Genomic DNA, 288358 nt, shown 5'->3' on the forward strand with positions numbered 1-288358 from the left:
TGAGCTGCTTTTTTGGTAATTATGTCCCATCTAGTTAGAACCCTGGTGTCTGCTACACCCCTCTGCTGTGTGATCAGCACAAGCAAGTGAATGGATTTAAACAGCAGGCTTCAATTTCATTAATTATACTGGGGGGAGGGACACTGTTACCAGGGGTGGATATATGGCACGGCACCTGGGGTGACCGTCCCAGGCCCTGCGCTTCAAGAAGCCCCATGCATGCACTGTGGCAAAGGGGGGCCCTGCAAAATTGGGCTTCCTGGGCCCCACAAAATGGCCATCTACCCCTGACTGTTACCCACCTCAGCTTTCATGTATCAAGCATTTAATTGGTTCTAGTGCAGTTTACGGGCTTCCCCATTAAGGCTCACAAAATGAGGTTTAACTCTTCTTGGTCTACCTTATAACCTCACCCCACTTGTGAAGCCTTTTCCCTCATGTACTGAGGGGCCACCAGGTGAGGCAAAGGAAACTTCAGTCCATAAAAACTTGAACTGCCTCTGCCTTCTCCTTAAAACACAAGATCCAAGCAGGCAAAATTGGGTATGTTAGCCTTTACCTGTGCTGGCTACAGGAAGAGCTAGTGATTTAGTGTGGCTGTACTCTACACCCATCATGCCTGGAACCCCTCTCTCTTGCTTTATCCTAGTCTCAAGTCTATGGAGCCAAATGTTAGTCCTAGCATCTGCTAAACTCCATCCTTCTAAAGAGATCAGGGCAATTGTATCTCATACCACAGTCTTCTCCCTCTTCTCATCCTCCAGAAAAATTCTTGATTAGCCTGGCTACTTTCTGGGTCATATTTGTTTCTTGCCATGTTGACATGGGCTGACTTAATGACTCCTTCTCCCTCTAGCTCAGCTTGTGAACATACCTAACCTAATTTAATGAAGGGTGAGGCCACATTAAAATAACTCCACATCTCTCTGTATTCTAGCCTGTAAATTTAATCCAATGCACTACCTAAGATCATGTGCACCTAAGTGAATAATCTCAGGACATCAGACCATTCATAAATGCTGGACTTGCTCACGCTCTGCCTACACTATCATCACTGGCAAATAGCTTCAGTCTTGAAGCTCAGAGGCAATCCACTGTCTGATGTCCAATCTTAATCTAACATTACAGGCAACATCAAACAGCACTAGGACCAGATCTTCCCCTGAGTGCCATACTGTTGAAAATAAATGGCTTCAGCCTTTCAGGGTACTTTGTATCTGGTTGATATCCAGCCATAATTAACTGCTTTATCAGTGAGCAGTGGGACCAGCTCATACTTCATCTACCATACTAAGAGTTGCTCTCATAGCATGCCTTTCCTTTGACACTAATGAACTTGTACCGCTTTGACCGTGAAGCTCCCCAGCAATGCATCTGCAGCCTTGGCAGCATTCTTAGAGTGCATAATGCAGTGCCTGCAAATCTAAACACTTTACTATGCTGTGGGTATCCTCTAGTACCTGACCCAGATGGTCAGTTATGCTTTCCTTGAAGGCTGATGTAAACCCTGTAACAACTTGATTTCCAGTGCCCTGTAGACTGAAACTTGTCAAAGTCAAAACTCTCAGGTGCTGCTGGAGTCAGTGCCCTGATCCTGAAAGAACATACAAAAGTTAGCTGGTATGAGACTAGGGTAGGCCAAAGCTGTTCTCAAGACTGCAGTGAACTGGTATTGTATCAGGAAGCTGCCAACCTCATGGGTGCACAACAGGGTTGGTGTCATATGGCTTGAAAGCTTTGATAGGCATTAGGGTATAGAAATATTCATCCTCATCCCATAATGCCATCGAGACCCCTTTCCCAGTCTAGTCTATGTTAGTACAGCAACAGGGTGACAGCTGCATGCCCAACAATTCAACTAGGTGCCTGCCCATGGCTGCCTAAGATACCAGCTCACTTACTATAAAAGTGCCAAACAAGGTCACACACATGCTGCCTTAAAATGTCTTTTGTAATGCAATCTGGGCAGAGCATTCAATAACCCTGTGTGAATTTCTATGTTATGGGGTTCTTGTACCCCTCCTTTGCCTGTCACCTGTAGACTATCTCTCTAAGAACTTCTACACAATGATTGGGCTAGTAGATTTTGTGTGCTGGAAGGGGGTGGGAGGAGGAGACCTGAGCCTGATCCAGGCAAACCAGAGGCTATAATCTGGCCCCCAGACCTGAGGTTCCCCACCTCTGCTATAGAACAAAGGATGCCTGCCCTGAGGGGAAAGTCTATTTAAGCAATGGGAAGCCATCAGCTTTTGTCTTCATATGGCTTTTGAAATTGTCTGGCACACTGGAAGAGGATACAAAGCACTTTGAAGAAGCTATAGAGCAGGTGTGGGGAATCTCTTTTGGGTTAGGGCCCACTGACTGGCAGAAAAATCAATCAGTGGCTGCACACAAGTGAGAAGCAAAAACAAACCAACCCCCTCACTGATGTGGCCCTTGACTGAGAAGAAAGACACTCCCCACATTCTCCTTGCACACCAGAGCCTAGCAGGGGCGTGCTGGGGGGTGGGGAGAAGCCATGAGCCTCAGGGGATGGATCCAGGCAAGCCCAGGGGCCAGACCTGAGGTTCCCCATCCCTGCTATAGACCCAAGATCAGCTCTGACTTGAGACTCTTTACCTGAGATAAAAACAACTGTTTGGGGGTAAGAATTTGCATGTAACAAGTTTCTTAGTGGATTACAACTAGCTAAGCATGTTTTAATTGAGTAATTTACTCTGATCTGACTAATTTCACTTGTAACCACTTAAATCCTACTTTTTGTACATAATAGAAACACTTATTTGCTAACAAGCAGTGTCAATAATTATCTGGGATTGGAGAGAGGGAGCAACCACTGCATATATCTCTTTCATTGATAAACTGGGCGGACCTTATAAGCTTTCTTCATGTAAAACCTTCACACAGAATAAAATGGATTTATTTGGGGTTTTTGGTTCCTTTTTGGGCTTGATTTCCTGAGTGCTGAGCCCCCAAGGACTGAAATTGGGTTCTGTGTCTGTTGCTGTGTGGGGGAGGGGAGGCAGTAACCCCAACTCTGTGCCTTGATTGGGGGAGAGCGGAGGATCTGGCCCAGCAGGACAGGGTGGGAAGCCCCAAGAAGAGAAAGGTGAGTATCAGTGACATAATCAGCACACTAGGGCTGCGTCTAGACTGGCAGGTTTTTCCGCAAAAGCAGCTGCTTTTGTGGAAAAACTTGCCAGCTGTCTACACTGGCCGCTTGAATATGCGCAAGAATACTGACGATCTCATGTAAGATTGTCAGTGTTCTTGCGCAAATACTATGCTGCTCCCATTCGGGCAAAAGCCCTCTTGTGCAAATGCTTTTTGTGGTATTGTTTTGCGCAAAAAAGCCCCGATCACGAAAATGGCAATCGGGGCTTTTTTGCACAAAACCGCGTCTAGATTGGCACGGACGCTTTTCTGCAAAAAGTACTTTTGCAGAAAAGCGTCCGTGCCAATCTAGACTCTCTTTTTCGCAAAAGCTTTTAATGGAAAAACTTTTCCATTAAAAGCATTTGTGGAAAATCATGCCAGTCTAAACGTAGCCTAGGAGAATTCTCCGAGGGGCTTTCTGTTATACAACCCATTACGCACCTTTTCTTCCCTGTTTTGTTGTAAGAAATCAAATCTCAGCACTAAAGAACAATTGTTTTTCCTTCCCTTAGTCCTCCTCTCTCCTGGCTCTTCCCTATCCCCACATTTCAGGTTACTTCATAAAGTTCTGACTGGGTAGTATGTTTCACAGGTGTAAGGGAGAGGACAATCAGGCCCTCCATGTGCAACAGTGCCACAGTCCTAATGATATAGATTTTTTTTTCAAATGAATCTGAAGTAGCTGCTTTGAACAGTTTCTATGTTTTATACTAGGGGGCTACGTCTACACTGCACGCTTCTTGCGCAAAAACGGTTTTGCGCGAGTTCTTGTGCAAAAGTTCTTGCACAAGAGAGCGTCCACACTGCCATGTGCTTTTGCACAAGAGCATCCATGGCAGTGTGGTCGCTCTCTTGCACAGGAAAGCTCTGATGGCCATTTTAGCCATAGGGTTTTCTTGTGCAAGAAACACCTGTTGCCTGTCTACACTGCCTTCTTGTGGAAGAGCTCTTGTGCAAGAGGGCTTATTCCTCATGGGGAGAGGAATAACTCTTGTGCAAGAAGTCCTGTTTTCCGACACTTTATTGTACATTTATTTGCGCAAGAAAGCATGTGCAGTGTAGATGCTCTGCAAGTTTTTGTACAAGAACAGCTGTTCTTGTGCAAAAAGCCTGCAGTGTAGACATAGCCTAGGTATAAGAACTCAAGATAGTGGAGAGCAAAGGATAGGTACACTTATTAGACTTTATATGGCAGATTAGTAGTACTGGGAGTCTGGATTTTTGCCAGTTTCTTTTTTCAGAGTGTTATCCGGTACTTCATATAAGCAGTTAATAACACTTGCATAGTGCTATGCTGTGTTTTTAATGAGATATCAGCATATCCTAACACTGGAACTTTTCTTTTATAGTATTTACTGCTCTGCTGCTGCAGGTCAATGATCGGGCATTGGAAAACATGGTAATCAGTAAAGTTGAATTTCCGTTCCATGGGAACAGACACAAACTATTTTAGAAAACACTAGATATACTTCATATTGAAATCAGTGGGTTTTCTTTTATTGGTACAGGAAAAGTTTGTCTACCATTGCTGAGGGGAAAACAATGGGATTCTTAATTTAATATATTTTATAGAAGTTATCATAGTCCATTCTGAAAAAAACAGGAGGGGTTCTTAAAGATGATCATACTTGACTGTTGTCTTTGGTCATTACTTTGATATCAGTCTTGTGGAATTGTTATGAATGCTTAACAGTCCAAGTCTAGATCAAATATTACTATCTGCCCTTCAGAATGATTGCTGTTAGATAAGATTCGTAGAGGGGGAGGATATGGTTCTATTTTAATCGGCTATCAAAGCTTTCTCTCCTCTGGATTATATCTTGCAGCTTCCAGATATCCTGATAAAATACATCTACACAAGATTATTATTGCTCTTTGAAGGATTAAATATCACAGTGCCTGCTTTTAACAGGATTTCAGCTGCTGTACTTTGCTATGCCGTCTTCTTTCTAGCAATTCCTCTTTTTTTTCTACTTCCCTTTTTTTTTTTTTTTTTTTTTTTTATAAATATATCTCATTGTTCAGAGGGACAGATAGAGCTCCCTTCTAACTCTTCAATGGTCCAGAATTGTAGCCAGTGATTTCTGAAGAATAGGTTCCTTTAATCTGATATGAATATAGGAGAAATGACTCCACACTAAAGAGTTAATGTCAAAAGTGGAATCCTGAAATAGAAAGCGGACTGGCTCATTAGATTGCAACATTAGATTGCAAATTTGCTTTAGGGCAGGAAACAAAGAGTAGCCATAAAGGTAGTGGAATGTTTTTAGAGAAGCAGAGCTGTTTCCCATAACACTTCTTAAATTAATGCTGTGACTATTATTTAAACCTTCAGGTTAGGTAAACTGTAGCAAGACTCAAGTTGGGGTTATAAAGCACTTCAGACCAGGACCTACAGTCTTGCTTCATGAAGTCGTGTGACTACATCAGAATCCTAGTTTCCATTATAGCAGCACACCAGCACTGTGAGGGTATGTCTACATAGCAGTGTTATTTTGGAAAAACTGACATTATTCCAAAATAACATAGTCTGCGTCTATACTACAAGCAGCTATTTTGACATGATGTTGAAATAATGTTGAGCTGGAGGACTTCTTACTCTGACTCCTGTAACCCTCATTTCACGAAGTTAAGGGCACTCAGAAGAAGAGTGCTCTTTCTTGGACTTTCTACTGTGTAGACAAAGCCAAAAGTTATTTTGACTTATATGAAACAATTACTGTAGCTCAAGTTGCATAGTTTGTTTTTTGTTTAACCTAGTGTTAAGAGATCAAACTATTGATTTACTGGATCAAAACAGTGTCAAGAGTTTTGCCCAATGTAGTGTGTGAATCCCAATAGATCTTTCAGAGACCCAAAGTGAGAACAATATTTAAAGTACATTTTTACACTGCATGTACCCAGATGGAAAAACAGCTGGCATGTTTCCATTCCTGCCATGTAATGTTTTTGAAGCTCAAATATTGTAAATGCTCTAAAATCCAAACCATTAATCAGATTGCTTTGAAATTGCTGTCTCATAGGCTATGTCTACACTCCGGCTTTTGCCACAAGAGCCTAAGCAAACAAAGCTCAGTTTAGCATATTGCCATGCTTCATTTGCATATTTAATTAGGGGCTGTTTTTGTGCAAGAGGCTTTTGCGTGGCAATCTGCTAATCCGTGCTTCATTTGCATAGGCTTTTGTGCAAGGGAGGCGCAGTGTAGACATAGCCATAAGGTGTCAGAGTAGCATAAGTGACACAGATTTGGAGTCATTTGACCAAGGGCTCCATGAATTAAAGGCATCCTCTTCTCCCTCCCCCCCACCCCAGACCTTGTATTCTTCTGATGCTTTGTACTTGCTAGGGATAAATTAATCACCACCCACCACCTATGACAATGGGTATTTTGGACTGCATAGGTGGGAGTTGCTATAATTGATGCATCATGGATGGCAAGTTTGTTTTGGGGGTGACGAAATCCGTGTGTCTGGGGAGAAAAATTAGACATGTTAATTCATCCTTGGTGGGGAGAGGCATTAAAGGGCAGAAAGGGGAAAGAACAGTTTAGAGTTGGTTGCAGCAAGGGGAGAGGATTTATGGGGAAGGAGAAAAATGGTCAGGGAGATGAGAGGTTGAGAGCTCAGCTGAAGGAAGCATAATGTCCACTGTACTGCCAGTGCTCCCCAAGCTTCCTGAATCCCTAGTTAAGCCAGTGCTCCCTGCTTGGCTAGTGTAGTCCAAACTTGCTGCAGTCCCAGCTTTGCTAGTGCAATTTAAATACCCTGAATCCTCAGCTCTGCTAGTACGGGGTGGGGTGGGGAGGGGAGAATGCAGACCCAGCCCTGCTAGTGAATGTCACACTGTTCTCTAATCTCCTTTCTCTGCACAGCTCTGCCAGTGTACTGCTGCAACCTCCATTCACCCCAATACCTTGGAACCCCAGCTGTACCAGAGCAACCCCCTTGCACCTTCCAGTGGTACTAGCTAAATTGTGGGGTTGGCAGAGTACAGGTATATATGTTAATGTGGCATATTGGGGCATTGCTGAACAAGGGCAGAGTTAAGGTTGCAAGAGCAATCTAACCTCTTCATTTATGGGTTTTCATAAATGTGGGTTTTGCTCAGCATAATATTCTGCAAGGGGATAACTTATCAGGAGGCAAATTTACCTCTCCATTAATATAAATGCCATGGCCGGAAACTATTTCAAAACCAAGCCTAATCTGAATGTGATAGATGCAGTGACATCTAACTGCGTCTGCATAGAACCTGGAACAATGCCTCAAAAGTATGAATTGCCCCTGGCATGTCAATGTGGTATTAATTCGTAGACCTCCTGCAGTTGGGGCCTTCTAATACTAGTCTAGCAAGGGAAAAAGGGTGCAGGGCCTGTGGAATAACCCACCCAAGAGCTGGGCATATAAAATACTGGGAAGTACATCTCTCTGAGGGCCAGAAGGTGCCTAGCTACACTCAAGGAGGGGAAATGACAGCTGCTACTCCTTGGGGAAATGGGACCTAGACTGTAGTGGCTTGTTCTCTGCAAAGCGAGGGGGAAGACCTATTGCTACTGGCACTCCCCAGTCAGGGGTGGGACGACAGCCCAGAAACGGGGCTAAATGGGCAGAGCCAGGAGGGGGCCCCCTGCCATAGTATGTCCTTAGTCCAGCCTGAAGCCATGAATAAACACTGTAACAGATCTGGCCCTGAACTTATTGGGATTACCATGCTGCCTACTTCATACCGTTGTTCATATTGTACATGAGGGCCACTGAAAACATCAGGATGACCAAAAGGTTGTAAGTTTGCTCCAAAAGTGGGTCCTTCCTATTTCAGCTAAAGCAGACTCTATTGTAGCTGTTAGCTTGGCATCTGTTTGTGACTAGCCCTAATTCGGCAAATTTAGGTGCCTCACAATGCTTTGCTGTTGTGACCCAAGGTGGACGTTACACAGTCAGCCTGCCAGCATGCAGGTCACAGCAAGTGTCTGTATAAAGCCATAGCCTTTGTCCTGTAGCTGATCCCAGCAGTGTGTCAGCAAATACCAGTCACATTCAGGCTTCTAACAGCCTTTGTTACTATTTTCAGGATGATCCCACCATATTCTCACTCCTGGATTTTTCCTCAAAGATGGTTGGTTTTGCACTATCCTGCCCTCTTCTGCAAAGTCCAGATATAATAGGTCTGTTGTCCACACTGCTTATCACCTTTAAATTAAATTACCAAAACAATTCACAACACTGATACTCTTCTTTAAAGAACAAAACAAATGTATTTAACTACAAAGAGCAATTTTAAGTGAGTACAAGCAGTGAGGTATTAAAGTTAGAAATAGTTACAAGAAAAGTTAACAAATTTGACTTGGTTCAAATCTGTTCCACCTTGTATGTAACTGTGATACTCTGATTAAGTTTCCCAGACCTCAAGAATAGCTCTGTGTAAGTTTGAAAGATTCTCTCTTACCACCAGAAATTGGTATAATAAAAGATATTCCCTTACCCTTCTTATAGCTGAAATTCTGCTTAGGAAACGGCACAGTGGTCTATGCAAGCTCTGCGTTCCTACTCACTTCTCTGAACATCACGGTAATTACAGGCTTCAAGCATGTACTCTAAATACCCTAATTACTATATGATTTGGCTATCATGCTTTAAAATATTTTTAATGAAAAAGTAGGTGTGTTCTTTTACATTGACACATGTTAAATTCATCTATGATATGTATGATATAAAATAAAACCAGACAGGCAAGAAGATTATGTGGGTAAAGGCCCACTCCTTTATTGAAGCAAAACTCCCATTGAAGTTATGCCCTTTAAGGCTAATTTCCATGTAAGACGTTAAAATAACTAATTCCTCTAAGGCTATGCGTACACTCGCGGCTTCTTGCGCAAGTACGTTCCACACTGCCTGCCTGCTCTTGCACAAGGAAATTTACAGTACGGCATGGTAAGAGAGGGCTCCTTGCGCAAAAGTTATGCTCTTTTTTAACAGGTATAAGCCCTCTTGCGCAAGAGGGCAGCGTGGACGCTCGGCAGGGATTTCTTGCACAAGAGAGAAATGGCTAAAATGGCCATCAGAGCTTTCTTGCACAAGAGAGCGTCCACACTGCCATAGGAGCTCTTGCGCAAAAGCACAGCGCGCACATGGCAGTGTGGATGTTTTCTTGCGCAAGATGTTCTTGCACAAGAACCCTTGCGCAAGATGTTCTTGTGCAAGAAGCCGCCAGTGTCGTCATAGCCTAAGTGAGGTAATACTTGAATGTCTTCATTCATATACAGTCAATATTTTATTAAGAATATGTGCACTCTGTTCTACATCTGGCAGTGCTTTTCTGTATCTATCGAGGTGGTTGACTTACAGACTATAAATCTACTTTCCACTGTCAGCACAAGGGAAATAATCTTCCTACTTATCTGGAGAGAGATTCTGCTCTCTGTTACAGCTATGTGAATGAGAATTGCCCCACTGATTTAAAATGAAATTAGTAGAGTTACTCTAGGTTTACATTGCTGTAACTGAGACCAGAACCTAGTCTGAAATGTACTCATAATTAACAAGTGTGTGTTTTAGTAGCTGAAAATCTCTCCCTTGTTAAAGGAGACATTTGTAAGAACTTAGCTCTACAAAGTACCAACATAAACATGTGACTAAAGTTTTCAACAAAAGAAATTCATAGATTCCAAGGCCAGAAGAGGACCATTGTGATAATCTAATATGATTTCCTGTAGACAGGCCCTACAACTTCCCCAAAATAATTCGTAGAGCATACCTTTTGGAAACACAGTATAACTATAACATTATAGATAGTGTTACAATTTCACCTTGTATACTGGAAAAGTTCAGGATCCAACAACCATTGAACTCAGTCATTTCCTGATATTATTTGACAATCTAGTTTTCTTTCTGTGGGAGTTAAAATATGTAGGAATAGTATGGATTTATTTTTTTGTGTGACTTCAATCTGTTGGAAGGTGAGTGTGGAACTGACTGCCTGTATATTTGGCTACCTGCTAAAGCTAAAAAATAAACAAGAAACTCCTGGAACTGACAGAAATGAACTTAGCATTTGACTGTCCAACACACTAAATTTACATAGGATTTATCAGCATAGTTGTATGGCTCCTTATCTGCACTGAGCTGTGTATTGCAATGTTTGTATTTGTTAGTTTTACTGCTAAAGTTAGGGCTGCCCAACTCTCCCAGACTCACCATAGTCCAGTCTGGAAAGTTGACAACCCTAGTGAAAATAGCATATAGGATTGTTTTAAGACAAGAAGCCTGTAAAATTAGTCGACCCTTGTAAGTTTTCCCCATTCAAGTAGAGCAATACAGTAAACAATAACCCTGCTTTAAGTACTTATACACTTTTCCCAAAATAGGTGGATTTTACAGTGTATTCTGCAAGGCCACAAACTTGAGCTATTTCACCCTGGGTATGAAATTAATTTTAAAGTCAAAGGCCCCTCAAGGAAACATACTGCTTGACTGAATTGACAGAAAGTGGGGGTCCAGTTATTGCACTTCATTTTAACTCTGGAACTATTACTCAGGGAGACAGATTCTTAAGTGGAGCAGAACAATTTACAAATTTGAAGTAGTTGTAGTGGTCTAGTTCTGATCAGTGGAACTGGAGTCAGGAGACATACATGAGGAGTGGATAGCACTGTCCAGATGTTGACATTAAAGAACAATTTGTATTGCTGTTTGATGAAACGGTAACTGGAAAAATAAATGTTACAGCTGCTTCTGTAGGAAGGTAATTTTTATAAGGTTAGTTCACTTGCTCCACTACTGTCATTTACAGATTGATACATAGTTTTTTAATGATGCAGATCAGTCTTCATGGAAAACAGATGCTTCAGAACAGGTTAGGTAGGACTAAAAGCTATGAAAAGACCAATGGAATGAGATACCATGTCAGTGATTGTTTTTTCTTTCTATTCTAGCCTCTTCTGTAATAAGACATTTTAGGGTACATCTATACTTCCAGTATCCTGAAATAGTTCTTCTGCATCTTTGAAACAAGCTATTCCAACATCACTGTAAACCTCATTCCACGAGGATTAAGGGACATTTTGGAATACCAGTTTATTTTGAAATTTGGTGCTAATTGCAAAATAAGCTAATTCAAAATTAACTCAAAATAAGCTATGCAATTTGTGTAGTTCAAACTGTGTAGTTTATTTCGAGCTAAGGGTGCAGTGTAGACTCACCCTTAGTGATCAAGAGGGCCAATCCGGCTCTTATTGCCTTTTAAATTGCAGAGCTGCAGCAGGGTTTGGTCCCGGACCTGGTGCGAGCTGGGCTGCCTGCTCCCCCAGCTCCTACTACATTTTAAATGCAGAGCTGCAGTGGGGGTAGAGCTGCATTTAAATGTGTATAGTCGATAGTATTAACTGATAAGCTTTTGCTTATCAGTTAATCAGTTATTTGACTACTATTATGTCCCTAACCCACATCTCACTCCCTTCTGACTAGGGTATGCCTTGGGTACACAATTCCCTGCCTTTATGGCGTATGTTCCAGCAAAGGCAAACTGCCTAAACAGGCCGGTGTGCTTTCTCTGCAGACACTGATAACAGAGTGATTGCTGCAGACATAAGTTACCACGTGATTCTTTCTAAGCAAGCCTACTTTATTCTTAAGGTAAAAAGCATTGGAGAAAACCCATTGAAAACAATAAAAGTAGCTATACATTTGCTGGTAAGCTTATGAGAGTTCTCCCTGTCATGAGGTCTGGAAGGCCCAGTCATCTTACCCATTTGCTGAGTAAGGAAAAAGGCCCTGAGTCTATGTAATCTCAGGTTACTTATGAAAGTCTTATTTTTTCAGTCTCTGGAGAATCCAGTTTGAACAAGCATATCCATATTTTTCCATCCAGGGAGAATGTCTTTCAAAGATTGATAATGGAAGAAGTTAATTAGTAGACTTCTCCCTACTAGAAAAGATACATATAATGCCACAACACCTACACAATTGCATGTTTAATACAAAATACCTCAACAGTATTTACCTTAATTCAGTAAAATTTATTTTATTTCCATAAGATCTATTTAGGGATAGTCTGAGTCTGGCGCAGTGTCTCATTACTTTTCATTATTTATGCATGCTAAAATGGGAGATGGAATTGCTTGCAGTTTATCTTTTGTTGACCCAGGAACAAAGTAGACCCAGGAACACTGAGGGAAAAAATGCTTTTTTGGCATAATCAAAGTCAAAAGGCTTTCCATACATCAAAGGAGTAATTATTTATAGAATTACATTTCAAGTGCCTAGGGTCAAAAGGTGCCTTGGCAACAATTGTATGGGGGAAATGGCTCTGGATGCTACATTTTTATTTTTGTTTTTAAATCCATCATATCCAATGAGGCAGAAATCACATGCACACGAATCCGTTCTCCCTCCAACAACTAATAGTTGTTTGTTCACAGATACAGTAGTTTTATAATTTTGTTAAGTTTGTTCCCCAATTATTCAGCTTCTTGAAACCAATATATAAGCTTGACATGTATCATGCATCTTCCCTGGTTTAACTCCTCAGTGTTGTTTCTATAAAAAAAAATTCATCAGTCATCACGGTCATATGATGAATCACATTTGACAAGGGTTTAATGAAGAGTCAAATATATGCATCAGAAAAGATTGTAGGTGACTGGAAACACAGATTTTGGGTCTAATGTTGAGAAATTGACACTCACTTGCAGGTGCTGAGCATCTTGCAGAACTGGGCTTTCTGTGTTCAGTTTTGAGCACAATCACTAATCACTGTAAAGAGCAGTGCTGTATAAAGAATAAGAAAGTTTCAAAACAGTTTTATTAAAAATGAAGGACAGGCTACTTGTTTATTATCCAGAAATTGTCAGGTGGCATAAAGAAAAAGCAACACACGTTGACAGATTTCAGAGGTAGTCGTGTTAGTCTGTTTCAGCAAAAATAACAAGGAGGCAGTGGCACCTTAAAGACTAAGGCTGTGTCTAGACTGGCAAGTTTTTCCACAAAAGCAGTCACTTTTGCAGAAAAACTTGCCAGCTGTCTACACTGGCCGCTTGAATTTGCGCAAGAACACTGACGATCTAATGTAAGATTGTCAGTGTTCTTGCGCAAATACTATGCTGCTCCCGCTCGAGAAAAAGCCCTCTTGCGCAAATGGTTTTGCGCAAGAGGGCCAGTATAGACAGCTAAAAACTGTTTTGCGCAAAAAAGCCCCGATGGTGAAAATGGCGATCGGGGCTTTCTTGAGCAAAACCGCATCTAGATTGGCACGGACGCTTTTCCGCAAAAAGTGCTTTTGCAGAAAAGCGTCCGTGCCAATCTAGACACTCTTTTCCGCAAATGCTTTTAACAGAAAAACTTTTCCGTTAAAAGCATTTGCGGAAAATCATGCCAGTCTAACAGCCTAACAATTTTATTATGGTATAAGCTTTCCTGAGTTGCAACTCACTTCATCAGATGCACGAAGGGAAAGAAAATGATTCAAATAGTAGGAATACAGAGATGGGAGTTTTATATCAGAGCTAATTCATCAGGGTACATCTGGATAAGAAGGTGAGAATACCTAATGTGGAAAATTACTTACGCAATGAGCAAGCCATTCCCAATCTCTAATCAACTCATTTTGATGGTGTCAAATTTACATATGAACACCTGCTCAGCAGTCTCACACTGCAAACTGGTTTTGAAGTTTTTGTGCTTGCGGATGATAAGCAAAAAACCCTTCAAATCTCTTCCAGTACACCAACCTCCCTCCCTGTTCTGAGTCCCCTCCCATACCCAAACACTCTCACAGAGCCTGCACCCTGTAGCCCCTTCTTCAGCCAAGGGCACCTCCCATACTCAAATCCCTTGACCCCAGCCTAGAGCCTGCACCCCCTTCCATATCCTAGTCCCCTGTAAGTGGGGGGGGAAGAGGGGCAGTAGACTGGCGTGAACAGGGAAGGAGCAGGTCAGGGGCATGGTCTCTGGGAAGGGCAGGGCAAAGGTGCTTGGGTTTGTGTGATTAGCTAGTCAGCCCCCCTACCTACATTTGGCAATAGAAACTGAAGCCAAAGGATCCCACAAGCCCTTTGCTTGCTCCATGGGATGGGACCCCTTGTTTAACGTTTCAGCAGCTGGCCTGTTGCAGTTGTCGGAAGGGGGAACCGCTCAGCTGGGGGAGGGCCCGATCTTGGGGGCCCAGCTGGGCAGGCTGGGCCAGGCCTTTAAGAGTCCAATGGAGAGGAGCCGAAGCCTTTGCTGGAGGACAGCAGGGCCCTGCGCGCCGAGGCCGCCCGCCTCCGTCACCTAAAGGCTTGTCCGGGGCGGGGGCTCACGGGCACGCTGCGGCCGGGCGGAGCCAGCCGAGGAGGCGGGGAAAGGGCTAAGGCCGCTGGCAGCCGCCACCCCCGCGGCGTAGCCGGCGGAAGAGGAAGTGCGGGGCTGCGAAGACTCCGGGTTTGGCCGGCGGCGGGCCGGGGGCTGCGAGGGTGGAGGGCGAGCCGGTCCCGGCTGCTGCCCCGGCGGGCGGGCGGAAGAGGATGAGCGGCATGAGGCCCGCCTGGCTGCTGCGGGCCGCTCTCTGGGCCCTGCTGCTCCCGCTGGTGAGCGACTGGCGAGCGCGCTGCCCCGGCCGGGCTGGGCCGCGCTAGGCCGCCCGGCGCTCCGGGAGCCGCACCCTGGGGGCGGTCGGGGGGGAGTCGGAGCGGAGGGAAGCTGTGCGGGAGGGGGCTGGGGGAGGGGAGGGGAAGGGAGGAGAAAGGAAGGGGGGCCAGGGGGCTGTGGGGGAGAGGAAAGGAAGGGGGGCCAGGGGGCTGTGGGGGAGAGGAAAGGAAGGGGGGCCAGGGGGCTGTGGGGGAGAGGAAAGGAAGGGGGGCCAGGGGGCTGTGGGGGGGGAAAGGAAGGGGGGCCAGGGGGCTGTGGGGGAGAGGAAAGGAAGGGGGGCCAGGGGGCTGGCAGGTGGGGGGCGGGGAAGGGGGTTATGGGGGAGGGGTGCTGTGGGAGAGAGGAGGGGAAAGGAAGGGGGTGGGGGGGCTGAGAAGGGGGCTATGGGGGAAGATGCAGTGGTGGGTGGGTAAACTGCGGGGAGGGGTGTGGCATGATGTCATGCCCAAGAGAGGGGATCCCCCATCAAGGGGGGTGGTGGTTGAGTTCACACTCCTGGACTGTAGAGGGGGCGGGGGGTGTCAATGTAAGACTGGGGGTGCATCTGCACTGCAAGGCTTAACTTGAAATGTTATGCAATTTGAGCTACGTCAGTTGCATAGCTTATTTCGAAATAGGGAACCTCTGCACAGCAATTATAGAGCAGTCTACCTCCAACTTCCCTTATTCCTCCTATGATGAGGGTTACAGGGGTCAGAGTATGAAGTCCTCCAGCTTGACAGTATTTTGACACTATTTCAAAATAGCTGCCTGCAGTGTAGACACAGACTAAGTCCTTTCAGAATAGCGCTAGTTACTTAGTCTTGCAGTGTAGATGTATCCTGGGGAAGGATGATGGGGTAGTAGTGGAAACATTCAGCACTGTGTAATGCAATCTGGATCCTACTCCTGTGGCTGCTGTGAATGAGTTTGGGTTTTGGGCTGTTTGTGTGAGCTAATATGACCCAGTGCCAGTTGTGTTATGTGCAGTGTGTGTCTTTTGGTCCTGTCTGGCTATCTGACTTGTGATGAGAACCATTCACTTTTACTCTGTTGGGAACTTTGCTCATTTTCCTGAACGACACTTACTCACAGCTTGTTTTGTTGAAGATCTGAAATGTTACCTGAAAAAGGTGGATTGGTTCTTTGGGGTTCTGCAGTTTCTATCCAGGAGCAGAAGTAAAACTGCTTAAAACATTATGACAGAGCTCATCTTCGTAGTATTTATACCCGGGCCTGAATTGCGAGGGCATTTCCATTCCAATGTGGTAGACTAAAGGTCAGGAAAATGTCAAATTAATATACACACTTTCAGATGCTTCCTAACCTCACATCTTATCTTTTGAGGTCCGTTCTGTCCATACATCAGTGCTGATTGGCTGTCTGTATAGGAGGAAACTTTTTATATAAATATACCTATTGTTGTTACTCATCAGGTCCAATGTGCATATTAGTAACTGGTCGTATTTACATGCTTTAGTAGGATTATGCAACACACTTGAAGCATTGGCTGTCATAGGGCCTTGTATACAATAAGGCCTAATCTACACTAACCCTTGCTGTTGATCTAAACTTCAGCTATACCAGGGTGGGCCTCAGGAAGAAGGGGCAGGGCCAGGATACTTCCCTGCTTTCCCACCCGCAGACTGTGCTTGGTCTGGTGGTGGAGGAATGCACAAAATCTTTGCCCACCCTAGAGGTTCCCCCTAGGTGCCCATGCCCCTGGTGGTGGGCGGAGACTGCATGCTCCCCCTTCTGCCCCCAGGCCAATCTGGGCTTGGGGGTGGGGGAGCACATGAAGTCTCCTCCTGCCTTGCCAGGAGTGCTGGTACTTCTAAGGGCCGTGCACTTCTTGCAGGGTGGAGGAAAATCCGTGCATTTCCTCCCACCTCCAGGCCCTGATTGCCTGCCTGGGGGCAGGGGAGCGACAGGGCCTCCACGGGCTATATCAACCCACTTGGTGGGCTAGATCCGACCCATGGAGGCCCTTTTGCCCACCCCTGAGCTAAGCAAATAGCTACTCTTTTCATCCTGGTGGAGTATCAGCATTGACAGGAGAGCATTCAGATATTGTGATAAATCAACAGCTGGTGCATTCATCTACAGATGTAAAATTTTGATTAATTAGTCAATCGAATAGTTGATGCAATTTGCATCGACTATTCAATGAGTTGATAAAGGTGCCTCTGCCTTTGAAGTGTAGCAACAACCCCAGGACTTGCTACACTTCAAAGGCGAAGCACTGCAGGGAGCACAGGGCCAGTTGGGGACTCGAGCAGTCCCCTGCTGGCCCCATGCTTCCTGTGGCATTTCAAAGCAGCAGCGCCTCATGGAGGCCAATGAGTCACCAGCTGACCCTGGGCTCCATGTGGCACTGCCGCTTTGAAATGCCACAGGGAGCCCAGTGTCAGGGGACTCCCAGCTGGCCCTGGACTACATGTGGTGTTTCAAAGCGCCAGACCCTGGGCTCCATGCAGTGCTGCTGTTTTGAAACACTGCATGCAACCTGGGCCAGCTAGGAACACCCAGCTGGCTCTAGGCTGCTCATGGCATTTCAAAGTGGCAGTGCCAAATGGAGCCCAGGGTCTGGCCTCAGGCTTCACACAGTGTTTTGCAGCACCTCCTTCTATCCCCACCCCGCTGCCTCTTTCTGATAGACAGGAAGGGGGGAGCAACTAGTCAACTAGCGTGTTGACTATCCGATAAGCATTTGCTTATCTGATAGTTGACTAGTCATTCACATCCCTAGATTCATTGTTGCAGCATGGATCCCCAGCATAGATCCCCAGCATAGTAGAGACCAGCTTTAATAATCAAGCTGCTGCTACTACTGATGGAGGTTAAATGGTGATAGCAGTATTTAACAAAACAATGTAGTGAGGTGTTGAAGAACAAGTGATTGCTTATTTAAAAAAAATTACTGCTTATGAAAACACTGTAACTTCCAGTCATGGAAGGGGCTGATATGAAAGCCTCTAGTTCTTGCTGCTCAGACTCGCTTCTGTCTCCATTTGAAGTAAGATAATCAATATTATGACTTGCCAGCAATTTACATTTTTAGATGAATGGATTTAGTTTAAGAGGTAGAAGATTGGCATTTCTTCTGCTTATCATAACTCATTAAACAAACTCTTCAGTTTTTTTTAACTTTCTCTAATAACTGGAGGGCTGTACATTTAAAATACTAACAGGCTCAAGCTATTTTCACACTTTGGTTGGTGAGCAGATGTTCATTCTCAGACTGAAAATACGTGCTATTCTTCGTGAGAATTGTTGCCATTCAAACCAGACAGATCTAAAACTCTGAAACAACTGCACGGGAATACCTCTTGCTTTTTCTCCTTTTTCTCTTGAGATTGTGTTTGCTATAGAAGAAGGATAATGCCTTTCCAAGAATATTAGAGGCATACAAGCTATTAGATACCTGCCATCTATATAAGAAGTTATGAAATTCTAAGCCTCTCTTTTCCTACCTATCTCTTCATTATTAATATTGCTTAAGTCTGTACCTCACAGCTAACAAAGAGAAATCTAAAACTTACAACTGGGCTGTCTGACTTCTTTTATCTCTTACTTCATTCCATGTTAAGGTAAGTGCCTATTTTCAAGGAGCGTTAAGATGACCAGCTTAAAATTATGGCATAACTTTCCTCAGTTCCCAATTACTTACTTTCTTCTGGTAACACCTACCTGAAACAAATGACACCTTTTCTGTCATTAGCTATCTTCTAGCTATAATTTATTTTACCGTAAATCATATTTTTTTTATCTGGAACACGGAAAATAAATGTTACATATTTCCTTTATTGTGGACAAATTCATAATGCCGGACTGTTTTTATGAGTCTGTATTTGTTTTGTATTTATACAAGTATGTATCCAACTGGGAAATAAAGAATTTAACAAAAAACAAACAAATGGAAGTTTGTAATAAAGAATTCTGAAACTATATCTTCTAATGTGGTCCTCCAATAATCTTGTCAAAAGATTGGCAAGACTAGATATATTTTTAAACATAATTATAGGAATTACTAATCCACAGCTGGAGTAGTTCTTTTATCTGTCAGTGGCTGTCTTTGAGAAATACATGTAAAAAGTGCTATATCAGAAATTTATGAATATTGGTTACTGAGCACTTTCAGAAATCAATTTTTAGACCTTAACATCTTCATTTTTCTTTAATTCTGTGCCTGCACACAGAGAAAGGGCTTGCATCATGGTATAAACTATAAAATCTGGTCTTAAAAATCTTTTAAAATATAGCTACTTTGACCAACAAAATAATCTGCACCTAAGTATTCCTACAATTTAGAATTCAATTTAAATTTTAAGGTAAATATGGGCATACTGTGTTTAACCTCGCTTCTCTTCCAACACCCCCACGTGCATTTCCCCTTTCTCCCTGAAACTAAAACTTTCAGGCCAAGACTAAATCTTTATAATTGCTATAACAGCAGGGAAAATATAAAGCTTAATCATACATCTCCTGCTCGCAAAAGTAAACTTATATGAGCATTCCCAGTGAACTATGTACATGAAACAGGTATTTAAGATGGGGCCATGACTGTACAGGTAGATTCCTTCTAAACTGGGACCCTGTGGTCTGGCAAGACCTCAGTTTTGTCCCTGGACTAGAGAGCCCAGGTGGCTGGGAGTCTGGTGGGAAAGGGGGGGCCAGCAGTCAGAAGCCCTGCCGGGGCTGGGAACCCACCCTCACTGGCAGCAGGGAGGGCTGGCGGCAGGGGGGCTGAGAGCCTTTCTGGGGCGGGGGCAGTGGTGCCAGGGCTAACCTCACCTGGTCCAACAAGCTGCCTTGTTTGGGACTTGTACATCACATACCCTACTGGCTATATCAAGTATGTTATTAATCTTTTTTCCAGTGTAAAGGGAATGTGAAATTTAAGAATACTTGCCTGGAGGCATTCTCTCTCTTTATGTTGCTCTTCATAGCCTTGTGTGTGTGAGAAATGAATGACAAATGTGAAATGTACTTGTGCACCAGTGTTCCCTTGCTTTGATTTGCCATACAAACTCGTATCAGCTTTCCACTTTCTCACTTGCAATACACAACCAAAACCAAGTTAAGGCTAATCTTGTTATCTGTTCCATTTATTTTTTGGTATTGGAACTTTTAAAAATTGTTTTCTTGCTTAGAATATTATTTCTCTACTGGTAGTGTAAACTGTGTTATCTAACACAGAAATTTCATATTGTAGGTAAGTGCACAGGAGGGAATCCTTCATGCTTCTGGAAATGGGATACCCCCATTAACAAAGGACTACTGCATATTTTACAATCCTTCGTGGATATCTCTTCCAAATACCCTGGATAACACTGTGAGTAATTATGTAACTGTACTGTCTAAGAACTATGAAACCAACAATAGCTTTGGTTCAAGTGGAATTTACTGGTGGGGAAAACTGAGTAAAATCAGTGCTATTTTAAATGTATACCCCAAGTTTAAAAAAAAAAAAAAAAAAAAAGGACCAAAAAAGTGTTGCTGTGGCTAAACTAAGTGGTTAGAGGCCAAAAGGAATCTTATTGAAGAAAATAGTAAGGAACATAAAATTTGACAAGTCAAGTGTAAAAGTACAATTAAAAGTCTTAAAGTATTTGAAGAACAGCCAGCCAAAGACTCAAAAACAAGCATGAAAACATTTAAATAAATCCGAAGCAGGAAGTTTGTTAAACAATCGGTGGGGCACTGGAAGCTGAGTTGTTAAAAGAACACTCAAGGAAGATAAAACTGTTAAGAGAAACTAAATTAATTCTCTGAAGCAGTCTTCACTGCAGAGGATGCAAGAGAGTCCCACACCTGAGCCATTATTTTTAGGTGACAAATCTGAGGAACTGTCCCAGACTGAGGTGATATTAGAGGAAGTTGTAGAACAAATAGATAAACACTAAGAAATCACCAGGACCAGGAGTTCTGAAGAACTCAAATATTAAATTTCAGAACTACTATCCTGTAAATCATCTTTGGTTGACGGCCAATTTTTAAAAAGGCTCTATCAGCAATTACAGGCTGGTAAGCCTAAACTTCAGTACCAGGCAATTGGTTGAAACGTAGCAAAGAATAGAATCCAGACACCTAGATGAACACAGTTTGTTGGGGGAGAGACAACATGACTTTTGTAAATGGAAATCATGACTCACCCATTTATTAGAGTTCTTTGAGGGAGTCAACAAATGTGGCCAAGAGTGATCCAATGGATATAATGTACTTAAACTTTTAGAAAGTCTTTGAAAATATCTTCACCAAAGGCACTTAAAGTAAGATACATGGGATAAAAGGGAAGGTCGTCTCATGGATCAATAATTGGATAAAAGATAGGAAGCAAAGTGTCGGAATAAATGATCAGTTTTCATAATGAAGAGTGGTAAATAGTGGTATCCCATAGGAGTCTGAACAGGGACCAATACTTTTCAGCATATTTACAAATTATCTGAAAAAAAGATAAATAATGAGGTGGCAAAATTTGCAGAAGATACAAAATTACTAAGATAGTTAAGTCCAAAGCAGGCTGCAAGAGTTACAAAGGGATCTCATGAAACTGGGTAACAAAATGGCAGATGAAATTCATTATTGAAAAATGTACAATAATGCATATTGAAAAACAATCTGAACCATACATAGAAAATGATGGGAGTCTAAATTAGCTATTATCACTCAAAGAGATCTTGGAGTCATTGTAGGTAGTTCTCTGAAAATATCTGCTCAGTGTGCAGCAGCAGTCAAAGTGCTAACAATTTTAGGAATATGTCGAGACAAAGTATGATTGTTACATAAATCCATGATATGCCAATATCTTAAATCCTGCATGCAGACCTGTTTGCCTCATTACAAAAAAGATATATAGGAATTAGAAAAGGAACAGAGACAAGCAACTAAACTTATTAGGAGTATGGAATAGCTTCCATATGATGTGAGATTAAAAAGACTGACTTTTCAGTTTGGAGAAGAAGTGACTAAGGGAGGGGGATATGATAGAGGTCTATAAAATCATGGCTAGTTTTGAGAGAGTAAATAAGGAAATGTTATTTACTCCTTCTCAAACACAAGAACTAGGGAGAAGGTTTAAAACAACCAAAGAAAGTACTACTTCACACAATACAGAAACAACCTGTGAATTTATTTACCAGGGGATGTTGTGAAGGCCAAAACTATAACATTTGAAAAACTAGAGAATCCCGGCAGATAGGTCTATCAATGGCTATTAGCCAGGCTGGGCAGGGATGCAATTCCATACTTTGTGTCCCTCCCCTCTGTTTGCCAAAAACAGGGAATGCAAAACTGGGGATAGGTCACTTTGTGACTGCCTGGTCTGTTCATTCTTTCAGAAGCACCTGTCACTGTCAGAAGACAGGATAGTGGGATAGATGGACCATTTGTCTCACCAAGTATGGACATTCCTATATTCTACGTTCTCATTAGGATAACTTCTAACTAGTTACCACTACTTATCTTCTGTCAAGAATAATCATAACACAATCCTTAAATTTAGTACTGTGAATATACATTTAGCCTAAAGTGTGGCCCACACAACCCACTCACCAGGTTATCAAGTGCCACACAATTCAGTGCCCCCTCTCCCACTGCCATGTTGCTCCTGCCCTCTACTTTGAAGCTGCTCTCGGTAGCCTTCTCCTTGCTTTGTAGCATGGTGAGGGATAGTGACTACTGATGTGAGGGTGTACAGAGGCAATGTCGGGGAGGGAGGGGCAAAAGGAAGGGCATCCCATGGCTCGGGTGTGGGACAGGGAGCTTTATTGCTGTTTGCTTTGAATGCTGATCTAATTAAAGGGCAATGTACTTAAATGGACAATGTTCCTGGAATACTTTGACTGAAGTGATTTTTGTTTGGAATACACCTTATTTTGGAACTTGGTAGGTTTAAAATAAGACTTGCCAATATTGATTAGCATGTTCATTTGCATAAAATGTGTTTAAAATAGATTTAATTGCAAATGGGTTTTCAGGTGGCAGTATTTTAATGATTATTTGGAATTTATATTACCGTCCCTTACTCATGGTTAAAACTCACACTTGAGCCAAGATTAGAAAAATTCCACAAACATTTTGAAGAGGCTTTTTCCTTTCCTTTCACAACCCTTTATGTTACTGGTAAATGCTCTAGGCTTGTAAATAATCAAAGAAATATTCTTTCCCTTGATTCATAAACAAGGCTGGCTCAGTACAAAATCAGAGGAAGTGCAACAGCCTTGCTTTTGTCAAGGACCAGCTGTGGCCAAACGTAGGGGTAGCTTGACAAGCCAAAGAAAACAACTTGCTTGTTGAATAGGACCTAATGTTTGTTTATAAAACTAAAATTAAATATATGGAGATTTTTATTTATACTACAACTACTTTGGTTTAAGGCTAATTTACTGTCCTGGGGGGGGTGTGTGTGTGTGTGTGTGTGTGTTGCAAATGAACCAGAGTTTGGATATGTATCTTAGTCACTGCTGCTTTGCAAGATTAAACTTGTGTACGACAGTGGGGTTATCTAAAGCTGCTGTCTGCTACTCATTATAAGCATATTCAGAAGCCTAGTTGCTGAGAAGCTTTGGTCTTGAAGTAGGCTGTAAAGAGATTAAGATTGGTTTGGAAATCTCAAATGTATTCAGTTGCTTATTGCTATGCTTTTAAATTTTTGTGATCTGTTAGTATTGCGGTGAACCCACATGAATGATAGAAGGGGGAAATAAAAATAATGGATTTCAGGAAGACAGACTTGAGCAAACTTAGAGCTGGTAGGTAAGGTCCCATGGGAAGCAAGACTAAGAGGAAAAACAACTGAAGACAGTTGGCAGTTTTTCAAAGGGGCATTTATTAAGGCCCCAGAGCAAACTATTCTGCTGCATAGGAAGTATGGCAAGAGACTATCTTGGCTTAATCAGGAGATCTTAAATAATCTAAAAATAAAAAAGGAGTCCTATAAAAAGTGGAAACAAGGTCAAATGACAAAGGATGAATATAAGCAAATAACACAAGTTTGTAAGGGCAAAAGTAGAAATGCACAGGCACAAAATGAGCTCAGTCTAGCTAGAGACATAAAGGGCAGCAAGAAAACATTCTACAAATATTAGAAGCAAGAGGAAGACCAAAGACAGGGTAGGCCCATTGCTCAATGAAGAGGGAGAAACAATAACAGAAAATGTAGAAGTGGCAGAGGTGTTTAACGACTTCGTTTCAGTTTTCACCAAGAAGGTTGGTAGTGACTGGATGCCTAACATAGTAAATGCTGGTGGAAATGAAGTAGGTTTAGAAGTTAAAGGAAAAGAGCTAGTTAAAAATTACTGAGAGAAGTTAACTATCTTCAAGTCATCAGGGTTTGATGAAATGCATCCTCTGAGGTTAGGATAAGAAGCAATGGGCTTAAATTGCAGCAAGGGAGGTTTAGGTTGGATGTGTGGAAAACTTCCTGTCAGGTCGGTTAAACGCTGGAATAAATTGCCTAGGGAGGTTGTGGAATCTCCATCATTGGAGATATTTATGAGCAACTGGGATAAATATCTATCAGGGATGATCTAGAACAATGGTGGGAAATCTCTTTTGCATCAGGATCCACTGACCCACAGAAAAATCAGTCAGGAGCTGCACACAAATGAGAAGTAAAGTGAGAAGCCCCTGACTGAGAAGGAAAAAGGCACTCCTCACATTCACCTTGCACACCAGAACTTAGGGGGCCCAGGCTTGTAGATTTTATGTACTCCGGCCCCGCGGGTGGACGGCAGGGGGACTGGAGCACCTGTATGGGCTTTTCATTGCTGAGCCTCGGTGGCCAGATCCGGGCAAGCTAAGGGAGCTGCATCTGGCCCCCAGGCCTGAGGTTCCCCACTCCTTATATAGATGGCCCTTGTCCTGCTATGAAGGCAGGGGACTGGACTTGATCTTTTGAGGTCCCTTCTAGTTCTAGTATTTTCTGAATGTCCCTGTGTGTGTGCTAGTATTTTCTGAATGTGTGTGTGTGTGTTTTGTTTTTTTTTTTCTCTCCCTACTGATTTCCTATTCTGAACCCACATTGCTGAGTCAACTATGCCATTATATTTCTTAGGTCCATTTACTACCTGTAAATAAATGTTTTGGTGGGATAAATAAATGAGAAACCATCTTGGAAATTAATATTTGATTAGGTTTTTTTTTTGTTTAACATTTCTGATTTTTTTTTTTTTTTTTGTAGGCTTCCAGGAGTTTGAAAAATTTGACATCCAAAGTGCTTTGCAGTAATGCTGAAGTTCCTTCTACTCTTATTATAAAGGACAAGGCAGTTGTTGTAATGAGAGGAAACTGCTCATTTGTGGATAAAGCAAGAACTGCTCAAAATCACGGTGCTAAAATACTGTTGATTGCCACTAAAACTGGTCTAGTAAGTTCTCACATTCTATGGCGTAATCTTCTTTAAACTGACATTATCTTATTTGCATTTATTGACCTCTGGTTACCTATTCTTTATATTCAAACAACTAAATGAAAAAGCTTATCTTCATTCTTCTCTAATTTTAGCTGCATAATCTTTAACTGAACAATTTATATTTTATTAAGCATTAGTATAATCTAAAGTGTGTAAGCAATCTTTGCTGGAGAAAACAATCACTAAAAATATCAACTGATACAGAAGAACAAAAGGAAAAAAATGACTAACAACTGCAAGATAAGGGTAGTTCTTTTTGATCATGTCTTATCACTTTGCCAGACATACATGACCTATTTTTCTTGCTCTTTAACGATATTGGATATCTTATGTACATTATATGTATAGTTCTAGTTTGTGCAAATACATTTCAATATAGCAAAATACATTATTAATAGAACATTATTGATGGATTTTTAGCTTAAAAATAGTTAACCCACCTTTTAGAACAAGTTTATTGGAGCCAAACTACTGGGTTTTGATTATATTCATAAAAGCATCAGATGCTTACCAGAACACCTCTGGGTCTGTAATGTTAGCCTTTGCTGTAGCACAGTTTTCCTTATAAATAGCTGAGTTTTTCTCTGTAACTTTGAACCATCTCTGTTGATTTTTGTTTACGAACTAGGAATGTAAGTGAGTGGTCGCAGATTACTCACTCTTTCTCTCTCCCCCTCCCCTCCCCCCCGCTCCCCCGGCTCCCGCTATGTATCAGAGGCAGCAACGGGGGTGGAAACAGGAGCTGGTGCTAGGGGGAACTGGCTATTAGAGGCAGCAGTGGTAGGTGGGTTGGAGGTAGGGGAGGCTACTGCAGAGCAGCCTCTGTTCATGGTGGTTGGGGTTGGCTGCGAACAGGGGCTGCTGCTGGAGCAGCTTCTGCCTGTGGCAAGCCTGGGCTCCCAGAGGCAGGGCTTGCTTTGCGGTAGCAGCCTGGGACCTCCTGCAGACAGGGGCTGCTGGATCCCATGTGAGTCGAGACTGAACAAGCCCGGCTCAGTCAAGTCCAGGAGCTACCCCCTCTGTAGCTCTGCAGTTTAAGTCTAGTCGAAGCTTGGCTGCCTGTGTATCTGGCTCCTCCCTCATGTAAACAGCAGAGCTTGCATCTGGGATAGCTCCTGGACCGGGACAGAGTGCCTCTCCTTATTGACTAATCGTTAGTCGATACAATTTGTGCTGACTACATGAGTAGTCAGTTACCTGCCTCTTAATGTCCTTTTTATCAACATAAATACTGGTGTTCAGAGGATCAACTGTGTATAAAGTAGTGTTAGCAAACATGCTGTCAGGTCCCCTTACAAGTTTTGTGTTTTAGTCTTCTCCTTCAGGTAACAAGACTGATCTACAAAATGTGACCATTCCAGTTGCTCTTGTAAGATATAATGATATAATGGATATGCAGCAGGTAAGTGACTGATAAAATACTGTAATAATTTGATATGTATAAATGTTTCCTAATTACATTGATCATCATTATATGATCCATCCTAATAGTTTAGTGTCCAGTTAGACAGGCATCTTGTATTTTTAACTTGATTCAAGTGTTTATACAGTGTCTTTCTTCTAGCTTTTAACTTCACGTTTAGAGAAAGGGGATTGAGACTTCAGTCATGCTCTTTTCCCTTCCAGGCTAATCTATAAGGGTGTGTCTACACAGCAGGGCTTAACTCAAAATAAACTACACAAATTGAGCTACATCAATTTGCATAGCTTATTTTGAAATTGGGAATTTCTACGCTCACTTTGAAATGGAGCACTCTTCCTCTAGGACTTGCCTTACTCCTTGTACAGTGAGGGTTACAGGAGTCAGAGTAAGAAGTCCTGCAGCTTAACAGTATTTCAACGTTATTTAGAAATAACTGCCTGCTGCGTGATTAAGTTATTTTGAAATAATGTTGCTGTGTAGATGTACCTAACTGTGTTCCTTCAGCTAATAGTAATGAGCAGACTATATTTCTGTTATCCACCTATTCATCAACAGTGACCTGTATTTAAATTTTGTTGAAATGTACAGATTAGAAAAAGATCATAGAGACAGTGATTTAAAAGAGAACATAGAATGGAAAATGTCATGACCAATAGCCAATCTTTGGAATGCTGTATAGGACAAAACACACACCAGATATAAGTTACTATATTATAGTGTGACAATGCAATATGTAATGCTAATATTCGACTAACAGATAGCAACTGACTTTTCTACCATGTTTATATAACCTTGATTGACTGAAGCTCAGTAATTAAAACAGTGTAATTTCCCTGAATTCTACTAATTGCATCAACAGTTACTTCAGATTTTCAAATGTATTCAATGTCACTATGATGTTTAGATAATGGAGATTTTCTAAAATTTATGATTTTTCTCATATAGAAAGTAAAATAGAATCAGTATGTTGCTAGCATGTTCCATAGAGTCACTATTAAATCCTCCCTTCCTCATCTCTACTGTGTTCCCTGTAGCAAAATTTGCTTGTCATGTTCCGTTCCTCTCTTGGTTTTTCTCCTGCATCCAGGTTGTTCACAAATCTCTTAGCTCTCCCTCTGCATCATCTCTGGTTTCTGCCTTTCCTTTGAACTGTTCTACTGAGCTTGCTCCCTCAGAAGTTTGTCACACAGTTAATTGTAAGGCTGAGGTGCAGGATGGTTTTGGAGGACTGCATTGGGTCTGTGGTCGAATTGAGATATTTATTGCATTTTGTCATAGATGACCATTGCTTTTCCACACCTGCCCCAGGATTTCCTCTGAGGTGGTGTCTCTGCATTGGAGCAGGTGATAGATGTCTGCACCCTTGGGCTTGGGTGTTTGCTTGGGCCCATTCCACACTCTGTGAGCCAGTTCTATTGCACCCATGATCTGCCATTTTCCCCGCTAAACATACTTGTCCAGGGCTTTTGTCTAGCTATGATTTTAAGATATAGAAGTCAGTTTAAACTTTTGCAAAGAGGCAATTTTACATATAAACTGTATAGTCCTCTCTGAGTGAAAGGCTCTGCCTTTACTGACAGTAATGATGCCAAACACTGCCTGCTCATAGCACCTGTTTCAGTTCACACTTCATTTCAAAGGCATTTAAAAACACATCCATGTCTTTTCTTTCTGTAAAGAAAGGAAACAATTTTGCGTCTCTGCCTCCCTCTGTACATAGGGTCTGCCTCCAACTACTGGAATAGGGTTCTTCTGTTGATACAGTCTGTCCCAGTTGAGTTCATCTTGTTGCTCCTTCTTTCTCTTCTGGCTGATGTGCTGACTCTGTTTCTTGTGGTCAGCTCTCTCACATTCTTGTTCTGCAAGCAGCTGGGCTTTCAAGTTGCAGCTAGAAAGGTACAGACTAAACTTGTTTTTTCTCTACCCATTTATCTTTGCAGGAACTTGGCAGAAGTGATTGATTTGTTTTGAGTGTGATATGGTTTGTCCTCTTCCTTTGCTTCCCTTTAGGAGTTTTAACCAAGATTTTCCTCTCCTGCTAGACACTCTGATGCTGAACTGTTTGGACCATCATTTCTTTTCAGGTCCTCCTCAGATAGAAAGTGAATTAGCTGTGCTTCTGTCAGCTCTTGAACTTGTCTGTCTCTCTTTGCAACTCTCAACTGGATGATGATTTTTTTCAACAGTTAATAATTCCCTTTTTTATATCTTATCACTACTCGTTTCCTGAAAAAGCTGAGAAATTCTTGTTATGTTTTTTTCCTTCCACAGTATGTACTATCCCTGTTAGCACTTCCTGACAATTCACCACTATCTAACTGCACCAGACCTCGACAAAATACGGCCCACAGGCCAGATCTGGCCTGCCAAGCCACTGGATCCAGCCTGTGGAGGCAGTGGGGGAGCCCCAGGCAGACTCCCCTGCTTGCCAGGCAGCCCCACACGCCGCTCAAATGTGGATTGGGGTGCTTTTTTTTTCCCAGTCTGGATGATGTGGTGGTGGAGGGGGGGGGTCAGATGCTACTCCTGCCCTTATCATAATCCCGCTGGCCGATGGGAGCTGCGTATCTGAATAAGAAGCAGCCAGAAAGCACAACCCTCCTGCTCACTCACTCAAGTACACGGCCAAGCAGGCAGAAACATTTTAAGCTCTGCAAGCCTCTAGCTTTGCAGGCAGGCAGGGAAGTTTCCTGGCAAGAACCTGCCTCTGGCACCTCAGCCCCTCCCTTCCCTAACACTCTGCCCCACACTCCTGCCCTGCTATTCCACATGTACTCATACCCCCTCCCAGATCTGGCACCCCATCTCCTGCCAGAGAGCACAGTCCCCTTCTACATAAAGTCACATCCCAAAATCCTGCACCCCAGTTCCCTGCCCTAGGTCACAACCACCACCTATATCCAAATTCCCTCCCAGGCTCCATTCTCCCTTCTGCACCCCAATCCTTTACTCCAAGCTCCCTTCTGTAACCCAGACCCTGCATCTCCTCCATTAATACCATGGAAGAGTGTTGCACTCGACCACTTTCCAAAATCTTGGGAGTGGCCCTCCGTCAACAATTGTTGCGTTGGACTACACACACAGCTACCATATATGTCACAATTTGGAGGTAACTGCACCTTTTATCTACAGTATGGTTGTCATCTTGCTAATTTTATCTGTGTTCTGGTATTTTCCAGGGATTCTGTCTTAGGCCTCTAGTCATTTTTTCCTCAGGACAGGGCCCCATTCATCTCTCATCAGAACAGGATTGTCTCCCTGAAATTCACTGTGTCTATCCCAGAAGTTCTGCTGTAGTTCAGCCCCTATGTTTCGCTCTCTCCAGGAACAGTGGCAGGGTTACCAGTGATCAGACAGATTTCACAGAGCTCTGTGGACATATTTTAGAACAAGTATTACACTAAAAAGGTGTAATAAAGAATGAGGCGTCTGAACTCAGTATGTGTTTAGTCAGATGCTACCCGTCTTCCATGCAGTGAATCTGGTAGCTCAACATCCTTCTGACCCTGTGGACAAGGTTTGCCTCTGGTTAAAGGTTCATGTTAGTTTGGTTGAAAATGGAGGCCTCTTAGTTCAAGATGATACTTTATATAGTTTCCAGGGGCTTCTGAAACAGGTAAAGCTAGTCAGTGTCCCCTTCCATTCCCAAGACAGTGGAGCTTTAGCAGCTGAACATCTGTATAACAACACTGCATTAACCACCTCTAGTGATTCCAGATTTCACAGGAAATCCAGCCATAGACCCAAGAATACACACATGCATTTAACTTACTGATACAATGTACCCCATATCATTTAGTGTCTCAATAAAAAAAAGTATTTGACGTTTTCATGCTTCTGAGGTCTTGCTCACAAAAATGCAGATAACATTTATAAAGGTATTACAAGAATCTCCAGGTTATTTCTGTCTTATCATGTATTATACACTTTCATCTGTTGCAGCCGGTAAAATTGACTTAATACTCTGACCTGGTGTGCAGCAGAAGATGAAGATAACATCTGATTTTAAAAACAGGATAAGCACTGCATATTCTGCTGTAGTATGTAACTCCTACATTTATCATTCTTCAGGCCCTTGGAGGTAGGATTAACGTAACACTCTATTCACCATCTTTGCCAGAGTTTGACTACAGTATGGTTGTCATCTTTCTAATTGCTGTGTTCACCGTGGCACTGGGAGGCTACTGGAGTGGAGTATCAGAGCAGTAAGTTTCATTAAATGATATAACTATTCTATTAAGCAATGTAAAATGCAGTTCTAAATGTCTGTGGTGGTGATAATGGGCGTGAGGCAGGATGGTCCAGTTGCTGGGCATCAGTCTGAGGTTTAGGAAACTAAAGTACAATCCCTGTTCTGCCTTGGATTTCCTGTGAGACTTTGGGCAGTCGTGGTTTCCCAGTGCCTAGGTTCCCCATTCCCACTACCATATGTATCTGAGCATTTCTTATATTTAACATATGTATTCTCTCAAAACCTCTGAAGTAAATATGTACTACTATGTAAGCTCATAAGATAGAAACATGAGGACAATAAGAAATATGCCGCTTCTAAATATTGTCTTTAGCTTTTTATCTCATTGATGTCAAAAATATAATTCATCTAATGAATCATGCCAATGTTTCTGGCAAAACACTAAAGGCATATCCAGTTCTTAAAAAATGATTCCCACACAAAAGAGTTAGGTTGAGAGAAGTCTGAACTACTAAAAGGTACACAGCTAGTAAATAAATTGACATTGAAAGTGAAAGCCAAAGAGACAATAAGCCAATGTAAGAATATCCCCATACTGTTATAACACTCAAACACCACAATTTCATCTGGGTTCGTTGCTCATCGTGAAGAAAGGTTGGCACTCCAGTTTATATTTTTTAAAACTGCATTAGCATGAATAAATAACATTCTGCATAGCCTTGAGTTCATTAAATTATTCTTATCTCATATACCTAGAAATGGAGCACAAAGTGTGTGCAAGCTCACAAACACTTTAAAGGAAACCTGGATGGATATTTATGCTTCAACAGGGGTTTCTCTGTGTAACTGAAAGTGGAGAAAAACATTTTGAATAGTCTTAAATCCTGTTTGTGGTGGACAGGGTACAAATAATTGTTTTGGTTTGTCAGATGTGGCCATATCTCTGTGCAGTGGAAGGAGGTAATCAAAGACGTGTTTCTGTGAAGAAAATGTAAAAATACTAGCAAATTTGAAAAGACCGAGACTTCATATTAACCTGTATGAATAACTACCAAAATTTCATCCACCCCACTGCAGTAAACATGATTCCATTTTTGCAAAGGGGAAACTCAGTAGGTACTCGTAGCATAAGGAAGCCTTTTATGTCCCTATGTTAGATAGGCAGCTGTTGATCCATGGCATGCAGTATTGTACTACATTCACCCTTCTGTACACTTTTGACATTTTGGCCAAACAAGCTCATGTGATCCTTGGCTGTATAAAACAGAAATCTCAAGCAGAAGTAAGGAGGGTACATTGTCTGCCTTTGGCACTGGTGCAGTTGTTACTGGAATAGTGTCCAGTTCTGATGGCCATAATTCAAGAAGGATGTTCATAAATTGAGAGGATTAAAGAACCATCAGAGTGATTAAAAGATTGGAAAACGTATCTTATAATAGACTCTAGGAGCTCAGTCTCGTTATCTTAACAGAGAAGGTTAATTACTAGAGAAGGTTGATTACTAGAGCCCTATGCAAATATAAGTGTTGTACCTGCATCTGCAAAAATGATCTGTGGATATCCACATCTGTATGTGTGGATTTGCTCAGTTCTATTCTTTACAGGTTGAACCTCTCAGGTCTGGGACTCTCTGGTCTGGTAACATCTGTGGTCCTGGCAGCCCCAGGGGCTGGGAGTGGAACCTGACAGGCAAGGGCAGAGGGCCCCCATTAAGGTTCTGTGTGTGGCCCATGAGACATTTTGTTGTCCACTTGCAGGATTGCCAGATTCTGCTGGTTTCCATCCACACAGTTTTTTTCCCCCTCTTGTTTTACTGAAGTGATGTGCGTGTAAAACAAGGACTTGTGAAGTGTAGTGTGTGCTGATTGCACATGTTGACTATGAAAGCCGTGCGCTCCTGAATCCAATCCAAGTGCTGCTATGACTGATTTGGCGCACACTGCAGGTTCTAAGTATGCAAGGACAGTTAGCAAAACTATCATATCCCAGGAGAACATCTTGATTATGACAATCTTGAGGACCACTAAGATGGTGGAACTACTTGTGGCCCACTCACTAGCCTAGGTTGCCGATCATTGACTGCACACAGTGAAAATATGCTTCTTCAGATTTGTAAGCCACTAACTTAAAACAAATCCTCACAGAAAAGTATGCATTATACCTAGAAAATTCTTTCCTTGTTGGTTTTGTAAAATACCATATTTTCCAGCATATAAGACGACTTTTGATGCTAAAAAAAATCCCCCAAAAATCGGGGGTCGTCTTATATGCCGGGTATTGAGGCGGCTGCTGCGGCTTTGCTCCCGGTGCCTCTGGTCTGCTGGGGACCGTCTCCAGCAGACCAGGGACACCGGGAGCAAAGCTGGGGAGGCGGAGGGGCGCTGGGGTATAAGACGAAAACCTATCTTTTAACTAAAAATTAGGGGGTCGTCTTGTACACCGGAAAATACGGTAATCATTACCTTATCTACAAATGCTGACATGTTGAAATGATGGCCTTTGGATTTGGGGTAGTGTGAGAGAGGTAGTTTGCCTGTTTGGTTAAAGGCTTTTAGTTTTGTTTGGTGTAACATATTAATGGTTTCAGTAAGATTATTTCTTGTGATACGGTGTAAATATGGAGCACATTTGTATTATATGAAGAAATGTTACCTCTAATGAAACACCTCTTTGTCTTTTTTATCTCCCTGTTTAATTATGGAATATAGAAGCAGAAAAACTGGTAGCTGACTAACTGGATTTTGCTAACTTTTATGTTTTTTCAGATACTTAATGAGATGGACAAGTTCCTAAACACTTATTAGAATTTGTATATAATACAAACACCTGTCAATGATAGATCCATTTTCAGTGGTTTTGAATTCTTAGGATAAATTCCCTACTGACTTACCCAGGAAGACTCCACTGAAATCAGTGTGGTCAGGTCTGGTTTACACTAGAAAATTAGATTGACTCCAGTTGTGTTACATGAAGGTGTGAAAAATCCACACCCCCTGAGCAACATAGTTAAGACAGTCTAAATATTTGTGTAGACAGTGGTATGGTGATGGATTAATCTTTCCTACTGGCAAAGGTAGTGTCTCCTATACTTAAGCTCTACAGTGGCGCAGCAGCTGTACTGCTGTAGCATTTCAAGTGTCAACAAGTTGTAACTCTTGATTTTATACTAATGTAGATGACAGCAGATTTTGGACTAGTGGTTCCTAAAAAAGGAAGGCATGAGTGTTCCATTTATAACTGTTTTTTGTTTTGTTTTTTGTTTAAGAGGTAACTTTAGATTGTTTTGTTAAATGTTTTTTTTTAAGGTTTGACCCTCTTGTCTCAAACAGATTAATATAAGGAATTAAATATTTCATCATTACCTTTTGTGAAACAGGATGGATCTATAGAAAAGTAGGAGAGAATTTCAAAGGATATATTGGGAATTTGGCATATTTTTCTTTAAGTGCACAATAGGAAACTGACAGTATGGAAGATCAGAATATATACTAATTTTTTTTCCTTTAGGTTGTCAAATATTAATGTTCTGCCTGATCTACTCTTACAGCTCTCTGGGTTATTTTATGAATCTAGAGTAGCTTCAGATAGGCATGTTCTGAACTACCTAGCTTTTGAAGTCAATGAGCTTATGCACATACTAAAAGTTAGGCATATGGTTAATGACCTTGCTGAATTGTACTATCAGGGACTACTTAAATTAATAAAGCAAAAATGTTGGTCAAGATAGGCACTTTGTTTTTAAGGTCATAGTCACTGTCTATAACTGAAATCTTTTTTTATCTATGCAGTGAGGATTTAAAGGTAGAGGCAAACCCTGAAAACGGAGAAACAAGAAGAAAGAAAGATGATAATGTTACTTTAACCCCTCTAACAGTTATCGTATTTGTGATAATCTGTTGCGTCATGCTAGTCTTACTTTATTTCTTCTACAAATGGCTAGGTAAGTGATATCTATAATTCTCACTTGATTTCTTTTATGTATATACATTTTCTGCTTGAATTTAGTTTTTAATTCCGACTTAGTCAAGGTTCAGCTAACCTTTTTTTTTTTTTTTTTTTTAAATTCCCCCTTCATTTATTGAGGGAGCAGAATAAGACATACTTTAAAAAAAGGGAGGGAGGGAAAGGGGTGGGGGTGTGTGTGTGTGTGTGTGTGTGTGTGTTTCTCTCCATGGTTTCTTCTTCTCTCCTCTCCTCCCCACCACCCCCCCATGCCAATTTTTCTCCATTAAGGGTGCTAAGGCAATAGTTATTTTGTATGAAGTATATGTGAGAGATGGACCCAAACTTTGATGGTAAAAAAGTAATAGTGCATATGATGCCCTTTGTTCATCTTTTTAGAAGGAATGTTGTAGCTGAATATCTGGACTCTTCTAGAGCAACCACTTAGCCACATTAATTCGTTCTCTAAACTTATTTTAGATTTGTAGTTTCACCAGACTCCTTGTGGTAGGGCCAAGTGGCCTAAGTAAACCTGGTCTAATTGGACAGAGTTGTACATGCTACCAATGACCTAATTATCTTCCAAATGATGCAATCCTGAGGAAACTTTTGCATGATAACCTGTTGTTTTTTCCTCTGCCTCATTTGGTGACTTGAAGTGTATGAAGCTAGCATCTGCAGGATCCCTGCCTCATTTGTTACAGAAGTTGGGAAGGGTATGGTGACAAAGGCAGGGGATAGTGTGAGGAAAAAGGTTTTTCTGGTGATTAAGGAAGTTGAATGTTGTCATGGAGGAGTTGATTTTATTCCTGCTTCTGCCACAGAGTTGTGTGGTGGTGAGCATACAAAATTGGGATGATAGTACCATCTCCTTATAGGAAGATGAAAATAAATTCAAGTGTGTAAAGAGCTAAGATAATAGATAGCACCATAGAGCGGGGTGGGTAATAAAACATCAGCAGTTCAGAGGGTTAGTCCCTGGTAGGCCACTGCCACTATAGTTACCTGTACCTCCGCAGGTACAGATCATCTCCTCTCATGTTAGCCAAGAACGGTGATCGCAGATCCAGGGATCACAGCTGCAGGAGGCACAGGTAATATAGTTCAAACTTCCCTTGTCCGGCACCCTTGGAACTTGAGTAGTCCCAAACCACAGGAGCGACGAGGAGTCCTGTGGCACCTTATAGACTAACTGAAGTGTAGGAGCGTAAGCTTTCGTGGGCAAAGACCCACTTTGTCAGATGCAGGACCTGCATCTGACGAAGTGGGTCTTTGCCCACGAAAGCTTGTGCTCCTACACTTCAGTTAGTCTATAAGGTGCCACAGGACTCCTCGTTGCTTTTGCAGATTCAGACTAACACGGCTACCCCTCTGATACCAAACAACAGGGTTTGCCGGGCAAAGAGAGTAGGGAGCCTTGACCTGGGCTGTAGGTTCTGCTCCCTACTGGAGCTGTAGTCCCTGTCACCTGATGCTGCCTCCAGCCCCCCACCAAGCTAATTCTGACCAGGGCTGCGTCCCCCACCGTGCCAGCCCCAGGCAGGGACCAGCCCCGCTGCAACCAACTCTAGCCGGGGCTTCACCCGCCTCAGTGATGACTCCCCCTTCTGACTCCAGCACTGGCTGGGGCAGTGCTCTTTGCCGCCAGCCATGACTGGGGCTGTCTCTCTCTCTCTACCCCCCTGACCAAGGCTATTATTCCCACCGCGCCAGCCCCACTTGAGTAGTGGTGGGGAGCACATCCCAGCCTGGGCCGCACTTCTGAACCTGGCTGGCAGGGGCTCTCTGGTCCAGCAATATCTGTGGTCCTACCAGACCACAGATGTTGCCAGACCAGAGAGTCCCAGATTTTAGAGGTTCAGTCTTTACGTCGGTGTGGAGGCTTGCCAGGTGCTAACTCTGACAGACAGGATCTGACCTGTGGGCCGGTATTTGCCCACCCATACCATAGAGACGCTCATGTTCTTGTTACATAAAAACCTAACAAGTTAATTTTGGGTTTGTGTGTCTTGTTTGGCTTGTGGGTTGTTTGGTGAATTCCTTCCACTTATATTAATTTAGATGGCATTCTTAATTTCAGTTGACATCCTTTACAATATCTGGAGTGAAGTCCTTCAGCAGGTTCATGTTGTGACCTAACTGGTTTAAACACCAGGACATTCAAATTAGATGCTAATGGTTCAGTTATCTGATGGGTATGAAGGAAAAACAAGCCAATTAAATAGTATACTGAAGGAGTGTGCACCTTAACTTTACATTTATTGAATTTTATTGGTGTCTGTTATAACATTGTAACCTATTCACCTGGATCGCTTCACTCATGTAAAGTTGTACATGTGCATTGACTGTTGTTGGTGTATTGAATGGAAGAAGTGTTTTTTGGTATTTGATCTTTTTATGGTACTATAAAGAGAAACTATTTTGAGATGCATAGTAGAACACACATTTAGGCTTGAATAAATATTAACCATTCAGCACTATCAAAATATATTAAATGTTAATTATATGATAAATGTTTATTTTGGTATAAATATTCTTTTGAGGGAAAAATCATATGCCTGTTAAGTCTGATTATATGTAAGTGACTGATGAGGAATCTATTGTGTAAATCCTTTTTTCTACGCACTGGCTTTGTGATACTCTGCTCAGACCACCCAGAACTGGAAGCCACTGTGTTGACCTTTCTGCCTCAGCATATAACAACCATGCTGCTAAGCTGTGTGTCAGCTGTGTGACACTCCAGCCTGTCCATCTTGCTAGCAAATTCCTTGAGATTCTGCCAGCCTAAACATTGCTTTTCAGGTAAAAGTCAGTCAACCCCAGTTCCTCAGTTGCCCAGAGACATCTCCCTGTCATAGGACACTTACAAAAATTATTAAATTTGTTGCCTCCAAAGAGTCAGAGCCCAAATAGCTGCGTTTAGGATCCATTCCCCCCAGACCAAGGAGTTAGAGCACAAAAGCTGTTGTGATATAATGCCACATGCAGACGGACTCTCAAGAGTTGCTGGGACGTGAAGCAATGTGCCTCGAGGCATTGGGAGAGGTCCCAGGATTCATCACAGCCCCCCTCCGCCTTCCCACAAGCCTCAGCAGCAGAAGACGTGCTCTGTGGGATAGTAGCCCAGAGTGCACCACTCCAAATGCTGCCAAAACTCTGTTCACACTACTGCACTGGCAACTGACAGTGTGGAGACATAACAGGGGTTCCTGCAGCACTTTATTTCTGCCAGTGTAGACAAAGCCTTTGCCTCAAAAGTCAGGAAGACTTCTTGTGTGTTCACTAAGTTGTTTTCTGCTTGTTAACTTGATTGCTTTGTTTATGTTGTATGTAAAGATCCTTTAATTATCCTCTGCCTGCATTCAAGCCAATCAGTCAGGTAAATCCCCATGCTTTTTGTCCAGAGCAAGTTTGTTTTATGCACTGCCTCTCAAACATGTTTTAAGAACATATTTCTAGTACACATACATACTACTTTATACACAGCCAGGACATACATCATGCAGTGAAAGTCCTGAACTTACAAGATACTTTTTGGGAATATATTATAATGGTAGTGTTTTGGGGGTAGTGTCAGGCCAGTTATGAGTTATAGTATAGTGGGCCCTCTGCCAGTGGGCATTGAGGGGCTTGGAGGGGTATGGACTTGGCAAAGCATAATAGGTCCTCTACTATTTAATACAACTATTGGACATGTCTGTGAAGCATCCATTTCAACAAAAGTCTAACTTTCTTAGCTGCTCCTATTGAAGCAAGTGGGTGTTTCATCACTAACTTCCATGGCAACAGGCATGAACCCTTCATTTAGGGTAGGATAAGACTCGCTGGGAAATGCAGTTAACTACAAATAATTGTTTGTCTTGTTTTTTCAGTTTTTCTGTTGCCTCTCCAAAATTCTAGGAATCTTTTTCTATTTGTAACACAATTAATAATACACAATTTTTAGCTCATTTTTTTTCCAAGTGAGACACACTATTGGAAATTATGAGATAGTTAAATAGAGTATCTTTAAGAGCCCACCTCAATAGTTTTTAGTCCTTAACTCCAGAGGCACCGACTTCCTGATTTCTTGGAGTGCTTGACTCTTGCTCCATCCCAAGCCCCACACTGATTGCACCCTTTCCCCTAAAGTCCCATCCTACTTCTTCTTGCCCCCATGCTGCTTCTCCCCATTCTACCCCTTCCCCTGAGTGTGCTTTGGCCTTCCTCCTTCCCTCCCCACCCCCAGTGCCTCCTGCCTTCCGCCGACCAGTGAGGAGGGGATGAGGGGGAAGAGCTGATTGACCAGACCCACCAGTGAGTGCTAAGCATCTCAGTTTTTTTTCCATTTGTACTCCAGTCCTAGAGCACCCACAGAGTTGGTGCCTATGCTTTGCTCATCCACCTACAAAATCTCAGCTTCTGTAAAAGCTTGCAAGAAAACTGGTCTTGGAATGTACCCACAATATTTACAAATTCAGCTCTGGTGGCCTAAGAAAGTGATTGTTCTGTTCTTAGTGGTATTAGTGCCTCGCCTCTTCCCCTTCCCCTCCCAAAAAAAACCCCACATGTGAGCATGAACTTTATTTCCTTTAAAAATGACATTTAAAACATTAAAATTCAAATCTCTTGTTGGTGTGAATTTTTATAACAGGATTTAAGGTTCAGTACTTCTTGTATTGAAAACTTATTGATGCAATCTTGATTTAAAGAGACATAAGTAATGCCACTATTCTGTTACTATTATCACAGGTATTTGCTAGCCTTTGCCTCCTTCCTGCAAGAGCATCTTTGTGCTGAATATGTTTTTGTCATTTACTTTTGTTCTTCCTTCTAGTGTATGTAATAATATCGGTTTTCTGCTTGGCATCTGCAATGAGTTTATACAACTGTCTTTCTGCACTCATTAGAAAAATATCATGTGGGCAGTGCAGGTATTGTACATCTCATTTACCTTGTGGTTTATTTGTTTTGGATATTTTTCTGTAGCTACTTGTCTGCTAGGAGGAGATGTAGTAATGGTTTGAGTAACTAACGGTGGTGTCCAAACAATTCTGAAGCAGCAGCCACTGTAGTGGCTACTGCTATAATGAACTAGCCACACTCAAGTGGCCAAATAGCCACGTGTGGCTAGTGTGTCGGACACCATGGTACCATAGCTTTAAGCGTGCAGCTGCTTATGTATTCAGTATTTTAGATTTATCAGAAAGCCAGGGTGCCTACAGGGAGAGATGGGGCTCTTCAAAACAACTTTTAAAATGCACAACTTAAAGTGGTCCCTAAGTAGTCCTTACTCACTTGATTATGACTATTGTATGAGCAAGGAATATTAGCATATAGAAATGTGAGCTCCTGCAACAGTGAACTGTTGAGAACTTTGCAGTGTGATTTCAAAATTAATAAAACTGAACTCTGTTGGAGCAAGTGGGCAAAGTGAGTTTCAAAATACTGGCAGTCCCCGAGTTACGTGGATCCGACTTACGTCGGATCCCTACATACAAATGGGGCTTTTCTCGCCACGGAGGACGCGGATGGCGGGACCGCCCAGACACGCCGCGGTCCTGCCGCCCACGTCCTCCGCGATGAGAGAAGCCTGGTCTGCTGCGGGAGGAGGCGCACTAGCTGCACGCCCCCCCGCCCCCCAGCAGACCAGGGAGACGCGGGCGGCGGGACCACCAAGATGTGCCGCGGTCCCACCGCCCGCATCCTCCGTGGCTTTGCTCCGCGTCTCCCTGGTCTGCTGGGGGCCCCCCCCAGCAGACTAGGGAGACGCGGAGCGGCTTTTCTCGCTGCGGAGGACGCGGGTGGCAGGACCGCCCGCGTCCTCCGCAGCAAGAAAAGCCTGGTCTGCTGGGGGGGGGGGGGGAGGGCGCATTAGCTACTGAAGCCTGGGGTAGAGCAGCTGGGGTGCTGCCGCGTTGGTCCCGCAGTGCCGCTCCTCGGCGCTACTGGACCTACCCGGCAGTGCCCCAGCTGCTCTGTCCCAGGCGTCCAGATTCAGCCGCTGTTGAAACTGATCAGCGGCTGATTTCAGGAAGCCCGGGGCAGAGCAGCTCTGCCTCGGGATTCCTGTAGTCAGCCGCTGGTCAGTTTCAACAGCGGCTGAATCTGGACGCCAGTTCCGACTTACATACAAATTCAACTTAAGAACAAACCTACAGTCCCTATCTTGTACGTAACCCGGAGACTGCCTGTAAAGGACAGCTCAGAGAAAGAATGTCTTGTGAGCACCTTTGATGAATCTAACTATTTTATTATATTGTAGGGCTTTTTTTGTTTAAAGTCAATTAAATTAGCCATTTTATTTTTAGGATTTCATGTTGCAGCAAAAGTATTGAAGTGAGACTTATTTTTCTTGCTGGATTCTGCATAGCAGCAGCTGTTGTTTGGGCAGTGTTTCGAAATGAAGACAGGTATGTGTGGATTTTTGGAGAAAATTTTGAAAGGTTGTAATTCTAATGTGTAACTGTATCAATCACCCATCCAAATAGAAGATCCTGGAGCACAGTGTCCTTTTTAAATTTTTGTTGTTAATTTTTAAAAAAGGCATGAAACTTTACTAAACTTAAGCAGCTAAATGAGAAGAGCTGGTATAAAATTAAAACCAGAGCCAGTCTTAGGGATGGGCCACGACCTCCCAAATCCTCCCCCCAAGTTTCCCTGACCCTTTTTCTCTCCCCTCCCCAATATATTTTTTTTTTAAATCATCTGGAAACCCTGTGAGTGAGTCAGGCAGTTGCCGGGGCCACCAATTGATTAGGACTGGCCCTGATTAAAACAAAGCTATAGGATTTATGTTTTTATGGCTATTTGTGGTTACTAAATAAGGAAATTCATAGAGATGAGGAGGAATCATTCTTTAACAGCTGACTGAATACTGAAGGGGGGGGATGATGCAAAAATAGGAAAATGTTGTTTTTCAAAAAAGAACAATAGATCTACTACCATCCTTGATTGAAAACAAGTCTCTTGACCCTGATGACTTGAAGCCTAGTGCAGAACAACATATCAGGCTAATATTATTGTCAAAGCAGCAAACTAAAGGAGCTGGCATGCCAGTGGCTGGCACAAAATATAATTCTACTACAGTAGTCTGTGTGGCTGTGATGGCTCGAGGAGGGAGAGGAAGAGTGTGTAAGGGGTAGCAGTAGTTGTTTCATCTCTTCTCTCTTCCCTTCCCCCCCCCCCCCCAATCCAGTTTCTGTGCAGCTGGTGTACTCTACAGCATGGGGATTAGAAGAATCTGACGATTTCTATCAGTGGGGCTGCTCATGTGTAAAAGGGCCACCTTGAAATAAGTCTCTATTTTCACTTAATCCGGCTTCATAACAGATAACTTACTGAAAATAATGTTCATATTACAGGATGGTTTACCCAAGAGCTCAGTGCTACAGTTTAAAGCAAATTCTACCTATTAGTTTTTTTCCAATGGCTTAATTGAGGAAGGAAATGAGGAATTTCCTGAGTTAATGTTGTCATGAGTAAGGAAATAATCCCAATACTTCAACTTCCAGGCACTGCAGTGATTTTGTGTACTCTATTAACCTTCCACACATTGCTGAAGTGCTGGAAAAAGCTTTATAACTAAAAATAATGCACAAAATGAGTTTAGAATAAGATATTTGTGCAGAGCAATTTATCTTGCAGCTGGCATAAACGTAACACAAGTTATGTATTTTCCTCGCACCAGCAAAATTACAGCTGTCCGCTGATTTCATATTCAGTGGTGGAAACATGAAATAGTGAGTGATGTGAGCGTGCAGATCTCTGCCAGTAGCAGGCTCCAGAAACAGTTTTAAAATTAGGGATGTTAGCATGTAATTGAATAGTTGTAACGGCATCAAATTTTAGCGATTACACGACTATTTGATAGTCCCTGGAGAAGGGGCTGGCAGCCAGTGTGCTCCTGATCCCATTCCTGGGGAGCCCCTGCTATCTGTAGGATTCCAGAGCAGCCTCTGTCAGTGGGAAGCTTGGATCTCATGTGGATGGGGGCTGCTGCTGCAGAGCAGCCTATCCATGGTGATCCCAAGGACCAAAAGAATTTGACTGCTGTGCACCTCCTCAGTAGAGCCTGTTCAGAGGCTGCTCTGGGGTGAGACTGCGTGGCTGGCAGCTGCCCTATCCCAGGAGCATCTAGTCAGCTACCACGTGGCCCTGGCCCCAGCCTTAGCTTCAGCCCTTCTGCAGGGCTGGAGCTAGGGCCAGGGTAGCTGTGGCGGCTGCCTAAGCTGGAGCCGGGCCATGGTACTAAAAATAGCACCATGACCCTGGCACATGGGGCAGCTGCCTGAGATGCTTTCCCACCCCATATACTGGGACTAGAGCCACGGTGCTAATTTTAGTACCATGGTTCTAGCCCCATATGCTGCAGCACCAGTCCCAGATGCTCCCAGGCAGGGGTGCATGACAGGGGGCTCTCTCATGCACTAGGACTGAAGCTGGAGCCATAGTGCTATTTTTAGTACACTGGTCCTGGCCCCAGCTGCTGCTGCTGCTGCAGCACCACCACCGGCCCCAGCTGCTGCTGCTGCTACACTTATGTGTTGTTTACATGTTGACATCCCTATTTTATGCAGTCCTGATGTGGAAAAATTGGGCTTTAAGGTGGTGAGCACCTCTTGAAAGATGCTGAATAACTCTCAACTTGACTCGATCTCAGTGGGAATTATGAACATCTGGCATTCCTCAACATCAGGCCCTTAAATGGACATTGTGTACTTGAAATCTAGTCAGGTTCTTAAAGTTCAAAAGTAGTTTCTGGTACTGCACTATTGTGTGACATCCTTTGCCTGTTATTTTTTGGCAGGGGGGGGGGGAGGAAAAGGGCTTGCAATCATATTTTCCCTTTCTAGATAAACTTTTTTCTCCCCCAGTTGTATGAAAGATCCACACAATTGGAAAACTTACTAAGGTTCCAATCCTGAAACTTCTTCTGAGTGAATTGATTACTGCAGTCTTACAGATTTCCACTGAAATTCAGCATGAGCACAACATCTATCCATTTCCAAGAAATTGCAGGAGTGGAGCTTAATTGCATATACATGACGAATAAGAAACTGATTATATTCAAAATTACAATAATGGAAAGAATAACAAAAAATCTAGTCTTCTGTCTTATCTGGTATGACAACAAGTAATACATAAGTATGACTCTAAATCAAGACAATGCCCCGTTAATGAACATCAATAAGTAGGAATAAAATCTACATTTCTTTGTTGTATCTGTCTGTAAGATAAGACTTTTTTGTTTTTCTTTCAACAAGACCAAACAAACCCATAGAAAATTTAGGAAAAATAAAACGTAAAAAATGATTCATTTTTATATTTGTAGGTGGGCTTGGATTTTACAAGATATCTTGGGAGTTGCTTTCTGCCTCAACTTTATTAAAACACTGAAAATGCCCAACTTTAAGGTACAGTAAACAGTTGACTTAAATAAAGGATAATGATATGCACATAGAAATACTAGTAACCAAAGGTAAACTGAAGAATGAAAAAATGTTTCCTTTCTTCAAAAATATTAAAATTAGCAAAAGGAGCAGAAGAACATTTGACTTACACTAGAAATAAGGCAGTAATTTTCTAATTTTTTTGTAATGGCCACCAGGCGGATCTGAACCTGGGTCTTCTAAAGCTTAATATAGGCGCCTCTATAGCTTGAGCTATAATGCTATAAGAGAATAGCAAAAGGAGCAGAAGAACACTGTTTACAAAAAACTAATACTACCAATAGAAAATGTTTCTTAACTTTAATATTCTCTTGTAACATTTAACTTATGGACATTTAGTAAGTATTGATGTATTAATTACTATTATGTGGTTTTTGTAAACTTGTATTTTTCTTCTCTTTGCCAGTCATGTGTCATACTTCTAGGACTTCTTCTTTTGTATGATGTGTTTTTTGTCTTCATAACTCCATTTATCACGAAGGTAGGTCCACAGTTTTGATAAAGATTTGTGGTATGGATGCTTGCTGATGCATTTGATATTTTGTGCATTTAATTTTATGCATTTACATATTGTCTAGCCATGGCTATGATTCTAGACTATCAATCTTTTGCTCCCAAGAGTTTCTTTTAACTAATTTCTCTGCAGTTTCTAAATCTACCAACATCTTAATTAGGGTTGCACAGGAATGTTATCTTATTAAACGTCAAAATAAAAGAATGGAAACAATCTAGGAAAAAAAGATTGATCCAAGCTAAAATGCAGCCTAGAAGTGGGGAAGAGGAGCAGTAGATATAATCTATTTGGATGTAGTAGAAATTAGGAGATGAGGCACTCTGATATAATGAGGAAAAAATTAGCCTTATGATGATCAGTAATCCTTCAAAAATGGAATCGCCTCGTATCTGTTTTTGCTACAGCCCTAAAAGCCTACTCTGTTTTTATTTGCTTGAGTTGACATTCTGATAAAGGCTGTCAGTCATACAGTGGCCTACCATTCTTCTTTGAGGATTGTCCCCGTGAGTGCTCCACCTTAGGTGCTTCAGCGCCGCTGAGCCCAGGACGGCGCGCACAGGGAGCCAGTGTGTGTTCTATACAGGCTACTGCGCATGTGTGACCCCCCCCTCACTCCCCCAGTTCCTTCTCTACCACCACCGGCTGCTGCACTCTGCAAATAGTTACAGTAGCAGTTAGCCACTTAAGCTTAGTCAGTATTAAGTGGTTTGTTTAGATAGTTTAGCAGAGAGAAGGAAAAAAAAACAGACGACTGAAGACTGAAAGGGAAGCGGCAGGGAGCCGCTTCCCTCAATGATCCTCCTGTCTCAGTAGGATATGCCTGACTCGCCTGACCTAAAGTGCTGCTCCATTTGTCAAGCAGCCTTCCCTGTGTCTGACAAACAACAAGTGCCTCTGCTGTTTAGAGCAGCTTTATTTCACGAAAAGCAGCCCTCACTGTCAGCAACTGACAAGCCGCTCCAAGAGAGCGAGAGAGCTCCGGACAAAACTCCTCACCATGGGAGTTTTCCATGGGAGAGGGTCCAGAGAAGAGCAACAAGAATGATTAAAGGTCTAGAGAACATGACCTATGAAGGAAGGCTGAAAGAATTGGGTTTCTTTAGTTTAGAAAAGAGAAGATTGGGAGGGAGGGGGGACATGATAGTAGTTTTCAGGTATCTAAAAGGGTGTCATAAGGAGGAGGGAGAAAACTTGTTCATCTTGGCCTCTGAGGATAGAACAAGAATCAATAGGCTTAAACTGCAGCAAGGGAGGTTTAGGTTAGACATTTGGAAAAAATTCCTAACTCTGAGGGTGGTCAAACACTGGAATAAATTGCCCAGGGAAGTTGTGGAATCTCCATCTCTGGAGATATTTAAGAGTAGGTTAGATAAATGTCTATCAGGGATGGTGTAGACAGTATTTGGTCCTGCCATGAGGGCAGGAGACTGGACTTGATGACCTCTCAAGGTCCCTTCCAGCCCTAGTATTCTATGGGGAAAAATGAGAGCTCTTTTTGTGGAATGGCACACTCCACCCCAACCTGTTATGTATCACTGGCTATGGGGTCAGAGATCAAAGGGATGAGTAGCCTCAATGAAAGGGCGCTGACTCGCCACTCAGGAAGCAGCTGCTGAGCTGTCCCAGCCAGCTGCAAAAAAGGCTGCAGACAAGCAAAAAACAGAAGCTGCCGGCAGAGAGAGAAGCCGGGAGGCAAAACGCGCTTCCAGTGCTTCAACCACGGTACCAACGCGGGAAGAAGATAAAGCCTCCACGCTGGTACCGAATGCCCACTCAGGGCTCACAGGGGTGTGTCAAACAGCTGCCCACACTGCTGGCTTCCCCCGCTCCCCCCACTGAGTTGCCAATCTTCCACAGCCGGCCCCACACACTCCTTGCCAGAGAATAGCTAATGCTGAGCAGAGCAGGCAGGCAGATATGCAAATGCCTCAAGCCTCACAGTTGCCCGGGTTTGCTCTCCCTCCCCTGCTACCACAGTTCACTAAGGCAGTAGAGCTGGCAGTGCACTCTGTCCTGGGCATGCTTCTCTTTGGCCTTGATGGGACTCCATGTAGTCTGCTGGGCACACTTACAGTTAACCCACGCAGCTCACCCACAGGTACCCTTAGTGAGGAGGAACAGGGATCATATATTAGAACACCAGCCCACTCCCACTGCAAACCTCAACCAGATATCTTACATGGGCACCTCCCACAGTGGCTCCCACTACCAGCTGTACCTAACTGGCCATAATGGGATTTCTGGGTTTTTTACAGGCAGCGACAGTGCACGCAGCCGCAGCCTCAACCAGTGACAACCCAGGCACAGACTCAGCCCATAAGTTATTCGCGTTGCATCTCTGACTCAGATGATCAGAGGAAGGTAGTTTTCCCTCCTCCCGTCCAGAGCAAGCCACTGACAAGTCTCTTGAGGACACATTAATTGCCCCAACAACCAAATGGGGTGGTGATGCTAGGGTCATTCAGGAGAGTGGTAGAGACATTGCACGTCATGTTCTGATGCCCTCCAATTCTTGAGCACAAGCTCAAGAATTTTTTACAAGCATCTCTGTAGTCAAACGATGAATGAGGCATTAATGGATTTGGCAAAGGTGGTATGCAACACCCCAGCCACAATCCCCCCAGTATAGGAGTGGACAAAAAATATCACATAGCCTCCAAAGGGGCAGAATCCCTTTTCTCCCACACAACGCCAAATTTTCTGGTGGTGGAGACAGGCAGAGGAGCAGGCAAAAAACTTACTCTTAGCCCTCGATGACTGAGACTGGATGTGATTTTGGGGGGGGGGGAAGAAGGCTTATTCTTCCACAAGCCTACAGATGAGAATAGCTAATTACACAGCCCTCTTAGCAAAATACACGCATCACATCTATGATCAAATGTCACCTTTACTGAGGACATTCCGGACATCAAATCAGAACAAGTCAAAGCAAACTTCAAAGAGGGTACACTTCTAGTGTGCACAGCACTGCAAGCTGCGCTTGACTCTGTAGACACTGCATCTAGATCTCTTCCCTCCACTGTAGTCATGAGAAGGGCATCATGGCTGCAACAGTTGGGTTTTCTGAGAGAGGTCCAGAACATAGTAGAGGACCTGCCATTTGAAGGCACAAAACTGTTTGTGGAGGGCACAAATACATCTCTCCACATGTTGAAGGACTCCAGGGCTACTCTCAGGACACTAGGAATCCAAGTACCTGTGATGAGAAGAAAGCAAAATAGGTCTTTCCAACAACAATACAGACCTACAGCTTCCAACCAGAAGCAAAGACACTTCGACAGATGCAGACAAAGACAAAACAGGCACAAGCAACCATCCAACAGTCATCCAATCAACAATCCATGGCAGCTAGACAGCAAATTTGAAGGCCAGGTCAAGGGTCTGACATCACCTGAATCTCCAGAGCAGCAAACAAAGCCATCTCCATCATTTGGCAACAGATTAGCCAACTTTTATCCATCCTGGCAGGACACCACCACTGACAAGTGGGTGTTAGAAATCATAAGAAACAGTTACTGCATTCCCTTCACATTCCTCCTCCTCCTCCTCCTCCTCCCATCCCTCCCCCTCCCCCCGCCCCCCCCCCCCCCCCCCCCCCCCGGTCCCTGTTCAGAGATCCTACTCACAAGGCCTTACTCTTACAAGAGGTGGAATGCCTCACGGCCATAGGAGCAATAGAGGAGGTTTCCAAACAGCACAGGAGAAGGGGTTTTTACTCCCATTATTTTCTTAAGAACCAAAAAGTCAGGGGGATGGAGACCGATACTATATCTCCGCAAACTAAACTAATATGTCCAATTCCAATGCTTCAAGATGGTTACCTTGGCTACAATTCTACCTACCCTGGAGAAAGGAGCATGAATGTCTACCCTTGACCTTCAAGATTATTTCCATATTGGAAGATTTCTGCGCTTCCTAATAAAACTGTCATTTTCAACACCAGGTACTACCTTTCCACCTCTCCACAGCTCCAAGTGTCTTCTCAAAAGTCCTGGCAGTCGTGACCGCCCACTTATGGAAGAACAACGTTGCAATATTCCCTTACCTCAATGACTGCCTCATAAGAGCCCACTCAACAAGAAACACAGCAAGCCTTCTCCACATCCAGAACCTGCTCTTGCAAACTGGGCCTAATGCTCAATACAGCAAAGTGCAATTCTCCCCTTTGCAGACTATGGAGTTCATAGGGGCATATCTATACTGCACAAAAGCCAGGGCATTCCTACCTCACAGCAAATGGCGCTCTCTCAAACACCTCATACAGACAGCAGTCATGCCCAGGCATAAGCGCATGATCGTGCATGCAAATACTGGGACACATGTCAGCTGCCACCGTTGTGGTCCAATCTGCCAGATTACAAATGAGACCACTACAACTGTGGCTACACTCAGTATAGCGACATCACCTCTACCCATTGAACAAGAACCTTGTTCATGCCCAACCAGATGATAACCTCTCACATGAAAGTACATGACAACATGTGTGCAGAAGTACCTCTTCAGCAGCCCGTGACAGTAACCACAGATGCCTCCTTCCTAAGTTGGGGAGTGCACCTGCGCCATGAACACGCACAAGGACAATGGACACTGAACGAGACTAGACAACACATAAATGTGCTGGAACTAAGGGCAGCAAGGAATGTGCCTCCACTTTCTCCCTACCATTTGAGGCAAAAGAGTACAGATAATCACCGACAACATCTCAATGATGTACTACATCAACAGACAGGGAGGAGCGCACACGTGCCAATTGTGCCAGGAACCATTGAGTCTCTGGGAATGGTGGATTCCACGGAACATACAGCTGACTGCAACATACCTGCCAGGCAAAGACAATATACTGGCAGACAAGCTAAGACAGTTTCCCTAGAACCACAAATGGGAGATGAACAAAACAATCCTCAATTGCCTCTTCAAGAAATGGGGCTTCCCAATAGTAGACCTCTTCCTGACCAGCAAGAACTCCTGATGCCCACGCTACTGCTCTAGAGCAGGCATAGGTCCAGAGTCTGAGGGATGCTTTCAGTATAGAATGGAACGCACACTTAGCATACGCGTTCCCTCCCTTCCCACTGATACAAAAAGTGATCCTCAAGATCAGATGGGACAGGGTCAAAGTGATACTTATAACACCCAACTGGCCCAGACAAACATGGTATCCATACCTGTTACAGATGAGTGTACTACTGCCATATTGCTTCCCGCCAGTATGTATGTTGCTGACTCAACAAAATGGTTAAATCCCCCGTATGCACATCCACAATTACATCCTGCAGGCATGGATGCTTCCTGGCTGACTCCATCAGAAAGGGCATTCACCGAACTGGTGCAGCTTGGCCTCACCAACTACAGGCGACCTGTCTAGAAACGGAAGAGGTTCCAGTCCTGGTGCGCAGCCCTGATGTATCTTACTTTTTTACAATACCTGTTAGAATTACATAGCACGGGTTTCTCCCTCAGTACCACCCATCAATCAATCAAACGGTTTATGCAGGGTCTACGCAACCTATCTCCCCGCATAAGGACTCAACCCCAGCATGGGACTTAAATCTGGTACTGAAAGTGCTCATGGGAAAACCTTTTGAGATGCTTGCCACCTGCTCGCTTCTGCATCTTTTTATGAAAGTGGCATTCCTTGTTGCAATTGCATTGGCAACATGAGTAGGTGAAATAGCAGCTTGGATGGCGGACCCACCTTACACTATATTCCACGTGCTTGGAACCCACCCCAAATTCCTTCCCAAAGTACTTACTGAATTCCACAGCAACAAACTTTTATACTTCCTGCCTTCTTTCCTAAACCGCACAAGGACAATGAAGAAGCAGTTCTCCATACTTGGGACATCTGCAGGGCATTAGCGTTTTACCTACAACGCACTAAGCCCTTTAGGAAATTTTCATGGCTGTTAATCTCTTCCACACAGAGGTCACAGGGACTACCTATATTGAATGAAAGACTGTCAGAGCGGATATCTAGCTGTATCAAACTAGCATATACCATAGCCCAAAAAGAATTACCGACAACTGTACAGACACTCGACATGGACACTGGCATCCACGACATCGTGTCTATGAGCAGTCTCCACGGAAAACATTTGTAGAGCCGCAACATGGACTTCAATACACACCTTCACATGACATTACGCACTGCAGACTTTCACAGACGCCAACACAAAGTTTGACAACACAATACTCTTGGCTAACAATCTCAGCATCCAAAGCTCCCACCTCATATGAACACTGCATCATAGTCACCTAAGGTGGAGCACCCACGGGGACAGTTCTTGAGGGAGGAGAGGTTACTCACCTTGTGCGGTAACTGGAGTTTTTCAAGATTGTTGTCACTGTGGGTGCTCCACCACTCTCCCTCCTCCCCTCTGCTTCAAGATTCAATGTCTCCAGGGCAGAGAAGAAACTGAGGAGGGGAGGGAGGGTTGCGCATGCGGCTGGTCAGGGGTACTGCTGTAAAAGATCTCCGTCCTGGGCTCAGTGGCACTGAAGCACCTAAGGTGGAGCACCCATGGGGACAACCATCTCAGATCATTCCAGTTACTGCACAAGGTGAGTAATCATTTTTTCCAAATTCTTAGTTTTATTGCTACATTCCTGTTTACATTCTGACTTTTTTACTGTACCCTGTCCTTTGCTTTTATACTACTATGTGTCAGTTGAGGTTCTGGTGCTTTGTGGAATGCTGATTCTTTAACATGGTTTAACATAAATTGCTTGCAAGTGTCCATCTTTCAGTGTAGAAAGAACACATACAATGGCAGAGGAGTAGATTGCTGACACATTCTTCAGCTAATTAAAAAACTTTAGCCGCTTTCATTAAAAAACAAACTCTAGTAGCCGGTTAGTGTGGTTGTGTGTTAAGTAAAGATTTATGCTTTTATTTTTAAATTAATTAATCTGGGCACTTCGCTGGCATTTGAACAGCTTCTGATTTGGATCAATGTATTCTGTTTTGTATGGGTTTGCTGAATGATGTCCTGGACAAAATAATTCTGCATATAGTAGTGCATTATGAGTATTATGATGCTGAGGTGCAAGCAACAATTCTGTGTATATTAAAGTGTTACATCATATACTTAAGTGTTAAATCACTAATGCAAAAATAACCTTAAATTTCAGAATGGGGAAAGTATAATGGTTGAAGTTGCAGCTGGTCCTTTTGGAAACAGTGAAAAGGTATGAATAATAATTTTTCTGTCATATGAATATAATATGAATTAGATACAGAAAGTCAGTAATTCAAGTAGCTTTTAGGTATAATTTTCTCACAAAATATAGCCAGCTTTTACTACTTTTGTTAAAGTATTAAATACCTGTTGACTTGGGTTTGATCCTAGAATGATGGAATCTTGGTGGAAGGCCCTGCTGAACGCTCAGCTCCCCATGAGAAAGTAAGGATTGTATTTCAGATATGTTCACTGGACTTTAAAACGCATCTTCTGAAAAGGCTATTCTTTTGGAAAACTTGACTGTCAAAATTTTCCTCTTCAGGGCCTGGATATCCTTGTGGGTCAATAGCTTATAGTCAGGATAACAATTCATATCTAATTAGTCCCATTGTGTGCAGTTAAATCACACTTATTTTTTTTTCATGTATATGATCTATAAAATTGTAAATCCTTTTTTCTATTCTAAATTTTAAAATTAAGCTTTAAACACTCAGCTTATTAGTTCCTGTTTCCTTAATTCAGGATCTTCCTTAATTCAGGATTTTTTTCATAAACTAGATGAATGAATAGTTCTAATAACATTTTAGTATTTTTTTTAACAATTATAATATTTTAGATTGAATTTATGTGGGATTTAAAAATATTGTTTTACAGTTACCAGTGGTTATTAGAGTACCTAGACTTGAATACTCTGCATTGACATTGTGTGGAATGCCATTTTCACTACTGGGTTTCGGAGATATCATTGTACCAGGTAAAGAACTATTTTGGGTAACTATAAACGAAAATTATCTGTAATCCTTTCTTGTAAAAACCTGATTTTTTTTTTTTTCAAGTGGGTCTTCTATATTTCAGGCCTACTCCCTACAAATTTCTGGCTTTTGATGTATGTAAATGCATTGTAAAATTTAAAACATCTGTATTTTTATTATATTCTCTAGTCTAAGTACAATTTAGTATTTTAAGATTTGTATAGCAATCTGCTTTCTTATTACAGATATATATTCATGACACTTTTATTTGTAGAATATAGTACTATTAAAATAACAAGAATCAGGATCAAGCTGGTTTTACAGGAGGTGCAGCATGGCAAAGGATTATCATTGCTTTACTAAGACTTACCCAGGGTTGCTTGGGGGGGTAGAGATTGGGAGGGATGCAGGAGTCAGGGCAGAAGGTTGGGAGGTGTAAGAGAGCTCAGTGGAAGGAGTGGGGGGCAGCCTGTGGCTTCTCCCCGGAACCAACCTGGGGCAGCGGGAGGGCCATGCAGCCAGGCCACTGGATGTTCCCCATGGCTGAGGTGCTGGCTTGCCTCCCTGTGGTTATTCTGGGGTATAACTGTCCCTGCTATATTACACCCTCCCCCTTTTCATTTGATGGGCAACAATCCTATTTCATGCAAATCCCGTTGTCCTGGCACAGCCAAACCTTGACCTTGCTTTAAGTTATGATAGGGAAGCTGCATACTGAATTTGGTGGTCTTAGCTCCTAGTTTAGGAGGAGTTCTTGAACAGATAGACATATATATAGAAACACGCACAAACTCTCTCAAATACAGTAGATTTCTAACTATATGATGTATACACACATTGCTCTTTCAAAAAGAGATTTTGTATGTGACATAAACAATTTTTCTACATTGTTTATAGGAGGAAAATATATGTGTATTGTCAGGGCTCACCGAACCACAGCGAGTCCTGCTCGCCAGCTGCGCTGTCCGGCGATCTGTGTATGCGCAGATCGTCCAAACCCGGCTCTTCCTGGTTGCAATCTACTCGCCGCAGGCGAGTAGATTGCATTATTTGTCGAGCCCTGTGTATTGTAATCAACAACAGTTAGCTCTCTATCAGTAGATCTCAGCGAGAGTTACAAAAGATTAGAACAGTTGTTGGGTGAACACTTGAGTTTTTCACCTGGCTCTGCCATAGACTTTCTTTGAGCCCTTGGGCAAATCACTTATCTTTATCCTTTAACCCTCTCGCTTTACAGATGAGAAATTTTTTTCTCTACTGCATAGGGCTGTACTGAGGCAAATTTAAAGTGTTTGCATGTATGCAATGCCTTCCCACAAAGTGGTAGATATTTGTTACCACTGCATAGTGCAGATCCGTTGTATAATCTTAAGTGCAAAACATATTAGCTTACTTAAATAGGGGATATTGACTTTAGAGACATTCTTACACTAGAGCCATGTCTATACTGTGGGTGCTAAAGCAGCATAGTTAGGGCATTGCAGCCTTGCCAGTGTGACTCTGTACAGTAGATGTAGACTAGTGATGGAAGGGAGTTTTCTGAGTGACAGTAGCTAAGTCAACAGAAGCATTCTTCTGTTGAACAAGCAGTCTCTATTCTGGGGTTAGGTCAGCATAGCTACGGAAATCAGCTATGCTGATTGAGCACACTAACTATGGTGACCTAAGTTTTTTAAGTATAGACCAGGCCTGAGACTTCTTGAATAAGACATTGTCTTCTAGCTGCCCACAGTATTTAACTTAAAATTTTGTAGTTAACTGTTTTCTCCCATATTATTGCTACAATGAGAAGAGAACATAATGGCCATACTGGGTCAGACCATCTAGTCCAGAATCCTGACTTCCAACTAGTTCTTTTTTTGTTCTTTTTTTGTAAGAAAAATGGTTCCGATACTCCCGGGGGGGGGGGGAGGGGGGAAGTGCCAGGGGATGAAATGCCACTGTGGCCCCTTTAAGAGCAGTGTCCCCCAAAGGGGCTTCCATTGGGAGCCCAGCCACCCTAGGAAAAGAGGTGCCGGTACACCCAAGGGGATTGCAATTCATGTAAGTTATGCAGGGAAAATAGGTGCCGATACACTGTTCCAGGGCGTACCATCACAAAAAAGCACTGCTTCCAATGCCAGATGCCCCAAATGGAATGAACAGAACAGGGAATCCTCAGTGGTCCCTCCCCTGTCACCCATCCAGCCTCTGACAAACAGAGGCTAGGGACTCCATTCCTACCCATTCTGACTAATAAGCATTGATGAACCCATTCTCCATGAATATATCTAGTTCTTTTCTGAACCCTGTTAATGTCCTGGTCTTCACAATATCCTCTGGCAAGGAGTTCCACAGGTTGACTGTACATTGCATGAAGAAATACTTCCTTTTATTTGTGTTAAACCTGATACTATTAAGTGTGAATGCAGCTTAAACTTCTTCCAGTAAATGCTTTTTCCATATTCTCTTTAGGTCTCTTGGTTGCCTATTGTCGAAGATTCGATGTTCAGACTAGGTCATCTTCTGTGTATTATGTTTCCTGTACCATAGGTAAATAATTTTAATACAGTATTTGGGCAAAATGAATTTTCCTACAAGCTGTTTGTGAATCTACTAGATACCTTTTTCAATTTTTCAAAAGTGAATACTGCCAAAATTTTAATCTCTGGTTTTACTTGAACATGCTTGAGTTGCATCATTAGACAAATCAATGAATATTTAAAGTACACTGAAATTTCTTTTTGCACACTTAAATAATCAAGTAGTATTAGCTCTATATGCAAGGGATATCTGTAACATTGTGTAGTGCTGTACACTGTTCAGTAGCTGTTCTGAATTTTTTTTAATAGCTTATGCTGTTGGCATGGTGTTGACTTTTGTTGTTCTGGCACTGATGAAGATGGGACAACCAGCCCTTCTCTATTTAGTACCATGTACACTCATTACCAGCTCACTTGTTGCCTGGAAACGCAAGGAGATGAAAAAGTTTTGGCAAGGTAGTAACTATCAGGTAAGTAGAATAAATGCATACAGTCAAAACAGGTTTATAATGTTAAGTGTATTCTTCCTTAAATGAGTATGTGGTGCTGAATTAGAAAGCCAGTCACTTTATATCTGTATATGTGGAGTTTATTGCATTTCTTTTAAAAATACCCTTTGTAGAAGCTAAGTATATTAGTCTGTAAATCAACTCAATAGAACAAGATTTAAAGGAGAATACAGATATTTGGCTCGGTCAATCTTAAAAATCAAAACAGATAACATTTTTCAGATTAATGCAGTAGGAATTGTATTCTCTTCAGAATCTTTGACTAATCATCTTCATGCAAAGTGTTGTCATTTGGAACATTAAAAATGGCACCCAAACATTAAATTGGAGACTAGTTTCCAGTCTGCGAGTTTGTTAGAATACAGTTGGAAAAAAAAATTGGACACATCAGTTTAGGAAAAGTTTTCTGCATTTGTCTTATGCTGTCAGGATCACAAATGCCACTCTGCAACAAAGCGACCATTTGTGATGTGGGGTGGATGTAGAAATATTATTAAAAACTTCTGTCCAACTGTGTCTGCACAAAGCAGTTGTAAAACAGCCTTTTGAAGATTTCCCTTACCTAAATCGATTTTCTTGGGTGATGAGAATTCTAATTGTTCATATGCTATCGCCAATCTGATTGCTGGCACAAAGCACCAGGCATTGGAAAGGGATCACAGTCAGAACATCTATGTCCCTGCAATCTCTTGGGAGCTATTGTTAGGTAGTATACAAAAAAGGAGCCTTGAGGTTACTCTGATTTGTGCTGGGAGCTGGTCAGCAGTAGGAGAATACAAAAATATTGGAAGACCTTAAATGTGCCTTAAAGCCATCTTTGTGTCTCCTTCCACTCATAACTCGGGCCAGAATATGGACTACTATTTTCAAGAAAAATTGGTTTATGGTGAGAGAAGTAGCTCTTATTAACTAAACTTTCAGATAGCTGTGTTAAACAAAGCAAGAAGAATTTTCTTTTGCTTATATAGGGTGACGCTCGTGCAGAAGTAGAGAGGTTACCCTCCATACCAGCTCGACATTACCTGTCCTCAATGTAGAGAGGAATAATTCTACATCTGCTCACATAAATCCATTGGGTAGAAATGCCTCATGAATGTATGAAGGGATTTTGCTCAGTATTCCTGTGTATAGGCTGAAATAAGCTATGGAGAAATTGTATGGTCAGCCTGAATATATACATAAGTATGTTCTTGCTCTTCCTGCTCCTTGTAGAGTAACTTGTTCAAAGCCCAATTGTGCAGGTTGCCTCTGGGAGCAAAATACCCAATTGTGCAGGTTGCCTCTGGGAGCAATTCTCTGGGAGAATTGTAGTTAATTATATAATCTTCCCTGATTAAGTTGTTAGCGTGTTTGGACTAAAAACTTTAGCTACCAAAAAGCGTTCTCTCTCTTCCTCTAACAAAATTCATATTTGGCAGATTTGTGTTGCCATAGTAGTCATTTCATGTGCTTTTCAACAATAGTTTTATTTTAAGGATTAAAATGTCTCTGAAATTGGGCCTATTATCAGGTCAAAAAGATGTTGACTTACACATTGGAGATTTCGCTGACATGTAAACATTCTGTGTGATCTTACTGAGACATTTCTTCTGTCCAGTTTTAGGGTTACTGTCCCTTTTATTTCACCCAGTGTATATTTTTCATTGCTTTTATTCAATGCATCTTCAGATTTGGAGAATCCTGTAGATCTCAGATTTTGATTTGTATAGTGAAATCTTTCTGCAGTGTGTGCATATGTTGTATTTTGAACTTAGCAATGGTTTCTTTAGATACCCTTTGTTTAAAAAAAAATACTGGGTCCAAATATTCAGTTGCTAATACTCAGTGCAGCTGAAGATGGAGGAAAGGTGAATTTACGATCTTTTTTTTTTTTTTTTTTTTTAAAAGCTAAACTTTATCTTTAAGCCTCTGGGGTTTGAAATAGCACTGGAATACATTAGCCAAAGCAGCCCTTACTGGGGCGAGGGGGACCCAGATGTACCTGCAGCACAAGCTTTGTGTTTGAAGATTCTTCCATACTGAGAAAATCCTCAATTGCCCTTTCAGAGCTAGTTTAATGTTCCTTTCTGCTGTTTCAACAGGGCAAGTGGGACCTTAGTAGATGCCTGGTATTTTGCCATTAATTAATATTGAGCCATACTTAGTAATTTGACACACTAGTTCTGGTTTTCTAGATGCTATTGCCACAATCTTTTTTTTTTTTTGTTAATTTGTCTTGAAACATTGCTGTTATATATTACTGTAATAATGGAGTGAATTTCATTCAGGTTTTGGACTCTTCCAGGAAGCCTTTGCTACAAGGTGTGATATAGATTTCTTTTAGTACTAATCTGCTCATCCATTCTTTTCTTTTTGCTTGCTTTTACTTTTTTCTTTTTAATCTGCTTTCCTTCCACTTTTGGATGTAATTTAATTAAAAAAAAATTTAAAAAGGAGATGAGAATTTCTAAAATACAAGAGTCTCGTAAACATTTCAGCATGAATGTGGAATTTTAATAAGAGAAACTAATAACAGCATCAAAGGAAAGACTTTCTTTATCCAAAACAAATTGTACATGTTTTTTTCAGGAACTTAGCTCCTTTTTTCTCAGGGAGGGCAATGGCAGCAGCAACTGCTTTCTGCTACATTGTCACAGCAATAAAAAAAAGTCATGGAACTAACTGGAAGATGCCTTTCAGTTGTCATTCCCCTGCCAAGCCCCATCCTTTGTCAAAATTCAAGGTGTTCCCTTTTTTTTTAAAAAAAAAAAAGGTGAAAATGTTTTAAATTCTAATATGTAAAATGTTGTAATTTGAAGACCAATTACAAGAGTTATTCTGTTGTCTAGGCATCACATTTTTTCCTGAAAGCTTTGTTGGAACTTAGTCCAAATTCAGGGCATATGCAGACTGACAGCAATTGGAAACCTGTTTTATAAGAATGATGGGGAGGCTGTGTGTACTACTGAATACATTAGATATCCTGGAATGCCATGCGTGTCACTGGATTGGTGCTGATTACGCTGCTTGCTATCCTTATCTGTGTGGTGCCCGACCAATATTTCTATCTGGCTCAGTGCCTCAGAAAATTCTTATATATTGCTATCCGCGAGTGTCATCTCATAGTCACTTCTTCTAGGTAACCGCTTCCACATATGGCCATATATTGTGCTGCCTTTCTTGACACTGCCTTAGAACCCCCTGTGAATACCATGGCTCAACACTGTACCCTGCCCTTAGTAACACTGAGCCATTTTATTTCATCTTTTGAAATATTGTATGAGCAAGATACCTTTTTCCAATCAAATTTCATGGGGATTTTTACAATACAGATGTAATTGTCTTGTATTGGAGTACTATCCTGTCTCCACTCTGTATTATGCTTTGTAAAAATCTTATTTGCTTATAGTCTGAAATAACTTTGAAGGGGGAAACTCGCATTTTTGGGCAAATAATGTTTTCTGACTTTTTTTTTTTCTCATTCAACCTCTTTCTTTGTTCCCTGTGAGAAAAGACATGACATTAAATACAGAACTTCCCTAAACAATATTAATAGGTCAAATTTCTCAGAAGTCAGTCAGCTGAAGGCTACAAATTTGCTTGTATTTTTAAACTGTGTGTGTTTATAAACTAAGTGGGAATTTTAAAATGCAAATTGAAGTGGGATGGGCAGTCTGGATTTGTATCCTTAAACTCACTTTCTTTGCTCTCGTTCCTAATTCCTCCACCATCCCTACAAGAGTGTTTATATTTTTTGGACCGTGTTATCAGCATGAATTTCAACTTCTGCTGTAGAACTCCTTCTTGATGTTATATCGATACAGTTTTGTGGTCCAAGTCTTAGAAATGAACATAACATATATATCTCAGTGGGCACAATGAAGCAAACCTATTTTCAGATTCTGGCCTTTTCAGGTGTACTCTGCAGGGATTTGTAATAAATCATTGTACACAGAAAAAGCCTTTGACTTACTAAAACACAAGATTTACTTGGAAAAGTAGATAGCAGTTCTGCCTAAAGTTGCATAGCTTTTTAAAAATGACTTGGGCTTTTGGATTGCATATGTCCTGTAAGTGTAGCTAAACAGAAAATGTATTTTTTTGCATGATATTTATCACCAGTTATTTACTTAGTTCAATTTCTTTTTCCATAACCTGTGTTACGCTGCTTGTGTTAGTGGAGCCTATAAAATTGTTTTGTGTCTTTTTTAAAGTTGCCTTTAAAAAAAGATTAAAATTTTTCCAACTGGAAAAAATGTGCTATTAAAACTATATAATGTACAAGAGACTTAGGTAATTGTTTGCAGATTTTTCCCAACTTGTAAATCTAAGTCATTGGCTTGGATGAGGAAGGGCTCCCTACACATTTGTGTTATACATATGAATAACATTCTGCGGAGTGTATGCATAGTGTTAGTTTTGTAACTTCAATCACACAATGTCACAATTGCAAGCTACCGATTAACTAGCAATAGTTTTTTGTTTTTTTTTTTGTAACATCAGAATTTAGCTTTATGGTACACATGTCTTCATAACCTGGATCTTATATGTACATTTTATTTTTAAATTGGCATGAGCTTGGGATGACCGATTTACTCACGGGAGAGTTAGCTGGTCATCTAAAACAAGTGCCAGAAAAACCTTTATACCACTCCATATATTAAGGATTCTGTACATGCCACATCAGACAGAATTATTGTAGAGGTTGCATCATACTTATAGTTGGCACTTCCACTTGCTACCTATCAAACCAGGATACTTCTCAAGGCTAGATGCAAGAGGTGTGTTCCAGGACCTTAACATCTTCGGTTCAGTATCTTCTTGCCTGTTGTGGTAGAAAGAAGAGCTACTGTCACTTTAAATGGGAGTGTCAGTTTTCGTTGTTGGACTCAGCATCTGCCTCTGGCTTGAGAATATCCTGAGATATTGACTCCTTTATAACTGTCTCACTTATATACTGAAAAGATATAGTAGATAGTTTACGTTTTGCAAATGTATTTTTCTCTTTTTCTCCAGTGTCTGCTCATTGGGTAACTTTAACACCCTTATTTACAGATAGGAGGGATTTGAAAAATAGCTTTAAAAACCATTGTTTAGCTAACCAAAACATTTTAAAAATAGTTGCTTTATACAAAATACATGATCATGAGCAGTACAGCCATTCCAAAACATGAAGCAAAATATTTATATCACATCATATGTATAGTAAATAAGAATAAATACAGGATCTTGAAAGTAAGTTTATAAAACATTTCTACTGAAGAAATTGTCACTAAGTAATTTGCAGTACAGTAATTTCTCGCTTAACATGTGCCCGCTCAACACATTTTTGTAATAGCATGATTTTTGGGGGGGAACATTTTTTGAACAACATGATTCATCTCCGCAATAACACGATTTCCCCTGCTGGCCAGCCAGTCACTGGCAGCTGCGCTGGGCTTCCCCTGCCTCCTTGCAAAGCAGCAGAGGTTCGCCGCTCGCCATGCCATTTCCCGGCGACCCCCTCTGGGGACGCTTCGTTCCTTCTCCTCCAGCCCCTGTTTACAGCCGGCAGCTTGGTTTCCCCAGCTGGCCAGTCACTGGTAGCTGCACGGGGCTTCTCCTGTCTCCCTACAAAGTGGCAGAGGTTCTCTGCTTGATGCGCTGTTCCCAGGCGACCCCTCCTCACCAGGCGACCCCTCCTCACCAGACGTGAGGCATCCAGCCAGAGGGGGTCGCCAGGAAACAGTGCGGCGAGTGGCAAACCTCTGCTGCTTTGCAAGGAAGCAAGGGAAGTCCCATGCAGCTGCCAGCTGCAAGCCCCTTCCCCGGTCCTTCCCTTCGCTTCCCCAGAGCCAAACACCTCCCCTCATTGCTAGAACCCAGTCCCCTTTCTCCCCCAGTTCTTTGATGTCCCTGTCCTAGCTGCTAACAAGTACAGGCTGGAGCTGCGAGTGCATGTGCACTTGAAATGCAACCCCCACCTTTTCCATTATTTTCAGTGGGAAAATTGACCCCCGCAGAACACGTTTTCACTTAGCATGATCATTTTCTGAAACGTATCTACCGTGTTAAATGAGGAATTACTGTACTCCCATTCATTCTGTATCCTGTATTTGGATAATGGCAGATCCGGGGGAGAGAGGAGGGGTGTATAGTAGTTGTCACTATTGTTAATATGTGCCTAATCCCAAACCTATTGATGTCATTGGAAAGCCTTCAACTGACTTCAGTGGGTTTTGAATTGGTCCCATAATTAGCATTGGCCTATTTAGCAGGATTTTTTTCAACATTAAGTTCTTTTTCAACTCAGTATTGCATGTATGATCTCAGACTAACTGGGATAAAGGAGAATATAAAACACTAGCAAAGTGATGTGGTAGTGCTTGATTTAACTTCTGATCAGAGATGTGTAAATTTTTTGTTACCATTCTGAACATAGATTCCAGTGCTTTATTTGCGTAGACACATCTAAGTTTTTTTTTGTTTTTTTTTTTTTTTTTTTTGGTCTTTGGGTAATTTGTCAGAGCATAGGATTTTGCAACTGCAGAATCACAAAAAGCTTTTAATGCGTCTTTTTTTTTTTCAGGTTAGATTACAGATATAAAGTCCTGGCTCTGTTGAAGTCATTGAGAAATTTTTCCAGTGATTTCAGTGACTCAGGATTTCATCCCAAGTATAGGTATATTCCTGTTGCAGGCACAGCTAAAAGAGGAATTATACCTTTGTTTTATCTGTTTTGTAACGGCTTGCTTATTACTTATTAATGGAAAGTGGCAACAAAAAAAATTACTTTCCTTTTTAATGTTCCAATCTGAAAATTACTTTCCATCACACAACAGAAATATGTGGGTTTTTTAAAATACATTAGGGCTACGTCTACACTGGCCCCTTTTCCGGAAGGGGCATGTAAATTTCATGAGTAGTCGTAGGGAAATCCGCGGGAGATTTAAATATCCCCCGCGGCATTTAAATAAAAATGTCCTTCAAAGTAGGAATAAGAGCCTCCGGAAAAGGGCGCTTTTTCCGGAGGATCGGGGCCAGTATGCTCTTTTCCGGCTTTTTTAAAAGCCGGAAAAAAGCGGCGGACATTTTTATTTAAATGCCGCGGGGGATATTTAAATCCCCCGTGGATTTCCCTACGACGACTCGTGAAATTTACATGCCCCTTCCGGAAAAGGGGCCAGTGTAGACGTAGTCTAGTTCTTTTTAAGAACCTAAATACATTGGTTGTCTAAATCAGTTACTTTAGGCTTGAAAAATATGAACCATAATGATGTTTATGTAATTGTTTTCTGTAGGTAAGAGATTTGTTTATTGTACAATCCTTCAGCTTTACAAAATTCAAAAATGGGCAAGGCCTGGCCAAGTGTTACCAATATAGTGTTATCTTTTTGTGACCGCTAGTGCATATTTCAGAGAACTATCCACAGTGATTACAAGGTCTTTCTTGATTAGTAACAACTAGTGAAGATTAGGGATGTGAAAGTGTAAACATGTACACAGCTAACCAATGAGCCAGGTTAACGTGCACAGTTACACGCAGGCCCCGACTCCTCTGTGCTGCTGCCAGAGGGGGGGACGAAGGGGGCAAAGCTGGGAGTTGGTGCTCAAGGGGAGCCACCCCCATGTAACTGCTGAGATTTTCAGCAATTACATCTTTACCAGAATAAACACATTTTAACATCCCTAGTGAAGATCCCGTCATTTTGTTTCCCAATGTGCATTATTTAGCAGGTGAAATTCAGTTTTGATATATGCAATTTTGTTGTCCAGTCACCTAGTTCTGTGAGATCTTTGTAATTTATGAGTCTGTTTTGGACTTAACTATCTTGAGTAATTTTGTATCATCTGGAACTTTGTTTAAAAATTAATGTCATGTTAGCTGTTCATCACACATCTGGTACACAAATGGATTTAAATGATAGGTTACATACCATAGTTGTAAATTGTATTTATTTGCAGTTAACTCTGGCTTCGGAAAGGATTTTGCAAAGTTTAAATATTAACTAAGACACTTGACCTCTATTTCCTGTTGATTAATTGCTGTTAATGCACCTGATTAATTTTTTAAAATCATTATTTTAATCCTGATTAATTGCACTGTTAAATAGAATACCAGCTGAAATTTATTAAATATCTGTAGATGGTTTTTGTACATTTTCAATATTTTAATTTCAACATAGAATACAAAATGCACAGTGCTTGCTTTATATTCTTTTTATAAATATTTGCAGTGTAAAAATGTTAAAAAAAAATTTCAATTCACCTTATACAAGTACAGTCATTTTACCATGAAAGTGTAACTTGCAAATATAGATTTTTTTTTTTTGGTTCCATAACTGCACTCAAAACAATATAAAACTTTAGAGCCTACAAGTCTACCCAGTCCTACTTCTTGACTTGCTGATCACAAAGGGCGCATCTATACAGCTTAGCTCAATTTGCGTAGCTTATTTTAAGTTATGTCAATTGCGTAGATTATTTTGAAATAGCTTATATCGTTTTGATGATTTATATACACAGCATTTATTTTGAAATAGAGCGCCCTTCCTATGACTTTCCTTACTCATAAAATGAGGGTTACAGGAGTTGGAGTAAGTCCTCCAGCTTGACAGTATTTCAACATTGTGTCAAAATAACTGTGGACTATGTTATTTCGAAATAATGCTGCTGTTTAGACATAGCTTAAGACAAACAAGTAGACCAGAGATACTGCTGCCTGCTTCTGACTTTCTGGTTAAACTGTAAATAAGAATAGGTGTTCATATGGCACTTTTGTAACCAGCATTGCAAGGTATTTATTGCCAGTTCTGGTAAACATACATTCATATGCACCTTCATGCTTCAGCCAACATTCCAGAGAACATGCTTCCATGCTGATGCTTTTTTTTTTTTTAAATGCAGTAATGAAATTTTGTGACTGAATTCCTTGAATGAGAACTGTATGTCTCCTGCTCCATTTTACTGGTATTTGGCCATATATTTCATGTTATGGCAGTCTAGGACTGGAAGGGACCTCGAGGTTATCGAGTACAGTCCCCTGCCCTCATGGCAGGACCAAATACTGTGTAGACCATACCTGATAGACATTTATCTAACCTACTCTTATATCTCCAGAGATGGAGATTCCACAACCTCCTGGGCAATTTATTCCAGTGTCTGACTACCCTGACAGTTAGGAACTTTTTTTTAATGTCCAACCTAAACCTCCGTTGCTTCAGTTTAAGCCCATTGCTTCTTGTTCTATCCTCAGAGGCCAAGATGAACAAGTTTTCTCCCTCCTCCTCATGACACCCTTTTAGATACCTGAAAACTGCTATCATGTCATCCCCCCTCCCATTCCCCCCCCCCCCAGTCTTCTCTTTTCTAAACTAAACAAACCCAATTCTTTCAGCCTTCCCTCATAGGTCATGTTCTCTAGACCTTTAATCATTCTTGTTGCTCTTCTCTGGACCCCCTCCAATTTCTCCACATCTTTCTTGAAATGCGGTGCCCAGAACTGGACACACTACTCCAACTGAGGCCCAGCCAGCGCAGAGTAGAGCGGAAGAATGACTTCTCGTGTCTTGCTCACAACACACCTGTTAATGCATCCCAGAATCATGTTTGCTTTTTTTGCAACAGCATCACACTGCTGACTCCTATTTAGCTTGTGCTCCACTATGACCCCTGGATCCCTTTCTGCAGTATTCCTTCCTAGACAGTCACTTCCCATTCTGTGTACCTCAGACCATTTCTCCAATTTGTCCAGATCATTTTTAATTATGACCCTATCCTCCACAGCAGTCGCAAGCTCTCCCAGCTTGGTGGTATCTGCAAACTTAAGTGTACTTTCTATGCCAATATCTAAATTGTTGTTGAAGATATTGAAAAGAGCTGGTCCCAAAACAGAACCCTGCGGAACCCCACTTGTTATACTTTTCCAGCAGGATTGTGAACCATTAATAACTACTCTAAGTGCGGTTATCCAGCCAGTTATGCACCCACCTTATAGTAGCCCCATTTAAGTTGTATTTGCCTAGTTTATTGATAAGAATATCATGCAAGACCGTATCAAATGCTCATTTTAAGCATTTTTACAGCTAATTTGACAACACAAACAAGGTATCAATGTGAGATTTCTAAAGATAACTAAAGCACTTAACCAGTGTTTAAGAATCTGAAGTGCCTTCCAGTATATGAGGGACAACATATGGAACATGTTTTCAGAAGTCTTAAAAGAGCAACACTTTGTGAAAACTATAGTACCTGAGCCACCAAAAAAGAAAATCAATCTGCTGGTGGCATCTGACTCATGATGATGAAAATGAGCATGCATCAATCCACATAACTTGAATCACTATCAAGGAGAACTGTCATCAGCATAAATGCATGTTCTCTGGAATGTGGTTGAAACATGAAGGGACATTAATTTTCAGTGCATTTGGCGTGTAAATATCTTGTTACACCACCTACAACAGTGCCATATGAACACCTGTTCCCACTTTAAAGTGACATTGTAAACAAGAGGGAGGCAGCATTATTTCCTTCAAATTGTAATCCAGCTTGAGTGATTGGCTGAAGAAGTAGGACTGTGTGGACTTGCAAGCTCTTAGGTTTTCCATTGTTTTATTTTTGAATGCAGGGGGTTTGTATATAATTCTTTATTTGTAAATTCAACTTTCATGATAGAAATTGCACTACAGAACTTGCATGAGATGAATTGAAAAGTACAATTTTTGTCCTTTCCATTGCACATGTATTAAAAGTGCTGTACACTTTGTATTCTGTATTGTAATTGAAATCTATATATTTGAAAATGTAGAAAACGTTCAAAAATATTGAAAATAAATGGTGTTCTGTTTAAAACTGCAGTTAATCACGATTAACTTTTTAAAAACTCTTGACATGCCTACTTTCTAATTCATCCAGTGACTGTGTGACCTTGAATAAGTCGCTTCATCTCTCTGGTCATCTTATGCAAATTCTTTTTTATTCTTTTTTATTTTAATGGATGTTTCCCTGCCTCTCGGGTGTTCTAAAACTTTTAATTAATATCTTGTAGAGCACTTTGAGATCATTGGATGAAAAGCATTGTCATAATGCAAAATGGTATTAATTAAGTTTTTATTTGGCTTGGATATTTCCTTTTCAGTCTTGTGTAGAAAATTTCTCACTCTGTACTGCTTAACTCTGCTCTATTCCTTACTTAACTAAATTTCTCATAACTAGCTGAAAAAGTTTGGGCCAGTAAGAAGTTAATATTTTAAAAAGAATAATTTTGTTTCTGCCTAGATGATGGAACATCTTGATTATACAGCAAATGAAGAAAGCACCACTACTTCCAATGAACAGTCGACTGGAGGACAATAACACCGGAGATTCTGATCTAAAATAGTGGTGTTCAGATTTTATACAAATAAACTTTAGAAAATTGACTGATTTAACATTTACACTAAAGTATTTCATGTTCTAGATGAAAATTGTCTTTTTTTACATTTGCACATATTTTTATGGAAAGGGTACTATTGATTATATTATATGAACGTGATTAAAATCGATTTGTTTTTATAACAGACAACATTTAGTAAAACTGTGCCTTATATCATTATAAATAAAAGAATGTCTATGCAATTTTCTAAACGTGTTATGTACAATATATTTTTATACAAATATTTCTTGTCCCCATCTCCATTGGACAAAGTCACTTTCTGGCTAATAGTTAAAATTGGTTGATTTGCACTATTAGGAATTAGAAGTGACCTTCACAGGACTTCGCTCAAACTTTTGAATGCAAAGATTGTTAGATTATAATTAGTGCAACTGTCTGACTTATTTAGGTCTGTACACTAAACTGTATGCCATACTAAGTCATAAAGGTATGGTTATAGTACATCTCAACTTGTTTTTACTTTCTGTCCCTCATTGGCCCTTTTTTTCCCTGTTAGCAGTGCAATCAGAATGACAATATAAACTAAACTTGATACTTTAGTTTCTTTACCTAATTGCCTAGAAATCTAAATACAGCCCTTGAGTAGCTAACAGCCAAGAGAACAGCAAAACCCAAACTTCCATCCGCTTTTTCCCTAGAATTTTTTAATTAGAAAAAGAATCTCTGGGATTCTTGACTACTTTGAATCTCTGATATGACCACTTGCTCCAGAACCCAGGCTTTAATCCTGAATCCATAGACTTCAGTGGATGTAGGGTTCGGCTCCTACAGAGTGAGAAGAAACCTCTAGATGTGTATCCACCCAATCCTGAAGTTTTAAGAGGAAGTGTTGTTTGTAGTTGATACTGTACAATATAAGTACGTTGATGTAATGCTTAATTAAAGCCAAAACATGTTTAATTTGCCATTTAGTCTTAATATCTGTCTTGTTTATTGAAATGTTCTAAACAAATTAAAAAGGAAATTGAGTTAAACAATTAGTTCACATTTAGGAGAGTTTGATTTTTATTAACACTTGATTTTCTTTGGAAACTGCAAATTGAGGATATACCAAGTGATTAGACATTTGATGATATAGCACTATCCTAACACTTTTTGACCAAAGAGACTTGCAGAAGCCTTCAATTGTGAACCACTGAAGTTCACCCCTTGCTAATTTAAAATAGTCATTTAAAGACAAATCTTTTTTCTTTTCTATAATGCTGCGTCTAGATTGGCATGATTTTCCGGAAATGCTTTTAATGGAAAAGTTTTTCTGCAAAATCACTTTGCGCAAAAGGGACTTCTGCTCCTGTTCAGGCAAAATAGTATTTCCGCAAGAAGCACTGATTTCTTACAGTAGGAAGTCAGTGCTTTTGCGGAAATTCAAGCGGCCAGAGTAGACAGCTGGCAGCTTTTACGGAAAAGCGGCTGATTTTCCGGAAAAACTGGCCAGTCTAGACACAGCCTAAGTGAACTAAGTTCTTACAGTAAGTGCCAGAGTTTAGAGACTTAAACTGCAATTCAGTAGATATAACTTGAGCAATGGTAATGCAGGCTTCCCTGTAACATCTCACTTAAGAGACTCAATCACCCCTTGCCTCTAAACATGATGGGGGGTAGCTTAGTATCCACAACTCAGTCTTCTATTGACCTTTTTATAGAGACTGCCAAGGAGAATACTAGCTGATGTGGATGATTTAGCCACTTTGGTTGTAACTGCATTGAAACAACCATGGCTATAAAACCACTTTCAGACTGTGGTAGTGGTCACTTTGTACTATCTGAGCTAGAGGTACCCAGACTGCATCAATGTGGAATGCTGTCACATTCCACCATTGATTCTCTGAGAGATGGTCTACCTCTTCAGTAGACTCTAGTTATTACAATCAATTTCAGGCATTGGAAATACCTCAGTGCTTAATAGCATTATGGTAAATGTTGAGGTAATCTGAAATTAGATGGCAAAATCTGTACAGGGAAAAAACAGGGTAAAGTGTTTTTTCTCCTTAAAATTGCTTTCTATTTCTAGTATAAAATGCTAAGTTGCTATAATGAAACTTTAGTTTTGACATATCCAAACTACTTCAAAATGGAGTGGTAGTGATGGAAAAGTATCTGAACATTTCATAAGAAATAAAGGGATCATAATGGTAATTTAGCATTTTGCTGTACTTTCAAATGTTAAAGGCTTAATAAACCCTTCTAAAATTATTCTTGTTTTCCCTGTGGAGAAGTCTCTATCTAATTTTACCTGATTATCAAATAGTTTGGAAGTTTAAGTTTAGTGTAAATTAAAGAGCTGTTTGGCAGCTTATTTAACTGTGTTCATTCAGCAGTTTGATGTGAGAAGTCTGTATTGCTCAAGGCCTAATTATTCTGTGAGGCTTCACACACACACTGCAGTTTGATGGGATGCAAACTAACTTTTTTTTCTTCAAATGCTTGTGCTTGACTTTAGGGAAATCAAGTTTTTATAAGCTTTTAGTGTCATCTAATGAAATGTATTTCATGAATAGTTCAAAGGGACTTCTCCTTTCAATTTGTTTTAAATAGCATTGGTTGTTTACTTAAATTCAATTGTTTATTTCCTTGCAATAAGAGTCTTACTAGCATTATTTAATTATCCTTTAACTTTTTTTGTTGTATGAATACTGACAACAGTTCCCTCTCCTGCCATTTAAACATTAAGAATGTTAATAAATTGTTTCTACAGGTAATTTGAGTAATGGCTCTGTTCTTTGTCTTAGAAAACTAGTACTGTTGACAACATTAATAGTGATACATGTCCACTAGTAACGTGGGAACCCGACTCCTGTAGTCCATTTTATGCACCCAGATCAACCACATCAGATGGGTAAATCACTGTGGTGGGGTTGGAGACACTCCAATCAGTGGCTCCTACCAGGTGCTGGACTCAGCTTATAGTCCCAGTTGCGGTGGGGGTAGACAGGACTTCCTCTTCCTCTGCAAGAATGGGCTGGAGCCAAGTCAGACCACCCCAATACTACTTCTGCTCCATGTAGTTCTGCACTGTCCCACCCTGCTTCTTGCCTCCATTGCTCCTGAGTCTTGGGGAGGGGGATTTATTGTGCAGGGAGATGCTCCTCCCATCTGCTTGGGGTGTTTCTGGTGCATTTATTCTCACTCAAGTCTCTACAAATTCCAGCCTTAACTAGAGTGTGGAATATTCAGAACTAAAAACGAAACGTTTTCTCATTCCCCTATGTGATCTTGCGGTTGCTGTTCAAAATTTATATGACTGTTATGGGAATGTACTTTGTACAGTATGGATGTACTGACTCAGAACACTATTGTAGCCAACAGCTATGGAAATTGGCATATGGGAAGCAGAATGTAACAATTTCATACCCAGAATAACCTTTGAATTTGAGTAACTAATATTGTCTAGGTTGGATTAAGTCATGGTGTGCCTGAACTGCAACCTCAGTGGCTAACCTCCCAAACACTGGGGCAGTTTGGACTTGTCAGAACTTTGCTGTTGGCCTTTAGCTCTAGCATAAGCTGAATCATAACACGGCTGAATTTAGGGGAAATAACACATCCTAGTTTTGTTGCTCAGGCCCACCTTTTCCAGAAATATCAGTCTTAAACATGTAATAAGCAGATGAGAACAAATAACATTTTAGCTTATTACATGGAAATCTAACGTCAGCACTAAAATGACCCTTGAAAATATTGCATATGTAATCTACAAAAATGGCTTCTCAGGAGTTCAATATAAAAATTTAGCTGACTTCCCATAATCAGACATTAGCACTTTTTTCAAATGCTAATCCAATAGTTAATCTTATTAAAAATGGATGAGGCATTTGAGGAATAATCTAGATATTAAAATTTATAAAAGTACAGAATAAGGCTTTAGAATGCAGTAGTTCAAGGTCAATAACATTACAAGAAAGCAAACCCAGGAATTAAAATTTTGAACTTCTTTGAGAAGTATAAATTCTGGTGTTACAACAGTTTGCTACCACCTCTGATTATTTTAAGAGCAAGAGTACACAATTCCTTTGAGCAGAAGATAATTGCCCTGTTTCTTTTTCCTTAACTCAAAATTGGCTGAAGTGCTGTGATGGCTGGTTCAAGTCATCCAGGAATTGAAAGCCAGTGTGTTAAACTTTTTATCAGCAAGAGTGAGCTTAGCTGTTGCTAGGCTGTGTCAGATCTCTGACCCACCAGCTTCCCTGCCTACCTAGAAAAGTGCAGAATTCTGCCAGTTCAAACCTGGTCTTGCAGGTAGCATCACATGAATCCCACTTCCTGAGTTCTTCAGACTTTAGTGCCTCACCCCCTCTCATAGGACACTCCAAGTTGTTTGCCATCTTCAAAGAGACAGAGCACATTAGTGCTGCCACCTTGAAATGTAAGTCTTGAGAGAGTTTTGTAATAAGTTCATTCACAAAGAATAACAGGTTTAAGTGATTTCAACTAAGAGTAAAAGAGCTATGGAAGGCTACAGCTATAACAAAGCACACTTTTTTTGTCTGATTAAAACTTCAAGTTACAATCTTTGTCTGATCAGATTTGTCATCAGTAGTCAGTTCCCAGAGACTACAGTTCTCTTATTCGAAGGTTCCACTTTTCTCAGATTTCAAAAGCTCTGGCTCATTTGTATCTCAGCTGATGAATGCCTAAATGCCTTTTGTTTCCACTTATATTTCCCAAAGTCTGTTGATCAGGCATGCAGATGGGGAGAGGGCAATTGCCCCAGGGCCCAGTGATGGAAAGGGGCCTAGGGCTCCCAGGCACCACTGCTGCTTCTGTGCCTCCAATCCAACCCCTTCTGCCCTTCCTGGAGTGTAGAGCTATATCCCCATCATTCCTTGCCAAGGGCTGAAGCAGTCTGTTCCCCTTCAGGAGAAAGGGGGTGGGTGGGTGTGTGTGTGTGTGTAAATTCTTCATTTGCTATCATGATTAAGTGGTTGCCTTCTCCCCCGTTACCTTATGTAAATATACTTCCATCATTGCTGGCCTTTCCTTGTGCAGTTTGCATTGAAGTCAGTCAAGAGGTGAAAATGTTCCTTGGTTTAGAGAATATGCTGGGCTTAAGCACTGCTCACCAAACACATTTTTAAGAACACATTTCCAGCACCTAGCTAATTCTTTATACAACATGCCCACATGAATTATGCAGTACCAATGACCAGTGTGTACTCAGTTTGCATGTGCCAAGAGTGAGTTCTCGCAATGAGTGTCTCAGGCCTGAGGTGAGTTACGCTATATTGTGTCCTCTGCTGGTTGGCATTTAGGAGATTCATGGGTCAATAGATACTGAACTCCTTTTTAAAAAACAAAGTCTATCTTCAGCAAGGAAGTAAAAGCTTGGACAAGAAGGGAGGGAGTGTGTCCTGTATTAAAGACTATCCATCCATTTTTAAGTAAAAGGTTCCATTTGACAATTTTAGACAGAATTCTTCATGATATAGCTATGGTTCCAAACTTGGTATTAATTAGGAAATATTTTAAAAATTGCAAATACAGGCAGTCCCCGACTTACGCGGATCCGACTTATGTCGGATCCGCAGTTACGAACGGGGCTGCCCCGGAGTACACGGACTGCGGGACCTCGCGGTCCCGCCGCCCGTGTACTCCGGGCGAGAAAAGCTGCTCCGCGTCTCCCTGGTCTGCAGACCAGGAAGACGCGGAGCAAAGCCGCTGCCCGCCCCCGCGGCTTTGCAAAGCCTCAGGGAAGCCGGCAGCAATGCAGCCCAGGCGCACCTGGGCTGCTCCGCTGCTGGCTTCCCCGAGGCTTTGCAAAGCCGCGGGGAAAGCCGGCAGCGGGACAGCCCAGACGCCCCGCGGCTGTCCCGCTGCCGGCATCTTCAGAGGATATGCTCCCCGTCTCCGTGGTCTGCTGGTCTCCAGCAGACCAGGGAGACTGGGAGAAAAGCCGCGGAGGACCCAGGCGGCAGGACCGCGGTGCGTCTCGGTCCGCCGCTCGTGTCTTCCTGGTCTGCTGGGGTGGGGGGGTGGGGGCGCAGCTAGTACGCCCCCCCCCCCCCCAGCAGACTAGGCTTTTCTCCGGACGCCTGTGGCAGAGCAGCTGGGGTGCTGCCGGTTGGTCCCGCAGCGCCGCTCTGGGCGCTACTGGACCAACCCAGCAGCACCCCAGCTGCTCTGGTCCTGATTCAGCCGCTGCTGGTCAGTTTCAGCAGCGGCTGAATCAAGATGCCTGGGGCAGAGCTGCTGGGTTGGTCCAGTAGCGCCGAGGAGCGGCGCTACTGGAGCAACCCAGCAGCACTCCAGCTGCTCTGCCCTAGGTGTCCTGATTTAGCCGCTGCTGAAACTGACCAGCGCTGACTACAGGAAGCCCGAGGCAGAGTTGCTCTGCCTCGGGCTTCCTGGAATCAGCTGCTGATCAGTTTCAGCAGCAGCTGACTTGGGGACGCTTGGGGTTCTTAAGCTGAATCTGGATGCCAGTTCCGACTTACATACAGATTCAACTTAAGAACAAACCTACAGTCCCTATCTTGTACGTAACCCGGGGACTGCCTGTACATCAATTGTCTAGTTTGTGTTAATTTTTGTACTCTAGTATAACTAACAATTTTACTACTAATTTGAAAAAATCAAGGGAAAACTGAAATAATACTAGAAGACAGGAGAAAAGCAAGTCACACCAATCTCCACTAAAAATTATGCTGGTAGTTTCCCTGCTGAAAATAATAGAACAAAAATAGAGTGAGAAATCACAAACTTTGTAAGAACAGATCTATTTGATAAGGTAGATTGTGTTTTACTATTATTTTTACACAAAGCTCCATCCAGGAGTAAGATGGCCAAGAGACAAACTACAAAATGCATGAATTAGGCCCATCAATCTAACCTGACACAGGTAAGGATATATTACTTTCAAATCCCCTAGCTGGCATATCTTCTGTGGAGGCTAAGAATAATCTTCCTTAAGATACTGTCATTCTAACAATGGGAAAAATACTAAAGACTCTGTTCTGCTTCCTGAAAAGGAGGTACCGCAGCCCGTGACTCTTCATTTTGAAACACAAAGGGCTTTATATAAGTGCCCCTGAAATGTTGCTCGATTTGAATCCATTGTGTCCTGCAAACCTGATCTTTCTGGGTTACAAGTTTGAAGTCTGACCTCTTAAGAGCATGTATCTTCTTTTTGTGACTGGAGTAAACTAGTCCTCTGCAATATGAAATACTTGTAGAGATTATGTACATTTTTAAATTATTGTCATCCAGCAATCCAAGAACGTTTATTAACCATGGTTGTAAATGTTTGGAAGCATTCTGCAGATTTTGCATAAGAGAGATCAGTCTCCATTAGGGAATTGAGCCAAGCTTGAAGCATAGTTACTATTGGTTTCCATCCCTCAACTCCTTTAAGTGTTCAAAAGTCTGCGCTAAATCTATGGAATTTAATCTCCTAATTAGTTCCATTCTGCTGATGGCCATATATATCTTTAGTGATACTTCTCTAGACTGAATTTCCAATCAAAGCTAGACAGTCTCTCACTTTCTCAGCAGGTGACACTGGGCTCACATCCCTCTCCTCCCTCCTCTCCCCCCCAACACACACTTAATTCTGAGGCTTCTGCTCCAACTCTGAAGGCATGGGAACTTTCTGGTCATCACAGCTGTTAGATGTACTGTATAAATTAATTCACTATTCCTTTTTGCTCTTTGTCAACACAAATGTCCCAAGATAACCAATTACATTTAGGAAAAGATTTATCCTTGTTTTGTTCCAATGAAAGCACCATCCACAGGTCAAGCTTCAAACCCAACAGTAAATGCATACCTGCCAACTTGGAATCAGGTGGCAGGTGTGAGAGACAGAAGTTGCCAGTTGCCTGAAATCAACCTCCTGCCCTGAAGCACAAGAAGTTACAGTACTGTAAAGCACCGCCGTAAACAGGCTCCCTGCACTTTTAGCTGCTGCCATAACCACACCGTCCCGTTAAAAGTGCTGATGCAGCTCCACTTTAAATTTACAAGCATAGACAAAGCCTAAGGTTAATGTCATATAAAATAATATATAACATGTTTCAAATACAGGAGGGACCTTGCTCTTCCAGAAGGAACTGTAGCCAACTTTCCTGATTTTGGAACACACACATGCTCAGCAATAATATACTTTGCATTAATTTGTGTTATACAGGCAGTCCCCGGGTTACATACAAGATAGGGACTGTAGGTTTGTTCTTAAGTTGAATCTGTATGTAAGTCGGAACTGGCATCCAGATTCAGCCGCTGCTGAAACTGGCCGCCAGTTCCGACTTACATACAGAATCAACTTAAGAGCCCCAAGAGTCCCCAAGTCAGCTGCTGCTGAAACTGATCAGCAGCTGATTCCAGGAAGCCGGGGGCAGAGCAGCTCTGCCTCGAGCTTCCTGTAGTCAGCGCTGGTCAGTTTCAGCAGCAGCTGACTTGGGGATTCCTGGGGCAGAGCAGCTGGGGTGCTGCCGGGTTGGTGCAGTAGCGCCCAGAGTGGCGCTGCGGGACCAACCGGCAGCGCCCCAGCTGCTCTGCCACAGGTGTCCGGAGAAAAGCCGAGTCGGCTGGGGGGAGGGGAGGGGAGGTGTACTAGCTGCGCCCCCCCTCCCCCAACCCCAGCAGACCAGGAAGATGCGGGCGGCGGACTGAGACGCACCGTGGTCCCGCTGCCTGGGTCCTCCGCGGCTTTGCTCCCAGTGTCCCTGGTCTGCTAGAGACCAGCAGACCAGGGAGACGGGGAGCAAAGCCTCTGAGGACGCCAGCAGCGGGACAGCTGCGGGGCGTCTGGGCTGTCCCGCTGCCGGCTTCCCCCGAGGCTTTGCAAAGCCGCGGGGGGGCTCGGGCTGCTCCGCTGCTGGCTTCCCCGAGGCTTTGCAAAGCCGCGGAGGGGCTCGGGCAGCAAGACAGTCCAGGCGCGCCTGGGCTGCTCCACTGCCGGCTTCCCCGAGGCTTTGCAAAGCTGCGGGGGGGCTCCGGCAGCGGGGCAGCCTAGGCGCGCCTGGGCTGCCCCGCTGCCCGAGTCCCTCCGCGGCTTTGCTCCACGTCTTCCTGGTCTGCAGACCAGGGAGACGCGGAGAAAGCCCCGGAGTACACGGGCGGCAGGACCACGAGGTCCCGCAGTCCGTGTCCTCCAGGGCAAGCCCCATTTGTAACTGTGGATCCGACATAAGTCGGATCCGCGTAAGTCGGGGACTGCCTGTATTTCCAACCTCTGTTATGGTTTATTCTGATTAATGTGTGAAAGACATGGTAGCTCACTATTTCATATAAGACAAGACACAATGTGAGCTATTCAGGACAGGGATTGTCCTTCTACTCTGTGTTTGTCCACTGCCTAGAGTGTCAGTTGTTTCTCAATGATTTCCCTAATATCCTCATGTATTTTGCAGCACCACATTAAATACTTCCTGAAAGATAAAATCAAAACAATATCCTCACAGAAATAACAGAGAGAATGAGCTTTATGTTGTGCATGGCTGACACACAAGCTGTGACAAGTGTATTTGACCTGTTGGTCATTCTGGAAAAGTCAGAGGCCATTTAAAACTGGGACAAAATGGTCACAACCATAAAGAGTCCAATAAAAATAATTATATAAAAAAACTTAAAACTTTAAAAACCATATAGGTGTGATGAAAAATACAAAAATGGAGAACACAGAGGAAACATAAAAAGCTGATTTTTCAACAGAATGCACCTTACTCTTGCTCATATCCAAAACAGGCAATTGCCCTCATATACTTGTCAGCTATGCATACTGGATGCAGGTACTTGGAGGCACACACACACAATTCTTGTATGAGACTTTGCCCTATGTAAACTAAATTTTAAAACAATATTTCGTAAGCAGCAAGTACGCACAGTATGTGCAAATCATGGAAAATATTTTCATAGCAGCAATTTAGGTGACTAATACTGTAGGAATTTTTGTATATGCTTCTGGACAGGGGACAAGTTCAACTATGTGTAGAAAATTAAATTTTCATAAAAAGGTGTGTACACATTTACAACCCACCCAGCATTGCCTTGCTTATTAACATAAATATTCCTTTTTATTAGCATATTTGCGGGTATGTCTTCACCATAGATTGAATCTGATCTGAGCACCTGCCTTTGTCTAGTTCAAGTGTCTGAGTAGCCACACTAGTTACTGGGTCCACCCTGGTGTTGATCTCTCTCAGGCATATCATGAAGATATCTGAGAGGGTATCTCATAGTTCTTTCTCTTGCAGTATAATTATTTCCTAGTGAATTGTGGGAAAACTTGTATGCACTGCTGAGCACATGAGGGGAACTGTGGAAAGGCACTGGAGGGACATCAGAGTTAAACTGCCTCCATGCTTCAAAGTGGATGGGTTAGTAGCCAGAGTAAATACAGTACTTGGAGGCTGAATCAGCTAGCCTGGGTTGAAAGCATCACTGAATATGGGTGAAATGGTTTTGTGAGTGAGTAGAAGGGAAATTAGGGGCAACACTTGAGTTAACTCTGCTGTGAAGAAATACCTTTATTTTAATAGCATTTTTCCTTTTTGCTCAAATGTTATGTTTTCTGCATCTAAAATTGAAGGCAAATATGCTTAAACATGTAAGTATACTTATATGCTTATACTTAAACCTCGGTTAAGTGTTTGCAAGATTGGAGCCAAAATCAGTAATATAGGACTTTTAAAATGGTTATTAAGACTGTTAGTTAACTTGAAAGATTCCTAATTTCCTTTACATTTTCACAGACTATATCATAGCTATTTTATTTTTTTTCTCAAATGTACATCTCTGAAACATGTTCCTTTAAAAGCATTTTAAATTAAAAACGAACCCTTTGCTCATTATTTTTGCTGTCTTAAAGTATGTTTGTAGTGCAAAATATGTATTGTTTTCAAAAGGTCTCAAGAATTCAACAAAGTGTGTATTTCCAGAGACAACTGTATACCAGAAAACAAAGCTTGGTATAAATATACATGGAATAGCAAATTAGCAGTTTTACAACTGTAATTGCTAATATACTTTGAGTGAAACCTGGATCCACTGAAGTAAGGTTTGCTCACTCTTCTGGATTGAATGCCACTGTTGCAAATGGCATCATTAAACTATAGTATAATTAAACTATATGGGCCAGAGTCTCACCTAGTGTAAATCAGAGTAGCTTCAATGACTTCAGTAGAGCTATGCTGACTTACACCAGTAAAGATTTTGGCCCAGTGTAAGGAGAATCACATACATGGCTGCCAATGGGGTGGGGGAGAGGAGGGTAAAGAGAGTAGCTGCCCCAGGGCACAGTTCTTTAAAAGGGGCCAGAGCTACCAGCTGATGCCCATGCCCAAGAGGGGGTGGAGGGGACAGCTTTCGTGGGGCAGCAGAGGAGGGGGGCCTAGCCCTCATCCCTTCTAAGGGAGAGGGATTTTGGAGCCAGGTCCTTATGAAGTTTCATCAGTCTTGATCACATAATAATAGTATGGGTATAGAATGACTTTTGTAATTGTTCTTCTAGCCATTGTACTAGCCTTTTGGGAATTGTGAATTAGAGCAGTCTTTCCAATATATCTTTACTGGAAGATAAAATGTTGCTCACAAACACATTGTTGAACAAAGGCTCAAAGTAACTGAAGTGAATTATGATGGAAATAATCAGACTCTGAATTAACTGAAGATCACATCTGTCTAGAAACTGAAGCATGCGCCTCATCCAAACATACTGTAAAAAAAGCAACATATAAAAAAAGAGAGACAAATACATGCTTGGGTGAGAAGGCTTGGAAACTTCACCTTGTTAAGTATGAGGTTTGATAATTGTCCTTTTCTGCCATGGATGTATCTAATAAGGGGAAAAAACTGTTTCTACACAGAATCTCTTTGACCTTGGTTGGGGTATTAACCTGATTTCCTTATCAGTTAGCAATTGTGTTTGGCTTGACTGCTTGCATACCAGCACATACTTTCAACAACTTGAAATGTATGTCTATACAGTCACTAAGTATAACTTTTGTCAAGCATCCAAAACCAGATTACTTCACATATTACCCATTTCTTTTATTATAAAGAATTTCCATTGGTCTTTCAGTGGGGGAAACAGTATTTCTTCTGCATGTACATGAGAGCAGTTAAGCAACCTTTTCCAAATATTGTATGCTTGCTCTGTTACTTATTATATTGCATTACTGGGACAAGGGGCATTCTTAAAGAGCCTCCTTATTATCTCTTAGCACTTTTTATTGCAGTGAGATCAAGTTACAACTGGTTTAGTGACATGTAAATCCTAGTAGGCATGATTCCTAAATCTATGACAAGTCTCGGATCACTGTGATGCTATATTTCAGCTTCCCTAGTAGCAATGATCATTACAAAATAAACAATTGCCCAGAACAAACAGTCAGTGAGTTTGCTTTTCAGATGTAACAAGATAAAAAATACCTTAATATAAAGGAATACAACATCTGTTTTAAATTTAAATAAGGGTAGACTGCATCAAGCTAAAGGACATAGAATTTAGTACAATATAAAATGACAGTTTATTATTTTCCTTTTATTCACAAGTGACAGTTAATGGACATCTCACTCAGAAGAAAAAAAAACCCAGTATCTAAAATTAACCAGCATTGTGGTTGGAAAGCCATTAACCCTTAATTAGAACTAGTAAATGTGTAACCTTGTAAGGCATTGTGAAGTTTATTTTAATGCCTGAAAATGTTTTTCTCCTTACCACCTGCATCTAACAAAGTCTGAAATCAGAAGTAAAATCAAAAGAATTCATATACAGTTTAAGAATTCATATGACTCTTTCTTGGTGATTAACTCTACAAATTTGTGGGCTATCCGGACTGTAAACTCAAGAGATTAAAAGGGTGAGAAGTTTCATTGCACCTCATACCATCTGTTCCACGGCATACGGAGTAGAAAGCTCTGCTGGGATGGTGTTCACTCACCCAGAGCAGTGGCAAAATGGAGACAGAAGCTGACTCTTTCAGTTATGATCTCCCTGCCAGGCTGCCTCATCTTACTCTCATCTGATCACAAATTGTTTAACTAGCAAAGGGCTAGTTTGTCAATCTAATTGCAACTTTGCAGAATCAGTAGGGAAAAGGTGCGGTTTATTCCTGGCCTCAAGATATGTTCTCCTAAAATGATAGCTTGTACAAGAATGTCTCAATCAATGTTCTAATTTGGCCTCCAGCTATCTACCTCTTTGTTTTTGGCTTTCCAGCACATTAAAATACCTAATACTTTCTGCAGATTGTAATGTCTTCAAGTCAGTTTGAGATGCCAGTCTGCTGGGCTCAAAGATTTGTTAGGATGACTTTAAAGTAGAAGGAAGAGGAAGGAAACAAAAAATTAACAGTGAATATTTCCACCAGTGAAGTGATTAAGTGGAAAAGAGAAAGGAGGAAATAAATGGATATGCATAAATTAAGACCTGATTTTCAAAGACACTGAACTCTGCACCTCTTTTGAGTTTAGATGGAGTTGAGGGTATTCAGGACTTCTTTAAATCAAGCCCTAAGAGTCTACGTTTCATTGCTATGAGCATGGGAAATAAGACAGACTAGCTCAAAATGATACTGTATGAAGAGAAGTGTAACCTAATTGTAACCTTGATCGGTATAACATGTGGAGATGAGAGAAATATGAAGAGGAACAGGAGACAGAATACTGGCACTCTGTGTCAAAAGTACTTACAGCATTAGTGGGAATTCCACATTCTTGCTTGTAGAATAGTGATAGAAATGTAGCTGTGTTAGTCTGGGGTAGCTGAAGCAAAATGCAGGACAATGTAGCACTTTAAAGACTAACAAGATGGTTTATTAGATGATGAGCTTTCGTGGGCCAGACCCAGTGGGCCCAGTGAGCTTTCTGGCCCACGAAAGCTCATCATCTAATAAACCATCTTGTTAGTCTTTAAAGTGCTACATTGTCCTACATTCTTGCTGTATTTCTCCTAGGAAAGCCCTTAGAATTCCTCTGCTTCTGTTGCTACCCTTTGTGCTCTCTCACCCAGTGCTGTATATTGGTTACAATAAAATGGACACCATTCTTGTCAGTTTCACTGAGCTGTCTCTTCTGGGGAGGCAGCACTAAAGAGGTACAATCTTCCACTTCCTGGATTCAGATTTGTTGCAACTTGCTACTGTTCTTGATGCAATTTTATGTGCTAACTTGGCATATAGGAATAAGTGATGTTCCAAACTAGCTGGCCCACAGAGATGATCAGATCTATTGCTATGGTTAATAGTTGATTATCCTATCAGGGATGAAGATGGTGCTTGGTCCTGCCATGAAGGCGGGGGACTGGACTTGATGACCTCTTGAGGTCCCTTCCAGTGCTATGAGTCTATGATTCCTCAGTTAAAGCTGCAGAGATGTGTGACTTAGAACCTAAAGAGCCAAAATATTAGTTGTCTGTTGCTTGCAGCCCATGGCTTTGTCACAACAATGCTATCCACCACTAATCTCCCAGATTAGGGATGTAATAGTATACTCAATTAACCAATTAACCAATAAGCAAAAGCTTATAGGTTAATGCCATAGACTACACTAGATGCATTTCCCTCCCCACATCTTGCTAGTACATTTTTTAGCAGGCTGGCCATTCTGGCTTCTGATGGGTCTAGGAGCTCAGAACCCACCCTATACAAAGGCTACTGCCACCCTGCGCTGCTGCTTCTTTATCAGAGGCAGCAGCACAGGGAAACAGGCAAGGGGAGCTGGTTTTTAAACTTCAGCAGAGAAGTAGGGTGCTCCTTGGGAGCGAGGCCGGAGCACAATGGCTGCCGGCCTTGCCCCAGGAACTATAGAATAGTTGACTAACCAATAAGAATTCTTGAGGTTACTCAACTATTCAGTTAACCAATATTTAACATCCCTATCCCAGATATGAAATCCTCAGTGGAACTTTAAATTGAAAAATCATTATCCTCCTACTTTGATATTTTTGCATTGAGCCTAAACCCCATTTTGTTCTTGACACTGTGACTTGTCCGCAGACTGATTTTTGTAACTAGAAGGAAGTACTGCAAATGGTAGGTAAAGTCATTAGTTAATGTTAGATATTTGTTTTTGGAGAGTGAGGTTTTGCTAGACCATTACAGTTTTCATTATGTTCAGGGCAACAGGATTAATTTCTGCCTACAATAATTGAAAACACCCTTTTTGTTATTTTCTGGAAACAAACTGATGATTATTCCAGTCTGAGATTTGTTACAGAAGATTTACCTTAGAAATCCAGAATGAAATTCTGCTATTTTTAATGGCATAGGTTCCAAAGTGTGCTAGTTGTATTTTGTCTGTAAGACAAGGTTCCTGCCCTGAGAAGTTTACAATACAAACAGAACAGGACTGAGAAAAGTGATCAGTTCCAATCATAGTGCATTTTCCTGAAAATGCTGTTCAACACAAGTGACATCATACATACCCATTAAAATAGTGTTAATGAATAATTCTCTTCTTTATCCAAGCAAATAAGTGTAACCTGCAGGGAAAGCTACAGTGTTTCCTAGACTTTTAAACATACTTTAAATAATAGCTCTCTTTTGAAATACACCAACTGTACTGTGCTTTATGAACTTCTGGGTACATATTTGTAACTGGTTTTTGTAGAGGCCCTTGTATCAACATTGAGAAACTTAGCAGTTAGGGCTTGATTTTTTGATGCACTAAATACCCTCATTTGCCAGCAAATTCAACAGAATTGAGAATAGCTATTTTCTGCAGGCTATCAGTGCCTCAAGGGATGTGCCCTAAACAGTCTCACCCATTCCCCAAAGCTAATACTGTTTTTGCATGAAAAATGTTAAAAATGTTAAGAGATAGGTAAGTTAGCCCCATCAGCAACGGAGTTAAGTGACTTTCTTTTGAATACTATGGTTCCAGTTAAACTGGTTTCTAACAAACTGAATGACTCTGCTGTTGCCATATTGAAGAACTGGCAAAAATCGCTGTACCAGCTTTAAAATGTTTTTTGTAATACTTTTTTTGTGCCCCAGCTTTGCTGTATGAGGTAAGTTGCTAAAGACATTTCCTCACTTCAGCAGATGAATGCTAACCCCTGTCTTTACTGCTCGGGAAACATGGGACCTGAAATATCTTTTAAAAGGCAGTGTAAGATACAAGCCTACTGGGCTGTCCCTCTAGCCAGTGTTCCTTGTCAGCTGTGCTCTTGGGCATCCAGGAGAGGTTCAAATGCCACCTAAGTGATACCAGAGCACCCACATCTGGCAGCATGTGTTTCTACTGGCAGTACATGTCTGCACATGCCTTTGTCCACATCATAACATTTATTCTGCAGATGGATGGAAAAATTAAATTTTAGAAGCAACATTGCCTGCTGCAGTCCCCTCCCCATGAGAGAGCCCACTATAGCCGGCTTTAGGCAGCTGCACTCACCAGGGGGCCTTCTAATTGTTGCAGACTGAGCATGGTCACTTGTGGGGGCCTTAGTAGCTGACCTGTTCAGTATCTCTAGTGCTTCCTCAGCCCAGACACAGCAGTGAATACCTATGTCGGCTCAACGGGCCCCAGTCATCTGCTGGGACTTGTCCTCTCCGCTGGAAACCACCCCCGGGCAGCGAAGATAAGACGTGGGCTGCCACCATCCTCCATTTTATGCCAACTGGAAGTGAGCGACCTTGACTACGAAGCGCCAGGAGAGTCAGTCACGCGGCAGGGCTGCATCCTAGGGCGGCGCGGGTGCGCTGCCGCCGCAGCATTTCCCTCATGGTGGGTCTTTGCCCCTCGGGTGACCCTGACCCGAGCTGACCTTAGTCCTGCGCCCCAGGCAGGGCGAGGGAGCCTGGAGAAGAAGGGGTGGGAGGGGGCTAACGGCAGACCGGGCGGAGGGAGGTCAGCGTCCCCCCCGGCGTACGTCTCCCTCCCCCGGGGCGGAGCGCGCTGACGCGGCGGCGCCGCTGCTCTTGGCCGAGGGGAGTCGCACAATTATGAGAAGGAGCCGCCGGGCCGAGACTGCCGCCGCCAGCGTCGTGTCCTGCAGCAGAGCCCAGCTCGAGCCGCCCCTCTCTCCTGGTGCCTGGAGCGCTGTCCTCACGCGGCCTCTCCCTGCCCGGCCCTCCGCAGTCGCCGAGCTCAGCCCCGATAGATGGAGACAGGCTCCGCCACCGCCGAAGCACGAGCAGGAGCACGAGCAGCCCGGCCCGAGGAGCGCCAGAGCCGGCGGCGTCGAGACCCAGCTCGACCCTGAGGAGAATGGTGAGGGGGAGGGGGGTTGGTCCCGCCTCGGCATCCGCAGAGGGTTCGCCGGCTTGGAACAAACCTGTGCCGGCCGGCCAGCGCCGCTCCTGTCAGCCCCCTTCGCGGAGCACGGGGCTAGCTCCCATGGCGGTTGTTTGGACTTCCCCTTAGCTCCCGGCGCTGTTCAGCGTGGGGCCGGGGGGAGGGGAGCGGGACTGACTCCTCGCCACGCGCTGTCAGATGCGCGCTAGCGACTGGGGGAGCCTCAGATGTCTCCGTCGTGATGTGCTTGGGTGCCGGCTTGTATGGAGGGGCGCACAGCTCGGCCCCTTTCCTGGAGCTGGTGATGTCTCCTAAACCCCGCGCAGCGATTTTGGCCTCAGAAAAACCCTTTGCTAGATTTCAGTGTTTGTGTTGTCTCTTCATTATCCTCTCTGGGGGCTAAAGCATCCAGGTGCCACACTTCAGAAAGGCAACGACAAGTGTTTTCCTAGTGTTTGTCGAGCCTATAGGTAGGCTTGGGAAGTATTTCGTTTTTGGCTAGTAAGCATCAATTTCATAGAACCCACATAAACCGGTGAAAAATATTTGCATTAGTACTAACTGAAAAGAGTACAGAGAGGCAAAGTAAGAAAACAAATGTTGCTTGGGAGCTTATTGGAGTTTTGATTTGTATAAGTTTACATGTGATGTTGGCAGTTTGTGAAGGAGCTAAAGATTTAACTTTTTACATCTTAACATCTGCTGTCATTCATTATTTTCTGACTCCTTCCCCCAAGTTTGTTGCAGTCCTGAACATTTAAAGAGCTAAAATTGAGGGGGGGGGGGAAGGAATGCTTAAAACCCATAATTTTGCACATCTGAAAACATAAGAAAGCTTAAAAAGAAGCAATAACATCATAAAAATTATAAACACTGAATTCTGCTAAGTCTTGTCATATGTCCCTCTTGATGTAAAGCAACATTCTATTATTGCTGCATACTGTACTGAGAATTTGAATCTTGGGTCTTTCCATTCACCCCTCTCACCCTTTTTTTGTTTGTTTGTTTGTTTAAACTGCTTGTTTTGGGTGGTGTTTCTATTCAAGAATATCACTTCACTATGACACACAATCTTCAATATACCTCTTTGACTAAACAAATGATTAATCAGAATTATTTTGAACATAGCTGTATCCTCAGCAGTGCTGCTGTAAGCTCTCTAACTGCTGCTCTTAGCTTATAGGAGAAAGTGCTACTTCAGCTTCTGTGAGTGACCATAGCTATGTCCAGTGTAATTTGTGTTGCTGAGTGGGGTAGTTTATTCCTCCCCCGCCCCGAGTGACATAGTTTATGCTGAAATAAACTGCAGTGCAGACATAGCCTTGGGGCATGTCTATACTGCTTGCTAGATGGACAGGTAGTGATCAATTTAGTGGAGTTCGATTTATTACATATAGATGTACTTAACTGCTGAGTGCTCTCCTGTCAACGTTGGTGCTCCATCAGAATGAGAAGTTTAGGCGACGTCAATGGGAAGGCATCAGCTGTCCACCTAACCACAATGAAGACACTGCAGTAAGTAGCAGCAGGTATGTCAGCTTCAGCTAGGTTGTTCATGTAGAGTAGGTAGTGTAGAGTAGGACTCCGCTGACAGACCTGGTTCTTTGGTTTGAGTAGTAAAGGTTGATGTTTTTGGGTCACAACTAGCAGGCTGATGTTGAACCTAGGACTTAAAAGCATAAGGGGTTCAGAGGTGCTGCTACATATTCTTTTATTGAATAATTATGTAATCTTGTTGCTGTGTCTACTTTCTCTCCTTCCCAACTCTGCTGTTGTTTTTCCTTCAATTATATGTCATGTCACTTAAACGTTTTGAGGCATACACAGAGGAGGCATGGTTTTTTTTTTTATGGTTGGTAAATAAACTAATATAGAGTACTCCAATTCCATGCACCACACCTATTTATTTCACTGGGTAACATTATTAATGGTGGTTTTACGTTTTTATTAAAATCAAACAGCTTGATAACCACATTTGTTTGACAGCATTGTACTTCTATTGTTGTAAATAGCACCTGTGACTTGCTAAGAAATGTGGTTTCTTTTGTTCTTTCTATATATTTTTTAAGTTTATAGGTAAATTGTGGTAGAACTTTATATACAGGAGGACAAGGGTGGGCAATAATTTTCACAGGTGGGCCATTCCATGCATTTTGGTAAGTTGTCATGGGCTGCACACTTCTGTTATATTAATAAATGGGGTGCAAGGTCTGAGGGTAGGCAGGAATTCTGGGCTTGTATAGAGCGTTGGGGTGTAGAAAAGGGTGAGAGATGTGGGCTCTGGAATTGAGTTTGGATGCAAGGGGGGCGGAGCTCTGATCTGGGAGCAGGCATGAGGTTCAGACTCTGGCTGGGAGGCCACTTCTAGAGGTGGCTCCTGGCTCTCAGTGTGCTTAGGCAGTTATCCTCCCTCAGCATCCCACTGTGCTGTGGGCTGGACAGAAATGTTAGATGGGCCTGAACTGCCCTATGGGCTGTATTTTGCCCGGCTTGTAGTAGAATCTCAGAGGTGCAAATACCTTGGGGAATTAAGGTGTCCTTTTTTTTTTTTTTTTTTTTTTTGTAACTTGCGCTACCTGATTGCATACTTCTGGTTCCAAATGATATGTGCAGTTGACCTGTCAGTTCAAAACTCTTCCTCCTACCTTAGAGGCTCTACTGTAATCACTGCTGCTGAAAGGCTGAGAACCGCACACATCCTGTTGTACATTTTACCTTGACTCCATTGCACCCCACTTGTTTGTCTACCCCAGCCTGCTCAAATGGTGCCACTGTGATTGATGCAGCTGCATTGATTTAGCAAGTCTAGTGAAGATCCAGTAAGTTGATAGTGTTAAGGTAATAAAAATTGAAAAATCAAGGAATTTTAAAATATGGTTCATTATTTTAAATGATCATCCTTACATAAAGTACAATATACATATTAGGGATGTAAGCGGCTAGTCGAGTAGGTCTCCTTCCCCCCTCCCCCCCGCCTTCCGCTGCCTCTATCAGAGGCAGCCGGGGTGGGAAGCAGGAGCTGGTGCTAGGGGGAGCCGACTTAAAAGCCGGTTTCCCCCCAGCACCATCTCTGCAGGGGGCAAGAGGAGGCAGCAGTGTATTGGGGAACTGGGCATGAGCAGAAGGGCATCATCTAGAACTGGTCATGAGCTGGGACAACTGATTGCCAGCTCGTGTCCTGTCCCCTGCTGTGCCTCTGCCTTTTTAAATGTAGTCGTGGCTGTTATTACATTTAAAAGAAAGAGCCAGGAGCTAACCCTGCTATGGCTCTGCCGATTTCTCCCCTTACCGACTAATTGAGTAGTCGATGGAAATTCCATCGACTACTCGATTAGCTGATTCAGTGAAATTCAACATCCCTAATAGGTATCAATCTTAGTATCACAGGAACTTGTCATTTTTATGTAGCTTTTATTTAACCGCCACCCCCCCCCCCCATCACAAGCTCTCATGTGAGGCTATAAAATGTATGTTATATAGCAGATAGACTAGAATGTTACTCTTTTGACTAAATGAAAAGATGGGAGCCATCTCCCACTGCGTGTAAATTTGTAACCGCTGATGCTACACTTCAAAGGCGAAAGCGCTGCAGGGAGCACGGGGCCGGGGGGGACTGCTTGAGTCCCTTGCTGGCCCCAGGCTGCACATGTCATTTCAAAGCAGTAGCACCGCACAGAGCCCAGGGTCTGGCAATGCCCTTTTTATAGCATGCCCTTTTTGTTTAGGGCTTTAAATTCACTGCATGGTCACTAGGATGGGCAACCACAAATAGTGTGTGGGCTGCATGAGTGGCTCTCCTTCACTTCAGTGGGCTGAAGCAGGTTCCACCTGGGGCCCCACAGCTCCCTGTCTGTCTCCTCACTCCTAAGTGCCTCTCATGCAGTGGGGCACCAAAGCCCAGCACTTACCTGCTCCTTTCCTTCCCTCCCAGCACTTTTGGAGCACACAAATTGCCTGATTTGCATTCCATCCCTGTTCTGCCCTCCTCCCCAGAGTGAAATGCTACAAACAGCTTAAATATAAATATAAAGCTTTACACAGTTTTAAAGTGCTTGCTAGAGATCTGTTTATATAGATCTAAAGGAAATCTTAATTTACTCAGTGTCTTGACATTTATGCTGAGCAGCTAGGTTCCATTATAAAATCCTGTTTTATCTGCAAGACTGATCTGGCCTGTAAACTGCTAGATTTACTCTTAGTGCTTCTGCAAAATTTGATTTGAGTTATAAGTCTCTTAAAGAAAATTAAAAAACACAAAATAAAAAAAATAATTAAAACAATCTAATTTGAATAGTCTTTGCCTGACCTTGTCTCCGAGTTGACTACAATTTCAAACTTTATGCACATTCTGATGTCTTTAACTTGTGCACTGACCATATATAAAAATAGGTGGTTGTTGAGCAGAGTTTTTGTTGTGGATAGTTATGAATCTAATCCTGCTTTCATTGATTTCAGTATAAGGTTTGTACAATAGGGACAGGATTGGGCAGTTTTGTGATCATGGTGCCCTCTGTTGATTGGCCACAACATGGAAAAACTATGAGTGTCAACATGGCTGATAGAAGATCTGTTAATTTTCTCCAGTAGTGGAGGCTTATATGTTTTAGAACTAGTGGTTCAGGGTTCCAATCTTGGCTCTGAAAACTAGAATGTTTTCTGAAAATTTTGAGAATACTCTACTCTGCTACATTAATAATAATGTACTGAGGCTAAAAGACTTTTAAATATTTTTGGTCAAATATTTTAATGCTATTTGTCTCCCTCTGCCTATTCAGTAAAACCATGTTAAACTATATTTAAATGTCATAATTTTTCACAAGCTACTTTTTATATCCAAAGTATTAAAAAATTATTTTAAGACACTGATACTGTGTCACTTCAAGATAAGGTACTCTGTCAATGAAACTAATAGAAGAAAAGTACAATGTGTATGTGTGCGCGCGCACACACATTTTAACTTCAGAGGACTTCTTGTGTAACTTTCCTCACACTTGTAAGTCTTATGATCTAGGTTCTAACACAGATAACTGATATAATAGCAGTAACAGGTGCCTCTTGCACATTATTGAAACTGTGTGTCAAATTATGAATTGGATTTGGAAATATTATACATAACGGGAGTGTCTAGACTGGCAAGATTTTGCGCAAAAGCAATTGCTTTTGCGCAAAAACTTGCCAGCTGTCTACACTGGCCGCTTGAATTTGCTCGAGCACTGACTTTGTAATGTACAAAATCAGTGCTTCTTGCGCAAGTACTTTCACGCTCCCGCTTGGGAAAAAGCCCTCTTGCGCAAGAATACTTGCGCAAGAGGGCCAGTGTAGACAGGGAAGAACTGTTTTGCGCAAAAGCATCTGTGCCAATCTAGATACACTTTTGCGGAAATACTTTTAATGGAAAAACTTTCCGTTAAAAGTATTTCCGCAAAATCATGCCAATCTAGACGCAGCCAACTTGTTTCTACATTACTCACTAAATAAAGTTACATACATGTACCAATATAATTTTAAAAGTTTTTCCTCAATCATTTATAAATCCTTAATAAAGGACAAACTGATGCTACTCACTATTTTGAAGTTAATACGAGTGTCACTTTAAATTTTTGTCCAAGTCACAACTTCACGTTCTTGTGTGGTTTTTTGGACATAATCAGGAATGTATTCAAGTACATTGCTTTTTAGTTACAGCTATAGGTAGGATAATTTTGGTACTGCGTTCCCTCATGAACACTGCTAGTCTTTGTGTTTAATATGCTAAATGTGTTCTTTTTTTCTCAGTAGAAAACATGTGTTAATCTAACTCGGTCAAAATCAAATTATCAAGTGTAAAAGCTTGGATTTTATACCATGCAATAGTTCTTACCCTCTCCTGCCTAAATGTTTATTTACATGTCTTCTAGATTTTTGGTAGTCCTACTTCCATCTTGTATAGCATTAATTCTAAAATGCATCTAGAGGTAAGGAAGGAGCTTGCTGCTCTTGTATTATTTCCTTGTGTGTGCCTGATGAATTATTAAGATTTCTTGTGTGCTTGATGGTTGATCGCCTAAGAGCTGCTTTTTTGTCCCTTGTAATATTTGCATAATGATTTGTTTTTTATAAAAAGAGGATCATTTCTTTCTAATCTGCACTTTCTGAAAATACACAGGAATTTAAAACTGGAATTCTTTCCCTTATGAACAATAATCTCTATAGTTGTCCTGATAGGAAACTTGTCTTTAGATAGCTCTTGCTGCCTACAAAATGTCCAGACTTCGGACAAAATATTTGCAGTCTTTACAGATAGCTATGGTATGGCGAAATGTGAATTATTTTTCCCTGTTGACTCTCTTTATTCTCAGTGTCTAAAATTGGGTTTTAGGGCTGGAATTTTGCCATATAGCTGATCTGTTAAGCACTGGGAGTGTTGTTCTAATGCAGGGAGGATCTTCTGGTGCACAGATGTTTCTACTCCTCCCAGATGTTTCAGGCCTGGAAGGTGTGGCTGGAGCAGTCCTGGGCAAAATATCCTCCGTGGGCCGAATCTGGCCTGTCAAGCCATTGAATCCAGCCTGTGGAACAGCAGGGAGCCTCAGGAAGACTTCCTGCTCGCCCTGTGTCCCCTCCAACACTGCTCAGAAAAGTGGCTGTTGTAGCCGTTTCTTTTTCTCAAGTCTGAGCCCTGGGGAAGGGGCAATGGTGCTTCACAGGCTGCTCCTGCCCCCAGCACAATCCCATTGGCCAATTTCTGGCCAATGGGAGCTGTCTGTTTGAAGAACTGGCAGCACGAAGAACTGGCAGCACAAAGCACCACTCTCCTCCCACTCCCATGCTCTTATTCACCAATGCACATGGCCTCCGTGGCCTGTGCGGAGGCAGGGCAGGAAGGAAGCCTACCTGAGAAACGTGCTGTGCTGCTGGTCAGGAATCACCCAGGTAAGTCTCCTGGCCAGAGCCTGCCTCTGAAAAACCAGCCCCTCTCTGGCCCCCCACTGCTGCCTCTCTCCTCCACATAAGCAAAACTGTGTCCCCCTCCTGAACTCTTCCCAGACCCTGTACTCCATAACCTGCCCAAGGTCACAACCCAAACCTCTTCACTCCCTCCTGCACCCCAATCCCTTGCCTCAGGTTACAGCTCCCTCCTGCCCCCAGTCACAATCCAAACCCCTGCAACCTAGTCCAGTGCCTCAGGTCACAACTGCCTCCTTCACCCAAACTCCCTCCAAGATGCCTTATCCTCTCCTTCACCCAAATCCCTTACCCCAAACTCCCTTCTGTACCCAACTTCCATTCCAGACCCTGCATCTCCTTCGTTTAATATAATGGAAAAGTGTTGCCCTTGACAGCTATCTTCCCCCCCCCCCCCATCAAAAATTGGATAACTCTGGGCTAGAGGAAAGTGGGCACTGCAGAAACATGTTGCATTAACCCCCAGTGCAGTTTTCAACTCTGTTAGGTCACCAGGGCAGCCCTCATTATGCCAGAAGCAGTGCCCTTCTTCTATCTGGCATGCCTAATGTCTCCCGTAGAAATGACACACACTCTACCATCCTCTAATCTGTTTTTATAAGATATTTTAACTCTCTGTCCAGATGGTTATTTTTTGTCCTTTGGATGATTCAGCCTTTTAACTAATCATGGCCATTTGGTGATGTCTTGGTACAGGAGACTTTATCTTGAAAAGAACTATATTCTCCGAGTGGGCAACTGGATATTCAGCTTGGGGGATTTACAGTGCAAGTCAGAAAGAAAGGAATGAATAAAAGGATTCTCTTATTTTATTGTAAATTAGTGCTAGTCACTCCTAGATTTATATCAATAGTCAGGAATTAATTCACCTTTATGTTGCATGCTGCCTAAATGGCAGTGCTGTGTGTGCACTGCATTACTTAGTTTGACCCTAGCAATCCTTCATCAGCTGTTCTACAATGCTTAACACTGACCACTTTGGTCGTTATAGTGAGCTCCTCTGTCTAGAGGTAACAGAGACCAAAGGCGCCTCTCCCCTTTAAAGCTCTCTGAATTTTGAAATGTCTTTTCCTTATTTTACAGGTTGGCAAATGCACCTAGCAGGTCTCCACTGTGGTGTGCAACTACCTAGCTGACCACTCTTGGCCCCAAACTTCTGTGTCCCCCTGAAGCGCAGGGCCTGGGATGGTTGGCCCTAACTGTCCTATGGATGGGATGGCTCTGTCTGAAACTTTTTGTGGAGGTAGTCGGCAATATTTCCCAAAAGTTTTAAGGGATGGCAGTCATATTTCTTCCTCTGTGGTAGGATTCTTTTCCATGCCAGTCATTGATAACTTCAGGTACCACTGCAGAGCATAGGGTAGCAGCATATGTTTCCTGGTGTCTTTAGGATGCCAGAAGCAGCTGTGCTCTCTTTGCCTTTGTTACCCTGTAAGTGAGAGATGGAGATCAAGGGAATGGAGTTACGAGTTTCTCTACCGTTTCTGCTGTTGCAGCCTTTAGGGAAGGGACCTCAGTACTTTTTAAAATTTTGTTTGCCAGACATTCTCCTTCTGGAATCAGCAAACAACTTATTCTTTGTGACCCCAGAAAGTCTAATCTGCTAATATGAGCTATTCTAAAATGTGAGTTCCCTACAGCTATTTCGGGAGTGGCATGCTTTAATAATAATATTTGGAAGCATGAGACATTTAATTATGGTGGAGTCATTTCAGTGCAAGTTCAGGTTGCATTCTGTTTTTCACTTCTAGTGTGTGTGCAATTCTCATAAATTAAAATTTTAGTGTGTGTGCCCCAGATCTGTGCACAATTAAACTTTTAAAATTTTAATCCAATTTAACTTGGATCAAAAGTTCACTGAGTCTGATTTTTATTCCCCTAAAAACCCACAAACTGTTTAAAAAAATGGAGTTAGCTTTTAGAGCTATGTAACTTTTAAATAAAATTAGTATTTTTGTGTCACTACTCGATTTTGTATATGGCCTCCGTCGGTCAGTTGACCATGGATGACGTATCCTAGTTCTCGTCTTGGTTCGTGTCGGATTGTCTGGGACAGCGTCGGGGACAGTGTCGTTGGTGGCTGAAAAGGCCAATCCGGGACAGGCATTCTTTGCCGCAGAAGTCGCAGCTATAGGTGGTTCCCTGGCTGTTGTTGTTGCGTAACTTCCTGCGGGCTCGCTTTTCTTCTGATGCACGCATCACGTTCGTTTCGCCTGACCTGAGCTGTGTGGTCAGGGTGCCCCTCCACTTCAGGCGGTCTGCTGCGAGGTCTTCCCAGGACTGCGTGTTTATGTTGATGGCTTTCATGTCCCTCTTCACGACATCTTTAAATCGCAGGTTCGGGCGCCCTGTGGTTCTCTTCCCAGATGCCAGTTCCCCGTAGAGGATGTCCTTTGGGATCCTCCCATCCTCCATGCGGCGTACATGGCCAAGCCAACGCAGGCGACGTTGTCGGAGCATGGTGTACATGCTGGGGAGGCCGGCTCGAGTCAGAACTTCGAGGTTGGAGACTTTGTCTTGCCAGGTAATGCCCAGGATGTGGCGCAGACCTCGTAGATGGAAAGCGTTCAGTCTCCGCTCTTGTCTCGCGTATGTGGTCCATGTCTCGCTCCCGTACAGCAGGGTGCTGATGACGCAGGCGTTGTACACTGCCATCTTTGTTGCGATTGTCAGCCTGGGGTTGGTCCACACTCGGGTAGTCAGGCGGGCTAAAGTAGAGGCTGCCTTTCCGATCCTCTTGTCGAGCTCAGCATCAAGGGAGAGATTATCGGTGATGGTGGAGCCCAAGTACGTGAACTGGTGGACGACGTCAAGCTGGTAATCGTCTACTGTGATGGCTGGTGGAGTGACAGTGTCCTGGCTTAGGACGTTTGTTTTTTTCAAACTGATAGTCAGCCCAAAGTCTTTGCAGGCCATGGAAAAACGGCTCATCAGCGACTGTAGTTCTTCCTGGGTATGTGTGACGACTGCTGCGTCGTCGGCAAATATCATGTCCCTGATCAGCGTCTCACGTATCTTCGTCTTGGCTTTGAGGCGAGAGAGATTGAATAGCTTGCCGTCCGATCTGGTGCGGAGGTAGATTCCTTCCGTTGCTGAGCCGAAGGCATGCTTGAGGAGCAGGGCAAAGAAGATCCCAAACAATGTGGCGGCAAGAACGCAGCCTTGCTTGACGCCGCTGCTGATGCTGAAAGGCTCGGAGCAACTGCCGTTAAACTGTACTGTTCCCTTCATGTCTGTGTGGAAGGATTCAATCAAACTCTGCAGTTTTGGTGGGCAGCAGATCTTGTGAAGGATTTTGAAGAGTCCGTCTCTGCTGACCAGGTCAAAGGCTTTGGTGAGATCAATGAAGGAGACGTACAGGGGCATCTGCTGTTCTCTACACTTCTCCTGGAGTTGTCGTAGGGAGAAAATCATGTCTACGGTTGACCGTTCTGCGCGGAAACCACACTGTGACTCCGGGTAGACACGTTCAGCCAGCTTCTGCAGTCGGGTCAAGATGACCTTAGCAAATACTTTGCCTACAATGCTAAGAAGGGAGATGCCTCTGTAGTTGTTGCAATCACTTCTCTCGCCCTTAATCTTGTAGAGGGTGACAATCTTAGCATCCCGCATATCCTGCGGTACGGCTCCTTCTTTCCAGCACTGACAGAGCACTTTGTGAAGAGGGTGCAGTAGGGAACACTTGCACTGTTTCAGCAGGTCTGGAGGAATCCCGTCGCTGCCGGGGGCTTTTCTTGAGGCCAGTTTATCAACAGCCTTGCTGAGCTCTTCTACTGTTGGCTCTGCATCAAGTTCTTCCATGGTTGGCAGGCATTCAATGACATCTAATGCTGCGGAGGTCACCGTATTCCGTCTGGAGTAGAGGTCGGAGTAGTGTTCCACCCATCTCCCCAACTGTTGTTGCTTGTCGGAGATTATTTCTCCAGTAGATGACTTGAGGGGTGCTGTTTTGCTCTGGGTAGGGCCCAGCGCTTTCTTAATGCCGTCGTACATGCCTCTTGTGTTCCCTGATATGGCTGCTTTCTGGATGTCGTTGCTGAGCTGCTGCCAAAATTCGTTCGCACAGTGTCTGGCAACCTGTTGAGCCTTGCTCCTAGTAGCCCTGAGAATTTGTAGGTTCCTCTGGCTTGGTGACCGCTTGTATTCTGCCAGGGCGGCGCGCTTGGCTTCTATGACCATGAGTCATTGTCCGCACCTACTCTGGCATTGAAGTCACCCAAAAGGATGAGTTGTTCCTTGTCGGGGATGCTGTTGATGACAGATGTTAGGTTCTCATAGAACCGGTCTTTAGTTTCCAATGTTGCGTTCAGAGTTGGGGCGTATACGCTGACGAGGGTGATAGGGCCTGTGGTGGTGTTGAGACGAAGGGTGAGGAGTCGTTCTGAGCCATTACTGCCTGGTTCTACCATACTCAGTAGGCTATTTTTCACCGCGAAAGCTACGCCATGCTGTCTAGGCTCGTCTGGGGCCTTTCCCTGCCAGTAGAAGGTGTAGTCTTTTTCTTTCAGAATGCCTGAGTCTGCCAGTCGTGTTTCCTGTAGGGCGGCGATGTCTACGATCAGCCTCAGAAGTTCGTTGTTGATGACTGCTGTCTTTCGTAGGTCATCAATGTCCCGTACGTCTTCGGAGAGGCCCGTCAACATTGTACGGACATTCCAACATCTCAGTTTAAGAGGTGGTCTCTTTCTCAGTGTTTTGTTGCCTGGTGCAATGGTTGCAGCCTGCCGTTCGGAATGTTCCTAATCCCCATGCACCCAGTGAGGAAAGCAGACTGTGGCGGGGCAGTACCTGACTGTCTGGGGGCTGCCCAGCTTGAGGCGGGCGGTAACTGCCCAGTGAGACCTGAAGATCCCTCCCACCGTCGGGAACAACCCCTGGCGCCATGCTCTACGCCAATTGAGCTGTGGCTTATAACCGGTAAACTGTTGCTCCCCGTGTTGTTTCCGCGCTAGTAACACTAGCGAGGCTGGAGTGTCCTCTCCAGGGTTGCGAGATATGTTGGTAGTCGGATACTAGCCAGGGCAATGTAATATGGAGGAACAGGCTATTGCCCACGTAGCGGGTCCCCCCTCTCCATGTCGTCGATGGATCCAAAGGAACAGCAGGGCTGCTACAGTTTGGCATCGGCGCCGTCGCAGGAGTTGCCAGAGCGAGGCTGCAAGCAGCGTCGAACTGCCTTAGGGACTCCGACTCCGGATTTTTCCCCGAGGTTTACTCCTGAAGCCTTTTCCATGGAAGAATATAGCTGCAAGGCAGCGGAGGTTTAAAATCAGGGTTTTCCTTCCCCTAGATGAACTGCCTTCCTAGGCTGACGAGTATCATCTCCCCGAAGCAACTGGTTATAAGGCGCCAGTGACCCGCCTGCGCCCCTTCTCCTGTCAGTTAAAACAGTTCCGCCGGGTTTACAAGCTAAACCGCACGTGAAGGCCAGGAGCTGGACTTGGTTGTCAGAGTTAATACACTGATTAACTGATGGAGAAAATGTTCCACACCAGCTACACTGTCTGTAAAAGCTTTTCAAAATAGTTTAGGAGATGGCTATGAATCTGCCTTGTGATATATGCTATAAATGTCACCTGCATCTAAAATAATGAATAGATTAGTAAGACAAGTGGCAGTTGGGAAATGCATCAGAGAAAATGTTTGACAAAATAATAGTTACTTTTGTCAAAGGCCAGGATCTTTGTGAAACTGTTCATTATCAAAGTTCCTAGACTGACTGAACAGTTTTCTTAAGAACAGGTTTATCACCAGATTAGATACAAATCAATTATTTTTTTTTTAATTAAAAATGGTTTTGGAGGGGAAAAACCTATCTAAAGTTAGTGAGGTACTACTGTCACCAAGCAACATACTGGACTAATTCACTCTAACTTGAAAAAGCAGGAAAGCTTGTTTTTGTTTTCCAGGTTATGAACAAATAGGAAAATGAAGGCAAAGATGACTGAGTTAGCTGCAGAAACCAATATTTTAAGTTTCTCATGTTGACCTGGCTGACAGAGTAAATTTAATGTTTGTGGGGTTTTTTTTTTTAATTTTCACTTAACATTTTTTTCAACTAAATTGGATAACAAAAAACAAACCCGGTTTAAAAAAAAGTTAAATGTTTAACCAAATTAAAAAAAGTATATGCTTGTTTTGTTAAAATACTATGTTTGCTGTTAAAGAAAAAAATCCAGAATGCATAAGATTGATTTAGTTAAATCAATTTAAATGTATGTCTGGTGGTGATCTCCTAATACAGCATGGCAAGAAAATCCTCCAAATATTAATGATTATCCTGTTGAATTGGAGATAGTTCACCTCCTAATAACTTCATAAATATCTGCTTCAGTTACCTTTAGTAAATGAAATAATCATTAATTTTCTAATATAGTTGTAAAACTAATCTGAAAAGTTTTCAAAATAAATCACTGATTAAAATGTATAGGGTGTACCTTAAAATAAAACCTACATCTATCTCTGAATTGTGAAGAATATGTATTAAGGTTATAACAACCAACGTGAATGCACTTTTATGTAGAAAACCATGATTAAATCAAGTCTTCCTGACTAGTGATTTAAATCATAATTTAAATCCTATACACTCTGATTCTGTTGCTCTGATAAAGATTGTCTGTGCTTAATGGAGCCATTGTGATGTTGAAGACCCTGGTCTTGGTTAAGCTGTTGATTTGAAGTGAGTTCTGCATGTGAATCAGAACAGTAAAAGAGTTTGAGCATTATTTTTTTTTCTTAAAATAATTTTTTAACGAGAAAATTGAAAAAATATAATAGTGAAAATTCTCAGTTTCAAGGCCGTTTTTGATAGAAAAATATGTATATGGACAAACTTCAATCAGGTGTTGCTGATTCTTAAGCCATCTGTAAACAGTATAATGAAGAACAGAATCTTCAACATAGCAATGGCTCCTTTCATGCATGACAGGATCTTCATTTGGTCCTGAGCCAGTTGGGTTCTTGGACAAAAGTCTTGTCTAAACAAGAAAGTGGCACAGTTAAGTTAAAATATTACTTTATAAAAAATTCAGTTTTAACTGAACACTGATGCAGTTTACTCTTGTAGATGAAGCCAGTGGTTTTGTTCTCCATAAAATAAATAACTGGCCAGGAGTTGGGAAATAAAAATAAATAAATAAAAACAAAAGCCATACAAAGCACTGCATGTGCTTACACAAAACTGCATGTATTGTTTTTGTGTGTTTAAGGTTTCTCTGTACATAATAATTTACTTTCAACCAAAAAAGGAAGGAAATTAAAAGCTAAGGCTGTTTGTTTGATCTACTCACTTGCCTAGAGATATACACCTTACGGCTACACATTAGCATAATAACTATACACCACAGACCAAAAACGTTAACTCTACTCAAGTAGTATTGGCAGGTTTCCAGCACCACATTGCCTAAACCTGCAAAACCTTGTAAACTTGTTTGGTAGGGACTGTGAGGGTGGAGAGGTAAGGAGTCTTGTCTGGTCTGGTTTGTGGTAGAAGTGGGTAGACTTAGTTTGGAGTGGTATGTGATGGTTGTGCTAGTAATAAGGTGTATGTGCCTCTGGCAGACGAAATGTACTATTGGTAACCTTAACTTCATTTAAAGAACAAACTTTATGGTAGTGGCTCTCAAACTGTGGCTCAATTAGCTCACATTTGCAGCCCAGCTGTGTGCTAAAAATATTCACAATTTGCTCAGGTTTTGGGATAGGGGTGTGGCTAGGGCCAACTGAGGGGGACACATCCTCAAGCAGCCTTGTTGTAGAGCTCCTGCCAGCAACAAGCTGATGGGTGGTGCATAGGTTCAGGGTGTGGGAGAGGTAGTCTTTTGGGAGATTTGGAGAGTATGGGGGTGGAGGGTGCTGGGCATTATAGGTATAGGAACGAGGGGTCTTTGGGGCTGCTGCAGCACCCCCAGGTTTTATGTGGGCCTTCACTCCTGACCTTGGGCCTGGAGTCCTGGCTGTCAGCCTCATGTCTGAGTCCCGGCTGTCTGCCCCCGCACAATGGGCCTTTGATCCTTTTCCTGCTTTTTGGAGGGGACTCTTAAGTGCAGAGTTCTGGGCATGGATATCAGGTTGGCACTGAGCTTCTCAATCGTTGGCCCACATAACACATTTTTGACCACATATGTGACTCTGTGATAAATAGGTTGAGAATCACTGGTATCTGCTGATACCATTATTGGACCTAACCAAGTGAGTTATAAGATCAAGAACACATATTCCTGCGCATCCAGAAATATAATCTATGCTATCATGTGCCGAAAGTGTCCGTCTGCTATGTACATTGGACAAACATCTCAGACACTTCGCCAAAGGATTAATGCCCACAAAACAGATATCAGACAAGATCACAAAGAGAAAACAGTTTCTTGCCATTTTAACCAGAAAGGACACTCTCTCAATGACTTAACCACCTGCATTCTGCTACAAAGACCTTTTTACATCTGCACTTGAAAGGGAATCCTCTGAACTGTCATTCATGTTAAAATTCGACACTTTCCAACAAGGACTTAACAAACATTTGAACTATCTCACCCATTACCAAGACAGTTTCCCCAATTATCACCTCTAATACCATTAACTCACAAACATCCCACTCTCCCTACCTCTAATATCATCAATTCACAGACACTTACCTTCCTTCCTCCCCCCCCCCCCATCCCCCTTCTGTTCTGCAATGTGATTTGTCCTTTTCATATTTGTTCATTTTTTTAAATTGTTTCCTTTGGTATATATGGTTGTGACTACTTTCTTCCACTATTTGATCTGAGGAAGTGGGTCTGGCCCACGAAAGCTCATCATCTAATAAACCATCTTGTTAGTCTTTAAAGTGCTACATTGTCCTGCATTTTGGTATAAGGTACAGAGCAAATTAACTGACACAGTACAGTGTGCATACATGCCCATTAGATGAAAATCACTCTTACTTGAAATGGAATCAGTCATACTTCATTTATGATCTTTCACCAGATATTGCCTATAGCTGTCTACAGCAACCTATATTTTCAATAAAATCTGGGAATTGATTGAGTTTGACTGTGAGAAATCTGGAGTTACAATCAAACAGGGATGAAAAACAGAGAACAAAATATTGCATGTACATGCATAGAGATTTTTCTGTGTTCCCTTATGTGAATTGTACTCTTCTTGCTGCTCAGGTATGTTTATGCATCTGCCTAGTTCTTGTTCCCAGAATAAGGAAAAACGTATTTAAAAGGTTGAGTGTTAGTGAAACAATTAAATTAACCCGATCTTAAAATACAGACTTGAACCAGTAAAACTCGGTGCACATGAAGAAATACCTCACTAACTCACTTAAAAATAAATGTGTAATCATGCACAGTTAATATTTATTATCTGAGGCAATGAACCCCACCACTCCATGAAACAAAATATGGTGGTTTTACAGTATGGTTACACTGAAGTACGCGTATCAATATTGTATAATGTTAGTGTCACAGTTCAACATAGATTTTTCTAGTATTGCATTCACAAATTTCAATTATTTGTGTTCATAATTTAATGTTTGTCTAATTAAATTTCAATTGTTGGTGTTAGTCTAATTTAATGGTACTCTTGTTTGCAAACTAATTTTTGGAGGCTCTTTTTGGACACTTCTGTTCTTCAGCAGTAAATTTGGGAGAGCTTTTAAATATACCTTGTCATTCTACCTGGCCAACTTTTTATTGTGTCTAAAAGCTGGAAATTATAGAGGTATGCTGTTTTAAATTGTGATGAAAGCAAGTGAATTAACTGTGGGGATTTGCTGGAACAAAGATTTATAACAACTTAGGAGATTTGATATTAATATATTTTTTTCTTCTTTCTTCCTCCTGCCCCTCCCCCCCTCGCCACACACACCGTTATGTCACATTAGTTATGTTATCAATGCTTTCCTTTTGGGGTGGGTTGTAGTCAACAGTCTGGGTTTTTTTTCAATAAAATATAAAAGGTCTAAATTGTCCACAGGAAGTAAAGCTATCATCCAAACAAATCAAAAGAGTTGTCCCATATAAAACGTTTTTTGTTTAAAAATACTTCATCTTATATTGGGACTGCCACATTGAACACTTTGTAGTTAGTTTGTACTAAGGACAAGTTAGACGACTTTTGCTAAACAGCAGGATTCTTACAACCCTGTGTTTGTCACCTAAGTATTTAGCGTAATGTTAAAGTTTTGTCTGGAACTTGCAGACAAATGTATAATGTTAGGGAACAGAGACGAGAGATACATTGTAAGAATAATAAGCTGTTCTGTATGTCTGAACTGGTTACCCTTTTTTTTTTATGAGGTTCATTGAATGCAAATAGTAGTAAGAAGATTTATTTGGAATTTCTGCCTTTTGGCTGTTGCCCCAAGAGCCTGGTGTACATGATGTGTCACAGTCAACTGGGCAGGGAATCAAGTTTAGTCCCATGATATAGCACATGTTTAGCTAATGAAAACTTGTACATAGTGGAAATATGTGCATAAAGATAAAGTAGTAACTTGCAAACTGTTACAAAAGCCAAGCTACAGGACGCTTTTGATCATGGTGTGTTTTAAAAATTACAATATTCTGCTATTCTTCACTTATGCCGTCCTCCAAAATGTGATGCCCTTTGCATCATTTCTGTTGTGAAAGAAAACATAGGCTCAGTTAATTGATTTTATTTATTTTCATTGTATGATTTATGTACATGCACAGAGATTTTTCTGTATTCTATCTAAAGTGAATTGTACTCTTGTGTTGCTCACAGGGATATATTTTTTTCATCTTCAAACACTCTGTACTGCTAGCTAATCTGCATCTGTTCTGCATTCATTTGTAGAAACCTCACACCAGAAAGAGAATTCATAGTAGGTGCATAGTATTGACTGCTATGGTCATGTTGCAGCAGTTTCCATTATAGCCCCATTTTCAGTCTTGCATACCTTGCTGAAATGTTTTGTACCTGGTCTCTTCTCCTAAAGCAAAATCATCCTGGAAAGCTTGATGGCGGGGGTGAGAAGGGAGAATGATTTCTGACTGTTTTGAAAGAGGCGAATAGGAAGAGAATTAGTTTCCCACTTTATAAGAAATTGTATGGGCTGAACTTCCATACAGTTTACACCAACTTTCAAAATTCAGTTGTTTAGAAGTAGAGGAATTGAGTTTTGAGTGATTAAACAATCTGGGACTGGAGAGATGGATTCAATTTTCCACCTTGGAACCAAGCATGAAGCTGCAAAGCACAGACTGCCTCTGCACACCATGCTTACCCTCATTAAGAGTTGGCTAATGGAATTTGATCTAGGAATGTTGGATAGCGATTAATAGAATAGTTGAGAACAGCATGAAATCTTAGTGGTTACTTGACTATTCTATAGTCCCCGGGGATAGGGACAGCAGCCAGTGCACTCCAGCCCCCTATCATCCTGCGTGGCTGCCTCTGGCAGCAGCATGGGGTGCCAGGCGGGAGCTGGTCTGCGAGGGGAGCCAGTTTTAAAAAACAGTTCCCCTCGTGGACCAGCTGCCTGCCACTCTGCCCTGCTGCCTCTGATACAGAAGCAGCAGTGTGGGGTGGTAGCAAGGGTCCAAGCTCCCTGCAGACAGGGGCTACTGCTGGAGCAGCCTCTGTCCACAGCCAGCCCAAGTTGGGCAGGTGGCACTGCGGAGATGGTGCTGGGGAAAGCCAGCTCCCCCTTAACACCAGCTTCTGCTTTCCTCCTCTGCCTTGCTGCCTCTGTATCAGAGGCAGCAAAGGGGCGGAGAGCAAGTAGTCAACTGGATTAACTGATAAGCCTAGGCTTATTGGTTAATAGAGCAATCGACTACTTGCTTACATCGCTAATTTGATCTAGTCAACTTTGAAAAACAGGACTAGATCAAAGCACATTAATGAACTAATAATACGCAGCATGGTGCACACAGAGCATGGCAGGATAGTGCAGGGTCCACACCTCTGCTGGCTGAGAACTGTTCATGTATACATGCCTTGACACTAGGGATGTAAAATCCCAGTTAAAAAGTTAACTGGCTGAACTTAACTCGGCAGTGGAGGGTTGCTCCAACCTGGCTGAGCCCTCCATTCCACAGGCTGCTTGGGCGGAGCCCACTGTAACACACTGCAGGCGGGGGGCTGGTTTGGTTGGGCAGGGTCTGCTGCACTACCACCAAACTGTGGTGTGGTTGTCCGGGCTGGAGAGCCTCTCATGGCGCAGTTGGCCTGGCCAGGCAGGAACAGTTCCCTGCCCGTGGTACTGGTTACCCTGATAAGCATGCCAGGCATGTAAGGGGCATGCTTACCATTAACGGGTTGACTAGTTAACCCTTTTACATCCCTACCTGTGTCAAAACAGACTAGTGATTTTGGGTGTTTAACTTAAAATCCCTAAAAGGGGCCTGACCTTTTTTCCTCAAATTTTTAGCACCCATGCTTTCAAATTACACACGGGTGATGATAAATCACAATGGAAAAATGTCTTATTTAGGTCACTTTTTTTTATTTACATGTTGCTAGTACTTCTAATTTTAAGTCTTAAATTGCTTAAGTGGATAATTTTTTTTTAAAATAATATTTTTCTCCTACTTTGTTTTCCAGTTGTTAGTAGAATTACAAATTTTACATAGAGGATTTTTTCCCCCCCTATTACCATTTCTCATTTAAGATGCACATCAATGCTGGAAGAGACCAGTCCAGAACTTAACATCCTTACTCTGAGAACACCAATAATTTTAACAGCAAATGGCACAGCCTGTGTATGCAACCCACACCACCTTTTGATATATTTAACTTCCACAATAAAAAAAACCTGAAATATGTTGACCAGGCTATATGTCTCCATCAGGCTTTACCGTTTTAAGTAGGGATGTTAGCCATTTAATTGTGTAACTGTCAAATTTCAGTGGTTCCATGATTATTAGCCCCTGGGGCGGGGCCAGCAGTCAGTGCATTCCTGGTTCACCCCCGGGGAGTCACCTGCCTCTCCATGCTGCTACCTCTGTATCAGTGGCAGAAGTGTGGGATGGCAGGTAGGAGCTGGTCTAAAACGTGGCTCCCCTCCCAGACCAGCTCCCACCTGCAGCAGCACGGGGTGGCACCAGTTCCTGTCCTTAGGTGCCCCGAGCTCCCTGTGTACAGAAGCTGTGCTGGCATCCCATGGAGCAGCCTCTGTCAGTGCCAGCAGCCACTGTCCAGGGGGGCCTGAGATCCCTACGGACAGAGGCTGCGCTGGCATCCCATGGAGCAGCCTTCCCTGCCTCTGATAGAGAGGCAGCAGTGCTGCGGGGCAGGTGGCTCGGCCTCAGTCAATATGCGCAAAGAGCTGGCTTGAAAACTGGCTTCTCACATGTGCTGGCTCCTGACTGCCCCCCTTACTCTCCATGCTGCTACCTCTCAGAGGCAGTATTTGCAGTATTGTGACTTTTTGTGTAGTTTTATACATTTCAGATATATTTATAATTAAATATGAAAATTAAACTTAGTGTTCTTTTGCATCTCAAGTTCAATTTGTGTATAGTAAATTTTTTCGTATAAAGGTTTTGCATGCTTGACATTGAGGAACGTTTTCTATATTGAAAGTAATAGTTACATTCATTCAAAAATATGTAATTACAGTTTACTAAAAAATAAATGCATTGGGCAGAATCTTACAATTTTGTTAGTTTTATTTCAGAGTTTGAAAGCCTGTCCTTTATTACCAGGAGTTAAAATAAATAGTGTTTCTGCAAAGATTCACAGTAAACTCTGATAGATATTCTAAAGCTGCAAAATACTTTTGGATCAATTTTCTCCCCTTTTTCAGTGAAGGAAGCATTGCTCTAAGAAAGCATTTCTAAGGAAGTATGGCCAACTTTGACTTCGATAGATACAGACCAAAACTGAACATAATACTAATATAGTCAGCTCACTTCACTTAATATCTAATAGCATCTTTTTATTATTAACCTTAATTAAATTATTGCATAGAATTGATCTATAAGACAATGTTATATCCCTGTTTTAAAGGAAGCTAAATAGATTCTTGACCGGCAATTAAAATAGGTGAACATTGAAGGAAATCAGTGTGAACATTTAAGGAAATCAAGCATGTTTTGAACTCACTTTGAAACAATGAGTTCATTGAATTGTTTATCGAAGAGAAAAAAAAGGGTGGGATGTGTTACTCGAATGAAATGACTGACAACTTTATAATAGAACATTTGTGAAACAGTTCAAAATTTTTATCACCAGTGAATATTTTGTAACTTCAAAATAGTATACAGTGATTGTTTTGGTCACACTATTTAAAATGAACTATTTAAAAATGTGTTCATATTCTTGCATCTCAATTTGCATATTGTGTGTGTAATTTAAAATATTTGATATTAAGTGCAAAATACACTTGCAATTGAGAATACACAGTAAAGAATTTCATGAAATTATTGTGCTCTTAATTTGGTTATTATTTTTATGTAATTAAAATATAACCGTGCCTAATCTTTTGTTTTTTCTCATGATGTTTCATTAATTCAATTTGAAATAGCTCTTTTAACAGACAACAGGTAATTTGGCCTGAATTACTGTAGTTGCAATCTATTTTTACCCCCACTAATTAATTTTTTTTCCGTAAGTAGCTGATTGTTGCTAAACTGTAATATCAGAATGTAGTTTATCAAATAATGTAGACTTTTTAAAAGTTACTAGTGATTCTGGTTCCTTCAAACTTTAGGTGCTCAACATGAGGCACTTCAAAGGAGTCTGATTATCAGAGAGCCCTTACTGAAAATCAGACCTCTTTTCGTGGGCACTCAGAATCACTTTTTAAATATTTTGGCCTTATCTGTCCTTGTCAGTACTGCAGATATGTTTTCATCAATGAAAAATAGAAATGGGGAATTATATTTCTTTAATGCCTACTTTTGGCTATTGTATCATACAGTTCTTTTTTAAAAGAACATGGGCAGTGATTTATAATCATTCTTGTATAATTCTTATTTTTACAGTCCCAGAAATCCTGGATAGAAAACACTTTCACCAAGAGGGAATGTGTGTATATTATACCAAGTTCAAAGGACCCTCACAGGTAACCAGAAAATTTATGCCTGGCTTTTTTAATACTGTTTAATGAAACTGGAATAAAATAGAAACTCTTGCCTTAGTTCACTCCTTAGTGCCTAAGCATCCTAACCATATCTGTAAATGCCAGCAGTAGGCAAAGCTATCTACAGTGCTTCTTGTTGCACACTTCTTAAGATCAGAAAACATTGTAAAAATGTACTTCATAACTTTATACCGAGACTGGTAGAGAAAGAGTATTAGTCTGCAAGAAATACATTTCCTTTTGTGCTAAAAAGTTGACTTTAAGGAGTAGGGGAGAAATAAATCACAGTGTAGGGCAGGAAGAGATGGCAAATTCAATGGCAAAAGAAAAGAAAGAACTCCAAAGGAGCTAAAGTTGACATGGGCCGTACAGAATCAAAGGTGGAGGACAGTTGTGTTTTCAGAAAACTTGATTGATCTCAGGATGCATGTGATACTGTTTCCCTCACCACCCTCTTGTACAAATTTTCTGGAGGGAAAACAATGGGAAAAGACTGAAAGAAGGGTCAAAAAGGGTATTTAAAATTTACAATTGTGGATGGCATTAAAAATGATGAAAATCTGCAGATATTAGTATTTTACTTGGTAAGCATTGGGTAAGAAGACACCTGACTTGAGACACATTAAACAATACAGGGTGTAATAAAACTGGTTAAATGCTGTATTAGCTTAGTCTTTCATAATACCTGAACAAGATGATGTGAAACTAAAATATGCAGTCACCTTAGAAAAATGACCTCTCACGCATCTAATTACATTGTGAAATTCACTGGTTCTAGAAGCCATTCAGATATAAATTATCAGGATTCTTAACAGGATTTTAATTTATACATGCTGTAGCATCTTGCTGCCTCACTTTTTTTTTTTCCTTGAAAACCATCTCCAAACACAATGATGTTAAATCTATTGGTACATAGCAATTAAAAAAATTGCTAGAATTAGGAATACTAGTTATAATTTAACTGCTGCTTCAGCCCCAAGTAAGTGTTACTTAGGTTCACACGAATTTTAGAATTAAACTTCTGCTTTTCAGATCCAGAAAGAAGTGCTAGTTCAAGTCCTGCACATAAAAAAACACTTGTCTGAACTTAGCCAAATTGTACTAATACTAGTTTTTTCTGATTATATTTGTTACAGGCAGAATAAGGGAAATTGAGTTGTAATCTGTGAAATGTACCACAAATGATTCATTAAATTCCTTGAAGCCATGGGACCCTGAGAAGGTTTTAGAATTTACTGCCATGATCCAATTGAAACACATGGAAAACTTGCAAATGCAAGCAGTGTAATTAGGAAGCTATTAAAATTTCCAGAGCATTTCCCAGGGAACAAAACAGTCTTTCAGTGCTTGTCTTTTTTAAGTTTAACCCATTTGTAGCCCAGAGATGAATTCTCACATTTGGCCAATCCATTTTTTAGATATTATCGTACGGTAGTTCCTGAAATGTGAATGAAGGAATCAAAGGTAGATGAGAAACATTTTTAGATGTCTAGCAGAATAATTTTGCTTAGCATACATTGTGATCTATAGTTAGAGACCAAATTTGGCAGTTATTGAAATCTAGTTTCATATTAAATACCCAGATTATTTATAACTAAATGTACCTTTCAAAAGGCTAAACCTGCTTTGTTTTAATTTATTTAGCATATTTAGGAACATAAGAATATGCAATATAATTTTATATTAGATAATTTTTCTACAGTCTTATGCAAGAATATATTATGGACTTGGATTGTATGGATCACTTAATTGTGTATGATGCAAATTACAAAAAACTGATGCAAATACAGGCAGTCCCTGGGTTACGTACAAGATAGGGACTGTAGGTTTATTCTTAAGTTGAATCTGTATGTAAGTCAGAACTGGTGTCCAGATTCAGTCGCTGCTGAAACTGACCAGCGGCAGACTACAGGAAGCCCGGGGCAGAGTTGCTCTGCCCTGGGCTTCCTGGAATCAGCCTCTGATCAGTTACAACAGGTTGAATCTGGATGCCAGTTCCATACAGATTCAACTTAAGAACCCCAGGCGTCCCCAAGTCAGCTGCTGCTGAAACTGATCAGCGGCTGATTCCAGGAAGCCCGGGGCAGAGCAACTCTGCCTCGGGCTTCCTGTAGTCAGTGCTGGTCAGTTTCAGCAGCAGCTGACTTGGGGACGCCTGGGGCAGAGCAGCTTGGGTGCTGCTGGGTTGGTCCAGTAGCGCCGCTCCCCGGCGCTACTGGACCAACCCAGCAGCACCCCAGCTGCTCTGCCCCAGGCGTCCTGATTCAGCCGCTGCTGAAACTGACCAGCAGCGGCTGAATCAGGACGCCTGGGACAGAGCAGCTAGGGCGCTGCCGGGTTGGTCCAGTAGCGCCCAGAGCGGCGCTGCGGGACCCACCAGCAGCACCCCAGCTGCTCTACCACAGGCGTCCGGAGACAAGCCTGGTCTGCTGGGGGGGGGGTACTAGCTGCGCCCTCCCCCCCCCAGCACACCAGGGAGACGCGGTCCCGCCGCCAGGTCCTTCGCGGCTTTACTCCATGGCGCTTCTAGGCTGTCCGCTGCCCGCGTGCTCCCCGGCTTTGCTCCCCGTCTCCCTGGTCTGCAGGTGTCCGGAGAAAAGCCTGGTCTGCTGGGGGGGGGGGCGCACTAGCTGCATGCCCCCCCCCTCCCCCCCAAGCAGACCAGGGAGATGCGGGCGGCGGACCGAGACACACCGTGGTCCCGTCACCCGGGTCCTCCTCGGCTTTGCTTCGCGTCTCCCTGGTCTGCTGGTCTCCAGCAGACCAGGGAGACGCGGTGCAAAGCTGCGGAGCATGGGGGCAGCGGGACAGCCACGGCGCGTCTGGGCTGTCCCGCTGCCCCCGTGCTCCGCGGCTTTGCTCCGTGTCTCCCTGGTCTGCTGGGGGGGGCTATCCCCCCCCCCCAGGAGACCAGGGAGACGCGGAGCAGCTTTTCTCGCCCCGGAGGACGCGGGCGGCGGGACCACGGAGCATCTGGGCGTCCTGCCGCTCCTGTCCTCCGGGGCTAGAAAAACCCCGTTCGTAACTGCGGATCCGACGTAAATCGGATCCACGTAACTCGGGGACTGCCTGTACATTTCTTTTAAAATTGAAGGTTCATTCTTAAGGTTGCTAGCAGCAGAATGAGAAAGTAAATGCAAAGAGAAAAGATGTTTAGCATTAGATTTGGAAGGAGGTGGAATTAGAATTTCTGAATCTTTTCACAATGAATTAATTGCATTAACAGAACATTGTACAAGTTAGTACCTAGCTTACCCTTATGCAAATGTAGTACAAAATGACTCTCACCCCCCAAAAAATCCCAACAAAACAAATGAATGAAAAGGATCAACTCTGAGGGAGTAATGGCACAGATTTTAAAGTATTGAGCCAAAAAAAAGACAGCATATTATCCCCCCAGGATTTGAAGAAATATATGAAAGTTTCATACTATCTACTTTAAGACCCCAGTTTACCATTTAGGTAGAGGTTTAACTAAAACAGTGTGAGTAATACCATTGAAGTTAATGGAAATTAGACCACTTTGTAACTTTAATTGGACTATGTATGTACTTGGGTGACTCATGGACTAAAAGTATAATTTAGGCCATGTCTACACTACAGAGTTAAATTCCCTTAAGTTATGTCACTGATCATGAACCACTGTTATTACATTGTCTGGGCATTTTCCCACAATGCTCTTTGTGTCAGCAAAGCATGTGCACAGTTGGTGTTCGTGCACTGATAGACTAGTGCACCATAAATCCTACAGTGCAGATTGCCACTTTCTCCCAGTAGAAGTTCTGGAAATGGATTGCAGTACATCACAGGGGCGGAATGATAATTACCACTCCCATGATGCAGTTTTCTCTGTCCTATAATATCAAGGACTTCTGACTGAATTTTGCACTGTGTTTCAACTGCCCTTGTAAATCTTGAGCCTGTCCTCTTTGCCTGAAAGCATGGATCCTACATTGCTCACCCATCTTGTGATAAGTGTTATAAACACAGCACCACTGACTCTTCAGATTTTCAGCTTTGTGAAATACTAACAGGAATCCATGCTGCCTGCCCTACTGTGTGCCATGGAGAGAAATAATTAAAAATTAATGTTGACATTCATAGAGTAGCTGCTCAAGGTGAACAGATACTATTGGGCTCAGAAATCAAGTATTGAGAGGGGGGATCAGATTCTGATGCAGGTTTTAGGTGGTGAACATTGGCTACAGAATTTTTTGTGTGTAAAAAAGCCACCTTCTTTGAATTGTTTATGGAGCTTGCTCCTGCCCTCTGGTGCCAAGACAGAAATGAAAGCTGGAAAAATGAGCGGTGAGCACTGTGTAGAAGCAGGCAACTGCACACTGCTACCAGTCAGTCACAAGTCAGTTTGGAGTTGGGAAGTCCCACGTGGGGGTTGCAGGGATGCTAATGTGAGGGCCGTTAATGGCCTCCTGAAACCTTGACAGCTGCAAGGAGCACTTCATTATCACACTCAGCAAGTGCAGATTGACCGTAGAATGTGTCTTTCTCAGATTAAAAGGTCACCTTTTTTGCAGGTTAAATCTCAGTACACTGCAGAACATTTATAAAGACGAGGGAATAGTCTCCCCAAGTATGGAGCATTAGAATGAATTCCCTGGTGGTTGATTTTTGAGCAAGCCAGACACCAGGGTTATTAGAGGAGCTCTATGGGGGACTATTTGAATTGAGGAGACTTTGAAGCAGCATATTGACACAGAGACCCAGTAATGTGTCATTTTGTAATGATTTCAGCGAGGCAGTTTACTTCCCACCTTGAATGACCTTTGCAATGATTTCTGCCTAAGCATTAATTGTAGTCTTCAAATGTGGTGATTGCCACTGTTTGAATTTCTGTTGCAACCACCCGGTGTGGGGGACAAAAAAAATCACTGTTTTTGTAAGATTCAACTTTTATTAAAGGCAATACCTTGATTAACATTTCTTACAAGTGACATGAGCACGAATAGCACTGTCTGAAGTGAGGATCTCATAGCTACATGTAAGTTTAGCTGTTATGGCAAAAGTCCCCTGCAGTGAAGTGAAAGGGTTTTTCAAATGGTTAGGAATGTGACAGAAATGTGTGAGAGGAGTTTGGAGGAGGCACAGAATGCAGTTCTGTTTGGGCTTCAGGGGAGCTGAGCATTCGTGTTCCTCCTGCAGAGAAATCAGGGACCTGAGGCTCTCAGGTCCTCCATGAACTTTGTTATTCGCTCCTGACTCTTTCCTCTCGTAGTTTCGCATTTGTCTGTCTCGCTTTTCTGTTCTTGCTATTGGCCTGATCTGATGACTGCAGCAATTCTTGAAATGTGTCTTCCTTACTCTTCCTCATTCATCTCCTTATCTGGTAGAGGTGCTCTGGGGATGAGCCTTCAAGCAGCAGCACCTACATCTGCATAATCAAAAGAAACAATACACAGAGTCAATATTGTGTTTGCATTCAGTTTTAATTCATAAGTTACGTACACCTCTTTCCCTTGTTAAACACACAGAATGGTCAGAGCACTAAATATGGTGAGTTTAGCATGTGAGTGGGGAGTGAGGAGGACAGGCGGACTGTGCAGGACAGGATAAAGGGTCTGGTTGGCTTTGCACCAAGATCAGTACATGTGCCCTTGGACACTGTTTTGAATATTAGCACCATTTTCCACAGGTGAGGGGCCATCAAAGCTGAAATCATATTGCTGAGGATAATCAAAGATGCGAGGGTGCTTCTCCTACATGCATGTCGCTTCAGATCAGGACCAGTGTTCCCTCTAAGATTTTCCACCCATGAGCGGAGTGAGTTTTGTCTTGTGCACCAATATTGAATTAATGTGCGCTTGTTTGGATGTGTGGCACCCAAGTTATTAATAAATATCTTATAAACCTCTCCCTTTTCCCATGTCTCCCACCTTCCCTTTGCCCCATATGCTTCCCTGGTGCTTGCTGTTGCCCCTCACCCTTCTCTACTGTCCTGGCTCCTGCCCTTCTCACTCCCCTCAGCCCTTTTGGGATCTGCTCTCCCCCTCCCCATCCTCCTCGACCCCTGCACCAGCCCTTTTCTTCCCACTAAGCCCACTCCTCCTCTAGCCCCACTCTGATCATCTGTAGCTACCCCTCCCCATCTCTTCTCTTAACACCTCCCTCTACCCACCTGCTCTGCCTCTCTCCTCTGGTCCCTCCACATATCTGCCCTTCTGCTTCACCCCCACAAGCCTCCTGGCACCTGCATCTTTCTTTACCCCTGCACCTTCCTAGTGCCTCCCCCTTCCCTCACTGCCTTCTTTGTCCTCTTTCTCCCTAGTGCCCACTCCCTCACCACCCTCTGTCCCGGTTCTCCTCATGCCCCTCTGTGCCCTCACATATGACTTGCTCTATCCTCTGCCTGGCACCGTCTCCTTTTCCTCCCTCTTGCCCCCATTGTCTCTTCCTCTCCCAGCATCACCCTGTCCCCTCCTCGCACCCCCACTGACACCTTCCCTTCTCTCCCTCCTTCCTGCCCTTTTCCTCATTGTCTTCTCTTGACACCCTGGCATTTGTCTCTCTTCCACCCTGCCCCTTGTTGCCTTCCCCTTTCTTCTCCTGCCCTGGCCTTTCCTTACCTCTCAGCACAAGTTCCTTCTTCTCCTTACCCACTTTCCGCTTAGTTCTCCTCCTGTCCCTTCCCTAACTTTCTACCTTTGACATGGAAGGCAGTTTGCAGGGGCTGGAGCCAGGGCTGCGGTGCTATTTTTAGTACTGCAACCCCAGACCCAGCTGCTCCTGGGGTGGGACCACGTGCTAGGACTAGAGCAGAGGCTGCCTACAGTGCTATTTTTAGTACTGTGGTCCCGATCCCAGTCCCCACAGGACTTTGGTACTAAAAATAACACCGTGGGTGGCCCCGGCTCCAGCTGGAGTAAAGCAGTAGCCACACCGGAACAGCCTCACCTCACGCACCGCGGCTCCAGGCGGATCAAAAGGGTAGTTTCCTACTGCCAGGAACCCATCAGGCCCCTGGCTGCTGCTGCTGCCACCACTCACCTTCTGTTCTACTAGGAAGATGAGTTGTGAGTGCTGCTGCCTGGTTCTTAAAATAACGTGGGTGAACTTAAAATTTTTAGTGTGCCCCTGTGCAGGCACACAGCTTAGAGGGAACACTGATCAGGACCATATATAACTTGCCTGTGTGATACAGTGATTCCTCAAGAAGTAATTGTGAAATGCTGCGCCAAAATTTCCCTCTGAAACAGAAACAGAGCAGCTCTGCCAAGGAACCTTTGGCAGAGGATTGCAGAGTATCTGCAGGAAAGTTTCCTAGAGGTCTCTCGAGAGGATTCTTGTGAGATCTCTGCATGCATTAACAAACTTTTCCACAGGATCCCCATTGTGTATCTGCTAAAGGGAATGCAAAGCAGACGCAAACCTCAATAACTAGTGTTGTTACCCTTCTCCCGTGGGCAGTATATCACAAAAGACACCTATACCTCATGTAATCATGTGTTATAAAGAAAAATTAGTACATACCAGAGATCCCCTCATCTGTTTCTGGCCAGATGACTGGTGTGATTGGCCAGTCCCCTATGGAATCAGAAAGAGGTCCTGGCTTGCCACACCACCACATGACCTTATTGCCTGTCCCAAATCCTCCTCCAGATTCTTCTGGGTGCTGCCTTTAATACCCCTAAAGTATCTGCAGAGTTCTTGGCAGTGAAGGTGGGGTCACCACTGAGGATACCATGCAGCTCCTTGTAGAAGTGGCATATTTTTAGTGCCACACCAGAGCAAGGGTTGGCTTCTCTTGCCTTCTGGTATACCTGTCAGGACGCTGCTTTATATCCTTTTCATGCCCCTTCTCCTCTAAGCCATGAGCAATCTTGCTTGTAGGAGTCAATGTTCCTTTAGCTAGATTAGAGCAGCAACTGCACAGACTTCTCCCTACAGACCCAGCAGATCCAGCAACTCTGGTTTACTATGCATGGGAGCCCATAAGCTATAGAAAGCTGGCATGATCAGCTGTGAAAAGGTGTATCACATAGGATGTGTCTACACAGCACCCTTAAATCAAAATAAGATATGCAATTTGTCTTACACACATTGTGTATCTTATTTTGATTCTATTTTGAAATTTGAAATGTGGCATGTCTACACAGTGCCAAATTTTGAAATAACGCTCTATTTCAAGACATCTCTTAACTCTCATGGAACGAGGGGTACAGGGATGCTGAAATAGCGTTGTCCATTATTTTGAAAAATATTTTAAAATAATGGGCTTTCTGTGTAGATGCGGGGTCATTATTTTTGGATACTGGAGGTATCCCGAAATAGCGTTGCAGTGTAGATATACCCATAGAGCAAATAAGAAGTGGAATTTCAAAAATGCTTGTGTGTGTGTGTCTGCAGGGCAGCAGAGTAGAAATTGCTTATGAGAATAGTCATGATGGGCATTGGACGCCACCCGGAGGCCCCTTACGACAACATAAGCAAGTGCAATGTCTACACCAACACAGTGTGTATCTTCCACTGTTTTGTCAATGAAACTCTGTAATGTAGAGAAGGCCTATGTTTGTTTATAAACGTTTCAATGAGTGCAGGTAGAAACCTTTTTAATAGAAGTTGACTTTTGTAGCTTAACATATAGCTGTGGAACATTTTTTTGTGTGTTAACCGTCCTGGTGTTGCCATGACATACTATGTTACTACTAATCGGAACACACTGAGAAAAGCTTAAAATATATATATTTGGGGGAAAGTTTAGGTACACGTTTTCTGTATCCTTATAGATCTTTTTTTTGTTTAACATCTTTGTTCTGTATTTATGTGAAGTGTACAGAAAGTTAAGTGTGTGTTTACCTGTCTCTTTTCACAGATGCCTTCCGGGATGTCAGATTTGTCAACAACTTGTCAGGTAAGCAGCTCTTTATAACTTTGATTTATTACAATAAATCTCTGAAGAAATATTTAACTTTTTAAAATAGGATTAGAAATAGAAGATTTTATAAAATATATAGCATTATATGGAAGCTGAATGCACTATGGGCTATTGTATAAAATTACATGCAAAAACCATGTTAAAACACAAGGTTTCAAAATCAAACACTCGGTGGTTACAGAATAATAGAATTAAGGCCACTATATGCATATACATTATGATACAGTCTTTAACATGATTATGTTATGAATTTCTCCCTATCTCATTCAATGTACAGAATGAACTGTGCTCACTTATGAGCAGCGTTTTGGTATTTTGTCCTATCTTTGCTCAAAATGTGACCTCAGCCCTCTTTACTCATGGTATTCAAATTCTTCTCTGAAGACAGAATGATTAATTTCCTCATGGGCCCTTTATCGTGTTGGTTACTACTGTGTCCGTTTAACAAGTGTTAATTTATTTTCACAGCACTCCTGTGAGGTTAAGGGATGGTGATATTTACATTTTCAGTGGGGAACTGAGGCACAGAAAAATAAGATCAAAAGTTTTTGCTAATTCTGGATGACCAATTTGAGAGAACTAGGACCTGATTTTATTTTTCTCTCCGAAGTATTTACCATTATGTAGCAGTGTACATTGAAAGCACAAATCCCATTGATTTCAATTGCAGCTTTGAGCAGTCAGCACTTCCTCATTTGATATCCTCAGATCTGATCTGTAGAACATACCATTAGTAAAAACAACAAATGGTCTGGTAGCACTTGATAGACTAACAAAACATGTAGATGGGATCATGAGCTTTCGTGGGCACAGCCCACTTCTTCAGAAGACCAGAGTTTTGAGTTTAGAATGTGCAGACCCAAAATAAATAGGAGAGAAGGGGGGAAGGGGAGGAGGGGGGAAAAAAGGAGGGGGGTGGAAGATGGAGCTAGAGGGAATCAGTAAGTATCTGAAGATTGGGTAGTTAAAAGGAAGCAGATAAGAATCAAAGTCAATTGATAGTATTCTTCCTGACATAGGAGTCTACACAAGTTTTTTGTTCAAGTGACTTGATTAGCATCACATAGGAACACTGTTTCAGAAGTAGGGTATGGAATCCAGTTTGTCAGGGCAGCATTCAATAGTGTTATCTTTGAGGCCATCCTCTGTCTTCCTGCCGTCTCCTGCCTTGTTCAGCTTTTCCCACAAATAAGGTAAGGGTCCTAAAGAAAATAGTCTTTCATTACGCAGTCTGGTTGGTTACTAGAGCAGGTCTGTCCTGTAGACTGAATGAGGTAGAGATCATGTGGGAAAAAATAGTATGTGATTACAGAATTAAAGACTGTATCACAATGCATACACACACGGTAGTGCTGCCTATAACATCTAGGAAACAGGTAACTTAAACAAATAAACTACTTTGGACACTGCTAGCCTGCACTTAATGTGTTTTGACTTCCATTTCAGGCACTCTTTTTAGCTTTGAATAAGAGCCATCAGTATTTGACATAATTAAGAATCATCTGTGTATCTTTGCTCTGGGTGTTACGGGAACATTTGTTTGTGGGAAAACTAGAGAAAATATGTGAGAATTAGTGGCAAGTGCCAAAATCACTTGCTGGGTTTGATTTACATCAGCTTGCTAGCATTTAGATTGGAATGACTCATCCAAAGGTTTTCCTATACTTTATACCAGGGGTCAGCAACCTTTCAGAAGTGGTGTACCAAGATTTAACGTACTCATTTCTGTTTACAGATCTGTGTGCCGGGAAGGGAAGGGGGGCAAAGTAACAAGGGAAGGCTGGGTACAGTGGCCATATTTTCTGAACCAGCTGCAGCTGGGGAGAACGGTTTAATTTAAATATATTAAACAGATTAAGCATTTTAAATTTCTCATGTTACTTTATCACACTTCATTTTTAATAAAATAAAATATTCATTTATGTCCAACATAAAGGTTTAAATGTTTTCTTTATTTATGGCAGGGGTGGGAAACCTTTTTTGGGTCAGGAGCCACTGACCCACAGAAAAATCAATTGGGGACCACACAAGTGAGAAGCAAAAAAACTCCTCCAAAAAACCCAACCCTCACTGATGTTGCCCCCAACTGAGATGCCTCACACTTCTGGCACTCCAGCCCCACGGCATAAGGGGAAGGGACAGGGAGGACTGAGGTTCCGGGCTTCCCATAGGCCAGATTTACTTTTCTGGAGTTAGTGGATTTTGAGGACCTCCTTAGGCTCTGGGGTGGGGACAAAAATGAGGGGTTCAATATGCGGGACAGGACTGCCAATGAGTGGAATAGGGATACAGGATCTGGGCAGGAGGTGGGATGCAGGAGGGGGTGAGGAGAGCAGGGACTGGGAGGGAGTTTGGCTGCAGAAGAGGGTGTATTTATAGGGGTATGAGAGGGAGTTTGGAGTAGGAGGGGGTTGGGGGATTAACGCAGAAAAGGTGAGAGGGTGAGAATGCAGCCAAGTAGTAGTTGGGGAGGAAGGTAAAGAAGTGGGGAGTAAAGAAAAGGGCAGCTTCTGCAAAGTAAAATTGTATCCTCCCTCACATATTTCCTCGACTCTATCCTTGCTCCCCTCAGCCCCATGATCTCTCCTACCGCAGCCTGAATCCCTGTATTGCTTCATCCTTCCCCCCTCCCCGCTAGTTCAGCCTTTCCCCTTTGTCCTCCTTCACCTCCTCTGTGTCTGCACATTCCTGTGCTCCCAGCGTGTACCTCTGCAGGGCAGCAGCGCTGGGACTCGCAGCCTCCTGGAAGCAGCACTGGGGTGAGAAGGGGACAGGTGTGGAGACAGGTTGCAGCTCTGCGGCTGGGACCAGTAGAGCTCAAGGCTGCCCATGGCTGGTTCCAGCCCGGCTGGGCACAGTGGGGCTCTAGGGAAGGGTCTCCCCGCCCCTGCACATACCCCGCAGGGAGCAACACAGTGCAAACCTGAACCCCCACATCCCACGGAGACGACAGCAACAGCTTTTGGCTTCCTGCCTGCCCTGTATCTGCAGAGCAGCTCTGGTCCTGCCCCCTCCTGAAACAGGGAGCAGAGCCTGTAAGTGGGGGAGTGGCAGCTGCATGCCCAGGCTGAGCAGGGCTAGTCCCAGGGATGTGGAGCCCAGTATGGGATCATACCGCCTGCTCTGTTTGCTGGGCTGCCCCAGCACCCACACCTCCCCCCTTCCCCAGCTTGCCCTTCCCGCAGGAGGCCGAAGCTGGTTCTCCTGTCTACAGTTGCATGGCGACCGCAAGGCTCCAGCTGCTGCCGGGAGGGTGGGGGTCTGAGCTCCTGCCATGCGTATCACTCAGGATTGGCTTATGTGCCACTTACAGCACATGTGCTGTAGGTTGCCGAACCCTGCTTTATACCCTATTGCGGCATAGCTGTGCTTCTGTAAAGTTTCCTCTGCAGCCACACTGTATGCTAGTGACAGAGAGCTCTCCTGCTGGCATAATGAAGCTAGCCCCACCCTACCGACATAGCTTTATCCACACTGGTAATTCTGTCAATGAATCTTTTCTCACAACCCTGACTGACAAAATTTTTACTGACAAAAGTGCTAGTGTAGAGACAACCCTATAAAGATGTGACTGAGGTTCAGAAAGTTAGTTTATAGGTATGGATGTTGCCCCTTTTTTCCCACCCTGTGACTCTGTTGTAAAAATATTTGTCCCCTCTCCATGCATTCAGATACAATGAGATTAATGACTACAAATGTAAATCTAATCCTATGCAGGTGCTGCTGCGGTCGCTTGGTCAGGCAACATGCTTGCTTTACTGCAAGCCTTGCCGTGAAATATTCAGATGTCAAACTAAGTGAAAACTTCAATCAAGAAATAGAAGAATGGTCAGTGGGAAAACACACAGAACAGAGTTCAACTGATGCTTATGGTGTTATTAACTTTCAAGGTGGCTCTCATTCATACAGAGCAAAGGTATGTACAAGATGACTTTTTTTCCTTTTTGTCTGCCAATGAGTCAAGGGAAATTTGAATACTCCATTTAGAATCATAGATCTGGAAGGGACGTTGAGAGGTCATTTAGTCCAATCCCCTGCCCTCATGACAGGACTAAGTTATCTAGATCAAGAGGGGCAATAAGCGGGCCATGGGCAGGCCACCAGATGCTCTATTGACCAGCATCTCTGTGGTTCACTCCCTGCCAATGGGAGCTATGGGAAGTGGCGTGAGCTGGACCACTGTTTCCTGCCGCTTCCTTTGACTGGGAAAGGTAAACCAAGACCACTGGGAGCTGCGAGTGGCTGTACCTGTGGATGTGCTGAAAGCCTCTGGTGATCCAACAGAAGCCAACCCTGGTGAACTACGTCCAGCCTGCAAGCCACTTATTGCTCACCCCTGATCTAGACCATTTCCTGCCAGCTGTTTGTTTGTTTGAAATGAAAGAATTGGTAAGGTGATGAAATGCCCATATCTATGTTGTGAGATAGTATCCTCCCTATCATCATTAGGAGTCCTATTATTCCAAATGTTGACTTCTCTTTAGTCCAGTTGTGCCCAAACTTTTCCTGTCTTCTCCCCCCCCCCCCCCCCCCCCCCGCACCTTACCAGCAATGGAATCTGTCGGTGCCTCTACTTCATTACTACACAGTTGGCTCAGCAGGGGAGCTTGGGCTGACTGTAGAACTGGGGATGGGGAAGGAGCTAAAGCTAGAGGCAGTGCTGGTGTGGGGAAGGAGAGGAAATGAGGGGAGGAGAAGGAATGAGGGCGGAGCTGGTCTGGGGGGCAAAGAGGAGTTGTGGATGTGACTGGAAGCAGATGGGGGCTGGGTGGTGCTACCTCCCTGGACATTTCTTCCCATGCCCCCTCAGTGGTTCCCAACCTTTTTAAGCACAAGATCACTTTTTGAATTTAAGTGCAATCCATGATCTACCTCAAACCCAAATACCTTTGTCCCACCTCCTTCCCGCCCCTTCTCTGAGGCCCCTCCCCTGCTCACTCCATCCTCCCTCCCCAATGCTCAATCACTTTTATCAGACTGGGGGCAGGGTTTGGGGTGCAGGAGAGGTTCAGGACTGCGGCTGGGGTTCAGAATGCTGGCTCCAGATGGGCACTGCTTACCACAGGTTGCTTCTGGGTGGCAGTGCAGGGGGCTAAGGCAGGCTCACCCCTACCCTGGCCCTGCACCATTCCCAAATGCAGCCAGCAAACTCCCTCCATTCCTGCCCCCGTCTGCTCTGTGGAGATGGGTACAGGATGGAGGAAGAGACACCCGGACATCAGAAGCCCCTCTTTCTCTTCTTGGTGTGCAGGGCATGAGAAGCAGGAGGCTCCCAAGAATGAGGGGCATTTCCAAGGCAGGAGCAGCATAGCAGTGCTGAAAGGGGCAGATGAAGTACCAGCACTTGGTAGCCTCTCAGCCAAACCTCTCAGGATCACCTGTCAGAGGTTCCAAGATCTACCAGTAGATCCTGATCTACTAGTGGTGACCACTACCCTAGTTCATGCCACCCTCCCCAGTTGTGTAAATCATAATAAAAATCTCATTTACTTATAATGGTGTCACTCACTGTCACAGAAAAAAATCTGCACAGATGTTGGTAACCAGAAAGACCATGTTTGCTCTGACAAATACTATATAGCCTTTTTGTGAAAGGTATGCTTAACTTTTGCTAAATTTCTTCTATTCAATGTTATGCTTGTGCTGCATTGAAAGTTATGGAGACTAAAGTCCTCCTTGGAAATGGCTACAGCATGGATAACAGCACCACAAGTTTCCCTCTCACTGACTTGCCACATTCCTCAACCGTGGAGGAACCATATCTAGGAGTGATTAAAATAGTTCAGTCTCCATGTCCTTTCATTACTTGGCACATCTGCTGAAACTGTCCTCTAGTACCAGTTGAGGTTATGGTGGTGTGTTAGTGTGTATCCCTACATGTTGGGAACTGGTCTCTGTAAGGTTTCTCTTCTACCCATTTGCTCTCTCTGGCCTGTATGGCCTGTTTTAGGGATGCAGCATTATTCTTAATTTTTAACTCCAAAGAGGATGGGGGAGGGGAGAATGGTTGTATGGTTTATTTTCACAATTGGAATAGCTTTTTACATTGAATATACAGACAATCAGCCTCAGCAATTGAACTGGTTGTATTTTTGGCAATATATTTTCATTAATATCCTCAAATTTAGAAATGCTCATGAAATTGTTCTATAAAAGTTTTGTAGAACACATTTTTATTACGATGGACCTACATCTAAGCTACCTGCAGGCTTCCACAGTGCTTCAAAATCTTATTACTATAGCCTGCTGAATTTTTGGAAAATCTCCAAATATTTGTACTAGGGTTTTTTGTTCATTTTTTATAAAGTATGGCAGCTGCACATTTTTCTGTAGTTCAGAAGTCAATATTGCGTCTTCTCATGGATCTTCCTTACCAATTGTGTAATGGTTTATTGTAGGAGCCTACTAACGCTCAACTTTTTTTCCCTTAGTATGTGAGATTGTCTTATGACACTAAGCCTGAAGCCATTCTACAACTTCTTCTTAAAGAATGGCAAATGGAGCTGCCAAAGCTTGTTATCTCTGTACATGGGGGGATGCAGAAATTTGAACTCCATCCACGCATCAAACAGTTGCTTGGTAAAGGTCTTATTAAAGCTGCAGTAACAACAGGTGCCTGGATTATAACTGGAGGAGTAAACACAGGTAAATAAAGTATTAATTTTATATAATGCTTCTAATAAAAGTACAGACTTATATACACAGTTTAACCACTTCCTAGTACTTAAAGATAATGACTGTCTAATCAGAAGAACAAAAAAAATATTTCTCTATAAAATACTCTCTAACGATCGGCTGGCTTTACATTTAAAAAAATGAATGTTTTTATGAATTGTATCTTAAGCATTGAACTTAAATCTTGTGATATTATGTAATACAGAACATATAGATTGTTTTGCATTGACCAATAAGGATAAACTGCTATAGTAGTTGCTTTTGAAATTGTTAGGGAAAAGGTTTCACTTTACCTTGTATCTTTCTTCAAATTGAAAAGCTTATGCTGCTTCAAAATGTGCAGTACTATACTGCATCTTGTTTTCTGCCCTGGCAAGTGCAGTTGGCATATATGTTTTAGGGATGTAAGAGTATAGTTGATTAACTGATAAGCAGAAGCTTATAGGTTAATGCTACAGACTACAAGCATTGCCCCATCACAACCAGTAAATTTTTTATCAGGCTGGCCAGTAGCCTGGCTCATGCCGGATCCGGGACATATCTCTGCTGTGTCTCTGCATTTAAAGTGTATTAGGGGCCAGGCGGGTAGGCAGCCCAGCTCAGTTCTGGTTTGCGACGGGTCCTGGAGCTCAGACCCTCCTCTCCCGCCCACTAGACAGAGACTGCTGCCACCCCACACTGCTGCCTCTTTATCAGAGGCAGCAGCACAGGGCAACAAGCAGCTGGTCCGCAACAGGAGCTGATTTTTAAACTGGCTTCCCTTGTGGAATAGCTCCTGCCTGGCACTCTACGCTGCTGCTGGCCCCGCCTCTGGGGACTATAGAATAGTCAACTAACAGATAAGAATTCATGAGGTTACTCAACTATTCAATTAACTGATACTTAACATCCCTAATATGTTTGTAAAGTTACTGGAAATTATCAGTACTCTGTTTCTATTAATATATGTGTTGTGCACAATAGGTCTTTCTTTATGTGATCAATTAAGTGAGTTTCCTAATCTTCACAATAATTGGTAAGGTTAATGCTGATAGAATGTACTTTCAATATACAGAAATGTTTTCTCGTGAATGAACAGGTGTTGCAAAACATGTTGGTGATGCCCTGAAAGAACATGCTTCCAGATCATCTCGAAAGATTTGCACTATTGGGATAGCCCCATGGGGAGTGATTGAAAACAGAAATGACCTCATTGGAAGAGATGTAAGAATGGGTTTACCCAGTTACAAGTTATTTCAACTGTATGATCTTTCATAACCTTGTTTTAATAATCTGCTTATGTTTGCTGGCTCACTGCCTTTTATGACATGGAGGTACTTCTGCATTTGCTTTGGGACTTCTGTTGCGATTTACAGAGGACTACTGCTATAAGAAATTACAAAATGCTAATTCACTAGACGAAGCAGTTGTACACTTGTATGGCTCCGAAGAGCAGGTTACAGTAGCCACAGAATTTCCTGCAAACAATCTGATCTGTGAAAAGCATAAGAAATTACAGTTCCATGGAAAAGTTTCCCAAAGTTACAAAATCTCACAACAGAACAGTGGGGAGATCTTCAAAAGTAGCAAAGAGCTTGAGGAGTACAAGTGTCAGAGAAAGTAAATGAAACGTGTTTCTAAACTCTGTAGAGGAACTTTCATGTTCCTAGGGATTTAGGATTTTTTTTTTTTTTAAAGTTATAGAGCAAAGTGGATTTAAAGCAGTAGGAAGTGACCAGTGGTAATGGACAGCCCTTTCCACTTGGGTGAACGCTCTCCTAGCAGAGGTTGCTCTTCTGCCTCCTGTGCTAGTTGCCTATTCATTCTTCATGCTGAATTCAGGAATCAAGGTGGGAAATGGACATAGCAAAGCAGAGCTCCCTTGTGTCTGAACCTCACCTGGCTTAAATGTCCTTGCAGCTCTAACTTGGGCTGTGCAGTCAGAGTTCAGGGAGGAAGCCTTTTCCTGATGAACATTCTCCATTTCCTCCACCACCTCAGTAGAGTTTAGCAGAATGGAGGATTTGTTACTGAGAATGAAAGCTCATTTACATCCTTTATAATTGCGTAGTCACTACTGCACAACTGTAACTTTAAGTGGAAAGTCAAATATTGTGTGAACTATTTGTCTTCCTACATTTTAAGAATCACAGCTAAGAAAAGGATATTTCAATATGGCTGCAGCTATAACACAGAGTTTAGTAGACACATTCATGGATTCAGGCATTCTGCTTTTTGCTGGGTTTTTTCTTATCTGTAGTCAGTTTTAATTTGCAAGAGGCCTCCTCTCTATAGCACTTGAGAGCAAAATTATTGTGTGGTATGGTAACCTGCATTCTTGCAAGAATGCGGCTTAATGAAGATCTGAATACTGGCAGGTGTAATTTTAGATCTGCCAATTTTCAGTGGTGTCCCTTTAACTTTTAATAAGACCAAATATCTAAAATTATGGTCATCAGTCTGGCATTTGGCAGATCATGCCTGTTGTATGTTTTTTTAGGTTGTTGCTCCATATCAAACTCTGTTAAACCCTCTAAGTAAACTAAATGTCCTAAATAATCTACATTCCCATTTCATACTGGTGGATGATGGAACAGTTGGAAAGTATGGAGCAGAAATTAACTTGCGAAGAGAACTGGAAAAAACTATCAATTTGCAGCGAATCCATGCAAGTAAGTAATCTTAATGTCATGGCAATGATTATTGTTCTGTTTTATTTTAAAATATTACACACAAACTGTGGTTTAAAAAAAAAAAACTTACTAAGGTTACAGAGGGAAGCACTCAAGTTGGGAAATGGCATACACCAGCTTGCCTTCCTACTGTAAAGTCTCTTTTCTACATGTTTTTTCCTGTCCACTTCCTTTTTTAAATGAAACCAATGTACAGTAGCTCCTCATGAACACCTCAGTAATGGAGGCTGTTTGTAACTCTGAAATGTTCATAAGTCTGAACAAAATATTGTTGGTTTGTTCAAAAGTTTACAATTGAACATTGACTCTCTGGCCTTTGAAACTTCACTATGCAGAGGAGAAATGCTGTTCCCCCCCCCCTTTTTTTTTAAAGATACGAGGTGGGGATTATAGGGACGGGGTAGAGTGGAAGCAGCAGGGGATGGTGGAGGGGAATCGAGCAATCTCTGGCTAGAGCAGAAGTCAGTGCCTATGACTGGTACCCTTTACTGGTCTGATTAACCATCTCCTCTGAAGTTGAGCACTTGTAATTTCATGGTAACGGATGACTAGGAAACTGGAATTAAGAGTTGCTGCCATTTGAGGGAAGGAAGCCCAGACATTTTGCATTGATCTTCACTCTCCTGTACTAGATTAAAATAAAGTATCTGTTTATTATATTTGAGGATTTATTTAGTGCCTCATAATTAAGGCTAAGATCTAGTCATGGGCATTTTTAGTAAGTCATGCTCAGGTCCTGGGCAGTAAAAATTCACAGCCTCTGATCTATCCATGACTACTTATAAATACTCCTGGGTAAATCTCAAACTTCTGGATAAGAGGGGGTGGTAGTGCAGAGGAGGCTTGGTATCAGTTGCATGAGTAGCCAGTGTGGTTGGTCCCAGCATCACTGCAGCATCAGGTCCTGAGGCTGCTTGGGCGGCCCTAAGGCAGCTGCATCTGCCAGTGCTGCTGCAGAAGTCAGAGGTCCTAGAAAGTCATGGCATCTGTGGCCTCCATGTTAGTATCTCGGCCTTAATCCTAGTCCTCACTCGTGTGAAGATTGAGTTGCACATGTCAGCTATGTCATTTTTCCCCCCTTTCTTGTGGAAACTGTTTTTGTTGCGATGCAAAATATCAGGAAACCAAAATATTTTTAAGGAAACTGAAGATCGGTTTTTGTCTAGTAGTTGAAGAAAGAGAGCCCATATGAGGGCTCACCTTATTACAAGACACTTCCGTATTCTATGTTTGTGGTTTTAAGTTTAAGTAGTAATGTTTTGATTCCTGCATTACATTGAGTTTTATATGGCTACTTAACTAGCAGTGTGTTTGTTCTCCCCCACTCTCCAGCATCCCAAATCTGAAGGTAATGCAGAAGTAAACGTGGCAATACTATGATGTCACTTACTTTAACTTGGTGACACTCCCTCCTCCCCCACACAACTCCCTTTCAGGTCAGGACTCTCAATTTGAGAAACTGTTCTTCCCCGTAAAATCTGTATAGTATCACAGAAGACCAGATTTCAGTCTGATGCATTTTTTATGGCTATGAATTTGGTAGAGCCCAATCTGTGTGTCAGGCTTTAACATAATTATTGAATACCGCTCCACAATGCCTTGCTATGACTTTCACAGGTACTTTTGGCTAGATCAGTGGTGGGCAAAAGGGCCGCTGTGGGCCGAATCCAGGTCTGTGGGCAGGGGGAAGTACACAGTTTCCTCCACCCTTCCAGGAGCAAGTGGTGCTTTGAAGCACCGTGTGCTCCTGGCAGGGCGGGAGGAGGCTTCCTGATTGGCCTGGAGGCAAAAGGGGGAGTGCGCAAAGTCTCCTCCCACCACCAGGAGTATGGGTGCTTAGGGTAAACCTCTGGGGGGGGCAAAGGTGCACCCGCATACTAATCCTGGTCTATGGGTGGGGAAGCTTGGAAGTATACCGATCCTACCCCTTCCGCTTGAAGCCCTGCCCCTTTTGGTGTGGCCCAGGGCCACTTCAAAAATTTCTGAAGTGGCCTTGGCAAAAAATAATTACCCATCCGTGGGTTAGATACTCTGATATGAACTATTTCTACAATGTAGCCTACCTCTTTTAACAACTTAGAATACTGAAATGTTAAAGCAACCATTTGCTATCTGACTTTTTTAAAGATTGAAATGTAGCCAACAAATATGCTATAGAGGATAATTGCTTTCTTTCTTCCTCCTTGTCATCCTGTTTACTAATTTACAACTTTTGAGATACAGTAGTGTAGTGGTCTCCAACCTTTTTATGCCCAAGATCATCTTTTCATGAAGCCCCACCTCACTCACTTTATCTCTCTTCTCTCTGTTGCTCTCTCTCCCCTACCTCTCACTTTTACTGGGTTGGGGTGCAGGCTCTCAGGGATGTGCAGTGTGGGAAGGGGCTCCAGGCTGAGCCTAGGGCCGGGGTTTGGGGTGCAGGAGGAGGCTCCTGGGGCTAGGGTGGGAGATTGAGATGCAGGTGGGAGTTCAGGGTGCAGGAGAGGGTATGGGGTGCTAACTGCAGGGTTCAGGGTACAGGAGAGGGCATGGGGTGCTAACTGCTACCCTCTAGGTAGCACTTACCTTGAGTAGAGATGTAAGCAACTAGTTGACTAGTGACTCAATTAGTAGCTTTCCCCCTCTTGCTGCCTCTAAAAGCTTGCCTCACTGTGTTTGTAAAGCTTGGATTGAAGAACTTGAAATATTTAAAGAGAATATTAATTTTGATTTCAATACTGATGTTTTTTACCTTTTTGTAGGAATTGGCCAGGGTGTCCCTGTGGTAGCACTGATATTTGAAGGTGGTCCTAATGTTATCCTCACAGTTTTGGAATACCTTCAAGAAAGTCCTCCTGTGCCAGTAGTAGTATGTGAGGGAACTGGCAGAGCTGCAGACATACTGGCATATGTTCATAAGCAAACAGAAGAGGGAGGGTAAGCCTACAAATGATTAAAACTTTTGACTAATAGTGCCAGACTTGTTTGAGAGCACTTTTCATTAACAAATTTGTGTAGGAGCCTCATGTTCATGTTCCAGAGGTTACAAGCAATGACTTCAATCATGCATTCTGTACAAGCTTCCCACACAGCTGTTCCAGTAAACCTCAGTCCTGAAATGCCACAGTGTTCTGTTTCTGTGTTCCTCCGTAGTACAGACTGCAAATCATACCAGATTTTGTAAATTGTATGGTGCTTTTGTAATGCTTCCATTAGGGTAAAATCTTCAAACTCATCTTTGCTTGTGACTAACGTCAGAACTGATCCAGAATTCTCAGAGATGCATGACTGTTACCAAGCTATGTGGAATACAACTTGAAAGTATTTTTGCTCTCAGATTGTTCCATTAACTAGCTTTATGTATAGTAAGAGAGCTTGACTGAAAAGAGAGGAAATTATTCTGTATAAATAGTGTTTGAATATTTGAATCGTTTTCAAATATTTGAAAACAGTAAGGTGGCAAAATTTGTAGATGATACCAAACACTCAAGATAGTTAAGACCAAAGCAGACTGTGAAGAGCTTCAAAAAGATCTCGCCAAACTAAGAGGTTAGGCAACAATCTTCAAATGAAATTTCATGTTGATAAATGTAACGTAATGCACATTAGAAAAAATAATCCCAACTATATGTACAATATAATGGGGACTAATTTAGCTACAACTACTCGACAGATATCTTGGAGTCATTGTGGATAGTTCTCTGAAAATATCCACTCCAGTGTTCAGCGGCAGTCAAAAAAGCAACTAGAATGTTACAAATAATTTAAAAAGGGATAGAGAATGTCAGAAAATATTTTAATGCCTCTATATAAAACCATGATATGCCCACATCTTGAATACTGCGTACAGATGTGGTCGCCTTATCTCAAAAAAGATATTGGCATTGGAAAAGGTTCAGAAAAGGGCAACAAACATGATGAAGGGTTTGGAACGGGTCCCATATAAAGAGAGATTAAAAAGACTTGGACTTTTCAGTTTAGAAAAGAGGAGACTAGGAGGGCATATGATAGAGGTCTATAAAATAATGACTTATGTGGAAAAAGTGAATAAGGAAAAGTTATTTACATATTTCTACAATATAAGAACTAGGGGCCACCAAATGAAATTAATAGGCAGCAGGTTTAAAACAAACAAATGGAAGTTTTTCTTCACTCAGCCCGCATAGTCAGTCTGTGGAACTCCTTGCCAGAAGATGTGGTGAAGGCTAGGACTTTAACAGAGTTCAAAAAAGAGCTAGATAGATTCATGGAGGTTAGGTCCATCAATGGCTATTAGCCATGATGGGTAGGAATGGTGTCCCTATTCTCTGTTTCTCCAGAAGTGGGTGACAGGGGAGAAATCACGTGTGGATTACCTGTTGTATCCCCTCCCTCTGTGGCATTTAGTATTGACCAGTGTCGACAGACAGGATACTGGGCTGGGTGGACCATTGGTCTGACCCAGTATGGCTGTTCTTATGTTCTAAAACAAATATCACTTTAAGACTATTCAAACTTCTGATTGTGTGGGATTTAGAAATGCATTTGTGTTCCACGAGCCTCACCGGCCTTCAGTTAATTTTTTCAGAAAGCGTTAAATATATCTGGTTCTGTTTGTCAGACTGCCATTCATGCTATGATTCCAAAACAATAAAGAGCTGAGGTGCTATTGCTTAAGAGCCTAATAGTTTTAACTTGTGAAGGAAACTAGAGGTAGCACATATTCAGAGAAAGTTCTGGTTTTTTGAATTCACTTTCCTGTTGGTCTGCCAAAGCCCAACTTTTATCATCCGGTCATGTTACGTACCCTAGCTGTTCTGTGGATTTTACTAGAGGCTGTTGGGTAGTGGGAATGATGATCTGGTGTTGGAGACTGCGGAAAAAAATCTGTTTGTGTGGCCTTAGGTGGAAGGGGGACTTACTTTATTTTTGGACAGTTGTTATAATTATATTGGTAAAGCTTGTTCATGTACCCAGAGCTTTCAGATAGGCATGTCTGTCTTAGACCATTTGAAAAATATGTATTAACATGCTTATGGTTCATACGTAACAATATAGGTCTTTGGTTGTTTTTGTAATCTTAGAAATATGCCTGATGGAGCAGAACCAGAAATCATTTCAACCATCAAAAAGACATTTAACTTTGGTCAGAGTGAGGCAGTTCACCTGTTTCAGACGTTATTGGAATGCATGAAAAAAAAAGAACTTGTAAGTGGATTTCAGCATGGGAAGCCTTTTATTTCAAGCATGCACACTTTTAGGAGCTAATTTTACATTAATGTCAGATTGATACAAACGATTAGGCTTTATCTTTATGGGATGGAACTGAACAATTAGGGAAGATGACTCCAAACAAAAGTCAAACTCAAATTGTCTTGTTCGTTTTTCTTACCTTTGGTTAAGTGATTCTGCTTATGTAATCAAATCTGATAATCAGTGATGTTTTTGTAATCTGACCTGTGGAAGAGCTTGGTATAAGCTTGATAGCTTTTCTTTCATCAGCACAAAATGGTGTAACAGAAGATACCACCTCACCCACCTTGTCGAAGCTACAACAGCACTGCAAATGTGTTGGATTATTGGCATTTGGCTTGTGAAACTTTGTAATATAAAATGAACCTAAGAAGGTGTAATTAAAGTACTATATTATTGCTACATAGAGGCTCAAAAAATTAAGTAGTTTTTTGTTATTTAGTGAACATTAAGGTAAAATGTTTTGTCTTAGTGGCCATGATTCAGGAAAGGTATGCCCTAATAAGCAAGGACACTCTTAATTTTAAGGACAATCATAAAGTCCTATTGAAGTCAACAGGAGTTGGACATTTTGCTTATGGGGTGGTGTTTTCAAAACTGGTTCAACGTTTTATTGATTAGGATGGATGTAAGTACATATTAAAGTATTTTTCTGAATCAGGACAAGCAGTAACATCCCATACTCTAATTTGGGGTGGAACCTTTTTTGGGTCATGGGCCGCTGACCCACAGAAAATCAGTCGGGGCCTGAACACAAGTGAGAAGGAAAAAAAAAACCCACCAAACACTCACTGACGTGGCCCCTGACTGAGAAGGAGAACGACACTCTCCTCGCATAGCAGAGCCTTGGAGGGCCCAGGCTAGTAGATTTTGTGTGCTTTAGCCATATGGGCAACTGTGGGGGTTGGGGGAGGGCTGGAGCACCAGCACAGGCTCCCCAAAGCTGGGAGGGAGCCCTGAGCCTTGGGGGCCGGATCCAGGCCGGTTGGGGGCCACATTTGGTCCCTTGGCCTGAGGTTGTCTAATCCCAATCTTATGTCAATATTTAAACATATGAGCTAACAAAGTTTTCATAAACTCAAATTGATTTTAGATTTGTATGTTCTTTTATGGTTAAAACCTTCTCTTGTTCTACATAGAGGAGACACAGTTTTTAAAAGTGAGATGGAATACTTATTTCAGTATTATGCTGTTTTTTAAAAAACAGATTACCGTATTCCATATTGGGTCAGATGAACACCAAGATATTGATGTTGCAATACTTACAGCACTGCTAAAAGGTGAGGTTTTAAATTTAAGAGTGTTGAATAATTCCAAAATTGTACTCGAGGGCTACGAGGGGAAAAAACGTAACAGTTAATATGGTACAGGCCATCCTCACTATAAGTCCAAGATACATTTAAAAAAACTTGTACTTATAGCAAAGCAACTTAAAGAGGGTATTTTTTTCCCCCACAACTGACTTCCATTTGTGCAGTTTTTGTGTGTGTGTGTGTGTGTGTGTGTGTGCGCAGTTTGAGTGGGGAATGGGAGGGCTTATAACACATCCGTTCTTACAAGCGTTAATGACTTTAGTGCAGAGCGGATGTATACTGGGGTGACTTACAGTGGGGACTAAGGATGTTAAGTAACAGTTATTTTACTAGTTGAGTAGTTGATGGAATTTCCATTGACTACTTGACTAATCAGTAGGCACTTCTGCATTCCTCCTTTGAAATGTACAAGAACCCCTGCTAGGGCTCTTGTACATTTCAAAGGAGGAATGCTGAACTCCATGTGCAGCCTGGGGCCAGCGGGAAGTCCTGCTGGCTCTGGGCTGCAGGCGGCATGCCAGCTTTGAAATGTATAAGAGTCCCCAGCGGGGGGCTCCTGTGCATTTCAAAGTGGCAGCGCAGCATGGAGCTTGGGGTCAGTGGGAGACTCTGAGTTCCACGCTAACTGCAGACTCAATGCTGCGCTGCCGATTAAAATGCCACACGGAGTCAGGGTCAGGTTGGGATTCCCCAGCTGATCCTGGCTCCGCACAGCATTTCAGCCGAACCCAGGATCAGCTGGGGATTTCCCCAGTTGACCATGGGTTCCGTGCTGCATTTCCTCAGAACTTGGGATTAGCTGGGGACTCCCCAGTTGATCCCGGGTTCTGTGGAAATGCTGCGCTGGAGTCCGGGGTCAGCTGGGAAGTCCTCAGCTGACCCCGGGCTCTACGCGTGGCTGCGTTGCACAGGTAATCCTGGGCTCAGCTGTGTGGCACTGCCGCTTTGAAGTATCCCTTCTCCTCCCTCCTTCCCCCTCTCCCTTTGTTGCTGCAATCAGATAAAGACAGCAAGGGGGGAGAGAATTGACTAGTCGGCTAACTATCCAATAAGCATTTGTTTATTGGATAGTCGACTAGTCCTTAACATCCCTAGTGGGGATGCCCTGTACAGTAATATTGTAATATTTTTCTGAAGTGATTAATGGTTATAAATAGCTACTACCTGTAACGTGTATATATGATGTTAAGTAATAAAAATATATTGTATATTTATATTTTTTGTTCTGGGGGGGGGATGTAAATGTATTTATTTCAGACAGTTTTAGGCTGTCTTAATATGTGAAAACTTGTGAAATATTCATTTCATGAGCAACGTAAGCTATAAATGAATGTTCTTTCTTTCTGTGATTTAGGTACAAATGCTTCTGCATTTGACCAGCTTGTCCTTACACTGGCGTGGGACAGAGTTGATATTGCCAAAAATTATGTTTTTGTTTATGGACAACAGTGGCTGGTATGTAAATATTCTAGATTAAACATAGTGGTATTTTTACAGGATAGAAGCAAAATTATTGCAAATAACGAACCTTTTGATTCTGTAGAAATAGTACAATATTAAGGTTTTTAAGAGAGCAATTTCTGGACATTTAGCTACTGTGATACTTGCTTCTTTTTGTTTACTTATCTAAAATGGTTGAATTTATTTTAAATGTGCTAAATGTTCCAAGTAATCAGGGGAGAACATTCAGTACAAAGGATTAAAACTTCCCTTTATTATTTATTAGGAGCTGTAACATCTAAAGATACTTCAACTCATTGGCTTTTTATGTTTTCATAATACATGATCTTTTAAAATTCTTTAAAAAGAAGCCAGTGAAACAAATTCTTATTGTTGTCAGTTTGAAGAAACATACATTGGGTATTAAAGTGCAGCATCTTTCTTTTCTTCTGTTGTTTGTGCACTGAGGTTCAGCTTTTGGTGTTTCTTTTGCAGTCAAAGCACAGCGACATTGTTGGAATTAATGGCAGTTCTGACCTTGTTTTGTTTTCAAAGCAACTTGTTAAAAGTTGTTAAATACCGTCTCACAATTTCCTTGCTTACCTTATTGCTGTATATAAATGAGAATGTTTTAATTTAGTTCTGCGGGATAAGTAGAGGAAAGGTACATGTACCTCAGTAATAGCCCTTGAATATGTAATTGCTTTACCACCCTCTTCTCCCTCTCCCCTCCTCCTCCTTCAGGTTGGATCACTGGAACAGGCTATGTTAGATGCCTTGGTGATGGATCGAGTTGCATTTGTGAAACTTCTTATTGAAAATGGAGTAAGCATGCACAAGTTCCTTACAATTCCCAGGCTGGAAGAACTTTATAACACAGTAAGTTGATGACAATAGTGGAGAATTTTATATACCGTGTTCAGTTTATAAAGTCACAGCTGTAAACTTTTCATCATTGTACAAAATTGTAAAAAGCTATTGGAAAGTTCTACTTATTTTTAAAGATTACCTCAAACATCGTTTTCATTGGCACTTATTTCATATATTTAACTGCTTTATTAGGTGAATAAACAAAACAGTAGGTGCAACAAATAGCCATGTGTTTTTTGTGGTGATACATTATAAAAGACCTGTATTTTAGGCATGCACTGAAGGAGATGAGAACATTCTGACTGACAGCATTTGACTAAGACATATAAGAAGCCTTGAAACTCACTTGTTATCAAAGTTGCATGCTGGAGTCCCTGTGACCCAAGCCGAGGTGTTCAGTTCATGGAGGACAGCTACCTAATGAAAGAAACAGTGTTTTATGATTTTTAGCAGTAATGTGCTTTACATTAGGGATGTTATATATTAATTTATTGAATAATTTGTGTAACCTCATCAAAAATTTGTGGTTACATGAATATTTGATAATCCCAAGGGCAGGGCCAGCAGAAACTATGCTCCTAGTTCCACTCCCAGGGAGCCCCCTGCCACCCCGCTCTGTTGCCTATATATCAGAGGCAGACATGAGCCTGTTCCCTGTGTAGCTCCCCACACACCAGCTTCTGCCTGCTACCCTACGCTGTTGCCTCTGATACAGAGAGGCAACAGAGTGGGGCAATAGGAGTCCCTGTCTATGGAGGGCCGTCTGTCCCTGGCAGGGGTCTGGGCCTGCTGCAGACAGGAGCTGTGCTGACATCCCAAGGAACAGCCTCTGGCTGTGGTGAGCCTGTGCCTGCTACAGACAGAGGTTTCTCTGTGGTGGTAGTCCTGTGCATTCCTGCACGCCTCCTCCCCATGCTACTGCCTGTGATAGAGGGCCAGGTGTCTCCGCAAAGCTGGTGGTGTGTGTGTGTGGGGGGGGGGGGGGACGGGTTTCTGCCTCCCACCCCCCCTCTTTTCTGCCTCTGACACTGAGGCAGCAAGGGGGTGTGTGCGCGTTTAGTTGTTAGGATTAACCGGTAAGACTAGGATTATCAGTGAATTGTGTAGTCAACTACATGTTCACATTCCTAATTTACATCTTTAGAGTGTTTGTAAAAAACACTATGGTAACTATGACAGTTACTTTTGGATTTTTTTAAGGGAAATTTAGAGCATATCAATTTAGATTTTTCTTTTAGAAAGTACAAAAATAATTCTTTTTCTGTAAATTGAGAACTGGAGGTATGTGGTCTAGTGATTAAAGCAAAGGGAATAGGAACTAAAAGAGCAGATTCTACTAATTTTTTGGAAGGGGGAAACAAATCAGTTTGTACTCATTTTGTCATCTGTAAAATGTGAACAATATTTATCTTTATAAAGCACTTTAAAAGTAAAAGATGCTATATAAAAGCAATATATTATTGCCATATGTAAATAATTGGTTAATGGTTAAATATTTTTACAAGTATTTTAAATATTTAATATATAGCATTTCATACTTTTAACTGAATTGAACAGGAAAGACTTTCTACAATGCTATATGGCAGTTTAGGAAATGAAGACTATTGTATGAAACTAAAAGCTACTTTTTCCTTAGTAACTAACTACATGACAAATTCTTTACTCCATTATTTTAATTTTTAATTTCTATAAACATGAATGGAATTGATTTTTGTGATTTTAAAAAAATTATACCTAAAATTTTACAAGAATCAGTATATTGATTAGTAGGGTTCAATTCTGTGGTGTTAGACAAGCACTAGAGTACATTGATCTGATACCCCTTTTTTCTGGCTATCCTTCCTGATTTTGTAACCTTGAGATCAGACTTCTTTTTTAATTTTGGTATTTTAAAGGTAATGCTTAGCTCATAGTATTGTGATATGGAGGAATATTTGTATTTAATAATTGCTAACAGTTTAGAGAGAAGAAACTTCTTTCATGAAGATCAGTTTGCAAACAGCAGTTTTTTTGACATGAGGCCATGGAAGAAAAAACAGTCTTGCATAATTTAACTGTCCAAAATTCTGTGTTTTCTTTTTCCTTTGTATAAAGAAACAAGGTCCAACTAATCCAACACTCTTTCACCTTGTTCGGGATGTCAAACAGGTATGCTTTAAATTTGCATCCGATAAATGTGGAGTAAGATGGTATGCTAGCATATTAAGTTTTGGTGAGTTAGACTGCTGTTAAGTTTATTTTAATATCCACAATTAGCCAATGCTAAATGTTTTAATTACACAAGTATCTTAAAGACAGATTTTGAAAGAGCATCTCACTCACTCAGGTGGGATTGAAGAATTGATTCTGAGAAGTATATGATACTATCATGGCCAGACTAACAGCATTTTCACAAGTTTTGGAAGGATGACCTGCGGTGATAAGTTAGTATCTATAATTAAAGATCAAAGGGTAAATTTTTCAAAAGCAATTCAGTTAAAAAAAACAAAACAGTAGAATAATAAAATTTTACTTCAATCAAAACTCCAGCTCCACAGGCCTTATGCCATGTCATTGTTGTATTGAGACTTAAGGCTGGCCTTCCATTACAGCAGTAGTAGTGTTTAAAATGGTATAGAGCTTTGAGCCTTATGAAAGAGGAAATTGTAATATTTTTCCTTCTGTAAGATTCTGTTATCATAAAAGAAGATACTGGTACAACAAAATATATTAGTTTCCATTTGCAGTAAGTACCTTCTTCAGAGAATTTTGGACTAAAGATTGACTATTGCTAGCCTGTTACCCATGGTATGAAGTACAGATTGAATCTCTCTAGTCGGGCATACTATAGTTCAGCAATATCCATTGTCCAGCATGATTTTCATTAGCCAAATGTCCACTTGTCATGGGTGTGGCCAGATTTCCCGCAGTCCCATAAAGTTTGTTTATAGCCACCAGTCCTGGCTGTGTGTTCTGTGCAGTTTAGCTCTAATTTACCCGAGATGTCTTCTAAGAGACCAGTAAGCAGTGCAAGTATTGATAATGCTCCTGTCATTTGGCAAATTCTTTGGTTTGGCACTGGTCAGGTCCCAATGGTGCTGGACTAGAAAGGTTCAGCCTATTTTTTTAGTCTCTTTTTTCCCTCTCTGTCTGTCTGTCTGTCTGTCAGAATTTGACTATTGTTATAATTCATTCTTGCGCATCACCTACAGGGCCCAGTCTTTTAAAAGTCTCTTGGAAGGACTCTATTGATCTCAGTGAGAGTTCTGTATGCAGTGTCACTGTGGATTGGACAAGTAGTAAAGTTAGCGTCTAAGGCACATGTTCTGTTAGGCAGAGTTCCCATTGTTCTTGTCAGATGTGGAACTTACCGCTGCAATTTGCAGCAGCCTTATCAGTGCAGTGCAGAGCCCTCGGACCACTGTCAAATCTGGTCAAGGGCAGTTATCAGTGATGTGTGATGTTTCTCTTTGGCAATAGCTGTGTGTGGGATCCTCTTGTTGAAATTCATTCAGAAATGCCCAGGAGTAGCATGGAGATGGTTTTCTGATGTCAGAGTTAGACAGTTTTTTAACACTTCAGTGTCACAGAAAAATCTAGACAGGGCAAATGGGCCTACAAATGGTGCTTTAACAACCAGTGTGCTCTTGGATGGTGAGAAAGGTCTCTGTATAGTGGTGGGCTCAGGTTTGCCCCCATCTTCTTAACCATTCTGGCCATAGCATGCTCATTATGAATGTGCGTGTGAAGGGTGACGTCATTTAATGCAGGGAGCCATAGTATTGTTGTGGGTCATATTGTCTCAGTTGCAATGCATGTGGTTGAGCATAGTTGGGTGTCAGTTGACTTCATGTGAAACAGATGAAGCTAGACCAGAGTGTTGTATTCTGCTATTGAGACTTATATATACAAGTCTCTGAGGTGCTATAGGACAATCTGTTTTTTTAAATTAAAACAGGCACGGCAGCTCCTCTGAGGCAGTAAGATAAAGCGCTGATTTTTTGGTGGCAAGTCCTACTCATCTTTATTTTTATCCTTCCCTCATATATATAATCTTTGGCAATTGGAAAAAGTTGGCAGTGGACCAATGCAGGAACCCCCTATATATGGAGTTTCTAATTACTTGGGCAAGGTCCTCACTAGGAGATTAGTACATGAAGTATTCCTATCCCACCCTAGTTCATAGCCTGCTGAGGGAAGGAGAGACTTAGAGCATCACTTGGGGAATCTTCCGCTTGAAGGCATAGAGGGGCAGAAAAGATGCCATCATCCATATGCATCCCCAACAGTTTCTCTTCCTACCTCCCCTTTTGCCTCCTCCCCCATCTCACCCCTCAGAAAACCCCAAACAAATGTTAATGAAACTTTACACTTTGTATTCAAGTTCCAGAATTTGGAAGGAAACTGTTGAGTATTATGAAGACTATAAATGGATTCTAGACAATGGTAAAAATGTGAGATACACTTTCAGTGCAAAGGCTTATAGAAGCAAATAAATGACATTGCTAGTTGGATCCTCTTGGCAAGAAAGGATAGAGCCTCTATAACAAACTCCAGTCTTTTCTATAGTTGAATCAGTCATTTCTCATTGTCAGCTCGAATCATTGTTTGACAGCAGCTGCTTGAATCTAAAAGTATCTTTTTCAAAAGAGTATTTTCTGTTTCCTCCCCCACAAAACAAGTTTTAAATTTATTTTGTCCGGTTAAGGTAAAAAAGGTTAAAAGCACTTGAGTTGCAAAACCAAAAAAACCCACAATTTTCCATCTAGCAGTTGTGTTCTGAAAAGTAGAATCTACTCTACTTTTAAATATTTCATATATTAAACTTCAGACAGGCTTTTAGAGTGATAGGATTAATTTGTTATTCTAGAATTGACATACTTGTGAAAGTGCTATAAATAAATTTAACTATGTATTAATATATATGCAAAACTAAGAATAGTTTTATATTTCTAGGGAAACCTTCCTCCAGGATATAAAATCAACCTGATTGATGTTGGGCTTGTTATTGAATATTTGATGGGGGGAACCTACAGATGCACCTATACGCGAAAACGCTTTAGAGTCATATACAACAGTCTCAGTGGGAACAGTCGGGTATGTAGAGTTTGTTGAGAAGTTGCTTAAAAAGCTTTTCATTTATTAAAACATATTTTTAAAATATCTAAGCATAAGCAATCCTTGACCCCTTGGGAAAATTATAGCATAATCTTGGAAATATTTGTGATGGGATTGAGTTCTTTAAGGACAATGGAACTAGCTGTGGAATTAAAAATTAATCATGTAAAAATATTCTGCTATTTAAAGCTGTTGACTATCATGCAAATAAAATTTTATAATTAATGATAACCATTTCAGTTGCATAATTTTTCAGTTAAGTAATTATTGTACTGTTTTGTGTACAACTGGCTCATATAATATTTTAATCCAAATGTATTAAGAAATTTAAAAATAACATTTAACTTTTTTTTTTTAAATTTCCAGCGGTCTGGGCGTAATCCATCAGGTAACACTCCTCAGCTACGTAAAAGCCATGACCCTTTTGGTAATAGGGCAGATAAAAAAGAGAAAATGCGACATAATCATTTCATCAAAACTGCACAACCTTACAAACCAAAGGTAGGTGTATGTCATAAGACTTCATCACTTTTTTTTTTTTTTTTTTTAATTTTAAATTCTTCAAGGTAAGAACCTGGAGTTAAGTTCTGGCCCATTGAAGTTAGTGGCAAAATATATTCAATAGGACTCTGACTTCTTACAGTATGTTAAGCATTTTACATACAAGTATGGTGACATAAATAATGCATTTAATTTAAATATCACTTATGAGCAGTGGTATTTAAGGATGAAAAACTTATCGTTAGTGTAACATTACTAAATTCAGTTACAACAGGGATGAATATGACCCATTGAAATTACCTGCATTAGTAAAGTGAATAGGATTTGGCTCTAGGTTAGTAAAAACTGTTACCTTGTCCAGTAATTTGCAAAATGTATAGGCAACGGAGTCCTGGATTTAAGCGTGAATTAGCAAGATATAAACTGAGTTTTAAGTGGAAAATCCAGCCGATTTACAAATCTGATACAGCTAGATTGGGGATCTATCATTGTCAACAATACTGTAAATCTAAATTCTGATAAAATGTAACTTTTTAACCTTTCTATTGTTTTTTAAAGATTGATACAACTGCAGAAGAAGGAAAAAAGAAAAGAACCAAAGATGAAGTTGTAGACATTGATGATCCTGAAACTAAACGCTTTCCTTATCCTCTTAATGAACTCTTACTTTGGGCAGTGTTAATGAAGAGACAGAAAATGGCCCTCTTCTTCTGGCAGCATGGTGAAGAGTCCATGGCTAAAGCCTTAGTTGCCTGCAAAGTGTATCGTTCAATGGCATATGAGGCAAAACAAAGTGACCTTGTTGATGATACCTCGGAAGAACTGAAACAGTACTCCAAGTAATCTAGTTTTCATCTTGTTAATTTGTTTTTATGAACCTTCTTATAACATTAGCAAAGTAGACATGACTAGAAAACATCTTTCCTCTTTCTGCTACGTGCTTTCTTAGCGTGGTTAAAGAAAAAGGATATTCTCAAAGTTATTAGAGATACAATGATTGTATTCTAAGACAAGATGCATGTCATTACATTTCTTATATCGCTGTTGGTGAACCTGGTATTTACATAAAAAGATCTTGATGCACCTTGACAGAGATGTTTTACCTTAAAATTATTTATTGTATTACATATGAAACCTACATACATTTTGAGGAAAGCTATTAGTACTGTGTGTGATTTTGTGTGTAGTAGATAATGGGAATGCTGAAATTTTCAGTGGGTACACGTTTACATGCAGGTGGGGAGAGATGGGGGAGGCAGGAGCTGGTGCTTGCAGTGAGCTTGCTTTTAATCTGAGTCCCCATGAACACTGGCTCCTATTGCCCCTCTCCCCCACCCTGTACTGCTGCCTCTGTCAGAGGCAGTAGCACAGGGAGGAAGGGGGCACAAGGGGAGGCAAGGCTCCTGGCTCCCACCCTCTCCCTGCTACCTCTGGAAGGGACTGGGCATGGGAGAGTGCAGGCTCCCTATCCTAAAATTGGTAAACCTTTATTTTGTGGGTTTTTTCCCATATTCTAGTGAGTTTGGACAACTTGCAGTTGAACTACTAGAACAGTCCTTCCGACAAGATGAAACCATGGCTATGAAGTTATTAACCTATGAGCTGAAAAACTGGAGTAATTCAACCTGTCTTAAGCTAGCAGTGTCGTCAAGACTCCGACCATTTGTGGCTCATACTTGTACACAGATGTTGTTATCTGATATGTGGATGGGAAGACTAAACATGAGGAAGAATTCATGGTACAAGGTAAATATCCTTACTGTTCATTGTTAGTGTTAATCCTGCCAGCTGTTCTTACTTATGCTGATGTGGAAAAAAAGCATGTTGTATACAAAGTACTATGCTTATAAAATTTTAATCATTGTAACCCTTATTTATCTTAATGAATGTTATGAAACAGTTCTACTGTTACTTTTTTTAACTTAATCAAGTCTGGACATACTGTTAAACTCTTCTTTTGATGCTCTATTATCTTTTTAAATAAGGTACAGAAATGTAGAAGGCAGAAAACAGGCAAGTAGCCCTTAATCAGAGGCATATGTAGATCAGTGAATACTAATCCACTACTAAAAATATAGTGGTGAACAGACAGAAAATCCACTGTAAGAATACAATTTCATATGCTTCTGCCTTCTGCAGGCAGTAAGTAAAACTTGATGTAGAAATAAGCTTTCGTTTTAATTTTGGAGGCCCGAGCTGAACAAGTGGAGGCCATATGATGGAGCACTGGCACACACATCCACAGTATCAGTACACTAAAATAAGTCATGTAGCCGTAACTAACGATTACAAGAGAGCATGTCAATTATGGACATCACATTGAAAATTTACTCCATTATTTGGAACATAACAGAGGGGAAATCACCCATAAAGTGCAACTTTCATACCAAATGTCTATAAATATCATCTGCTTTGTGATCTACTAAAACTTACCTGCCAACTTATCTGTTTCTCTCTTGCATTGTAATGGACTAACTTTAATAAACAGGAAAAACTTAAAGAACAATAAATAGTCTTGCAGCACCTTTAAGACTAACGAAACATATAGGTGGTGTCATGAGAATTCGTGGGCACAACACACTTTGTGCCCACGAAATCTCATGACACCACCTATACGTTTTGTTAGTCTTTAAGATGCTGCAAGACTATTGGTTGATCTTTAAGTTTTTCCAGTTACAGACTAACTCGGCCACCCCTCTGAAGCTTTTAATAAACAGCTACTGTATCTAGTATTTTTATACATGTTTCAGACTTTGTGATTTTTCTACCATGACTAGAAAACTGATGCATTTATAATTAAACATGCCGTGTCTCTAGACTACAGCCATGTTCTTGCCAAAATTAGAGTAAGAAGAAAAGACCTATATATTTGATTGAGCTATAGCTCTATTATTTAATCTTGGAATACATTCTGTCCAGTAATATTTAGTTTTTGGAACGCATTGATATTTTTTTATCAAGAATTTTATGGAATGTTTTTATACGCTCACAGTTGGTCTACAAATTACATGTATAAATAACAAAAAATCTTTTCCTCTTACACACATTTTTTTCCATTAACTACCTGACGAGGACAATTTGGATTATAAAATTATATTTGTATAGGTGATAGTCTGTATGCCAATACCTTTGACATTTTATTATGCTTATGTTAAGTTAAATTGTACTTTTAAAATTATTCATCTTCAATTCTTATAGGTGATACTGAGCATCTTACTCCCCCCTGCCATATTAATGCTGGAATATAAAACCAAGGCAGAAATGTCTCATATTCCACAGTCTCAAGATGCACACCAGATGACAATGGAAGACAGTGAAAACAATTTCCAGAACACAGCAGAAGAGATACCTATGGTAACATAAAACAAATAAACAAAAACCCAACAAAGAAAGAAGTATTTCTATTCTGGGAGGGGTTGCAAGTGGATTGAAGTATAGTTCAAAATTATCTTGACAAACTGGAGAAATGGTCTGAAGTAAATAGGATCAATAAGGACAAATGCAAAGTACTCCACTTAAGAAGGAACAATCAGTTTCATGCATACAAAATGGGAAATGACTGTCTAGGCAGTAACATTGTAGAAAGGGATCTAGGGATTATAGTGGACCATAAACCAAATATGAATCATGTGACACTGTTGCAAAAAAAGCAGATGTGATTTTGGGATGTGTTAACAGGACTGTTGTGTGAGAGACTTGAGAAGTAATTTTTCTACTCTACTCTGCACTGATTAGGCCTTAATTGAAGTATTGTGTCCAGTTCTGGGCACCACATTTCAAGAAAGATGTGCAGAAATTGGAGAGGATCCAGAGAAGAGCAACAAAACTGATTAAAGATCTAGAAAACATGACCTATGAGGGAAGACTGAAAGGGCACGTCTAGACTCTTAGAATTTCGAAAGATGATGTTAAAGTGAAAGTAGTCTGGATGTGGTTTTCTCGGGGGGTGAGCGGGAGAACCTTTCTTTAAAAAAAAAAAAAAAAAAGTGGGATTTTTTTTTTTTTCAAAAGGGTTTTTTTTCTGGGCGGGGGGAGGGAAGCATCCAGACTACTTTCACTTTTGAAAGAACCTCTTTCGAAAATGCGATCAGAAGAAGAAATGCAGATTCTTGCGGAATTTGCGTATCCTCTTTTGAAATTCAAATGTAGTCTAGACGTGCCCAAAGAAATGGGTTTGTTCAGTTTAGAAAAGAGAAGGGGATATGATGGCAGCTTTTAAGTACCTAAAAGAGTGTTACAAAGATGAGGGAGAACAATTATGCTCCTTAACCTCTGATGATAGGACGAGAAGCAATGGACTTAAATTGCAGCACGGGAGGTTTAGGTTGGACATTAGGAAAAAATTCCTAACTGTCGGAATAAATTGCCTAGGGAAGTTGTTAAATCTCTATTATTGGAGATATTTAAGAGCAGGCTAGAGAAACATCTCTAGGGATGATCCAGGCGGTGCTTGGTCCCACTGTGAGGGCAGGGGACTGGACTTGTTGACCTCAAGATCCATTCCAGTTCTAACATTCTGTGATTCTATGGTAAGTTCATAGTATATTTTTTGTGTTAGGAAGTATTTAAAGAAGTAAGGATCTTGGACAGTACTGACGGGAAACATGACATGGAGATGCCAACAAAACCTAAGCGACTTCCAATTACACGAAAGTTTTATGCATTTTATCATGCACCAATTGTGAAATTCTGGTTCAATACGGTGAGTCTTTGAAGAAAAACTGTAAAATGACTTGTGCTCCACCTCTTTTTCATATTTATGCCTGATTCTTAGGTAAACATACAGTTGTTCTAAATAGCACCAGTTCGACTGCTCAGTCTAAAAATATCTTCCTAAGAAATGAAAATGGGGTTTTAGAAGCTGGCTAATATATGCACTGTTTGCAAAATATGGCATTCACAATATACATGCTCTTTAATCTATTTGTCCTGATCTGTCGTCCTCCTGTAAGGTAAGTCAGGATGAATACTTAGCAATATCTTTAATTGTGGTGTACTATGTTGCCTCAAACAATTATGTAATTTGTGTTAAACTGCATATTAGACTAACATATTAAGACAAAATTGTGTACAATTCATTTAGATAATTTACAGAAGCTTTAGTTTAATGTTCTAAAATGTTGATACTACTTTTTTCTTTTGATCTTGAGGGATATATCAAGCTAATATACAGTACTTTTTCCATATCTTTGCATTTACTGTCCTTGTCTCTGTAAACAAGTACAGTTATCCCACTTACTCTTTTAATGAACACTTTATAAGTTATAAAAAATAATCCACACCCACCTGAAAATATAAAATTAACATTTTTTGCTTGCTTTTTTTTTTTTTTAGTTGGCATACTTGGGATTTCTGATGCTTTACACATATGTAGTCCTTGTAAAAATGAAAGGAGTACCGTCAGTTCAAGAATGGATTGTTATAGCTTATATTTTTACATCTGCTATTGAGAAGATTCGTGAGGTATGTTTGTAATCTTAATTATGTTCTAGATTACTTCACTGATGTCAAGTATAGCAGTATGCTTTAAATTATCTTTATCAGATAATGATGTATATCAAAAGTATTATAGTGCATATATTATTTTATCATATAAAAGTTATGACCATTTCCTTAATGTAACACATAATTTACTACAATAATCAAATCCCTTGTCACTCAAAAAGGCCAATGGATTTGGGTAAGGTATATTTTAAGTAAACATGTTGAAGTACCATTTAAAAAATATGAAAAAGAAATGATCTTTCAGCATTGGTCCAGAAATAATTTTGTTCTGCAAGTGGTAACAGCAGAGCTGAGACTTTAAAAAAAAAAAAAAAAATGTGCTTGGTATTGTGCATAGACTCTCAATAAAAGTACACAGCTAACTGGTCTTGTGTATCAAATTGCTACATTTATTGTGGAATTGTGGGTGTGGTTGTACATATAATTGTGGTAATCACATATGTGTATCTGAAAAACTAACATAAAATGATTTAAGGTCTAGATTTTTAATTTAACCTGGAAGCATGCTCAGACATACAGGCAGTCCCCAACTTATGCGGATCCGACTTATGTCGGATCCGCACTTACGAACGGGGCTTTCTCGCCCCGGATGTCGAGGTGGCAGATTGCTACCTGCGAGCTCCGGGGCGAGAGAGCCCCGTTCGTAAGCTGCTCCGGTGCCCCTGGTCTGCTGGAGACTGTCTCCAGCAGACCAGGGGCACCGGGCGGGTTCCCGTGCTTCTGAGGCTTTGCCAGAGTAAAGCCCTCAGAGGCGCGGCACCCCGCTGCGGCTCTGCTCCCCGTGTCCCTGGTCTGCTGGGGGGGGGGGGGGGCGTGCAGCTAGTGTGCCCCCCCCCAGCAGACCAGGCTTTTGTTTTGGACCCTGGGGCAGAGCAGCTGGGGCGCTGCCGATTGGTCCTGCAGCGCCGCTCTGGGCACTACTGGACCAACCCGGCAGCACCCCAGCTGCTCTGCCCCAGGTCCTGATTCAGCCGCTGCTGGTCAGTTTCAGCAGCGGCTGAATCAGGACGCCTGGGGCAGAGCAGCTGGGGTGCTGCTGGGTTGGTCCAGTAGCACCGAGGAGCGGCGCTACTGGAGCAACCCAGCAGCACCCTAGCTGCTCTGCCCCAGGCGTCCCCAAGTCAGCTTCTGCTGAAACTGACTAGCGCTGGCTACAGGAAGCCCGAGGCAGAGTTGCTCTGCCCCGGGCTTCCTGGAATCAGCTGCTGATCAGTTACAGCAGCAGCTGACTTGGGGACGCCTGGGGTTCTTAAGTTGATTCTGTATGTAAGTCAGAACTGGCGGTCAGTTTCAGCAGCCGCTGAATCTGGACGCCAGTTCCGACTTACATACAGATTCAACTTAAGAACAAACCTACAGTCCCTATCTTGTACGTAACCAGGGGACTGCCTGTACTGATTAATTTTGTTCACTGATAAAATGATCAGGTGGTTCAATGGTCTTGAAATGAGAAATATGCTAATACCTGACTTTTTTTCTCTTCTTAATGTAGATCTTTATGTCAGAAGCTGGGAAAATTAACCAGAAGATTAAAGTATGGTTCAGTGACTATTTCAATGTCAGTGATACAATTGCCATTGTTACTTTCTTCATTGGGTTTGCACTAAGATTTGGAGCAAAAGAGAACTTGACTGATACAACTAAGAGAGAAACTAACATTTTTGTTGTTGGAAGAATAACGTACTGTCTAAATATTATATTTTGGTATGTAAGATTACTGGATTTCCTAGCTGTAAATCAACAGGCTGGCCCTTACGTCATGATGATTGGCAAAATGGTAAGTGTTGGACTATGTTATATAGAGGTAATTTTCCATAAATCAAAATGTGCAAATGTGTTAGTTAGGATATAATTTCTGTTTGTGGATCCTCAGAACAGTGGCTGGTGAGAGGGGCTTCCCAAACATTTGGTTAAAGCCTGTGATATCTGCCCTTCTGATGCACAGAAAATCCATTTTGTTGAATAGGCTGCCATAATTGTTCTTTCACAAATATCTCTGAGCTGAAAAATTCCCGCTCTGCTCAGCTCCAAAATCACTATTGTATGTGTCAGAGCTTTGAATTTAAAAAAAGGCAGCATAGCTTTCCATCTACATTCTTTTGTAGGGTTGAGATAATATTACTCTTATTTTGGGGGGGGAGAAGGGTTCTGTGAAGTCTATATTCTCTACACCGTTGAATGCAGTATTTCTTTTTCCATGCAGGAACTCCCATGCACTTATCAATATGGGAAGGGCAAGGTGGTTGTATCGCAGTGTAGAAATTTCTGCTTTATTGTTAACTCTTTTACTGATTTTTTTTTTTTTTTTTTTTTTTTTTTTTTTTTTTTGTATTTAAGGAATAATAGACACTTCATGGAATCAAAAGATTTAAATTATATTCACAAACTATCAATGGGCAGTGTCTCTTAATATGTTCTGTATGCTTTCATATTTCCAGTTTCCTGTTACAAGAGCTAATACTCTTTCATGAGTTCTGTTGTGTGAAAAAGTGTCTAAAACCTTTCTTCCCTAAAGTAGCAATTTTCTTGGGAGGTATTGTAAGGTGTTCCAAAATTCTCCACCTTTGAATGCTCAGCTGTTTTAGGTAATGTTGCAATTTTAACCTGATTATGTCCCTGGCCACATTTCTATAGCACGGGGGAGTATAATCCAGAAAATAGTTGGAAAGGGACAAATGGTGGTACAGGTGGAACCTCTAACATCCAGGATTCGGGTCCAGCAACTTGCGTGGTCCTACCATACCATGGATGTTGCCAGATCAGAGAGCCCTGGCTGTCCAGGTTCAGAAGTGCAGCTCCTGGCCACGGCTGGAGTGCAGTGGGGCCAGTGGTTAGGAGTGCAGCCCTAGCCAGGAGCAGACCCTGCAGCAGGATGAGGAGCGTCAACCTCCCCTGGTCTGGCAAACTCTGTGGTTCAGGACCACTCAGGTCCTGAGGGTGCTGGGCCAGGGAGGTCTCATCTGTCGGAATGATGTTACAGCACTTCAGATGTAATTATATGTCTTGTCACACACAGCCAATGCTATATTTGAGGCCCACCACACTGGATCACTATGCTCCTTATTCTTCTTTGCTCTTGGTAGTCTTTGGTATAGTCTCTTTCCTAGACTGCTTTGTCACACTTCCTGGATACAAACACTCTCTGTTACACCTTCACAGAAATGGGATCCTGCAGTCCAGCTGTCCTATGCTCTCAGAACTAGTGCTGATTGCTTAAGACTCTTCGGTATCTTAAATACACCTTTTCCTAGAGCCCCATCCTAATGTGCACTCTGGTTTATATATCAGCTCTTCAAGGAGCATGTGATAGAGGAAACAAACAGGTAGATAGGCTTCATGAGGTTTTCCAAAAAACAATCTCTCTTTTCTTTAGCTAGCAGAAGAAATATACAGATCTAGATAAAACCATAAAATACCTGTATACATTTCCCTGCATAATTTTCTCGTTGTTCTTGAGTGCTTTTAAGTAAGAGTCCTCTAACAAGTCCTGGATTTCTGCTGCTTCTCATAGCTTCTCTGAAAAATTAGGTCAGAAACGGAAACTCACAAAGCGAGTACCTTCCTGTTCATTCTTTGTTGTTTGTTCTCTCTCTCTCTCAAATGACTGATGCAAGATCCTTTCTTTTATAGCCTCCAAAGCCCTTGTCAGGTGATTCATCAGCTGTTTAGAAACCTGTGTCACTATTACTTATCAGCCTGTCAAGTTCAGATTTGGATAGTAGCCTTCTCTTTGTCTCCGAGGTGCTCCATTTAAGTGGATAATCATCCAAGTTTAACATTCTTACATTGTTAGCCTTTTGCCACCACTCCTTGGAATATTTTCCAAGACTGGAATAAAATGGGTCGCAGGAAGGTAAAGATAGAGCCTTACACTCCAAACAGTTTGCAACTTGATAAAAATAAATATACAAAGAGTTCATAATCTCAAATATAATTAATTAACTGTGTATAAGAAGATTCTTCAAATAATCACATCTCAAAGTAGGTTTCCTTTCTCCTGGTCAGACAGCATAAGCTGAATTTTTCAGTACATTCCCTCTTCTATACCATTGGGAACTTACACAAATTATTAGGAGTTATGAAAATCATCTACATCACATTTTCATAGTGAATAATGGAAATAAAATAATCTTTCTGTAAAATATATGAACTGACGGATGACAGAGAATAAGAACCAGAGGAGTAAGTTCTATACACTGGTATACGGCTTAACCAAATGAGTTTGAGGTTAAAAAAAACATTTGCATTCTTCCTTAAAAATGGCTTTCCCAAAGTTTGTATTTCGTAGTTCCCCCACTTCCAACACGCCCTCCAAGAAAAAATAAACTACTTGTTGCTCTGCAATATATTGCATGAGACCTGGTTGTATTTCTGTGTCACTCATGAGCTTGGGAAAACTGTGGGAGGAAAAACTGAAGATGAAGGTTTAGGATCTTGTGCTGAATTTTAGCTGGCTGAATGCTCTTACCTAATTATAAATCGCTCAAAAACTGCTTAAAATGTCAAGATACACAACATTCTTTAAGTTTGTACTAGAAATTGCTGCTATAAAAGCTTGCTTTAGTTGGAAAGAAGCTGAGTATACTTCAGTGCTGGTTAATACTTTAAACATAAAAAGAATTAAAATAGCATGTCAAAGTTCTGCAAAACTAATTTTGTTTTATGATTTCTAGTTTAAGGAATAAGCATGATAAATCCTTATCCTCAATTTATCAACGAGCTCTGAGTAGATGTTATTTGTGCTCATGCACTCACTTGTACACTCTTGTATTTAAAAACACAATTAAATAGGATACATTTTAGAGATAAAGTAATTACACTAGTGTTTTGAAACATTACTAAAGCTTATATTCTGTGGCCTTTTTGAGTTTTCTTAATTTGAACTTTTTTTAACAGGTGGCCAACATGTTCTACATTGTGGTGATTATGGCACTTGTACTGCTTAGTTTTGGGGTTCCCAGGAAGGCAATACTCTATCCTAATGAAGAACCATCTTGGACTCTTGCTAGAGATATTGTGTTTCATCCATACTGGATGATTTTTGGTGAAGTTTATGCATATGAAATTGATGGTAAGATGATGCAGTTTTTGAACAATTTATGAAAATGCTCAAGGATTATTTTTTTTGCTCCCCCCCCTCCAAATGCTGATAGTGAGGTGTGTTGAAGTTGTACTGGATTTAGGGATGTTAATTGTTAACCGGTGGGGGCTGGAGCAGCCCCTCACCTGCTATGGGCAGGCAGCACTCCAGACAGGTGGGAGCCTCTCTAGCACCTCTGTGTTGGGTGGAAGGCCGCTGCAGCCCAGCCATGTTCGAGTGGCCTCTCTATTCTCCCCCGTTTAATCAGTTAACCAGTTAAACTTAACATTTAATTGGTTAACTAATTAAATTGGATTTTACATTCTTAATTGTTTACCTTTTATTCTTAAGGTATACCTATTTAATTTACATATGTCCAAATGTAGGGAGCCCTTTGTCATACATAGGCTGAATAAAAGCTTAAACATGACCTAGAATGAGAAGTTTTGTTAATGGGTCAGAAGAAGTACCTTCCCTTTAGGTTAAGCTTAGAGCTGTTCCAGGTGTTTATCCCACACAGCCAAGATTTTGTTGCTGTGAGCTGGAAAAGCATTTTACTTAACTGATAAAGGCCATTCAGTAACTACAGGATGCCTTCCTCTTTTGTAACTTTTATCAACTGTTCCCCATATTTGTTTTAAAAGAACAAATTACAGTATAGATGCACATAATTAGTTATTGTACAATCTTTACTGAATAGATACTGAAAGAATTGTATCTGGTGTAAGTATTAAAAATCCTGTCTCTAAAAGAAAATATGGTCTCTGTGTTTTATCACCAAAGTATGTGCAAATAATACAGAGCTTCGCGATCTATGTGGACCTGGAACATGGCTGACCCCATTTCTTCAAGCTGTCTACCTCTTTGTACAGTACATTATTATGGTTAATCTCCTTATTGCATTTTTCAAGTAAGTACATTGTTACTTTCAGCTAATTGTTAATCTGCGATAAGTAGTACATATCTAACTTGAATATGCTAATTGAAATAGTTTGGTGGTCTGATGGTAGTGAAAGGCATTGCTGTTCATTAGCATCTTAAGAACATATGACCAGTCTTGACCTGTTACTCTTCAGTACTGTAGGGACAGTCCGCCCAACTCCTAGGGAAGAGGGATTATGATACACCCTGCTCATGATGCTATGCAGTCTTAAGGAAGCTATGTTCCAAAACTCAATGTCTTTTTAAAAAAAATAAAGAGCTTTTCTGGGAATAGCAATAGAGAAGATGAACAAAACATAATTTTAGTCTTCCTAATCCATTAAAAAGTATTTGAAAAATATTTGTAACAGTACACAGCACATTAAAACTGAAGACTTGCTTACTCCATGATTGGTAAGCCTGCTTCCAGTTTGGAGTAATTGTTGTGGTGTAGTATATAAGTCCCCAAAAGTTAAAAATTAAGCTAAACCATTTTAATTTGAGAAAATGAAATTTGACCTAAGTGAATTTCCTTTTAATGGATGAGAACAAGTGGAATAGGTGGAATGATTCCCTTTCTTCTCTTCCCCTCTTTAACTACAGACCAGACAGTGTACAACAGTGCAGGATCTTCCCAGTACCGCTGTTGAGCCTGAAACCAGTAAGCTTTACCCAGAAAGCACATAGGTCTGGAGATAGATGCATTATTCTGCCCATAGTCCTCAGTAACTGGGATCCTCTACTGGCAGAACTCTTGTGGAGTCCTGGCTGAAGTTTTAAAGCTCCTCTTCCCTGAAAGAATGTCAGAATGTACAACATTCTGTCCTGTCTACAGGCTAAAATTGTTAGCATAGCTGGCCTTGCAAGCAGAGGGGAGTGTAGTTTGTGCTATCTCTATCTAGACTAGAGACATGAAGCAAATCTATATTACTAATAACTTGAATAGCATGTTACAGGGAAATCATAATTTTTTCACTGAATTGATATAACTGAAGGCAGAGTGAATAAAAAAAACTCTGACTCACTTCCATTAGTGTGGAGAACAAAAAAGGCAGTGGGTAAAAAATATATCAAGGGAAAGCCAAGTATATTAGCACCTAAAGACTAGGTAGTCAAAGGGAGCAGATAAGAACCATTAATTAGCAAACAACAAAGAGTCAGGAAACACTTAAAGACTGATGAAACATCTGATGGTATGAGATTCTTCAAAGACAAAGAACCATTGTCACCCTCATTGCTTGATAGGTAATGACCTAATCATCCAGTATCTCTTTTTAATCCAGAAGTGTGAGAATTGAATTTGGGAATGAGCTGAAGCTCCAGTCCTGCCCTGTGTATTTGGCTCCTGTAATAGGTTTGTAACAAAACAGCCATGTGAAGATCTGTTAATGCATGCCCAGGGAGATTAAAGTGTGCCCTCACAGGCTTTTGTATGTTCCCTTTACGGATATCTGATTTGTGTCCATTAATTCTTCACGTAGGGACTGTCCAGTCTGTCCAGTATATATTGCAGTGGGGCATTGCTGGCAATTGATGGCATAGATTAAATTACTGGATGTGCAATTGAATGAGCCTCAACTTTTCCTTGGTATATTTTTTACCCACTGCTTTTTCTTGTTCCCCTCCCTCCCAGTTTCACACTGCCCCCCCGGCCCTCCAGTCTCCCCTATTTATTTTGGTCCTAGACATCCGGCGCTCTGGTCATCTGAAGAAGTGTGTTGTGCCCACAAAAGCTCATTATACCATCTACATGTTTGGTTAGTCTATAAAGTGCTACCAGACTATTTGTGGTTTTTTCAGTTTACCTGTACAGACTAACTCGGCTACCCCCTGAAGCATTAAAAAAATTGTCAGATTGTCAAACTTATTTGACTTTAGATTTGTCCATCTATCTTTATAGAGCCTGTCATGGTTCTCTTCTGCCCCGCGCCCCCGCCCCGCTTTATGAAATTGTCTTACGGATACAAATAATGCATAATTCAGAGATGCTTTGGACAAAATACCTCATGTAACCTATCTGTTTTTATGTCACAATCTGCTAGCACTGTATATCTTATTTTGGTGTATATATCATTCTTGTATGTAAAGTTAGAAATATGGAGTATTGAATGGTTTATGTTTTTAACTGTGCAAATGAAAGCCATCAAAGGTGTTTCCCTCAATGTCTGGATGATCGCCTGTAAAAAGCCTCTTTGGTCCTTTAAGTCTAAGCAGTGGTTGGTCTGAGGAAGACATGACCACAGCTGGTAGGGTCTGACTGGGTAATTGTCCATAGAGGGTGGAATGTAAAAAGAAAGAATTCCCACCTAAAAGAGAGGCTATTTAAGACAAAAGAAAATTCAGTCTTTGTCTTTGGCCAGCCTGCCACTCCTTGCTTTGAGGGGTTACCTGAAATAAGAACAGTTTTAGGGTAAGTTTGCATTGAGCTTTTAGTGTTTATAAGTAGCTATGCATTTTTCTTGTAACTTAAAATTTGTAATCTACTTTGCTCTGCCTGCATTCACTTGCAACCACTTAAATCCCACTATTTGTACTTAATTAAAATCTCTTCTCTTCAAGCCCAGTGTAAATAATTGTTACCTGGTGAGCTGTCATGAAAGGAGGGCTTTCTTGTTAAAGGGGGCTTACCTGAATGATTTATTTAGGGTTCTGATCCCATTTGGGGCATGAGTTTTCCCGAAAGCTGTGCCCAAAACTGCATTCTCAGACCTGAAGAGGTTCAGTGCTCTCAGCTCTGTGCCTTGGCTGGGGAGACCAGGAGATATAGCCCAGCAGGACAGGGCTGAAAGAAGCCTCAGAGAGCAACAGGGCTTTGTCAGCACACCGGGAAGCATCTTCAGGGGGTCTTCTGTGACCATACCTCATAACAGAGCCCTCTGTTAAAAAGAATTCTATTAGTTCAGGAACAGAATGCAGATTTTTATACTGAAATGTGGTGTTTTCTCAGTGGTACTTTTAATCATGGCATCTCAGTGGGGTTTCTCTGATGGTATTTTTAATCATATAAATGGAGCTGTATTTATAACTGTTAAGGAAATTCATACTGAAATATTAAGAAATAAGTAGGGATATCAATGTGTAGACAACTACATGATTAACTGATAAGCTTGGGCTTATCAATTAATCCTGTTGACTACACATGCTTCCCTGTCCCCTTCCTGACTCTGTATCAGAGGCGGGGCGGTAGGGATGGCGGGGGAGTTGGAAGCCGGTAGCCTGTGTCCATGAGCATCGAATCTGCCCACCTCTGTGCAGCTGCCTTTGATAGAGAGGCAGCAGCACAGAGGGTGAGGGGGGACAGGCAGAAGCCGATACATGCAGGTAGCTGGTTTTTAAGCTCCATGGACACATCTTCTCCCCTCTTGCTGCCTCCTGCAGAGGCAGTGGGGGGAGGGTAGGAGAGGCAGGTGCCAGTGGAGGGGAGGAACTGGCTTTTAAAGCCAGCTCCCTTAAGTACTGGCTCAGCAGTGCCGCCTATCCCCTCCCGCCCTCCAGTGCTGCTGCCTCTGTCAATCCGGGGAGGCTACCGCAGAGCAGGCCTGGGCTCGGACCCACCATGGACAGGGGCTGCCACCACCTCGTGTTGCTGCCTTAGTATCAGAGGTGGCAGGCGGGAGCTGGTCTGTGCAGGAAGCCAGTTTTTAGACCAGCTCCCCTTGCAGATCGGCTCTCACCTGCCTACCTGCACTTCTGCCTTTGCTAGAGAGGCAGCAATGTAGGATGGCAGCAAGCTCCCTGGAGCGGGGCTGGGAGTGCACTGGCTGCTGGCCCTACCCCCGAGGACTATTGAATAGTCGTGTAACCACTATAATTTGATTGGCTACACGACTATTCAATTATGCACTATCTAACCTACCTAGAAATAAGATTAGCTCTTCTTTGAGAGTTGTTTCCTGTGGGTGCTCCACAGCAGGTGTTGGTGCTTCCCAGCACTGCGGACGGGAGTTTTCAGAGTAGTGCCTGTGGAGCCACACATTGCACAGCAAGCATGACTGTGCATGCACAGCCCTCCTCCCCTCAGTTCCTTCTTACCATCCCTGACTTATGACGGAGCTCAGCAGTGCTCTTCACTTGTCGTTATATCTCGTAAATAAGTAGTTCATTTTTGGTTATTTATTCTCCATTTACCCTATGTTTCCAAGTTCGTTCCCCATCAAAAAAGGACGACCAAAAAAACCCCCCCACCTTTCCTACCTCAAGTTGTTTTCCCTCATTTGTTTTCCAGTCAGGGAACAATGCCTGGGTCACCAGGTTTTAAATGCTGCTGCAATGACGCCATGCCCACCTCTGACAGGCATTCCAAATGTGTTCAATGTTTAGGAGGCTCCCATGTCCAGTAGGACTGCCACGATTGTGCCAGGCTAAAGGTGTGAATGTGCAGACACAGGGACCTCTGTGTTAAAGTGATTATGCTGGAAAAAGCACAGCACTCATCCTCTGACCCAGGCACTGAGCATCCTGAAAAACCAAGATCTGACAAAGGGAAAAAATTCCCTAAGAAACGTGCCTCCGCTCTGCCTCATAGGGCTCAGCCACCCATACAGCATACAAGTGAGAAATTGGCACCGAGGGTTGAAATGGCACTGCCCCTCAACACATACGATGTGCCCGGCATCATTAACACTGATCGCGGTGCTTCCAAACATGGTGCGTACAAAACCAAGGCTACAGGCTTGACTGTACTTGCCTCATGTAGCGCAGGGCCCAGCGTGGTACTGAACAGTCAGAGTGTGGACGCATTGATGCAGACATTGACCCACAAGGCACTGCATCCATTAGCCACAGTAGACATTGGTACTGTTGCAACGTCTGATGGTGCTGTGAACATCTCTGCACCGCAGCACACATTGGTACCAACGAGTACTCCACCTGCATCAATACTGTCCGTGTTATCATCCATAATGACGCTATCCTCTCTGACACCGAGGTTCCTTTACCAGAGGGATCTCGTGGTTTCCTCTACTTTCAACTCCCCGTTCCTTGGCACCAACATGTCACCAGCCACAGTGGCACCAAAACATGTCACTTCACCCACAGTGCTATCTAATGATGATGACGGGGATGTAACCTTTTTACCCAATTGTCACCCACCCGAGGTCTCCAGGCCAGCTTCAGACACTGGCATTCCACCTTGGGGTCCACACCCATGGATGCCACCGCCCATACCATATGCCTCACAATGGCAATATTGGAGTCCATGAGCATATAACTTATAGAAAGCAGCTCCTCAAAATGAGGGATAATCAACCTGCACTCTTTCTTCTAACCTGTCTCCATCACCATAGAGGATGCAGGAAAAAATGCCAGATCTCCAACCTGAGAGTCAGGCCCCAGATACGTCTCCAGACACAAACTCATCATCTTCTCCTGATAAAGTATTAAGGCCATGACCATCAACATTCCAGGACCTCTTCAAAAGGGTGGCAGCTAACCTCAATATTGCCATGGCGGAAGTCTTGGAAATACAACATGAACTTACCAGTAGCCTCCAGGCCTCCACTGGCAAAAATTGCTCTGCCCACAAATCTTGCCATCATGGACCCTGCCAAGACTATGTGGCAGACCCCTGCCACTATCCTGCCTACTTGTAAGTGAACTGATAGGAAGTATTATGTTCCCCCAAAGGGATCAGAATTCCTCTTCACCCTTCCCTCCCCCCGCCCCCCTCCCCCCCCGTTCTCTGGTGGTTGAAGCTGCCCATTAGAGGAATAAACAACAGCATCCCTGTTCAACCCCGGAAAACGAAGATAGCAAACGACTGGATTTATTCAGCAGGAAGGTTTACATCTCATACCCTACAATTTTGGGTAGCTAATTACACGGCGCTGCTTAGCAAGTATTATTTCAACAACTATTCCAAATTCAACAGCTTTATTGAAGACATACCAGAGGCTAAGAAACAGCAATTCAAAGCTGTCATCTCAGGAGGTCCTGCAAGATTCTGGACAGCGTTACAGGCCACTAGATCGACAGCAACCGCAGCTTTGATGAGACAAACCACGTGGTTCAACTTTATCAGCATTTCCCTGTGATCTCTTGGGATGCATACACCTGCAACCAAGAGGAGGCAGTATACATACCAGTCGTACCCTAGACCAGGGTATCCCCCATACATGTACCAGCATCAAAGACAAGACTACCAACCACAACAGCAATGTGGTCGTGACAGACAACAACGTAGACGCAATCAGAACAGCGCTACGAACCAGCCACCTCAACAAAATAAACAAATTTGAAGTCTCCGTTGTGGGACCGAAAACACTTTCACCCACTCCACAGTTGCCAATCAATAATAAAACATTGAATCACAGCCTTCTGCCCTTTTATACCAAATGGCAAGGCATAACATCTGATAAATGGGTGCTACAATCCTTTTGGGATACGCCATTCCCATTATCTCTGTCCCCCCACTTCAACTCACCCCAGTCCTCTTCAGGGACCACTTTTATGATTTGATGTTAAGGCAGGAGATTTATCCTCTCTGGTTGGGTGCTATAGAAGTGATCCCACATGGACATGAGGGGGGCGGTTTCTACTATTATTTCTCTCACAGAAAAAGAATGGAGGATGTCACCCAATTTTAGATCTTGGAGCCGTCAACAAACACATAAAAAGGCAAAAGTTTTAGATGGTGGCTAAAGTCACCATTATTCCAGCACTGGAGCTGGGCAGTTGGTTTTCATCTCTGACTTACAGGATACCTTCTTCCATGTAACGATCCACCCTGCTCATAAATGTTCTCCGCTTTGTCCTATGTACACACCACTACCAATGTCCTATCATTTGGACTCTCCACGGCATTGAGACTTTTCCAAAACGCGTACAATAGCCACCACCTACCTAAGGAAACAAGATGATATTATCTTCCCTACTTCAGTGTATGGATTCTCGTTGCAGTACTCTCCTGAGTATGGAATGCTTCTATTCTCTAGGCCAGTACAATCAATACAATTCATAGGAGCATAGCTTGATGCAAGAACTGCCATAGCTTCTTTGCCACATGACAGATTCGAGAAAATCTGGGACTTAGTTCTCAAATTACACCTAATACCTCAAGTCACAGTCAACGACTGCCTTCAATTGCTCCAGCCAAATGGCATCATGCAACCCCATAGTATCGAATGCATATCTGTTAATGCAATGCTTACAGGGCTGGCTCAGAACAGTTTATAAACCAAACCATCACCCCCTCACCAAGAATCTTTCCATTCCCTTACAGGTAAAAAGTGCAATACCATGGTGGACAAAAAGTCACGTTCCAAGCACCGCAACCCTCGGTGGTCATCACTACAGATATGTCTCTTACAGGATGGGGAGCATACATGGCAAAGTTTATAACACAGGGTCTCTGGACACCAACAGAAAGGACACTCCACGTAAATGTTCCGGAGCTCAGAGCTGTCACGCTCACTTGCCAACACTTCCTACCAGCAATATCTGGCAGACATGTCAGAATATATACAGACAACATTGCATGCGTGTTTATATAAACAGATGCCTGTTCTCATGTCCTCTGTACAGAGGCTATTGCCCTGTTGAACTGGTACCTCAAGCATGGGATTACCTCCTCGGCATCCTAAATACCATAGTCAACACATTAAGCAGAACCCTGTCTCAAGAATGGTAGGTAGATGACAGGGTACTGGCAACAATATTTGGTCAATGGGGACACCCCTTGCTAGACCTTTTCTCCACAAACACTAACAAAAAGTGTCCTGCGTACTGCTCCAGAGCCAGCATAGACAAGGGCTCCCTTGGAGATGCTCTCATTCTCAAATGAAACCATCATCTGCTATATGCCTTCCCTCCAACTCCCCTTCTCAACAGGAGAATACACAAAATAAGGAGGGACAGAGTAAGAATCATTCTTATAGCCGCATGCCAGCCCAGACAGCCGTGGTTTCCTTTCCTCAACAGAATGGCCATATTTCCCCCTATCATCCTACCACATCATTCCAAGCTGTTGTATCAGTCAGGGCTGCAGATTCACCACCCCCAATTTCTCAGACTTCACCTAAAAGTCTGGTGCCTGGATGGCTCTCTGGGATAGAGCTCCAGTGTGCAGAGCAAGTACCAAATGTACTGTTACACAGTAGAGCTATGTCGACTCGGAAAACATATAGCTACAAATGGTCACGATTCGTCCATTGGTGCTATTCCTCATAACATCTCTCCAGAGACAGCCCCATTACCTGTAATCTTGGACTACCTCTTGCACATCTGTCCACCAGCTCCATTAAGGTATATTTGGCAGCTATCACAACCTTCCATGCAAAAACTGACAATACTACAATCTCTACACATCCAATGACCAAATGTTTCTTGAAGGGCCTGCAGGCATTATATCCTGACATAACCTCTCCAAATGAACCATGGAAATTGGTGATTAACATCCTCATGAAACCTCCATTTGTACTGATGGCCCCATTCTCATTCCTTTATTTGTCAATGAAAACTGCCTTTGTAGTGGCTATTCCATCAGCCAGGAAGAGGGGAGAGAGATGGCTGCCCTCATGGCAGACCCCCCCCCCAACATACACACCATATACCACCTTTTTCAAAGATAAAATAACTGTGCATTCATCCCAAGTTCCTTTCCACGAGATGTTAATCTTTCCACATAAACCAGACCATTCACTTACCTGAATTCTTTCCCAAACCAGTTCCAATCCCTTTGAAGCAAAGATGCATACCCTTGATGTCACAGGGCACTTTCCTTTTACATTCATAGAACAAGGCCTTTCATATCCTCGCCCAGACTGTTTATTTCTCTAGCGGAACATAATAAAGAATAGCAGATCTATTCTCAGACTATCACACTAGATTTCTGACTGCATCAGAATGTATTACCAACACAATAATCAATGCCACCTACTTCGATACATACCCATTCCACCAGGACCATAGCCACATGCATGCCCTACCTCTGCAAAGTTTCTCATCAAGAACGGATGTGCTGCAGCCACATGGGCTTTTGACCAAACATTTGCCAAATAGTATGCACTTTCTCAAGAACCTCTTTCATCAACCAAAGTAGCCAAGGCTATATTATCTACAGCATACTTACCAGATCCAAAGTCCCTACCTCCATAGGAACATACTGCTTTTCAGTCAGTCACCTGCTGTGGCGCACTCACAAGGACATCTTTCGAAGAGGAGGAGGTTACTCACCTTTAGCAGTAACTGATGTTCTTCGAGATGAGCGTCCCTGTCCCCCTTCCTGCCCTCTACTTCAGAGACCTTTTTCAGGCCCGGTTTCCAGATAGAGAAGGAACTGAGGGGGAGAGGGACTGTGAATGCGCAGTGATGGCGTACGATAACCGCATGCCATGCATGCTGCGCATGTGCGGACCCCCAGGTACTGCTGTGAAAACTCTGGTCTGTGGCGCTGGTCAAAGAACGTTGGTTACTGCTAAAGGTGAATAACCTCCTCATATTTTCTGAAGTACAAGGGCAGGTACGTTCTAAGTGGTTCAGATTGTGTTCTTACTACAGTAACTATTGCAAGCAATTACTATATTTATAGGACTGCATAACTTACAGGGATATTGTGTGTGTGCAACTGGCTAATTAAACATGTAACTAGTTGGGTGTTTAACCTAGTTTGCACACAGTCACAACACAGATGCATACCAACATATGTGCACTTTTGTCCCGTAGTTACAAAACTGCTGCAGTTTTAATAGAAAAATGTGTAGCTATTGAGCATGTTCTATAATACCTCTAACAACTGGTACATAATTATTGTAACTATAACTAGGCGGCTGTTTCTCTCCCAATGATTGCCAGTTAGGTTATGATGATTAAGTTTGCACAGAAGACTTATTCTTAGTGTATTAATGGAGGGATCCTAGAGATGAGAGGGTAAATATGTCTCCTGCTTTGCACTCTCCATGGCTTCAGGTCTTAGCATTTATGAGTCTCATTATGTAGGATATTAGATTTGAAAATAATAGGTCTTCTAAAACAATTATAAAATTGCAATCTAGTTGCAATATAACAAAAAGGACACATTTATCCCTGCAGTGTTTCAGGAAATCCTAGTCTTCGGTTGAGCAGTTTACTTGTTTGGTGCTCTTCTAAAGATTTAGTCCTAAACCAAGACACATGCAAAGCTTTTATTTAAAAAACAAAGTTTGGGCCCCCAGTGGACAGGGGCTGCTGCCACCTCATGTTGCCACCTCACGTTGCTACCTCTGTGTGAGAGGCAGCAGCATGGGATGGCAGGGGGCTCCCTGGGAGGGAGACCAGAGCACACTGGCTGCCAGGCCCACCCCTGAGGACTGTAGAATAGTCGTCTAACCACTACAATTTGATGTGGTTACGTGATTATTAAATTAATTGCTATCTAACATCCCTAGTTTGGAATGTGGGTGTTAGGGTGTGAGAAATTTTAGGTGCCTGATCTGGGGGCACTCACCTCAGATGGCTCTCCACAAGTAGTGGAGGCATAGCTGGGCAGCTTTGTGCTCCCTCCGCCTGCAGGCACCACCCACACTGTTCCCATTGTCTGCAGTTTCCTGGCCCTGGGAACTACAGAACCAGTGCTCAGAATGGGGGCAGAGCACAGAGCTGCCTAGTCACGCCTCCACCAGGAACAGCAAAAACAAGTTGCCACTAATGTGGAGTCATGTGATGTGAATGCTTCCTGAATCTGACATCTCAAAACTCCTCCTGTGTTCAGCTCCTCCCCTGTGCCCCATCCCAGAGCCCACACCTCAGCACTGCGCTCCCTACACACACACACACACACACACACACACACACACACACACACACACACACACACACACACACACAGTCTCTCTCTCTCCCCTCCCCCCCCCTCCCTCCCTCCCTCCCTCATAGTTATACAGATTTTTTTCACTTACCACTAACCCCCATTGCCCCAATGTGGTAGATTAAAAAAAAAAAAGCTTTCACTGTATAATTTGTTCTTTCCATAATATAGCCTTCCATTGATGCACTTCTAAGTTCAATTTTAAAATTTAATTTTTTTGTCCGGTAAAATGAAAATAGTTATGTATAATCTGTACATTTCCTCTACATTTTGTTTTGTAAAATTCAGAATACAGTAATAGTTACTATCAGAAGCAATAACTTCTAATATCTTTGTGTTAAAAATGCTTGTATATTTTCCTCTCTTCAGCAATGTGTATTTACAAGTAAAGGCAATTTCCAATATCGTATGGAAGTATCAACGCTATCATTTCATTATGGCCTACCATGAAAAACCTGTTCTGCCTCCACCTCTTATTATTCTTAGTCATATGGCTTCCTTGTTTTGTTGTATATGTAAAAGAAGAAAGACAGACAAGACTTCAGATGGACCAAGTAAGAACAATTTTATCCAAGCAATTATTTAGCTTTACTTTTTTCTGTGATTAAAATTGTCAAGAAACCAGTACAGGTTGAATGTCCCAAATCTGGGACTTTCTGGTCCCGCAACATCTGTGGTCCAGCAGAGCCACAGATCTTGCTGGACCAAAGAACCCCAGAGGCAGAAGTAACGCAGGGAATGAGGGGGTCACGGCTGGGCCAGGCAGCATTTGAGGAGCCCTACCACCCTGGCCGAGGAGCCCCAACCCCGGCCAACGTACCCCTGGCATCAGTGGAGCCAGGCGGCATTTGGGGAGCTCCTGCCCTGGCCAGGGAACACCTAGTGTTAGTGGGGACAGGTGGCTGGTGAGTTCTGGCCCCAGCCGGGGAACCCCCAATTGCAGTGGAGCGATCAGCAGTCTGGCAGCCCCAGCAAGGAATCCTGGGAAACCCCCAGTGGCAGTGGGGCTAGCTGGAATCCCCAGTGGCAGCAGGGTGGTCCTAGCGGTGGGGTAGGACTGGCTGAGGAACCTCTTGCAGCAGCAGGGCCGGAACACGCAGCAGCGGCCAAGCAGTCCCCACCGGGAACCCTGGGAGAACCTGGGGCAGCAAGGTGGGGAGCTGTGCCGGGCCAGTGTTAGGGGCGCCAGCAGGTCAACCAGGAAGGAACCAGGGAGGTCCAACTTATAGTAACTTTTTGGTTACTATTCTTCATTAAAATATGTGGAGAACATACTATATATTTTCTTATTTACATAATTTACAGTAGTTGAGCTGTCATGCATTATGATAAAACAAATACCATAAAATATTTAAAATATTTATCATGGAAGTTAATTTATAAGTCTTGTATTATGGGACAGCACCACAACTATGATGTCTGGCATTTTCGACTATCATGTTACCAGTAACATTCTATGCCAAACTTTAGATTTCAGTTCTGTTTGTATCTATTAAAATTCTTCTGTATATAGCACTTGGGGTTAAAATTGATAAATTGAGTGTCAGAGACCTCTTTACTTTAAAACTAAATAGAAAGGTAATGGACAGCTAGGAGGAAAAAGCTTTCTGTTTGCATGAACTATGTGTAAGTAAAATAAAATAGTCCCTTGCACTATTCCAGTAGTTCTCAAACTGTCATCAGGGGACCACTAATGGTCCGTGGCCATCTTTCAGGTGGTCTGCAGCTCAAGCTCATGCCACTCTTCTCCCCATAACAGGGAGCCCATGCTAGTGCTCCAGCCTTGTGCTCCCTCCTCCCCCTGCATGTTGGAGCGCCAGTGCTGGCTTCACTCTGGTATGGGAGGGCAGTGAGAGCCCCAAGCCTCCCTGCTGGATCTAGCTCATGGGGAAGAATCAGAGCCACAAGTGACTTGGTATGCTGCTGCTCTCCTCCCCTGGCTGGGGGAACAGGAGATCATGGACACGGTGCGTGGATGCTTTCCCCACTGCTCCCAGTGGCCAGGTCCAGCCAATGGGAGCAACGGGAAGCCATTCCTTGCAGCCGCGCAGGGCATGAAATCAAGTAAGTGCCCCCCCTTCCCATCATGTCCAGATCCTGCAACCCTACCTCTTTGCTGCCCTCCCTCCACCGAGACGCTGAACCTTCAGCCTGCTCCTGCACCCTCCCCCTGGCTGGACACACTACTCTCAGGCTGCTTTTGCACCCTCCTCGCAGCCAGACACACTCTACCCCCACCCTGTTCCTCCACCCACCCTTGCTCTTGCCCTCTTCCTCCTGGCCAGACACCCTACTCCCAGCCTGCTCCTGCACCCCACCTCCCACCCAGAACTCGCACCTGCACCCCACCTCCCACCCAGTTCCTGCATCGCTTTCCCACTCAATGGCAGCCTTGTCCCACACACTGAACCCCTTGTATTTGTTCCCATGCCAGAGCCTAGGGGGGTCCATAAAATACACTAACCCTGGAACTCCAGAAGAGTAAATCTGGCCTATGGGAAGCCCTGAACCTCAGTTCCTGTCCCCCTCTCTCGCCCCATGGAGCTGGAGTGCCAGAGCAGTGAGGTGTCTCAGTTGGGGGGCCACATTAGTGAGGGTTGGGGGGTTTTGAAGGGTTTTTTTGCTTCTCACTTGTGTGGTCTCCAACTGATTTTTCTATGGGTCAGTGGCCCCTAACCCAAAAAGGTTCCCCACCCCTGCCATAAATCAAGAAAACATTGAAATATTTTGTATTGGACATAAATTAATGTTTTACTTCATTTAAAATGAAGTTTGGTAAACTAACATGAGAATTAAAATGCTTAATCTGTTTAATAATTTAAATTAATGTTTCCTTTCTTACTGACTAAACCGTTCTCCCTAGCTGCAGCACTAGCAAAATGGCTCGGGCATAATTATGCAATCAATGGCAAGTTTCCATTAGCAGCTAGTGGTCCATGGAAAGGTTTGCATTGAGCCAGGTGTGCCCTGGGCCAAAAAGTTTGAGAACCACTGCAGTAGTCCATCCTGTTCATTGATTATTTTCATTATTTTTATATATTTCATTTTTTATTGTTTCTTGTTTAATTTTGCTAGTACAGGTTGGACCTCCCTGGTCCTGACACTCTACCTGACTGGTCCCAAATGAAAGAATTTGCTAGCTAAGGGGAAGTGAACACTGGTCCCTCAGCCCCAGCTCCAGCTGGGGTCCTGGTTCCTACCAGGACTCCTAGCCCCACCACCACCAGCCCTACAGAGCTCCCTGGCTTTGGCAGGGCTCCCAGTCGCTGGCACTCCTGCTGTCAAACTCCCGACCACTGGGGTTCTCTGGATGTTTCCAGAGGAGGGTGTCCCGGTTCAGAGAGATTCAAGCTGTACTAGTTCCTTGTATGTCGTGATCCAATTTTCCTATTTTAAAGTTGTTTTAAAAACTTTGACTTTATACTATACTATAGACCTACCCTCTCCTTCAATTCCATTTAGCTTTAAATAAATCTTTCAAACACATCTTACTTTTATGGTGTTTGGTAGGGTTGGGTACATTTTTTTCTGTCAAAAATGTGTTTGGAGAGTAAATTGGGTTTTCAGTTAAAAACATTTATTTCATGAGTGGTATCTGCTTTCCTTGGAGAACTTGAACTTTTGAAAAAAAAAATCAAAGTGAATTTACCACAGAGTACTGTGGTATATTATGGGAGATACTGTCTAGTCTCAGGGAGCCCAACTGAAAGAGAATGCTGGCAGGAGGCACCCCAACTACAACTCCCTCAGTGGAATTTCATAATTGAAACTTTTGGTTTCTGCTGGAATTTTTCAGATATCAATCTTTTCCCTCTGTTGAAAGAATTGAAGTTTTTCAACATGAGTAAAGCCCATTTTCCACCCAGTTCTATAGAACTGTGTAGCATCCTCTTTTACCCTATCCCATTGATCAACGTGGCTACTTATTTTAGGTATTCGTGATGTTCAGTAGCTTTCTCATCTTCAAATAATTGTTGTTTTCCTCTTTCTTTAGAACTCTTCCTAACCGAAGAAGACCAAAAGAAACTTCATGACTTTGAAGAGCTGTGTGTTGAAATGTATTTCAATGAAAAAGATGATAAATTCCATTCTGGAAGTGAAGAGAGAATTCGAGTCACATTTGAAAGGTAGAAAATTTATGTAGAAACTTAAAAATTTAAATAAAAACTTTGACTTCTTTGAGGCGTGTCCCTGTGGGTGCTCCACCTTAGATGTTTTCAGCACTGCTGCACTTTTAGTTGGCGATTTATGACAGTAGTGCCTTCTGTTGGTTGCGCATGTGGGCAGCTGGCACATGCCGTTTGTAATGACTACTGCGCCACGTGCAGCCAACCGACTCCTCAGTTCCTTCTCTGCTGCTGTTGGCCATAGTCGGAACCTGCATACTCTTTTAAAAAATTAAGGACATGCCTAGCTCACCAAGCTTTAAGCAGAGTCTGACATGTAGGTTGTCAATACCCATATTGGATGGCCATGCTCAGTGTGTGCAGTGCATTGGGCAGGGACACTCAACGAACAAGTGCCCTCACTGCAAGAAATTGATTGAGAGGACCAGAAAGGCCAGAGAACTCCAGCTTAAATTTGTCAGTGGATAAAGTGGTACGGTCTGCATCTGACCCCAAACACTCCTTGCTACCCAGGCAGCTTTTGTCTGTTGTGAGTTCTGAGAAGTCACTCCCTCAAGGGTGAGACCCTCAGATAATACAGCTGATCAAGCCAAAAAGTGTTCTCATTCATCCTCTAGGAGCGAGTCTCCCGAGAAAAGCACTCACATTTCAAAGAAATCAACCTTGGCACGGGCAGCACACAAGGCACCAGACAGCAAGGTTCCGGACATGTCCGGTACAGAGACTACCCGAGGGGCAAAAAAACAGACTTGCTCTAGCTCTAAGACCTCAACACATTCCAACCCAAAGTGAACTCCGTCGGCACCAACAAAGCAGCGGTCAGCATCAGCACCGAACTCAGTGATGCTTCCACCAAGCATATCTTTGGTGCAGAGTAAGCAGTTGGCACAGCCTCCTCAGATCAAGTATTCTACATTGTAGGCTCATGCTAAGCACCCGGCACCACCGGTGCTGAGCAAAAGCTCGGATCAATTAGCTAAGCCCCTGCCAGAAACTATACTTGCGCCGGTTCTGGCACTGAGCACAAAGGCACCGCAACAGTCCACCACAGTGGATCTCATAGTAACCAGTGTCAGGAACGCCATTGCCCAGTACATCTCATTTTTTCCCTGCCTGTGACACCATCAGGGTCAGTTCCTCCCCTGTCGCTATCCAGTGATGACAATGATTCCAGTACTGTGCACACACCAAGTTCATTCGTCACAGAAGGTGCAGCATCCCTGTTCAGTGGCAAGCACTGCAATGGTGATCACCACTTTTACCAGCCCCTCCCAGCTAGCTGTACTGTGGGACCTTTAGGCTACATATAGGCTACAGCAAGCCCAGCCTCAACTGCAGAGAATCTCTGGAGCAAGGTCCCAAATGTCTCCTGCACCCTCTGCCACCGTCTCAAGAACAGAGGAGGGAGAGGAATAGGAGATAGGGGATGAGGAGTCAACACCAGACTCTCTACCACCACCCATATATTGTCCTCATTACCAGATGATACAATAATGCCTCCATTCCCAACCTAAGAAGATGACTTCAAGCTGTTCCAGGAGCTGTACAGACAAGTTGCGGATGCCCTGGACATATCACTTTTTAACTTGTCAGAGACCCAGCACAAGTTAACAAACATTTTACACGCCTTCCTGGCTGCTAAGGTGGCATTACCTATAAATGCCACTCTCATGAACTTGGCGAAAACAACATGGCAGACACCTGCCACTGTCCCAATGACCTGCAGAAGATCTGACAAAATATTATGTCGCACCACAGGAGGCAGATTCTTTATTCTCCCATCCAAAGCCCAATTCCCTAGTGATACAGGCTGTCAGCCAGCCTTAGAGAAGGGAGACTGGCTGTCCACCCTTAACCTACGGGATGCATGCTTCCACATCTCGATACACCCAGCACACAGACACTTCCTAAGATTTGCTATCCTGTGCTCGCCTTTGGACTTTTCACAACACCAATAGTTTTTTTCCCAGATCTTCGTGGTGGCCGCAGCACACCTTCGGTGAAGAGGAGTCATTATCTTCCAATGTCTGAACTACTGCTTACTGAAGGGGGTCATCTTTTCAGGATGTACTGTGACTCTCCCGGTCACAGTAACCACAGATGCATCACTATTAGGGTGGGGAACCCACTTCGGTCAACAAGTTGTCCAAGGCTGATGATCACCAGAAGAGCCCAAACTCCATATCAACCTCTTGGAATTCCGAGCAGTTCACAATGCCTGCCAACATTTTGCTGGCTTCATCCACGACAAGTCAGTACATGTACTTATGGACAACTTGACAACTATGTTCTGTGTCAATCACCAGAGCAGAGCCTGCTCTTTCCCACTATATTGAGAAACAGTACACCTCTGGGAATGATGCATTCTGCGCAATATCACCCTCAGAGCATTCTATCTCCCCAAGCGCAGAGAACTCCCTAGCGGACAATCTCAGCAGACTGTTTACCCTAAGCCACAAATGGGAAAGTAACCTGAGCATGTTGAGACTGGTGTTCAAATGATGGGGATACCCCACTATAGACCTTTTTGCAAACAACAATACCATATGCGGCATGTAATGCTCCAGAGCAGATCTAGGTCCCCAATCTTTGGGGGACACATTCACAATAAAGTGGGATGAAACACTCGTGTATGGCTTCCCACCACTGCCCTTGCTCTACAAGGTGATTCTGAAACTAAAACAGGACAGAGCCGGGATCATACTGGTAGCTCCAAACTGGTTGAGACAGACATGGTTCCCTTACCTGCTTCAGAAGATCCAAGCTTCTCCGTGGCACTTCCCTTCAGTTTCCACTCTCCTCACTCAAGATGGGGGCAGGCTTCGTCATCCCAATATCCAGAACCTTCACTTACAAGCATGGCTCATCGCTGGCTGACCTCTCTTGAATCAAGGTGTTCAGATGCTGTACAACAGATTATCTTAAATACTCATAGGCCATCTACAAGAAAGACATACATTTGTAAGTGGCACAGATTCACCCTTTGGTGCAGTTCACATAACCTCTCACTTTTGATAGTCGGTATTCTGGAAATTTTACATCTATTATCTCTCAAGTCGTCACAGCTCTCCCTCAGCTCCAGAAGAGTGCATCTTGCTGTGATTACAGCATTACACTCCACAATTCATGAATTCTCTGTTTGCACATCCCACAGTTAAACGTTTTATAAGGGGGCTATAAGACATGTACCCTTCAATCATAACCCCAACTCCAGCATGGCACCTAAACCTTGTACTCAGAGCACTAAGGGGGGAAGCCCTGCGAACCCATGGCCACATGCGCCCTGTTGCACTTCTCCATGAAAGTGGCATTCTTAGTAGCTATTATTTTGGCACACAGATTGGTGAACTGGGAGCCCTGATGACTGATCCTCCTTGTACCATATTCCACAAGGACAAGGTTGTCCTCTGGCTGCACTCTAAATTCCTTCTCAAGATACCTATGTGATTTCATTGCAATGAAACCATATACTTACCAGTCTTCTTCCTCACACCGACAACAAGGAAACCATGCTTCGCACATTGGATGTCATAGGCCGTTACCCTTTTACTTATAAAGGACCAAATCGTTCAGGAAATCTACCAGATACTCTATAGCTGTTGCAGAGAGATTACAGGACACATCTATCTCCAAAGAGAGATTATACAAATGGACAGCAGATAGTAGCTGTCTCTTATACTCTGTTTTTAACTTTGAGCCCCCCAACATCCATAAGGACACACTATACTAGAGCAATGGCAGCTTCCACTGCATTTCTCAAACGTACCTATCAGAGACATTTGCAGAGCTGCTACAAGGGCTTCGGCTCTCACATTTACCCAACATTATGCCATTGACTCTTAATCAGCTATGGATACATGTTTCGGACATGCTATATTGTCCACGGTCCATAAAGACTTACCGGGCAAAAACAGTGCTTCATAATCACCTAAGACGGAGCACTCTCAAGGACGCTTCTCAGAGAAAAAAGAGAAGGTTACTCACGTGGTACAGTAACTGAGGGTTCTTTGAGATGGTTGTCCTTCTGGGTTCTCCACCACCCACCCTTCCTCACCTCTGCTCCAGAATTCCTCTGTTTCTGTGCAGAGAAGGAACTAAGGGGTCAGTTGGCTGCGCACGAGCAATAGCCGTTACAAACAGCACGTGCCAGCTGCCCACATGTGCAGCCGACTGTGCACACATGTGCAGCTGTCTTAAATCTCTGACTAAATGTTCAGCGGCACTGAAAACACCTAAGGTAGAGCACCCACAGGGACAACCATCAAGAAGAACCTCAGTTACTACATCAGGTGAATAACTTTCTCTTATTTTTAAAACCCCATTATCAGGAAATGTTGTCGTTGCATGTACAAAGTATTCATGACTGTTTTGCATGACACTTTTTCTTGGCTGTGTAGAAATTATTACAAGACTGTTGTAGGCTGTCTTTATTTCTGAGTTGTAGAAGAGCTACTGACCTTTAAAGAGTTCTTCTCAAATGTATCAGAATGGGTGTCAACCAATAATACTAGGAAATGTGCTGGTTTGTGCATTTGTTCCTTGATGCCTATTTATGTACTGGTTAGATCTCTCTAATCCTGCACCTTCAGGACCTGACAGGTCCTGGATGAGAGATTTTGTTGGACCAGTGGAGATCATTTCTGGCTCCCTTGCTGCTGGTGCTACTGCCCCACCGGGCTTACCAGCTCCCCCAGTAGCCCAGCTGCACTGTGTACAGGGCTTCCTGCCTCCCTTCTGATCCTTCTCACTCACCAAGCTGGACTGCATTCTGGCCTTCCTAACTCTCTGCCCCACCAACCCTGAACAGCTGAGCTGCGCAGCAGGTTTCCCAGTTTCCCCACCCAGCTGAACTGAATCCCCTGAGTGCTGGGCTCCTGGGCTTCCCTCTGCATCGTGCTGGACTACTGGGGCGACCCATACCCTGCAGTATGCCAGGATTCTCTGATCCTGTGACATCTGTGGTCCTGCCAGACCAGAGTTTCCCAGGGTATAGAGTTGCAACCTGTACAAGTATTCTTTTTTCTACAAGTCCACTGAAATCAACTAAACCACCCTAAACCTTTTTAAATTAGAGATAATACATTTTTCCTTTTCCAAACTGGTAAAGTATAGCAGAAGTGCTTCTTGTTTATAGCTTGAGAACAAAAAGTTTACCTTTTTTTTTTCTCCCCCCCCCCCCCCCAAGGGTTGAACAAATGTGCATTCAGATCAAAGAAGTTGGTGATCGAGTCAACTACATCAAACGGTCATTGAACTCTTTAGATTCTCAGATTGGTCACCTACAAGATCTCTCTGCTCTCACTGTGGATACGCTAAAAACACTAACTGCACAAAAGGCTTCGGAAGCCAGCAAAGTCCATAATGAAATTACGCGGGAGTTAAGCATTTCAAAACATTTGGCACAAAATCTTATTGATGATGGTCCTCTAAGATCTTCAGTGTGGAAAAAAAACATTGGAAATGTGTATGGTTCTTCTTTTCCACAAGGAAACCTTGAAAATAATGCTTTATTTTGTAACATTTCTATGCACAATGAAAGAGAGATCCAACATCAGACAGTTGATCAAGATTTAGTTACAGTTCCTAGGGGGGAAGAAGTAAACTTTCAAGAGGCAGGTTCCTCAGGCAGTGCCTTATTTCTAAGTGCTGTTTCTCCTCCAGAACTTCGACAAAGATTACAGGGTGCAGAGACCTCAAAATCCATTAACAAAAATAAAAAATTAGGCAATTCATCAAACAGCATGCCACATCTGTCTTCACCAACAGCTAAACTTTTTGTTAGCACTCCATCTCAGCCGAGCTGCAAAAGTCAGCTGGAATCAACAAACAACGAAGCTGCAGTTTTATCTAAGGCTACAGAAGGAGATAATATTGTAGAATTTGGCGCATTTGTAGGTAAGTATAACCAAATAAATAGTGAATGTCCTGAACTCATTAGTAGCTGCTCTTATCCTCTTGCTTCTGGCTCTGCTTGCCTTGCTTTCACCCAGCCTTGTGTTGAAAGTGGAGGATACGTTAATTGTGGTTTTATTCATGATGACGATGACTCTAATGATTACAACTGCAGCAGCAGAGCTGATACACATGATGAACAGTTCTCTGAGAACGGTATCCACAAGAAGCTACCTCAGTCATCCAGCAACCAAGCATCAGCAATAAACTGTGACCCAAATGGTGGTTCACATGAAAAACTGAAGGTTAAAGATGAAGTTTTCAAAAGCCAGCATGTTCAAGCAATGGAAACAAAAAATAGAGATTTAAATTCTAACATCATTACAGGACTTCTTCAAAAACTATGGACCAAATCGAAACCACAAGGTTTGATTTATCAAGAATTGTATGATATTTGGGGTTTGTTCTGGTTGTAGGTGACTTTATTCTATCATTGTGCTTTGCTTTTTAAACCTTTCTATTTTCTCTAAATTGTATGGCTGTTTAACTTTAAAATTATAATTTCTTTATAATTCTGTCACATAGACAATATTTTTCAGACCGACATTGGACAGCTATTTATGAATAACAGTTTCTTAATATTATCATTTCTACAGCTCAGTTGAACTCTAGTAGCCCTAAGTTTAAGGTCCCGCTTTTTGCCCAAGTAAAAAATATTGTCTATTTTTTTTAAAGAGAAATTGCAAAAGATTTGTTTTGGCTAATGGAATCATGAATAAATATCTCGTGGTAACTGTCTCAATCTCAGGGATCCTTCCTATTCTATCCTCATCAATACTTCTGTGACCGGGATCTACCACTGTTCTTAATACAGTAATATTTAGAAAACTTTCCAAAGTCTCTCTTAATTCACTGTTACATGCTTCTTCAATTTTTACAGAATAGTAAAATGATGCATGTTCTTATTAGATTATGTAGACCTTTTTTGATTAATAAAACAGTGGCAGATTCATTTAAAAAATAGGTGTTGGTATACTAACAAAATATTGTAAATTAAGAGTCCAAATACTTAAATTATACCCAAATACAACTGGAGGATCATAGTCTTAACCTGTCAAGCAACTATGCAAGTGTTACCTAGCTAAAGCACTTTTTTCCAAGTAATAGTGACTATTTCAAGTTACGTTTAAGTTCTGTTGCCACAATGTTTAGATGTTAACATCTTTTGAACTTTTAGATTGGTGGCAAAGCATTTAATTGTGTAATAATTAGCAGGTTCATTACAATACAGAAAACCTTTATATTACTAGTTTGTGGTATTTTTAAAAACAACAAAGGATTTGAAATCTGACTCTATAGCTGAATCAGGTCTTTAAAGCTAAACATATCACAGCACAAATAAAGCTGAGTTCTCAGTATACTTATTTACTTGAGCCATGCCTTTATTAAATGGCCCTTTTGGAATTTAGAATATACTCTTCATCCATTATAAATAAATATAAAATATAATAGAAATTCAGATGTGGTGCAGTTATATCTTGTCAATCAGTTATGTTTTTCATATAAAGGCATGCGCATTGGTGGAATTCTGATATTTTCTGTAACTATTCGGATGAAGTGTATATTTTAAAAACCTACCACAAGAAAATCTTCTTTTTCTATATTTTTCTATTTATGTAAAATAGACTCAGAATATCAAATAAAATTGTATATGAAGGTTACCTTTGAAACTATCTAATTTATTTTCTTGAAGTAGTAATTTTTTTATATTGTATGAATTTTATTGTTGTGGCATTTTATACTTTTTAATGTAGGAAATGCAACAGTTCCTTATCTCTACTAACTTCTGATTTATATCCATTTACTTCAGAGTTCTTCATTATAAGTCTTTCTCAATGAAAACACTAGCAGCATTTATTACAGTTTCTGTTCCCAGCATAATAGAATATCTGGCATGTTCCAATTTTTTTTGGTATTTATCTTTGATACTGAATACTTTATATTTTTCAATTTACTGGGTCAAAGGTCACAGAGACAGCATGGAGTTACGATTTAAGGAGTCAGCGATTAAAATTAAAGACAAAAATGGTAATATTGAGGTAAGACTAAAATCTTTACTTTTAAAATGCCATTGGTAGTGGATATTGACATCTTTTTCATGTATAGTTACTTTATAGTAATTTTTTGAAAATGTGAGAATAGATTTTTGGCAAGATTTATGTGAAAAATTTACTAACAGTCAATAACAATGCAACCATAACTATGAAAGTATGTTGCTGCAAAATATGAAATTAGTAAAATGTAACAGGATTTGATAGTATGTAACTTCATAGAGGCCACCATTAGTCTAGCCATTAAAGTAAATTGAAAAATCATACTTTCATTTTAATTAGAATAATATATAGATTCCACGGCCAGAGGAAATGGTTGTGATTATCTTTTCTTAACCCTGTATAATACAGGCCATACAATTTCCCAAAAATAACCCCTGGAATGTATCTTTTAGAAAAAGCATCCAATCTTGATTTATTGCATTATCAACATATACTATATGGTTACAAAATGAATCATTGCCCATTTTAAATTCATAACTTAAAAGCAACTGCAATATTTAAGATTGAAATTAATTGTAATCTTGTTTTACAACTTGTAAAATAAGGTGACATATTATAATTCACTTCTTATGGCAGTTTCTATTAAAATTGTTCACACTACATTCCAAGGAGAAAATCTTATTTCTGAATTATCTTCATGATTAGGTGGTTATCTTTGACTGATCTTGTGATATACACTTGCTATTAAATGATGTCCTTTTGTACTGAGCTAGTCAAGAGTATTACTAAAAAAAATTGAACTGAATACTGATATAAAATGTGCATCTGTTTATGCTACTGGAAATGTCCACTTTAAATAGTCAAGACTCAAGATATAACTTGAATTTCCACTGAAAGGACACGGGAGGGAAATCTCAACCTACAGTTACTATAGTATCGAAGATGAAGCTTGTTCATTGTAGAAGTTAAGATATATTTAAAAGAATGAATAAGGTATGTCAACAGATTCTTAAATATTTGAGGTAAGGCTTTAGATACATAGTTTGGAGAATTCCACTTCAGTGTCCATTCATAACACTTCTAGAAAACTGCAGTTCTGAAGTATGTTTCCTGATGTGTTCAATTAATGTGTGTGACCTTGAAGCCTTTTAATTTGTGTAGCTCAGTCCATGGGAGCAACAGGAAGACTTTAAGGGTGTATCTAGACTAAAGGGTTCTTTTGAAAAAAGTGGCCTTTTTTTGAAAAAACTTCCCCTGCATCTAAACTGCCACAGAGTTCTTTAGAAATTAAATCGAAAGAACGTGGAGGGTTTTTTTCGACCGCGGTAAACCTCATTTTACGAAGAAGAATGCCTTTTTTCGAAAGTGCTCTTTCGAAAAAAAGTGTTCTTGAATGCAAACAGGGCTTTTTGGAAAGAGAGTATCCAGACTTCCTCTTTCAAAAGAGCGGCTTGCTTTTCCAGAAGTTCTGGTTGTAGTCTAGACACTCTTTTTCAAAAGAGGCTTGCAGTCTAGACGTAGCCTAAGAGAGCTATTTTGGAGGGCATGGAGATGACCAAATATCAAGTAAATGGTTTTGTTAAGTTGAGAGACCATTGCATCTGGCGAGTTGCTTTTATTTGTGCAGGAGTATGGAAGAAACTCAAGAACTTCTTGTGTGAAGAGGAGAACTTTGGAGATAGTGGAGGTTTACACCAAAGAGTGGAGACACATTGATACTTGTGTGAATAAATAACTTTTTCAATTTGCATGTTCATTACCCCACTTCTCACAACCAATAATAGCAGCTACACCATAGCTAAGGTTGAATTTCTTTCCATTAAAACTCTGTTCTCAACACTCCCAGTTTCTTCCTGCTCTCTCTCCTCCCCAAAACCTCACATCCCCTCAGATAGGGCTCTGGTCTATGACCAACAGAGATTTTTCCCACCAGATTTGAAGTTAATCTGATAGGCTACTCATAAATTATGCTGTTTCTTTAAATGATTTACCAAATTTAGTAAATTCTTCTAATAACTCTTTGCCAAGTTCAAGCCAAAAATCTGAAAGGACATAACATTAATCTCAAGTTTTACTGACCAGGGTGAGATCTCAAGTAAGCTAATTAAAATTTAATGTTCACTTGCAAGTAGGATGCTAGGTACCTAAAATCCCTGACCCTTGGATGGTCTGTAGGTAGGAATCCTTTTCCTGGCAGGCTTTCCTGTTATTGGGAGCACTCTCTATGAAGCTGGGAGCTAGCAAGTCCTCTCCACTACTAGAGTACTTAAGCACCACAGGTGATTGCATGTGCACAACTTCTATGTTTATGGAGGAGGATCTGCAGTTGGGAGCATATTGAATAACAGAGATTGCCGGAAAATAGACAGTAGATTCTGTGTAAGTGCTTGGAGCTGGTTCCCCTCTGCTCTGCTGCTTCTTTACCTTTTGGAGGCTCCAAAGTCAGCTCAGTACATCAGGCTGGAGTGCTCTAGCTGCAAGTCTTTTGGTGACACCTGTTGTCTGGAATCAAACACCACTGAACAACCTCTTGACATGAACAGCTGTAAGTTTGCTATATTAGTAGGCTCAGAACATATACTAGGGATGCCTTTTTGAGCATACCAGCATTTTCAGGACACTTAAAATGGTTGCCCTTTGGTTGATTGTTTGGTAGATAGGTAGTTACTTCTAATATAAGCACTGCGAAGCCATGGCTGCAAGACACCAAAAGCAATAATGATTATAGTAATTAAAGCCTAAGACTTCAGTGAGATTGGAGCTATGGATAACACTCGCTTTCTCTGAGTGCATGCATAATATTTCTGTTTAGGAATATGAAAGAAATAATTTTGGTCAAGCCAACCTTAGAAGTTGAACTCTTTTTAAAAAAGCTCACAACATCCCATTAATCATAGGCCTGAAAACAAGTCCAGTTCACAACCTTCTAACTTCTATGACTCTGCTCTTTAGAATCGTGGATCTGTGGATTTTCTTCAAATAATCTTTGAATTTCAGGTGACTGGTAGTATGCTCTAGAGATGAAGTGCATGAATATATATGAGTGTATTCTGTGATGAGGGTCTGTCTCTAATTTTTGCTCAAAAATCCCCCACCAATCTTTAAATTGAGTACTGTTTTGAGGCCGGGCTGTGACTCTGCATGTGTTCAAAAAGTTTAGTTATTTTTAAAACCTACCATCTGCACAAATTGAGGATGAACTTAATCCCTGTGTAAGCCATGATGCTGCAAAGGAATAATGTAAATAGTGTCCCTGACTTAGGGGGTCTGCTCACATCTTTAAGATGAAGCACAAGCCTTTAGTCTTTGTTGGAGATGGTATTTTAACAATTGGATCGATCAATGCCAAACTTTCTAGTAATCAACCAGAATAAGTGTCTCCACTTTGTGTGTCTAAGAACCATATATTGAGTCAGACCAAAGGTCCATCAAGCCCAATATCCTGTCTTCTGGCAGTGGCTAATGTCAGGTGCCGCAGAGGGAATGAACAGAATAGGTAATCATCAAATGATCTCTCTCCTGTTATCCATGCCCAGCTTCTGACAGACAAAAGCTAGGGACACCTACCTATCCTGGTTAATAGCCATTGATGGACCTATCCTCCATGAATTTATCTAGTTCTTTTTTTGAACCACGTAATAGTCTTAGACTTCTCAACTTCCTCTGGCAAGGAGTTGCACAGGTTGACTGTGTGTTGTGTGAAGAAATACTTCCTTTTGTTTGTTTTAAGTCTGCTACTAGTTAATTTCATTTGGTGACCCTCTCCCCCCCCCATCCCAGTTCTTGTGTTATGGGAAGAAGTAAATAACTTTTTCTTATTTACTTTCTCCATGCCATGATTTTATAGAGTTTCTCATATCCCCCCCCCCCCGCCCTCTCGGTCTCCTCTTTTCTAAGATGAAAAGTCCCAGTTTTATTAACCTGTCCTCGTATAGCAGACATTCCAAACCCTTAATGATTTTTGTGGCCCTTTTCTGATCTGTGCTAGTTCGTGCATTCCTTTCATTCCATTTGCCTGCAATTTTGGCTTTCTTTAGACCTGTAGACATTAATGCTATCTTTGCTTGTTACTTGGTGATCAAATATATTAAACGTATGCAGTCTATAAAGAGCTAGTGAAGTAGTGTTGAGATTTTGTAGCTTCCTAGGGAAGATGAATAAGAAGACACAAATGACTCGTTGATGTCTTTGAAAATTGGCTTTAATTGGTAACACTGAATTATTGGAGAGCTAATCATACACTTTTCATATATGGCTACAATATATTTACAACTGTGCATATCAGTGTTCATTTACTTTTCTTTAGGAGTAAATATTCAGAATCTGAAGTAGTAAATTCTAATTTAATATTTCCTTTTAAAATTTAACTTCGTTTATTTTTACAGATCTTAAGAGTTAGAATTTGAAAATGTTAATTAACTTATAGATTGTACCATAATTGTTCTTGAATAATGTAATAATATTTTGTTTATGAAAAGAAATTCTTATTGCCCTTTCTTAAATTATTACTCAAAATAGTTGTAAATATGTGCTCATCTTTAACATCTGTACTGAATTGAAAAGAAAGTATTTGTGAATTTAGCAAGCCATAAAGGTACCCTTAAAATGTATATATGCTGTAAATTTGAAAGATGGTACTAGTTGAATGCTGAATGCTAAGCCGATTTCCATGCTGTAGAAAGGAAAGTACAATAGGAATGATGAACTCCTAACAATATATATGTTTATAATACAGGATGGTCTTCAAACTGATTGCAACATAGAACAGGATAATTCTTGTGGTGGATTTACAGACTATCACCAAAACTCTTTGGCAGTTCATTCAGAACAATGTAAGTGTACTAACTTCTCTGGTAGTCCAATTTTATTTCTGATTTTATATAAATGCATAATATTTAATCATTATTTCAAAGAGTGCATCAACATAAATATCAAACTTTTCTCTGAATATATATTTAACCTGAAACATCAGAATACTCTTAACTGAGAGTAAGGGATAATCTTCTTTATATTCTCAAGGTTTTTTACTTTGGGCATTTGTTTAGTCAGTTGCGCTGTTTCCTCCAAAATAGTCAGGTTCCCCTATTCTGGTCCTTTTTCGCACAGAAGAGAATCTAGTGTTCTATAAAAAAAGGAAAATGTAACTTTAAAATGGCAAAAATTACAGGGAGTTTTAGATGCTACAGATTAACATAATTTATTTACAAATTACTAGATTTTAAGGTGAGGGTGTTTACTTTTAAAATTATTTTACATATTTTTCAAGCCATTTTGTTTTTGTCTTTTTGGAAGACATACAGAGTAATAGAATACATTTTGCAAATCTATTTATTCTTTTTTTAGGGGCTAGATTAAATGGCTCAGTTGCTCATTTTATTAGTAAGGATTCAAGACATTCTCTATTTTAGTAAACACATATTTGTCTGATTCTCTAGTCAGATTGTGAATTCATTTCTTTTCTAGCTCACAACAAAAGTAGAAGAGCATCAGCTGAAGATACTCAGCAAGTAGATTCTAAGGCTGCCTTGCTCACGGTTTGTATACACAAGTTGACCGTTTTATCAAAGTTCTCAAAGAATTTTTAAAATGTCAGATATAGACCAATTGACATTCAGTGGTGATATTCACTGTGCGCTTGCTTGCCTAGTTACAATTTAAAAAGTACCTCTGAAAGGTGGAATCTGAGTGTCTTCTTGGGAAATCATTCTCTGTACAGATACAGTGCAGGATTTCAAAGAAGTCTTTTGATAGCCTCAAAAAGAAAGGAATACAGATCTGACCTCTTGACAGAAGATCCCTGCAAAACTACCGTAGTATTCCTGCTGATAATAGTTGGGTCAAAAATCATGCTGGGAATGAATGACTGTGCAGTTTAACAGAAATAAGTATGAAGCTGAAACAAGATGATGCACAGTAATCACTCACTTAACATGTTTTCAAGATAGCACGAATTTATTTGGGAACTTTTTCAAACCACACGACCGTCCCCAAAATAACACCATTTCCCCAGCCGGCCAGTCACCGGCAGCTGCGCAGGGATTCCCCCGCCTCCCTTCAAAGCGGCAGAGGGTTTGCTGCTCGCTGTGCCGTTCCCCAGAGATCCCCTCTCTCCGGACGCCTTGCTCCCTATCCTCCGACCCAGCTTGCAGGCCGACGACTGGGTTTCCCCATTCCTCACCACTTGAAATGCAACCCCCACCTTTTCCATTATTTTCAATGGGAAAATTGACCCCGCATAACACGTTTTCACTTAACACGATAATTTTCTTAAATGTATCTACCGTGTTAAATTAGGAATTACTGTACAGAGGGAGGGAAATAGATGGTCTATATGGAAAGAGTAAAGCTCAGTTTGTGGTGGTCTCCGGTAGGTTCACAAAGAAGCAGCCTGGAAGTAGGAGGAAGGATAATGGACTGATGATTAGAGTATTTGTCTTCTGCACAGCTCTGTGAGGATATGCATTAACTTGTGCTGCTTCATGTTTTTTATAAAGAATGTTTTCACTTAGTGTAAAAGGGTTTAAATAATCCTCTAAATAACCATAATGAATATAATCACCGTTTCAGTTTTGTTAATTTATTCTTGGATATCATAACATACTGAAAGTGTAATATATTACTATTCTACTATATACTTTCCACTATATTTGAATACAGTATTTCACTTCAACTACTTTCAGTCCTGTCCTGAAAAATTCCACAGAAAAGTTTTTCATATCTTAACATCGACAATACAAAGAGATTAAGTGAACCATTCTGCTTTCAATATTGGGAAAAATACTTGAGATTTTTTTCTTTCTTTTTCATTGAAGGATTGGTTACAAGGTAGACCTTCGAGTAGCAATCAAATGTAAGTACGTTTTCAAATCAGTAAAGGTAGAATTGTCCAACTATTTTCTGTTGCATAGTCCTTTCTTTCGGGGTTTGACTTTTAATGTTGGGGTTTCAGTAACCGTGGCAGTGGCTCTAAAACATTCTGGTTGACTTTAATCACTATGAGAGCATGAGTCTCTAAAGTGTAATCTCTAAAAACTAGAAAATGGGAAGCATTTTAAAAATCAAAGGGAGAACTGAAATGCCATATTTCAAATAGTCAACTATTTTTTTAGTTGATCAAGTTTTAAACTCGTCTTAAAATCATAAAATCATAGGGCTGGAAGAGACCTCAGGAGGTCGAGTCCAGCCCCTTGCCCAAAGCAGGACCAACCCCAACTAAATCATCCCAGCCAGGGCTTCATCAAGCCCAGACTTAAAAACCTCTAGGGATGGAGATTCTACCACCTCCCTAGGTAACCCATTCCAGTACTTCACCACCCTGCTAGTGAAATAATTTTTCCTAATATCCAACCTAGACCTTCCCCACTGAGATGGCTCCTTGTTCTGCCATCTGTTACTACTGAGAACAGCCTCTCTATCCTCTTTAGAACCTCCCTTCAGGTAGTTAAAGGTTGCTATCAAATCCCCCCTCACTCTTCTCTTCTGCAGACTAAATAAGCCCAAATACCTCAGCCTCTCCTCGTAGGTCAAGTGCTCCAGCCCCCTCATCATTTTGGTTGCCCTCCGTTGGACCCTCTCCAATGCATCCACATCCTTTCTATACTTGGGGGCCCCAGAATTGGATGCAATATTCCAGATGTGACCTCACTAATGACAAAAAAAGGGGAATAATCACTTCTCTAGATCTGCTGGAAATGCTCCTCCTGATGCACCCTAATATGCTATTAGTCTTTGGCTACAAGGGCACACTGATGACTTATATCCAGCTTCTCATCCACTGTAATCCTCAAGTCCTTTTCTGCTGAACTGCTACCTAGCCTGTTGGTCCCCAGCCTGTAACAGTGCTTTGGATTCTTCCATCCCAAGTGCAGGACTGTACTTGTCCTTGCTGAACCTCATCAGATTTCTTTTGACCCAATTCTCTAATCTGTCTAGGTCACTGTAGACCCTATCCCTGCCCTCCAACATCCCTTCCTTTCCCCCTAGTTTAATGTCATCCACAAACTTGCTGAGGGTGCAATCCATCCCCTCATCCAGGTCATTAATGAAGCTGTTGAATAAAACTGGCCCTAGAACCGATCCTTGGGGCACTCTGCTAGAAACTGACCGCCAACCAGACATTAAGCCATTGATCACTACCTGTTGGGCCCGACAATCTAGCCAGCTTTCTATCCCCCTAACAGTCCATTTATCCAATCCATATTTCCTTAACTTGCTGGCAAGAATATTGTGAGAGACGGTATCAAAAGCTTTGCTAAAGTCAAGATATATCACATTCACTGACTTCCTCATGTCCACAGAGCCAGTTACCTCATCATAGCAGCTAATCGAATTTGTCAGGCATGACTTGCCCTTGGTGAATCCATGTTGACTATTCCTGATCACTTTCCCCTTTTCCAAGTGCTTCAAAATGGATTGCATTAATATCTTTTTATATGCCCCTAGAGAGGGCGACTTTCAACTCAGTAAGCAATATTTAAACACAGTAAAGTGAAAACAAATAACTTTTTTCATTAAACTGTTGACAAGCATGGTTTGTTTTATTTGAATGACTGGTATCCCTGTAAGTTAGAGAAAAGATCTAGCCTGTGGCCTTTTTCCCCGCCCCCCAATAAAATTACCGTATTTTCCGGCGTATAAGGTGACTGGGCGTATAAGACGACCCCCTAATTTTCTAATTAAAAGATAGGTTTTTGTCTTATACTCGCCGTATAAGACTACCCCCCCTTACTTAAGAGGCCAACCGGCAGCGCCCCTCCGCCTCCCCGGCTTTGCTCCCGGTGTCCCTGGTCTGCTGGAGACAGTCCCCAGCAGACCAGGGGCACCGGGAGCAAAGCCGCAGCTGTGGCGGGGTCCCGTGCCTCCCCGGCTTTGCCAGAGCAAAGCCTCAGAGGCGCGGGACCCCTCCACCTCCCCGGCTTTGCTCCCAGTGCCCCTGGTCTGCTGGAGACGGTCCCCAGCAGACCAGGGGCACCGGGAGCAAAGCCGAAGCGGTGGTGGGGTGCCGCGCTTCTGAGGCTTTGCTCTGGCAAAGCCTCAGAGGCACGGGACCCCGCCACGGCTGCGACTTTGCTCCTGGTATCCCTGGTCTGCTGGAGATGGTCCCAAGCAGACTAGAGGCACCAGGAGCAAAGCCGCAGCAGCGGCGGGGTCCCGCGCCTCTGAGGCTTTGTCAGAGCAAAGCCTCAGAAGCGCAGCACCCCACCGCCGCTTAGGCTTTGCTCCCGGTGCCCCTGGTCTGCTGGGGACTGTCTCCAGCAGACCAGGGACACCAGGAGCAAAGCCTCTGAGGACGCCGGCAGCGGGACAGCCGCGGCGCGTCTGGGCTGCCCCGCTGCTGGCTTCCCCCGAGGCTTTGCAAAGCCACGGGGGAAGCCGGCAGCGGGGCATCCCAGGCGCGCCTGGGCTGCCCCGCTGCCCGAGCCCCTCCGCGGCTTTGCTCCGCGTTTTTCTGGTCTGCAGACCAGGGAGACACGGAGCAGCTTTTCTCGCCCCGGAGTACACGGGTGGTGGGACCGCGAGGTCCCACAATCTGTGTCCTCCGGGGCGAGAAAAGCCCCGTTCCTACCTGCAAGTCGGGGACTGCCTGTATACCCGGCGTATAAGACGACCCCCGATTTTTGGGGGATGTTTTTTAGCATAAAAAGTCGTCTTATATGCCGGAAAATATGGTAGTCATTTTATTCATTGAAATACATTGACAAGTTAACAGGACTATGCATGTATATCTGAGGATAGAATGTGCACCTAAAGGAAGTAGTCTAATTTAAAGAGACAGAGTAAGTGAGGCAACATCTTTTATTGGACCAACTTCTGTTGGTGAGAGAGACAAGCCACATCTCTACGTGAGTGTGATACCCTGGCACTGACACTGGTTAGTGAATGTGTATTTTTAACTATGTATATTTAACTTAATGGATGCTTAACGTACCTTTTATTGTGAGTCCTCCCCTGAAACTATGTCATTACTACATTCCTTACTAATTCATGCCTTCTGGTTAATTGTTTGTTAAACCTTTGATATAATAGTATGATGATTGAAATAGAAATGGCTTGTGAACATGTAGGTTTTCAGTTAAACACCTCTGTGGGATATGCTGTCATACATGAAGCATTTATAGTAAGGCTTTGAGTATAGTATGTGTAGTAAGGCTATATGTACAAATATTTAATTGGTGAGTGCACACGCATGTTTTAATAATTAAGAAACTTACTAACGTCTTTGAAAAGTAGAGCAAAGTTGTAAAACAATACTGCAAGCTCCAGAAAGTGACTCCAGGTTGCTGTATCTTAAAGGATAAAATCATAAAGAATAAAAAGAGTGTGTCTTACAAGTAACATCCAGTACTTTTCTGTGTAACACTTTCTCTCTTTTACAGGCCTTCTGAAGATGATGGCTTGAATGGTAAGCTTTTTTGCCTTAATCCAAACAAGTGGAGGTACATTTTCAATGCATATAGCACATGTAATGAATATTCTAATATGAAATATGAACATGTGTATCTGGTGTTTCTCAGGTCCTTAAGGAAGGGCTGAAGGCAGAGGGCTAGAGGTATGGGAGGATATTGAGGTTGGGGAGTGAGGAAGGGCTCTGGGCATGGAGTAAAGTATACAGCTCATCTGCTCCTTGCACTCCCCAGCCAGAGTGAAGAATGCAACAAACTGCACTTTCCCCTTGCTCTCTGACTAAGGGGAACAGCCAATATTGTTGACATATGAATCGTGGGGGTCTTCGGTCCCTTCTGTCCTCCCTAAGGATGCCTGGAGGAGAAGTGCCCCCAGCCAGCCTCTTTTACCTGCCTGGTGATTCTTTCTCTTTTCTGTATGGTTTTATGAGAAGCAATCCTACACCAGGCACTTCCTATTTCCTGGCACAACCAAACCCTTATGTTGATTTTAGGGTTTCCAGGTGTCCGGTTTAGGGTTGTCCAGGAAACAAACTGAGAAAATACCCGACATATAAAGTAATTAAGTAAGAGTACATAGTTGCATACTGCCTGACTGGCAGACACGTTCACACTATATAAGCATGTCTACCAGTCAGGCAGTACGCAACTACACAGTAGAGAGGAGGAGGGTGGGGGTCGGGCCGGGCAGCGCCCTGGATCTGCGTGTGCCTGGGCCAGCCCCGCTCTCCCCAACCCCCTTCTGGCCAACCTTGCTTCCCGCTGGCCAGTTCTCCCTCTCCCCTCCCCCTCTCCCAGCCAGCCCTGCTCCCTGCCATCTGGTTCCCCCAAGCCAGGCCCGCTCCCCCCAACCCCCTCCGAGCCAGCCCTGCTCCCCGCTGCCCAGTTTCCCCCAGCCAGCCCCGCTTCCCTCAGCCCCCTCCCGGCCAGCCCTGCTTCCCACCGGCCAGTTCCTTCCTCTGATCTCCCCCAGCCAGCCCCGTTCCTCCCAACCATCTCCTGGCCAGCCCCACTCCCTGCCAGCTGGTTCCCTCCGGCCAGCCCTGCTCCCATCCCATCCAGACCCCACCCCCATCGGAGATCAAGTGTGTCCGGTATTTTTTTAAAATCATCTGGTAACCCTAGTTGCTTTTACTGATGATTAGGTGTCTGTGCCCCCTGCTAGCTACGCTCACCATTGCAGACTCTCCCCCTGGCCACCAAGGAGGGCTGGTCCGTGCCCACGCCAGCCCAGGCCCCAGCCCTTTCTCTCTCCCCTGCGCCCTCCATCGATGCCTAACCCTAACTTCTGCCTGGGAGGGCCAGGCCCTGGCCATGGTGCACCATCCCCAGCTCTCCATATGACCACCAGAGAGGGCTGGGCTGGCGGTGGATGGGGATTGGCTCCAGGGACAAGGCCTTGAGCAGAAGGGGTGGGGCTGGGTTTTACCACCAATGCCTACCTCCCCTCCAGCCTGTGGACACTGTGATGCGATAACATCACTCTGTCGTCCCACCAGGACAAAAAGAGTTTATATAGAGAGAGAGGTAAGAGGAAGCTGTGTACTGAATTTGGTGGTATTAGCTCTTACTGTTTAGAAAAAGTTCTTGAACAAACAGGCAGAAAAGCTCTCAAATATATAGTAGGTTTTTAATCAGAGCCATAGAGCTGGAAGAGACCTCAGAAGGTCATCAGGTCCAGCCCCTGCCCTAGGTAGGACCAATCCCAACTAAATCAACCCAGCCAGGGCTTTATCAAGCCAAGACTTAAAAATCTAGAATAGTGATAGAAATGTAGCTGTGTTAGTCTGGTGTAGCTGAAACAAAATGCAGGACAATGTAGCACTTTAAAGACTAACAAGATAGTTTATTAGATGATGAGCTTTCGTGGGCCAGACCCACTTCCTCAGATCAAATAGTGGAAGAAAATAGTCACAACCATATATACCAAAGGATACAATTAAAAAAAATGAACACATATGAAAAGGACAAATCACATTTCAGAACAGAGAGGGGTTGCGGGGGGTTAGGTGGTTGTCCTCAAGATGATTCTTACCAACAACCACAGGACATATCACACTAATACCAACCCTGGTACTTTTCCTTGCAACAAACCCTGTTGCCAGCTTTGTCCACATATTCACTCTGCTGACACCATTATTGGGCCTAACCAAGTGAGTTATAAGATCAAGAATACATATTCCTGCGCATCCAGAAATATAATCTATGCTATCATGTGCCGAAAGTGTCCGTCTGCTATGTACATTGGACAAACGTCTCAGACACTTCGCCAAAGAATCAATGCCCACAAAACAGACATTAGACAGGATCACAAAGAAAAAACAGTTTCTTGCCATTTCAACCAGAAAGGACACTGTCTCAGTGACCTAATCACATGCATCCTACTTCAGAAGACATTCAAATCTGCACTTGAAAGGGAATCCTCTGAACTGGCATTCATGCTAAAATTCGACACTCTCCGCAGGGGGCTGAACAAAGACCCCAACTATCTTACCCATTACAAAGATAGCTTCCCCAATTATCACCTCTAATACCATTAACTCACAGACATCTCCCCTTCCCCACCTCTAATATCATTAACTCACAGGCATTTATCTTCCTTCCCCCCCGCCCCTCCGCAACCCCTCTCTGTTCTGAAATGTGATTTGTCCTTTTCATATGTGTTCATTTTTTAAAATTGTATCCTTTGGTATATATGGTTGTGACTATTTATTTTCTTCCACTATTTGATCTGAGGAAGTGGGTCTGGCCCACGAAAGCTCATCATCTAATTAAACCACCGTGTTAGTCTTTAAAGTGCTACATAGTCCTGTATTTTGTTTTAAAAATCTAGGTAACTCATTCCAGTGCTTCCCCACTCTCCTAGTGAAATAGTTTTTCCTAATATCCAACCTGGACCTCTCCCACCGCAACTTGAGACCATTGTTCCTTGTTCTGCCATCTGTCACTACTGAGAACAGCCTTTCTCCAGCCTCTTTCTCTTTAACATTTAGTAGCAGAAGGAATTACAAAGTGATAAGATATGGAAATGAATGAAGTTGAAAACCAAAGAGAATATGACTCTTAATTTTTTTCTTAGCAGTCTAAAATAAAAGTTATGGGTTTTGGAAGCAATTATTAGTAAGAGAACTATTTTCTGCTTGTGTTTTTGTGTTTTTCAAAGTGTAAAAGTGAGTGTTAAATCATATCATATACATAAAAAACTCAGGCAATCCATAACTGTCATAGGGTTTAAAAAATCATTTGTATTGAACATACAGGCTTCATAACTTATCAGATATTCAAGAATTAAATGTACTATCTGAGATTTGCAAAGCACTTTGTTTTAGCTCAGTATTCAATCTGAGAACATAGGAAACAAAAAGTAGAAGAAAATGCACTCTTAGCGTTTATGAGGATTTAACGCACATGCTTGTGCAGTATACAGCATCTCATTCTTTCTTGACTTTTGTAGGTATTGCTTCTCCTTTCAAGCCTATTATGGACACCACTTACTACTACTCAGGTCAGTACCTTAAAATGAATAGTTCAGGTTTAAAAATTCAAGCAGTTCTTTTTATTAGGCCTGAGTCATCTTGATTTCTATAACTTTACAGCTGTGGAAAGAAATAACTTGATGAGACTATCACAGAGCATTCCTTTCACTCCCGTGCCTCCAAGAGGTAAGTAAGAAGCTTAATCTTTGTTATTGGAGTAGGTGGGAACCAAGTCAGAATTAGGGTCTAATGTGATTCATTAAGAATGTTTTCAAACTTAAAAAATTTGTCAAATATTTTTAATACAGAATGAACAGACCAAACTTGATCACCACAAAATGCAGACTTCAATAATAGTCACATCTTTGCCAATACAGTTGTTTGCGTAAAAGAAACTGTATGACTTACTTCTAGTAGTCTTCGGGTTAATACAACTTCTCTGAAAAGAATTATGTAAAATGTGTGGAAAAGCTCTTCAAACTTTTTTCTGCTTTGTTATGCTTATTTTATATGGGTTCCATCATTATGGTAACTAGGCATACTTTGCTCTGTCTAAACTGAGTGATTAATACTTACTTCCACTAAGCGAAGCAAAAACATCATGTTCTCCCTCCTGCTGGTTTAAGAAAAAGCTTAGATAGGGTTCTTCCAAACGGTTAGGAGAATATTTAAATATTTGCAGCCTGGTTTGTAATAAATTCTCAGAAAAGAAATGTACTATTAATATTTCTGTACTGTGATATTACAGGTGAGCCAGTCACTGTGTATCGCCTTGAAGAAAGTTCTCCCAACATCTTGAACAACAGCATGTCTTCCTGGTCACAGCTAGGACTCTGTGCTAAAATTGAATTTTTAAGTAAAGAGGAGATGGGAGGTGGATTACGTCGAGCTGTTAAAGTAGTATGCACGTGGTCAGAATATGATATCCTGAAATCAGGACATCTTTATATCATCAAATCTTTTCTTCCTGAAGTTGTAAATACTTGGTCAAGCATTTATAAAGAAGACACAGTGTTACACCTCTGTTTGAGAGTAAGTTTTATTCTTGCCAATTACTAGTCATTGACAGGTGAAAATATTAAAAATTCATTTTCTGCTTTTAATGTTCTATGCAAACCAAAGGCCAATTTAAATGTTTCTTGTTTATTATATGTTTTTATTTTGTGCTAAATTATTTCATTTCTTGATATAGAAGGAATTGAAATAGTTGTGTAAATGTACATAACTTCTGTTAGGGAATAAAAAGACATTAACCTTACTGCTATTTTATTTCCTACATTTTCCCCTACATTATGTAATTAAATTACTTGTACTATGGGTTTTCAATTGTAGGAAATTCAACAACAGAGGGCAGCACAGAAGCTCACATTTGCTTTCAATCAAATGAAACCTAAATCCATTCCATATTCTCCTAGGTAAGTGTGTTCAATTATTCACGATACTGCGCACTTTCTACTATCCAACTATACTTTCAAGCATATTACCATTTGGAAACAGTGTGTCCTGGGATTCAATACACCTTGAAAAAATGTTTTTTAAATAAGTACTAACATGCAAATCTTCAGCTACCATCTTGGGGAAGAATATTTCCTATAGGTACTTAACAAAGATAGACTTAACTCATATTTTATAAGCTAGCCAGTTTTAAAAATAAGTTTGTTTAAACCAAAAGATTTATCAGACAGCAACTGTATACTTGCCTCCTCTTGTTGGTTTTGGTAATGTTCATTAAATGTGTTCTTTATAAGGTTTCTGGAAGTTTTCCTGTTATATTGTCACTCAGCTGGGCAGTGGTTTGCAGTTGAGGAGTGCATGACTGGAGAGTTTAGAAAATACAACAATAACAACGGTGATGAAATAATTCCAACTAACATGCTAGAAGAAGTCATGCTAGCATTCAGCCACTGGACTTATGAATATACAAGAGGGGAGTTGTTAGTCCTGGACTTGCAAGGTAATATATTTATCATCAACTGCACATATATGGTGCTGAGGTCTAAATTAGCTGTAACCACTCAAGAAAGAGATCTTGGAGTCATTGTGCATAGTTCTCTGAAAACAACCACTCAGTGTGCAGCAGGGTGGATTTGACTTAAATCATGATTTAAATCACTAGTCAGGAAGATATGATTTAATCATGGTTTTCTACATAAAAGTGCATTCTAGAAAGAGAATGGTATGGTAGATCTTAAATCAATGAAGGCTGTGCTCAGAAAGTCCTCAACATTTCTGGAATATCCTACTTGCCTGTCCCTCCCTTTTCACATTTATCTCCAGATTTCTTCTCCTTGTCCAGATGGATTCCACCTCCAAGTATCTTCTATTCATTTAACTTTTTGAAACTTTGCATTTTTAGAGAGAGGTACTCTCATGACTGTGTACACAAATTTGCAGACACACAATAGGGTTGAAGTCTGTTATATCTCACCTCAATGTTTATTTATTGAAAAACATTTTTGCTGTTAGGAAGCAAGTTATCTCTACACACACAAATCCACAGTTTGAGAACTGCAAAACTATAACATCCCTGATGGTATCTTCTGGACTGAGCCCTGTTGAGTAGATAGAAAGATTAACCTAAATAATCTGTACGTAAGCTTTTGTCCCTAATATATGAACTATTGGAACTCATTTACAAAACTTTTCTTAAACATTACATGAATATATTATCTCATACTATAAAATTTAGAATTTATAATCCCTATTTCATGATGAGATATCTTTGAGCTACAATGTATCTTAATTCAAAATCTTTAGAGAAGTTTTTTCCCACAAAAAGGATTGTATCAAAAATCTTGATTTAAATACAAAAAATTAATTTTTAATTTTTTTTTTAAAATTGATTTGTATCCACCCTGGTGTGTAGCGGCAATCAAAAAAGTGAACAGAATATTGGAACTAATTAAGAAAAGAACATATAATAAAGACATGGGGTCTCCCCCAGGATCAGGGTCTTTTCTGCATCTAGATGGGGGCTGGACAATGGGGCCTGCCCAGGATCAGGGCCGGAGACAAGACGCTGTGGCCAGATCGGGCCTGGGCCCAAATTGGGGCCTTGTTGGCCAGGCTTCATTTTAAATAAAGTAAAATATTATGTCCAACAAAAAGGTTTCAACATTGTCTTCATTTGTGGCAGAGGTGGGGAACCCACAGAAAAATCAGTTGGGGACCACACAAGTGAGAAGGGGGAGGGAGAGGAAGCACCTCCAAAAACCCTCAACCCTCACTGATGTGGTCCTTAACTGAAACACCTCACTCCCCTGGTGCTTCAGCCCCATAAGGGAGGAGGCAGGACTGAGGTTCAAGGCCTCAGGCCAGTTTAATTCTTTTGGGGTTCCAGGGTTACTGGATTTTGTGGGCCCCTTAGGCTATGGGGTGTGGCCAAAAAATGAGGGGTTCAGTGAGTGGGATAGGAATGGGGGTGCAGGATCTGGACAGGAGGTGGGATGCAGAAGGGGCTGAGAGTGCGAGGTCTGAGTGGGAGGGTGTCGGAGGTTGTCTGGCCAAGGTGGTAGGGGGAGGGTTGGGTTCAGGGTCTGGGCAGGAGGGGTTGGGGTGCACTTACTGGTCTTCAGGACCTGTGCCAGTCCCAGGCTTGGCCTCCTGCTGCTCCTATTAGCTAGATTCTGGTCAGTGGGAGCATAGGGGAAGCCTCCAGACGACACACTCGTGCACTGCTGTTTCCCCAGCCTGGGAGGGGGAGCGCTTCTTCCCCGTGCAGCGAGGCTTGGGGATTTTGCCCCCTTCCACCAGCAGGAAGCCAGTGCTGGTGCTCCAACTGTGTGGGGGAGAAGGAAGGCTGAGGCTGCAGTACCAGGCAAAGGGGGCCCAGGCCACTCAGATCAGTGCTGCCAGGCATCTCCTCACCTGCCTTGCAGAAGCGCCTGCTGTTGCTGCTGCAGCCCTGTGTGTGGCTGGGCAGGAGGGAGCCAGGCTGGATTTGAGTCTCGCTGGCGTGGCTCAGCGCTGGGCTCAGGATGCCTCACACCAGCCAAAGCAGCCCCTGGGCCGAGGAACAGGCTGCCCAAAAGGCCATGGCCACAGCTGAGTGAACAGACTTCTTGGGATGTGGAATCTGCTCGGGCTGGGCTGACAGGTGGCTTTGCTGTCTGTGAACAGTGTCCTGGCAGGGAGCCCATGTGAAAGTAGCGCCTGTGGACTCAGAGTGACATGATAGCGTCACTTTTGTCCCACAAGAATTTTTTTTATATATAGAGAAAATATCATATTGATGCTGTATAAAGCCATCCACCCTCTTCTTGAATATTTCATGCAGATGCGATCATCCCATGTCAAAAAAGATATATTGAGAAATGTTCAGATAAAAGCAATAAAAATGATTAGGAGTATGGAACAGATTCGGTATAAGGAGAGATTAATGAGACTGAGACTTTTCAGCTGGGAAATCAGAGGACTAAGGGGGAATATGATTGAGGTCTCTAAAATCAAGACTTGTGTAGAGAAAGTACTATTTACTCTTTCCCATAACACACAAACTAGAGATAGCCAAATGAAATTAATAGGCAACAGGTTTAAAAAAAAACAAAAGGAAGTACTTCTTCACGTAACACAGAGTCAACCTGTGGAACTCCTTGTCAAAGTACGTTGTGCAGTCTAAGACTATAACTTGGTTCAAAAAAGAACTAGAGACATTAATCAGCAGCTATTATCAGGTCCATCAATGGCTATTAGCAGGATGGACAGAGATGGTCCCTAGCACTTGTTAAGGTTGTGAATGGGCAATAGGGGATAGATCACCTGATGATTACTTGTTCTGCACAGTCCCTCTGACGCACTTGGCATTGGCCACTTTCTGAAGACTATATACCAGGCTAGATGGAACTTTAGTCTGACCCACTATGGCTGTTCTTATGTTTTTATTTTGAAATTGGGATTGGAGGAAGGTAACTTACATTCTCTTGACCTTATGAATTATTGTAAATAGTGTTCATAGAATTACATAATAATTTTGATCCACATTACTTGAATGACCAGTGTGCTTAATTACTATGTCATTAGAGTGCTATAAGAGAGATGGGGGCGGAGGGGGGGGGGAATTGAAATACTTATTTTCTTTCTTTAGGATATGCATAATAAAAAATATTAACATTTATGTGTTGGCATTTTCAGTCCATATCTGAAGTATCTTAATATCCTCAAGTATTCATCAAACATGGAAATACTCACAGTTAAGATGTAGGAATCTTACTCTTTCAGAGAAAATTCAAGTCAGCTTGCATGCTGTTCAGAATCCACTTAAGCTTTCAAAATCGGGGTCATCCCTTAAATTTTGACTTTCTATCTTGATGATAAATTGGGAAATCCTTATTGCTGATATTGAGGGATTCTGGTTTACAGTGTTAATCTACTCATATACTGTATCCAATTTAACTCTTCTCTTTTGTGTGAAGGTGTGGGTGAAAATTTGACAGATCCCTCTGTTATAAAAGCTGGAGAAAAAAGGTAAAATTAATGGGCTTTGTTACAAAAACATTAAATGGTATTTAATCTTTGACTTGGACAAAAGCATGCCAAGCTTATGTACACTTTATTTTCAAGGTCATATGATATGGTGTTTGGTCCAGCCAACCTAGGAGAAGATGCAATCAAAAACTTCAGAGCTAAGCATCACTGTAATTCTTGCTGCAGGAAACTTAAGCTTCCTGGTAGGTGTTTCTATTTTACCCTTACTGTTCATTAAATTCTGTGTTATTGTCACAAACTGAAAATGAAAATAATTAAAGAATATAAGAAATAGTAATGTTAATTCTAGCATTTCCTAACTTGAATCTGCACCATAGTAACATTTTAAAATAAGTTTTAAAAAAAACCTAAAAAACCACATTCTTCAAACATGTATCACTCCAGGATTCCCAGTGAAGATTTGAATATACCTCATGAGCACAAGTGTGATATTTTTGCTTATGGGTCCTAGAAATCCATTTACCATAGAAAAATGTAGAATTTGGAATTTTTACAGAGACTTGTTTTTTACATTTTGTGAAAAAATAAAAATATATTAACTGTTAACTAAATTTTATTGAAAGTACCGGTGTTGTTTATTTAGTGTGTGTAACTTCCTCTTCTTGTGGTTGATTTTTTTTAATATACTTTAAATGTACATAGCTAAGCATATTCCAATCAACTGTTTCCAATATATAGAGATTATTCAATGGTGTATACAGATTCATGTTTTAATGAATCTCAGATTTCACTTCATCTTCTAAAAGTGACTAATTAAAGTTAGAAAAAGATGCCAAAAAATTTTTTTTTAAAGAAACACCTCTTGACAACTGTGTCACTGTGTTTGGCAAGTACAAATTTTATGTTGATGATATCCTGTTTTGTACTGTATGCAGCAAGAGTGTATTTTACATTTGAAGGTAGACAGTTGTAGAACAGATGGAAAGCACTAAAGATAAGTGGAATGAAAACACAGGTTTGAAACAGCATGTCCATAAGCAACAGTAAAGAAATTGTGCTGTGACTGGATCATTGTATTAATTTTATTTTAATAATTGGCACTCAACAAGCTTTAAACTGTTTTAAAACTGTAAATCTACTAGAGAGTTTGTCTGTTTGTTTTTAAAAAGTCCTCCTAAATGGTAAGAACTAGGACCACCAAATTTGGTATGCAGCTTCCTCTTATCATAACTTAAAGCAAGGTCAGGCTTTGGTTGTGCCAGGACAATAAGATGTGCCTGGAATTGGATTGTTTGTCATAAAATACAAAGGGAGGGCTCTGCTAGACAGTTATACTGTATGGCAGCAAGGGGCCAGAGATGGGGACCAGGACAGCTATAACCTCATTGGGGTCAGGGCTGGAGAAAGGGACAGCTATCTTATATTTCAGAGAGTTTTTTGTGTGTGTGTCTGCCCTCTAGATGGGGGCATTCACCCCTCCTTCGGCCGTGCCCACTGCAGCTGCAGCAGCTATGAACAGCTTCTCACTTCCCAAGCTGCTGCGGTGAGAGAGGGCTGGGGTCTCCTTTCTCCCTGGGGCAGCCTGCACGCTGAACCCTTTATCCCCAGACCCACCCCAGAGTAATGATTTAAATCAATAAGAACAAAAGTTATGTGAGTTAAGGACCCAAGCAATGCTGGGCAAATCTTCTAGTATAATGATAAACCCTTTTGTGTTCAACTGATAGCTGTACATATGATGGCTGGGGAAACTCAAGTTCCATTTTGATCAAGGAAAAACATGGATTTTAATTTTTATTTTTTTTAAAACTATAGAATTTGAGAACTAGGATCCTTGGTTATAAAATCTTATCTTCACATTGCACATATGAGGATCAGTCCAAAAATGAGAGAATAAGATTACAAGAAAATTTCTTCTGCACTCCCTCCTTTTTCCCCCCACTGCAGTGAGGTGAGGCACTTTGTGCCAATCACCACACTGCATGGTAGTCCAAACTCTGAATTCAAATCCTCCCCATCCTTAAATGGACTGATCCCTGTAAAGGATTGGCACAACCAAAGCTGCTTCTATCTAGGAGGGATCCATATCCTGGATAAGTGCTTTATGGGCAAGTTCTTCTCTGCCAGCACCCACAAGAAAGCCAGCATGTGCAGCCACTCATAAAGGGGACCTCAGTTTATATCATGAGTCCAAACATAAGGTCCAAGACTGCAGCTCCTGAAGGAAGGAGTTGTGACATCACTCCTCAAAACACAAAGCCTCTAGGCAGCTGAGCAGAACCAGAGACCCATTACTGACTGAGCTGAGCAAGAAACTTTATAGAAGAATCTACATGACCCCTACAGGGGTTGCCAGTACCAAAAAGGTAGATCAATATTAACTCCTCCATGGGAAGATATTTTGCTCTTCACCATCACTAGGACTGTGTCTATACTGCAAGCCTCTTCCACAAGAGGAAATGCAAATAAAGAGCTCATTTGCATAGGTCGTGCACTCATTTGCATGGCCTCTTCGGGTCCCTTTTGTGCAAGAGGTTTTTGCGCTAAAGGGAGCCATCTACATGGCTCTTTTTTGCGCAAAAACCTCTTGCGCAAAAGGGATCTGAAGAGGAAATGCAAATGAGAGCTCCATTTGCATTTCCTCTTGAGGAAGAGGCATGCAGTATAGACGCAGCCTAACATACTGCTTCTTGCCAGCAGAGAGTATCAATGTGGGAGTGTCACTGGGTGGACCAGTCTCAACCAGATTAGTATCCATATGGCATGCTATTGTGGAAGAAAGCAACGACACTACTGTCACCATTTTGAACTTATTGGAGACCATTCTCCCTTGTTAACATTCAGCTTCACTGGTAAGACCACTTGCACTGAAACCAGATGTGAGCATGCAGGAATAGGAGTCCACAGAGCACAATTCTAGTCTCTTCCCAAGGAATCCTACTTATCATTTGGCAAGGCAGTAACACCAGCACCTGTTCCAGCAGTACACAAATTTAAAATCTTCTAGGACGTCCTGTCCCAAATTGCAAAGACCCTAGACATGAAAACTGTATTTATTCAGCAAAAGTCTCATAAGTTCTTTGATGATCTAAGCATGACACAAGTCAGAATCAATCCCCCTAAAAATGAAAGGACTGTAGGACTATCCAAAGGAATAAGGCAGACAGGTCCTGACCACTCTTCCTCCTGCCCCCAAACATAAAAAATAACTGGTGCTGCAGAAAGATCAAATCCTCCCTAAATGCAGGGCTTTTGATTTGTCTTTGCAGCACAAGAGAAATTGAAGTCCACTTAAGGCAGTCTTAAGAATAAGGACTCTAACATTTAAACTTGTGTTAGTGAAACTTATATTTATCATTCTCATTGCTGCTTTGTGTGGTCAACTACCTAGCACTATTTTGTAAGTATAGTTACCTCATATGGGAAAGCATCACTCTTTCTTTCAAAAATCCTGCAGGATGGCAGGGATGAAATGAAAGATATTATCAAAGAGGGGCACTGCATCACTGCAGTCAACCATGGATGCTTTTGATATGGCCACAAAATCAAAGGCTCTGGCCATCATTGAGAAAAATCTCATGGCTTCAGGCATACCATGCAAAGTACAGGCCACAATAGAGGATCTGCCTTTCAAGGGAATGGAGCTCTTCAGCCAAAAAGTAGATGGAAGTGCTCCTTTCCCTCAAGGACACAAGAGGCTATATTAAGATCCCTGGAAATTTACATAGATTTGTACAGGAAGCCTTACAAATATTGATTCCTGGAAGGAAGCAGATGTCCTTTTATTCCTCAGGCTTAGCTGCAGATATTTTGGCTATCGGAACTGCCATGCCATATTCCAACTGCTAGCACAATCAACAAATGCGCATTAAACATGTTCACTCTAGTCTATGCTGTATAGTTTTAACTTACTACTCCCTATCTGTTCTCCTTCTTCAACCCTTCTTAGGGATGCTATTCTTGAGAAACTATTACAAATAGAAATTACCTTACTCTAGAATCTGAAAACCATAGTAGTACTGTGGGATTACATGGGTAAAATGCTTTCACTTCCCATGATTCTGTATCCCAAAGAAGAAAGGGGTGGTTCTCCTGTCTAGCTGAAGAGACTGAGCAAGTATAGCTATTTCTTCAGATTCAGGATGTCAGTGCTTGCCTCTGTCCTTCCGTATCTGAAGTCCCAAGATTGGCTTGTGACTCTCAACTGTGGGGGAGTGGCATTATACGTGAAAGAAAATGTAGAATCAAATGACACAAAAATCTTAAATGAACCAAAATGTTCCATAGAATCTCTATGGGTAGAAACTCCATGCTCTAATAAGACTATAGCAATAGGGATATATTACTGACAACCTGACCAGGATTGTGATAGCGACTGTCACATGCTATGGGAGATTAGAGAGGTTATAAAAATAAAAAACTCAATAGTGGGGGATTTTAATTACTCCCATATTGACTGGGTACACCTCATATCAGGACAGTCCTAAGTGTAGCGCAAGATCTGCTCTAATAGGTAAATATAACTGGACCGCTTGGAAATAGTACCATAATGTAATAAAATTCAACATCCCTGTGGTAGGAAAAAGACCACAGCAGCCCAACACTCTGGCATTAAATTTCAGAAAGGGGGGGTCTGTCTAACCTCCTCACTTTTGTGTAAACAGAAATTAAAAGATATGGTGCCAAAAGTAAAATCTCTGCAAGCTACATGGAAACTTTTCAAAGACACTATAATAGAGGCCCAACTTAAATGTATGCCCCAAATTAAAAAACATAGTAAGAGAATCAAAAAAAAAGTGTTTAGCAACCAAGTAAAAGAAGCAGAGAGAGATTAAAAGAAGACATCTTTTAAAAAGTGGAAGTTAAATCCTAGTGAGGAAAATAGGAGCATAAACTCTGTCAAATTAAGTGTAAAAATACAAGTAATAGTAAAATGTTTATTAAGTAGAAGCAGGAAGCCCGCTAAACAACCAATGGGCCACTGGACGATTGAAATGCTAAAGGAGCACTCAAAGACTATAAGGATTTTATTACAGTCCCCAAAATAATAACAACGACAGATGTTGGCAAAAGATGCCCTCCAACCTTTTCCAGATTTCTGCCGTGTTTGAGGTCTGCTGTGATGTTTTCAGCCTTGGTGTGATTGCTCTCTGTGGGCAAAATTTTGTTGCCAAAACAAAATTTTCTTTCAAGAGAAGCTGTTTTTTCTCTAGGGTGGTATCACATGGTCCCAAACTTGGGTTACTAACAGAACCCCATCAGAGCACGAAGCATAGCAAATATCAGAGCAATGCAAGCTTTTTTTTCCCCCGAAAGAGAGCACCCAGTCAGTCTGAATGCTGTCTTTGAAAAAAGCACAATTTGCATTACATAGCGCCTTTTTTCGAAAGATCACTTTCGAAAAAAGGTTATTCCTCGTGAAATGAGGTTTTCCATGGTTGCAAAAACTGCTGTGTTCTTTTGATTTACTTTCGAAAGAACGCAGCAGCAGTCTAGATACGGGAAGTTTTTTCGAAAAAACCCTGTAGTCTAGACACACCCAGAGTCAAGCTAGAAACAGAAAAAGTGCTCTTAACCTTAATGATGGCTAGTGCTCTGCTATAATATAATGGGTTCCAAAGAGAAACAAAGTGAAAGGTTCTGAAAAATGACTTTAATACTGTGTTTGCTTAATATAGCCTAAGTAATTAATCCAATTTTAAATTCCCTTTTTTACATTGATGATGTGGCGGGAGACTTTTTAAGCACATGCATCTTTAAATGTGTTTTAAAGATGTAATGGCCCTTTGATTTTACCAATCCAAGAAATTTTAACATTCATTTTGTTTTTCTTTTCTTTTGTCAATTATAGATCTGAAGAGAAATGACTATACTCCTGACAAAATTATATTTCCTCAGGATGATTCTCCAGAATTGACAATTCAACCTGGAAGCTGTACCAAAGAATCAGAATCAACTAGTTCTATTCGTTTAATGCTGTAATCCCATGAGCAAACATTGGCTTTACCCAAACTTGACACAATGTCACTAAGTTATAGATTATCTGTCTTCCACTAAAATTAGAAGAAAAGAGAGATCAAAACAAAGAACCAAGTGTTAAGTGGAATTTTAATGTCTGGTCCATAATCGAATGACCTAACATGTGGTAACCATCTACAGAGAAGAGCTGGCAGCTGATTATTTTAAAGATTGAATATTTATGGAATGTTTTTAAAGGGTCTTTTTTAGGAGAAGGTTCTTTTTAGTTTTGCTTTCGTCCATTGGAGGTTTGTTTAATCCTCTAAATCTGTGGTAGTGCAATAGGTTTTTGACTAAAAGGATTTTGTTTTTGTTTTTTGTTTTAAGGCAAAGTGTCTGTTTGGCAGCTGGTTTACTGTCAGCCAGCTAGAGAGATGGGAGACCGCATCTGTGATTGTCAGAGGTTTCCCTGGGCATTGTCCGAAGTGTCCCATCTCATTAGATGCAATGTATTGTTCTGGCCTTTCGAAGGGAACGGATCCAAAGGATCTGTGTGTTATGGTGCCAGTATGCTGAGGCTGAAGGCAGAAATGGATCTATTCCAATAAGGAGTTTGTCTCCTGAATCAGGATTCAGCTTCATAGGTGTGTTTTTATGGAATAGAGCCTTAATTGTGAAATAAAATTTCCTGTTTTTATACATTTCAGTTTTATCAAGTCACTGTCGATAGTAAATAATACCAGGATTGACTGGTATAATTACATTATATAGTAGAGAAGAGTATGTACTGGTCCAAACAAGAAGTTGCCTTGTTTTAAAAAGAAAAAGTTGGAAGTGCTTTTTCTTGTAATGACTGCTTCTGAAGTTATGCCTTCCAAAAATCTCATAAAACAGAATATAAAAGCAGAATGTACACATGAACTTTTAATGTATTTAAAATGTATAGAAACATCTTTAATGTTATGTTATTTGTGGTACTTATTTAAAAAGAGACTAGGTTTGGATTAGCATTATGTAAAGTTCGGGAGATTGCAATGCAACTTTATGCCAATAAAATGTAATTTAATTGTCCTAATCTTGTTGAGTATTCAACAAGAAAAAACTTGTCCAACTGAAGTTTCATGCTGCGATTTTTATTTTGTTTGTTACATAGGTACTAATTTGTAATTTTTAATTGAAGGGCAGTATAAAGCTCTATAAATTTTTTTTATTCAGTAGTGTATCTTATAGATACAGACCTAAGGCACGAACACAATAGCTGTTTAAATCGTGTTTTATGTTGACTGGGGAAAGGTAAAGTGTATTAAAGATATAATACTGTATACATTTTGTATATCATTAAATCTTTAAATCTGAAATAAATTTATTCTTTAGACTTCTGCTGTCCTTATCTGAAATGGATGTCTTAAGTTTTCTTTGGGTGAATATGAATTTTATTCAAGATCATAGAAATTGCCATATTAGATCAGGCTAGTGATCCATCTATTAGGGGTAGCCTTCTTAAAAGGTGGCTAATATCAGAGGAAAGTGTAAAAACTCCCCTATTGGACAATTATGCAATAACATAAATGAATAAACATGAATATAAAATTTTTGAGCTACTTAAATTGTTTATTTAGAAATGAGAGCACATTATTTAATTTGAGTTAAATGAATATAAAATTATGGGGTAGCTTGAGTAGTAAAGTGTGGTTACATTCCTGTCTTATTGCTGGAAGACATGAGGTTTTTTTATATGTAAATCCAGTCCTTCAACTTTAATTCCTGTATCATTATATTTTTAGCTAAATAAAACAAACATTTAATAAACCAGATAAGAATGTTTTCAGAGTTCAGTGGGAATATCTACCACAGGAAATTCTTCAGGGATACAATCAAGGACTGGAAGGACATATACTAGAAGCAAGATTATATAAAAATAATCAGTTACTACAGGAAAAAATGTAATAGAACGTTGGGTGAGTGAGGGTAGGTGTATCTGTATATACAGGGCTCAACAAACCGCAGCGAAATCCATTCACCAGCCCCGCACCGCACATGCCAGACCTGCACTGCGCATGTGCGTACCACCAGTGAACGGGGTGACCAGCTGAAATCATCTCACCACGGGCAAGTAGGTAAACTGATTTGTTGAGCCCTGCAAATATATATATCTATACACATTCACAAAATTTGTGAGCTAAGAGAGTTAGACACAAACATTTGTCAACGTGGAAGTTTTATTCTTGCCATCTTAACTAGTGTGTTGCCTGTGAATTTATTTTTTAAAACCCATTTTTGAACCCTGGAAGTGTGACAGTAGACAGCCACTACAATATGGAGCAGAGAAAGCATTAGGACTGGGAATCCTGCAGAGCTTGCAAATCATGTGCAGGACTTGGAATTCCATGCAGGAGTTTGAGTATTTAGCTGTGGATGAATTAACCCTTTCTACCATTGCCAACTTGAAGACGAATTTGTGCCATAAGTAGGGCCCTACCAAATTCATGGTCTATTTTGGTCAATTTCACAGATGTATGACATGTATGATTTTTAAAATCCTTATTTCAGCTATTTAAATATGAAATTTCATTGTGTTGTAAATGAAGGGGTCCTGACCCAAAAAGGGGTTGTAGGGGGTAAGGGGTGTCACAGGGTTACGGCAGGGGAGGTTGCAGTACTGCTAGACTTATGTCTGCACTGTTGCACTAAGATTTACAGGTTTTAGTACCAGATAAAAAAGAAAAATAATTCCAGAAGAAAATCTCAATTTCAGAAATAGTCCTTTTGGTGCTAATTCTCCTTAAAAGCACCCACAACAAGAAGTGCAACTGTTTGCCAAGCTGTTTGAGAGGTGGTAAAAAAAAAAACAGGACTTTATCAAAAGTCTTTAATTTTTAAAACTCTTACATGCCAAATGTATTGTCCCACTATCCTCACATTTTCTAACATAATTTTCCCAGTTGGAACATGCATAATATTCCATGCTAATTGGTTTGGTTTTGGCTAAATGTAAAGGGGGCAGGGATCAAGATCATAATTTAGGGAAATGATTAAGTTTAAATGAAAGTGTATAAAGATTGCTCCTAAGTATTTTCAACATCCTTTCTCTATCCCAGAAAACAGATTCACAATTCACCCTAGTTGGTGCCTTTGCCTCAGGTTTCAGACCACTGCTTTAAACTGTCCACTTCATACTTTAAAATATGTAGGAGCAATAGACACAATACCAAAAGTGCATATTTCCAACTAATTTCTACATTTCTGGAAACTAAAAATTAATATATTCCAATAATTCAAGAAAACTGTACTTTACCCTATGAAAACGAATTGCAATTAATTGATTTTGGTGTGTTCTGAAACAATTTTTAAAAGTTATGCATTCTTATATTTAAACTTTTCCTTTTCCTTTATTATGAAAATATGGAATCATGAATTGATCATACTTGAAAGGAGTATTTGTTGTTGACTTTACATAATTAAATATTTTCCACAGAGTACATTCTTTAACACATTCAGCTAGGTTATCCAATATTTTTCCCTTTTTATTAAACCCCCCCCCCCCCCAAAAACCAGTCTAATTGACTCATCTGCATAACATGTGATCATAAAATGACTCGACATTTTCTTGGTTGTTGATTCAACTTCCTCTAAGATTACTTCCTCAATCAATCACTTCCATCCAGAACTTTTTAATGTTCTTAATGTGTTTCATTTTAAATTAACAATCAGCTAAATGCAACAGACTGTATTAAAGACTTTCCCCTTGCAGTATTTAGGTGCTGATGTATGTCAGAGCTAAACAATCTAACTGCACTGTCACAAAAGTACATAAAAGGTGAGTCCACTGAGAGGGCTGGTTCCCTAGCTACCAATGAGCAACCATGTGACCTGGAAGAGGAGCGGCACTTGTTTTTCAGCCTGTGACTGCACTTCACAACTACCCAGTTTTTCTGGTTGCTTCTAAATCAGTGCCACACAATTTATAACCGCAAGAGGAAAGGGGATTTTTAACAGAAAGCATGGGCGTAACAGTGCATGTTGAATACTGGTAAGAGATTAATTTGATTTTTAAAATGTATTGTTCGAATGACACTTCTGAAAAGGCTTCTTGATATTATGCAACTATTTCTATAATGAATGCACCTTTTTATGAATTATTTGTGGGGAGGGGACAGTCTGTTTCAGCATAGAGGTGGACTCGTCGCACCCATGTTCTACAGTCTACCTAGAGGTTAATTTACATCTGGCCCTTAGTCTGGAGTCTATAAAAATGGGGTTAAACTTATAGCATTAATTTGTATGTTGGCACTATGCATTTTAGGATCTCCGATTAGTATCAGACAATGAGGATTTTAATCTATCAATATACAAAAAAAGGTTTGTTATCCAGCACCTTTCCAACTGGAAAGCTATTAAACCAGCATTTTGGATCTTCAGGAGGGTCCAGTTGGCATGGGACCACCTGGCTCTACGTAGTGCCCCAGAAACAGACACATGCCCCTGCTGCTCCTAGGCAGAGGAGTGGCCACAACGGCTCCATGCACTGCCTGTCCCTGAGTGCTGGCTCTGTAGTTTGCTATTGGCTGAGAACTGCACCTCTGCCTAGGAGAAGGGACATATTGCTGCTTCCAAGGACCTGTCTGAGGTTAGCATTGCTCAGATCTGGCATTTCAAAACTCCTCATGTGCCCCAATCATCTGCCTTGAGCAGCCTCCCACATCCAAACTTCATCCTTCTTAAACGGGACTTTTTTATTCACCAGCACCCCCATTTCCTCAACATGCTGGATAATAAAGGTTATGGTATATTAATTATATGCAGCAGATCATTGAGAAGAATGTAAAACAGACTTCTTCTAGTTTGTACAAGGAACAAAATATTTGAAAGCTTTTAATTTGCAGTAATTTTCATTATCATTAATTTCTGCTTCCCCTCCTATGCCTTGTTTTTAGGGCTGCCATGAGTCATTGTGCGATTACATTGTTATTCACACTGTAATTGACTTTATAAACAAGGGCTATACATTTTTCGTGGCATGCGGAAGCTGAATAAAACATGTCACTTTGTGCATATCTTCAGAATTGCACTATAATGTTGCATCCTTGGTTGATCTAAATTTAGAAGTCAGGAAATTCTGAGTTTAAAGCCCACTCTGCCCCTTACTCCCAAATCACTTCAACTTTTTCTTTCCCTCAGTTTCCCTGTTTGTACAGTACTCACTTATTTCAACAGGAGTGCTCTGAGGATAAATTAGAGTTGGTAGAGAAAACATTTGTTAACAGATTTGTTAATGCTTATTATATTTAAAAAAAACCACCTTGCCTTTTTCCTTTTTCTTCCCTCTGCCCATTTTGTATATTGTCCTTGTTCTTGTCTATCTCCTGTTAATCCTGCCTATGTAACTCTTTTCTTGCATGCTTTGGGAGAACCTCTTGAACTTCAGAAAAGGACTTCTCTAAATTAGTGTGCATTTTGTGTGGCACTTACACAGTAATCCTAACCAGTATAGTTTTGGGCTCTCCTGGAATTCTGCCTAAGAAATTGTAGTAGGAGCAACAGCATTTCTATATTCATCTCTTTGCCTGTTAGGTTAGAATCACAAAAATTTTAGAAAACGGAATCCAGGAATGACTCTTGAATTGGAGTAGGCAATCAGAAACCCCCTTAATCTGGGCACTACAAAAGAAGGCTAACGTGCAAATTCGAAAAGACCAGTTTGGAAACATATCTAAGAGATCCTTCCTTTACAAAGCAATCTGTTTCCAAGAAACCTGGTCAATGTGTTAAAATACAAATTCATAGTGAAGAAAATAATTTACACCCACACTTTCTAAAACTGAAATAAAATCCTATGGGAGGTGAACTTATAGGCAGTTTTAAGAGGTATCTGAGGCTGTATTAGTTTGTAAATTAGCACACAATAACAATATTGGAAAAATAAAAGAACCTTCAGTTACAGATTACAAGATAAATTTACAAGTTTGCAATCACTTGTGCACGTTTACAAAATTGTGTCCCTGATCAGCATTAGAAATCCCCAGATCAGTTTAATGGCACAGCAGCATTGCTGATCCTAGTGTGTGACTGGCCCTAGATACATCCTCATCGTAAGAAAAGCCTTGGGTGACATTCTGGCCCCGTTGAAATTCATTCAAGTTTTGCCACGGTCTTCAATTGGGTCACGTTTTCACTTCATACATTTACGCTAGAAATTCCAATATAACTATATATACTTAATCCATAATTGCCACCCTAAAGCTAATTAGCAATTTATACATGCTAAATCTTTTTTTGTCTCTTTGATTTTATAGCTCAGGATGAGGGTATGCAGCCCGTTATCAGGAGCTTGCCAAGAAAATCAAGGAGCAAGTTCCTGATGCGGAGATCTCTGACGAAGTGGGCAGGAAAGGTAAGGAATAGCTGTAATATATGGGTTTTCTTAATACTAATTGCTACTAAACTTTGTGGAAAATGCATAAGCATGATCGCCAATTAGAATTTGTTATACTGTAAATTAAGGAAGTCTTGATCTTGTCCTTTGCTGATGCAGCATTATGGCATAAACATCATTAGCGTGTTAACACATAAGAGATGCTAAAGATAATGTTGAAAAAGTATTAGTTGTATAAAAGATGGGGGCCAACCCAGTGTTCAGATCAGGGGTGGGCATAAAGGCCTCTGTAGGCTGGATTTAGCCCACCAAGCAAGTTGATCCGCCCCACAGAAGCCCTGCTGCTCCCCTAGGGTTACCAGGTGGCTTAAAAAAAAATACTGGACACACTTGATCTCAGATGGGTGGGAGAGTGGGGCTGGGTGGGAGGATGTGGGGAGCGGGGGACTGGCTGGCGGGAAGCAGGGCTGGCAGGGGGGAAGGGGTCGGGGGCAGTGGGGCTGGCTGGGGGAGATTGGGGAGGGGAGGGCGAGAGAACTGGCTGGCGGGAGGCAGGGCTGGTCGGGGGCAGTGGGGCTGATTTGGGGTGGGGGGGCTGGGGGGAAAGACGGGCTGACCGGAAGCGGGGCTGGATGGGAGAAGGTCGGGGGGAGTGCGATGGGCCAGGGAGTGGGGGGAGAGAATCGTCTGACGGGGAGCGGGACTGACCCAGGCGCATACGGATCCCGGGGCTCTGCCTGTCCCACGCACGTTCCCGGTGAAGCCTGAGCGAGTCCATCCCCGGGGATTCCCTCCCACTCCCTTCCGCTCACCCTCGTGTAGTTGCATACTGCCTGGCTGGTAGACACACTCACGCAGCATGAGCGTGTCTGCCAGCCAGGTAGTATGCAACTACGTACTGATACTCCTAATAATAATAAAACTTACCTAATTAGAAAATACCAGACATTTTATGTGTCCGGTATTTTCTTAATTTTTTTCCCGGACAGAACCCTCAAATACCGGACTATCTGGTTCAAAACCGTACACCTGGCAACCCTATGCACCCACCCCCAGGCCAATCAGGACCTGAGGGTGGGGGGAAGCATGCAAAGTCTCCTCCTGCCCTGCCCCCAGCGTGTAGGGAGTGTGCAGCTCCTCTAAGCACCGTGTGTTCCTTGAAAGATGGAGGCAGGGTGGGAGGAGACTTTGCGCTCCCCCCATCCCCAGGCCAATCAGGGCTTGGGCTGGGGGGAGGGGCTCAGCACTTGGTCAACCACTAGCTGCTGCAAACCTGGCAGTTGATTCTAAGCACAGTGCTCCCTTGCAGGCCGGGGGCAGGGAGCGAGAGACTTGCCCTGATTGACTTGGGAGCAGCATGCAAAGTCTCCTTCCACTGCCAGGGACACAGGTACCTAGAGGAAACCGCCAGCTGTTCAGAACAGCTAGCGGGTCTCTCTGGGGTGGCAAAGACTTTGCGCTCTTCCCCACCCCAAGACCAATCAGGATCTGGGTGGGGAAGCATGAAGTATCTTGGCCCCGCCCCTTCTGCCTGAGGTCCCACCCCTTCCAAGATGGCCTAGGGCCACTTCAGAGATTTCTGAAGTAGCCCCCAGTCAAAAATTATTGCCCACTCCTGGTTCAGATTCACATGCAAAAGCTGAATTTCCCCAATACTTTGGGCAGGGTGGTAGAGTTTCAATTGAGGTAGACCATTATTAATTAGAAAAGGGCCCGATAAATATTGATAAATATTAGAGTATCACCTGAAAGTCTTTCTCTTGCAGGAAGCTTTGAAGTCAAGATCAATGGCAAGCTGGTATTTTCTAAGATCGAAACTTCTGGCTTTCCTTTTGCAGAAGACGTAAGTTCTAAATGTTGCTGTTTGTCTGAGAACATAGTACACAGTCAGCAAACATGTCTGCGCATCACCACACAGCAGGGCAGCAGCTTCACTGACCCACTGCCAAAAAAAAAAAAGTCACAGATAAAGGGGGACAGCCTCAACTGAGGGTAGAAGCTAGAAGGTTTAGTCATATTCCTGCATGGTTATCAGTCCCCTTTAATGAATGGCAGCTCACGCTCTGTAGCACTGTTTCCATTGGTAAATTCCAGGGCTTTTGCTAAGTATTGGAGTCCATCCATAAAAGATGTTACCAGGCAGAAGCGGGACTTTTCCTGTTCCACTCTCCTGCTGCAGCTGAGTGGCCAATCTCCTTAAATCAGATGTTACAGGCTGCTTTCTCCTTCCCATGGGCAGAGTTTCCCTCCTTCCTCAGGCAGCGTTTGGTAGCTGCTACTTTAGCTTCCACTATAGCCTGTGCAAAGCCTCCTTTTCAGTGTCAGTTACACCAGGGGCTTATCTCACTGTCATTCCCACCCCTACCAGTAGCATTCAGTTGAGCAGCTAGCTCCCCTTGTCCTCGGCCAACCCCAATAGGTAACTACTTCTAATATGCGCGCATCACAAAACACTCTGTACACCTTAGTCCTGGGCTAAAGAGAAAAGAATGTTTAAGGCGACATTTAAAAAATAGACCTGCTACTTAGCACTTCATGCATTAAGCTGCCAAACTTGTGACACTGAGCCATTACAGTCAGGAGAAAGGAAAGCAGATGAGGACAGCTAAGCCCAATGGCAGGTGTGTCCTTGTAGGCAGGTGGAATAGATAGTAATGGCAGGGAAAAGGGGATGGAAGCCAGATGAAGAGCAATGTTTTATATTTTTGAACAATTCACAGATCTTAATTCCAAAGGAAATACAGTAATTTGAGCAGAGTGTAGTCTAATTTATTGGACTCAGAGCAGTTCATTGACCCCTCCCTGCCTGACAACTTGGGGCCTGTACGCCCCATCACTAAAACTATAGCAGCTTGGATTCTGATGTATTACTATCTTGGTTTGGTTTTAGATTGTGGAAGCAGTCAAAAAAACGAAGGATGGAGGAAGTTGTGAGAAAATCATCAGGAACAAAAAAATTTGCACCCTTCTGTAGAAGGAACCACAGAATTTAATGGCACCTGCATTCCAAGTGGGAACAGATTCTTTTAATGATTGTTTTTGTCAAAAAGATGATAAAATCAGGAAAAAAAACAAGAAACTGTTCTCTGGGGTGCAGTGTTCAAGTGTCTTACTGAACTACAATAAAGTGAAATAATTTAAAATTCTTTGCAATTTAATTTCCACCTTAATGTTTGTGTACCTCAATTTCTGCTTGAATTCCAATATTATGTATCCTATTCCTATGCTGTGTACTGTAGTTTTATTTTAGTGGACTTAATTTGCAAGTTGACCAAGAGGATAATCACAGGTATGGGAGAAACAGATCAACTGAAGTGTGGCTGTCACTAAGGGGGGATGGCTCCACCATAAAATCTCTGAACAGAGACACTCCAAGTCTGAGCTCAACTTAAATCGTAACACTACAGGCAATTAGGGTGTGAGAGCAGTCAGGCGTGTTGCAAGTTGGCTATCTAATGAACCCTGCACTATAGTATGTTTGCATAGAAAGGAATAAGTTCTAAGAGCTATTATGCAACAGATTTTTCCATTTACAGATAAGGGAAGGTTTTTTTAAAATCTCTCTTCCTGAAGTGAAAGTCCAATGCTGTTAGTTTTACAAGTTCATACATCATTAGTCCTAAATGAAATGTCTCATTTCCAAAAGCTGAGCCAGCAGATGGGACATGAAGTTTGAAAAGCCAATTCGGGACTCAGAAGTGTTAAATTATTCACAGCAGGGTCACCAGATACTGTGAACAACTGGATAACTGCATAATTTAGTCAAACGTAATTGTAAAGAAAACTTACCCAATTCTTCTGATTCATTTACAACTGGCAGCAGAACAATTCAGAGTATTTATATAGCGCATAACTCCAAAGAATAGATTTTCTAGGAATACTTAATAAGAAATCCACAAAATGTAGTTAAAACAGCCATCTGTTCATGCGTTGGCTATGTAGACTATCACATTACAGCAGGCCTACTCATCTTTGGAAGCCCCGGGGGCCACAATGATACAGCACATGCCGAGGGCTGCAACTTAAGTATGGTTGCATATACATGCAAATATATGCAAATAGCTTCTTTCACACTGACTGGCATGAATACAAAGATTAAGCCTTAAGCCACGGCAGACCCAAACGTGGCCAGTGTGAGCCAGTCAGCACCTCTCGGACTCTGCCCACAAGGCTAAGCAGCCAGAACTACCCGCAATGCCCCAGCTCTCCCAGCACCTCCTCTGTGGGGACTAGAAATGCAGACACAAAGTACCCGTCTGTTCCAGGCAGCCCATCCACTTGTGTCTTTCAAAGCTCACCTTGGCAAGGCATCTCCCAGGCGTTGTGGAGCATGTTCCCAGTGGAGGCCATGTTCAAAGGATCCCATCTGTGGGCCACGAGGTGAGCCCCGCGTAAACCCAAACCGCACTGCAGGCTGCAAAGAAATGGGCTGCAGGCCGCATGCGGCCCATGGGCCACGTGTTGAGTAGCCCTGCATTACAACAAGCTGAACCAGAATTCTGTGGCAAGGCTTCTGGATTCTGTAGCTTTCTGGTGTGGCAGACTCAAAATTATGCAGCAGCTTCAGATAAATGTTTAAAGTAGTTGAATGTGAAAAATAGAGTAGGATCATTAGCTCCTTCATCCTGATATTGAATTCAATTTAGTTCTATGCTTTTCCCTGCCCTTCTCATATCATGCAGATTTGTATCCTGAAAATTCAGATTTGTATCATGTAAGCCAGAGGAAACAAGCTGTATATTTTGGCAACTGGGAAGGGACATGTTGGGTCTTTTGAAGAGGCAGTTTGAAATTGTGTAATAAGTGTATTAGATGGATGTTCTTGTGAAGATGAAGGCTGATTAGCAGTGAGTTGTGTTCATATGTAAATTGTCAGCATTGCATTAAACCATTAAGATGAATGAGGAATTTCACACCTCTTGGCGCTTTTGCTTCCAACTACTTGCAAGCTTAGGACAGCATTTGCCTCAGCGATACTTTATTTTTTTCAGTAGTTTCTTCACAACTTTGAGGGCTGCAACTTCATTGTAGTAGAACCTTACATTCTGAAGCACAGGACTGGCTGAGACTGTGGCAAATAGTGCAGTTACAAAATCCTAGAAAAGATGGGGCTCTGTATATAACTTAAGGGAAAGCCTGCCCTCTTTTACGATAGACATTAGAGGTGTTCTGTATTTTACCAGACAAATAAGTAAAGGACACAGAAATGAACAAATGAGTTCTATTAATCTAGTTTCAGGAGGGACACAGAAATGAACATACGAGTTCTATTAATCTAGTTTCAGGAGCAGCAGCAATGAATACTGCCACAGACGTTTGCAATCGAAGTTCCTGGATGAGCACTGGCTGGCCAGGGCATTATATTCCCTCTCTGTTAGAAAGTTGCCCAGCTCAGATAATTGCAGAGTACATATATCCTCCCTTTTTGCTTATCCTGTGCAAACCATATACTAACATGAAATTTTTTATTGAGGCATTCTGGATTCAGGAATCTTACAAGGTTGCTCTTCCATAAATGGCTGCTCTTGAGTTGTCTAGCAGTAAGGCATTGAGTCATCTGATGCATCGTTCCTCCGGTTCCCCAGCACAATTGCTTTTTAGTCTTGTACTATTGAATTGGCACTTCAGGGGCATTGGTAAATGTGTGCTGAAAAAGTCTAATATTTTTGCAGTGTGCTGTGACATTCATATGGGACTGATTGGTGCGTTTGCTTAAAGATATAGAAATCGTTGGGTGATGAAGCAGGAAATGTAACTTGACACCACCATCGGTCTGACTTTCAAAATAAAATCCAGTCTTGTGAAATTCAGGAAACCTGCTCTAGTGTGTAGAAATCAAAATAGAATTTTTTGTAACCAAGAACAAGCTTGCATAAACGGCTGCTTGAAACTGCACTCAGACTTCTCCCTACAAAGGAAGGTTTTAGGCTGTTAAAGGGTTTAGGCTGTTAAACATTAAATCTTGAAACTTGAAAACCGTATCTGTAAATTAACTTAACGAATCAACTTTATGGTATATTCTCTGCCTTCAAACTAATCTCACAACCAATTGCAATATTGTTTTACCAATCCAAGATAGGGCATCATTTTTCATGTGCTGTTTTGACATAAGGGCCTAGTACATTTTTTCAAATTTCAAAATAATTATTTTCAGGTCAGATAATTAGGGATATCTTCCATTGCTGCTTTTGTGTTTAAAATGAAACTAAAACAACAGCAACAACAAAAACGTAGCAGCACTCTGAAGGGGACTACGATTTTGGGGGTGGGGTGGGTGAATAGGCCCACTGTTAGGGTTGGTTTTCAAATTCGTTACAGTTTCTGTATGAACAGCTACATAACCCAGTAAAGTGATGACTTTCATGTCATTCTTTGTGGTGGACAGGGCTGGATTAAGGGGGGGGGGGGCTAGCTGGGCAGCTGCCTGGGGCACCAATCTATGGGGGGCGCCTAATGGCAGCTGTAAGGGGCGCCGTGCACCCAGGGTCGGGGACCGCGCGGTACCCCTTAGAGCTGCAATCAGGCGTCGCATGCCCAATTGAAGCTGTAAGGTGCGCAGCGTGCCTGAGGGGAGGGGCCGTGCATGCGCCTGGGAGTGGAGTCGCACATGTGTTATGCACCCACTGCCTGGGGAGCAGGAATGGCTCGAGCTGGCCCTGGTGGTGGATGCTTGTGCAGTTTGATCCCATAATACAACTTCCAATAAAATGAGTCAGATGGAAGGTTTGCTACGTACAGGAATATTATGCTGTTGGAATTCAGTTGTCAGAACTTTTCCTTGACTTCTTTCATCAAATCTGACATCCCATTCTGAGTATCTCTTAGGCTCAAATCTGGCCCTACCTGCCCACAGCTGAGAAGTGACTCTTCTCATAACTTTATTTATCTTCTACTTGGTAACTTCTCTTTCTTCTTAGCGGCCTAGTAGAGTTTTCTTGGGTTGTCCAGAATGACGGGTCACCTTGTTGCCCTTCTGCCTAAACAAATGAGAGATTTGTTGTGGCTAGATTGGGTTGTCAGCTCCTTTACACTCCAGCATTTTAGCTAGCCCAGCAAACACCTCAGGACTCAGCCAGGCCTTGCCTTGTCTTGCCTTGCAGGGAGCTATTAGTGCACCTACTTTCTGAACCTCTGGAAGAGCCCTCCTCTGCTGTATCCAGCCCCTGTCACTGGCTACCCACGGAAATACCAAGTCTGCTGTCTCCAGAGAAACTGCTGACTCGGCAGATGATGCCCACCTAATTTTAGTATAACAGTGCTGCAAGGAATTTATAATAAATAGGGATGTTTGTCAGATGGTCAGGGCAGTGTGTGTGTGTGTCACCCAAGTCTTTAACTGCTAAGATATGAGGTCTCGTCGCAGCGGGCAGCCAGAAGGCTGAAGGGAGCCCCGAAAGTTTAACGTCTGTGTCTTTACTGCTAGGACTGGGGTCCTTTCGCAGAGGGTAGCCAACAGGCCAACAGACGCCCCTGTTTATAGGAAGAGCTTGCTACTCCTCAGATTTTAGCTGCTAGAACACAAAGTTCCTTCGCAGCGGGCAGCCTAGGGAAGGCTGAGAAGTGCCCTAGCGGACCTGTCACCTGGGAGTGACACAGATCTAAACACCCAAGCTCTTCCTATACCTGTCCCTATGACCGGCTGAAGTTCTTTTAAATTGTGCTTGGTTCTGTTACAGCAACTGAAGGAGTCAGGTTAAAGCTTAAACAGTTACAGGTTTATTAAAGAAGCTTATAAATCATATGGTTACAATGGCTATTGCTCTATTTCTTAAATGTTAGCAAAAATAAATCTTAAAAATGGTTATAAAGATAGAAAATAGAAATAATGGTACCAAGTGACAGCTTAATCTTTAAAGAGCTCTAACACTGTGTGTGTGTGTGTGTGTGTGTGTGTGTGTGTATATATATATATATATATATATATATATATATATATATATATATATATATATATATACTTAAACAAAGGACCACATCCAGGTACAATTTTTACCCCCTTCTGTGCCTCTCGACTCCAGCATGTCAGGCCATGGTCGGTCCTTCAATTCCTCGGAAAGACGAATACGAGGTGGGCGTCCTTTATGGAACCTCGGGAGGTCAAACACGAAACCCGACCAGCAGATAGGTGGTAGATTAACGCTCAGAGTAAGTGTGCTGCTGAACCTATCTTTATACCCCTGGGGGCCCGTATTCTCTCTCTTATCTTAAGAGGCCAAATTGTACTGGTCTGTTTTGTGGCGCTAGTTCTTACAAGCAAGTTTCAAGTTAATTTACACTTGTAAGAGAGAAAGATAGCTAAAGTAGGAGTGCCGGATGTTCTTGCTGGGTGGGAGATTCCTCCCCCCCGCGGACGGCTGTGTGTTCATATCAATATGGGTTAAGTCAAGGGCACTTACGTGCAGCCTCTTGGTCAGCGATTAGTTTGACCACCCTCTTATCTCTGCTTACAGTTGACCATGGTCACTCAGCCAGCATATCTAAACCTCCTGCTCCAAGGTTTTCAAAGATCATGTTGTTTTTCCACTGCTCTGTGTGCCCTGCATGCTTTCAAGCAGACAAAGATGGATGTTAAAATGGGAGTTCATGTCTGGCTACAATGTTAGAGATCAATTTAATAATAGTAGTTACACGATTATTTGATGGTTCCCAGGGATGGGGCTGGCAGCTGGTGTGCTCCCAACCCCAATCCCAGGGAGCCCACCGCCACCTGCTGCTGCTGCTGCCTCTGTATCAGTTGTAGTGGAGCACATGCCTCTGAGGCCAGCTCCCGTATATCCCCCACCCCTTAACTGCCTCTGACACACAGGCAGCAAGGGAGGGGGAGTGCATGTAGTTGTTTGGATTAACCAATAAGCCCAGATTTATAGGTTAATGGTTTAAATTTCTAGGCGCTAACGTCCCTAATAATAAAAAGTGTATTAATAAAGACTGAGATTTAAGTGATGCTAAACAGAGGTAATAGAAACAAAAACTGGTAACAAATCAAACACAAAAACTACATGTGGCCTTACGAGGCTTCAGCCTTTGTCTGAAGAAGTTTTCTCACCTCTACAGTCTTTTTCAGCAGCACTAATCCACGGAGCTGGGGATCCATCGTTCATAGATGCAAATAGTGCTGACCTCTCTGTTCCTTAAGTTATTTCCTTTAGTTAATTCCCCAAAAATCTTCATCTCAAGAGTCCGGATGACCTGCTGTCTTATTTCAGAGGCTGGGCCAGCTAGACTCTGCTCTCAGGCTCGGAGGGTAACCAAGAAGACACAAATTGCTTAATGCAAATAAATGCAAGGTTTATTAGATATTACAGGTGATATAAAAAGAAAAGGCAAGAGAAGGCTGACAACATCCCTTTGGCTTGCTGGGGACTCCAACTCAGCAAAGGATGGGCTCCTGGGCCAGGTCGGAAAGGCACCTCTGTACAGTTCCAGGTCCTTCGGGCAGTCCGGTGTCTTACTTCAGAGTCTGGCTGGTCCAGCCTCTAAAGTAAGACACCTGCTGGTATCCAGACACTGAAATCTTCTGGTAAGCACCCACACACAAAACATGATGATATAATTGATTGCCAGTCACCAGCTTTTACTTGATACTACACAACAGGTTTACAGAGAAATACGATGACAGTAGTGGGTGAGGTGTGGTAATTGTCAGCCCTGATTGATAGGCATTAATATGGGGACATTGCAGGGTTGCCCTTCATCAGGGAGCCAGGGGAAAGTGCACAGTTTGCTGCATTCCTCACTCTGGGGAGCACAGGGTGCAGAGGAACCTAGAATTGCCTCAGCTGGGGGACATGCAGACCTCCCCTGACTGTGTCTGCTGGAGCTGCAGTGGCCATGAACACTGAACCAAGACAAGCCAGATCAACAGGATGAGCATGGAATAGGATTGCTTCTCATTAAACTTCATAGAAAACTAAATAAAACGGAGAATTTTGGAGTAGTGCTCTGTTTTAGCACAGCTAAATCAATGCTTAAGGTTGGAAAACTAGAAGAAAATGTAACTGGAAGCCAAATTGACTAGCCCTTTTTTTTGCTAGAACATAGCGAATGGTAAGAGTTTAAAATATACACTTAAGGAAAAAAATATACTTGATGGAATTCTCATTTTAAAAAATGACTAAAAACAAATGGAAAAATTTTAACAATCCCTGTTTTGTAAGAAATCTTAAATACAAATCATTTAACTTTCTACAAGGGATACATTGTAAAGTTGGACAATTCTGCTCCCATTAAGGGAGTAAGAGAGGAAATTTCTGCCTAGTTATTGCCTATTGGGAAGACCCTCATAGCTCTGGGTGTAATCCACATATGGCTGCCAATAGAATGTCAGAACATTCTTCAGCTGCAGAACTTGTACAAGATACTTGTGAACTGACATGTGCAACAGTCAGTTTTTTGACCTTGACTGGAATTTATGGGAACTCAGCAGCATCACATAGCAACAAGGTAGAATGTTGTCTTATGATGCCAGAAAAATCCAAACTGGAACTGTAGGGGAAGTACGCTGAGAGCTTTAGGAGAAGCACATACTTTCGGGCAATTGTACTAGAAATGCTATGAAATACTGAAATGACTATATGAAAAGCAAAAGAAAAGAGGTGGTGAAATGAAGAGAAGAGGGTAAGAGGGAGCTTCCCAAAGCCAGTGGAAGTAACAAGCGATGGCTTCCCCATCAACATCAGCACCTGATGATTTCAATATATTTTATTCTCTGTGAGTCTGCATTTTATAATGTAGTTTGTATGGAGGGGATGGACATTCATTGAATGGAGTAGATGGAATTCATCTGAGCATTTTAAATGGAGCTGCAGCAATGAATTTTTTAAAGAATGAGTGTGCATTTGGTTGTGGGTATGGTTGTGCTTGAGATGGTGGAGAATGAGGTCCAGAAACCAGTTTGGGTACTCTTCCTAGTTCAGCATTCATGAACATGCTGGTGCTGCTGTTATCTGTGAAATCCACTGACCGGAATCAGTCTTGATTGTTGGCCAACAATTTTTCTTATCCTATTGAGCTAACAGAGAGGGGAATAGCCTGCCTGTGGGCCATTCAGAAAAGTTAATTTTTACTTCACAAATAAACTTAAAAATGAGTCAGTCTCCCGCTTTGCGTTGCAGTTTTGAAAGCACCGCTTGAATCTACATATTCATGGTTCCTGGACCTGCTTCTGGGAGAGCCTTGCTTTGCAGTCAGTTTTTTTCCACCACACTGAAAAACTGTAGGGCATAAATTGAACGCAGAGAAATGTCTGGGAAGCCTTTTGATTTTATTTTGCAAATTAATGATCCACGGTGGATCTAGAAAATTCCCCAGATTTTTCCTCCTTATTTTCTTCCCCCATGCTGATTCCTTATAAAGGCCTCAAAGTCTCACTAAACTGGTGGTAGCGGGCAAGAGAAGTTACCGTTCCGTTCTAACCCTCCTGGCCCTTTGCATCACAAAGAATGAGGAAAATAGGAGCAACTTGCAATGATCATGGGGAAAGGCTAAAAGGCTGAAGAAATATGAGCAAGGAACTGAACAATGCAATGAGCAAGATGATCAGAGGAACTGAACCTTTTGGCTGTGTCTAGACTGGCAAGTTTTTCCGCAAAATCATCTGATTTTGCGGAAAAACTTGCCAGCTGTCTACACTGGCCGTTTGAATTTCCACAAGAACACTGATGATCTCATGTAAGATCGTCAGTGTTCTTGCGGAAATACTATGCTGCTCCCGTTCGGGCAAAAGCCCTCTTGTGCAAATCATTAGCGCAAGAGGGCCAGTGTAAACAGCATAGTACTGTTTTCCGCAAAAAAGCCCCGATCGCAAAAATGGCAATTGGGGCTTTTTTGCGGAAAACCGTGTCTAGATTGGCCACGGACACTTTTCCGCAAAAAGTGCTTTTGCGGAAAAGCATCCTGCCAATCTTGACTTGCTTTTCCGAAAATGCTTTTAACGGAAAACTTTTCCGTTACAAGCATTTTTGGAAAATCATGCCAGTGTAGACGTAGCCATACAGTATGTTGGGGGGGATGAGGCTCTAAATATGGGAAATCTTTTGTAGCTGATTCTGTAAACTGCCAAGGGACCTTTCCTGTCTAGTGCCCATGAGCCACAGGAGTGCAGTGCATGATGTGCAGGAAAGTCCTGCCTTGAGGAGGGACTTTTCTTTAGATTGTATGTTTATAGCATTATTCTGGGGAGAGGACCCCATGTAGTCAAACCTCCCTGATTCAGTGTTAGAGCAGAGAGAGAAATGTGCTGGGGAGGCTGGAAGCAAACAAAAATCTGGGTTCATATTACATAAGGCTGAGTATAAAAAATTGCAATTCGCAAACAACGGCCAGCCAGAAGACTAACTTACTCTGACTCCTTGATGTGAGCAATGCTAGACAAAAAGAGTCTTCCATGTGGAACGCAGCACATGGTTTTGGGAAATACAAATGTATATGAGCAACACTGGTAAGGTAATGAGAGAGGATACACACACAGACAAAATGTGTGTGCAGGAAAATTCACCTGTCTGACCTGTGCTAGCCAGTGGGGGTTTTCCATCAGCTGTGCATTCAAAGAGCAAATGCATTCTAGAAGGGAGACCCTGCACGAGCCCATGTTTTAGTATGTTGCCATTATAATGATACATCAGTCACTCTCAGGGCCAGCCTGGCCGTGCAGGACCCTGTGGCCATGGGGGGAAGAGCGCTGCTGGCCGGCACCACGGGGATGGGGGGGGGGGCCTGGTGCTGCGGGAGCCAGGCACGCAGCACTTGATGGCAACTATGAGGGACGCTGCGCGCCCCTTACAGCTGCCATCAGGTGTCCCCCATCAGTTGGCGCCTCGGCAGCTGCCTTAGTCTGGCCCTGATCACTCTATAGGACATGCTGGGACGTGGTAAGGGAGGGAGGAGGAGAAGAACAAGGAGATAGAGCAAAAGCAGGGGAAACAAGCTCCCAGATTCCTTTGCTGTTGCCCTGTATTCAACCCTGCTAAAGCAGAGCCGTTCCCAAAGGGAGAGGCAGTGAAGGGAGACACCAGGGAGAGCTGCTGGTTTTCTTGCACTTGTAGGACCTTGTGTAAGTCTCCAGACAGGCCTCCTCGGAGAAAACGGAGGCTTGCCACAGCATTGTGGGAACCTTTGACTTTGAGTTAGATTAGGATGGAAGGGGGATGCAGAGCGGCTGCAACGTGACTGGCCTGCAGGGCTAATGCAGACAGTGCCCTAGGGTAAAACTATAGCAGTAACAGTCACCCGTTAACAAACACTGGGCTCAGGCCTGGAAAACGCAGCAAATCAACAGAGGGTCCATCGTGTGGAGAGGGTGGCCTGGCCCCAGAGCAGGGCAAGAGAACCCATTTGCTCTCCTGAAAACTTGCCTTCAGGTGCCTGGGAGGCAGATGTGGTGAGTGTACGTGGGAAATGCAGGCAGGGTCCTTCGCAGGGGACCGAGCAAAGCAGCCCTGGCAAACGCATTCTCCCCATGGGAGAGAGCCTTGCCCTGTGAGGTGCTGCTGTGGGTGCCTGTGAGCTATGAAACACCCTCCCTACCATTCAAGTCAATGGGAGTTAAGGGAGCTCGGCTCCTTGCAGGGCTGGATGTAAAGAGAGTGAGGAGAATGATCATCTCCCTCTTATATTAGCCCAAGACATCAGTCAATGGCCCCATGTTAGCTCCCCATCACATGGCATGCAGCAGCTCCCCTAAGACAGTGGTGCGCAACCCGTGGGTCGCGGTAGCAGATGTCTTCCTGGGGGCTGAAGCACATAGAGCCGGCCGTCTGGGAGCTGGGCCTGGCCATTGGCGGTCCCGTGGCATAGGGGTCATGGTGGAAAAAAGATTGTGCACCACTGCCCTAGGATACTCTGTTGGCTATTAATAGGGAGCCTACAGTCAGAGCTTGGCAAGTTGGGTGCCGCTAAGTGTAGGGATCCACCAAGTAGCAGCTTACTGTTAACTGGCTTGGGAAACTTCCCCCTGGTTAGCCAGCTGTGAAAGTGTGAGACTTCGCACCTAGCCCTCCCTGAGGGGGGCATTGCATTCACCCCATAGCATTTTAATGGTCCGCGTCAAGCTGCTTCTGTTACCACCAGCTCAGCCTCCGTCTGCTGCACTCGCGGTTGATGACATTGTGAAGGGCTGTGGTAGATTCCTCACCATGGATGCGGTGTGTCCAGAAGAGATGCTGTAGGGATTATTCTGGGGAAAGGCCATGCCCTGTGTGAGACAAGAGACCAGACTAGCTGACCACAATGGTCCCTTCTGGCCGTAGAAAGTAGGAATTGAACCTGAAGGGAACTTTGTTTCTCTCTGGAGGCAAGTGATCCCCATTGTTCTTCTTTGTGGCCCCTCAAGCCAGATTTGTCTCTAATGAGATTCTCCAGTATCTCCTCTCCTCAACCATAGAACAGGCTATATACATGGTACCTTCCTTTTCACAGGCTTTCAGATCCACAAGTATTTGATGCTGACCTGTGTTTCCTTTCATCCGATCTAGGCACTTCCTATCGCAACCCAAACGCCCTCTCAGGTAGGTAATATGAGTCTTCTGTTCGACCGTGTGTGTGTGAGCTGACCTCCCGTTTGACTGGGAGAGAACGGAAAGAAACAAGGCTTGCCTTCTGCAGCCACTGGTGTTGGGTTGAGCGGGGTGGGGGTTGGGGGACACTATGTCCCCTCCTAAGGAGGAGGGCTGAGTTGACAGAAGTGCCTCGTGTCTAGCTGGGTTAAAATGGAAATAGCTGTAGCCAAGTTGCACCAACTCTGATTATTTTAGTTGCTTCTTATGTCCCCTGACATCACCTCCCTCATTAATGCTGGGGGTTGCCTCTCCACTCATATTGCTGCCTGTTATCCCTGATCAGCCACAGCTAACTCAACCCACAGAGGCTAGAGCCACATGTGAAGATGGGCAAAGAACAATGTGTAAAGAAGCCTGGGAGAAACCTGGACCCAGGCGCTGAATGTGGAATTCAGGGGAAGGGCTGAGCTGGTAGGAGAGATGTGAAGCAGACAGAGGGTAAAGCTAAGTTGTGCTGTCACCTGCTAGGCCAACACAGGCCCAACCCCGAAAGGTGCAGTCAGTCGTGCCTGGTAGGTGAATAGTAACACTGGTGCCCCAAAAAAGACATAACCAAAAAACAAAACAAAACCACAACCCACTCCCCTGCAACCAAACAAAAACCAGACATAAAATGTAAATGCCAAGCCTCACTGGAATCGACTGGGCATGTCTGTCCACCTGTCTAGGTTGTCAAAGGAGAGGGAAAAATTGGTATTAAAAATGTATTTCAAAATCCCAGTGCTATAGACAGTGGGCTTGATCCTTCAAGTCTTCTGCAAACTCCTGATGAAGGCAGCGAGAGCTCCAGGACCAGAGCTTGCAAGGTCGAGCGGAATGGCAAGTGAACCCGATAATGGCAAATTAATTATCTGAATCCTTTCCAAGCAGAGGCTGGGTCACTGACATGCTAATTGAATAGTCCAGCAAGACAGAGACAACTTAGGCAAAGGCGTGGTCCCCAATTAAGTGTTCACTTTGCAGATATAACAACATGCACAACATTCAGTGCTGACCTGTCCAATGCATTTGGTGGGAAGTACTCGCACTGCTCCTTCGAGTGCTTGTTTGTGTGCATTCCAATCAGGGCTGTGTACGCATGTGCACAGAAGCGGGAAGATTTTTGCCGAACAGCAGCCGTCGGATCAGCTTAGGTGCTCTGTGGAGTGGTACCTACGTAGCGCCTGCTATAGAGCCTTGTTGACCTGCCAATCCCCCAGTTACTTCTTCCCGCTGGTGACAGCAGCTGGAACTCCTCACACTTGCTAGCGTTGCATGCTCCTACCAGTTACTGCACATAGGTTTCCTATAGTTGTCGTTTAGAGTTATTTAGTGATTAGTAGTTAGAATAGTTTTAGTTTTTGGGAAACTATCCCCTTTCTCTTTCTCCCGGGCCTCTATTATCACATCCCAGGATCCAGCAGACTGATATGCCACCCTCGACATAAAGAATGTATATTTTCATATCGGAAAGGTAAATTAAGGGACATGTGGCTACTGGTTAACCGGTGGGGACTGGAGCAGCTCCCCATCCACCTCAGGCAAGGGGCTGTTCCCGCTCCATATGGCTCTTTGCAGTCAGGGGCTTCCTGGTCCTGCCTCCCTGCTGCAGGCAGGGGCTGCTCCATCTGGCCGGAGTAGCCCTCATCTGCAGAGGGGAAACTGCTCCAACAAGTTCGCTCCTCAGCCTGCCCCCCTTTAATTGGTCAACTGGTTAAACATAATGTTTAGCTGGTTAACCAATTAAATGGGATTTTACGTCCTGACTATAAGGTAGCTTTCTTGATGCTTATAACCTGGACCAGGAGATTGTCAGAACTCAGAGCCCCCCATACCACGTTCTTTAAGGACAAGGTACAGTTAAGGCCTCCCCCGGTGTTCCTCCTTAAGGTGGTCTCTCAGTTCCATATTCTATCCTAAGCCATACTCTGGGACATGGGAACAGAGACTCCACATGCTGGACGTACGCAGGGCATTGGGTTTTTGCATTGAAAGGACTAGACTATTTAGGAAATGGGGCCAGTTATTTGTAGCTGTAGTGGATAGGATGAAAGGCCACCCTGAGTCATCACATGGATCTCCTCCTGGATAGGCTCATGTATCCTCAAATGTTACAACCTTGCCTGGGTCCTGTCTCCGCCAATTTTGGCACATTCTATTAGGCCACATCCACAGCATTTCTTGCTCAGTTTCCAACTCACGAGAGATGTTTTCCGTGACCAGAGACAATGCCGCCTTTGGCAGGGCAGTGCTCCTGTCAGCTCCTGGCTCTGACCCCCCCACCCCTCACAACACTTAGACGTGTGAGTCACCTGACTGGCATGCACACAAACAAGCACTTGAACAAGGAAAAACCATTACGTGCCTTCCATAACTGTCCTTTGAGATGCGATGTTCATGTTCATTCCAATACCCACTCTCCTTCTCTCAGTGGAGTAGCCTGCAAGAGGGAAGTGGGGGGTGGGTGAGTCAGCCAGGCTCTATATCGAGCGCCAGATCAGCACCACTCTAGGGGGCACCTACGCTGATCTGACGGTTGCTTCTCGGCAAAAATCTTCTGGCTTCCATGCACGCGCTGGCGCACCTGTTTGGAACAGACACAAACAACCCAGCTCGACGAACAACAGTTACGAAAGGTGAGTAACCAGTTTTTTTCCTCTGAATTTGTCAGTTTAACTCTGAGTGATCAGTGGACCCATGATGTTATTATTAGAGTAAATAGAAAAAAGCACTACTCTGACTGGGACTGAGTATTGTGCCAAGGACTTTGACAGTTGAAAATGGCTTTTGGAGAGAAGAGGCCAGTTTTACTGTGATAATGAGACTGTATAAAATACCAGTTCAGGTTTTGTTCTTGTTGACAATGCAGTTCTGAAACTGTGCATCTGGAGCATTTGAAGGATTCTAGTGAGGAATCCAACGATGAGACAAGCCCTAGCCAACCATACCAAGGACTGACTGGCCTGCGTAATTTGGGCAACACTTGCTACATGAATGCCGTTTTGCAATGCCTCTGCAGTATATCCCCATTGGTGGAGTATTTTCTCTCAGGGAAGTATGTAACCTCCCTGCACAAGTAAGTCGATTTATTTGTTATCTATTTTATTTTGCTACTTATTATTTGCATTGCCCTAGTGCATAGGAGCAAAGTCTGTGCCAGTGCCAAACAGCTGACTCACAAAGTACTTGTTTTTCTATCTCTGTATTACAAGTCTCTTTAAAAGCAATGAAGTTTCAGCTGGAGCCTGGCATTTAAAGCACAGAAACTCGTCTGCATAAGGAAAGCAGAAGTAGGATGCTTTGTTCTGATGTCTCCCTCCCATGCACCATCTTGGCCACTTCCTCACCCTGCTCTTCCTAGCTAATGTTCATCTTTTGGCTTCTCTCTGAATTCCCTCTTTTTCTGTTCTCACTGGGTTCTTATATCATACCCCCTTTCTGTGTCACCCCTTGGTTCACTCCATCCCTCCATGGGAGTGAGGTGTGTACAATGTGTTGGGTTCTGATTATTTACTTACTTGTGTCTTTGCTGGTGACGGTTGGTTGGTTTGCTAATTCTTACTTCCTGGGGGAGTTTGTTCCACAGTGTTAGACTGGCCCCTGGAAAAGTGATGTCTCTTGCACAGCAAAGCTTTCCCTTTGTGTGGAGAGCCTGCTGTGCCCAGAGCAGGGGTGGGCAATAATTTTTGAAGGGGGGCCACTTCACAAATTTCTGAAGTGGTCATGGGCCCCGGAAGGGGCGTCGCCTCAGGTAGAAGAGGCGGGGCCAGGAGGCTTCCCATGGTCCCCCGCCCACAGACCCTGATTGGCCTGGGGGCAGAGGAGCATGTGAAGTCTTTGTCCCCCTGCCCTCCAGTGCCTAGAGGGAACCACCAGCTGTGTGTCCCTGGTGGCAGCGGGAGACTTTGTGTGTTTGCCCCGCCCCCAGGCCAGTCAGGACCTGGGAGCATGTGAAGTCTCTCGCCCCCTGCTTCCACCCTGCCAGGGGTGCGCGGTGCCTAGAGGGAACCACCAGCAGTTTTGAACAGCTGGCAGTTCCGTCTGGTGCCACGCACCCCTGGAGAGGAGGAGACTGCACGTTCCCCTGTCCCCAGATCTCGATTGGCCTGGGGGTGGGGAAGCAGCAGAGCGACCGCAAGCCAGATCAGCCAGCTTGCTGGGCTGGATCCAGCCCAAGGAGGCTGTCTTGCCCACCCCTGGGGTAAGAGATTTGGGTGCACGAGGGCCTGTGAGGTCTGGGACAAAGTTTGGGTGAAGGAGGCAGAAGACAGGGGTGCAGAAGGCAGTGATGGGGTATGGTGCTTGATCTGGGGCAAGGGATTGAGGTGGTGTGTCCAGGAGGGAGTATGGGCTCAGGAGTGGAAGGGGGGTTGGATTATGTGGGGCAGGAGGGCAGAGGGCTGGAGGTGGGAGGGGTTGGAATGCCAGAGGCAGGCTCTGGCCTGGAAACTTACTTGTGAGACTCCCAGCCAGCAGTCCAGCTAGTTTCTCAGGCTGGTGCCTGTCGTGAGGCTGCGGGGCCATGTGCTCTGTGAATAAGAGCCTGAGGGGAGGGGGCAGTCGTACTTCGTGTGCTGCCTGTTTTTCAGACAAGCAGCTCCCAATGGCCAGAGACTGTCCATTGTGGGATTGTGCTGGGGACAGGAGCAGCCGTGAAGCACCTGCTCCCTCCCCCCCACATGCTCCCTCCCCCGTTTGTCTGTGAAAACCAAACGGCCCAGCAGCTGCTGGTCTGAGCAGTGTGTGGGAGCAGGGCAAGCACGGGAGTCTGCCCAAGCCTCCCTGCTGCGTCTGTGGGCCGGATCCAGTGGCTTGGCAGGCCGGATCCTGCCGCGAAGGGTGTTTTGCCCAGGCCTGGCCTAGAGAGTGAAGTTGTCAACCACAGGCTGGGTCCCAGGGCTTTGGACAATCTTCCAGGTATCCTGGGCCAGGCCGGGGAGCACTGTGATGAGAAGGGTTGAGTCCTTGCACTTGATCCGATATTCTACGGGAAGCCAGCAGAGGGCAGTTTGGATGTGCTTGTGGGTAATGAGGAGACTGGCTGCAGAGGTCTGTACTAACTGGAGTTTCTCTAGCACTGAAGACTTTCTGCCCAGGTATATTGCACTGCTGTAATCCAGCTGAGAAGGGACCAAAGCATGAATTACTGAGGCCAAGTCATTCACCAGGACAGGCTGGAGTCTCCTAATGAACCAGATGATAGGGAGCATTACTCACGGATGCTGCTCAAGTGGCGCTTAGCATCAGAGGACTCCAAGAGTCCTTCTGGACGATGGACTGAAATAGCCTCTTGGGAGTGTGATCCTTCAACCAACAGAGTCTGGGCTGCGCCTATGGAGTCCTCAACATACTCCCTTGGCCCATTCAGCCTGGGTGTTGCATTTTAGTGTCAAACCCAGCCACTATATCTTTGTACTGCAACTAAAACTTCCTTTTATTCTCCCTCAGGGAAAACGGGGAGGTGGCTACCGCCTTTGCCTATTTGATGGCCGATATGTGGCTGGGAGAGTTTGAGTGTGTCTCACCAGAGGTGTTTCGTTCAGTCATCGGTGACCTGTGCCCGGCTTTTACCGTGAAGACTCAGCAGGATGCACAAGAGTTCCTGATTTATGTACTGAACGAACTACATGAGGCCCTTAAGAAGGTGAGACCGCAGTTGTGGCCTGCTGGGCACTTCTGTCTCCTTTCTGCCATTCATTATGGCATAGCATGGAATACAAAGTGTCTCTTCTCTCCCTCCATACTGTACACAATGCTGCTGTCAAACTCATTGGCCTCTCTCTTTGCTCCAGCTGCTGTACACATTGCAACCTTTAACTCCTTCATTCGCTTCCTGTTCCACATCCAAGTCAAGCTCTGTAGCTACATCACTTCCTTCAAATGCTTCCTTAAACCACTTTCCCAGCAGTAAGTCCCCCACCCTACCTGCCCTGAGCACTATCCAGTGGTTTCTCACCTCTCTTTGGTTCGGTGGTCTTTGCGATAGTGGGCCTAGCTTACCATGGCTATATAAAGTGCCACACGGTACATAATTTGAAATCATTAATACCAAATGCTAACTTATGTAGCCAATGGCCAGGCACTCTGGTTTGTAAATGCACCAAGTGCTTTCGCAGAAGTTGTTATCTGTGTGCCAAAAGCTCGGCTTTAGAATCATTGCAGAGGAAAAATTGGATGATTTTTCTTGCCCTATTTACAATTCCAGGCTTAGGCATCTCAGCACTTAGACAGCAAGTAGGGTTGCCAGATGTCTGGTTTTGAACCAGACAGTCCAGTGTTTGAGCTTTCTGTTCAGGAAACAAATTGAGAAAATATAAATGAGAAAATATAAATGTCTGGTATTTTCTAAATAAGATGTAATGTAGATTGTGAAGTAATGTCAAGTGTGTCCGGTATTTTTGTTGAAACCATCTGGCAACCCTAACAGCAAATGAGAAGCTAGAAAGTACCACGGTGACATCAAGTGTTACTGCTCTTCTGGAAAACTTGGGGCACTCTCTGAATCCCTGATATGTGCTGCTTGGGCAAGGGATTCATTTCGGTTAGCTCAACCCTAGAGCTCCAGTTTATAATTGGCATTTCTGTTGTTTGCTCTGGGATTGGCAGGAGAAAGAAGAAGCCAGAAGGTGGTGGAACAAGGGAGTGCTCCATACTGCACCCTATTGTGAGGAGCAATGGAGAGTGGTTCCTTCATGCAGAGAAAATAAAAGAATATGCCTCCCAGGGAAACGCCATTGGAAGGAAGGGAGAGGCAGAGGGGCTGGCACTTGAGACTGGGGAGGTGTCTGAAATTTTTACAAAAAAAACCCCAAAACAAAAACTTTGTGGCTATGTCTACACTGCAGGCTTTTTGCGCAAGAACAAACGTTCTTGTGCAAAAACTTGCAGAGTGTCTACACCGCACATGCGTTCTTGCGCAAGTAAATTTACAGTACAGCGTCGGAAAACAGGGCTTCTTCCGGAAGAGTTACTCCTCTCCCCATGAGGAATAAGCTTTCTTGCGCAAGAGCTCTTCCACAAGAGGGCAGTGTAGACAGGCAACATTAATTTCTTGCACAAGTAAGCCATATGGCTAAAATGGCCATCAGGGCTTTCTTGTGCAAGAGAGCGTCCACACTGCCATGGACACTCTTGCGTAAAAACACATGGCAGTGTGGATGCGCTCTTGTGGTAGACCTTTAGCACAAGAACTCTTGCGCAAAACAATTCTTGTGCAAGAAGCCTGAAGTGTAGACATAACCTATGTGTCTGAAGCTGAAAAGATCTTAACAAGGCCCTGACCCTGCACACACATAGGAAATTTCTCAGCTTTATGCACCATGAGTAGCCCTCTTGATGTCAGTGGAACTACTCAGTGTACAGTGTTAAGCACATGCTTACAAGCTGGCCACAAAAAGGCTTCAGACTGCAATAGGCTGATGGTTGCCGGTGCTGCTAAGTGGAGATGACTGCACCATACATTACAAATCGTATTCATTACAAACATTCCCCCCTTTCTTGATTAGCTCGTCCTTTACAATCCAGAGCTCCTTTCAGGAAGGTAGTTTCTCCTCTGTAAGTATTTGCTGGAAGTTCTGAAGAATAACTTTCTGTGTATAAGGGCTTTAGTTGTTCACATCAACTGTTCATTATTTGTGTGCTGTGACTGATCTAGCTTCTGCTTCTGAATGAATGACTGACGTCTTTTTTTTTACAAGTGATGACTAATAAACTTCTGATTTGGATTTTCAGGCAACTTCATGCTAAAACTCATGAAAACACAGGAATTTAACTGAATTCTAACAAATAAGAACGAATTTCTCCCCAGGAGTCAGAGTGAACTTGTCAGGGATGCTATTATGCATGAACCACATCTCATTACTCAACCAGGGCCCTAGTTGTAAATTATAGAACACATACATGTGTTATAAAGAAGCAGAATAAATACCAGATTATAAATAATGTGTTTTTACTGCCAACTGAGAACACGTGTGCTTTCTTGACAGCCCCATACAAAGTCTGTTTGGATGGTTTTGTGACAGTTGGTGTCAGTAGTTTGTTGGGTTTTTTTCGTGCAGTCATACAAAAGAAGATGCTATGGGAACACATCCACTTCAAGGGAAGATAGGAGAACAGGCAGTGAAACATCAATCATCACCCAGCTATTTGAAGGACAGCTTAATTATGACATTACATGCCTGGAGTGCCAGACCACCACCGATAAGAATGAGGTTTTTACAGTTCTCTCTCTTCCCATCCCTTCTGAGAGTGCATGCTCTCTACAGGTAGGACTTCTAGTAGCCCCTCCCAGCATCTGGTGTCTTTGCTCAGTACAGGGGGTGGAAGGTGTTTACGTAAACAGACTCTTAAGGAAACATGTTCCCAGCACACACCAGTTCCAGGACATCATCATCTTTTCAGGAAAGAATTGGCCTTAGGTTTAGAGGAGATGCTAGCTCCGACTTGTATTGTTCTTTTGCTAGTTCAGGTGGTGGTGCTTAGAAATGCCCTTGGATTATTGTGGGGTGAGGATGGCCAGAGAAATGTCTATTTTATTTTGTATTGTAAAGAACACACCAAAGAGGCTTTTTCTCTCAAATTCTCACTTATCAAAATGCCTCCCTTAGAGGGAAACATACTCAATGTCAGTTGCTTTGTGTTCAAAGTACACTCAGAGACAGGCCCACAGGGAGGGTAAAGGGGGAAGTTGTCCTGGGGCCTGGTGATTCAAAGGAGCCCAGGTTTTCGGCAGTGCCCAAATCCTTAGCCTTTTATATTGCCTGTGCAACATGCTCTGGGCAGTTCTTCTGGATGACTGGAGAGGTAAGGGTGCTGCATGGCGTGCTCCAGGCAGTGCTGGGAGGGGTGGCGCTGCAGTCTGGGTGGCACGGAGGGTCGGCTGTCCTTGGCCTTGTCCCTTCTCAGAGTATGGAGCCTCCCACCTTGCCTGGGGGCCTGGTATAGCTGATAGCTCCCTCGCTCACAGAGCTTTAGTGAGCCATTTTAGTTCCTTAGGCAAGCAAGCGTATGTGCGCCCCCTATTGGTTTTTACGATGACATGCGTTAGGATATCATACAGTAATGATAATGCATTTTATTTTTGCCTCTTGGTGCAGTACGTAGGCAATAAAAAATAGTTATGATTCTTTTAGATGCTAAATTAATTTTCACACAAGCCTATAGTATCCTCCCATATAAACTTTAAGTAACCTCATTGAGAGGTATTGGAAAAAAAGGGGCTGAAAAGAACCGTAACATAAATATGGATACTTCTATTACTTAATGGCATAAAGCATATGTAGAAAGACATAACACTGCATTTCTATTTATAAAAATAAAAAGGGATCCTGCTGGTTTTCCATTCCCAGTGAGAACTGTGGCTAAATAAACAGCCACCTCTCTCACTGGTAAATAAAAGTCACTCAAAAGTAAACAAAGGATGAATTTACCATGGAAGCACTTGAATTACCATCATCACGTCTGACTCAGTATGAGCAGAAGCCAGCCTTTCTTTGGCCTTTATATAAGCAAAACAGCCATGAGGTGGGGGTGGATGGATGGAGGGGCAGATTGTAAGATCTGTTTTTTTACCTTTTGAATTGTGATTTTATTTGTCTAAGTGTGTTGATTATTGTTTGCTTCCTGGTAGATTATGGTTGGTTTATACCTGATCATTTCTCCTGCTAAATCCTGCCAAGCAAATTCTAATTATGCCCCTTTAAAGGCGAAGAATTATAGCCCATGGCTTGTTTGTATAAGGCCAATGTGGGAAGTATCGTTCAGCTAGGGATGCTATGTTGTGACAACTGATGAGGCATGACACAGCCTGCATGCACTAGATGACCCTTATGCCTCCCCTCAGCCCCTATTTACTAGTTCTGTCATTCCCTCCCGGATCTCCCTCAGCAGCCTCTGGGGGCTCTCCAGGTTCAGAAGTGTTATTGCTTCCTGGTGCATTGATGGGGAGGAGCACATGCCTGCTGGGCAGCTGAGTTGAAAACAATGAGCAGAGCAGTCCCGGGGGGCATTGTGGGATACCAAGGGAGGCCAGTTATGTTGACAAAATGAACTGCAGCATCCTCACTAATGCTTCATTGCTTTGCCTTTGCCACAGAAAGTTCGACATCTCTTGTCCAGTGAACCACCTGTGTTTTTACCTGTCTGAGCATCTGAAAATTGTCCCGAGCCCAACATTAGAGGCCTTTTAAAAGAAAAAGCCAATCACTGTTGTGTGCGAGCACCTTTCTGCCAGTTTAATGGAGCATTATGACAAGTGGATCAAGGGAGCAGAGCCAGTTCTTACCCATATGCAGAACACATACAGGGCACCTGAAAATCTGGGGCACGACTGGGTCCTAATGTCCAACAACCTTCCTCTTCCTATCTCTGTTCTGTGGCTCTGCTTCCTTCAGAGAGGATCTAGTTAACTTAAAAGTGAAAAAGCCCGCTAGACCTATTAGCAGACAAGAGGTAATGAAACCATTTAACAGGCAGTTCCAACCCCAGGTAAAGACTGTGGTTGTGTCTAGACTGGCCAGTTTTTCCGGAAAATCAGCCGCTTTTCCGGAAAAACTTGCCAGCTGTCTACACTGGCCGCTTGAATTTCCACAAAAGCACTGACTTCCTACTGTAAGAAATCAGTGCTTCTTGCGGAAATACTATTCTGCTCCCGTTCAGGCAAAAGTCACTTTTGCGCAAAAGGACCAGTGTAGACAGCTCAGATTTGTTTTGCACAAAAAAGCCCCGATCGTGAAAATGGTGATCGGGGCTTTTTTGCGGAAAAGCGCATCTAGATTGGCACGGATGCTTTTCTGCAAAAAGTGCTTTTGCGGAAAAGAGTCCGTGCCAATCTAGATGCTCTGTTCCGAAAATGCTTTTAACGGATAACTTTTCCGTTAAAAGCATTTCCGGAAAATCATGCCAATCTAGACGCAGCCTGTCAGTTTTTGAATTCACTGTGCTAATTTACAGGATCTTAGATTAAAATGTGTTTAAAAAATATTTCATTAGTCTGTTGATGAAGATTATAGTCACATCTCTAAAAATCATCCTCTCCAGCAGCCATTGGGCATAGGGACACCGGTTTAATTGTAATGCAAAGGGCCCCATAAATACTAAGGACACCCTGAGAAGGGAGCTCCTATTCCGCTCTCTGTAACAATGAATTAGGTTGGGGCAGCAACAAGCAAGGGTAGGTCACAGTAACAGGAAAACGGCTGAAGAAGGGCACGGCCATGTTTAACCCCTACTGAGAGTTGACTAAAAAGGCATGCTTTAATTGGGCACATTTTTACTTTCTTGTCTCTAGTGTTGCTTCTCCCTAACTGTGAATCATAAGTAGCTGAGGACTTCATCATTTTCTGTGTCTGAACACTTTCTCCTAAGTGTGGAAGCTCCTTTGTCTCCCCAGTTTTTGCAAACAGGGCAGGTGGCTCATTCCATTGGGTTAACTGTTACCCTTTTTTGCTTCCCTATGCTGGAACTTTGCCCACTGCTACCATCTGGCAGCTCCTCACTTCAGGGCTTAACCTCAACTCCCCCCCCCCCATTTTGCTCCAGCCCTCAGCACTACCTGGTGCATGCAGCAGTTCCTTCCCCCACCAGCTAGCCCTCAGAGCCGCCCAGAGCGGCCCATGGAGGGCTCCAGCAGTGATTTAAAAGCTCTAGGGCTTGGCTGCCACCACTTCTGTGGTAGTGGCAGCAGTCAGGAGCACCAGGTCCTTTTGAGTTGCTGGGCACTGGGGCTACTGCTCTCTTTGCCTGGGCCGTACACACTCAAAGTCACAACCTAATTGAATCATGAGACAAACTTTCCTCTGCTGTGTACAAATGCTGCACAAGATGACCTCCGCAACCAGGCTTCTTGAGAGACCCTCTCTAACCCAGCTTAATGGTCTGAAATTCACTTCTCTAGAAGTAGTTATGGCATTTGTTTTATCGAACACATTTTCCCTCCACAGGACTGCCTTGAATGTTTCTTCCAACAAGACACACTGACCTGGAACAATCAAATTCATTGCTCCTTTTGTGAAACTAAACAAGATGCTGCAGTAAAAGCCAACATAGGAAAGGCACCAAAGATGGTTATTTTTCACTTAAAGAGGTACAGATTGCATCTGGTAGGACAGCTGCATCTCTGATTTACATGAGACATAGGACAGTCACTTGCATTAAGAGGGTAGGGAAACTCATCACATGCTGTCTTTTTGCACACACAGCATCTGGATAGTTACAAAACTGGAAAAGCATGTGAGTTGGACTCCTGATAAACCCGGAGAATGTGTTACTTTATCCAGTCCATCAAATGGCACTCAGTGTATTTCTGTACTGCTTCTCCTTCTGCAAGAGAGGCAATTCTGAAAGGGGAGGGATTGGTCACAGAGGGGAAAGCGATGGAATTGTGAAATTAATGAAGGACAAAGGATGGTTGTTATAAAATTGTATCACACTGATGAATGGAATTTCGGAGCACAGATCATGCTAGCTCTGATAGCCACTTACAGAACTACTAGCTATTGTGAGGGACAAAACCAGAAAACAGTGTTCTGCAGGTAGAGCATTATTCCTCCACGCACTCCTTCACCAAACGGGGGGAGGGCGGGGCGAGAGAATCGACAATTGCATTTGTCTAATATTTTAAAATTGTATGTCTCATAGCCACTTTGCCCTCAATATTGCAAGTGGGTGAGGAAAAAAAAGGAATTTGCAAATGCAGGCTACAAATACAGTTGGATTATTTCTATGCCCAGCATTCCTTGCTAAGGGCACATCTAAACTATGTTTTTTTTCAAAAGAGGATTTGCAAATTCAGCAAGAATTTGCATATCTTCTTCCGATCTCACTTTCGAAAGAGGATCTTTCAAAAGTGAAAGTAGCCTGGATGCGTTTTTTTCAGGGAAAAACCCCCCACCTTTTTTGAAAAACCCACATAAACCTCTTTTGTTAACTAAGAGAGGTTTTTTTTCGGAAAAGGGGTTTTTTTTCCGAAAAAAAATGCATCCAGACTACTTTCACTTTTGAAAGATCCTCTTTAGAAAGTGAGATTGGAAGATATGCAAATTCCTGTGGAATTTGCATATCCTCTTTTGAAAATTCTACATAGTCTACTCTAGACATAGCCTAAGTCTGATCATGTATCAATGCTGTTTTTAAAAAGTGGTCATTTCCTACTCCTTCCATGGAATGAGTATCCATCTCATTCCTTTGGGTCTCAGTAGCTGCTGAGCGAGTAGTTACGCTGGCACGGTCCGTACCACAATGGCCAGAATCATCTGTAGGGCCACAAATGGATTTAGCTTCCTTTTTGCAGCATGCGTCTTCTGACTCTGCACTCCCAACACATACTTATAGTCTAAAAAAAGAAAATTTCACAAAGCAAGAACCCATTTGTTCTTATTGCAAATGTCACTTGCAGGGTATTTATTTAATCTTTGTTGGGGATAGTAATTTTCTACCCACTTGTAATTCTTAGCATTAATATAGGACTTTACATATCAAAGAGCTGTACGGGTGGTATCTATTTCTCCCTGTGCCCATGTGAAGTCAGGTAAAAATACAGTATTGCAACAACTGAAAGCATTTATAGTGGAAAATACTGTCTCAAAACAATTTTTTTTTCAGGTTTGACTGTCAAGGCAGTTACAAAAGGAAACTGGGAACTAACATCTACTATCCACTAAGCAACTTGGACCTTTCTCCTTATATTTATCCACTCTTTCGGAAGAATCCAAAATACAACTTGTGTGCTGTGGTGGTAAGTTGGATGCAAAGTTCTAGCCCTGCTTTATTTGTAATATTATGAATTAGGGATGTAAAATCCCATTTAATTGGTTAACTGGTTAAACATATTAATTGGCTAACCAATTAAAGGGAGGGGGGCTGCCTCTGGGCTTGGCTGGAACGGTGTCCCGATCAGAGCAGCCCCTGTGTACAGTGGACCCCCTACAAGGCTGGAGCAGCTCCGTGCTCACGGCAGGCATGGAGCTGTTCCAGCCCCACCAGTTGACCTTAACAGGTAAGCCTCACCCATTAAGGGTGAGGCTTACTGGTTAACTGTTCATATCCCTACTATGAATGTTTATTTGAATGAAATCAGTGTTTGATCTTTGTCCTAAGAAAATGAGCAGGCAACTGCCTTAGCACCCAGGCTACGTCTAGATTGCATCCCTTTTTCGTAAATAAGGGATAAGCGATCTTTCGGAAAAGGCTTTATTTTCCGAAAGATCTGCATCTAGACTGGCGCTTTTTTCCGGCAAAACTCCGAGCCAAAAAAAAGCGGCAGCCATTTTTATGCTAATGAAGCGGGGGAGATTTAAATCCCCACTTCATTAGCAATTGCGATACATCTAATTTGCATCCCTTTTACGAAAAAGGGATGCAATCTAGACGTAGCCCCAAAGTTTACAGAATGGGGATGGAGGAAAGAGTTACAGCTTCAACCGTCACTTATTTACACAGAGCTGCCATTTCAGAGTTAGGAGAGGTCTCCTCACCTAAAGTATTACTGATCAAACTAGCTCATTTTTCACTGGCTAGTGGAAGATGGCCGGGTACCACGAATGAAAATAGCGTAAATGTTCTTTGGTTTTCAGGATTCAATTATAATTACAGGCCTGTACAAAGACACAATTCGAGTGTCTGGCAATGTGGAATATAAGACGCTAGTCCCCAGCCTTGTTATAACATGACTTCATCTTGCCTGTGTACATGAGGCCAAACTGCTCTTTAAGTGCTACTGCTTTATAACTATGTTATAGCTTTGCACAAAGATGAACACATGTTTGATGTCACTGTACAAGTAGTATCAAATTATTTTATTACATGGATGCAGTACTATTGTATTATTATGCAATGCCCCACAGGGCATTCCTGTGTAGACAGAACTTGTGTCTTGCAAGTAGGAATGTTAAGGGTCAACCAGTTACTTGGGGTGTGTCTACACAGCAGGGCTTAACTCAAAATAAGCTACACAAATTGAGCTACATCAATTGCACAGCTTATTTCAAAATAGGGAGCATCTACACAGCACTTATTTAAAAACAGTGCACTCTTCCTCTGACTTCCCTTACTCCTCGTACAATGAGGGTTACAGGAGTCGGAGTAAGAAGTCCTCCAGCTTGACAGTATTTTGACATTATTTCGAAATAACTGCCTGTTGTGTAGACGTGGACTAAGTAATTTTTAAATAATGCTAGTTATTTCAAAATAATGTTGCTGTGTAGACGTATCCTTGGTTACCTGGTAAGCATCACCCTTGCTGGCATGCTTACCAGGGTAACTGGTTAACCGGTGGCCCGGCTGGGCTAGAATAGACCTCCCACTTGATATGGGAAGGGGCTACTCCAGCCTACTGGGGCCTACTGTGCCTACCCATGGTGAAATAATACAATACTGGGCAAACACTGACAGAGAACCGGTCAGCAATCCCTTCAAGCTAATTGCACTTTTTTGTCCAACAGTTGATGCAGGCTGTGTAGTAAATGCCCTTTATTCAAAGACCCTCTTTCTTTTCCTGACTGTTTGAAAGTGCTTCCACCTGAGTTTTGCTGGGAGATGGATTTGCCAGGTCAAGGCCACTAACTAGTCTGTAAGGGTATGTCTACACTATAGTGGAAGATCCAAGCTGCCGCTGTCGATCTTCCAGAGTACGAATTAGCGGTCTAGTTAAGACAGCTAATTCGAAGTGAGAGGGGCACTCCAGTCGATGCTGGTAGTCCTGCTTTCACAAGGAGTAAGGGAAGTTGAAGGAAGCGTGTTCTCCCTTTGACTTCCTTCAGTGTAGACAGTTCCAAAAGCCAAGCTACTTCACTATGCAATTAACGTAACTGAAGTTAGCTTCAGGGGATAGCTGAGTTAGTCTGTTACAGAAAACAACAACAAATGGTCTGGTAGCACTTTATACACTAACAAAACATGTAGATAGTATCATGAGCTTTCATGGGCACAGCCCACTTCTTCAGATGACTGGAGTTATGAGTAGGGGATATGAAAACTCGAAATAAATAGGAGAGGGAGAAGAGGGGGGGACAAAAAGAAAAAAAGGAAAAAGGAAGGGGTGAGAAACAGGGCATCATTAAGTAGCTGAAGAATGGGTACTTAAACCTAAGCAGATCAAAGTAAATAGATAGATGCTTTGTCCTGTAGTGTAAACATACCCTGTGCAACAAATGTAATTATTGGCCAGGCAGCATTTGCTTGTTCATCCTGGCCCAGAGCTCTACCTATTTCAAGTGTTTCTTTTGGGTAAAGAGAAACTGGAATTTTATTTTTTTCTTCAGCTTAACAGCTCAGTGCAAATTAAAATGATCATCAGATTCTAGCTTTACGTCTGTTAAATTTGAAAGGGAATCTCTCTCTTTCTCTCCGAATGTTGCTGTTGTAGAACCATTTTGGTTATCTGGATGGGGGCCATTATACGGCATTCTGCAAGCACACGCTCACCCAGAACTGGTACAGCTTTGATGATGCCCAGGTCAGCGAGATTCCACAATCCTCAGTACAGTCTGCTGCAGCTTATCTGCTGTTCTACACCTGTAAAGCCTTCTCTGTGCCCACGAAAACCACTAAGTACTAGGAAAACGTCTGTGTGAGAGCAGTCCAATTGCTAGAATTCATTGACAATGACAACTAAGTCCTCTTTTGCCATTAAATGAGTGCATTTCCATTGTGTAATTTTTGTGTGTGATTTTTCTGATTATGCTTAGGAATTGATTTCAAGAGAGAAAGCTGGAGTTGACTGCAACACAACTTTCAGTGTAAGAAGTAGAGGGCTGTCTTTCTACAAAGCACATCATTTCCTTGTATTAAGTGTGACAGACCTAAGCCAGCAGCCTGACACACTCTGGTAGAAGACAGATATATAGGGTACTGGATAAGTGGTTTTCTCTTTCCAGAGTAAACTACATGGCTACGTCTACACTGGCGCATTCTTACGCAAAAACTCTTTTGCGGAAGAGTTCTTGTGCAAAAACTCTTCCAGAAGAGAGCACCTACACTGGCATGTGCTTTTCCGCAAGAGATGTGCTTTTGCGTAAGAGCATCCATGGCAGTGTGGACGCTGTCTTGCGCAAGAAAGCTCTGATGGCCATTTTAACCAAAGAACTTTCTTGCGCAAGAAATTCATGTTGCCTGTCTACACTGATCTCTTGCGCAAGAACAGTTGTGCAAAAGGGCTTATTCCTGAGCGAGAGCATCAGCATTCTGGCACAAGAAGCCCTGATTTCATACATTAGAACATCAGTTTACTTGCACAAGAACACATGGCCAGTGTAGACAGGCAGCAAGTTTTTGCACAAGAGTGGCTGCTTTTGAGCAAGATTGCGCCAGTATAGACACAGCCCTAGAGCCTGCTGCAATAAAATGAAGGCAGGAAAACACCTGGGGCTAATTAACTAGAGTGCTCCATCAGGCAAGTCATTCAACTTCTGCAGCCAATTACAGCTAGTGGAGTTGCTTTAAAAGGCCTCCATTAGGTAAGGAGACAGGGAAGACAAAGAGTGATGGACTAGAGGAGAAAGGGAGGAACAAGAAGAAGCTGTGCGTGAGCTGAGAGTGGGTTAACAGGTACCAGAGGGAGACATTTTGGAGGGGCTGTTTGGGGAAGTGGCCCAGGAAAAAAAGCTGCTAAGTGGGAAGGAAAAACAACCTTGGTGGCTGCTGCTATTTTAGGGCCCCTGGGCCAGAACCTGGAGTAGTGGGTGGGCTGAGGTTCCCCCCAAACCTTCCCCCACACCAACACAGAGCCTGTCCCAAGAAGGGAGACCAGGACTATCAACAGGTTTTCATCCCAAAACCATGGACTGTAATCAGTATGGCTCACTAAGCAACGGACCCTGCCTCCTGTAAAGAGACAGGGGTTGGGTATAGGACCACGGTGAGTCTCCGATACTAATATTATCTGCCTGTAGTGGAAGACCCATGGAGCACAGCCAGAACTCTGCCATACAAGTAATTTCTAAAAGGCTATGGTTTGTACTATGGCAGCACCTAGAGGACATCTGGAGCTTGCTTAGAGACCCTGCAAACTATCTAGACAAGATAAATCAAATACACAATAGCTTCCTCCAGACCACCTCTCCCCTTCTTCTATTCTATTTGGGTGCTCTGCCATGCCTTCCCCAATATGTCCTCTTTCCCCTCCCCTTCCCCGCCCACCCCAGGGCTGCATCTAGTCTGGCAAATTTTTCCGCAAAAGCAGTTGCTTTTGTGGAAAAACTTGCCAGCTGTCTACACTGGCCGCTTGTTTTTGCACAAAAGCACTGACGTTCTACTGTCTGAAATCAGTGCTTCTTGCGCAAATGCTTTGATGTTCCCATTCGGGCAAAAGACATTTTCCGGAAATGCTTTTCGCAAAAGGGCCAGTGTAGACAGCTGAAAACTGTTTTGCGCAAAAAAGCCCCGATGGCGAAAATGACAATTGGGGCTTTCTTGTGCAAAACCGCTTCTAGATTGGCACAGACGCTTTTCTGCAAAAAGTGCTTTTGCAGAAAAGCGTCCATGCCAATCTAGACGCTCTTTTCTGCAAATGCTTTTAACAGAAAAACTTTTCCGTTAAAAGCATTTGCGGAAAATCATGCCAGTCTAGATGTAGCCCATAACATTAGGAGCCGGTTCAGTACAAGAGTCTATGGACAGAAGCAGCAGCCAGCTGATGCTTCTTAAAGGCAAGGGGTGCACTAGAGGAAAAAGCTCACATGACCTCACTCTCTCAAACGCTCATTGCTCTACCCTGTCCTCCCCGCTTCCCCTCCGTGTGTGCGTGCCAGAAGCCACATATGGCCTCACTTGACCCCTACTGTTTCTCTTCCCCCATGCAGTATAAAACATACAGCATTAAACTGCCTTGGGCACAAAGTACCAGAAATGAAAGGTGGGCTTGCTCAAAGAAAAAGCCGTTTCCCTCTCCCATTCCTACTACTTTTCTCACTCTCCGGATTCTGGTTTAAAAACTATGAATGCAGCACCTTAGTTATACTGGAATGGCCCATATTTTTTATACAGTAAGTTGCACTTTACCAAAAGGAAACTAAAATAATTAAAACACAGATGCAAGTACCTAAACCAAGTACAGTACTGAACTGACAGGATGCTTTTTACTATGCCCTCTTGTCTAGATTTAATACTGCTACCTCCATGCTCCACTTCCCCAATTTCCATGAAAACTTAAAGTGAGGTGTTTCAAGTCTCCATTAAAGATAAAATGCTGAAATAACCCAATACCAATGGCCCAACAATTAATAGTGGGGCACAGAATCCCTGGTTTACATGTTTCCACTTAGGGAGGAACAATCTGTTTCTCACACACACAAAATGGGAAGTGACTGTCTAGAAAGGAGTACTGCAGGAAGGGATCTGGGGGTCATAGTGGACCACAAGCTAAATATGAGTCAACAGTGTGATGCTGTTCCACAAACGCCGCCCCTCCTTCCCCAATCATTGTGGGCTGCATTAACAGGAGTGTTGTGAGCAAAACACAAGAAGTAATTCTTCCCCTTTACTCTGTGCTGATTAGGTCTCAACTGGGACCCTTATGCACAGAACAGCTCATGCTTTAAGTGGCTGGCTGCTCTCTCCTCTGGACGCTAAGGAGGGAGGGAGGGGGAGAGTTCGCATGCTGACCTGACCCGCAGCAAAAATCTCTTCGCTCTCATTGGTTCTGGCCAATAGAAGCTGAGAAATTTTGCTGGGGGTAGGGGCAGCACGTGAAGCCTCCCTTCCCCTCTCCCATGTCCAGAGCAGAGCAATGTGGTGCAAACAGTCAATCACACTGGGATTGTAGCTCAGGTTCTTGCATGACTGCTGGCTGGAGCCACCTAGGTAAGCACCTCCCAGCACAGCCTGCCTCAGTCACTCTACCCCTTCTTTCCCCCACAACTACCTGCCCCAGGCCACTACCCAAACCCTCTCAACCCCTTTCCCTCCTTCTCCAAGATCACAACTCCCTCCCAGATCATGCACCCCCCCTCCACCCTCTCCCCCGGTCAGAATCTTCTCCTACATCCCAAGCCCCAGCCCCGATCACAAACCTCTCCTTCACCCAAACACCCTCTCAGACTCCACACTCCCTCCTGCACCCCATTCCTTACCCAAAGCTGCCTTCTGCACCCATTCTCCATCCCAGACCCTGTACCCCCCTCCGTAGAAGTGTAGTCCTTGACCACTTGCCAAAATCTTGGGAGAGCCCCCCCTTTTAAAAACTATTGTCCACTCCTGATCTAGATGGTGCTTGGTCCTGCCATGAGGGCAGGGGACTAGACTAAATGACCTCTTAATGTCCCTTCCAGTTCTAGTATTCTATGAAATGAGGGGCAGAAGTATCACTAGGATAGTATCTGACCAATTGAATCAAAGCCCTTCTCTCCACACTTGGTCCATGTTTGCCTCAAAGACTTTGGTTATTCTGCCAAAAGCTTAGAAAGAGGATTTATTCTTTAAATGCTGTGTCGTGGAGCAAATTTAGGTAATTGTGGGAAGCCTCCACAGTAGGGAGATTATATTTGTGCCTTGTCAGAGTCAGAACAGCATGAAAGAGGAAAAACAAGCAATTAAAGCTTCATTAGCCTGGCTGGAGTCAACATGAAAAACACTAACAGCCTTTCCTTAGGGCACTCATCTCTTGTTAATGCTAACAGTCTTAGCAACAGTCTCCTATGCTGGATTCAGCAATGACGATTTTAGCAGGTGCAGCATGGCTATGTTACGTAGGAAGTTGTACCTAGGCCTAAGGCACAAGTTGGTCAGTTTAATTCTGCATTGCCTGGGGTTTTGGTAATCGAATTAACATTAACATTGCATTTCACAGGTGCATATGTGATATTAGGCATGGAAAAATGTTAAACAGAGTTGAGCTTGGCAAACACTGTGTAGACAGTACTTTGGCATCTGTAAAATTGTGGTTCGCTGAGCTGTTGCTCTCAAACAGCCGTACGTCTTTGGCACAGTTTTACTAAGAAAGGCAAGGTTGGACAGGTGCCACCAGTTTGTCCCCTCATCTATTTGAAAGTGTCTACTACCTGCTCAACAGGAGAGTCACTTAGGAGTATGGTGCTCCTTAGTACTCTGCTGCTGTGTGTGCTGTGATGAATTCAAGTGCAACAACTCTAACTTTTCAAAACCTGTTCTTAACTAAACTAGAGCAACATACACTGATAAAAGCTAACTGCAGAGGACATAGACTTTCAAGGACCAATGGAAGTCAGGAGTGGAAATTATAAATTGCTGTCAGACAATTAAAATGGGTAGAACGGAACCGGGATGGCTCCTAAACAAATTCACTCTTAAGACAGTTGCCCTTCCAGGTTTAGCATCTGGACTCTGTTGAACAGATACAAAATGTTGCTGTGTATAATTCCTCAGGGATTGATTATCAAATTTTATAGATGTCCAAAAACCCAACCCCCTTCAAACAAACATTTAACAGGATAGTGTATTTTAAATAATTTCTTTGTTAATATTCTTAATGCATGTATACATGAAATCTTGTATTAAAAAATTAAGGAAAAATCTTAATTTTTTCAGAAGAAATTTTAAATGCAGAAATATTGACAAAGGCTAACAAAAATACAGCTTTGCTTTTTTCTACACCTATAAGAATTAAATTTTTGCAGTTGTTTAGAACTTGCAAATAAAAGCAATTCTCCAAGTTCTAGAGATTCTCACAAAAGGACCACATTTTATTATATACATAGCTCTGATGTGCAAGTATGCAATCCATATGTACACTTACATTCCTAACTGTTTACATCATTCTAGAGTATTCACAGTAGAATCAAGCTTAAGGTTAGAAATGTGAGAAGGCCATAACAGTGATTGATAGAAAAGAAAATAAATCAAGATATGCTGTGGGATTTTTAGGATATTTAAACCTAGTTGCTAATTAAGCTAGAATTTCATTTTGGAGCAGACTAAAAATATAGTTTTGAAACAAATTGTAACATAAGTTACTATTACCAAAAGCATTATTAAATCAGTCTTCTGAGTTAAGCAATAGCACTGACCAGAAAGATCCTCTTGCAGAGAAGCTGCTGCAACCTTGCCCTAACACTAAGTGGCTATATATCGGTCACTGCTTTGCATATTAATATGCATTTCAATACCTGTGTTGTGCATTTATAGAGAATTAATTTACTTCATTCAAAACACTTTATGTGGCTATATCTGCAGCCCGTAGTTCAAAGGAAGTGTAAAAGAGAATATATGCTGCTGAAGACTTCACAGAGGATGCGGAGATCTCAGACACTTCATGATCATCAAACTTATACCAGCGCTGTTTTATAGCATTTCTGCAGTAAGCAGTGTAGTGCCCTCCATCCAACCCTCCATAATGATTCTGGTGAGAAAAGAAGTGAAATGAGATTAAAACAATCCTTTCTTTTTGGTAAGAGTCCCTCTTATGAGCTGATTAATAATTTAACCAATCTATGCTTTTGCTACTATTTCTGCCCTTAGCTAAAATAATAAACTTGAATGCCATGCTTTGGCCAACATGAAGTCCCATGGCAATAAATATCAGACACCCTCCTTCTTTCTTCCCCAGCTTAATTTGTATCCAGAGAGGAGGCTTAGAAACCTAGGTGAATCAACATGACTTTGTAATACTGTCCTTGCAGATACAGTTAAAAAAAATGGATTTACACCTAAGTTTTAAAGTTGGCTGTGGGTACTTACGGATACTGAAAATAGGTTGTATCTCTTCAAATTACTCTTTAGACCAATAACATATTGTGACAGGTCAAGACTTTCCAAAGGGAAATCTACAGATGTTTGAAGCTTTTGCTTCCACCTTCCATCATAGGAAAATCTAGAAAACACAAAATCAGCATTATCCAGGGAGACATCTCAAGTGGATGGCGTGCTTATTTCTTACTCACTAATTTCCATAGAATCATAGACTACTAGAACTGGAAGGGACCTCCAGAGGGCATCAAGTCCAATCCCCTTCCTTCATGGCAGGACCAAGCACCATCTATCATCCCTGACTGATAGATGCCTCCCTAACCTGTCCTTAAATATTTCCAGTATTGGAGATTCTACAACCTCCCAACACAATTTATTCCAGTGTTTAACCACCCTGACAGTCAGAAAGTTTCTCCTAATGTCCAATCTAAACCTCCCCTGCTGCAATTTAAGCCCACTGCCTCTTGTCCTATCCTCAGAGGTCAAGGAGAACAATTTTTCTCCCTCCTTGTAAATACCCTTTTAGATACTTGAAAACTACTATCCTATCCCCTCTGTTTTCTCTTTTCTAACCTAAACAAGATCAATTCTTTCAGTATTCCCTCAAAGGTCATGTTTTCTAGACCTTTAATAATTTTTTTTGGCCTACTCTGAATCATCTCCAACTTTCTCCATCTTTCTTGAAATGTGGTGCCCAGAACGGGACACAATACTCCAACTGATCAGGCTAATCAGGGAGGAGTAGAGTGGAAGAATTACTTCTCGGGTTTTGCTCACAACAACATGCATCCCAGAATAATTTTCGTTTTGTTTTTTTTAACAGCAGTGTCACACTGACTCATACAGGCAGTCCCCGAGTTACGCGGATCCGACTTACGAACGGGGCTTTTCTCGCCCCGGAACGCGCGGGCGGCGGGACCGTGTCCTCCGGGGCGAGAAAAGCTGCTCCGGGTGTCCTGCGTCTGCTGGGGGGGGGGGTCCCCAGCAGACCAGGGACACCCGGAGCAAAGCCGCGGAGGCGGCGGGGTCCCGCGCCTCTTCGGCTTTGCTCCGGGTCTCCCTGGTCTGCTGGGGGGGAGGTGGTGCGCAGCTAGTGTGCCCCCCCCCCCCCCCCCCAGCAGACCAGGCTTTTGTTGTGGACGCCTGGGGTAGAGCAGCTGGGGTGCTGCCGGGTTGGTCCTGGGGGACCTACCCGGCAGCGCCCCAGCTGTTCTGTCCCAGGCTCCAGATTCAGCCGCTGTTGAAACTGATCAGTGGCTGATTCCAGGAAGCTGGGGGCAGAGCAACTCTGCCTCGGGCTTCCTGTAGTCAGCCCCTGGTCAGTTTCAGCAGCAGCAGCTGAATCTGGAGCCAGTTCCAAGTTGCGTACAAATTCAACTTAAGAACAAACCTATAGTCCCTATCTTGTACGTAACCCGGGGACTGCCTGTATTTAGCTTGTGGTCCACTATGACCCCTAGATACCTTTCTGCAGTTCTCCTTCCTAGACAATCGCTTCCCATTCTGTACGTGTGAAACTGATTGTTTCTTCTTAAGTGGAGTACTTTGCATTTGTCCTTATTAAACTTCATCCTATTTACCTCAGACCATTTCTCCAGTTCTGAATTATGACCCTGTCCTCCAAAGCACTTGCAACACCTCCCAGCGTGGTATCATTTGCAAACTTAATAAGCGTACTCTCTATGCCAATATCTAAATCGTGATGAAGATATTGAACAGAACCAGTCCCAAAACAGACTCCTGTGGTACCCCACTTGTTATGCCCTTCCAGCATGATTCTGAACTATTAATAACTACTCTCTGAAAACAGTTATCCAACCTGTTATGCACCCATCTTATAGTAGCTCCATCTTTGTTATATTTCCCTAGTTTATTGATAAGAAGATCATGCAAAATCATATCAAATCAAAGTACAGGTATTACTGCATCCACCATTTTCCCCTTATCCACAAGACTTGTTGTCCTATGAAAGAAAGTTGTCACACTGGTCTGATATGATTTGTTCTTTACAAATCCATGCTGGCTGTCACCTATCACCTTATTATCTTCCAGATGAATTCCTTAATTATTTGCTCCATTATCTTCCCTGGCACAGAAGTTAAGCTGACTGGTCTAAAGTTTCTTGGTTTATTTCCCTTTTTATAGATGGGCACAATATTTGCCCTTTTCCAGTCTTCTGAAATCTCTCCCGACTTCCATGACTTTTCAAAGATGACAGCTAATGGCTCAGACACCTCTGCTATCAGCTCCTTGAGTATTCTAGGATACATTTTGTCAGGCTCTGGTGACTTGAAGACATCTAACTTTTCTAAGTAATTTTTAACTTGTTCTTTTTCTATTTTAACTTCTAAACTTACCACATTTCCACTAGCATTCACTATGTTAGGTATCCACTCACCATCAATCTTCTTGGTGAAAACCAAAACAAAGTTGTTAAGCACTCTGCCATTTCCAACTTTTCTGTTATTGTTTTCCCTCTTCACTAAGCAATGAGCCTACCCTGTCCTTGGTCTTCCTCTTGCTTCTAATATATTTGTAGAGTATTTTATTGTTACCCTTTATGTCTCTAGTTACGCTTTTTAACTGAGATGTGAGCTTACTGAGGTTAAATTAGGCTTCATAGCTAAGCAATGTGACCAGGTTACCTTACAATTTAAGGCTGCAATACTGCAAATATTTGTACATGTAGGTAACTTTACATGCTCAACTCAACAAGATGACTCATGGGGGGAGTCTATGAAATTAAGAAGCAGATGAAAACTAGATGGAAATTCTTGATGTCCATGGGCACGTCTCCTCCTTAACATTCTGTATTTTTTTAAAATATCTATTGCTTTACTACTCCTAAAGGCCACGTTACATTTATTAATAGATACACATTCACAAATTTAGTACCATACCGTTTCAAATGCACAAGAAGAACAGGTGGCAGTTTCCAAATCTCTATTTTTTTCAAAGAATCTCTTCGCATTTTGCAATGGCTACAGTAAAATCTGTTGTTATCTGTAAGTTTCTCCTCTTTGGAAAATAATCTAAGACATTCCTAGACCAAAACATAGAAAACACACTTAAAAGCTTGGCTTTTATAAAAATAATGATGTAGCACAAATATTTTGTCTGTAAATGAACATGAGCTACATGTATTCTATGTTTCATAAAATAGTTAGACTTTATCCCATGACTTAGGTTATAGGATACTGCTTTTTAAAAAGCAGTAACTATATTTAGAACATAGATAGTAACGATATGCATTGTGCAGTAAAAGATACTTTCATGAATAAAATATCCTATAACCTGCAATAAGAGTTCAGTAACTATAAAAAAGAGTTATATTTAAACTACAGCAGCACAAAAGGCACCTACATCTCAGTGTAGTCATGTACATAAAAATCATTGACTTTTTTTAGATCCTCCTCAAATAAATGACATATACCATGGCTAATCATAGAGCAAGTTACAATGGTGATACTGATGTACCTCCAACCAAAAAGGCTGAAGCAGAACCATACAAAAACCATGAAGAGTAATTAATTTATCGCACTAACCTACCTGTAGTGTACATTTACTAGTGGATGCAAGTGGCAATGACAAATACATGAAAGCCTCAAATGTTCGAGACTTTTTGTGACATGTAAGACATTGCACTGTAGATTTGAACTGGCCTTGAAAAAGTGCCACAATAATAGATTCATTGAGCTGCTTGTGTTTATGCCAGGCTAATTCTGATGCTTTGAAGTCATCAAGATTATCATTATTTTCTTCCTTATACCTCTTCCGATTGTCAGCCTGGATATTAGAAAATTAAAATACTTTATCACCATAAAAGAGCATTTTATAAGTACAGATATGATCAAGTTTTAAAAACCATACAAATTTGAAAACATGCCTACATGCTATATAATTTTTAGCTAGTTATAATTTTTGTGGTGCTCTTTAGCATTTCCTACAGGTGCACTGGTTTAACATCTGTTAGGATGTACACCTAGTTTTACTTCCATCAGAAGAACATCCCATAAGCAATGGCAGCATAGGCATCATGATAAGCAGGCATCCACTGACAGTTGATTTAGATAGTTAACTCCTGAAATACAGATTTGCTTACTGAAGGCTTCTTGCACAAATCTTTTGCCATATTTTTGAAGCACTCTGGTTTATATATTTTAAAAAGAGTCACACCATGAATAGCAACTGTGATGGAATCCAAATAGTAACAACAAATTATCTCTCCACCCCCCTCCCCCCCAGGCATTAATTACTGCATGAAAATGTTGCCCTTTCTGAAAAGCAATACCTCTAATATCTGCATGGGTGGAATGTGGGAGACAGATTTAAATGCAAGAACGGAACTTTGAAAAAAAGGATATTATCTTAAAATAAGTTGAGTAAGTAGTTATTCTAATGCATGATCATGATATGGAGAATGTATAAATATCACTACACACAAAGGCACAAGTATGCTGCAATTTACTTACTTGCTAATGGGCCATAAGAGGTCATAAAAATAAGGGGGGAAAAAAGACAGACTGAAGACAACACTTTAAAATGAACAAACATCTGAATATATATTACTGGCTTTATTATACATTTAATTCAGGAAAAAACAGGTAAAGGATCCATAATTATCTTAAATAATATTCCTTTTAAGTTTGGGGAAGAGAAAATTGTTCAAAGGACTTTGATTTAATCAAAATTCTAAGGGGGGGGGGGAATTATTATTTTCAAACTGTGAAAACATTCTAATTAAAATGAAAAATGGACTCATGCTACACAACGGTAACAATGTGCAAACTGCCACTTGTGTCTAATTTCTCATTTAACCTCTCAATTGTAGTGTTCTTAGGTTCAATTATTGGCTTCTCCTCCAGCTACTTTGTCCTGAAATAAGCAATAAGCTAGTCTGAATATGGCCACTCAAGATTCCTCCTGATACAAGGAAAATTTTGGTAATGCAATGCTAGTGTAGTTAACCCTACCTCAGCTGTCCCTTCTGCTCTATACAGGAGGAGTGCAGGGGCAGGGCACACAGCATTTAGATACAGCTAGGGCATCCCAGCCAAACCAATATCCGGAGATTGTTTCAAAGCCACCTTTCCACACTCTCACATCCACCTCCCTCTTCCCCCAGCAGAGTCAAGTATAAACCCAATACAGCAGAGAACGTGAACCCATGCATAAAGAAGGCATGCAATTTTGCACACAGACTTTTCCAATCAAGTCCTTACATCTACCACTTATTTTCATCTTCACAAGAATACAACATCTTATATTTCTGTTTTGAAATCTAACAGATATGGTGTTTATCACAGGGGATTACTTACCTTATTTAGGTCTTCATGCAGTCCATCCATTAAAAACAGGAGCAATTCCTGGGAGTCTTGCTGGCTGTATCCTGAAAACTGGTCATTGATCTTTCCTATTGTAATTTTAAAATCTTTTGGACTGATATATCGGTATTGCCCTGTCCATAATGCTTTCATTATGATGCCAAACTCTTCTGCCACTTCCCCTTTATGCCCCAAGAGATTCAACCTATACAATTAAATAGAAATACTGAGTATTAAGTTAAGCCATTAAAATAAATCAAAACAATTTCCCCTTTTTAATCCAAGACTGTGGGAAGACAAAAGTAAATTTTCCCAAGATTAGACAATCAACTGATGTCCTGAGCCTTTACAAACATGGACAAATGTTTGGTTCCTAATGAGCATTACTGTTCAAGTACTCCAGGCTGAAGCAGTCAATACCTTTATTTACTTTACCAATTTGAACCCAGCCAGAGGGGTCCATTGAAGGTAGATGCAGCAATTTTTCACCTCTCTGATTTGTACCAACTGCTACCAAGACTTGCTCTTTTTAATCTTGTAATATGACCAAGCACTGAGATGGTGGGTGTAATCGAAGGAGTCTCTATGGCAAAGCACACTATCATATCTCAAACCGTCAAAACCCCACAAAAATGTATACTCGAACATCTGTTGTAATATGTCTGAGGTTTTAAAGACCATAACAGCCCCATTTTATGTTTTGAACAAAAAATAGTAACAGTGGTAAATACACATTCTGAATTCAGTCCTGAAATAATTCAACACAGAATAAGAATATTTGTTACCTGTTAATGTCCTCTTGATACAAATTTCTATTGAAATAATCAGCCAGAAGCGGGGCATTGCAAAGACACTGCAATATGGAGTTCATATAGCAAGTGTTCCCTAAATTACGAAGCCCTGTGAGAGCTGGTCCTGATCCCCCAAACACAGGGTTAAGATTACGAATCTGTTGTGCAGATAGCCTTGAGATTTCAGCTTTAGTGTAATACACTGGTCTGTAAGGAAGAAATTGTTGTTAGCAAAGTGGAGTTTTCAATTCTGCCTTAGGGTCTATCATAATGCTCTGTTCATGTAGGCACCTTTTTATTCCCTTATTGTTGTTGGTCAAGAGTTGGGAGCTCATAGAAGGCAGTGAGTTTTAGCCCTTGGAGTTAAATATACCTCATGTCATTTAACAGAATTCTCCAGCCAAATGGTGTTGACTAGCTCGGAAGAGATATCTGTCCCTGGCTGGAGATACAGAGCTATGTGCTCAAAGCACTCAGAATATCAATACACCCCTCCCTCCAAGGAAGCCATAAAATATCATCATTTAAGGTATGCAGGCCTAGACATGGGACTAATGGGAGATTCTGTAGCAAATTATGAATACTGGTCTGCAGCGATGCACAGGGATAGCCCAAATCAATGTTTCTTAAACCGTGGGTCAGGGAGTGAACTGTAATGTAACTAAGAAATGGAAAACCTTTTCATTCCACAATAAAACAGCCACCTTACACATACTAGTAGACAAACAAATGGCTGTCATTTACCATCACTCTTCACATAATGCTGTCTACAATCTATATATGTTATTGTTGGTAAACAAGGAGAAACCACTTTTCAGTGATGATCACAGTATGCTGTATTCTGCTTTGAGCTTTACAGTTATGCAGTTTAACTTAATCAGAAATATTCCATGTAAACCAATGGCAAAAAGTTCATAGAATTCTGTTGGGCAAACTATACACCCTACAATAGTGTAACAGCTGTGATGTTTGATTTAATTTATCAGACCTACTTATTTTCACGACTGATTGCAGGAGTTACAGGAATTTTTTTCTTCTCTTCCTCCTGAATGGCTTGGGTTATATCTGGTGAAGAGTAGGATCGCTTCAGTTTGGAGTGTTCTCTGTCCCGTTCAGCAGTCACCTGTGGCTTGACTTTATGAGTTGGTGAAGTGGATGGAAGGGTGGATGAAGGAGCCATTTCCGGGGGATACATATGAACAGTATTTGTTGGCGAGTGGTAATAACGAAAGGTCCCAGTGATTGGATCCAGAAACTTGGGTAACAAAAATTAATAGTTTTTAAAACTGAATAAAATCCCTCAATAGACTAATTGGCTAATATTAAAACTACTAAGTACACTGTCGGAGTAATTCTAATATGAATACTAAAGTATATAGCCTGCAATATGATTTGATTTCAATACTCAGTGATAGTATTATTCTTCCCAAAGTATGCATTAAATATTGACCCCTGCCAAAATGCTAAAAATTGCTGACAAAGCTCCAGTCATTATATTAACAATAATCTTAAGATTAAGATAAAAACAATCACATAAGTTTCAAGAGGAGTGAAAAAATGTCAACTCCAATCTAATTTATAATGAATGTGCAAATAGAAGCCATCATCACATTCTGGGTGTCTAGATTGTTGTAAATTATAATTACCTTTGCCCAGCCTGTAGGCAATCCTGGTACTATCCTCCCCATTTCTTCACTTCGTGCTCTCATCAATGGCTCCCGCTGGGACTAATAATACAATTAAAATAGAAGGGCATGTGAAATTATTTCTATGCGCAGAATGTCTAGTTTGTCTTTGGTATTCTGTAAATGCTCCATGTAGCTAAAAGAAGAACATAGAACAATAAGACATACTAGTGTTCCAAGTAGAAATTTGGATTTGGTGAATTGTGGGGGTTTTAGGGTACGGTGGAGGGAGACAGAACTGATAGCGTGGTTTTATTATTTAGCATCTCCTGATCTAAATGAACAACTTTCATTGTCACACCTTCCAAAATAAATCCATCTAATAGGTATATCTCATAGAACTGGAAGGAACCTTGAGAAGTCACTGAGTCAGGTCCCCTGCCCTCACGGCAGAACCAAGTACCATCCCTAACAGATTTGCCCCAGATCCCTAAATGGTTCCCTTAACGATTGAACACTCAGTCCTGGGTTTGGCAAGGCCAATGCTCAAACCACTGAGCTATCCCAAATATAAAATAATTTGATTCCCCAACTCCTTTTATTATCAAAATCCTTTTAGGTAGGAGTCTTCTTGCTATATTTAGGAATGACTCTCTACCCTGCTCCAAAAAAAAAAAAAAAAACACCTGTCACCCCTCACAAAGTGGAGGTTATCATAGGATGACAAAGATACTCTACACTTGGGCTATGTCTACACTGCAAGGTTTTTGTGCAAAAATGGTCATTTTTGTGAAAAAACCTGCGGAGCATCCATACCTCAAATGCGCTTTTGCGCAAGTAAATCAGCAGTAAAATGGCAGAACAGAGGGCTTTTGCCAGTGTAGGTAAACCTTCTTCTACAAGGCATAACTCCCTTTTGCGCTACTGCTATTGAGCATAAAGGCAAGTGTGGACGCTCCAGAGGGGTTTCTTGCACGAGAAACCCCTATGGGAAAAAGCACAGGTGCTCTGATGGCCATCTGCTCTGGGTTTCTTTCAACTACATATAACACACTGTATTTACTTTACGTCTTTCAGTATCTTGATCAATATCCTCTTTTTGATCTTCACTTTCTGTTGTCCTTTAACCCCAGTATGCTGTAAAAGATTCTGAAGAGACTTTCCATTTTCAGGTGGAATTATTAAGTGTCAGTAAGCATGTGGAACTTTGCTATAGCACAAAAAAATTTGGGGGGCACACCTCAATTTGTTTGACAAGAACAAGTACATACGTGGCACTTTACCTCAAAGCAGCACCTTTGAATCCCTATATTCACCTAGTATATAATAAAGATATATTCCATACACAACATGCCTTGTAAGATATGATCTGATGTAATCCATTGTTCTGTCAAAAATGTACATGATTAGTGTGTATGAAGTTATGAGATTTTGCTATCTGATTGTTACTGAAATATGTAAGACTAGGAGGTGTCCAATGCCTTGTCTCCTGTAAGATTTAAGATGTAGACTGCGCTCTTACCTTTTCTTTGTTAGCTATGTCTAACCATCTGTGCTTACCACCTGCAATAACTAGTGTAAGATGGACTTATGCACTTAAAATCTGTTTTATACTTTACCTACAACTAGGGATGCTAACTATCATGTATTTGTGTAAATGTGTAACTACTGGATTTTTTAGCGGTTACATGTTTACATGCTGTGGGGGGACGGGTAGCAGGTGGGAGCTGGCTCCCTGCAAACACTGGCTCCTGCCTGCTCCCCTACCCCCTGCTGCCTCAGAGGCAGCAGTGTGAAGGGCAGGCAGCTCAGTGGGAGCCGATATGTGCGGGAAGCCCGCTTGAAAGCTGCTTCCCGTGCGTACTGGCTCCTGCCAACCCCCTCCTTGCACTGCTGCCTTTCTATCAGAGCTTAAAAGCTGGCTTCCTGCGCTCCAGCTCCCACCTGGCCCCTCCTGCACTGCTGCCTCTGGAGAAGGGAAGGGAAGTGGCTCGGGGGGAGCAGATACATGGGGGGAGCCAGATTTCAAGCCTCTCCAGAGCTGCCTGTTCCCCTTCTGCCTCCCCCTTTGCTGCCTCTCACAGTTGGCTCCCCTGCAAACACTGGCTCCTGCCTGCCTCCCACGTATTGCAGGCAGTGAGGAGGAGGTGGCTCCATGGGAGCTGGTACATGTGGGAACGGGAGCTAGTTCCTCACTGGCACTGGCTCCCACCTCCCTCCCACCCGATACAGAGGCAACGGGCAGGAGGGAGGCACGCATGTAGTCATTTACATGATTAACCTAGGCTTATTGGTTAATTGTGTAAATGACTACATGCTTACATCCCTGCCTAAAACTGTGTGTTTTGGTTGAAGGACTTGTGAAATCTCAGCTCAGTGTGTCTTCTCCACTAGGTAATGAATGTACAGGCTCTCTCTTTTTCTGATGTTGCTGGGCTCAAGACCCACACAAACTAGGAAATCAGTAAAACTGGAATTATTTGCTATATCCATAAATACTATACTGAAAGAATAGTAAGATTGCAGAGTTAGACATTCAATCGTGAGGAAATACCAAAACTAAGTTTGTCTATACAACCTTGATTTGGCCCCCTTGTGTACACACATTATAACAGTCTTGAATTACATGATCATATACTATTTTTTTCACCCCAACAGGACCACTTCCTCATTAAAAAAAAATTCAGAACTAGAAACGTTATAAGCAATTGAAAATGGAGTCTTATAACGAAAAGCGCTTGGAGACCATTACTACCTGTGATATATTTTGAGCATTTAAGAATGCAACCAACACATTTTCCTTCAATTTTCAGTAGGTTTTCAGGCACTGATATTTAGAGTTCTCTGAATTTTACCAGTGTATCTGTTTGCAAAAAAGGGGAATGATAAGACACAGTTACAGACTAATTGTATGTAAGAAACTAGAATTAGTTTGCATTTGGTAAAAAGTGCCCTAACAGAGCAGTACATCACTGAAAAAATGTACTTACTACTAACCTTCCTAGACTGGATATTTGTTCACAACTGTCATAATATAACATATGTAGCCTGGCTGCAACTGTGTTCATGTGGTCCACATCTGAGAAATGCTAAAAATTTATTTTAAATGTTTATAAAGCAGAGATTCGTAGAAGTGTAGGACTGGAAAGAACCTAATAGGTCATATAATCCACCCTCTGCTTTCAAGGCAGGACTGCATAATAGTTTCTTGACATGGGGCTGTCTAACCCATACTAATAAACATCCAATGACAGATTCCACAACATCCCCAGGCAATTTGTTCCATTGCTGAACTACCTTGGCAATTAAGGTCCAACCTAAACCTCCCTTGCTGCAATTTAAGCCCATTGCCTTTTGTCCCATCTAAGACAAAATCATGGTGCAAGTGTAACTACTAAGGAGGTGCTAGCACATCTGCAAGATACTGATAGAGGAAAAAAAGAAACATGGATTTGATGAACTAATTACTTATATTTAATATAATCTAGAAAGTTTAAAAGTTGGATTTTTTTATATTTCTATATAAACTAGAAATGTTTACTTCTAACATCCCACAATTACTAGAGATGAGTTTATGGAGCTGCTGAAAGATTAAAAACTTCCTTTGCATTAATATCTCTGATGCATAAATTCCACATCCCCTAATCTGAAGATTAAAGACAATTTCAACAACTTTTCATGGTACATTTTCAAGCTGTAAATGCAATTATTAACCTGTAGTGAACTCTAACCTATTTCTTCAGATCTTCCAACTAACTTATTCTATTTCACAACTACAGGAAGGCAAATGTGACTGATCTTGTTCATGTCCCTCAGTATTTAGAAGGATAAAGAGGAGCTATGATGTCAAAGATACCAGAGTGGGGAGCGCACACATTAATAATACTATAGTCTTTATTCTCTCCTGCAGGTCTTTTGTCTAACACGGGCGTTTGCGAATTAGTTATGGCTCTGTGATTCTGTCTTTCCCAAGGATGAGTTAAAGAGTAAACAGAGGATTGGTATAGCAGAATAGAGTGCTACCATGCCTCTGAAAAGCCTCCTATGCTGGGGATGGAAGGGTAGCCAGAACAGGAGTCAATTCTACTGGTTCTATAATCAGTAGGGATTTCCTCAGCCTCAAGAGAATTCTCTGCTGCTCAGGTCTGGTCAGAATCTGTCTACTTTGTATTGCTTAAATAGCACAAAGTGAGACTGAGGATCTGCCCTCAAATTTGTTTTGACGACTTCTCTAGTTTTAAGTCAAAATGTCAGGTTACAAACAAAACCGTTACTTGCAGATTGCTTCCATTAATCGATAGCACAGTTCTGTCAGTAAGTGACTACTCCACTTTAGTTTTCTAGCTCTTAAACTGCTCGCTTACTAACCTTGCTTGAGACTGACACCCCTGTCAGAGATCCATCTCCTAATGCACGCCTCTGCATTTCTGGTGTTCGAGTCCCCTTTTCTTTTTCTTCCGCGGATATTTTATCAAGCTCAAGTTTTTTTGCAGTAGTAGTTTCTTCAGTTTTCTTTTGTCTTTTTTCTTCTAATTCTTCTTTGCATGCTTTCTGTCTTTCTTTTTGGTCCCTACTTGTTTGGTCTTCCTGTTCTCTTCTCTCTTGCTCTTCTTTTGTTTGCTGTAGGTCTTCTCTGAGTTCCTTTTCTTCCCGGTCCTCTTTTGCTTTATGTTCTTGCTCCTGCTTCTCTCTTTCTTTCTCTTGTTGTCTTTCCCGCAACTCTTTTTCCCGTTTGCTCTTCTCTAATAGGGAAGCTGTTTCTGCATGTATGCGGCTCTTCTCCTCTTCCGTCAGAGTGATCTTTGCATCAAATGATGGCTTTGTGGAACGATCTGGAACCATTCTTCCATTCTGAATAGGAAGTTTATCAGGGGTTGTAACTTCAGATTTTGGATTATTAACATCAGGAAATTTTGCTAAAGGCTTTTTAGTACGATCAATCTGGCACAATAAAAACAAAGTGTACAAAGTGTAAAATGTTACTAGAAACATTTGTTTACAGTCCTTAATATCACATACCATTCCTTTAACAACACTACTTTCTTTAACTAAACTGCTTTTGGACTTGTACAAGTAAAGCCTACCATAGTTGTCATCCATTTTTATAAAACAATCTGCTTACTTCCATCATGTTTGTTTTATCTGGCAGAAGCACACTTTCATTTGTGTCTTTCAGTATTTCCCTTTCATATACCTCTCCTAAAACTATTTTTTTTATACTGAAGAAACATTGTTTTGATTTCTATTCAGGGCTTCCAACTGAAAGCTATTATGAGAGAGCGCTTTATAATAAAGCTAAGATGTTAAAAAGATCTAAGTTTTTTCCTCCGTCCTCTTCCCCTTGAAAATGACTGCTTCAGCCCTTAAGAAATGTTAATAAAGTCCAGAAGTAAGTAAACTGAAATCTGCGCAGAACTTTGATGGAATCTCTTTCACTCATAGGTTCTGTAAACGAAAGTTTTGAAAAACAACATGGTGTTATTATCCATTTGATTTTAAAATGGGCTTGCACAATTGTTCTTGACCTGCATATTCTACCAGAAAGAAATGTTATTTAGCAGTTGCAGAACAGGACTAGAACTCAGAAATCAATGTTAAGAGTCTTAAATGGCCTCAGGCAAGTCACAAAATGGGTATGTTTCAGTTTAACCCATTAGCAGAATTAGTGTATTAGGTGAGTATTAATAGTTTATACAGCACTTTGAAGTTAAATAGCATTATAACTAATTATTATTAGAACTCCACAGTTATTCTCAAACTGTCAGGTCAGCTAGACCTTTCACAGAGTTACACTCCTGCTCTGAAGGGCATATTTTTCCCTTTCTCCTGATCACTGACACAGCATGTGACTTATTGGGAAGTCGATATTTAAGAGCTCCCTGGGGCTCTGACTAGGGAAAGCCTAAGTGAAGAGTCCTAAGAGTCTTTTTATTGAAACCTAGGGAAGATCCCGGAGGCTATGAGCAAAGTATAGAAAGTGATCTAGGGAAAAGCAAAGCTGAGTGTCGTTTCATGGCTCCTGGGTTGAAGCCTAAATTAGGGGGATGGCCCAGTTTTCCTTTCTGCCTCAGCTATACTGACAGAAGGAAACTAATACGTCTGTGACAAAAGGGCACAGGATTGCTATAAGCTCCCACCAAAAGAAAAGACATTAGAAAACAAGGAGAAAGGGCTGTTGTCCCAGGAAAGCAAAAGAACTGTGTGGAGCCCCTGCATGGACAAGAGCAAATCAATGCTTTATTATTTTTGATTGCTCCATATGGGGAATACACTTACTTCAGTTAGAAGACTAAGGCACAGAGAGAGCCTTGGGAAGACAGGCCACAGTGTCATGATGACTGGAAAACTGAGGTTAGAGATTCTCAAGGGTAAGCCCTCCTAGTTGACCACATGCTGTGTGATCAGAGTAATTGGGAATCTAATTGTATTAAGTCAGCAGTACTTAGGCAAATGCAGAAAGCTGTGAGGAAACAGTAAAACTTAAAGACTTTTCCCATTTGTAGGTCTCTCAATCTAATTAAAATGGTCAATACAGATCTACGATAGAGATTTTCTTTTAAATAAAAGCTTAAACAAGGAAAATCATCTTACTTGTGGGACACTTTTCACAGCAGATATTGGGGGGACTATAGGTGAACCATCGATACTAGGGAGAGCAGCAACTGGCACACTTGGAGTTGGTGCGTAATGTGATCCTATCTTCCCCACTTGGTTATCTTCCATTTCATCATTCTCTGTCACTTCTACTGGAGTGGGCTTTTCACAGACAACAGGTGGTGGAGGAGAAGGAGCTGGCTCTTCCAGAGAGGGATAAGTAAAATCTACTGAAAACCACAAATATAGAGCTTTTTGAAATAACAAATATAAGTTTTTTTTCCTAATATGAAACAGGAGCAGACTATTAAATAGGTTTAATATATTTAAATTACTGTACATAATTTTAGATGTTTTAAAAATTATTCTAAATATAGTTAAAATGTCATTTATACTTACATGAGACTGATACTGTTTCATTCTTGCCACGTGGGGGTGGAGTCACTCTAGCATTTGTTGTGTATTGGGGATAACAAAGAAGCCAAGTCTCATAACCTCCTTCCAAGATTAAAGGCTCATTCCGCAGTATAGTTTTACTTTCCCACTGGGGGGAAAAAAAAGGGACATTCTGAAAGTAGCAACTAGAGATGTAAAATTCTGTTTAATTGGCTAACCAGTTAAACGTTATGTGGTGGAGGAAGGAGACAGGCCTGGACTGCTCCGACTGGCAGGATGGAGTAGCCGTTGCCTGCGCGGGGCCCTACAAGGCTAGAGCAGCTCCCTGTCGGTAGGTGAGGAGCTGCTCCAGCCCTAACCAGTTAACCATTCACATCCCTAGAGCAATAGATACTTTAATTTACAACTCAAATTATGCTGAAACTTACATGCCTGTTACATTTTAGTAGGCAGGTTACTGTTCAGATTGACAATCAGTTAATTTGTTCAGATTGTAAACTCTTCAGGGCTATTTTGAAAGTATGTTCTTTTTAGTATAAATACCTGTCATGGGTTAACTTTGGTCTGTGAATAAGTGTATTAAAGATCTGCCATTAAAGATCTGCCATCAATTAACAAAAGCTTGAATTTCAGACTTGAGACTGGTCATATTAGTTAGCTCAGGTTGGGATGGCAGAGAGCATGAATATTGTGTGTTCACAGAATATTGTGTGTATCAATACATATAGAAAACATAAGCCTGTACTAAATTCTCAATCTTTCTAATTTTGCAGGTTTTGGTGATAAGCATTGTGTGCACAAGAGTCATTTTATAATCCATCAATTTCAAGAAAGTAGAGAGGATGGAACACTTAGAATTGTAATATGTAAATTCTATAATTTTATCTTTCACCAGAACACTTTTAAAAACATAACTGCTCAATTTCTAAACTCTGATTGTAGCTGAAAGCTATACCAATCTAATTAATGCTCCCCCAGTAAAAAAAACTAGAGACAATGACCAAGTGTGATGGGGGGGAGGGAGGGAGGACTTCTCATATTTGCTCAGATCCTCCAGTTTGAGGCTTCTGACCCATAGAGAACTTACCCCCATTCTAGCAGCCATGGATTATCTCATTAAGCATTTTGGTGGTGGGCCACTTCCCAGAGCTCCAAGGAATGATGCATTATGGATTAGCAAGAGAAGGAAGAGAGACTGACTGAACATGTCCTTGACATACTAACACAAGGACAATTTCCCAAATGATCTTTAGGTCAGGCAGATAAAAAAACATTAAAAAGATAGTTTACAACATTTACCTCCCCCCCCTAGTTAGCTATGCTGTCCTCAGTCAGAAAGAGGAAGCAAGTGAAAAATGTAACAGATTTGTGGTATCAAAGCCATGCAGTCTAGTTGAAAACTGTAGGAAGAGATGCAAGGTGTTTACCCAGAATGTTTTGCCTTTTTCCCTACATTTTAGAATTATAGCTACTTAAAAGCCACTTCTCATTAACTAGAATAATAGAGTAAAATATAAAATGACAAAGTTGCATACTTTAAAAAGTGCTTCTTTCAGGCTCTGTAGAGTTGTTCCTAGCTTTAAATCTCTTGCAGAACTATACCAGTCAAGCAGTATAACATAATCAGCATTTCCCCTTCTCTTCCATGGACCTTTAGAATTATCTGGGAGTTTAGCTTCAATCCAATTAGCAGTGACTCTGGAATACAGGAAAATCTGTTTAAGAGTACAAACACCACATTTTGTCCAAGACTGGCTAAAAAATATGTAGGCATTGTCTATAAATGAAAGGTATGATTTATATCTAAGAAACAATGAAGCAAGTTACGTTATTCCAGTGTACCCAAAAGCCTAAAAAAAAAGCCAAATGTTTACAGCTCATACCAATTTCTTTCTGAAACTGAGAGCACATGCTCACTGCACTTTTAACAAGTAGCTCATAACTTTTACACAAGGAAGTGGCTTTCAGTCAGTCTAAATATAAGAAAACCAGAGAACTATATTTTATATTTCTTGACCACTAAATTGTGTATAATTAATTCATGGTGGTGCAAAATTCTGTCACATGAAGGAAAAGGTGAAAGTAAGCCAGTGTGCCCCAGTGTAGCGCATTGGTAAGACACTAGCTAGCTGGGGGCCAGGCTTTAGATGCTACTAGAACCCCAAGCCATATGGCTGTAGCACACACAGGCTCCAGCCCTAGTGTTTGGGCAATGGTAGCGTTGTCTCTGAACCTCCAAACCTCCCCTCTCACCCCCTGCCCAGACTCATGTATACACCCTTATTGTCCTCCAGATGTCAGCACTCTCCACCCCCCCCAGCTGCCCGATACCCACACTCACCAACCCCCTGTCCTGAGCCCTCATACTCCATCCCACATTTAAATTTCTTATGGATACTGTCCTATTGCAACCCTCCCCATAGGCAGCGGGTTTTGATAGGGCAATACTTGTAAGAAATTACTTTCACTCCTGCATGAAGGTTATTCCCTACCCTGGACTGATAGCTTCTTCTGGCACACTGATGGAATTTGGTATACAGGATTCCTGATAATCTTTCAAGCTTCGAGCATCCATTATGAGCAATTCGATGCTTTTGTCCATCATCATTGAAAACAGTTTCTCAGCAGTGATTGCTCCTTGAGATACAGAAGGGTAGTATATGCAAAGAAAAAGAAAATCACTTGTGATCAAATCTCTCTGAAGAGGTCAAGACTCTTGTTTGCAAATAAATACAGATGAAGATGGGAAATCTGATAGCTGTCAGTTTCCAATGCAACAATCAGTAGCTGGTCTTTGATTTATACAATTTTAAAAAAATCATCAGTTTTTCAAAATGGTCAGTATTTTCAGTCACTGAGATACACATGTCTGCTCTGGCTTCTTATTAACAATGGACTGTAGGTGCTTCTCTAATGGGGTCAAACAAAAACTTAAGAGAAGAGTTTTATATTTGCACCATGGTGGAATAGAGTCTGGGGAAAAGGATCCTTTGTTTAAATCAACATTTTCTTACAAAAGTCTCTTTAGAAATATTTCACATTATTTGTAGCTGGTTTATTCTGTCTGTTTGACCATGGCACGGTTCGTTCAGTCTACATTTGAAATAATTGCATAGCTCATTAAACAATAATTCACAAAATTCAGTATTTCCTAAAAGCCACCACTCTCAAATCACCTAATGGCGCAAATTTTGGACAACTTTTATGAAAGTCATGGAAAAGCAACTAAAGAAGTCATTAAAAGCTCAGTGTCATAAATGTAATTTTTTAACAAAACAGAAGATTAAGGAGGCTCAACTAATACATTGAAGTATCATGATTAATATAATGCTAATTTAAGATGGTGCACTAATTTTGACTTTTAAGAGAAGAACTCTGAGGGAAATGAAGGAAGCTATTAAAGAAACCAAAGCCAGAAAGGACCAATGTGATTGTCTTATCCAGTGGTTCTCACTTCACTGACTGTACCACCATTATATATCTGTTTAAATCTCTCTCTCCACTGCTTCTGCTACACAAGAACAAGGTGGATCTCCCTGATCAGTACCTTTGGGACCCGAGTAGCCAAAACAAGGGAGTTTGCTGAATGAATGGAGGTCAATGGTAGCTGGGGATTTCTGGTCCAGCAGGACCATGGATGTTGCTGGACTGGAAAGTCCCACTTTAGAGAGAGGTTGAACCTGTGTATATTTATGGCCATCCACCTCTGAAGGCAAAGAGCAGCTGCTGGCCAGGAGTCTAGTTGTGAAGGCAGTGCCACCATCAGGACCAATAGAGAAGTAAGGCGTTGCAATACCATACCATCTCTTCTGGTCCTGGTGGTGGTGCTGCCTTCAGAGCTGGGCTCCTAAGCAGCAGATGCTGCTCTCCTGAAACTTCTTATCCCCCTCCATTTCTCCTAAGGCATTCCCCCCCAGTTTGAAAAACTCTGGTCTAGTCCAACCTTCTGCAGAAAACAGGTCATAAAAATCCCAAAAAATAATTCCTGCAGCTGACCTTCAGAAAAACATCCAGTCACAATTTAAAAATTGTTAATAATGGAAAATCCATCACAACCCTTTGTCAGTTGTTTCAATGCTTACTGTTTAACTGAATTTTATGAAGCTTTTTTCCTATGAAACACTGTGTCACTTACCACTCAGGCTGTCAAATCGATCTTTTCTTTCCACTGACCCCTTCTTCTCACCATTGAGCTGTATTATTGTATTAAAAAAAGTGTTAGATGTTGCTGGTTTATTTTATAAAGTAACAAGTTGGTCAGCAAGTGATCCTTGACTTGCAAAACATGAACATAACAGGAAGGGACCCGCTAGAGGGAAACCTCTATGAAGGTCTCCTGGCAGATGTCTAGAAGTCCCCAAAAAGAGGACAGGAGGGCAGCTGCCCATAACAGAAAAAGCTGTTCTCACTCCAGTCACAGATTTTCTTTACCCAACTTAATGTGGTCCATAGATAGTCAATATTCTCTCAAAGAAGAGACACAAGATCTGCAACATGGAGGATCCTTTCCATGCACAAAGCTAAAGAAACAATTCCATTCACTGGAATTCATAATGAAAGATACTCTGTTTAGATATTACATGACACATGAGCATGCATTTATCCAGACATAAAAGGATTCTCAGCATATGTGAAATTTGTCCAGCCATTAGGTGGTGTAATTATCAGCCAAACGGGGAGCCTATAGCCCACTTTTAAGAGGACTTAAAGGACAGAATACAGCTTTCACCTGAATTTGCTCAAATTTATTACCACTAGCCCTCAAAGGACATGAAGGCACAATTATTCTACACTAATGAATAGCATTATTTTATGGAGAAAAAAACTTGAGCTTTATAGAAGAATTGAAGTCTATTATTCTGTAGAATTTTAAGAGTTCTGTGGGATGCTTCAAATTTAAAATACGTTTATGAAGATCCAAGACAAATTAATCTTTCAAAAGTTTCATATTATGCCATAAAAGAGTAACTTAAAGCCTTTCACCAAAAAGGGTAGAACTGAAAACTTAACTTTAACTGGTAACATTTAGCTCTCCACAAGGTAAACAATCTAGTCATGGGTGCAACTTTACTAGTAACTCAGTTTCTTCAAAATACGTTGATCTCCATTAACAGTTTATTTACTGAAGTACTAATTTAAACATTATGTCTTTATAGCTTCAATAGTGTATTTAAACATTCCCTTCCATTACCCTTTGGTTTTTTCCTCTGGAATCTACTGCATTTTCTGGAGACTTTTTAGCTAAAGCCTTTCCATCATCTTTTAATTCTTGCTTTTTCTGCTGTTCTTCTAATCTCTCTTTTTCTTCAAGCTTTTTCCGAACTTCTGCTTCCTCATATCTAATAGGAAAAAGTCCATGTTAAAAAACATTTTAATTGCATAAAGCTACTGAAGCCCAAGTTGTTTCCCCAAGCGTTTTAAATGTTGACATCTTACACATTTATTCTTGACTTTCCAATTTCATGCCATTTCCCTCAGTAGCTGTTTGATATTATTCCTCTGGTTTTTTTGCATGTCATAACTAACCTTGCTTATAGGACCAATTTGTGTCCTCTGCCCTACTCAAGACTTATTTCTCTCAACCTCGGGTATTTATGTAATAGATGCCCGCTCTGGCTTTACTAAAAATATTAAATTTCCTACCCTCTTCTGCACTTGTATAAAGTACAAGTACATATAAAGATTTAAGTAATATGGACATCTCAGTTTATAAGTCATGCTCTCTGGGCACATTTTTGCTAAGAAAATCTAGTCAGGTATCTAATAATGAACATATCACTAATATCTAATTACTGAAAGAACAACAACCTATAGGAGTTTTTTTTCTGTATTTGTTCAGATTGAGAAGTCTTTAGTCCAGTATACTTTTAAGATTAACTGTATCAGCAAATTACAACCAATTATGTGCCATTGGGTACCTAAGTAATTGGATTGGTTTGCCCCACACCCAAACAGTTCTGTGCACCCAGCAGCTATCTTTAAAGAATTCAAAACACTGGCGTTCCAATAGTAAGCCTTACTGAGTACTCAGGACTTCTGAAAAAAAAATCAGATCATGTATTAGGTGTCTGTTTAAGAAATTGGGCTTATCTGTTTCTTTTTGTATTTTTTTTTTTAATATGAAGTTTTTTCCTCTCTCATTGCAAAGTTAGCTCCAGTATTGCAAAGCAGCAGTCATAGGAATGACCATTTGCCTTAATGAGAGGTTAACTAATTAGGACTACTTGAATGACAACAATGGATGGCCTGTCCCAAGTCAAGTCAGGAACATTCAATTAGCAAACTTCATCAATGATTCCAAAGGTAGCGCACCAGGTCGTGACAAGTACCAGTAGAATGGACATTCTAAACTTGCAGCCACATGTCCATGGAATGTTTCTATGTAATTTTTCTAGTCTGTGACACAAGCACTGATTCAGGAAGCATCCCTATTTGAGACAGCACATAAACACATGCTTCAGTCCCCTTAACTTCAAATGTGACTTAAGCATGTGTATAAGTGCTTTATTGAATCTCAGCAATGCTAAATGTCTAGCCATCACGTAAACAATATGAATGCAATTCTTACAAAGTGAATTAAGTCAAATTTTTCTATGAAGTGAAATTGGAATGGTGTTTCACTACTTGAACCTCTCTTTGAGTTTTAAACATGGAAACTAACTACTCTCCAGGAAAAAAAAAATGTATGCCAGAAAGAGTAAACTGAATTGGTTAATATGCTTATCGTAAAGTAGCTTCTGTGACTTACAGGAGCCACTTTTTCTTTGTAAATATCTTTAACCAGGTCATGCATATCTTCACAATATACTTGAAATAATTAGCTGTATCAAACCTTAAACTTTATTCCTTTGGAGACAATCCATAAGCTACCAAAAATCTTTCTAAAATATTGCCTTCACGTAAAAGTTCAGTTTTGCTAGCAAAAACTGTTTCCACTCTAAAAGCACTTTCCTAATTCAGTACACTGGCATAGTATATCGATGCTGGCAAAGTGCTCATAACATACACCTGGCTTTAGTATGATCACGTAACAGGAAAGAATACTAGGAAAGGACTTATAACAGCAGAGTGAGTTTAACAGTAATTATCTAGAAGTTTTCACTGGAACCTCTGGTTGTACACATTAGTGAAAAACAGAACACTTGTTGATAATACAGGTTGAACATTCCTGGTCTGGCACCCTCAGGACTTGAGCAGTCCTGAACAAGGGAGTTTGCCAGACCAGGGAGGTCAGGCCTCGGGCGTTCCCAGTGCTCCCCTCCTGGCTATAGCCCCAGCCATTGCACTGCCTTCAGCCTGGCTGCTGGGCTCTGCTGCCCCCAGCCTGCTTGTGAGGATCTTCTCCCACCATCAGCCCTGCTCCAGCTGGCAGGGCTCCCTGCCCCCAGGACACTGGCCCTGTTAGCTTTCAGGTCCAGCAATATCCATGTTCCTGCTGGACCACAAATATTGTCAGACCAGAGAGTTCTGTAGTACAGAGATTCAGTAAGTTGTTAAAAATTCGAGAGAAACTAGGCAGATTTAAGCACATTAGTTTGAAGTGACTAGGATGAACGATGGCAATTGAAATCCAGTTTAAATAAAAGATTTAATCTGAAATTTTAATCTCTGGATTACTGCAAACAATGTTTAATTCACATAAAAGGCAAAACTACAGTAGCAGATGCATACATTTCAAATATATTCACTATTTTTACATATTGCTTTGTAAAATAAAGTTGTACATACCTAAGTTTGAGACTGTCTGAGAGTCTTTCAGCTTCTTCAATAGCTTTTTTTATATTTGTAGGTCCCAATATAGAAAGAAAGTAATCCTAAAACAAGGGCAACCCTACCATATAGTTAATACTGTCCAATAAACATACAGGATAGAATACTTCTACAGACATTAAGAACAACATTTAGCACTTAGTTTACAGCTCACTGAAGATGTAATGAAATTACCAAAAGAAAAAATTAAATCTAAAAGTAATTTTATATTGCTGCCATAGGCTACATCTACATTGCACTGTAGTCCGAAATAAGATATGCAATTTGCATAGCTCAAATTGTGTATCTTATTTTGATCTTATTTTGAAATAGCTTATTTCGTAACTTGGTTCAGTCTACACAGCACCAAATTTCAAAATTACTTGCTATTCCAAAATGTCCCTTACGCCTCGTGGAATGAGGTTTACAGGGACATCAGAATAGTGAGCCCGAAATAACGGGATTGCTGTTAAGACGCGGGATAGCTATTTTGGGATACTCCAGTATCCCAAAATAGCATTGCAGTGTAGACGTAGCCATAGTTACTCCGTAAATAAAACGTGGAGGTCCACTCTTCAATATTTTAAGAAAAAAATACTACTACATATAGAGGCAAGGCAAATATACATAAACTTGTTAATATTTGATTAATAATGTTCCTGTACTCTGGTCACAAGATTGGGAGGGTAAAAAACTCCAAACATTTAGCCACTTTCAAGGGACTAAGATTTTCATCATTAAATGGAATAATCAATTTAGTTTCGCACCAATAAAGCACTTTAACGGAGAGCAAAAGGGCTACCCCTTGAATCATAGTATTTACATATCCAGTAGACTTTATTCCAATGTAATTGGCAAAGGGCACTTGTAACAGAAAGTAATAAAGGAGGCTTTCAATAATGGACTGCCTCACTTAACACAAGCGACGAGGAGTCCTGTGGCACTTATAGACTAACTGAAGTGTAGGAGCATGACGAAGTGGGTCTTTGCCCACGAAAGCTTATGCTCCTACACTTCAGTTAGTCTATAAGGTGCCACAGGATTCCTCGTCGCTTTTGCAGATTCAGACTAACACGGCTACCCCTCTGATACTTGACATCACTTAACACAAGCTACAAAAGTTTAAATAAACAAATCCACTAATGAAATTCCTGTCTCAGTAATGCACAACCATGTAATGCTTTCAACTAAACCTCAAATCTTCAGCTATAATGCCCACTGATTCAATGTACTTATGTTTATTCCTACCAATATAAAAAACGCAGTCAGAAAGATATATACCTGTTGTTGCTTGAAGTCAGGTCTTTTTTTAATAAGATCATACACAGTCACGTATTTCATATACAGAACATAAGCCTTTTCTTCATCTCTGTCCAACCTGCATTCCTCTGCTGCCTTGAAGATCTTAAGGGCACTTTGCACATAACTTGAAATTGGAGAAAAAGAGCAATTAAAAAAACTCAATTGTTGACTTGGCTTTCAAAAGAACAGTCAGTTCTGCAATAAACTCTTGACTTAAATATTCCTATTCTGTGTACACTTAGTTTAAATATCCCTTTGGCAATACAATCAAAATCTTAGTGTTAAACTACAACTACTTTTTCCCCCTGAATTAGGTTTCTCTTTACTATTCTTTGTTAGCTATTTATTCAGTAATAAATTAAATGGCAGTTTAACACATTTCAAAAACAAACCAACCTACACAAGGAAACCAGTTCACTCTAGAATACAGAGTAGACTGACACTTTTAGAACACTAGTTATATAAAAACATACAATGAACTGCATGAAGATTCATCCTACAAATTCTGAAGTTAAGCTTTTTCTATTCCCATTAATGGATGAATTTTTCAACAGATATTAATAATTTGCATTTATACACACACACACACACACACACACACACACACACAGATATATATATATATATATAGCCTGTTGTCTCAAAAAATTCCAGTGCATTTAAAAAACTTTCACAGATAACGTGTCCACTTCACTAACTATTGAAACATGATGTCTTGGATCATCTTCATATTTAGTATGATAATTCACAGGAGTGAGGGAAGCTACCATATCTAGGGAAGCTGAAGAGGGAATTTATGTACCCAATTACCTGAGCTGGAATCTGGCAAGAAGTGCAACATTACTACTTAATCAATTTAATGCTTATTTAGAAAACTGGTTTACATTAGAACCATCTGTACACAAAACTAATGAATACTGTGCACTTTTTATTTAGTGGTGGAATTTGAACAATTAATCCAAAACCAACTAAACAAAGAAATTCACATACTTTTTTGTGCTAGTCTTCTCAGCTTTTATTTCTGTCTTCTTGTTAAGATCTTTCAATGAAGTACAGAGATAGAGTTCTTTAGGTACAGAAGCCACAGCAGGCATGTTAACGTATGGTTACTTATGTCCTTTTCAGGATAGTAGGGTTCTTTTAAATGTCTCTAATATTGATGTGTTTCTGAAAATACAAAGAGAAGACATTATTGAACACATTCTGTTAATACCTTCAACTGAGTTTTAAAACTGAGATTTTAACATGAAGCAGAACCCTCTGGAAATTATGTATTACAGAAAATCCAATTAAATGTAACAGTAGTTTTGAACATAACTGAATCATAGAGTGTATTTTGATTTATGAAAGTGCCTAATCTGTCAATGACAGAATGTGGAAGAATTGTTAAAAACAGTGGTAACACAATTTTTGTCACTTACATTATTTTAATAGTATTAAACTTAGCCCATTAAATAGCACCAAATTACTAATTACACAGAAAAGCTTTTTCTTAATTTTAAAAACCAAAGAGACATATTGTCATATTACAGAAAGCAATCTATAGTTTACATTTTTATCTGTAATAGCAGAATTGTTAATCTGTGTAGCATTGTCTTGAGCTTTAATACTGGGTTCCAGCCAGAAGGGAATGAACATTCCAATAGAAGTTTAAAATGTAACTATTTAAATATTAATTGCCTGTTACTATGTGTTAGTAAGGCAAGAGTTTTTTTTTTTTAGTATTTGGATGGATATAAATAAATTCTTCAAAAGTGATAGGGCACAACAACGAGAGAAAGAGAAAGGAATGCTGAAGTTCAGGGGGAACACAAAATAACTTTCCTGCCAAGATTCATTTTAGTGTAAAGCCAATAAATATATCAGAAGGAAATTGACCTTTTATGTATTCATAATCTTAAAAGGATAATTGATGTATGGACTTGCTTATGACTGACTTCTGCACATAGACATTACCCAAGGAAGGTGATTGGCAATACATAAATAGCAGACACAGTTCATGCCAAGGGAAGTCAAGTTGCCATTATGCAATAATCCATAAATTTGCAACATCTTTGTCACACCTCTCTCAGTATTAACTAGCTTAGACATCATTGCTTTTATGTTCTCCCTATGGGAGATTCCTATTGGCAGCCATTAGCATAACAGCTGAACATCTTGTTCATATTATTCTAGTATAATATTTACAGTAAATTATTTATTTTTATTCTGGATTGAATCAGACTGTTTAGTTTTGGTGAAAAGTGAAAATACTGATCAATACCCTTAAAAAGGTATCTTTATTCAAGAAGGTGAAGTGAGGAAAAAAACCACCCCTTAACTTGCTAATTTAACCACAGAGAATACTGGATCAGAAGATGCCAACTTAAAAACTATCCCTTACACCAGTCTGGGTGTGAAAATTAATAAAGATCAAGATGACAAAACCAGTTAGCCCTGTAGAAGGACTAAACAAATCTCCTACATTGCTCTGTGCTGAGTATCATCATTTAGAAATAATTTTAAATTCTTGCTTTTATCTCCCCTATCAAATCAGGATTTGATAGTCATCTGAAGCAATCCTTAAATTCACCTTTAATATAGTTAAGGATTTATCTTAACCCCCTTAAAGTCTGACATCAGGAGCAAGCTTTGGTACATCTCTCTTCAAACTTGAAGACATAATTTAGAAATGGCTATTATCAAAGCTGATTAATAGGTGGGCTAAAAGCCTATTTCTTGATTGGTATGATCATGTGATATAAAGAGCTCTATGATAGTTACCACATCTGGATGTCTAATGACCTATGTGAAATTAGTTTGTTTTCATCCCATTTGCTAGTTGTCAGATGCTGACCTCAGAAAACTAATGTTAAAAGCCCCAACTGAAAATCTTAGCAGTAAGCCTCAGACTGAATGGGAAAGGAGAAAGAACTACCCCCTCATTCGCAAATGTGAACAAACAGAAGAATTCAGCTGCTTGTGTCCTCAAATGAGCACATTTTACTAATGATGACAAACATTCGTAGGGTTAAGGCAAAAGGATCTTAAATCACCTAGTCTGAACTGTATATATGCAAACACTGTAAAAGCCATTAAACTTCAATCAAGTAGCCCTGTTTAGTGTTGAACAATTTGACTAAAGCATAATTTCCACAAAGGTATCCAGTTTTGATTTGAAGACACCAAAAGTGAAGAATCCATCAAATTTTTGGTTAAGTGAAAGAATTAAGAACCTTCCCCTAAAAGACATATGCAGAATGCTTAGAAATGCAATACTTTAAAAATACTAATGTGAAAGGGTTTGATAGTCAACTGCCACAGAGACAAGAATACGTATTGCAAGGTAACAGCCTTTTCTGCACAGGAGCAAATTTTGGGTAATATTGCAGAAGATTTCATTCTTTTAATATGATTTTCATATTCCTTGTTCAATTCATCCTCAGAATACAGCCTTAGTTGGCTTCTGTCTTTTTCTAAGGACTGTAAATAAAGACTTCATTTCCCTGAAGCTTTAAGTCCTTTCTAAATATATCTTCAAGGTTCAGTTTGTTACATAACTTCTGTTCTCTGAAACTCTTAGCAGTAACAAATAATTGAAATATTATATACTGTTTTAAATAATTAAATATGAATTCAGACATAGGAATGAAAACAACCCTACTCTACAAAACAATTTGGAAAATAAAGAATTTTGTAAAATAGAAAAGATGCTAACAACATCTCCCAATAATTGACACATTTATGTAGATTCAATCCCAACTAGAAATTCTAGAGTTCTGTCAGATCTAAAATTACTCTAATGATTTTTTTACATGAGAAGATAAGGTGAGTAGCACTCTTGCTACTTACTCATTTGTACAGTTTCTCAGTAGGGAGGCAAATGTCTTCCCACATTTTACTATTCTTCTGCTATGCTGCATACAGAAAGTGCTAACTATAATTTTCCTAGCAGAAATGCCTTTCCACTCTCCTTATATTTTTTCAAGATTTTTCTAAGAGTAAATTTGCCAAACCTTTACTTGCTTTAATTCTATCTATATGGTGCCTAGCACATAGGGCAATTCTTTAAGGCTGCTGTTCTGGATGCTATTACACTACACATAAAATTAATAAGGACAGATGAGTACTATAATTTTCTTTTTGGCAAGAAATCAACTGACTATTACAGTTTTTGGTATGAGACAACCATGATAAAAATCATTTGGCTTTATTGTGGGTTTCATAAGTTCATCTAAGATTTCTACTGTAATTTCTAACCTTTCAATTAGGGATGTCAAATTTAGATTAGTTAATTAATCAAATAGTTGATGGGATTTCTATCAACTATTCGATTAGTCTATAAGGGTGCCTCCAACTGGGCTCCTGCTACAGTTCAAGAGCAGAAGTCTCACAGGGAGCATGGGGCCAGTGGAGAACTGCCCTGCATTCCCTGCAGTGCCTGAGCTTTTGAAATATTCAAGAACCCTGGCTGGGCTCCCTGCTGGCCTCGCACTCCCTGCAGCGCCTCAGCCTTTGAAATGTATAAAAGCCCCAGTGACGCTCTTATACATTTCAAAAGCAGAATCGCAGCAGAAGCAGTGTGAGTGAAGACTGCTTCGGTCCCTGCTTCCGCCATTTCTCACTGTGCCTCTACCTTTCCTGCCCTCCGTGAAGACAGTGCTGGGGGAACCGGCTTTTAAGTCGCTCCCTCTCCCCAGCACCGGCTCCTGCTTTCCCTGCCCCTTTCTCCCTCTCTCTGATAGAGGCAGCAAGGGGAGTGAAGTGACTAATTGCATCACTAGCTGACTATCCGATAAGATTGTGCTTATTGGACAGTCGACTAGCTGTATACCTCCCTACTTTCAATAAGTGCAATACTCAACATTAAGCAGGTTGAGTACCACCTTCATAGTTTTCTGGAAAATGGTTCCAAATTATTGGTTGTAGATTACTGGTAATCAAAAAAAAAAAAAAATACACTCTGATGGTTTCCAGAGAGCTGGCCAGTCAGTGTTGATCATGCGTTCTCCTCCCTCTCCCCCTCCCCCTACTTTTTAAGTTGCCAAAGCATATTAAAAGAAACTAAAATACTGCAGTTTTCTAAAATTGCTCCACTTATCCAAGATATGGAGGGAGATACTCCAGGAAACTGATCGGAAAAGGTGATCCACTATGAAAATGTGAATATTCCTGAGCTAGACTATTTTAAAGTGTGGCCTTAATTTCTCCATGGAGTTGTCTTCCTTAAGAATCTGAATTCTAAATGAACATGTATCTACAGTGCTAGTCTGAATGAAGTGAATCAAAGTGATTGGAAATGGAGACACTGTTAGGCAGTAGATCACTGCCTCTCTTCACCTTATCCCAGTGGAGGACAAGACAGCCTTCGTGGGCTGAATCCAGCCCGCCAAGCTGGTAGATCTGGCCTGTGGCCACCCTACAACTCCCCAGACCCCAGGCCAATCAAGATCTGGGGATGGGTGAGTGTGCAAAGTCTCCTGTCCTCACAAGGGACGCCCTGGTATCAGAGGGAACTGGCAAGGTGAACAAAGGGGGCAAGGGACTTTGCGTACTTACCCCTGCCCCGCAGGCCCTGACTGGCCTGCAGGCAGGGGGAACGCATGAAGTCTCCTCACGCTGTGGCGCCTAGAGGGAACTGCAAGCTGTTTTAAAACAATACTTTACGTTCTCCCTCAGCCCCAGGCCAATCAGAGTTTGTGGGTGGGGGAGCACATAAAGTCTCCTGGCCCTACCCAATCCTCCTCAAGTCCCTGCTCCTTCTGAGGTGGCCCAGGGCTACTTCAGAAATGTATAAAGTGGTCCCCTTTAAAAATTATTGCCCAACTCTGCCTTATCTCCAAAAAAAATGGACAGAGAAGAGGTGACATTGAAAAACAATTTGATAATTTGTTGCTAACTTTGTTTTATTGGGCTGAGTTGCACTATAGTTTTTTTTTTTCAAATCTGAACAAAATCAGTTCCACAGCTTTTTTCTATTACTCCTGGAGATCAATTCCAAATTGAAGGAGTAAGGGACATTTCCAAATATAGCAATAGCCTCCTTGGGTAGAGATTACGGTAAGATTGTAAATAAGATCTATTGAAAAAAAAAACCCACACTTATAACAGCAATTATTTATAAGACTCCGAAAAACAAATGTTTGTGCTCTTTCCACAGGTTTGCTAAAGAAATAACATTACTAGATTGGTATTAGCATTAATTAATGTGAACTCATGCATATTTGGGCAAAATACAGTGTTATGAAAACTGAAGCTGTTGCATTTAGTTATTGCAGTAGACACAAGGTGGGGATCTGGCCTCTGGGTTACCTGGACCAGCTCCCTAGACTCAGGGTTCCCTCCCCAGCATTGGGGAGTCTATACTGCCCCCCGCTACCCTCCCTTGCATGGGGCTTGAGCACTCAAAACTACTAGCCTGCCTCTCCCCCAGGCACTGCTGTGCAAGTTAGGGATGTAAGTGAGTAGTCGAATAACCAATAAGCCTAGGCTTATCAGGTAGTTGAGTTGACTACTCAACTACTCGCTTCCCCCCCCTTTGCTGCATCCGTATCAGAGGTAGCAAAGTAGGAGTAGGGTTGCCAGATGGTTTCAACAAAAATACCGGACACACTTGACATTACATCACAATCTACATTACATCTTATTTAGAAAATACCCCTTGAGGAATATTTCAGTACAGTTTAGTTTTTTGAAGTTTATTCCTCTGCTGCTTTGACTAGCAGGGTGAGGAATAACCTTCCTAGATAGGATGTTACTATCACTTCAGAGAGGAAAAAGTGATTTATAATCAGTTACAAGAGCACTGATCTTGTCTCATAACCACTTCTGAACCATTGTACAGTAATTACTTCATTACTAGAAGAACTAGAGGACACCAAATGAAGGTAATGGGTAGCAGGTTTAAAACTAATAAAAGAAAGTTCTTCTTCACATAGCGCATAGTCAACCTGTGGAACTCCTTGCTAGAGGAGACTTTGAGGGGTAGGACTATAACAGAGTTTAAAGAGAATCTAGATAATTTCATGGAGGTCCATAAAAGGCTATTTGCCAAGGGATAGAAATGGTGTTCCTGGCCTCTGTTTGTTGGAGGCTGGAGAAGGATGGCAGGAGACAAATCACTTGCTCAGTGTCTTCGGTTCACCTCCTCTGGGGCACCTGGTACTGGCCACTGTCGGCAGACAGGCTACTGGGCTAGATAGACCTTTGGTTTGACCCAGTACAGCCGTTCTTATGTTCTTATGTCACTATACCAAGAAAATAGTGGAATGAGGAACAGCCAAAAAAAACAGGTAAAAACTATACAGGTAAAATATACAGACTTTTGAGCAGGTATTAACAATAGATCAAAAAAGTTCCCCATAGATGGGGGAATGGAGGAGAGAGAATAAGTTCATTCATTTTATATTATAACAAAAATTAGGCATTTCAAAAAATCTCAGCTGTTTCCATTCCTGCAAAAGTCCATTTTTAGATTACGGTACATTCCAGAGTAGTAATCCGCACCAATACTATGTCAGAATAAAACAGGAAGATGGTGAGATTTGAATTTGAAGAGTTCTAGCTAAAATATCTATCTTAAACTAAAAGTCTGAAATGCTTCACTGATCTTAATAAAGATGCTTATATCAAACTGAGCCTGATAAAATAAAAGTTGAATAACAAATTCTTAATAAAACAAACTAAATTTCTAGCATGCTTAGTCTTGCAAAATTAGTTCAAGATTTTTAAATATTAACATGCTTGTTTAATTCCATTGAGGTTATGACCACTTGAAGATAAAGTCCTATTTTTTTTCCAATTGCATATTACTGTGACTAATCAATGGTGGTTAATACCCAGTACTTCAAACACATTAAAATGCCAAGTTTTAGTGCAGGGGTGGGCAATAATTTTTTACCAGGAGGAAAGGGGGGGCACTCCAAGATTTTGGAAAGTTGTTGAGGGCTGCACTCTTCCATGATATTAATGGAGATGCGGGGTCTAGGATGGAGGTTGGGTGCAGAAGGAAGCTTGGAGTAAGGGACTGGGGTGCAGGAGTGAGACAAATCTGGGAGGGAGTTGGGATGAAGCAGGTGGTTGTGACCTCCGGCAGGGGACTGGAGCGCAGGGGTTTGGGACGTGACCTAGGGAAGGAGGGGATTGTGATCTTAGGCAGGAGATTGGAGTGCCAGATCTGGGAGGGGGTATAGGTATAAGAGAGAGACAAAGGGTTTGGGTATATTGAGTGAGGGGGAAGAGAGTTGGGACAGGAAAGGGCTGGGGTGCCAGCCTGCTTGCCAGGCCATGTGCTTCGTGAATAACAGCCCAGGAGACGGGGCGTGATTCTTCTTAGCTGCTTGTTACTCCAACAAGCAGCTCCCATTTGCTGGCTTCTGCTAGAAACCAGTCAATGGGAATGTGCTGGGGGTGGGGCAGCTCCTAAAACTCCCCCCCTACCCTCCCGTTTTAAAACGGAAACGGAGCCCTGCAGCCACGTTTCTGCCAGGCATGAGGGGATGCGGGGGAGCCTGCCTGGGGCTTCCTGCTGCCTCTGCAGGCCAGATCCGGTGGCTTGGAGGGCTGGATGTGGCCCGCAGGCCATATTTTGCCCAGGCCTGCTATAGTGTGTTTAAAAATCCTTTAATGCAGTTAGATTAATCTGCAAACTCATATGAATCTTTTGTTATTTCTGAATTGTGAATCTGAAATAGAATCATGTATCTTAAGTTATTAAAATTCAATTGTAAAGTAATGCATGACATACTATTAGCTGTTCTAATAATTACATATTTATGTAATTAGCCCATGCAAAAGGTCCCAGACTGACAGGTGCGAAGACACAAATCTTTGATAGATTCACAGATTAGAGCTGCTACCTTTCCAGTATCTATGTATGTCCCTACACTTCCCTGCCATTGCGCTTGAAACTATATTGGAGGGAATGCTGTTTTGCTTCTATTTATTAATCTTTTGTTTATTTGTCTGGTAGGAAATTGATTGAAATTTCAAACTAATTTCAGACAAGCCTTCATGTAGGTGACAACCTTTTTCAAAAGGCAAAAGTGGAACACATGCAGGGGCTCTCCCCACTCCCCCACCTCTTCTTCTCCAGGGTTCCATCCTCCAGTCAGGATGGATGCTGAAGCCAGGCTGTGGTAAGAGCCACCCAAGGAGCCTGAGCCACTCTGAGAAGCCCTGGACCAGGGGCTGTGGTGCCAGAGAGTACCACCAGCCTTTATCTCTGACCCCCAGTGTGCCACCCAGGGTAAATGAAAGGTCCAGCGCTCCCCACAGTGGCCCAGATTCTCTAGGCTAGGGGTTTTCAAAGTTGGGTTGCAGGTCTGTCCAGGTAAGCTGCTGGTGGGCCAAGCCACATTTTATTTATCTAAACGTCCACAGGCACAGAACCTTGCAGCTCCCACTGACTGCGGTTCACTGTTGCTAGCCAAGGTGAGCTGTGGGAAGCAGCAGCCCAGACCAAGCCATCCCCAATCTCCTGCCCTCATTCCTGCACAGCACCTTGCCCACTGCTCCCTGCACTCCATCCCATACTTCAATTTCCTTACAAGTACCATCCTATGACAACCCTCTCCCCAACCACCTGTCTGGAGGGGGGGGGGGAGGGTATTTGCCCTAGGGCAGTGCCTGTAAAAATTTAAGTTACTTTCAGCCCTATTACCACTCAAAAGTTTTGCTGACATAGTTATGCTTGTTAAAGGTGTGACATTTCTCAAAACAGTCACCACGAAACCATAAGGTATAGTAATATAAGCACTCTAATGCTAATAATCTGCATCTATACTAAATGGATTTTGATGATTTAACTAAATTGATAAAGTTAAGCCAGCAAAAACACTCAGAATGTAGATAAGGTCTAAATCAATGAAGTATACCTGAGTCTCCATAAAACAATAGCTCTCAGGCCTGTAAACGATAAATTGAAACTCCTAAATCCAGGACTCTCTGGTCCGGCAACATCCGTGTCCAGCAGGATGACGGATGTTGCTGAACCAGAGAGCCCTGGCGCTTGGGAGTGTGAACCAGCTGAGAGCTCCATCTTTGGGGAGCCCTGGCCTGGCTGAGCAACAGTGGGAATGGGGAGCCAGCACATGGCAGAAGAAGGCAGTTGGCAAGCCCTATCCCTACAGAGCCCTGGTGGGGCACGGTAGAAATGGGGCTTTGGCAGCTAAGGGGCTTCGGGCTGGAGCCCAGTGGCAGTGCACCAGAGTAGAGCCAGCAGCAGGGAGAGGGAGCATTGTGGGAAGCTGGTGACAAGGGACCTCTTTGATCTAGTAAACTTCCTCTTTTGGAATGGGTCAGGTACCGAGGGTGCTGGACCAGGGAGGTCCAACCTGTACTCATTTTACATGTTTAACACTTAAAGGGAAAAAAAAGTATCCATATTTACTATTTAATTGCTGGTCATCTTAAGATATCCAATTGAGTGTCTGTTTATCCTAACCTCCCTCCAATGTCATCTCAAGTGGAAAGAACCTACCTAGGCCCCAATCCTGTGACGATTTACACATGTCCCTAAGTTTACTATCATGAATAGTTTGAAAGATTTCAAAGGGATTATTCCCAGTAGTAAGATTAAACACCTTTTGAGATTGAGCCTTTACATGATAGAACTTCCCTCTTTCAACTCTGACAATTCAGTTTGATACTGTTGTTACTGCAGCATATTGAAAATTTAGGGACAAAGTAAAACTAAATTTAAAAATTATCTATATATACACTTTAGAGTTTGTGTGTCTGACTGTCCATTCATTTGTTTAAAAACTCCTCCTAAAGTGTAGGAGTTAGGACCACCAAATTTGACATGCAGCTTTCTTTTATCCAAACCTAAGGGCAGGGTTTGGTTGTACCAGGAAAACAGGATATGCCTGGAATCAAATTGTTTTCCTTAATACAGAAAGGATGGGAAGAGCAAGAGATAGTTACGGTCCACAATGATCACAGGGGGCAGTGAGAGTAGGGGACACTTATACTGTAGAGTGATCACAGGGAAGCAGCCAGAGCAGGAAGAGTGGCCTGTTAGGGCCAAGGCTCTCTATATTGCTACCAGCCAGCGCCAGCAGCACAGCCGCCCCTGCACCCCGAGGAGTGGGCATCTGGGTCCAGGCAGTGTGGCCCCAGCCCCTCCAGAAGAAGCCACTAGCAGCATGGCCCTGAGTGCCACAGGAAGCCACTGTCACTGGAGCAATGCACCCTCCCAGCTCCAGACAGTCCTGGTGAGACCCCTCACACCTTCCAGCTCTCTGCCCTGAGCCCTTCTCACCCCGGAACCCTCACTCTCCCCCCCCCTTGCCCAACACCCTTCTCTGAGAACTTCCTGACCCTGACCCTTTCTTCTGCACCCCCCATGCACCAACCCCCTGCATGGAGTCCCCCACATCCCCAAACCCCTATCCTGACTTCTGCACCCCTCTCCCGCCAGCCCTGAGCAATGCCAGGTAAATCTCTAATAATATCCACAGGAGCTGTACTAATATTTTTGTCATATTTAATTCAAATAATATTCCAATTTTTATGTTTTTCTGAGTGACTTCAAGTTTCCATATTGGTGGACATGAATATAGCAAAAATTAGGAGGCTAATTAGGGGACTAACAAGGAAATGTCAATATTTATCAACAAATATTTGCATAGAAAATTTTTCACTTCATTTTGGAAATAGTATTTCATCTATTATTATCAGGAAACTAAATTTTGGTTTAACCAAATGACTTAAAGTCCACTAAAACTAAACGTCTGCATCCCCTGGGCTCGCTGCCCCCAGTTATGACTGCAAGTATAGCCTTCCTCAGGTCAGCCCCATCACTTTCTATGTTATGAAAAACAATCAAATTCCTGGCACAACCAAACCCTGACCTTGATTTAAGTTGGGATAAGAGGAAGCTGCATACCAAATTTGGTGTTCTTAGCTCTTACATTTTAGGAGAAGTTCTTGAACAAACGGACTTGCTGACAGACGCAGAAATCTGTAAAACTTATCTTTAGACTTGTTAATTTGGAGATGGAGTATTACACTTGATGCCAAATCCACATCTGAAGATTGTTAATCTTCTAGATCCTGATCTAGAGAGGTATACAGTGGGAGTTGCAGGTACTTAGTACACTGCCAAAACCTCAGGAAAATTTGGGTATTACTAATAGAAATATTTGAAACACAACTGGACTTTGCGCAGTCAGAGTTAAAATATACTAGATAATCTATGCATAATTAACATGATTGTGTTTACTGAGGATATGAGTAACCAATTACTATAATTACCACTGGAAATAATGACAATTGCTACTTGCAACATGACTGCCTTTGTATTATATTTTTGAACTAGTCAGACGTGCCAAGTATTGCATGTCATGTTCAGGTATGTAGTTAAGTATTGATCTTTTTATACACATTTAATGTCCAAGGAAGCAATAAATGTGAGACAGGCTTCTGACAGTTTTAAAAGTTAAGTTTACTACCTACATTCTGCATACAGATATTTGGTCTTGTTTTCTTGGGATTAGATTTATTTACTCCTAAAATTTTTAGAATTAGTGTAATTTTAGAGATGGTCTTTATGGCACAGTTACACAATCTGACACACACAGATCAATTCCAGTTGGTACGCCACATGAGTATATGGTCCTTCATTGCAGAGACCTACTGATCTCCATACATATTTCAGATCCCAGGATCAGAGCTTATATCTATCAATGGTTCAAAAGCACTCTATTTAGCACTTTTGAGTAAGCTCTTTGCTTAATTGCTAGATGAATACATGTTGTCAGATAGGTTAGAACAGAAAATTAGATGTGTATACAATAGTTTACAAAATCAAACTATTAAAAAAGAGAAAGAAAACATTCGGTGAAAAGGTACCGTACAAATATGGGAACCAGAAAAGTGAAACTGGCTAACTTTGATATTTTTCCAAATTGAGTGAAGTACAAAAAAAACACACACAGGAAGTGGTAGAGAGTTAAATACTTTTAAAGTTATTTTGTTTTTTTAATTTCTGAAATGTTAATACAAAGCCCCTTAAAAGTGAAAAATTAAACTTGACAATATCCTCTTGACATAGTTGTGGGCACCCCCAGACTTATTATCAGAATAGACATCGCGCCATGACAGTTCCCAAAACTATAAATCTGAATACTTTAGCCAGTATGAAAGTTTCACATGCAATATGAATGTAGCAAAATATAAGTCAATCATAACTGGTGTTTCCACACCACACTTCACCTGAAACTCACACCAAGCTTTACAGATAATAAGCCTCCTGATCAAGTGGCCAGAGCTATTTCCATTTTACCTGCTGATAAACTGAGGCTGAAGAGAAAAAGTGGCACGGTCACAGGAACAGGTTACTGGCAGTCAGGGACAGGAACCCCCCCATCCCTGGATACCAGTCTCTGCTCTAACCAAAACGCCACAACCTCCTCCTGTCCTGCAGGTCCTCGGGACACAACACGACAGCCCTTCTCTCCTCCTATCCCCCATCCTCCCACACGGAGTCCCTCTCCCTCAACAGTCCGCATGATTCCCCCTGGGCAGCCCCCGACGGCGTGAGGAGTCCAGGAACGCGGTGCCCCCGCCAGGACCTATCTGCCCCCGGGCTGCTGCGAAGGGAGCCCTGCCAGCCCCGACAGCCCAGCCGCACGGCTCTAAGGCCAGAGGAAGAGGCCGTTCCCCATCCGGGCCTCCAGCTCCCTTTTTGCTCTCAAGCTCGGCGGCCGGGCACGTACTCACCGCGGCGGGGACTCGCTGCCTCAGGCTGCCGGCCCGGGGCAGGCCCATGTCCGAGCAGTACCGCGGAGGAGACTCTACGCGGCCATAGCTGCTGAGGCGGAACTCGAGTGGGCTCCTCCCCCCCGACCCTGTGAGGGCGGAGGCTCTCCCGCCGCCGAGCCGGGGCACGTCCGCCCCTAGGCGGGGAGACGCTCTCGAGCTAGGCGGGGGGCCGGTGACCCAGGTACAGGCGTCGGGGCGCTGGAATGCGAACCTGATCCGTGCGCTGATGGGGAGATTAGGAGGCCTGGGCGGTGGGAGGGGACGCGTGTGACAGTGAGTCAGGCTCGGGGACTTTAGAGTAGGCTGTGGGAGGGACCTGGGCACTCGGGCTCACGATTCCAGGCCGGGGGGGGGGGGGGGTGTGATATCTACACTGCACTCTAAACTGGTGCCGATTTAGGCTTGAGCACAAAGCCCCCTTCCAGGCCCGTCCTTAGGATGTATGGGTCCCTACATACACAGCTGTTAAACTGGTGCTCCTGTGCCTGATGGGGGCGGAGAATGATGCTTTTTTAGAGATGTGTTTTTATAATCTGCAGCAACACACTAATGAAATATTTTACAATACTTTAAATATTTTAAAATATTTAAATAGTTTAACTTTTAAACGAAGGTCCTGTAGACTAGCATGGTAAATTAAAAAACAACTACTAGTGCTGTAGAGACTATGGGTACGTCTAGACTACATGCCTCTGTCGCCAGAGGCATGTAGATTAGGCTACCAGACATAGGAAAATGAAGCGGCGATTTAAATAATCGCTGCTTCATTTAAATTTACATGGCTGCAGCGCTGAGCCGACAAACAGCTGATCAGCTGTTTGTCGGCTCAGCACGATAGTCTGGAAGTGCGGGGGGGGGGGGTCGACATCAAAGGTATTTGTCGACCACCCAGGTATGCCTCCTGGGATACCTGCTGGGATGAGGTTTACCTGGGTGGTCGACAAATACCTTTGATGTCAACCCCCGCGCGTCCAGACTATCGTGCTGAGCCGACAAACAGCTGATCAGCTGTTTGTCGGCTCAGCGCGGCAGCCATGTAAATTTAAATGAAGCGGCGATTATTTAAATCGCTGCTTCATTTTCCTATGTCTGGTAGCCTAATCTACATGCCTCTGGCGACAGAGGCATGTAGTCTAGACGTACCCTATGTCTCTACAGGACTACTGGTTGTTCATATAGTACTATGTTATGTATATATAGTATCATGAGTTTTCGTGGGCAAAACCCACTTCTTCAGATGAGCTTGGACAGAGAAAAAAAGGGAGGGGGAATGGTAAATTCAGAAACTGACAGTACAAACCCTAGGTTGCCATATGCCTGCTAAATAGCTTCATTACCACTTGAATGGCTTTCACATGTTCAATGTTCTGTTAATGGGTCTGGCAAGCTTTTTCACTTTTAAGTTAACAGAGAAAGCAGAACCACGGAACAGATAGGAAGAGACAGGTGGGTGGACATTAAGACCCAGTGGTGCCCCAAATTTTGAGGTGCCCTACACTACAGCATGTTCTGTATATATGCATGGCTCTGCCCCCTTCTATCTGTACACAGATCTGTCCAATTTGGCTTAGGGAGTACTGGGGACCAAGGACCATGCTAAGGGGGAGTGTCAGAGCTTGAGTCCAACTTGTGTTGCAAGTCTGAACCCTGTCATTTTGCAGTGGACACAGCTCAAGCCACGAATTGGAGTCATAAGGGCTGTGTAGTGCAATATGAATGTGTTAGCACATCTATGAGATCCATGTCTTGCAATTGTGGACACACAAGCATTGACTTGTAAACACCAACTCCACAAGCCCAGCTCCCCCAGACCTGGCCATAATGTGCAGTATGGACATTGGAGGGAGTATGAGCAGAGTGGGACATGAGGAGTCAGGATACTATGATTGTATTGTCAGCTTGAACTTCTGAATTACAGTAAGAAGACATCACTCCTTGTGTGACTTTTTCATACATGCAACAATTTTGTTTCACTCCTGTTGCCCTAGCAGATCTGCCTGAGCCCATTTTTGTGATCTGTCATTGATGCTGCAGTTTTGTGTGTGTGGCGGGGGAGGAGGGGAAGGGAAATGACCTAAAGACAAATTAGCTACCACACATTGAATTCTTTGGGATAACTTTTCACCCATGAGGATACATTTAGTGCATCTGAGGCTATATCTAGACTACGGGGTATCCCGGAAAAACTCCACTGTGTCCAGGGAATGCGTCTGCTCTTCTGCTTTTTTTTGTGGAAGAGCAGACACGCTCTTTTGGAAGCCCTGTCTTCCTCCTCCCATGAGGAAGAAGGGCTCTTCTAAGAGCGGGTTTTTCCCCGAAATTTGTCCCAGTGTAGACAGGCCAAATTTTGGAAAAGCTTCTTCTGAAATAACTATTGGAAATCGCCCCGTAGATATAGCCTGATAAGGTCTAGGGGGCAAAGGTGGTTTTATGCCTTATCCCATTCTATACTCCCTGATTTGGTGGGCAACCCAGGATTCCCATAGTATGTTGGCCATGATCTTTGTCCGAGGTACTCCCTTCAACTACAGATTAAAGGAAGGTTGCCATACAGCTAGAGATGTAATAGTGTAACTGTTTAAACTATTTAAATGGCATGAGCTTATCGGTTACAGTAACGGTTAAACTATGGCTCCCAGCACTGTTCCTAGAGACCTGCCTGCCACCCAGCACTGTAGGCTCTGAGAGCCCACAGCGCAAGGAGACAGCTTGCTCCCTAGGAGTGGGGACAAGAGCTGGGAGCAGGCCCAGGCGAGAAGCTGCAGATGGGAGCTGGCTGCTGACCTGTGCTGCTGCTGCTGATACAGAGGCAGCAGTGTGGGGCAGCAGCTGGCTTCCCTGGAGAAGGGCCAGCTGGCAGGAGCTGGTACACACTGGGAGCCAGCTGCTGCCCCACACTGTGAACTCTGCGGTATACATTTTATACTGCATAATCCGCAGTGTGTGACCGTATAATAGCTACGATTTTCACTGGTGACACGGTTACCTAATTAACAGCATTGTGACATTCCTACACTGTGCCAGTTCTGCACCATTCAGGAGGTTCCCCTTCAAACAGGAAATCCCTAGGTAGCTATCTCACTGGGTTTTCCAGCTGCATATGTTCCCAGAACAAAACAGCTAAAAGACATGCTCTAAAAGTCTAAAATGTACTATATTTTCTGGAACATCCAGTATTTCAGATGAATCGAATTGGGCCTGTTCTTGTAGTGACAAATTAAGCAACTGAGGCTGTGGAAGAAAGGAGAGAACTCCCTTCCCCCATATATCACAACACCCTTTTTACCACATGGGAAGATGCATCTTGGAGCCAGGACACTATGAATTCAAATCTTACCTCCACTGGTTGCTGCTTATACAGGCAGTCCCCGACTTACGTCGGATCCGCACTTACGAACGGGGCTTTCTCGCCCCGGAGCTCGCAGGCAGCTGTCCCGCCACCTCAACCTCCGGGGCTCAACCTCAACCTCTGCCACCTCAACCTCCGGACAAAAGCTGCTCCCGGTGCCCCTGGTCTGCTGGGGACCATCTCCAGCAGACCAGAGACACCGGGAGCAAAGCCGCAGCCGCGGCGGGTTCCCGCGCTTCTGAGGCTTTGCTCTGGCAAAGCCTCAGAGGCGTGGGACCACGCCGCGGCTGCAGCTTTGCTCCCGGTGCCCCTGGTCTGCTGGGGACCATCTCCAGTAGACCAGGGACACCGGGAGCAAAGCCGCTGCGGCTTTGCTCCCCATGTCCCTGGTCTGCTGGGGGGGGGGGCGCAACTAGTGTGCCCCCTCCCCCCCAGCAGACCAGGCTTTTGTTGTGGACCCTGGGGCAGAGCAGCTGGGGCGCTGCCGGTGGGTCCCGCAGCGCCGCTCTGGGCACTACTGGACCAACCCGGCAGCACCCCAGCTGCTCTGCCCCAGGCGTCCTGATTCAGCCGCTGCTGGTCAGTTTCAGCAGCGGCTGAATCAGGACGCCTGGGGCAGAGCAGCTGGGGTGCTTCTGGGTTGGTCCAGTAGCGCTGAGGAGCGGCGCTACTGGAGCAACCCAGCAGCACCCCAGCTGCTCTGCCCCAGGCGTCCCCAAGTCAGCCGCTGCTGAAACTGACCAGCGCTGACTACAGGAAGCCCGAGGCAGAGTTGCTCTGCCCCGGGCTTCCTGGAATCAGCCACTGATCAGTTTCAGCAGCAGCTGACTTGGGGAAGCTTGGGGTTCCTAAGTTGAATCTGTATGTAAGTCAGAACTGGCGGTCAGTTTCAGCAGCGGCTGAATCTGGACGCCAGTTCCAACTTACATACAGATTCAACTTAAGAACAAACCTACAGTCCCTATCTTGTACGTAACCCGGGGGCAACCTGTATTTCTGTGCACTTTGTAGACCTTATTACTTTGCAAGGCCTGAGGCCTACCAAAGAGGGAAGTTAAGTGTGTGTAGATATATTTGCTTAATTGTGTAGCTATTAAAACATTAGAATAATTTTCCACTTTTTACAAGTGTGGGGAGCTCACCCTTGCCACAGTGCCAGGTGGAGCTATAGGGGAGTGGCTGTAATTTACAGCAGTGGCAGAAAGTTCCTTGGAGACCTTATATCAGTGGAGGACAGGCATAAGAGAATGCCACTATGCCAAGTTCCCATCTCCTCCCATGTATGAGTGGGCTTGCTGTCAGATGAGGTAGCAGAAGCTAGAGGAGCCTCTGCTAGCTTTCTGCTTGTAGAGAGTTCCCCTGCACAGAAGTAATTCTTCACTGGTCAGCTAGGGACAATTCAGCCCATAGTCAATATATATATTGATTGCTGGCTTAGTATATAACTGTTTACTTTTAACACTGCATTTTCAATCATGCTCAGAAAATTCAAACCTTTTGTATACAAGAAGTCAATAAGGGTGTGTGTGTGGTATTTATGACATATAGTATTCATATATATTCAGTGGATTCACTGGACATTTTAAGTGAAGCACTATGACTTTTCCTATGTTGTGCAATCGAGGATGTCAGTATCCTAGAAAAATGGACTGATGAGCTATAACATGATTTAAAATCATCTACTGATGATAATATTGTGCTATTATATAATAACTTTTTTGAGAGCAGCTACAAATACTTTAACACAAGTGGATAAATATTCTTATCCCAAGTATGGAGATGTCACAAAAGAAGTCTATTGAAGAGACAGGAATAGATCGCAAATCTTCTGACATCTAAGACAGAGCCTTTTGAGTAGAAATGAATGATACATTATTATATGCTAATTATTGTCCAAAGTGGAATAGTGAAAAAAACCCACATCTTGTCTAGCAGTGGTAGATTAGCCACTGGGTCAAAGGGACTTGTGCCCAAGGGCTCAGTCAATTGCAGGAACCGAGGAAAAATGGGCACTGTCTGATTAGCTCTGCAGGAGTATCGGACGGGCAGAGTCCCCATACCCAAGTCTGTTCTCTGGCAAGAGCACCAGGTAGATGGAGCAGGGGAAGCCCCTGCACTGTATCCCTGCCAGCTTGCAGTAGTGCTTGGGATTCTTCTGTCCTAAGTGCAGGACTCTGCACTTGTCCTTGTTGAACCTCATCAGACTTCTTTTGGCCTAATCCTCCAATTTGTTTAGGTCACACTGGACCCTATCCCTACCCTCCAACATATCTATCTCTTCCTCCAGCTTAGTGTCATCTGCAAACTGGTTGAGGGTACAGTCTGTCTGGTCATCCAGATAATTAATGAAGATGTTGAATAAAACTGGCCCCTGGACCAACCCCATGGGACACTCCACTTGATACCGGCTATCAACTAGACATTGAGCCATTGACACTAGCCAGCTTTCTATCCACCTTATAGTCCATTCATCCAAGCCATACTTCTTTAACTAGCTAGCAAGAATACTGTGGGAGACAGTATCCAAACCTTTGCTAAAGCCAAGGTATATCACATCCACCACTTCATATCCACAGAGTCAGTTATCTCATCATAGAAAACAATTGGGTTAGTCAGGCATGACTAACAGGGATGTTAGCAGGCCTCCTCACCTTGAATGGTCCTCTATAATATAAGTTAATTAGGTATGCTAAACAATCTGTTTGATCTTGTATTTAGCTGTGACATTCTGAATACCTTTTCTAGACCCAAAGAAGAGCTCTGAGTAACTCAGAAGCTTTCACCAAGAGAAATTGTTACCTAATAAAAGACATTAACGCATCCAACTTGCCCTCTGAATTTTTCTGTTATTCATATTTTTGCCACGATGGAATTTAAAGTGTAACTTGTTTTTTTTTAGTTCTAGCTGTTTTATTCTTTGCTCACACCAGTGTCAGAAATAGTAAATTAAACTTCAGATGGCCATATGACACTGCATTTTATAAAAGAGTTCTCTCTGTAATTTAAAATATTTCATTATTTTAATCACATGCTAGAATTACTATTATTTATTACATTCTTCTCATACCACTGTTTGCTCAGAGGGTGGAAATTAGTCTCTCCCATCTATTCTATGGTGTTCAAATTGACTATTCTGCGGGTTTTTTTGCTCAGGACTTTTTTTAAGGGTTTTCCTGGGAGTTCTCATTTCCTCGTACCAGTTGGCTTCAAGTTGACACATACACATATAGTGAAGTTATTTTCTTCCATGCATCAAGAAGAGCTGTTTGTTATATAGATATCTACATGTTCTTAAAAATTTTCGTATTTTGGGTATTGGAATAGCTGTACTTCCAAAATAACATTAATTTGGAAATATTATATGCTAAAGTGAAACAGCTGGTGCATTTCTGTGAATTCTGGCTCCATAATTTCTCCTGTACAGGAAAGGCAAGTAACAATCTGAGATCAGAGGGGACCAGGAGGGAACCAAAGGCTACACACGAGGCAAAATAGTGGGCTTGCGGTAACAGCTTGAGAGCTGGGGCTAAATGATAACAGCCAGGCAGAGAAGCAAGCAAAACAGATACCTACGAGTGGCATGCAATAGGAGGATCATATGGGTAGACCTGGAAAAGGCCATGAGTGATAAACAAAAGAATTAAGCTCTGTCTGGGAGAGAAGGGAAGGCTGGGGGAAGAATTCCTAGCACTAGGCCTGACAAGCCCAAACTACATACCTCTGTAATGCACTGCATTTAGGGGATTGTTTGGAAACTGTTGTTTTAATCTTTTTGTTGTAACTGTTAAAGCAAATGTGCATTACTCAAAAGGTGTACAGGCAGTCCCCGGGTTACGTACAAGATAGGGACCGTAGGTTTGTTCTTAAGTTGAATTTGTATGTAAGTCGGAACTGGCATCCAGATTCAGCCGCTGTTGAAACTGACCAGCAGCGGCTGAATCAGACACGCCTGGGGCAGAGCAGCTGGAGTGCTGCTGGGTTGGTCTGGTAGCGCCGACCCTTGGCACGGCGGGACCAACCCGGCAGCACCCCAGCTGCTCTGCCCCAGGTGTTCCCAAGTCAGCCGCTGCTGAAACTGACCAGCGGCTGACTACAGGAAGCCCGAGGCAGAGCTGCTCTGCCCCGGGCTTCCTGGAATCAGCCGCTGATCAGTTTCAACAGCGGCTGAATCTGGACGCCTGGGACAGAGCAGCTGGGGCGCTGCCGGGTAGGTCCCCGCAGCGCCGCACCTCGGTGCTGCGGGGACCAACCCGGCAGCACCCCAGCTGCTCTACCCCAGATGTCCCCAAGTCAGCCGCTGCTGAAACTGATCAGTGGCTGATTCCAGGAAGCCCGGGGCAGAGTAGCTCTGCCTCGGGCTTCCTATAGTCAGCTGCTGGTCAGTTTCAGCAGCGGCTGACTTGGGGACGCTTGGGGCAGAGCAGCTGGGGTGCTGCTGGGTTGGTCCAGTAGCGCCGCACCTCGGCGCTGTGGGACAAACCCGGCAGCCCCCCAGCTGCTCTTCCCCAAGCGTTGGCGAGAAAAGCTGGGTCTGCTGGGGGGGGGGGCACACTAGCTGCGCCCCACCCCCCAGCAGACCAGGAAGACACGGAGCGGCTTTTCTTGCTGCGGAGGACGCGGGCGGCGGGACTGTGGCTCGTCTCTGCGGTCCCGCCGCCCGCATCCTCCGTGGCAAGAAAAGCCTGGTCTGCTGGGGGGCGGGGATGCGCTAGCTGCACCCCCCCCAGCAGACCAGGGACCGCGGAGCGGCTTTTCTCGCCGTGGAGGACGCGGGCAGCGAGACCGCCGAGACGCACCGTGGTCCCGCCCCCCGCATCCTCCGCGGTGAGAAAAGCCTGGTCCCGCCGCCCGCGTCCTCCACGGCGAGAAAAGCCGCTCCGCGTCTCCCTGGTCTGCTGGGGGGGGGGGTGCTAACTCCGCGTCTCCCTGGTCTGCTGGGGGGAAGCACCCCCCCCAGTTCGTAACTAGGGGTCCGACTTAAGTTGGACTGACGTAACCCGGGGACTGCCTGTAGTTATTTTTTAGAGGAACCAACTGAAAGCTGGAGCCTGGAGAGTTTAATGCTTAAGAGAGCTTATGATCCTTATCTCCAGTCTTTTGATATTCACAACATGCTACCAAAAGTCAAAGGGAACTAGCGTACCATAACATTTGTAGCAAGCAGCACCCTGTACAGTCTGGTCAGTTGTATTCTTGCTGCTTCAGTCTATCATCTTCTTTTACAATCACTTCTTGGGCCTACTTTACTGGTAATAGAGCGTTAGTAAACATTATGGGTGATGTTCACCATAAGGATGTTAAAATGTGGTTAATTGACTAGTCCAGTGTTTCTCAACCAGTGGTATGAGTACTTTTAGGGGTACTTGAGAGAAGTCTGGGGGTACATCAACACAACTGAAACTTGGAGAAAACTGAATTTTTGTTTTAAGTTTTACAGCGCT

At 42.2% G+C, this 288358-nt stretch overlaps 4 protein-coding genes and 1 long non-coding RNA gene across 12 annotated transcripts; 3 read left to right on the plus strand and 2 right to left on the minus strand.

Annotated features, from left to right (window-relative positions):
* The first annotated feature begins 14515 nt into the window (after window positions 1-14515).
* On the plus strand, window positions 14516-69728 carry SPPL2A (signal peptide peptidase like 2A). 3 transcript variants are annotated; one of them, XM_075897157.2, is made up of 17 exons: window positions 14516-14717; window positions 19973-20092; window positions 24941-25126; window positions 26484-26573; window positions 30666-30799; window positions 34575-34726; window positions 39545-39641; window positions 41019-41120; window positions 44042-44123; window positions 44566-44640; window positions 51805-51861; window positions 52023-52076; window positions 52509-52608; window positions 55061-55138; window positions 55438-55598; window positions 57905-57938; window positions 66873-69728. In XM_075897157.2, the coding sequence occupies exons 1-17, from the start codon at window positions 14655-14657 to the stop codon at window positions 66887-66889; spliced, it is 1602 nt and encodes a 533-aa protein (XP_075753272.2). In that variant the 5' UTR covers window positions 14516-14654; the 3' UTR covers window positions 66890-69728. The 3 variants fall into 3 exon arrangements, with proteins under 3 accessions (XP_075753272.2, XP_075753271.2, XP_075753273.2); XM_075897156.2 differs by lacking the exon at window positions 57905-57938; XM_075897158.2 differs by lacking the exons at window positions 52023-52076; window positions 57905-57938.
* Window positions 45570-51005, minus strand: LOC142818312 (uncharacterized). The gene is made up of 3 exons (XR_016350664.1): window positions 50427-51005; window positions 49839-50030; window positions 45570-47869 (listed from the first exon to the last, which is right to left on the minus strand). It is a non-coding gene; the product is annotated as an uncharacterized LOC142818312 (long non-coding RNA).
* Window positions 69729-84046: 14318 nt separating the features above from the next.
* Window positions 84047-208000, plus strand: TRPM7 (transient receptor potential cation channel subfamily M member 7). Of its 2 annotated transcripts, none has more exons than XM_075897154.2 (42): window positions 84047-84180; window positions 106095-106174; window positions 115020-115058; window positions 118800-118998; window positions 121514-121727; window positions 122836-122960; window positions 124237-124408; window positions 127171-127345; window positions 129472-129595; window positions 130848-130920; window positions 132308-132408; window positions 133138-133272; window positions 135358-135411; window positions 138199-138339; window positions 138727-138861; window positions 139420-139700; window positions 140379-140607; window positions 142060-142215; window positions 143420-143563; window positions 144196-144324; window positions 145859-146143; window positions 149263-149437; window positions 150230-150356; window positions 161517-161701; window positions 165142-165274; window positions 170460-171592; window positions 173192-173265; window positions 177956-178052; window positions 178684-178754; window positions 180033-180070; window positions 183597-183622; window positions 187078-187128; window positions 187220-187285; window positions 187848-188131; window positions 188432-188514; window positions 188848-189053; window positions 192511-192562; window positions 192659-192765; window positions 198375-202511; window positions 204775-204872; window positions 206621-206697; window positions 207745-208000. In XM_075897154.2, the coding sequence occupies exons 1-39, from the start codon at window positions 84178-84180 to the stop codon at window positions 198503-198505; spliced, it is 6033 nt and encodes a 2010-aa protein (XP_075753269.1). In that variant the 5' UTR covers window positions 84047-84177; the 3' UTR covers window positions 198506-202511; window positions 204775-204872; window positions 206621-206697; window positions 207745-208000. The 2 variants fall into 2 exon arrangements, with proteins under 2 accessions (XP_075753269.1, XP_075753270.1); XM_075897155.2 differs by having other exon boundaries at window positions 170460-171169.
* Window positions 208001-215321: 7321 nt separating this feature from the next.
* USP50 (ubiquitin specific peptidase 50) lies at window positions 215322-236038 on the plus strand. Of its 3 annotated transcripts, none has more exons than XM_025179576.3 (8): window positions 215322-215564; window positions 219326-219358; window positions 222258-222464; window positions 224837-225032; window positions 227446-227598; window positions 231328-231470; window positions 232988-233120; window positions 235749-236038. In XM_025179576.3, the coding sequence occupies exons 1-8, from the start codon at window positions 215512-215514 to the stop codon at window positions 235938-235940; spliced, it is 1110 nt and encodes a 369-aa protein (XP_025035361.1). In that variant the 5' UTR covers window positions 215322-215511; the 3' UTR covers window positions 235941-236038. The 3 variants fall into 3 exon arrangements, with proteins under 3 accessions (XP_025035361.1, XP_025035359.1, XP_025035360.1); XM_025179574.3 differs by having other exon boundaries at window positions 215328-215564; window positions 227446-227652; XM_025179575.3 differs by having other exon boundaries at window positions 215337-215471; window positions 227446-227652.
* Window positions 236039-241017: 4979 nt separating this feature from the next.
* USP8 (ubiquitin specific peptidase 8) lies at window positions 241018-279802 on the minus strand. Of its 3 annotated transcripts, none has more exons than XM_075897151.2 (19): window positions 279527-279802; window positions 266813-266989; window positions 265802-265946; window positions 264500-264585; window positions 261963-262110; window positions 260907-260964; window positions 259264-259408; window positions 258307-258469; window positions 256775-256919; window positions 256373-256602; window positions 254150-254722; window positions 249803-249883; window positions 249149-249411; window positions 248151-248363; window positions 247360-247570; window positions 245591-245827; window positions 244942-245084; window positions 242033-242165; window positions 241018-241694 (listed from the first exon to the last, which is right to left on the minus strand). In XM_075897151.2, exons 2-19 carry the CDS (start codon window positions 266914-266916, stop codon window positions 241509-241511), a joined length of 3264 nt encoding a protein of 1087 aa, XP_075753266.2. In that variant the 5' UTR covers window positions 266917-266989; window positions 279527-279802; the 3' UTR covers window positions 241018-241508. The 3 variants fall into 3 exon arrangements, with proteins under 3 accessions (XP_075753266.2, XP_075753265.2, XP_075753267.2); XM_075897150.2 differs by having other exon boundaries at window positions 256373-256605; window positions 279527-279800; XM_075897152.2 differs by lacking the exon at window positions 266813-266989 and having other exon boundaries at window positions 256373-256605; window positions 279527-279799.
* Window positions 279803-288358: the final 8556 nt, after the last annotated feature.

This window comes from Pelodiscus sinensis, chromosome 14, assembly GCF_052426305.1.
Source record: "Pelodiscus sinensis isolate ZL-2025 chromosome 14, ASM5242630v1, whole genome shotgun sequence".
Classification (NCBI taxonomy): Eukaryota; Metazoa; Chordata; order Testudines; family Trionychidae; genus Pelodiscus; species Pelodiscus sinensis.

What these genes read in the sequence shown, in the direction of transcription:
- USP8 (XM_075897150.2), bottom strand. Translation starts at nt 266,916, where the DNA reads ATGCCTGCTGTGGCTTCTGTACCTAAAGAACTCTATCTCTGTACTTCA. An exon ending in GGGTGTCAGTCTCAAGCAAG is followed by an intron (nt 249,884 to 254,149) that starts GTTAGTAAGCGA and finishes TTGTATTATTAG; the next exon opens with TCCCAGCGGGAGCCATTGAT. An exon ending in TATCAAGAGGACATTAACAG is followed by an intron (nt 247,571 to 248,150) that starts GTAACAAATATT and finishes TTAATTGTATAG; the next exon opens with GTTGAATCTCTTGGGGCATA.
- SPPL2A (XM_075897156.2), top strand. Translation starts at nt 14,655, where the DNA reads ATGAGCGGCATGAGGCCCGCCTGGCTGCTGCGGGCCGCTCTCTGGGCC. An exon ending in ATATAATGGATATGCAGCAG is followed by an intron (nt 26,574 to 30,665) that starts GTAAGTGACTGA and finishes ATCATTCTTCAG; the next exon opens with GCCCTTGGAGGTAGGATTAA. An exon ending in GGCAAGGTAGTAACTATCAG is followed by an intron (nt 55,599 to 66,872) that starts GTAAGTAGAATA and finishes GTTTCTGCCTAG; the next exon opens with ATGATGGAACATCTTGATTA.
- USP50 (XM_025179574.3), top strand. Translation starts at nt 215,512, where the DNA reads ATGGCTTCCCCATCAACATCAGCACCTGATGATTTCAATATATTTTAT. An exon ending in TTCAATATATTTTATTCTCT is followed by an intron (nt 215,565 to 219,325) that starts GTGAGTCTGCAT and finishes CATCCGATCTAG; the next exon opens with GCACTTCCTATCGCAACCCA. An exon ending in CAACCCAAACGCCCTCTCAG is followed by an intron (nt 219,359 to 222,257) that starts GTAGGTAATATG and finishes TTGACAATGCAG; the next exon opens with TTCTGAAACTGTGCATCTGG.
- TRPM7 (XM_075897154.2), top strand. An exon ending in ATGACCTCATTGGAAGAGAT is followed by an intron (nt 122,961 to 124,236) that starts GTAAGAATGGGT and finishes ATGTTTTTTTAG; the next exon opens with GTTGTTGCTCCATATCAAAC. An exon ending in GGCAGTTCATTCAGAACAAT is followed by an intron (nt 178,053 to 178,683) that starts GTAAGTGTACTA and finishes TTTCTTTTCTAG; the next exon opens with CTCACAACAAAAGTAGAAGA.